Source organism: Falco peregrinus, chromosome 5, assembly GCF_023634155.1.
Source record: "Falco peregrinus isolate bFalPer1 chromosome 5, bFalPer1.pri, whole genome shotgun sequence".
Taxonomy (NCBI): domain Eukaryota; kingdom Metazoa; phylum Chordata; class Aves; order Falconiformes; family Falconidae; genus Falco; species Falco peregrinus.
Genome location: NC_073725.1, coordinates 32,669,367 through 32,957,724, shown reverse-complemented (window position 1 = coordinate 32,957,724; position 288,358 = coordinate 32,669,367). Strand labels below are relative to the sequence as shown.

Sequence of the window (288,358 nt, the reverse complement as noted above, 5' to 3'; positions counted from 1 at the left end):
TCTCAACCAAGATACAATGACTCCCTTCTCATGTTCCAGTGTGACAACAACTCAGCTACAGAAAAAAAAAAAAACCCACAGGAAAAGTAGGGGTCATTCCTTCTGTGTTTCTAGTAGACCTGGATTCTTCTTAATTTTAACATATGAACCCTGAAACAAATATCCATTTCCTTTGTACCATGGGAAGAGGAGGTCTTTTAAAGTAGAACAAGTAATTGAAAAAAGATATTTTCTGGTTTTAATAAGAACTAAGCCAACATGATATAAAAAACCCCTATGTTTTGCAACACCTGTCACAACTTCAAAGAACATAAAAAGTGGCTATTGCAAAAATAACAGGTGTCAGCCTAGAGATGTGAGGTCCAGTATGTGACAGAAGCACAGCAATTCAAGCAATTGCTGTTAAATGAATACAACCCAAACCCACCTCAAAAAGCGAAACAGAAGAAAAAACCCTTATGACCCAAAAGAGTGGGTATTTTTAAAACTACATTTTCATACTATCTCATAAATAATACATCATCGAAGTATGCAAAGAGATTCAAAAATAGATTGGAACAAGAGTGAGGTTGAGAAATCAGGCATTCAGGGCCATGAAAGAGAAATGAAGACTAATGTTTAATTTTGTGTTTTAAAATATGGCCTTGAAAATGTTGTACATGGATAAAAACAATGCAAAATGGATCATCAGATAAAACCTGATAAAGCTTGCATGATCTGGGAGAGATTTGGTCTCTGAATATTAAGTTTCCTGGTCATAAAGTATTGAAGTATCTAAAAGCCTCTAAACTGATGTCTGATACGCTCCTGAAAACCAGGCAGAGTTGTCCAGTTAGTCCAAATGAGAACATATTGAGTAACACAAGCATTGGAGATATTACAGATCTGGTCCTAAAAAGAAATTATAAGTTAACAGCAATTTGCATAGGAGGTGATGCTTTATGCTGTGGATAAAGGGACCATAGCTGAAATCCCAGGATGGCTCCTTTATTATAATTTGTTTATGTTTTCATATTTTTGAGTCGACTGTCATTAAATCTGTACTAAGAGCAGAAATAAAATTTGGGGGGGTCGACAATACAAAATTTTGTTTTCTTTCTTTCTAACTACCCAAAAGGGACAGAGAGAGTAACATCCAATTAGTAACCACGCTTCCTCTGTGATGCTAACTGTGAAATATGTAGCTGGCCCAGGGTATTAACAGGGAGTATGTGCTTGAAGCATAGAAACAGACTGGGTTGTTTGAAACATAGCAACAGACTGGGTTACAGGGTCCTCCCTCACTGCTACCTAATTTGGCTTATTGAGGGTTATTCATGGTCTGGGTCCCCTGAGGAGCTGTCATGGTGACTCATCCAAACCCCATATCCGCTGTGCTTACCATCCTGCTGTCGTACATGAGAACAGAACATCTCCCACTTTAGTGATAGGCAGATGTGCATAAGGTTTTCAAGAGTGCTTAAGTAACTCGGACACCTCCTGTCATTTTTAAAAAATGCACCTGGGGAGCATATTTAATGGTAAACCAAAGCCACTGAGATGCTTTGGGGATCCTTACCCAGGATTTCCAAAAATAATTGTTCTTAACTGTAAGAATGAAAAGTGTGAATCTGTTCAGCAGATGAACAACTGTTTGCTGCCCATGAACAAGACAGTGACGGAAACAACATTTGGGACCAGTTCAAACCACCAAGGGTTTGAGACCTCCTAGAATTAAGGTAGTTTCTTATTATTTTTAGAAAGCCACCTTTTTCTCCTTCAGTGCTATTCCTGCATCTCTTAACGTACCCTTTTCCAGTTATCACATTTTTTGAGCCAAAATTCTGAAGATCCCTGTTTACCTGAATATTATCTCTTCAGATTGATAGATTCTTATTCTGGGAAAAATGAATGAGGGACATTAGTTGCTTTGTTCTGTCTTGCAGGAGGTACAATGCTGATTGCCAGCTGGGCGAATGTGAGAAAAAAGCCTCCCTAAGGTATCACAATCCTGTCAGATGCTTTGCTTTTTTGTTCCATGCAGCTTAGAGCAGCACCCATTTCAGACAATGCTTTCTACTGTATAGACAGTGCCAGATGCTCTCAGAACTTAGGTTTGCACCCAAATAATCCAATTAATTTTGTTCTCAGATGCTGAGAACTTAAGGCTGTGCCAAATTAACCCAATTAATTTTGTCCCAAAAAGTTTAACTGACAACAAATGAACCTACCTTTGAAATCCTTGTCTGAGTCAAGGTAGGTAGAATTTTATCAGAACTCTGCAGCATGCATGGCCGTTCCAAAAGTAGATTTTTATTAAACTCTTATTTTAACTAATTTAGAAATTCAAATGTTCTATATAAGCAGGAAGAGTACAGACAACAGCATATTTGTTAAGCAACAGTGGTCAAAATCTTTCTACTTCCTTCAAAACCTCCAGTCAGTGTTTTCCTTTAAAGTTATGTTCCATGAGTCAAGCTCTTGAGAATTTAAGTTCTTTTCTTCCTTGCCTGGCTTAGCCAGCTCAGTCAGGTCTTTGTCAGCAGCTGGGAAGGACTGCAAGTACATCGCTACCAGTTAATTTAGGATCAAACTGGGGTACACTTACTTATTCATGATGAGCAGAAACTTACTCTCTCTGCATTAGTTTTAATAGGAATTCATTAGGAGAAACTGCTGCCAAGGTCTATCGCCTAACTGACAGATTGATACATTTACCAAATATCAAACAGGACTGGAGTCTGCGAAATGCAACTCCAAAACAAAAGTTTCAGGTTTCATTGCAGTAGCCAAGAAGGTAACATTTCCTGATCTCTTGAGAGGAATTCTCGGCATTGTGTGCAGCTTTAACTTTTTACCTAACAGTACCCTAGAAACTGTAAAATATCCCAATTTTAATGAACAGCAAAAAAATGAAGTCATGACAAGGGGATAGCCGAAGAATAGCTCTCCTCCCAGCAGTAATTCTATTTTCCCTCAGTAATGACTTCCTAACGATCTTTTCTCTGTTTCTCTCGTGTATAAAGAGGAAGATAGACATAAAGAGAAACATTTACAGAAAAATCATTTGACCCAGGCTTCTTCATGACACAGACACTGGAGAACCTCCCTGGAAGTGAAACACAGGGAGGAAACAGGTGTGGGAATAAGCCACGCACACACTTCCCTCAACAGTGGCCACAAAAATCAGACACAACAGCCGTACCCCAGTGCTGCAGAAGAAATGTCTGTGACATAACATCAAGTAGTGTTTGTGGTAGAATAGCAATGGTGCGAGGAACCTTTTGAAAAATAAGAGTAATAGAAGGTGAAGCAGTATTTTTCTAGAAGAAAGATGGTTGGGGAGAGAAAACAAGTAAAAGCCTGCAGAACCAGGGATTTCCACCTGATAATTCTCAAACTACTCAAAAATTGGTATCATTGCTGAGTGGAAAGTACTTCTCTGTCTAATGCAGAACATCTTTGATATTGTATGTTTGCTAGTCTTCACAAAGCTGCTAAACTCTTACTCAGTTTTATTCATCTGGAAATTATAGAATGCTTTAAGGATCTTTGATCTGTGGTGTTTTTCCATAGCATCTATCAAAATGGAGTCTTGCTTCAAGGCTGGGTCTACAAATACTAACAAGAGCCAATCTACAGCTTTGCCTGCTGTCACTGTTCCCTTGTTTTTCATTGCCATATCACAAACTGAAGGCTTTCACTTACAATCATAAAGATTGTAAGCAGGTTTTTAAAAATATTCACCTATCACTTTCTCTTTTGTTGCAGCCTGAAACAATGTGCAATGTTCGCTTTGTAGTTATTCTAATTATTCTGTAAAGTTTTTATTTTAGACCCGAATCTGATTTTTATTAGTGATAGCGTTTTCTTCTTGTCCAGCATGCTTCTTCAAGCAGTACATAGATGCATAACCTTCACCCTTTATTTAAAATCATCCCTATCACCTACAGAGTATAACTCCTAGAAAATGTATGTTCTTTCCATTTTTTGCTTTGCTGAGATCCTCCCCAGGCACACACTGCTTGTTTTTAAAATTGGAAGGGAGATGGACCTTCTACACAGATGGTGGTCTCTAAGCCCTAAGAAATTAACTGACCAAACTGTGTAATATTCTCTGCATTGCAGTATTCACTCCCTACATGATGATATTCATCACCCACCCTCTTCCTTCCTCCACAGACTCTCAGAAGATTCACACTATATCCATTTCCAGTGCTCTTCTCAGATTCCCCACCAAATGCCAATCAAAGCTTCCTTTGTTGGTGATATGTACATTCCTCCATGAGCTATAAAGGGTAAGAATGTCCCAACTTTCTACGGGCTATCATAGGCACGTGCAATATTATTGTCCCATAGTTTATCTTACCATACCCCAGAGAAATCTCATCATCCTGTTTTCTTTATATGGACTACAGATGTCTTAGCCAAGCTTCCTCACCACTGAGTCACCGACCAGGATTGTTTACGTCTTCATAATGAGTCACCTTCAGGATTTGGCTCATTGTCAATACATGGGCTGATGGCTTCAGCTAGTCTGTTTTGTCTCATTCCCCTTCATCTTGTCAATGTAGTTGTACCTGTTGGGGGTATGAGCACAAAATGGCTCTCGTCTACTTTTCCTTTTGCTTTCTTCATGCCACTTCATGTTGACTGATGTCACTTTCTATCTCTAGATTGACTTCTGTTCCAAAACTTTTACTTTCATGTTGTTCCAAGTTCCTGTGCCATAGGAAATCCAATTCAGATTTCTTTTTTGCATCCAAGAATATCAGTTGACATGCAAAAGTGCTATAACTTTGGTCAGATGTCAAACTACATTTAATACATGTCTTTCATCCTCCTCATTTATAAATAGGAATATTGTGAATATTGCAAATATCTAAGATGCTTCAGAAGTCATGTTGCCTTTTTTTATATGATCTTTTCGCTTATTGGAATGTGCAAACGACTAGGAATCCTGCTGGCCCAAGGACTTTCCTTTTTGCACTATCCATAGCCTTGAAGGTTCATTTTATGAATGTTTTGTATTTATTAATTCTTTCCTTTTTTAATCACTATGTTTAATATGTCCACTCAGCACCTAAACTCTCCCTTAGATCTAAACTCCTTGCAATCAGTTGTTGGCTGGGCTCCCAGAGTTAGTCAGGCTCATTTTCTGTTTCACCTTCAGGCTTTCATGTACTACTTCAGAGCTGTTACAGCTATGTTTCCAAAACAGCAGAGTAACTTTAATATTGTCATTATCTTATCATTTTCTAAATTTATATTGTAAATATCTTTTTATACTAGTTCCTTTCCTTCAAAAATTAAAAAAAAAAAAAGGATTAAAGTGCTTGATAAGGTCCCTTTAAGAGTCTTTCACAGTTGCTTTTTTCTGAAGTGCCATTAGCTTTGTTGGATAAAAAAACCTTACGGCAACTAAATTGGGGTGAGAGGTAAAATATTGCCATGAATTAGAAACAGGCTAAGAAACAAAAAACAAAGAGTCAGAATTAATAATCAGTTTTCAAGGGAAAAGGTTAACAGAAAGGTGACCAGAACTAAACCCACTTTGCCAGGTGGGGGTAGAATTTAAAGATGTGAGTAAAAATATTGCATTTAATTATTACTAACAATATAACTAAATGGTACCTAAATGTTTTGCAACTAAATCCGCAGAAATCACATGCAAAAAAAAATCTACTTTAAGGAGTCAGTAATTTCCAATTAAACGTAATTTTTATGCAAAATTGCAAATTTTGTGGATAGAAACATGCCCTTATCTCATTTTTAAATACCAAAGTGGTTGTGTGAAGGGTAGAATATCTTTGAAGAGCTCCAAATCTGGTGTATATAAGACACAGCTATTCTAAAAAATGAACCAGTTATTTAATTCTTCATCTACTGATTTTAGCTACAGTTTCTTTGACATACCAAGTTTAACCAAACTCACACGACCAGAAAAACGTTTTTATGCCCTCTAGTACCAGTTCAGACTAATGGTCATCCCTATGATCCTGTTTATTTTTAAATCAGACTAGATAAACAAATCCTTCCATTTGTCATTATTGTTTCTTTTTTTGTAATTAACCTTCTGAGAAGTTACAAATTAAACAACACTTACTCAACCAAAATGGAAATTTTGTATAATTGTTTCTTTCATAAAGCACAAATCAAATTTAAATTCACATTGTTTGAATATGGAAATACTCGTAGTGATGAAAGTTATACTTAGTATGTGTGGAATGTGTGCTTCATTTTTTAAGTGTGGTGTTTTTTTAAAAAAATAATAATGATGCCAGTGAACTTCAAGATGATGAAGTTTAATGGGGCCTGGAGCCTGCTCAGATCTAGTTGCTTCAATCCACATACTCATGTGCATTCAGAACTGTGAGTAGAAAAAAACAGAGTCTGAAAGACTCATTGCCCTGGTGGGAAATACTATTTGTGCCAGTGAGAGGAGCTGCTGTCTGGTTTATGTGATTGAAGGATTGAGAACATTGGCTCACATGAGGTGTAAGCTGGTTGTAGATGGGACTCCACTACAAAACTCTCCCTGGTATTATGGTTGTTTTTAGATGAGGCTAAGAATAATGCTGTTTGTACTGCTTGAGCTGCCTGAGGTACTAATAAAGAGAGCAAATAGACACCGTGCTGGATTCCAGAGGTGAAGAATGATCTAATAAGATTTTTTTGTTTTCAGATGCTGGACCTCATTTTTATGCTTTTCCCCGTGTGGATCTGGGTAAGAGACCTGCAGTTGTAGCCAGCTAGCTGTTTGTACAATCTGACACACAGAACCATAAAAGAAAGCAGACTCATTATGGGTGTGACAGAGCCAATATCCCCAAATCTGGAGGTTTTCTGTTAAACTGTCATTCAGTGAGGATCTTGATGCACTCCTAACCTTAAAAGAAATGGAAACTTGTGAACCCACACTGTTAACAGCCAAACAACAACAACAACATTGTATTCAGAGTAGGGAAAACACAATTTATCCTGGACTTGGCTCCTCTCACAGTGTAGGACAAGATAGTCTCATTCTTGAAGTTTAGCTGAGTGTTACGCTATCCATCAAAAATCTGGGATGATACATGACCAAAATGTGAAACATCTGTATATTGTTGAGAGCCTCAGCATAATTTTTAATTAGAAGATGTGTTTTGAATGTTTTCTCACTTGGTGTGCTAAATAACCCAGAAATTTCAAAAACATAAACCCCAAATTATTTATGGGCAAACCAATGAAATCCCCATTCCAAAACCTAAACCAACCCAGCATGAATGCTGACCTCACCTCTGCTACTGCAGCTAACAGGAAAAATGATGCACTACTTAGACTAGGCATAACTAAGAAGATTAAAAGTCTACTAATGGATTTTTGAATTACGTGCTAGAAATCTGCCAGAGAGAAAGATGCTGATCTGGATTCTGTTCCTAGGCTCAGTAGCAGAGTGCTGTCTCTAAATAAAGCATATATTAGCACAAAGCCCAACATATAAAAATGGAGAGAGCATAAAAATAGGAGAAAGTACTGTGTAAGATTGAAAGAAAGAGTTAGGAACAGTTTCACAAGGGACTGACTTTGTTTACTATTTTGGTTAATGCCTGGGCTCTAGAACATGGGAGTACACTGATGGAGTCTGCAGGCAACACACAGAGGCATATAGCAACATACAAGAGGACAATGAAAACCTGCTGAAAGAACGGGATATTTGTGAACTGAAATGAAATGATACTCAGTAGTGAAAATAATAAAATATGCACTGAAGGCCAAGAACTAACACTCTCATTTGGAAAAGACTCAGTAGAGTCTGCTCTAGAACTACCAGATGACTGCAGGAGGCTACAAAAGCGATGCTTTGTTGAGGTAACACTAAAGGAAGACTAGCAAACTCTTACAAACTGTGCAACCTTTGGGATACCTCATCTGCAATAGTGCATACAACTTGTGTTCAAGCAAAATAAATCCACCTCTAGAACATGTGTAGAGATGGCATACTAGGATAGCCACAGGAATTAATCTATCATATGAGAGAAAACTGGGAAAGTTCTGATGGTGTATCCTTATAAAATTTGGGGTGGGCAAGTAAACATCAGGAAAGCAGAATAGTTATATAAGCCAACAGAGCTGGCACAATAATAAGTGAGGAAGCACTGGTCATAAATTACATACGGCTGAAACTGGAAAACGGTGTCTAGCCATTACAACAATAACCTTCTGATGTAAGATCTCTTCAAGAGTAAGGGGGTGAAAAAAATAATTGCTCTTCAGAAAAACTTGGCAAACTATTAAAATAGATGGTAGCTATATTAAAGAACTTGAACAGATAACTCGAGACTTCACTTCCTTTCCTCTGTTTCTGTCTGAAAAATTTACCTGGAAGGACAAATCACCCAGCTGGACACAATTCTTGGTTCTAGAGGCCCATCAAGCTCTCTGAGGAGAAAACCTGCATTACACAAGCAGCTTTTTCATTGTGACAGTGAAGTCTTCTGTAAATTAGACACAGGAACAAAAGGATAAATAGGCTGACCATTTTCTATGGGGTAAGTATGCAGCCTTGCACATCAAAGGATGCCACTTTACCATCTGACCCAGCTAAAAGTCCATCACCTGTCAGTAATTTTAACCTGCCAAAAGGAACTCTCACGTAAGGTATTCAAATCTGAGGATGAAAACTGTCCTTAGGCTGTCTAAAATAGTGCTTGAATAGTCTGAAATGAAGGTGAATTTGAAATTAAATGAATTCAGTATTAAAGAGTCATACTGGTATAACTGAAAAAGCATTGAATAAGGGTTCAACATTTTGTTTTATACACTTTTGGGCTCCTTAAAAGGCTCCTGAGGCTCCTTGTAAGCTAGCATTAGTTTTCTACTAAAGCTCCTCTGACAAACAGGTTTCTCAGGCAATTTAATGTCATATAAATTAATATGGCTATAGTTAAGCAGGCTGACAGAAAATTGTTGTAGAAGTATTTTCTTCCAAGTTTACTTGATTCTATATGGTAGGATATATGCAGCAAATCTCTTTGAAGAAAAGACTGTAACAGCCATCATCTCTACTGAAGAATATTGTTTAATCCAAAAAGATACAGAAAAAAAGCAACCAGGATAAAATTACGTTTAAAACAGATTGCATTAATGATAGAAACCATAACAGAAGTCCGTTTTCTTAACATAGTTAAAGAAGGGAAGAAAGTCATTCTCATGCCATACATTTTAACATTTTTCTGTGTCTAATTAATTCATTAAATTTAAGCAATAGTTTCTGGCTGAAAGTTCCATATTTTCATTTGAACTCCTGAAGAAATTCATCACAGAAGAGCCCTTAGATCTTAGCTGGCTATATTCAAGTAAAGTCAGGATTCCTTCAAAACCCACAATTCTGTCATAAGCAGTGGATTAAAAATATAAACATTGGTTTATTTCTGATCTTTTGCATTGCTAAGAGTGCGGATTATTCATTCATTCAAAAAAATACATGTTTAGTAACTGTTAAAAAAATGGATTAAATCCTTTAACACATTATTACTGCGCTGCCTCAGTAATTCCTTAGTTTACCAAAAAGGATATTTACTGTAAATATGGTACTAGAACCAGCTGCATCACATTTACACAAAAAGAAAACATACTGGATTGTTTAGAAAAAGAAGCATAATATAGTGGCGATTGCTTTCCCCTATACTTCTGAATTAAGAACTTGAAATACTGTGCTTGAAGTCCCATAAAGCTTGGTATGCCTTGGGAACAGCACTCCTAGCTTAATTTGGGCCAGGCTCCTTTTTCCACTTTGAAGGAAAAAAATGAGACTTTAACAGTTCCAGGAGCCTCTAGGTAGTTGCAAACCGAGGGCTCTAAAGCATTCACGTGGGCAGAGCTCAGCCCATAGTATAAAGCATATTTTAGGGAGACTGACTTTCAGAACGAGATTGAACTACCTCGCCTCCTACCAATGCAGAAATAAAACCAAATCACTTTATCCCCCTCTCTGACTGTCTCCTATACATATTTCAAGAATTATGAGACCCTTCTTGAATTAATGTATGCAAGTGGATTGCAGTTGTGAAATTCATATCATTTAGGGATGCCTACATCTCACAAATCAGAAGATAAGTGTTTGGAAAACACAGTATAAGTCAGTAATAGCACAAAGGGTAAGTTTCAACATAAACATTGTGGAGCTATGTAATATTTAGGTACAAAAAGAATAAAAGCCAACCCTCTTCCTCAGTCACCCCAAAAAATAATAGGGTTTCAAATCCCAGCATGGAGCAATTTCAGAGACTCGTGTCATGTAGAACTATGTAGCTTAGGGCTTTTAGCCAGGAAATTCTGCAAATTTGTCCTCAGATTAAATGGTGCCATGCAACCCAATCACATTACAGCTTTATTTTGAATGCGTGCACTTGGCAATGCCTCTGGCTGAAGATGTCTTGTGTTTTTTGGCTCCTGCAGAGTTTGTACTAGAAAAACAGCTTGGCACAGGTGGCATCTACTGTTTAATCTCTTAAAAGGGTACGGAAATAAAAACCCTTTAATTGCTCTTAGGTATGCACATGTCTTGAAAGGTTTAAGACTAATTTTTTATAATATGATCTAAATATACAGCCTGCCCTAACTTCCTACCCAGCCAGGATGATCTTTCTGGATCAAAGATGAGGATACAGAAAGAATGCAATAAAATTACATCAGAAAAGCAGCTTACTGTCTGGCATTGCTATGCAGGGGTTAAAGACATCTACATGGCAGCCAAGATGTACAATTTAAAGCTTGTTTGAGGATGTGTGCACAAGCTGCAACTAGCTGGTCAAGTGATGATAAACATATAGCCTTAGCATAGCAAAGTGTGGACTGAAAACTTAATCTGAAAATTTGGCCAAATATTTAGGTGACTAACCTACTCTGAATTCCAAGCTGCCACAGCTGACACTTTAGTTGTAGGATTTAAATCCCTATCTAGCCATGATGCCTAAAAAAATTCTGACATGAATATTTTTCTAAAGACATTATGAATTCAAACAGTGGGAGTGAAATGGGGAATGGGGGTGTTACTGGACGTTTCAATCTGAAATTCTGTTTCATCAATAAAACTAAACTGCTAAGTTTCCATGATACTCATGCTTCTAGCAAAATCCTACCTTCTCTCATTTCTTGTTGCAGTTGCTGAGCGATATTTGGAAAGTATTCCTGGACTGGGGTTTTTCATGAGAAATTTTAGAGAAGAGTTTAGACGTGTTCTTCCTTAATTGACTGGATCCATAGACTGAAAAACAACCTTGAAAACCTGGAATAATAGTGTCTGCTTGCTTCAACAGACCCACCCATGATTGTGTGCTTTAATTTTTCAACAAGATGTGGAGGTAGGGCCTGAGGAAACCCATAAAAATGTTTGGTTTGGCTTTCTGGCAGTTTTCCCCAGCTAGAGTGCATGAAAAGCACTGAGGATGCAAGATCCTGCTAAGTTTCCATAAAGCGCCTGACTCAAACACCACAGAACATTCTGTACATCCCGGAGCGGAGGATCATATTGCTCTGCTCACTCTGGGGACAGCAGCAACCAGCAGCAGCAGCAGCAGCAGCAGGTCATCAACTGGAAACTGGAAACCTGCCATCTTTTAATTAGTTGCTCTCTACTTCATAGTAATCCTATTTAAAATCCTATAAAATGCAAGGTCGGGTTTGCTGTGCAAGCTCAGATAATGCCAAGCCAAATTTTTAATCATGTAATTAGTCAGAAACACCTTTTCAGATGGAATAAATATCACCTCCTCATTAAAATTAGGGAGTATAATACATAGCCAGGTTCTGTTCTTTCCTATTTTTAATCATAGTCCAGATGAACAAAAATGTTTCCCAGCAGACTCTGGATTCAAGAACCACTTTGTTTTAATTAAAGACAACTGCTGTCTATACAGCTTAACTTGGATTTGGTCTCAAATTCCATGTAGACAGTCTTTCAGATACAAGAACCAAATTCTCATTCCTCTTACACCGTATGCAAAGGTACTTTAAGCCACTCCAGTTTTCAGTGATTCCAACTAAGCTGCTTAGTGAGCGATCACTGGATGCATTTTATGAGCAAGTAACGCTACCTCATACAAACTGTACACAAGACCTTAAAGCAAAGGATATTAAAGGCATCAAAGTCTTGCCGTCATTTCACAGACTGTTGCAGAACTAAAATAGAAAGATTAAGTGTTACTTAGTCACACGGCAAATCAGTTCCTCATTCAGGAGAAGAACACAGGTCTCCTGACTACTAATCCAATAGCATGGAGGAAAATGTCCTCATATGGATCTAAAAGGGAGTTTTCTCACATCTGCTCCCTTCCCCGCTTCCACCATCATACCACTTCACTACTTGTTTGGGATGCTGGGTTGAAATGTGTGCCTTGGTGTGGCATTAAAAAAAAAAAGAAAAGAAAAAAGAAAAAAAAAGTGCAGTAATTTACAGTATGTTGGTTCATATTAATACAAATTAATATGGTTCTTCTGTAAATATGCTGCAGTATATTGTGTAATATAATATAATCCTAGTAATCTGAGCCCTTGCTACAGCTCTATGCTATTAAATCATTGCCAAAAAGTGAGGAAAAACTGCCAACCTTATGTGCAAATTATGAAGTGTGTAGATTCACAAGATTCTGCCTTATTGACAAAAGTAAACTCTTTGAAATAGGCTGATTTAGATAGCCGATTTCTTTAAATACATTTATTTTACCTTGCAGGCGTCATCCATTTGGGCAGGAAATTAACTTTTCAGCCAGTGATCTTTTTCACAACACCTCTTAAAATGATATTTTTGTATGGAATGCTAGCAAGAATAGCTCTGTATGAACACACCTCAAGAATAACTTTACAATGCCTGACAATACCCCAAATATTTCAGTAGGTGCAGAGTGTACAGGCCCTTGGCACAGAGTCAAAACTTCATGTCCCAACTCACAAAACAGCACAGAGCTGCACACAGAACTTGACAGGTCTGGGGCTTAAACCTCACCCCAAACAGGCAGACAGGCAAGCAGCCAACCTTTCAAGAACTACCTCAGGCTGCTGTAGATCTCCCAGCTCTCACCTTTCGTCAAACACCGGATCATCCCTCCTCTCCAGTGGTTTCTGTTCTAATAGGAAGTCTTGGGGGATTCCTCATGACACTCTTCTCACTCTTTAAACCTCACTCTTTAATTCCACTTCTCTCCACAGGATTCAGCTCTCTCTCATTCACCCACTCTGGGGAAAAGGGATGAGTTTGAGACTTCCCAGCCTTACAACAGATTTCTTTCTCAAACTTACAACATCCAAACCTATTTACCTAACCTACTATAGCTTAACATTCATGACATGTAGCATAAGTGTTCCCAGGGATGAACAGGATTAGTAAATAGGGGGGAAAGGGAGTTTGTTGCTTTTTCCTAATGTGTTCTCAGATAGGGGCAAAATAGAAGCAGTTCTACACCTGGAAATGATCCCACACTAAGCCACTCTCCTAGCTCATCATCATCAGAAATCTGCACTAAGTTTAAAGGGTGTTTCTCACTGCATAGGCTGTGTCTGTGACAGGATCTTCTCAACTTTGTAATGGAAGCATTCTCTGGAAAGAGTTGACTATTATTTTTCCAATGAAAAGTGACCAAATGGAACGTGCTTACAGAAAGTCATTCTAGTGAAATGTACCCCTACCCAACCCCCACCCACTTCATTTCTTCATTTGCCGTAAAGCAGTACAGTTTTGGTAAATGCTGTCAGTTGTTAATTTTTTTTTTTTTTTTTTTTTTTTTTGGGGGGGGGGGAGTTCTCCACAAGTCATTTGTAAAGCCAAGACACAGTTCAGATTTCAAAATTTGTGGGAAGTTTTTGGTATTTATTTCCACACTTTAATGCTTTGATACTTGTATACATTCTTCCTCATATTTCTTATTAATAAGCAAAAGCAGTGACATAGGAAATTGTTAAAGATTCAGCAAATAAGACCTTAAACATATTTTATGCCTAAAGAAAGGGAAGAGGAATGTAAACACTGACAAAGCTGAAACCAAGCGAGAAAGCAGCTATAATCTGTTTTACCAGTGTCAACCCTAACAGAGTTTTCACTTGTTCCACTGAGAAAAATAGATTTCCTCATCAAACTTTCTGAGTTTTAACACATTTGCCAAGAGGATTCTTTTCATACTAGAAATTCACCTTCATTTTCCTTTTATAGTATACTGTAGAACCACCTATATTTAGTATCCTGAATTAGTCTGTATGAAAGGCAAGAAATGCTAGTCTCTTAAGAAAGGATTGCTTTTTTTTTTCAGATTCCAAAAGATGTAAGTACATTCTAAAATTTTTCTTACTAACAAGTGCCACAAACATCCGTGACAACACATCTGAACTGATGCTGTTCATGCCATGTGGTGACGAGAATTGTTAGATAATAAAACAAGCCTAAAACAAACACAAGAATCTGAAAGAACAGCAAAAAAATGAAATGTGTAAGATGGCTGGCAGGCCAAGAATGAGACACAATGGCTATATTTACACTAGTGATTTGAACATGCCAGAATGATCCCGGCTGCTGTAAATAACTGGCATGTCCTGGAGCATGACCATATTGAATTCTCTCTCTGCCAGTACGGGGCTGCATGCAACATATGATTTGTAAATGGTCACTGGTGTGTGCTGACTCCTGCACCATGCCCAGAAATTGTCTGGCAGTGCTAAGGGGCCCAGGCCTAAAACCACACTGGGGCAGCTGTAGCAGCTTAACAGTACAGTTGATCAAACCTCAGCACCCAGGAGCATTGCCTTGACTTACGAGCATGGGTGCAGCCCGTGAAGCCATACCGATCATCAACAACAGAAGTACGATGTCATCCTTCTGTTCCTGTGGAAAACACTACCAATGTTTCAGAGATACAGTCCAATGCATTACTAGCTCTCCATTTTCTCTTTATTTAATATATTCAAGGAAACGGGCAAGTCAATGGAAAGTTGTCATCTGAATTGGTGGAATCATTGCAAGGAAACCATAAACAAAGGAAGCAGAATTGAAATGCAAGTCAAAGATGTCACTTTTCAGTTTTCTCCAGGGCTGCCCTGGAAAAGGTTATTTTTAGGGTTATTTATGTAGTCCTATACAGTACTTGCATGCCTTTGCTGCCTTTACAGTTATATATTAAATGTATCGGTATAAAAACAAAATGCAGGTTTCTTAGGTATTCCTCTGCACTGAAGGTCATGAGTTTTCTTAGCTATCTCCAAAGCTTCTTTGATTTGGGATTATTATAGGACTTGGGTAGAAATACCTTTCTTCCTTTTAAATTTATATCACAAGGCAGATTTAGCAGAAGTCATTTTACTGGTTAGCAAAAGAAAGTAATGATGGATTTTAACTTATGGTTATATCATTAAGAATATACATTTCAGGGCTGCGACCTTACAGCTGCAAAATATAGAACTAGTTTTACTTCACAAGCATTTGTCCAAACATTTTCTTTCATTTTGATCCAAATACTTTCACACCCACTGAGTTAGACTTTGACTTTCAGGTTCGAGCAAACTGGAAATTCCAATCAGCTCCTCAGCTAAAGTAAATTGGTGTAGCTCCACAATGGAGCAAAATACTGACTTCAGTGGAGCTACACCGATTAACACCGGGTGAGGATCAGATCCTGATCAAATTGAAACTCAATTGAAATTGCTGTGCTTCACCTGGTGTTTATTCACACCTCACATCAAAACCATGCAAAGCTATGAATTTTGCATGATTCTGATCCAAAGCCACACACCATATATGCCTAAAATTGAGTTCAGGTCATTCAGGAGTTCCACCATGCTAAGCAAATCTTTTGATAAATATGGTTTGTGTTACTAGTTTGTAACAAAACTCCACACCAGGTGACTTTTGTGTGGTCTGGTGTTTCATTGTGAACATTTTGCACTGCTCTAATGAAACATGATTTCTAAGACAACTAGGGGATAAAAAAGTTTCTATTCAATGTTTTACCCATGAGTTCTGCAATATGCACACAAACTGTGACCACAACATTAAACTCCTGTTGTCTAAAATTTTAAAATAGTGCCAGTGTGATCTAGAGATTATGTGAAAAGGGCTAGAGCTCTCATCAGTAGAACTGCAAGTCAAACCACTTTGCCTTAGGCCTTTATGTAGTTCATGAGAGCTTGTAAAGGGATTGAGACTAGCTTTTCAGAAGTATTTATGCAAAAAATACCTGAAAGTGCAGGTGCCCATCTAGGGCTAGATCCAGCGTAGGCACTGGGCTTTTTAGAAGTGGTCAAGAAAGGCCCTGCATGTAGATCTCACCCAGTATCAGCCAAGAAGTAACACACTGACAGGAGCCACTTCACTCTGTCTGGAACTTTGGTGGCAGTCACAACTCTGGGCATGTGGGATCACAAGCCTGGAACATAAGGTTGCTTAACCTTGACAAAAGTATTTGCATATGCTCACACATTTATTGCATGTGCATGAGTCTGCTGCCTTGCCTTTTCCATGCAAGAAATGTGTGTGCCACATGCACAGTAGGCCAGATGCCTCCTAGAAGCTTTGAACTTAGTGTATTTGTCCTGGACAGCTGATTTGTGCATGTGAGGTAGATTTGATATGCACAAGCAAAATGCACGTCTGGGGCTCCTGGGTTGCTCCAGACAAAGTTCTGAGATAGGAAAAGAAGATATACTAAGGGAAACTGTGACAAATGGCGGCCTTTTGCTAGTGAGGTTTGCAACATTGCTTACAACTTCTTTCACTGCACTTAGTAGAAAACAACAAAAACAAGACAAAGGCAAGTATTCCCACCCAGATTGCTCCACAATGTGGTGGGCAGCAATAAATCCCTTCAGCTGAGGTGAATATAGTGTGTGGGTGCTTCCCCATGGAAGAGCGCTCTAAGCTATAGGCTCCTATATGCACACCTGCCATGCTAAACCTTTCAGAAGAGGTGCGAGAGAAATGTATTATCTGATACTTCTGCTGAAGCTTTGGAGAAAGATGAGTATCCAGCTGCTCAGAGTTAGGCAGGTGCAGCAATACAGGCAACCAAAATTCTAGACACATGGCAAAATTAAAATCCACGGCGAGAGGGCACCTAAGCTTGGGCAATTCTAGGATTAGGCGACACTAAGGAAGAAGCAATCTCCAGGTTTCACGTGGCTCAGTTCCACGCAATAAATTCCTTAATCTATGTATCTATGATATATTATGTAGGATTTAAGAAGAGCTAAGGTACTGACAACTTCAACAGGGAAGTTCCTTACACTCCTGAAGTTTTGTTACCATGCCTTTCCCAAAACTCCACCATCTTAACATGGATAAACCATACAGGATCTATTTGTACCTGCACCTCACTAAGTCACTTCAACTCAGCATTGCTTTCTAAAACACATAATCTGGCACAAGCCTGAACTCCTCATAAGGCACAGAGCCAAGGCTATCTTCTTTAAAATCCTTATTGGGAGTGGGAATGCTATATTTTATATGTAGTTCAATGTTTATATCACTCCCAAAGTACAGGATGCCCGAGGGAAACCCTTTCCTAATCTGTAAAACCTTGAATTTATATATTCCATCCTTTACCAAAGTGACAAGCTATGAAAATTCTGCACATTCCTATCTCTTCATGTAAAGATGTATCACCATGAGGTTCCTCAGATGAGGGCAGATGACCAAAATGCTGCATTACTCCCCAGCTACCAATAAAGATAAACTCCTGGGAAAGGGCAAACCAAGGGAATGAGTCCACGGACTTCTGCTCCCCAATGCCTTTCGAATAACCCTGTGTGGGTCCTTTACTGGGATTTTCAGATATGCTCTCTTGTATCTCTGAGAATCTTGTCCTGAGCACCCAATTCCCATCACATTCTGGTGTTCAGTGGGTTTAAATGTAAGCGTTCACATCCTGGCTTATACACTAATTGGTTCCATGTTATTACAATACTTTGAAAATCTCCAATGTTGATCTGACCATTAAACCAAGCTGTAAATTAGATAAACTGGATTAGCATTTTCCTATAGGGAAGTAGCATACTTCTTTTGTTCAGTGTAAGAGCTTACTGCTGGCATGATTCTTTAGACATGAAAACAAGAATGCCTTATACTTAACAATGGTAAAGGTGCCTGAACAAAATATGTCACTCGTTTCTCTTGGAAGCACCTTGTGCTCTTTGGATTGTAGCCACGCTGGTACTTGACTCTAACTTCCACTGTCTTTCACAGAAGAAAGTGATGTAGGAACTGAGAGATGACAAGATAAAATAGCTAAGCTTTCCCCATTGATATTTCAAAATGTGAGACAATGGAGCGAATACTTCCTCCACCCCCTGGAAAAATTAGTCCTGTTACTGCCAGCACCAAAACCAACATCGTCTTCTGTGGTCTAACATAAAACACTTTTCTGGGTGAAAATTACTTGATGAAAATGTTTATTTCCAAAGACTTTCTATTTTGGGTCTTCAGTGTGTCCATTTACAGAACAGAAGAGCCCTAAAAGTTTTGCATAGTACAGTGTTTAATTTTACTTAGGCTACCATCCCTTCCTAGTCCTGTAAAAAGGTTTACATACAATAGATCACAGAGACCATAAACTAAAGACAAAGGCCTACACAATGCTGTTGAGGTAATCCTTTGTGCTCTGCACATACCAGTGCTGTACAATATTTGAGGAAAAACACAATAAACTATTTTAGACATCTGTTTTTAAGGTTGCAGAACACTACAATGTAAAAAGCAGATGCTACAAAGCACTCACATTTCCACCAACTTCAAATTATCCTGGATATTCAGTGGAGAGCACCAAACTGAGTAATTGTGCTCCCAACTGACAACAATAGCATGATGTTAAATGAGACAGATTCTCATGCTGCCAGTATGTTGTACTGTCATTTCTTTGCTCTCCATATGAAGAAATAGATGGTAAGCAGAGTCTGACAACCATGCATTTGACTTATCGTATTCATTGTTAACTCCACTATTAGATACTATATGAGATTTCAGTGCCTTGTTTCAAAGAGCACAGCATCTGCTTATTAGAATTTATACCACTATCTAGTCAACAGACAAATTCTAAACAAAACAGCTTACTACAGCTATAGCTCTGTGATTTCTTTGAATATATTAGATACGTTATCAGAAAGCAATTGAGGGATCATGTCATAATGAAGCTGAAACAAAGCAGCTTTCAGGCATCTTCTTGGCATTACTCCTTCTGCCTTGTTTTCTTTTCCCTAAATGTAAGGAAACAAAGGTTCCTGTTTGTTGTCTAAACCTCCTGCCCATAGCACAGCATCCTCCATTGCAAGCTAAGAGCAGTATAGCTGGCTTCGGTGAAATATAATGCTTCACTGAAGTATAGCTGTTCCTTTCAGGCAGGTCAAACAAATGCATTGTATCACCTCCACAACTTTTAATAATCACTCAGACTCTCTATCATCTTGAGTAGGATGTTTAAAACGACTTCTCGAAGTCTAAATCTGCAGATTCTGGAGAACACATCAAGGTAAGGCTGACTTGCGTATTTTTGATCCAAAGAGGTCTAATTTTCCCTTAGTGAGAAGGAGAACTGTAAGACTCTTCAGCTCCAAGAGACTGGTACAAATTTCAAAATTTTTTGTTGTCTGCCACCAGTTTCTGCCATATTTTCAATACTCTGGACCTTAAGTTTGTGCATCATGACAAGCACTGCTGCAAAGTACTCTAGGACTTTGTGAAGGCACTCTGCCACCTACAAAGCAAAGGTATCTTTCAGGTCCTTTGCAGTATATAGCTCAGTAATGGGCTTCCAGCCAAAGCTCTACATAGCACTCCAGATCCTAGTATAAAAACATTTGGGGGGTGGTTGTTGTTAAGTTTTGGGGATTTTTGTCTTAAAGGCTTCTAAACTATATTCTTGAAAGAGGGTCTAGCTCCCCCCCCCCCCCCCCCCCCCCCCCCCCCCCACAGGACATGTATAGAAAAAAGCACCAAAAACTAGCAAAATAAAGCAATAACCACCATATACCTAATCCAATTAAAAACATATTATTTTTTTTTAGTTATTAAAGAAAGCCTGCCAGTGTCTATGCTTGTGCTATAAGTTGTCAGTCAATAGCTGTTAGCAGGCTAGATCATGGGAAGATAAAGCCCTACACATTGTGTTGCTTCACCTGAGAATAACATCCTTTAACTACAGCCTAGGTAAAAATGTTCAAAACTTTGTCTGGATTCACTCTTGTTCTGGAGCAGGTAAGTACAAAACTAACATCTAGAATGCACTCAGGTCACAGCAATATGCCGGGTATTTTGATAGTGAATAAGAATGTGCTTTACAGCCTGCTCTCAGTGCTCATCTTCTGGACAATTAAATTACTTGGAACTTTATAAAAGGCTTCAGTATGAGTTTTGCTCTGTGAACATGCTTAATCCATATTCTGATGACAGTACACCAGTAAGGGAACAGACCTGACTGCTGCCCCATTCCCCACCCTCTCTCCCTTGCACATACTCCCAGTGAATAGCAGCCTGGAGGAAATTGCAGTATATAAAAGTTTTCAGAGCAAACTTACCACTGGTAACACCTGTTTCGATGAAAAAGTGAGAATAATGCAGACATCAGCTTAACACAGGGCTAGCCTGAAAAGGACCCAATGCTTTATGACCAATTATGGTCAAGGAAGATTTTGTTTTGATAGTAGTGGGTTTGACAATATCTGTCTTCAGGAGGAGGATGTAATGTTTCCTACGTGACATACCTTCCGTATTGTGTTTCGTTTTCCTGTGGTCCCTTTTTTCAAGATTCTATTTGTCTCTCAAATCTTTTCTTAGGTGATATCCCATTTATGTTTTGTTGCTTTTTGTCCTTAGAATAGCAAATCATTTATGCTGTGTTGGAAAAATGTTGGTTTTATGGACGTTCTGTCTGTCTCCTGTGCTAAGTAGCACATGAGTGAATTCACCAATCTTACAGAACTGAGAATAAAATTTAATGGACTCTTTTAAATATTCAGCTTAAGTGGAAAAAAAAACCCCTATTAATCTAATAAAAAATCTATTAAAGAAATCCTAGAAGTTTGCCACTAGGGTTTTTCTTGCTTGGTCTGTCTACCTGTCTGCAAGGTTCATCGTGAATATTAGTTTCTATGCCAGGCAGGGCATTTGAATCCAGCTTTTCCTTTGTTCTCCATCCTAGGTATTTTATATTCATCTAGGCTATATCTATCCAGAGTAAGGAGAGGAAAAAGGGGTGCTCACCTATATGTTCTGGAGGAGGAAAGTCAAACATGCCCAACTCCTGCCAGCCAAAGCTACCTCTGCTGTGCCTAGAGGAAGTGCTGCAGGTCCATTGTGGCTGCTGAGCAATCACTACCAGCTGGAAGGAGTTAGTTACTAAGAGCAGCATGACACAGAGCAGAGGTTGTGCCCAGCAGCACCGGTACCCATCAAAGCATCTCACTGCAGTTCTGACTCTGCAGGTTACATTCCAGGTACAGAGACACTTCAGAGGCAATGGAAGAAAATCTACGTGCTGCAGGGTACTTTTCAAAGTTCATATGTGTCTTTTCCTTGGAAAAGAGCTTGTTTTTTTCTCTACATTACAAGCTCCTCTGTGGTGTATGAAGGCACGGACCCCATGTGAGATTCTTTATTGCATACATAAATGCTGGCTGTATACAATCACTTACTACCCACGTTCTGCCCTGGAACGTGCCTACACACAGCAAAGCACCTTTACAGCCACTTCACACTGCACCAGGCTGTTTACTCCCTCCATGCTCATCTGAGGAGATCTCTTCTTCCCCGATACCTAAGATGTGGGAGGCTTTGGGCACACCCCTCGTTGCAGACAGGTGTGCACAGAATTGATTTGCAGGTGAGCTCAGAGAGCCAGATTTAGTGCTAGTTGCTTCCTCACTACATTTTAAGGCACAATCACTCTGCAACAGGGCACCCAGACAATGGACAAAGCCTTTTCTCAGAAAGGGCCCTTACACTCATCAAAACAGCTAACCTTTTACCACCATGCAAGTATCAGAGCAGATAAGACTTTGCCAGAGCAGAGAAAAGCACAGCCACATGAATGCAACCACACCATGGGACAGTTATATATGCTATCCAGCCAGTGCTTATGGGTGGACCTCTCTAAAACATCTTTACCCATGTCATTAAATCTGTGTTTGATTGTCCTCAGAGCAGTATGGTCTAGAATGAGTAGGCATTCTCATCTCTACCCAGCTAAAAACCACAGAGGCTAATTCCTTTGGAGTCAAATGGGGATATCTCAGTAAAGAGAATGGTTTTCTAAACCAGTAAAGGTGCACACATACCTGTGACAGTAATCATTCTGCATGGAGCAGACTTGTATGGATGAGAGTTGTTAGCAGCTCATTTCTGTGTGAGAACATTAATTAGTCAAGAGAAGTTGCAGTAAGGCTTTTCAGTGCTCAGGCACCAGTCCACACCATTGCCTCAGGATGCTGCCCTGACTTTCTTCCCAACACAGCCAAACTTGCCAGGCATGCTCTCCCTTTTGAACCACTGGCAACTTCTTCCAGGTGTTTCCACTACAGCTGTCACAACCCAGAAAACTGGGCAGTGCTGGTAGCACGTAAGACTCAGGCATGTTTCTACCGATGTGGCATCCTGGGTTTATTGCTTTTATGGAACACTTCTGTATAAACAACATATCTATAGGAATCAAGTTTCATTTCTGAATAACTACATATATGAAAATGAACTGAGTAGTTGAACTCCAATGAATAATTCAAGCAGCTGTAATATTTGAATCTATAATCTGCCAGAGTGTTATATGATCTTATTTCCACTTGATTCCTGAGAGGAAGTGCCTTACAAGCACTGGTACATAAAGTTGTCTCTAAACACAGACACCATCCGTCGTAAATGTTTAATGTCCAATCATGAATTACAGCACCTGTTTTAAGTGATCAGCTACTAAAGGATATATAAAAAAAAGAGGACGGAAATAGGGGGTTCTTTCAAGGAAGATTATTTCCTGCTGTTGGATTTCTACATCTCAGTAAAGTGCCAAATTCAGTCTTTGTTCTTGCAACATCTACTGTGCATATAGCTGAAAACTGAAACAAAGACCTTAGCATGGAATTTCAGTTACAACACCAAATATTTCAACCTCATTTTGCATGCACAATGATTTAAAGCCTTGGCTGTCTGTATACATGTGATATACTACAAAACAGGGCCCAAAGACCTTTGTTCACTTTCTCAATGATTTTTTCATCAATCTTGTCTACTATTACAATTGAGTTTAGCATTCCTGATAGTTTGTAAAATTTCATTTTTATTACACACACCCATATTCACCTGCAAAAAATGTATTCCATGGGTGTACTATGAAAAAATCCCTCTAATCAGGATAATAGCTTGTTAAGTGATATATAATGAAGAGTCAGCAAGAAGTGGTAAAAGTCAGTGCCTTACTAGAAATAAATAAAATACAGAGGAAAGTAAAAATAATAGGATATAACAGAGAAGGGTGTGTGTGTGTGTGTGTGTGTGAACCTCACAGACTGTTTTGGAATGATTCACATGCAGAAAAATGGGGAAAAATTCACAGTGGATCTGTTCCTCAGGGGGTTTGGTCCAAGTCTCACTGGCAAGAGTGAAGGGGCAGACTTCAGAAATATGAAGCAAGGAGAAAGGCATTAAAAAAAAATGGAGTGAGGAGAAGGACTTCATGCCACTTTTTCCTTTTGGCCTTTATACTCTACACACATTTTCCTTAACCTTACTCATACTCGTTTGTCTGGGGGAAATGTTGGGATTGGGAAGTGATCCATGAGAATGAAGCAGCTTGAAAAGCATTATATTTGTCTGTGGAATAAGTAATACTTCAACCAAGTGAAGTAATGGAAACCACTTCACCCAAGTCATTTAAAATTGGACTGAATAAGGCACTGGAGATTATGCTGAAGGGAACAGTTCTGCATTGGCAGGAGTATGGACAAGATGACTTAATAGATCTAGTGTCTATGTGCCAAATCCTGAGATCCGGATCCAGTTTTTATTACTCTGTCATTACTAAAGTTGAACTTCCATTCACATTATTGGGAGCTCACCCTGACACAAGGAAAAAATAACCAAGACCTTCAGGATTTAGGCGTACAACCATGAATAAAAACTACTTCTGTATCATTTAAAAACTTAACTTGCTTCATAATAATTATGAAGTTTGAGTGCAAAAACAATAGCTCTATATAGAACACTCCTTTAATTATTCCTAACAGCCTGCCCAGAAAAGTTACACAGAGTTTATCTAAGTTTAATTGGTTAAGACTCACCAGAACCAGTGAAAACCCCATGGCTCACACGGAATAAGTCTCTGTGGGTGTGTTATGCTGCTCCTGAAATGGGTGAAAATATCTGTGAATAAAATATTGCAATGAAAATTAAAGTATGATTTACCATTTAAACATGGAAACAGTGTTAAAAGCTGTCACTAAAAAACACACAATGTAAATATAAGCAACAGCATTTTTCCCTTTTCCTCACTAAATATCAGAGAGGCATTTCAATGTAAAAGATGGGAGGTTTAGGCTAAATGGTGTCTGTTTTCCTTGGTGTACAAATGTGTGTAAAGGCTCTTCAGAGATTTTGCTAAGATCTTATTTGTTTTAGGTTTTTTTTAAAAAAAATAATACTAATTAAACCAAAATTAGTCCAGAAATGCTATTAACACATTTAAAATGAGAGATCTGAGGGTGCTTTGGGGACAGACATGTGTATGTCCTTGTATGTATACAAGGGTTGGTTTAGATGCAGTTTAATAGTTCCGATTTTCAGTTCATTCCCATTCACACCAATACCTGTCACCTGCTAAGATTACTGCTGACAAGGAAACAGTGGATCACTTCCCTCTGGCACACTATAGAATGATCACCGACAGAAAAATCAAAGGTCATATTGAGTTGGGAGGGGGAGGGGAGTTAGAAAGATAGCTGAAGGTAGCAAGTTTTTTGTTTTGTAATATACAGAGACATGCATGACTTATACTAAAGGTAAAACTTCCCAATGTGGGAGAGAGGATTAGGAACTGTAGGACAGTGGAATTTCTTCCCTCCTAATAAAAAAGCCATGTTAAAAAAAAAACCAAAAACGGGGTTTTATTAAAGTTTTTTGCACTACACTGAAAATTTTCAGAGAAACTTTCTAAAATTTTTCTTTTTGGGAATTCTTATTTGTGCTTATACTGAGCATTAGTCTGCATGAAAGGATGAGATTTTTCTCATACCTTTCTGGAATAAGTTTATTGACCAACACTTTAAGGCTATGGAAAGTCAAGTGTGTTCCCAAAATGGGAAGAATGGAAATTTTATCTGAGTATTTCTTCATTTTTGGGGTGTGTGTGTGTGTGTGTGTGTGTGACTTTTATTTTCATAGATTTACATAGAGGCTGTAGGAAACCTGGCATATTATCTTAAAAAATATCAAAGTGAAACTCATTACTGAGCACATACAGGTACGGGGAAAAAAGCTGCTGCCTTGCAGCAGCTGAAGAGATGATGGCAATGAATTAACCTTGGCAGGATTTGTAGTTGGCCCCTGGGTGTTCAGGCAAAATGACGTGTAGCCTGATCCTGACCCTACCCCTGCCCAGATGAAGACAAAAGCAGGAGATGCCCTTTTCTAGAAGGTAAAGCTTAGCTCGTGCAGCCAGCTGTATGGCTGCTACCCACACAGGTCAAAAAGTTTCCAAGGCCAAATAAAAACAGATAGATCTGTCAAGTCTGAGCAGTCAGCGGGACTCAGGCACTGGCTCCTCCCTTGCATGCCCCTGCAAGTGAGAACACGTTTCACAGCACAGTGCGATGCTTCTTCCTCCATGGTCCTACATGTCCACCTGCAAGGGCGCAGCATTGTAGCTGCAACAGAGAAAGAGAAAGAGAAAGAAAGAGAAAGAGAAAGAGAAAGAGAAAGAGAAAGAGAAAGAGAAAGAGAAAGAGAAAGAGAAAGAGAAAGAGAGAAAGAGAGCAATGCCTTCTGCCACATCCTAAGCACAGCAGAAGACAATCCCTGGCTGCAACTCAGTCTCCTCAGCTAAGCTAAATTCACCCACATGGTAGACAGTTCCCCCTTTTCACTGGCACAAGCCTATTTTGCCAGGTACTTTGCTGGACACATTGAAAAATTGTCGCATGCCAGAGACAAAAAGGTATTCAAGAGGCTGAGGAGAAAATACAACTCGTCTGACATTGCTGTTCTGACAGAACAAGCATTGGGCACCTGATATCGATTGCATAATTTTAGAGGAACACAAGGGCTGCTTTAATTTTCACGACCTGCCTAAGTAGTTGTGGTTGACCATGGGCACGGGGAACAAGGACAGAAGACGTGCAGAGGAAGATAGTTAACATTGTATTATTGCATTAGTACTTCACAAAGACTGAAGCATCTGTTCAGGTCTCCCCCCAGGCTGTTCAAGCACAAGACAGAAAGAGCAATTGCCGTCTAGAGAGCTTATGGTCTATACAATGACCAGAACTGCTGCAGTCCTCCCCAGCTCCAGCTATACCCTGTAGATGCACCTGATTGCCTGGACCATCATTATTTTTAAAGCAAATGTCTTTCTGCTTCTTTGGGTATGGAAGACATCACTTTCACAGTATGTTTCATCTGGAACTGTATTTAAGTAAACTCCAGAGAGCATATTCTATATAGGCAATACAAAATCATGTGTGATTTTTTGTTGTTGTTTCAATAGATGGGGCTTGAGTTATGTCAGGGTTTATGGCTTTTATTTTATTTGGAGGGACTACTTTTTAACGGAAGCAGGAAGCAATCCTTGGACACAGTAAGTCACAATGTACAAATAGCTCTACTGAGAGTATAACAAAGGCTCTTTTGTGCTTTTTTACCAACACAGCCAATCATATATGCAACTTAGCAACATAAAAATACCTCATCCCTACTTATGACACCTCTACCTTACAAAAAATTATTAAGGCACCCATTAAGAATTTCTACCAAAAGCACATTATTTTCTGTGCATTGCTTAGGGGAAGTCATAAAGAAGTTGACATTATTTTCTTTAATAATTGCAGAGAAATTCAAGAAATTTGCTGTTCTCTGATTACTAAATAAAGCATACATTTAACTCATCTTGAATTGGAATACATTTGTGGAAAAGGCTTCTGCATATGGTTTCATATTTATTTCTGCAAGGTGAATACAATGACAGGATTTTTTCAAATTAGACTATACAATTTTTTTATTAAATCAAAACCAGTAGAGTTCCTTCTTAGTGAGTGTTCTGGACCTCATTTTAAGCCATTTGAAGGAGGTCTGAAGTTTATTGGATTTTAAATACATCCTTTTCTCCATCAAGGGTCTCTTAAAGGATAGTTTAATCTGTGTAATTTACATTCAGGAATTTCATTTTACATGCCAGGCTCTGGAACTCTCAAATCCTTCAGCTTTTCGTTCTTATCAAACATAATAAAGCGATCATACATAACCAGTAGGATGTATTTTTTTTATTGTCATCCAAATGCCATTTTCAAATCCAATTTAGGTTACATAGGATGCCAATTTCAGACAGTTAAGAAGTTAGATGGGTTTTCCAAAGGAAGATTATCAGTAGTAAGTATAAACATATGTCAGTTCATTAACTCAACAACAAAAAAACCACCAGCACATCAGACTTCATTCCCTCCTACGTTTTCAAATAATACAGTAGGTCCTACTTGAGGCCCTGTAGGGTCCTGATACAAAGACTCCCAAAACCAGTGGAAATCTTTTGCTTTCCTAGCAGTGTTTGTACTTAGGCAAATTCCAATACACCTGCACATTTTCTTGAGTGGGCTTGATCACATCTTAAGATTCGGGACATATAAGGGCCTCATGCAGTCTACTCCAGCCACTGGTTAGAACAGCTTCCAGTGAAACATTCTCCAGCTGCTCCATAACTTCAAGAGTTACTACATCCTACTTACAACCACAGACAACTTCTCTTCCCCCTCTCTCCTGCAAATGTAATACACCATTTTTGCCTGTACAGTATAAGATTTTTTTTCCCCGTTTGGTTAAAATCAATACAGCTTTTATACAAGGCAATGATTTGCATTTCTTAATCACAAATATTTTTTTCCCAGTGTTTTGATAGGGCTTAAGAAGCATTTTTTTCTCCCTGTACTTTGAAAAAGAAATGGTCTTTTATTTCCAACTTTAGGAGCAACCAAATCTAAATCCATGTTAATCCCTAAATCATGTAAATTCTAACAACTCCTTAGAAGTAGTACTAAAGTTACCAGTTACTTTCTTCCTTTGCTTAGTGTGATGCAAATTGATACAGACCAATGAAAGTGGGTTTGATTTCCCTGTGCAAATGAATTAGATGGTACACCAAAAATCAGTAATATACCCAACTTGAATCATGTGCTAAGCATCTTATTCCTTGTATACACAGAACATTTTATTATTAATTAAGCATTTGTATATTTCTTAGGCTTAGGGAAAAAGTGAATCTGTCTTTAGTGGAGCTTTATATTCTAATGGGGATAGATGGGGATTCTGCCAAATCCAATACACAACTGTCATTAACATAAGCCAGTGAAGTTCCACTGTTAGGTATAGTTAAACAAAAGTTATGAAGTAGAGTTTCTTATCTCATGTACATTAATATGTTTGGACATACAGAAGGAGGACAATCCCTCCTTTCCTCAGTCATCAAACAGAAGGGAAAAGAGCTTGAGGACTGACTTATTGCTGGTTCTTCAAGCAATTGCTACATCATTAAAGCAATCTAAGATTTTTTTCCAATCCTTGTCTGCAGGCAGCAAGCCACACAGTACCCATTTGCTCATGACCCTAGTAGATTCCATGTCTTATGATGAAAATGAAAAATTGTTTAGAAGTCTACACCACATTTCAAATTTGGGGACAGCATCATTAATAAAACATATAACAGCACTTCTCAGCACCCTTTCAGAAGAATGGAGCACAATTTTAAGTCTCAAATACATTCATATCCAACCATTCAAAAGCTTTCAAGCAACTACTTCTGTGCCCTTAAAGGAAAATGTGAATAATAACTCAGAGGGCTAAGCCTGTCCCACTAGCATGGCCCTGTAAGAGGCACCTCATACCAGCCTTTTCCCTAGAGCAACCAAGAAAAGGGAACAGGTTCCAAAATGTGTTCCTGCCTACTTGCATAAAGCAATTAATCTGCTCCCCCTTGAGCAATCAGCTCATTCATAACTGCTGGTTACTATGGTTGTCCACAGAAACCTTTGCCCACCTCCCATTGCTATAAGCCAACTCCTGCTTCTACTGACAGAGAGAAAAGGAAAGTAGGCACGCAGGCCATGCCCACCTGCTATTGCCTGAGCTTGCACCGAGTTGGGGAAAGTCTCAGTGTTTTTCCATCTCTGGGTTTATCCCAGTGTAAAAGCTGCTAGGATATCATAACACCAAACTCTCTTCAGAGAGATGTATATTGACTGTGGGCCAATATACATCAAAGGTATCACAGTAAGTGAAAATACAATCTGAATTCACATTCAGTGGAATGGAGTCATAAGCAAACATACAGGGTTAGAGAGAAAGCTCTTCCCAAATATATAATGTGGGATTTCCATATTGCACCTCCTGCGTATAGAAGTGTTTGACAAGATTTATAAAACTGAATATATGGGGGAAAGAGAACATACAGGTTTAATAGCATCTGGTCACGAGTCAGGTCAGAAAGCCATGGATACTTGCTTGTAATCTCAGGGTAGGTAGTGTCCATAGCTCCTGATTGTGTTTCCAGCAGCTAATGTTTAGAAAGTATATATCACCTCTACCAGAACAGAAAATAAATACAAAAATATTCACCCTGTTATCCCACAATATCTACACTTCCACCAGCAAGTAAATAAGATTAATTTTACATTCGCGCTTGAATTATTGTTGTTCAGCCAATGAAAACAAAATATGAAGCCCTACTGAAGAGCAGTTTTAATTTGACAGCATTTCTGAAGCATCTGGGGAAATCTGCTGTCTATGAATGCTGCATAAATTCTGCTGTTGTTTTCTACAGTACTGCAAAAGGAGAACTTCCAAGTGTCGTTCACAGCAGGAAATGCCTTCAGCCTATTTCTACCCACAACCAATAATTCTTAAGTTAATATCTGGTGGGCCCCTCCAAGCATTTCAAAATAGTATGCTTTCTGCAGTGGTCTGGTAAGGACTGTATGACCTACAAAAATTGGTAACATGAGTTCTTCCATCTCATAATTATGTGTTCCCATGTCAGTTTTGTTTACTATATCAGTGATGTAAGCTGTGATTAGAAAAAATGTAGCATACAGTAATTAAAATATATGTTTTTCTTTTTATGCCTTTTTCCTCTTTCATTCCAAATGAAAAAAAAAAATCCTGTTCAGGTCCCTCCTATCCTATTTCTACTTCATCCATCCTCAGATCCCTCAGTCATAAAATGTTGATGGTATTCATCAAGATTTAGAATACAAGAATGGGATTTTTCATTCCAATTATCACTGCATTAAACTTGCTTCCCTTTCATAGGAAAGTTTCATCCTATCTATTTACCACGTTATTTATTACGAAAGACTGAAATTAAAATATCCCTGTATTTACAAACTTTTTATAAGCCTTAAGACTAAAAGAGCTGCTTATACAACATCAGAGCATAAGTCCAGTCATTCTGTTAACAGTAGCTAATAAGAGATAGCTATGAAGACATATGAAAACCAAGGTATATGTAGCACATTTATATATTCAAACTGATATCACGATCCACACAGGTGATAATGAAAGCTGCACTGATCATCTGATTTTCGTCTTGTCCACCAGCTTTCTGAACCTTTCAGGCTTGCCTATTTCCATTATTCATACAGCTAGAATTTGAAGTGGGTTAATGGCTGTGACAATGTATGCTAGCTGAGGATCTGGTCCTAAACTTCTAGCCACATCTCATTTAAGATTAAACAATAAACATCCTACCAAATAAATCTACTTGATATTATGACAAGTGTATTAGGAAACTAGATTAGATAATTTCTGAAGCGCTTGGTGTTTCTTTTTTTAAATAAGGTGCATGCTGGAAGATGCTTTTATTTATTAGGGTGCATTTTTTTTCCTATGAACTTTTTAACGTTCAAAGAAATAGCAACAGAAAAACCACAGAGTAAAAGGTAGAGCATTAAAATCTCATTGTGGTGTACACTAGAGTCATTTGGATGATTATGCGAAAAATGGTTTTTCAAGCTAGTGTCCTGTTCTTCACATTTTAACATTAGCTTCAGGATTATGCATTTCAGAAGCAGACAATACCCACTCAGTTAGAAAGAGATTACCTTAAGTCTTCTTTATGAAAAACCAGGGAGAAGTAGGAAACTTAAGCTCACAGCTATGTCTGTTTTAACTGTGCTGACCCCATTTGTGCTTCACTGCATCAATGCTGAGAGCCTTGCTCTGACTTGAAAGGTCAGAGATTTAAGGAGCTATTCCTTACTGACTGTGTTCTTATTTCTGGCTATTTGATCATAGTACTTTTTAAATGTTCACGACCCAGGTTTACATGTTTCAAATTCCATTCTTTAGAAAAGAAAAAGTCATCTTCTTTCAATTCATAAGGCTCAAAAAGTCAAGTCAAAGTACAAAAGTACAATTTCTCGGCGTGTCTGCTCTATCCTTATTTGTTCCATTTTTGAGTGACTGAGTACTTGATTCAGCTCAGGCAGCCACCACTCCCAGTTCCTGAGCCTCAGCCAGGTCTCTCAGGCCCATTCACAATTCCAGCACTAACTTTCCATAATTATTTTATTTCCTTAATCTTCCCAATGGTTGGTTCAGCCCCAGGTGGGCCTCATTCCTCTCCAAGTTCAATAAGACAGTCTCTTACTCCCTCTGCTCTCCTGTCTCCTCCAATTTTGTTTTTTGCTGGCAGCCTCACAGTATCTCCTCTCTCTTTTACACACACAAACGCACACACGCACACACACACAATAGCATGGGAAATACCACAACCATTTGGAGAGAAACAAGGGCAAATTGTGATTTGCCACACCTAGAAAAGAAGGGAATGAAACAAAGGGTGAGGGAGAAAAAAAAGAGAGAGAGTATGAGGGAGAAAAGAAGATCACAAAACTTTAAATAAAGAAAACGGAAGAAAAAAAAAAGAAGAGTTTAAATATAGCAGTAGAAAAACAGTGAAAAAATGATACTTGTATATATAAGGACAAGAAAAAAAAATCTAAGATATATTGGAGATGAACAGAAAATGTAAAACCAGAATAAACATTAAACCCTAAATATCCCAAAGCTCAATGTGACTACTGCAATTTCTACCTATCTGCCCAAAATATCTATATCTAAAAATATTTGGAAAGGTCCAAAAAACCCCAATCAGTTTTATCTCATCGTCTCAGTCTTAGCTTATCACATAGTATTCCTGAAGTTGGAAATGTTAAATGCTGGAGCTTTCCCTCGCTTTTTCCACAACATGGTAACCTGGATTGTAGTACATATCGTTGTGCAAGTGTAACCCTGCATGCTACATCCTGGTGTAGCATCTAACTGTAGTCTACAGAGACTTAGTTTGTTGGCTACATCTTCATAAACTGTTTAAATACATGGCTGATTTAAAGCTATAACTATGTCTAACCTGTGGAATTCAGGCATGCTTCCCAGCTCCTACAGCCGTGTGTGTGTGTGTGCGTGCACACACCCCAGCTGCACCCTGGCTCCATGCTAACTCCCTTCCACCCTCCGCCCCCACAGCCCGGTTTCCGGCCCAGCCAGGTCCCCCCCGGATGATCAGGGACATGGCTATGGCACACACCCCACAGTTCAGACAGAGCCTCTGGGAACCATCGAGCGTTACGTTTGCAGCAGCCTGAAGCAGAGCTTTGACTCGGGGTAATTATTTTGTGAGCTGAGCCTTGTACGAATATTGTCCGCTAATAGTTTTGCTGTGAAAAAGCATATCTTTTCTCACTCTCAAAAGCAAAAATAAGTAATATCAGTTCATTTTTTAAAAGAAATTACTTTAACAGCTTGTGCCATATTTAGGCAAAGGAATACGAGCGTACAGCCGGGCCAATCTGGTAACAAAGGATGCACTGGCTTGGTAAAAGCAACCAGAGCATTCACATGGCCACATCGCCAAGCACTGCACTGGAAGTGTACTCCTAGGTGTCAGTAGTTCATGCTTGGCCATCTGTATTTTGTCAACAATAGCAATTCACTTTTTAATGAATGTTTAAAGTCTCAGTTCCCCCAGGAGCAACAGCTACAGAGAGCATCAGCTATTGCTGAAAGAACAGGGATTCTAGGAATAAACAGAATATTGTGGAATGGCAAATGGGAACCAGTGACCTCATTACTCTGGAAAATGTCTCCTTTTGAACCACAAGGAACTCTGACAATTGCAAAGGTATAGTCTGGAACAATGGAGTTTCGTAGAGATAGAGTGAAAGCAAAATTGAGCCCCCTGTGTACTTATGGCAGTTCTTTATTATGTGCCATATATTATCATGTTGTGTTGTGTTTTGCTTTATCGTTGTTGCATCTTTATTAAAGGTGGGCCAGAAATAAAACCCAGATGTAAACATACCTGCACTTCCAAAGCACTTGGCTTTAGCTAAGAATGTGGCAGCTGAAAGTCATCCTCAGCACATTTTGTTCTAGAAGGTTTACATTCTTCTTCTCTTACAACAAAAAACAAGGAAAACATTTAAAATAGCAAATAAAACCTCACTGTTGTAAAATAATTATGTATTATGTTGTTTGCTGCAGTTTAAAGGAATCTGGTCTTGTAGTTATGGGGAATTACTCTGACTTTAAAGAGAAATCAAGGAGGATAGCAATTTTGCTCTCTAGTCTTCAGGATACTAAGAACACAGGACACATTCTTGTCCTGAAGTCAAGGGATTTCCTTTGTTTAGGCTTATTAGCTGAGTTACAGACTGGTGTCTTGCAGTCAGACACCGAGGTCTGCACTGGATTATTGAGTTGTAGGACACAAAACCATATAAAGCAAGAGATGTCATTATTCCAATGACAATGAAGGAGAAAAATATCCACTGCTGACAGGCCTACTCACTCACAAGTCCATTGGTGTCAACATACATAGCAGCAGAGACAGAATAGGTTAGGAAAGAGTTTGTTACATCTGGTTAAAAGGGAAGTGTAAGAGCTAAAGGGGAGCAAAATACTGTATGTCAATATTTGCCCTACTGAGGAACTGCAGACACATACTGGAACTGAAGGATACCATATATAAAGAAGTAAGTAACCACATGTATTATTTCAGCCCTGTGCCCCAGCTGTAAAACATTATTTGAAGTTATAAGGTTATAATAGTTGCACAGCTGTGGGAAGGTGAGGGTCATCCATTTTACATACATATTCAAATTAAGAATGCAGGGCTGCCGGCACAGAGCAACAGCAATGATATGGCCTCAAAGGTAGGAATGTACAGAAAGACAGACAACAATATCTTTCGCTTTCTTTTTTGGATATGGATGTGAACATTGTCACTCCTCCTTTGGTTGTGCATGGTTAGCCCTGAAGATGGAAAACAGTGATCAACCTGAGCACTTAAAGTACAGATTCACAGACAATTCAGGAACCTATGTTAAAAAAAAATCTTCCAAAAAGTCCTGATTTACACCTAAATCAGGTGGTGCCTAAATGCCCTAAGTGCTTTTTTTTTCAATATTCAAATGTGTTTCTTGAATCACACATCTGTTCATGGCTAGAACTGCCCTGGCTAGACTTTCTTTAAGCCCCATCTGGATCCAGAAACTAGATGTTTTCCACATATGAATGTGCCTGCACAGCAATACACAGGTCATATGTACCTCAACTAACTCTTAATGAACTAGTCTGGATACCAGAAGCTCATAATTCATCACTCCCCACTGACTAATTTATCCTCTTTTGATATGTCTTCATGACCTTCCACTACGTCAAAGAAAAACAGAATTGCTGAGGTTGGAAGGGGCCTCTGAATATCATCTGCTATGAACCCCTCCTCAAAGCAAAGTCAACTAGAGCAGGTTGCTCAGGATCACGTTCAACTGCATTTTGAAATATCTCCCGGTATAGAGACTCCACAAACTTTCTGAGCATCCTGTTCTAGTGTTTGACTACCCTGACCACAGTGAAAGAGCTTTTTCTTATGTTTAAATGGAATTTCTTCTGTTTGAGTGTATTGATTGCCTCTTGTGCTTCTGGGGCTCAGGCTCAGCAAGCTCTGGTTCTGCTCTAGGCACTGCTCCCAGCCCCTTGTCTGCAACGAAGATACTGAACTTTTTCTGTAGCTGCAGATCTGCAGGCAGAGCAGCAGTCATTTGCCTAATGCCAGAAGCCAGAAGCTTGCAGCCTTCACCATCACGGGGTCTCTGACACCCGTGACTCTGCCTGCCCCTCCCTTCATACAGCTGGAGTTCAGGCTCTTGCAGCTACAAGGTGTTGGAGAAGACCTCATCAAACTCCTTGTCTCTGATGCTACGTAGTCTGAAGACCTCCTCCTGCAGCCCTTTTACTTGGTGACACAGATCCTCCCTTAGTACACACCTCCTGCAGCCAAGGACACCATCTCCCCCAGCCCCAGCTTCATGTCGCAGCCTAACCTGGCAGGCAGCTAAACACCACGCAGCCGCTCGCTCACTCCTCCCACACACTCCACACCCCACAGTGGGATAGGGGAGAGAATTAGGAAAAAAAGTACAATTCATGGTTTGAGGTAGGCAGTTTAATAGGACAGAAAAGGAAGGAAAAAATAAATAATAACAATGATGATGGTAAAAGAATTAGAATATACAAAACAAGTGATGCACAATGCAGTTGTTCACCACCCACTGACCAAGCCCAGCCAGTCCCCAAGCAGCTGTCTCCAGCCAGCTTTCCTCCTAGATTATATAGTGAACATGATGTCATATGGCATGGAATATCCCTTTGGCCAGTTGAGGTTAGCTGTCCCGGCTGTGTGTCCTCCCAGCTTGTTGTGAGCCCCAGCCTCCTCGCTGGTGGGGTGGGGTGAGAAGCTGAAAAGTCCCCAACTTAGTGTAAACACTGCTTAGCAACAACCGAAACATCAGAGTGTTATCAACATTATTCTCATCCTAAATCCAAAACACACTTTACCAGCTACTAAGAAGAAAACTAACTCTATCCCAGCTGAAACCAGGACACCTCAGTAAGGCATCCCCGAACCCATGGACCTGCAGAGCTCCCTCAGGAGCTCAGGTTGAGTTGATGCCAGAGGAAGTTGCTTTAGTTGCTGCCCCATGACAGGTCACCACCATTGCTGAGCATGTGTGCCCCATCCTCAGCAGAGTTTCTGCTCCCCTTCTGTGCATACTTCTGCCTAAATTGGCACAGACTGCTGCATCTCCTGGTTGCTCTATTAGCTGCACTTTGTCTCACACATCTGTGTCACACAGATATGTTTAAACCTCCTGAGGGATATAACCTAGCTGGGTCTCTTAGCACAAGACCAGCAAGACACATCTCCCTGAAAATACAGTAACAGATGCTGTCTTCAACAATGACAACAGAAACACTGGAGAATAACTCTCCCCCCTGGGATTTTGATATTATTTGTTGCATATTGGTACAGTTCTAACAACATTTGAAAAGCAGACATTGTTACTTTCTATTTTTACTCTAGAGTAGTTCAAAAGACTCAAGTAAGCTCTGCTCATATCATAGAAAATAGTTTAGAAGCATCCTTTGACCTTCAGTAAATAGGTGATACCTACTCACTTGCTCTGGGCAGTTCACTGTTTTCCTTTTGACTTTAGGTGCTTTCTTGGTCAACTAGTTAACTATTCTAGATTGTGGTTTGAAGCTTCTATGTACTGGGAATCTAGACAACTTAGGGTACTAGATAGTCTCATATAGATCAGAAGAAAAATACTTCAAAGTAATTATAATTTTAACCTATTGAAATTTCTGAAATTAAGATCCAAAAAGGGCGATGTCCCTAAATACTACTGGTGGTGTGTATCCCAGGTCCTTAAATCTCAAAGGGCTAGACATTCAGATGCTCAGGTCATCTGCTCAATACATGAATGAATGCAGAATTCATTGTGATGCCAAATGAATAAGAGTTAGGAAGCTAGCTCCTGGTGTTGGATTCACAATTGTTCAGCACTCTCCATGAATGTAATTCTATTTCTCTCTCATTCCTATTCTAGCAAAGATGACAGATCAGTAAATATTACCTGCAGAGAAGAAGGATTCAAAACATTTGAGAAGAAAATTCTACATTTAATTATGGCAAGAAGAACACCACTATCATGACCTGCAGTCAACAAGGAAGAAAGATAAAGAGCAGTGTCAAGATCAGAAATTCAGTCACTCCTTCTGTATTGGGAATTGTGAGACTCTCAAAAATAGATCCACCAGAAATAAATTATATAATATCATATATAGTAAATTATTGTCCAGGTATCAGGTGGGATAGAGTTAATTTTCTTCTTAGCAGCTGGTGCAGTGCTGTGTTTTGGATTTGGTGTGAGAGCAATGTTGATAACACACTGATGGTTTGGTTGTTGCTCAGTAATGTTTATATTAAGTCAAGGACTTTACAGTTTCTTGGGTTGTGCCAGCAAAAGGGCTGGAGGGGCACGGGAAACTGGGAGGGGACACAGCCAGAACAGCTGGCCCAAACTAGCCAAAGGGATATTCCATACCATGGGACATCATGCTGAGTATAAAAGCTGGGGCAAGAAGGAAGGGAGGTACATTTGGCATTATGGCATTTGTCTTCCCAGGTAACCGTTACATGATGCAGCCCGGCTTTCCTGGGGATGGCTGAGCACCTGCCTGCCCATGGGAAGTGGGGAATGAATTCCTTGGTTTGCTTTGTTTGCATGTGTGGCTTTTGCTTTACCTGTTAAACTGTCTTTATGTCAACCCACAAGTTTTCTCACTTCTGCTCTTCTGATCCTTTCCTACATCCCACTGTGGGGGGAGTGAGTGAGCGGCTGCTTGGTGCTTAGTCACTGGCTGGAGTTAAACCATGACAATTATATAAATTGACTTCTTTTAGTTCCATCTGATAAAAGATGTCAAAGTCTGTACAAGTAAAATTTAACAGGTAGATGACCATTCTTTCCCATTAAGGCCAACAATACGAAATGGATTTGTATGTACATTTAGAATCGTAGAATCATTTAGGTTGGAAAAGACTTTTGAGATCATCTAGTCCAACTGATCTTGTAGATGGGTGTCACATTGGCTAACCTCCAGCCTTCTAGTACCTCCCCTGTGTGCCAGGACTGTTGATAAATGATGAAGAGTGGCTTGGAGAGCTCCTCTGTCAGCTCCCTCAGTACCCTCGGGTGGATCCCATCTGGCCCCACAGAATTGTGCATGTAATTTAAACCCTCTTTACATTATAAAACTGCCTACTGAGAACAAATCATGGTCTCTGCTAGCTTCCAAATCATACCCAGCTGCTCTTTGGGAGATCAGTAGTTGTTTTAGGATAAAAACTTGCAGTGAACTATCCCAACAGTTTAGCAGTAGAGACAACTCACTCAGACACTCATAACATTCCCTGGAACTGTCTAATTTTCCAGTATAGATCTGACCTGAGAAACTGCTAAATCTAATACTGATTTTACACTTAAAAAGAGGAAAAGAAATAAAATAAAATAAAGATCTAAATTCTTTAGTTTCTTTTTATTAGGAAATGGGCTTAAAGACATATATTTTTGAATGAAAAATTAGTACTTATAGTTTGATTTTCCAAAAATAAAACATCTGTAATAGTGCTGTTTGTCTATCCATATGTCTGTTCAACCTGCCTGTCAGTTTTCATCAAAAACTTTCAAGGAAGTGAGTGAACATAGACCACAAATTCAAGGAGCCAAACTTATTAATATTCAAAACAAACCATGTTCCTTAAAGTCAAGTCATTACGTACAATGTAATCATCTCTCAAAGCTTCATTTCAAAAGATAATGCTAGAAGTTAATGTAGGAATTGCAATTTACACAACAAGAGATCATTCAAACACCATATCTGTATTCAAGGCTGTAGTAAAAGCAACCGCCCTGTAAAAATCACAGGTGTCCAGACTGGTAGCCTGTTTTGTCTCTTACAGGACACTGTGACTCTCAGAGGTGCATAGTGTGAGTACAAGAAACAATAGGCACAAGCTGGAACACAGGAAATTTTGACTAGATAAAGGGGGGGGGGGGGAGGGGGGGAAATCATTAAAATGGTTGCCCAGAGAGTCTGTGAAGTCTCCATCCTTGATGATACACAAAACATGACCAGACCAGGCCCTGAGCAGCCTGTTTTAACTGGACCTACTCTGAGGAGGGGGTTAGACTACACGATCTCCAGACGCTCCTTCTAGCCCACACAATTTTAGGCCAATTACATGGAGTCTACAAGCAGAAAAGTAAGAGCTGGTGAAAGAACTTAAATCTGGTCCAATTAACCCACAGAATAAAAATTAATCTTGAAATGGATTCATATTTCACTAACAGGTATTAAAGGATGTCTGTATAACTCACTGGCTTGCTTATGTACTCTTCTGCCTCTGTTCAGTTGCAGTCATTGGACTCCACTGTAATCTCCATTTTAGTATACTCTGAATTTCTAGATAAAACTTAAAAGATGGAAGGCTCTCAAGACTGTCAGCAACAGCCTATCACTGATCTATATAAAATCTCTGGATTCAGCAAGTTAAGTGAAAGATATATTTATGTAGCGAGATACCTGGAGACAGCAGAAGGCAATACCCAAGGACACAGGAAGATCGAAGCCCAGGCAAAGTCAAATGGACGTAGAGATTCCTTGAATCTAATGCAGGGTTGGATGACTGCCTGAAAGTCATCACAACAAATAAGAAACCAGAAGTCTTTAGAGGAAATAGTCACAAGTGTGTAGACTTGAGAAGAAATATGGAACATAGATCTGAGTGCCAAAAGCAAGTTAGATGCCACAAGTAAGCTAAAAATGTTATTAGTTGTATCTACTGCTTTCTTAGGAAATGGGATTTTGGGCACATCCATTACAAACAAGCAGAACTGTACAAAAACAGGTGCTGTACCTGACTTGTACCACACTTCGGTAAACTGAGATAAATCTGCAGGGCACAGACAATGAGAACCAGAATGAAAGAAATGTGATACACAATGCAATTGCCAAACACGTGTATTTTGTGGTATTTGAAACCCCTAAAGATACCTGGTCAGCTCACTAGCTGTCACTCCAGAAAGCCACAAGTTTTCCTTATCTGCCAGCCCCATATAGGTGTGCCAGGTACCCTGTTGTCTCTCAAATGGCACCCACCATCTATTTTTAGGCAAGTGAATTGAACCCAAGTTGTTCAGACCAAACATAAAATTTTTGTAATCTTGTCCCACTTGCCATTGCAGAGGCTAGAGCTGGCTGTTTTGCAATCCCATGTTATATTTCTCTTCTTACGCTCCTCACCCCTCATGCTACGGTGGGACCAAGTAAGGGCCTTTCAAAGCAAAAAGCAAAGGGAGGCCTCAGCACTTGTTCCAGACAGAAAGAACGAACTTGGCAATTCAGGCAGGCCAGACAGACCTAAGATTTCTACTTCCAAGCCACATGCTTTTGGCTACAAAGGTGATCTCAGACACTTCCATCTTTCTCTTTGGTTATTAAATAATATTATTCTTTGTTTCAGATAATATCCACTGGAACACTGGGAGGAAGAGACTACCCATGTGTTCTGTCACTGGAGCATTCACCTTTTCCGAAACCAGAGGGCAAATCTTGCTTCAGTTAATATTTAAATCTTTATTCACCCAAAGAAACCCAAAGTAGCCTGAGGTTGGACCGTGCACATTTGATATGGTACAGACAAGAGACTGGAGTTGCGTCAGATAAATTTCAGTGAAGGAGAAAGGTGTGGAATATTTTCTATATGAAGAAGTTTGGGCAGACCATACTGTTCTGTTTGGAGAACAGACCATGGAAGTGGTAATGAAGGTCTAAAAAACCATTGAATTGCAAGAAGAAGGTGGACAGAAATAACTTTCTGGATTCTTCTCATACAAGAACTAGAGAAGATCAAATAAAAGCTGTGGCTGGCAAGGCCAAAGCAGAGATTCTTCAAGCAAGACACTTCATGCAAAGTATGTGCAAGCTCTGTGAATCCTTTTTACAGGGTGTTGCAGGTGCTACAATTTTATATTGTGTGAAAAGTGATTAGAAATATTCATGGAAAAAATGATCAAGGCCTATTAATTACAGAATTAATGGCACATGAGTGACTCCAATTCACATTGGGAAAGAAGATTTCAGTATGTGTTTCACCTTAAGCAGACACATTCCTTAAGCAAGTATTACTGAGACTATCAGACAGGCTGCTGGGCTGGAGAGGCGATTGGTCTGTCTGATGTGGCCATTCTCAGATTCTTAAGTCCCTTACCTGAATAAGGGAGAGCTGCACTTTGCGACGAGGCTGCTTCCGAAGAGAGAATCTGAAGCTAACATATGGCTCTGTGATTGAGCAGAAACACCACCCTGCAGTTCCAAAACTCCTTCTGAAACTTGTTCATATATTCCCAGCATTATCTGATGAAAAGAACAATAAAAAAGAACACTTTGCGTAAAAAGTCTCAACCAGCTCCTCTGTTATCCAAACCAAAACTCCACACTTCCCTGAGACTTTCCCTGCCAGAACCACAAAAGACATTGGCACATTCTATAGGCTCAGGCACCAGTAAAATCCAATACGTATCTAAAGAAGACTGATTGCCTGTCCTTACTGCAATGATTTTAAGGCCCAGTGCTCCACAGGGGAGAGATACAAGACAGCCAGGAAAGACATTGTGAAAACAGACTGTGAGCATATAAATCACCAGTGCACTTCAGGCATGGAAGCTAGGAAGATGACTGCTATTTGGAAGATTAACTACACAGTACACACTAAGGCAAAGCAAGCAAATCTTTTTATATAGATAAAATGCAGAATACTGCGGGGGCAAAAAAGCAAACATCCTTCTGTACCCAGTGAAAAAGTTGGCTTTACTGAGCCAAGAACTGGAAAGGGTTATTTTTTCCTTGTGCTGAAATATAACCTCCACACCATAGCTGGAAGGAGGACTGGGGCACTTGCCTACAATGATTCAATCTAGTATGGAAAAAATATATGGTCTTACAATGATTTTCTAACACCAAAGAATTTGTCTATTTTAATAAGCCCAGAGAACCTAGGTGTCTGGTGATTTCTTGTCATAAATCAGGAGCTCATTAAAAAGAAAAAAAGTGTGAAAAGAAGGCAAAGATTCTGGCAGGAGTCTTGAGAAAACAATTGAAAAGCATTTTTGAAGTTTCATTCGTTTTGGTGCAGTATGTGCAAAGGCCACAGCTCTGAGCACTAGTAGTTCTGAAGTCTCCCAACTAAGTACCTAAAAGCTCCTGAATTTACTGAATTTTAGACCATGGATTCAGTTTTCTGCCTGTGTCTGGATATTGCCTGCTTAGAACGAAGCGCAAAGCTGTGGTTGTGGGAGGGAGGTACAGAAAGTCATGCTACCTGACCAACAGGAAATTCAAAGTGCATCAATTGTAAGAGTCCAAAGAGCTGTTGAAAAGTAAGATAAGGTTCAGAAGGGGATTACTGTGTCCTAAATGTGATATTTTTATTGAGAGGGCAGTGCTTAAATTACATTTTTATGAGCCAGCGTGGCATACCATCACTTTTTCATTTTACTGGGAAGCTTGCTGGGACTTCTCTGGTTCACAGCTGCAGAACGGATTAATTTTATCCTCCCCTGAATGAGACCTTCAGTCCCACTGTAGCTTCTAACTTGGAAGCAGCGTGCAAGGATACTAGAAGACCAAAATTATTACATCATCAGAGAGAGTAGAAGAAAAACAGGATCAAAAATGGATAAAATGCTGAGACTTGATTCAGCAAAAACATTTGTGTGCATGTTAGCCTTAAGCATCCCTGTCTAGTGAAGCACTAAAGTACGTTCTCGGGCTTAATTGAAGTTAATGGGATTTACACAGGTCCTGAAGGTAATCACATGCTTCACTGCTTCATTAAATCAGAATACAAGTATTACAGGGCAAGGTTTATCCTCAGGGAATTCCATTGAAATACAGGGTGATACAAAACTATAAATCATTTTAAGGTATTTATTATTAAAATGCATGCACAAAAATATGCTAAGAGGAGCATGGGTTGCTTGAGAGCTGAGCCTCAGAATAGCACTTTGTTTAACAAGATATCTGAGACATAAGACCTGTTTAAGTGTAAAATCAGAAGTAACTACAGTGAAGCCAAGGCCAATGCAGCTGAGATCAATATTAAACCCCAGAGAAGGGGATTTTCTAAAAGTAGTGGGGGGAGGGGAAGAAAAATGGAGAACAGGTCCCCAAAGAACATGATAAATGATGATGGGTTAGGCAATATAGTTTTGCTTCCACAAGCCAGGCTTAATCCTCACTCAGGAGTAGACATTGTGCCACATATTTAATCTATCCTTTAGAGAGAGTCAAAAGGATCAAAAGCATCACACAGATACTTAAAGGGAAAGGTCATATTCCCATTGAGGACTAATGACTATATCCGTTCCTGCAAGCACGGGGATTTCTAGCGAGGGAACTAAAACTGCAATGTTTCCAGCGTTAACTCTGGCTGTAGGGTGTCTGCTGTCACATCAGCTTCTTGAACCCTACCCCTTTACTCCAAACTACCCTCATGCTGTGAGCTTGCAGCTCCCCGTGTTTCTCCTACAGCCTTTCCATACCTTTCAGCACAGGGATTTCTTTAACAAAATTAAGCTCTGTGATCAGATCACCCGAAGCCACTGCAATGTCTCAAAACTACCAAAGCCTTTGTGGTTACAGAAGAATTGTAGAGAGCTGCCATAATTTAAGAGCAGGGATTTTTTTTCCACTGTAGTGGTTCAATGTGTGTTGTGTGCACACATGTGCTTCAGCACAGATGGAGATTCAAATGAATATCAGACCCTTTGGTGTGAGTTCAAATTTCCTGAAGGTGTTGGAATGTCTGTAAAACATCAGATGCCCTTTTGGTTGTTTTTTTATAAATACATTTTAATTCTCTGCTGATTTGACATTTCACTTTATTTAGGAAAAATGGGGGGGAAAATGACAACATATTGAAAAAAGTTATTACGGAAAAAAAGAACGGGGGAAGGGAAGGAGGCTTGTACGTCCTTGGCAGCTACCTGCCTTTCTTATACAAAGCCACCTATGATTCTTCTACAACCACAAACAAGCCAGGTTTTCTTTGTGCTCTGTCCAGAAAGGAAGTTCAAAATATGTACATCTACTCCAAAGCTATTAATCTTTTTTACAAGATTATTAAGGGGAGTAGAGAACCATTGTCATCTTTCTTAAAATAAATTTTCCCTGAAGCTTCAGGAATCTTTAAAGTAAAGTTTAAGATATTCCTTCTTTTTTCTCTCCTAACCCGTTTACCTCCTAAAAAAATGTTACCTTATGAATGATTTACTTTTGCATTAATTATATACACTTCTCTGTGTCTTCAGGAAAAAAAGGAAATCTTTCCCAGCCTGCTGCATTTAGAGCCCTGCATAGCTGGCTTTAGTTTCAGCTTACTGATGTCAACCCAGACCCACAGGGCTGGAGAAGTCGTGCATCCTCAAAGGCTGAAAGATATGTTGCATGAAAGAGTTTCTAAACGGTCAGTAAGACCAAAAAACCCACAATCTCTGAACCTTTAGGTTTTCCAAAATGGTTTCAATCGCATATTGAAAGTAACACAAGGCAAAACAGCAACAAAAATCAGAGTCAGGCCCTTAAACAAATGTCATCACTGCTTAGACTTTAGTGAGGGTGTTAATTATTATCACAAAGTGAGGAAACCACAGAATTGTTGGACCAAACACACGTTTCATGTGGAGAAAGTAGTACAAACAAACCAAAAACATACATCATTTTCCGTGGAGCACAGAGAAGATCCATCTATTTATTCAACAAGCCTTAGGGATCCTCCTCCTGTACAAACTATCTAACCTACTACAATACAACTTCCATCCCAAGGCTATTACAGCCTTCCACATGCCTGTAATTTATTATTTATCTCAGCTATGAGATTATTACTGGAGTTGTAATAATTCGGAGTGCCGTTAAGAAGGAGCTTGTTGCACAAAATCTACATACACTTATGTTAGTTATGGCACTAACAATGGAGAATCAACCTTCTCCCATACGCTCACATGTGCAATTCTTTACAACTTTTAAACTAAACTTAAAATAAGCAATTATTCCACCTGGCCATAGGACATGGGATATAACTACAGGAAAGAGTGTATATGCTATACTCTATGGCTGAACCATGCACATCGTGAAAAATCTACTTTTCAGCACAGTGTGACATAGGGATCAGTGATGCATATAGTTCAAAAGTTATCCCAGAGAACAACAAATACCAGGGACCCCACATTAAGGCAGTAGAAAGGCCACAGTAAGTAGTTTTTGCATAATCTGTCTAGAAGGTATCCTCTTTCCCCCTTCAATCTCAAGGTGATTTGTTACCTGAGGCTGAACAAAAAATAACATACTCTAGAAGGTATCCAATACAGGAACATTATCTAGCCATGCCACAAAGATTTGTTACTTATAGACCAAGCTAGCAATAAAATTACTCACAATGTTGAGGGCAAAACAGAGATTAGGCAGTTCACTGATCTCTACTCTCAGAATTAAGAAGGACAGATCCTTTCCTGGTATGCCGTCATCATAATGAGCAATTTTTAGACCCTCTCCTTGCTATATACTGATGACATACATGACAGAAAAGCTAAGCAGACAAACTTAGGTTATGTCTTTATCACCACATTTACCCGATTCATAACCATGCTGTCAGATCTTATCTTTAAACTGATAACCGGCAACATTTTATAGATATGCACAGTGGCTGTACACTGGTTAAAACAGGCAAAATCTAGGTTGAGAGAAAGCAAGTGCCTTACAAAGGCAATAGAACAAACTTCACAAACTGAAACTTCAAGTCAACCTTATTGAACCCCTGGAAATTCCTAACAACGCAGTCTAAACTGGTGTACTGAATATAGTTAAACCGCTTCAGTCAACGTAACTTTTAACTGAGGTTGTTCAACATTAGCAATTTGAGCTAACTTACCTAGCTTAACTTAAACTAGGTTTAACATGGTCTAGTTTTTCAACTGACCCAAACCAATTAAATTCCTTTATTTTCTGATGTATGAATTAATTTTTTTAAAATGTCTCATGCTTAAAAATCTGCAAGCAAAGCCAATGCTGCACAAACCACACCTTTCCTTGAATTTATTGCCATCTTTTTAGAAAGTTTATTTAAAAGAATATAACCCAAATATGTGCTTTTCTATGAAACGTACTTTTCAAGTTCATTTTGCCAGAGAAAATACTCATTTTCCAGAATGGCATATTTCATTTGCTACCAAAGAGGACTGACTGTAACATAAAGCTAGTGGGTCCTTTAGAAGAAAGAGAAACAATTTGACATGGTAGGTCTGGTATCCTTCTGCAATATCAAATGAAGCCCTACATTTTCAAAATGATGCATGGGAATTTAACCACGTGATGCCCATTAAAATCAATGCCAGCTCTCATGGTTTATGAGGTCACCAGAAGTCCTTGATGGAATTACAACCCTGTCCTGCACGGCTGATTGTCTTGTATCACAGACAGAGTCTGAATCAAAGCCTATAAAGTCAACAGAAATGTCTGCAGTCAGTTTGGTCAGGTCTGGATCAGGTATTTCCACTGGAAAGAGAGAATCAAGAGAGAAATAAATTACTGAACAATTGTTAGTTTAACAGTGTGGCATGGGTCTTACGTTGATACATATTCTTCTATAGTAAGGGGGAAATAATGTCTTCCTGTGGTTGTGCTGGAGGCATCTGATGGAAAAGAAAAACACTGGGGAATACTCCTTGGAAAAACAAAAGGACATCCTGTGAGAATGCAGTTACAAAGTAATTCTTTAAGCATACCTAACAGCTATAACACAACATACCAAACGCAATATACTTGAAGAATAAATATTCTGGGCTCTCTATGCATCATCTACGTTGCTAGAATTTGCTGTACTGGTGCACATCTATCAGCTTTGTATTTACTGGACAGAATCTTTTAATACCCATCACGCACTAACATTTAACTTCCTAAAAGTGAAACATGGCACCAAATTTGCACAAAGACTTTGCATGTTATTGTATTTTAAACCACTCAGTAGTTAACAAAAGACTACGGTCTATTGGTATATTGATTTTCTTATTCTCTCGTCTGGAATGTGATCTTACCTTAGGAATAAACTGCTGTGTTGACTGAATACTTCCCAGTTCTCTAGGTAGCATTCCTGGGGTTATATTACTAGCAACAGTGACTTGCTATAGTCTCCTGAATCTGTGTATGTAAGATATAATAATTTTATTCAGGAAGTAGGTGTTTGTTAAGCCACATGATGATATTCAACATTAAAACATGGACCAGCAAGTTTCTAGGAGTTTGTGTGTCTATCTAACATAGCACTCCATCAGAGTACAGTGTCCTAAGCTAGTTAAAAATGTAGGGAACAATTTGTATGCCCAACATGCATACCTTGCAAGCAAAGGTCTAGAAAAAAGCAGACATGCTTATTGAAGGAGATTTGCACAGAACAAATACATAATGTCTCTGAAAGAAGTAGCAAATTTGGAAATGTAACAGCAATGAGATAAGGATTATCACCTGGTGTTCCCATGGGCGCATGGTGTCTGTGGTTTACTTAGGTTTCTGTTATCCAGGGCTGTATAAAACAAGCAAGGTACCTTGGCCAGCCAAAACCAGTGCAATACATTTTACAGCAACCCACAAAATCAGATCAGATGGAGAGAAAAAAAAGCTGGTGCTTTAACATGGCACCTCTCTGAAGCAGAGAATAGAGATGATACAAATATAGCTGTACCGCTTCCATATTCAGGTGTTCTCATACTTACTGCCCCATCTGTCCACAAGCTGGATAGGTCACCTACCAGATAAGCGTGAATTAACCATACAGCGAATGCTGCGCTGTATCAAATGAATTTCTGTAGCAGCTGTGGAGGCTGTGGCAAAGTTGCAGAGGTTTTGAATGGCTGATTGCAGTGGTACCATGGCTTTTCATTTTCCAAGAAAGATTCTTTTAACACAAGCTGCAGCATATTTTCTTCTGTCTTTTCTTTTAGTCTCTGTTATTACTGTTCTTTGGAAAGAAAAAAAGGCAGGAAAGTTCAGAGTGGGGCAACTTTTTCATTACAGAGGATTGAATCACCCAGTAAAGGACAAAGTTTACAGCAGGAATCCTGTGAAAGAAGCATTGTGTACGTATGTTCACATCCAAACCTTATGATATAGCCTGTAATATTTTACCTTTTGCAGCCAGACTGCTTTCCTTGCCCTTGCTTTAATGAGCAGTTAGAATACACACAGCTGGCCTGGGTTATTCCCCTTTCCCATCTTCTCTCTTCACCCCTCTGAACATTCAGCAGCAGCTAAATTTTACTGATAAAGACAACACTATGCAAAAGGAAAAAGATGTATTCTTCATGCTGTACAGCTAAGCGGGGCTAAATGGCTAATAAAAACTCCCGGGCATCAGCTTAAGAAGGGCAAAGGAAAGGGCTGGTGCGGTGGTGGAACTGGCAGGAGAGGGAGGCTGGCGTGGCGGGCTGTGGGGCGGCATATGTCAGCCCTTGAGCTGGAGCCAGTGCCAGTCGTGCCGCACGATTTGACCAGCACTACCTGAACAGTGCGTGTTTATTTCTGCAAAGTGCTTGACTTCCATCGGAGGGCATTTCGTGCGAGCTGAGATGAAAGCTGTTTGAAGGCTTTCTATAAACAACCCAACAGGTAAGTATTTGACATGGCTAAATACTTTGCAAGCAGCATAGAATTAGTAATTGGGGATTTGCAATCTCTCAGCTCGCACTTGTATTCCAGCGCCTTATTTCTGAGGAAGAATTCACAGCCCTGACACAAAGGTTGGAGTATTGCAGAGCCCAGGCTTTTAATATGCTTTTTAGAACGAAAAGATTAAAATAAGTACTTTGGGGCTGTCAAACCAAACTTTCAAATTCTTTTACCTTCACGCTGCACAGTGGCTATTGGAGGGATACCCTGGCCAGGACCGCTGGCAGCTCGCCCCGCGGAGCTCCTCTTTCCTTGGCCCTCGCCTGTGAGAGGCTGAAGCGGTTGTAGCACCACGCAGGCCCTCAGCGTCCGTCCAGCACGGCCTCGGGAAGGCACAGGCCCTCATTCCCGAAGGCAGATGTGCGACAGCCCGCCAGCGGGGGATCTGGGAGGAGCAGGTTGCGACGAACCCGGCGAGCAGAGGGCTGAGCAGCCGGCGAGGGCGGCGGGTGCGCAGCGCGGCCGCCAGGGGGCGCTGTGACACCCCCACCCCACCCCCCCGGGGCCTGCGCCGCGCGGGAGCAGGGGCGCGCGGGGCGCGGGGCTCGGCCCTGCCGCAAGGGCGTGTGGGAAGCGTCGGTGCCGCTCGGTGTGCGGGGCGGGCGGGCGGCACGGCGGCCCGTTACAGCGGGGTGATGCCAGGGCGGAATCCAGCCGGCACGCCTGGGAGGAGAGGGCAGAAACTCACTAAAGCCGTGGCTGAGGCTATCGCGTTTAGAAGCGACCTAAACCCACCCCTTCCCCGCAGAACCCGCTGCCCGCAAACGGCTGACATTAGGAACGCTTGTTAGGAGCGCGGCAGAGATCTAAAAGCAAAAGGCTTTGTAATTCACAAGTGATGGAAAAATCGCTGAGGAAAGGCTTGCTTGCTTGCTTGCTTTTTTCTGCCATTCAAAACCCATGTTTCCTTCCAAAACATATCTACCCCTTTCTTATTCAGTATTCTTACCTTAGGTTCATTAAGTTTTCTGCTTCAAATAATTGACATGTAACGGATGTATGAAAGCAGGTTGATGTAATCTTTTAGATTAGGATGCCAGGGATATAAAATAGGAAAAAATGAATTAATTTTTCAGGTGTTTTAAAAAAAAAAACAAACCAAAACCAAAAAAACAAATCCAACAACAACAAACACCCCCCCCATAACTCAAAAAGATATGATTTATAAGGAGGAAAAGTAACTCATGCTTTCCTGTTAAGTTATAATATGAATGGTAGCATTTTGAACTCTTGGCCTAAAATAGTTATATTGAGCTTTGATCCTTAGGACGTTAACAGACGGGAAGCAGAGGAGTGAATTGGAGTAAATTTAATAGTATCCAGAAATAGAATAATTAACTCTTATGGTGCCTATTAGCAGCTAGGGTCTGAAGGAAAAGGGTTTAGAAAAATGAAACCAGGAAGGGAAAAGGCATTTCTGAATATTCTTAGGTATATAAGTTATTGGAGAGAAAATTATGACATCCTTCCTTAATACGAGTCATGAATGAAAGCCAAGTTCATCTTCTTTATCATCCCCCAAAGAGGGTAACTTTGCAAACAGGCTGAAGGTTGTAGGCCACTGGTAACTGTCACTGCTCATTTCTTGAGCTTCTATTCTCTTACATTAGTGAACTTTTCAGTAGATCTACTCTTCTCACAATACATGTATGAGCAGTTGGAATAACAAGCATTCTTGTGAGACATAAGAGCTACAGATGCTCTCTGTCTTTTCTTTCCAGCCTCGTTTGCAAACTAGATATCAAATCCTGTTTGGCTGACACAGAGACTAGATCTGTGTAGGTTGGCCCAGAAGAGGACTTAGCACTTTCATACTCGCTCTTTTACTTCTAAGTGTCTGCATCAGTTCATACTGCCCGATGTGGCATGTCTTCCCTCTTGCAACAGCAACCTGAGCTCAGGCTGTCTGTACATGCAGCACCTTTGTGCCTGTTCAGTGGTATTAAGACCATTCTAGGAAAAACTGTGAAAGTAGGGGGGGGGGAGGTTGTCCAACAGAACACAGATGGGGCTTGAAAAGGTTGTGTTGGCCACAGCACAGATAGGTTCAAGTGCAGATTGAGACCTGTGCTTAAAGCACAGGGTAGCTTTACTCATGTACTTTCCTGTTTAATTGCTATGTTAAGCATTGCTCTGTTCCCACAAAAAAAACATTGAGGTGCCTGAAAACAACATGCAGGACATATTCTGTAGCTAAGAGAAAGCCTACAGAATAAGAGGTAAAATAAAATGATTCCATAAATACCAGAGATATGTTCTTTACATCAAAAGAAGAAGCACTTCATTTTTCAAAGGCTAAGACATCAGCACAGGTGACAATGTCTTTCAAAGTGTAGAGCAGATATTAAACCACTTCACTAAAGCTATGCAAAAACTCAGAAGGATGTACTTCACATGATTATGTATAATATACCAAAGGGGAAAGGAAGGAAGGAAGAAGAAATCTCCCCAGCCTCTCTGCAAATGCATACAATAGAAGTCATTGAAAAGCCTCTCAGTATTTTGCAGTGCTGGACAGTAAATCAATGTAATCTGCATTTCTGCAGTAGCAGGAAACTTTCCAAATGATCACTATAAATGGAGCACATGTTTTACGTATAGGTTACTATTTTTGGCAGTCCATCAAACCCCTTTGATCTGTAGACAGTGGGGTTTCATCCAGCCAGCAGGACAAGAATAAAAGGCCCATATTCTGCCTTGTGCCAAGATCCACTCGGAGCAGGCGATGGGGAGTCAGTTATGGTCGCACAACTCGGCGGCTGATCCTGTGTCAGCCTGAGCCACAGCAGAACTGAGATAAGCTTACGTAGCTCAAGTACGCCCTAACTAATCCCAGTTCATTTCAGTCCCTGAGATGTACCCATTAAGAACCAAGAGCACTCTATTCTGCTTCTGTGGGTCTCTCGGTCATTCCCTGTGCCAGCACAGGGAGAAGAGCTGGCACAAGAGCTGTTTATACTGCCTTGTGCTGGCTGCATGGCTCCCTAATGCAGGGAGCATCCCCCAGGGGCCAGTTAAGCCAGCACTCTGCAACACCTGCACAATACAAAGTGACGGAAACCAGCACAGAGAGTCTGGCCCATGGGTCCTCAAAATGGAAAAAGGCCGATGAAAAAAACCAAAACAAAACCAAAAAACACACCAAGGCAAGGGAAACCAGGCAGCACAGGAGGATTAGAAAGAAAAGACCAGGACAAAAAGTTATAAAATGGAGCAGATCACTTCCTGCCTGCAACAGAGCTGAACTTGAAAAAAGATCCACTAAGCCCACGGTGCTGCTGCCCAGTGACAGTGTGCGAGTGACCTCCCTCTCCTCTGGTTCCTCATCAAAGAGGATGCCAAGATTTATGTCTCCCTTTCTGAACAGTTCTGGGAGTTTATACTGGGCCTCAGTCCATTACAGCCCCTGTATAAAGCAAGCAGCAGAGAGGAGTGTTTTCCCGCATGTTGATAATGCACTATGGGACACAAGTGTCTGATACCCATGATTTTGTGGCTCTCCAGGTTGATTCCCACCACAGGGAGAAGCAGTGCTGACAAAGAGAATTACAAATATCTGATTTGCCCACTACATTCTTTTTTTTTCCTTCTTGACTCTGAAATTCATTACATTCATGGCATATATATAAAATACATTTTCATTAGCCCATCATCAAAGCACGCAAATCTTAAAACCTCTCTGCTGTTCTGAGTGACATATTTCAGGAATAACTACTTAGAAATAACTGCTGTAGATGTGTCTGGCTGCTGAACATGAAAGTATGGGTGCTGCTGACTGCCTGGCAGCTGGCCCAGCATTTAACCCTGCTGTTTTAAAATGTCGTAAAATAAGCACAATTTAATCTTTTGAAACCTTTTGGTCAGTGACTGTGATTTCCGCAAAAAATGACTTCAAAGGAAAGACAGGCACCTTTGTTGATGCCTTTTTAAGCAGTCATGAGTTCCAAATTATTTTAAAAAAGGGAAGCAGAAACCTCAAAGTGTGTAACACCTCCTCAGAATTAGATGCTGAAGCGATATGTAAACTGGGCTGTAAAAATCGATCCTCCACTAGTGATGTGGCTCAGAATGATATAATGAAAAGATAATGTCAATGGAAAAAGAATATCATCATAGACTAATGGGCTCCTCCTGACACATAAATGCCACAGCAAAGCTCCTATTTTAATGAAAAAATACCATTAAGAAGCCAAGTTATTTTATTTTCAAAGCAGGATGTGTTGAAAACGTTCTATTTCTGTTGCTGTATTTCTGTTTTGCCAAATGTCTGACACAGAGTTAACACTTCCACCTTGCAGTGTTATATATATATATATAAATATATATATATCACACAGCATTCCTCCACGCCTCAAAAGCATCATGGTTTACCTGTGCGAAAAGCAACCTAATTCTGCAAATAGCATTCCTTTTTGTTAATAAGTGATGATCTTAGTGTAGGCTGAAAGTTTTCTTTCCAAACTTAGATGTGGGGAAAAAAATGTCCTATTTAATCATTTGACATAGATTCCATTCAACTTGATTTAGGGAATGGGACATTCCTAGGCATGAGACTATTTAGGGATAAGGTGACTATTTTTCCTCCCAGTCAAAGTTGAGTTAAAAATACCCTTTAACTACACAGGTGAGAAAAAAAGGAATGTGAAGATACCTTGAATAATTATACTATTTCCAATCTACATCAAATTACGCTTTTTACCTTCACCAAAAAAAAAAAAAGAAAAAAAAAAAAAAGTAGTCTTTCTTCTGTTCTTCGCAAATTTGGTTTGGAAGGAATGCCTTTTGGCATTTTAGTATTAATGCAGAGTGATATGAAGAGCATTTGATCCATCAGTGTATGCTGAGATGCTCTGAAAATGCCTACCAGATGTGGCCCTCAAAAGTCTTAGGTGTTTTCTGCTTAGTTCCTGGCTTTAGACCAGTCTGAGAAAGAACTAACTGACGAGCTGCTCAGACCAGGCTGATCTGGACACGATCTGGACAACTATTGTCACCTACAGAACTTTAAAATCTAAAAGGGAGGTGCCTTGCAAGACTAGGCGCCTCCAGGATTAGGCAGCAGCCAAGCACGGGTTTCTGGAGAGCACTTTTGGATACTGTTCCACCTACATCCTGCCTTAGGTGCCTAAGTCCTTTGCTAGAGCTAGCCAGAAAAGCTAGATTCCCATTGAAGTCAAGAGAAGGATTTACATTAACTTAAGTGGATTGGTTCGGGTCTTAAAATGAGAACCATGTGTACATCCTTATGAAGAGTCTGGTCCCTTCTGTTTATTCATTGTGACTTCTTGCTATATTGAACCATTCACATGCACTAATCCACACGCAATACGTCAAAAGATGCTTTGGAGAGTAGGAGACTTGTGGACTTTCATGCCCATAGTCTGTACTACGTTCTCAGTGGTTCTGGAAGCACGGCAGCCACCCTGGCTAACAGGCCGGTCAAGCCACATACACCATGTGGGTCATACATAAGCTCTAATTGTATTACTCGTTTGGCTCGTCAATACTTTTCCATGGAGCTGAAGGAAAGGAGGGCATATGGAATAAAGAAGCAGGAAAACTAATGAATGAGAGAATATAACTTTCAGGGTTCTGGCAGTGTTTTCACATCCATTTTTTGCTCCACTCCCCTGAGGTCACAAAAAGCAAATGGCATATTCATTTCCTTCCATCTGTGCTATTCTGAACAGCAACTAATATCTAAACTTTCCTAATAAGCAGGGATGGGAGGAGAGCTGGGTAATAACCAGCTACTGGCGAGCAATGCCTTGTGACTGTCAGTGATGTGCATGGTGGATGTATTTTGCTTCTTCGTTTTCCTATTTTGCAATGCAATGATACTTCTAATTTAAAAATCAAAAAAAAATCCCCAATTCCACCCGAATCCTACACATCCCGCATGAAGCAGCAGGATCAGGGCCATGCAGAGGCAGGCCAGCACTGTCCCATTTTCCTTTAAGATACATGCAATTCCTTGTAAACACTGGGACGAGGTGGCTGGCCAGGAAGCCCTGATGGTGTCGGATGTGTGGCGATGGCCCCCCTTCCCCGGGGAGAGGGCTCAGCTCCAGCTGCAGCTGCTTCCCCCCGCCGCTGGCTCTGCTGGAGGGGGCAGCTGGCAGGGCCTCCCCGCCGCCGCGCCGCCCCGCCAGCTCACTCCCCCCGTCCCAGGCCGCAGAAACCAGAATTTAGTGACCTGGCGATGCAGCAAATAAATAAATGAATGGAGCTGGAGAGCTTTCTGGAGAGGGCTACGGGCCGTGCTTCCCAGAGCGAGGGAGAGGAAAAGCGCTTCTGTAGGCGTCTGGCTGGCTGGGTTCCTGTCAGAATAATGATTTCAATGTTACCGTGATTTCACCGAGCGGCACGCTGGGGCACCTAGGGTCTTGGTAGGCAATTTTTTACAGTTGTGAATGTAAATAAGGCATTTATTCAAATTAACCCTCTATTATACAGAGAAAACATAAGCTGAGAGGAAGCATTGCCGCTCGAGTACCGGATTGCAATGCATTTATACAGCAGGGAGCAGGACGTGTCCTGCACATCACCTGGCCAGTGCTGATCAATATTTGCATTGAAAAATGGGGTTCAAGGACAATAATTCTGCCACTGGCCTAGTTAGCAAGGCAGACCTACACCTCAGCTTCCAGTCTGTAAAATGGGCATAATGATCATGCCCTCACACAAGCCCCAGAAGATGCTTGCACGGTATGAAAGCACTGAGGAAGAAAAGAACACATAAAGAAACCAACTTGAAATCCCGAGATATTTTTGTTAACTAGAACTCTTCTCCTAAGCAGCATTGTACTTATCTAATCCTAAAAGACTTCATGTAAGAGACTGTTTACATTTTTTTATGCTTCAGTTGGTTTCTTTTCCAAAATGCAAAGTAATTTCAAGCCAGAGAAGCAGGATGCTATTTTTTAAAGAGAGTAAAAATGTAAAGTCTTGATCAATGAAAAAATTCTTCCATATTTTTCATGTCCAGAAATGCATCCAAACCCCTTTCTGTGGGGAAATTTAATTTTCAACTGACTGGCATATTTATAAAGATCCGTTTCTTTAGTAGTTTTCCACCTAGCCTGGTCCAGTAGTACTATTTTCTACATGGGTAGTGCCAAACCTCTGCTGGGCTCTACTCTGGTGCCCAGTGAGCTGAGGTCAGCTTGAAGGCTCTTTTTGGGCTCGATGAGTTTTTACCAGTTCCCTAATGCCTAGGAAACAGCACTTTACCGTTATGGCAAAGCCTGCCTGAGTTTAAAGTAAGGGTGCTTCCTGCGTTTGGTTAGGCCACTTTTTTTTTTTTTTTTTTTTTTTAATTTTAAAAACATTTCCCCTTTATTTTCATGGTAAAAGGTATTTTCAATATTTTACAAGAAAATACTGAATGTCCTTATTAGCTTGAGGCCATAAATGCCACAAAACAGATTTAAAAACTGGAATAAGCCCAACATAAATGCTTACTATTGGTGAATATAAGGGCATACAAAACAGGGCAGTAAAGTCACTATACAATATCAGGAAAACCATTAAAAAAATCTGGAAAAGCATCAAGATGGCTGGCCTCTTTGTAGTTTCAGCACAAAAAAATTGAGCCTTATTTCTAAATATTTTCCCTAGTGGGAAATAACAGCTTGAAAATAATCCCAGATGTATTCATTTGTGTAACATTTTTCTGCTTGCAACATATAGGCATGGAAAAATTATTGAAGGTTTCAATTCTGGACTTGTATTTTAAAAATGTCAAGCTTTTGAAAAACAGCATCATTTTTCCTTAAAAGCTATTCATTTACCTGGAATGTTGGCCAGCAGGCGTACATTATGGACTTGGTTTAGTTAAGATTGAAAAATTGCCCAAAGGCAAAAGAGAAGTAGGCAATTTCTGTGGCTCAGACTATATACCAACACAAAATAGAGTTGAGTTGATTTTTGCACTGGCATGTAAAGGAATTTTGCAAGTATGGGATCTTAAAAGCAATCAAAATCTCTGAGGTTTTTAAGAAGCTCAAGGGCTGGTTTTATCCTGTTGTCTTCTTCACAACCAAAATCAGAATCTTGAGCTACAAACAATTAGAAAGTTCTTATTAAATGGCTACTGAAAACAATAAAAATAAAAGCAATCTGAGCCCATAAGTAATAATTTCCAAAGAAGAGCAGATGAAAGGATCTTTCTGTTTGCTATACAAAACAAGTTGTTTACTAATATGTTCCATTTTGGGCAGATATTAAAAAAAAAAAACCAACACATACCCTCAAAGCTTCAGGAAGTTGTCTTGCTAAAGGAATCACAGTTCTCATTTGTATCATACAATCTAGACCACCATAGTGAAAAGCTATTTACCTGGAGAGTATTTACAGCCCAGTATTTTCTTTGACTCATTTTCTGTGACATACAATAAGTGATGTTATGACATAAGTGGCTACAAATAATTTTAACAGGTTGGACTTATCAGGTTACTTTTTTTTTCCCCTCTAGATATATATGAAATCTTTCTTTTTTATGCTGGGAGACTCCTTAATAAAAAGAAAGAAAAGTCGGTGGAAATTCAGGGAATTAAATTCTTTCTTGAGCCAAAGGTACATGTGGGAACAGGCATAGTGGTCAAACCCATGCACATCAACCCTACAGGGCTAAAGAAGATGCCTGTACTCTGAAAGAAGGAGCCAGGCTCATGCTGAGCCAGCTGGTTCCAAGACCAGACAGACTACTGCTGTATCAGTGCGATGCTCTGTGTAAGCTGAGTAAGTGAACAAGGCTGAGTAGTGTGGACATAATGCCATATGGTCAGAGGTCCACTGGCCTGGCATGAGTATCTGCGTGGTGCTGCTGTCCTGCAGAGTTGTGCCAGCCTGCCTGGAGCCTGCCTGATGAAGACCAGTAAAAGATGTATAGCCATAAGGAGCATGGTGATCCAAAGGCCATACAGTCCATCCTGTTCATTGCCAGAACTTCTCTGGTTTTCTATTTGAGAAGAATCAAGTCCTTAGAGGGTACCCTTCAGGAAATGTAGCTACTACATGGCTGGCAGTATCCAGCTAGCTGGTTATTCCATGAAAGATCGTCCCTTTCCTTCTGGGGTGCAGACTGCTGCTACGTGTACACTCTTCCTCAAATGCAGAGCATTAGGAGGAGCTTCAGACACAACCTGAGCTCAGCTAGAATGACTCAGAGAGCTCCTGGGCTTCTGGTACAACATGCCAGCTTTGCTCTGATGAAGTGAATGTCTACACCCAGGTCAGATGTGATGCTGGAACGTGGTCCATGTGCTGGGCAAATGAATGGTGGTGGGAAGTGCCAGAAGGGGTGTATTCTCTCTCTTCTTCACTAGATACAATACGTCCTCAATGACAGCAAAATTGGATACTTCACACTGCCTGCCCTCTGTTATCTTGGTAGCAACAAACAGTAGCTCAGTGAGCCGCACCTCTCCTTACCCACGTGCTTCAAGAAGTATTTGAAATAGCCAGTCAGAAAAAGTGGGAAGTCTGAGTTCAGGGAGAGAGCTTCTAAACCCATAATACTGAATCTAGATTAAATATGAAAGGAAGGACTTCTGACATTTCTTCTAAACACTTTTCCTGTTCCTTAACAGAATTACAGTCCTCTCTCTCAAGAAGAAAATGTGAAGAAGACATGCTGGTGTTTCTGTGCTACTGAGCTTTCCATGAGCATACAGTCAGAGAAGAAAAAAAGCACTGAAAAAGTATAATCAACAAGGTCTTAATGTACAGCTGGTGAAGCTGGCAGAGAAGTACTCACTGCCTGATGCCAAGGAGAGCAGTCAGGCCACAGACCTGAGACCTGTAAAAATTCTGAGTGCCCCCAGCTCCCAGCTGCAAGTAATTAGCATATCTGAAAAGTCAGATCAATAAATATCTCATTGCAAATTAAAGAGAATTTGTGTAGACATCATTGTTGTGCCCCTGCAGAGCAGTTGCAGATGTCTTGGCAGATCGGGAAAATCAGATATGTGGCCTCTGGTTATATTCTGAATATAACTTGTTTTATTTACACATATTAATAAGTCCTGGAACAGAGATAATCAAACAGTGTGCGAGCAATTCCCTTGTTCAGAAATCTCAGCTCATCACTAAAATGGATTACAAGCAACAGTTTCACCTGAAAACCAATCTTAATATGAGACCAAGGCAAATAGCAAACTTGCCTTCCAATAACACAGCTCCCTTCACATAGCTGTACATAATGAAAATTTTAAAAATGAGTATATCTGCCCATGAATGAATATTTACTTGCATGCTTGAATATAGTAAAAATTAAAAAAAGTCTGGAAGATTGAAATGGCACCACCTGGTGACACCTGCCACACAGTATGGATGGTTGCACATTAGTACTCACAAAGCTGGTTTTGTTGTTTGAAGTTTTGTTGAATAGCCTGGCGTATGACCATAAAAGCCTTTAACAGAAAACTCTTAATTAGCCACTGCTTTTTTTCATTCGGTTGCTGTAGCTTGTGGTAAAGACAATTGTAGACAGTCATGTGGATTCAGATACTTCATTCAGAAATTACCAGAGTAAATCAAGTTATATATAAGACTCACCTCACTCTAATTTATAGTTCAACTCAGACCATTGAACTTGCAAGTAAAATTTATGGGGGAAGAGCAATAAATTAAATTGCGTAGAAACATAATTTTTGTCCTCCAGTTACTTGTACAGTTCGATTTAACACATAAAAAATGGAGTATAATACTAACTTGTTAATAAAACGTGCACAGCGCTGACATGTAAAAACAGTTTTATAATTGGTTGGTCCACTCTGTTAGCCTTGTTGACAACACTAAATTTTCAAAACCCTACATTAGTAACATTGAGCTAACATCATAAATGCAGAAAGCTCATAAATGCATACAACAGAAATTCATTTGGCCTTTGATTTTTTTGGGGGTGTCTTTAAAGTGAAAACTGTAAAATTACCACATAATAAAAGCCAGTACACTGAACACTAATTGCCCATTTGTAAAAAGCTCTTTTCCTCCAATCATGTAGGTGTGAGGCATAAACTTCTTGGGTTTTACGGAGCTGCGACTTATACTTTCAGTTCTGTTTCTCTCTGTTGCATTTCATCTTAAGCTTATAAAAGACGAGCTGGATTTTATTAATCTGCATCAGCGTTCATTGGACATTAAATCTACGGAGATCCCTACAGGGTTTTAATTGTGGCTGAATTGCCAACAATAATTGGGCCTCCGACTAACCACGGAGCGCAGCCCACCCTCGCTGCCGGGCACAACCGCTAGCTCTAACATCAGCCACGATAGCCCACTTTGTCAGCTGCCCGAAGGGAAGTTGTCAAGTCTGGGACCCTGCTGCTTTATTCCTATAACTATGTTTTAGAAACACCTCACAAGTGGAATTGTGGTTGCCTCATCCAGAAAATGTGGAAAGGATTAATGTGGCATGTAAAACAAATCACTCCTGAGCTCAGCTGAGAAAGTGGGTATTAAAAGCACTCCAGTCAAAAGAGCTTTAGTGAAAGGGTCATGGTGATATACAGTCAGCACATGTTGGGCTGGTAAAGCTGCAGGGTGTTTGGAAATGGTAATGGTCCATGGGTGTAAATTCTTTCAAGACCTCTTAAAGGCACATGTGTTTCTTGAGCATGTTCTCCAAACAAGGACCTGTTATAGGTTAGATTCACTGGAGCTTTTAAACTTTATTGATTGGTTTGTGGTATTCCAGGTTCACTTACTGGTTGCGTTGTTTTTTTTTAATGCTGTTGATAAACACAGAAAAAGATCCTGGTGTAATCTAAAACTTATAAATCTATAAACTATGTGGTATGTAGCTTTATTGTAACATATTTCAGAATGTGTTATTTCTTTTCTTTATGCCAGTAATCACTGGCTTCACAAGAGTTAAGGGTCTATCAACATTTCTTTTATGAATGCAGGTTGGTTAAAGCGTCTTTAGCTTTGAGGTTAAAAAACTCAGACCCTTAACTTTGACATAACATTTAGTGTGCCTTTATATATGTTTGTAACATTTGTAACATAATATTTCCTAAAGTTATTAAAAAGATGGCTCATGGCAGCTTTTCTTGTAAAGCTGGGAAGACTTACAGTGCTTAGCGAAAGCTTTACTTTACAAGTTGCTCTATTCCTTGTTCTTTTTTTCATTAGGAGTTTCACTGTGACTTAGCATAAAGAATAAAAATGTGATAACGTATATGTACCATGTAACCCTTTTCTACCTGAGGTATTGCCACTACTAGATGGAAACATCCAGAAAGGGGTTTTAGGCAACAAGTCACCTTGACTTCTGTCAGAAACATGAAGGTTCGATAATTTTGTAAATTAGGCCTTCTATGCAGGGATCACTTAACTTACATTTGAAATGCAGCCATTTCTGAGAAGCATGTGTCAGGTGTTGAGCAGAACACAGCCAAATCTTTACGCAGACTGAGTGGCTGAGAAATGGAACTGAAAAAAAGACAAAAAAGTCCAAAACACATCTAGTTGCTACAGTACCTGCCATGATACACTTAAAATCACTAATAATCACTTCCAACACACACCATTCCATTGAGAATGTACCCCTGCAGCAAGTGGACTGCATTCTATTCTAGGGAAGCTTATCACAGTCATGGCAAAAAAGCCAGTATTTTAGGATTTGGCTGGCAGAATGCTGGTTCGGTTAAGTACACTAGAGATTAGGATTTTTCAGCCTTATTTCTGAATATATTTGTTTTTACACAAGGCCACTGTTAATTATTTTATGTGGTCATTTAACCTGTGTTCACTATAACAGACTTGAAAGCAGAAGCACAGATTGCAGTTACATGATGCAGTAGTTGAAAACATTTGTTCTGAATAATTATATTTAATTGAAATCATATTTAAAAACACTGAGGAGTTGTTTTCTCACAAACCCACAGGACTGTTATGAACAGGACCATGGTTAAATGATCAAAACCCTACTTAGTCACGTTAAAACAAATAAATAAAATAAAACGTGACCTTGGAAAAGTTTGGGTTCTATGTAGGTTCTGGTTCAGTGCCTTTGACTTTGGCTGCAGCTATAACCATGACTACAAATATTTTTTCACAGGCTTCAGCAATGACACCATTTGTTACTTTTTCTTAGTACAGCACTGGTGAAAGTCAAGATCAATCGTTCTCCTGCAACATTTCCACCATGCAATGAAGTTCCAGCCATAAAGGAAAGGGACACTCTGTAGATATGATGTCACTGTCTGGCATCTTTATGGAAATCAGAAAACTTTGGCAATGCTGAACTTCAAAATTGAGTTTCCTGTCCTCTTCCCCTTCAGGAAGGTGAAATGTGACGTGCCTGTAACCTATCTTGAAACAGATGTCCTGTAGCTACTTAGGTAAACATCTGAGGTAACTGGCCAAGACACATTTCAATACTTTGTAAAGAGACACACAGTCTAAAAAGACCAAAAAAAAAAAAAAAAAAGGTTAATAGCAGACATGGGTTGTTGTAATGTCATTGTTCCACATCGCAATAACATGCAGGAAACTGGACAACACTGTAATCTGTAAACCAAATTATTGGTGTTCTGCCCAAACATTTTAAAACCCAAACACCTGCAAGGAGCAGCCAAATACTCTGAACAGAAGACTAGTCCTTCTGTGTTTTTTTACCTTTAAAAAAAATATTAAATTTTAGACCTAGGAAATGTTTTTCTTTAAGCTTCCTAAACTACGGGGCATGAACAAAGGCTTTTTTTTTTTTTTTCCAAGAGTACACAGTTGCTCTGTTAAACCAAGTAGAAGTTTCCTGTACCTAGGAGAAAAGGCACTGCTTACTTTTTGTTTCAGTCCCCATTTTATAACAGTCAGTCTTGCTAGTCTTCATACTAAAACCTCAAATCAGCTGCTGTACTGAAACACGGAGGTTGTTTTAAGTTGAAGCCTTAATAGAACCAGCTTTTTAGTTTACATTCCTAATGGCATCAGCTCTCAAATTTTGTTTTATTTTGTGTAAGAGTCTGCTCTGTCTCGGATCTAAAACTGCAGATGCATATTCAAAGACATTCATCAATATCTTCATCATCAAATCTGCAAGACCGTTCAACCTTGGAGAATAAGCTAGAAGGAAAAAAGGAGACTATCACAGAAGCTCTCCTTTTGTTATTTACTTTTTTTTCAATCAGTGAGGCTATAATAATCTGGTTTTAATTTGGTATACATCATTGAAAACCCAAACTTTTCTTTCTGTTAAAAGACAATACAGAAAATATCCGCTAGAATAATATAAATATTAAGTGGATTTAATACAATGTCACTTTTTTATGTCCTGAAGATGACCTCTTTATTATCCAGAGCCAATTTTTGACTGTGCTGGGTCAGTTACCTGAGGCTCTTTGGGCAGTCGGGATTTATCAGACATTTAACTACATAAAAGAGTTAATTTGGACAGAAAAAGGAGCCCATGGCAGTGGGCTAACAAGCTCTTTATGCAGCTTGTTACTTAGTTGTTCCAGTCCCAACCCACCACTCTCAGTCCCCAAAACGTGATTTAGTCTAAATCATTAAAGCTGTAAAGCACCAAGGTCTCCCTAAAATTATCTGTCCTCTTACTCTTTTGCAGAATTGCCTTAAATACCAGTAAGGACTAGGGCCTTGATACGTTAGGAGATGTATAAACATTAAGAAAGCAAGTATTACTTGCTCTGAATAGCAGGTACATTTAAGGTCTTCTAAAATAATCAGTCAGTGAGCTTATGCCCTCCTAAATAGGAAGTCAGGTAAGAAGAGAAAAAAAGAAAAAAAACACAATTGTGGGGCTATTTTCCTCTCAAGTTAGGAACAAATTTGTGCTTGTTTTGATCTGTACCTAGTAAGTTCCATCCAACAAGGCTTTGATATGAACAGACCAAGAGTCAAGGTTGAATTTTTGGTAGGCTTGTGAGCAAAACTGAGTGGTACTTAGAGAAAAAGGAAAGCACAAAATACAGCAGGGAGTATAACAGAAAAAAAAAAAAAAAGCTGGATAGGAAAGGAAAAAATTCTTTAGTAAAAAGTGTTCTGATTAAATCATTTACATGGGGAAAAGGCATATTAGGAAAAAACATCTACTCTGTGTATAATTTATCCCCAAATTATCAAAATGCCATGTTTCAGTAAGTCCTTGTGCTTAATTTTTAATAGATTCTAGAAAAATATATAAATATTCTACATATTCCAATTCTTTGAATTTTAAATTTAATTTTTTTGGTTGTATATTTCTTCTTCCTTAATATTATTAATATTGTTCATATTAATAGAGGAAGAACATGGCAAACCAAGGGAAGCCTTCATCTGGAACTAAAAAATACCCTGTAATTCTAAAACTACACATTTTTTTCCCCATAACATTGAGCAAAACTTTTTACACCTTCTCCAAGAAACAAAAAAGACAAAGATAAATTCATATAATCACACAAGCAGCAAAATGCATTAAGTTTTCTGACATTTTCTGTTGCTGATGTGAGAACATCCATGTGTCAGCCATTTCAGGAAGGGTATAGGCACCACCTAGCAACCTTGTCCAAAGCAAAAGAGAAGGTGGGAAGGCAAATGTCCACATTCTTTTCTCTGGTTTTGTTCGTATGTTGCTGCCAGTGCTCACTTTCCAGTTTTTCTGTGTGGTCTTTTCCACACTTCCCATGCACTTGCCACATTTTACCCGCAAAATCTTCTCTCAACATCTCTGCAAAAAGTGCTACACAAAGGGCATGAGCGCACATCACTTTAGAAAAACACTTGGGTAGTGTATGTACATATGTATGTGTGGGAATGTGTTGAAAATATTTATCAGGGTCTTCCTATGGTAGTACTGCTTTCATATTCACAAGTGCCATACCAACCCCAGGCGTAATAAAAAAAATAGAATATTCACAATTCAATTACCTGTATATTCTGCTGTGGATATATTAAATGCATCAGTACTGAAGCAGTCTCAAAATGTCATTCTCTACCTCTTATTGGCTATGGATTTTGCCATCATAAGAAACAAAAACCTAGTTAAGACTATGAACAGACTAACCAGTTCTACTAGCAGACTAACCGTCTACTAAACACAAGGGAGCAGATACAGTGGGCAAGTGCCCCCACTAACATCTTTAAGCAGCAATTTTCAGGCAAACAAAAGGAAGCACTTTTCATTACAACGCACAATTAAATCATGGAACTCATTACCACAGGATGCTGCAAAAGCCAAAAGTATAACAGGGTTCAAAAGGAGATTAGACTAATTCATGAAGGATATGTCTATCAGTGGCTATTAAGCACAGTGATCTGGATGCACCTCTGGCAAAGGAAGTCCCTATCCCACTGACTACTGGAAGCTGGGAGGGATACCATGGAAGGACTCTGTACGTAGTTTTTATGTTCGTACATAAAAAAAGATTATTTTAACTGAGCACCTTAGAGAATTGTTTAGCTCTCAGACTCACAGTTTTTATTCCTACTTGACCACTTAAATGTTTGCAATGCTCTTTTTCAGCAACTTGAACATTATATTAGCCCTTTAGAGACAAAGCAGTAACTTCTTTTAACAGATTTACCTGATGTTATTAATCCAACTTGTAGAAATCTCTCTACCTTTGTAAAGCTGCAACATCAGTTCCCAGAAACCTGGTAAGTATAACTGAAATAAAATGTGATATGTGCACACCTGTATAGCAGATGACTACATTAAAAGTGATTAAACAGCATTTCTTTTGGTTTCTTTTAATTTGAACCTTACTCCCTTATACTTCTGCAAAGAAATTGTTAGAGCCAGGACCCCTCTGAGCAAACCAATTTACTTGAGCTGAGGATGCGGCCCTTGATTTTACTGAGGACAGATAATTGTTTAACCTCAAAGAACATATATCATTGCAAAGTTTTTACAGTAACACTTCTCTCCCCATGACCTTCCATCTGAAATGTGTTTGTGTCATTTATATTGCAATTATGTTCTAATGCAAGATACGTTTGGGAGTGTAAATATCGAAATTAAATCTACCTTGAAAACTCAGGCTGAATCAGGTTTATAGCCTAGAGGCAAGTTGTGAATCCCATAAAGCATTGTTCAAGGGACCTGGTTAGTGTTCTGTACACCTGCTTAATGTTGGTTTTTTTTTTTTTCATAGTCACAAATGTCAAACTGCTCAGTAACGCATTGAGGTTTGAATGACAGCCATGCACTTGAGTACCAGTTATGTTTTTTCACTACCAAATTGGACTATAAATGATGAAAAAGAGGTCAGAAAGGAAGTATGGAAGCATACAAATTTGAAAGGGGAAACTGCTAATAGTCATAAACCGTGTGCAATCAAAGGACTGGCAAGTCATTGTGAATTACCTGCTCCATGAATTACTGATCTAACTGCATTATGATATGGAATTTTCTAACTCCTTTCATCTGTGGAGCAACGGCTCCTAACAGCTCCCAGATCAAAAGCAAGACTGCCAGTGAAACCATGAAAAAACTCCACAACACTGACTTTCATTATGAGCATTTATTTGTTAAACTTTTCTTAATATGCAGGCTTCATTATTTATTGATTCGCTGATTGGATGTACTGTAAGCATGCCACCTACCAAATTTGAGGAAATAGCACAGAAATGATCAGCAGTGTGACACCTCAGTGCAAGTCAAAACTTCTAAGTACGTGCACATAAACACTCGTAGTTTGTGCTTTTCTCCACAGGTGGTAAAATGCAGAACAAACCTTGGGTTTATATGACCTCCTTTATTTTTTTCTAAATCCAAATCACCCAAAATACTTTACAAACAATTAGCTACATGTTAGCAGTTTTACTGACCACATAAAGTTAATGAGACAAGTGGCCTGTACATGCTGATAGCACCAACGTGAAGACATAGTCTAAGGCATATACAAGCAATGATAAGATGATTGATTTCTACAGGTGCCTGTCATACATGCCCCAAAACAGAAGTCTAAGCTCAAGCTATGACCATAATAACAAAGCTCAAGCCAGCAGACATATTAGCCAAAATGTATAAGTAGTTCTTTCAGCTGGGCTTAGAAATTCTTATGGTGTATATTATCATGTTTCAAAGCCATTTCTAACAGAAGATTGTTTTTTTAAAATGAGGTTAGTTATCCTTACCTAAGCAATTGGAGGGGGGGGGGGGGGCATGGAGATAGATAGATAGATAGATAGATAGATAGATAGATAGATAGATAGATAGATAGATAGATAGATAGACAGACAGACAGACAGACAGACAGATAGATAGATAGATAGATAGATAGATAGATAGATAGATAGATAGATAGATAGATAGATAGATAGATAGATATGTACACATTTTGACAGATATCTCTTTTGTTCAGTATGTTTCTGCTGGGACAATCCACCCAGTTCACCCAGAGATGAAATTGTGAATTTATTTCATCATGATGACAGCCTACAGTGAACATGTCCTTTTTTGTGCCTATCATAGAGAATAAACACTTCAGGCACTGACAGCTACATCACTATTTCAGTGTGAATATACTGGATAGTTTCCACTCAAGATCATATTTGTAAATACATGATGTGCAAGCAAAGAGAAAGCAAAGACCGGCAGTATCACCTCACTAGTAGATCAGCCTAGAAAACAGCGTTTCTCTCCTGCGGAAAGAAGCGATTGTACTTTTTCCTGAAGAATTCATCTTTTTGTAAAGGAAAAAAACTTCCAAAGAAATGCTGCTGCAAGAGAGCCTACCTGAGGGCCAGTGCCCCACCATTTCACATTTCCCTCCCCCCAGCCACCCCATTCCCGAGGCAGAGGCCTGGTTGGGGTGTCAGGAAGCTGGAGGAGCAGCTGCCCAGGGAGTGGGGAGCCAGGGGAGCCCAGGCTGGCACACAACCAGGAGCACAGGCTTTCTGGACAGCCTGCTTGCCTGCTTTCCATTGAAACTTTCAATGGAATCAACATGTTCCTGCGAAATGTTTCAGTTCTGTAAAATCAGCATTTTCCAACAGAGAAGTGTTCCACTGGAAACTTTTCAACCAGCTTTAATAATCGAGGCATCTTTAACATCTCACACAGAGGTGAAGCTGAAGGACATTAAATTTCCATCTGAGAGACAGTGAGCCAAATGCTCTCCTTGCCTGTGTCCTATGCTACAGCCACAGTCTTCACCTGAGCTGTCTGCGGCAGCGGGCTGGTGCTCTCCGATGAGTGTCACCATCGGACAGCATGTCTTTACTCCATGGTTATAACTTGACCAAAACGGCCAAACGGCAGGCACCACCAGTTTGATGTGGCCATAGCAAAGACCACTTGTGACACACTTGGGAAAAGCCAGTATTTTTTGAAATTTGGAAGAAAGTTTAAGTTTAAAACTATCATGGGAGCCACAAGGAACTGCTCTCAGCTCCAGTCATGACCAGGGTTTTTCTTATGCATATACGTACATTGGGGCATTTGAGTTTACATCTCTTTCTTTGGTGAGTTATTTGTTTGATGTCCATATCATTTTTAGGAGGTGGATTCATAAACTTGACAAGAAGGTATATAATTTATTTATATGAAGATTCCATTCAAGGAAAATTTTAGGAAAAAAAACAGCAGGAACATCCAGCAAAACACAGAAATTGAATGGTCCGTGACAGATGTCAGTCAAACCACTGGTTAGAAACCTCTGTGTATGATCACACCTCTTTATGTAACCTACCTTGTTTTCAGTGAGAGATTTTGTGAGCTTGTTCTATTAAGACAAGTCAAAAGTTAGCTAACCTGACATCTACAAATATAAGAAAAATCACAGTAAACAATTATTCAAGCAAGATTTTAAAGTAAGTGAATCTGGATGACAGGAAACTGGTGCATGGTAGTTGTTTTTATTTTTTGCAGTGAGGATAATGGACCCAAATATGTTTCTTTACTGCAAGAAAGAGATAAGAGAATGATAAGTTATATCTTTCTGTAGCTGATGGAACTCAAAAAGACAATGCAGCAATTATTGTCAGCAAGTGTTTAACAACCAAACTACATGATGGCAATCAGGTCAAACCAGCTCTTTGAATTCTGTTTTACAACTCATTTTTAAGGACTGGATTTCAAACTACTGATGTCTTTCAATTTCAGTTTTGTGCAGCTGTAATATTTAGAGTAAGAGTCATCTCACAGCAAGTCTTGCAGTAGACTGGATCTTCTGGGGTACAGTTTTTCTCAGTCTAAAATTGGCCAAATAAATCTCAGGAAGAATGTGCCTTTTTCGCTCTGTTAACCATAAAAGGAGGCTTCAGTGGCAAGCTTGGGGGAAACATCTGTACTGTAAGTGGTGAGGTGAAATCAACCTAACTTTCTTTTAAGGTGACTTTTCATGGAATAAATTACTGATCAAACATAGATTGTAGATGGCTAGTATTTATATTGATTTTAAATTTTGCAAGAGCAAATTTTAATAAACAGTACACTGATATCTGTGCTTTAGGATCTTGTCGTCGTCGAGGAATTTTTAAAGACCAGACTCTGAGTCTCAGTAAACACTTTACTGACCCCAAATTTAGGGTTTAATTATTAGGAGTCTGATTCATGTCAATCCTTACAGTAGCAAGGCAAAGCAAGAAAAGAAAATAAAAAAGCATGAAGGAAAAGGGAGAGATAGATGTACCACCAAAACAAACAAACAAACAAACAAACAAACAAAAAAAAAACAAACAAGAGAAGCAGCCAAGACACGAGAATAAAAAGAGAAAGAGAAACAATCTACAGAATTACCGATGCTTTTTAATGTTGTAAAAAAAGATGTAGAAAGCACAGCAGATAATCTTCCCATCATTACTGGAGGCAGCCCTGAAAAAAACCTCCAGTTTTAGAAAGCTCAGCAGTTGGGGAAGCTGAACCTGGAGCTCTGCTTTCTGTCTGGCACAGCCCCGCAGCAGGCGGCTGTGCCAAGCCCCCAGACACAAACACTCCCCCAGTCCACGGCAGGGGCACCGGGTGCCTGGCCCACCTCCAACCCAGCACCAGCTTTTCCAAATGCTCCTCATCCTGCAGACACACAGTCACTGATATGTTGGAAGCCGTGTATCACATGTGCATCCAACATATAAAGTAATTTTCTATCCTGCCTGTTTTGGGGTTTAATTTATTTAAAATTTCATGAAATTATACACGCTACTCCAAATTCCCCAGCTAATACCTCTCGGCTAACCCCACCCTCAACACAAAGTAGGGGGTTTTGTTTAATGTATAAAGACAGAAAAACACAGCAGCATTGCTCTCCCTTGGGTACTGTTTGGTGAAAAATGGGAACACCACATGCAGGTAGCTGTGGCTGAATACTGTTAACTACTGCTGTCCCTGCCACACAATAAGGGAGGTTACAGGTCCAAAAGGGATACATTTTTGGAAGTATACCAGTGTCAGCTGTAGAACATGTACATGTACAGTCAACACATAAGTACCTATATAGTCATACATACATGTATGTTTATACATCATGTAAGGTGTGAGGAGCTTGGGAAAGATCCTAGGGCACATACACTTGAATCACTTGTCAGTGTGTTTGTGTATATATGGGAAAGTGGGTAAGCACAGCTGTGCACATGTGCTCCTCGTGTGCCCCCAGAATGCCTTCTATTTCTGCTATTTCGGCTTGGTTACCTCAGTGCCTGAGACTACAATAACGCATGTCACCCTTGCGGGTAACATTTTGTTATAAATCTAAGCATGCAAATATTTGTGTCAAAGCTGTCTACACGTACAACCAGTTGAGGAGCTGAAATGCCTTCAAGTTATGTAGCAACTGTTTTCATTTTCTCTTAAATGGTTTTTCTGTTATTTTCTAACCTCTGCCTTTTTGTATTGTCTTTACTCTGCTCCAAAGCTTGACTGTCTTTCTCTTCTTTGCCTAACTTCTGGGCAGTGAGAAGAATGTGTAGGAGCCACCTCCAAATTTTAATACAAAGACAGCTAAAATTCCAGTCTGTATCAAAACAGTCCCTCACAGAGCTGCTCAGCAATTCCTTTGTCTACACAAACCCTCTCAGAGAAACCATAATGTAGCCCTAAGAAGCTACCAGTGATCCTGTAATAAGCACTTTCTTTTTAATGTGGCAAGGCTTTGAAACTTAAATTATAAGTGTGACAGAAGGATTGAATTCAAGTTTTTCCTGTAGCTACAGATGTGGTATAGCTGGGTATGAAGTCTGTGCCTGTGCGCTCCCCCAGTGCATTTAGTCAGTAATTGCCTGGGTGGCCTAGGGCCTCCCCAGCGGAGGTAAGAGCAGGCTGATGGGAGACCATGGACAGGCTGGAGAGATGGTGGTTGACTGAACCCCTTCCTAGCCACTTTCACTACAAAGTACTTCCCAGAACACTCCAGGAGCAAATTTTTGGAAGCCCTGAGATCCCTTCAGGCAGCTACCACTGTGCCTAGACTGACAGATAGGCTCTACTGGTATGCTTTAATAGTTTACTAACATCCTGGGTGGAGAACCTGGACACTAAGGTGGCTCCCTCAGGTGATTCCTGCAGAAGTGACCAAACTGTACAGAGACAAGATACTTTTAAACAGTAGAAACTACAGCTGCCAAAATGGTCACCTAGCACAGTCTTCTGTACATAGTTAGAGCAATTAGGAGAAGTTCTGCAAGTAGTTTAAGAAAATCAATACCAATGGATCATGGACATGATGGACATGTAGGACCACATTCCTCATGGTCTGGGAAGTCTCACCTAATCCACCTAAAGTTGCTATTGCAGGGCACCTTGCAATGCGGACTGCAATCACCATCCAGATAGTGGCTGATCATCTTGTTTGAAAGATTTGATTCTCCACAGGAGGACTACTCTATACAGATAACCCAAAATCTTCACGGCTGGGGGGGTGGGGGGGTGGGGGGGTGTTTGTGGTGTGGTGTTTTTTGCTTTGTTTGTGTGTTGGTTTTTTTTAATAAAACATCCATGAGTCAATATGCAACACCTCTTAAATATAAGAAATCTGAAACAGAGATACTGGGAAAGGGATGTTTCTGGTAAGCATCTATCTACACGAAGCAACAACAAGAAAAGGTGGACTATGGTGGAATTCAAGGAAAATAAATACAAAATTGGCAGGACTCAAAATAAGTCCACCTGTCTAAAAATGACTTCAACTGCAAACACTTTGGGGAACTCAGACAGTTACCACCCACAGTGAAGAGGACTGGAGGAACCAAGATGAACTCATCAAAACAGATCTGACCCTGACTTTCCCGTGTCCTAGCACTCCCCTTGCTTACTCTGTCTTAATCCACATCACAGGTTTTCTGAAGTCAGTGGCCCAAAAGGGCATGTGACCATGGCTACCTCAGCTTAACTCTATTTACTCAAGAAATAATAAGGAATAATAATAACAATAACATCGACAATGATAATAACAATAATAATAATCAGTCTTTCTTCACAAGGTTTAATAGCATTCAGTTACCTGCATGTTCATTAAAGACTTTTTTTTGCAAGTTAAGGGAGCTTGTACAGAAAAGATGAGCATCAAAAGCAGAATTCTCATCTGCATTCTGCTGCCATAAATTTGAAGCAGTTCCATATCCCTCCAAGGAATTAAATGCAGTTTAAAGTTTCTAAAATGAGGTAAGAATTTGGGCCATACCATGTACAGTAACAGACTTTAACAAACTGACATTAAGAGGACCCAGAGGAAAAAAACCAAAAAATCCCCAAAAACCCCCAAAACTAAGTAAAGCATGGTCCTTAAGTGTACATCAGTAGTTAAAGGAAGGGTCTTCTATGAGCCTAGGAAGGGAGATGCATTCATAAACCCTTGTCTGTTGCAAAGTGATGGGCCAAATTGTATTTAGCTGCATCAGCAGCAGCCTCACATAAGGAACAGCATAAGCAATAAAATTCATATGGCTAGCTTTCATACATATAAAGGTTTCTTGTACCATGTGTCACATATTCAGTTTGTAGGAATAAATATATTAACTATGTTTTTCTAACTGAAAACATTTTCCACATGCGAACAGACTTAAAAGCACGTTTAAAAAGAAGATGCAATAATCAGATTTTAAACTTTGACTTTAAATTTGAAACAGAACTTGAAGTAAGCCTTTGGGGATGTACTTTTTGAAGGAATGCACAAGTCTTGTTACCTACTTCAAGCAATGAATGGCAACACTCAGTCACAAAAATGCAACAGAACTTCTTGGGAGTGGGAGAAGGCTATATAAAACACATTTAAACACCAATATCGTAATAGTCAGCAAGATTTCGAAAAGACTGAGGCAGAAGTGCATTTGATATTTTAAATAACATCCTCAAACCTTTGCTTATCAACCATTACTTATTTACTGAGAAATAAATCATGTCAATTCACATTCCCCAGCTAGCACACAAATGGAATAATTATTACCAAAAAAAGCTTCTCTCAGAAATACAGGATCAGTTATTTTCACCAGAGATGTGGCCAATTAGGCAACATGCAGAATGAATGTTGTTGATTGGATGTCTTTGTTAAGGACTGGCAGAAAACAGTATACAGCAATGGCTAAACTGTGATCAGACGGTAAAAGAAAATAGCACTTGTTCCTCAGTGTTGTGCCCTTGATTTTTATTTGAGTGTGTGCATTGGGCCCACGTGGATGTGGGAGCCAGGCAAACAGCATGAGGAAAAAATGGGAAAAAAATGAAGCAAAGAGCCTTGGTGATGAGCTGCACAGCGTATTTAATTTTCTGGAACGTAATGAGTCTCCTCTCATTTCCCTTTTGTAGTGTTTAGCTTACACCTTGCTGGCTTTGCTGAGATGTGAGAATTTTCAGGAAAAATCAACCTCTGTGCCTACATAGGTAGTGCAAAAAATGCAGAGCATGCTTTGAAGAACAACAGATGTTAGAGAAGTAGTTACTACTGCTAGAGTAGTAGTTCCCACTTGTAAGTAACATTTTGTTCTTCTTTGATGTGGTCTGTGTATATCCCCTGCTGCAGAAGCCTAGCTAGCAATAAAGTACGAACAGAGGTAGGTCCAGGAGCTGTAATAAGACAGTATAGGTACAGACTGAAAGGATGTAAATAAAATATTTTCCATCACTAGACTGTTGGACTGGCACCACAGAAAGAATAACCGCCTAGAAGGTCAAGAGACCTTGGTATATCTTATCTAGAAAAATGGGATGGAAGAACAAGCAGCAAACACATCAAGGGCCTCTTTACTGAGCTATCAGAGTGCCAACACGCAATTATTTCCATGTCTCTGCTCTGCACTAACACAACCATGTCCTATTGAGCTTCTCCGGCACTCAGGAGTTGTTACACACCACCTCACACCAGTAGCGCTGGGAAGAGCAGCACCCAGCCCTCTCCTGTTCCTGCATATTTCTCACATAACATTCTTCTTAGATGATATCTTTAAACCAGTTCTTGAGGTAGAGTTTTTACCTTCATGTTTCATAGCCCTTGCTGGACTATTCTTCCCTGAATTAACTACTCTTTTTTAACCTGTGTAAAGTTTTGGCACTCTGTGACAATGAATCCCACAGATTGATGGCAAAATGAAGTGTTACTTTTTTCACTGATCCAACACAGTCAAAATGTTATGTCATTTATTCTGCCTTCTTTGGCTGACTGTCATTAAAAGTGCGTGCCTGCTCATTGGCCTTTAAGATAGTTACAGTGACATGTTGACAGCTTTTAGTGGGACACTCAGAAGTACTAAAGGCCTTGTGATTTCTGTTTCTTCTATCCCCTTTCAAGCAATTCTAAAGTGAGTGAGAAAACTATCAGACAGGCTTTACATAAGATAATAGAACACAGAATGTTATTATATTCTCTACTGTTTGTAAAATCAGCATTAAAATATTTCTTGCATCTTTGCAGTGTGATAACTAAACCAAACCATTGTTACAGTGGTGTGTTGTTTTGTTGGTGTTGGTTGGTGGTTTCTTTCCTTTTTTTATTTTTGGTTTGGGTGTGGGTGTGTGTCATTATTAAATGTAGGTAACAAGCCACAGCAAAAATTCCACGTAATGTTTTCTTAATATAATTATTCACCTTGACTTTTGAGACACTTCTTTTCAAAACCCTCCTGAACTGCATTGGCATAAAGTGCACAAAACAGACAACCTGAATGAATATGTAACTGGGGTATAGTGAAAATTAAAATAAAGCAAATGGCCTTTGGGGATACATTCATATCACAAAATACCGTAACAGCTGGCACTGGCTGATCTAGCTTTTGGCAGTCTTTCTAGCAACGTCAAAGACATAATGTTTCAGAAACAACTGATGAGTCAGCTGCAAAAGGTTGAGAGATTTAGTTCAGAGAAGCCCATTTATTATATAATGAAATATTTCCGTAACATCACATATTTGACATCCCATAAGAATACCAGTTACAGGCTGAGCTAATAATACCACCTATTATTGAAATTGCAATAACATACCCCAGTATCTGACCCTCTTGCCAGCTGCTTATAGCCTTGTAAATCTTTAACCATTTGGGGCTGTAATTTTCCTTTTTTTTTTGTTTTGTTTGCCTATGACCCATTTTTTAGGGTTGGGGTTTTTTTTCCAACTAACAAAATATTGTGTTTCTTTCCAAGAAAAGCTCTTGGGAGGAAAAATGTTGTTTTGTTCCTGTAAAACAAGGCCTGATGAACTCGTGCTCAGAATCTCTCTGATATTCATGCTTTGAAATGGGAATATGAAATTTGGGCTATGGGGAAGTTTTGAGGAGGTTTTTTTAACTCTCATTAAGGTTTTTTATAACTGATCCATCAACTTTTTTTAACTTCTAGAACGAGTTCCTGACACCTGCAAAGATTTCTTGAACTTTACACAGACAAAAAAATAATGTTTGGAAGAACACAAACCATTTAAAAAAAAATTTCCTTTCACTTTTGGAAAACAGAAAAATATACAAAATAAGGAGTCTAAAGATGGTAAAACACTCACCAGCAAAGGATTTAACAACAAAAGTTTCACTTTTCATTATCTTTACAATAAAATGGAAACATGTTTGGTCACACATCACATACAATATGCTTCATGGGAACGTTTCCTAGTCTTATGTGCTATACCCCGTGGAAGACAGGCATGCTTTCTATTGCTCTGACCTCTCAAATTTACTGCATTTTCACTAGCTAGACGTTTTCAGCCATTCTCCTAAGCTGGCAATTAAAGCCTCATTTGCAGCTGTGCTTGTGAAGCTGAAGCTTCCATTGTATCATTTTTGAAAGCCTGGGATTTATTTGATCCGTGGAATAGTAAAATTCTGCTTTTGAGAACATAAAAAGTACATAAAATATTAAAAACATAAGAAATAACTACCATCCTTGGACAAATACTATTGCCCTACAGCGAGATGATGAACATGAGCAGCAAACATAAAGAAAAGAAGAGGAAGAAAAGCAATAGTAGTTTGTCTTTTTCTGAAAAGTCTGGCTTGCTATCAGAGTGCATGGAATGAGTTGCAAGGGAGAACGAAACTAGAGAATATGTAAAGCTGGGAGATGAGATCATCCCCCCAAAACAATCCTTCAAATTTATAGACACTTCTGGATTCATGAGGTGAGAATAACCAGCACTGAGGACTGTAAAATTCATTTGTAGCATTTGAGTTTGTTAACATGTATTTGCAAGCTGACTCCTCCTAGAAGGGGGAGCAGAAGATGCCCTGGAAACCAAGGGCAGAGAAATGTAACTGTTTGAAAAATGCTTCTTAAAATGAGAGCAACAATAGCTTGCATCCAGACAGCCTCTTTACTAACAGTCTCCACCTATCCAATCATGTGTTACAGCTACCTTTTAAGTTTTCATCAGCACATTATTTTGCAAAAGCCTGATCCTGCAAACAGTTGTTCCCAGGTGCATAATTATTCACACATGGAGCCCACTGAAAACAATGGGTGTCAGCACATGAGTAACTACCTGGAGGGCTGAGAGTCCTGAATTTTTTTCTGCACGTAATAGGTAAGCTGCATATTTGCAAGGAGATTTTCTTTCATATGTGCATTTGTGTTTTTTTGTTTCCAAAACTAAAATGGAGATAGGCCCATGTCAAAATACCCAGACAAAACCTTCTGAACTTTGACAGTGGATGGAGTCCAAACCTACAGCAATCTCAAAATTTTGTATGTATAGTGGCTCTTTATAGTGGGCTGGATCCAAACCTCACATCGAAAAAATTCCCCAAGGCAGTAGAACTTGGATCTGTGCTTTCCGGTTTGAACCCAAACTGAATGTGTTGCAAGAAATGGCTCATTACTTTATTCCGTAGCATTCGCCTCCAGAAATCTGTCATTGAACAAAGACACATCCACATTTGGAAAAAAAAAATTAGTTATTTTTGGATAACCTGAAGGCCCTGTAAGTGTTGTAGCTCAATATTTTTTGGAAATTAAGGTCTATTGCAGAGCTGTCTTAGATCTCTCCATCAGTGCAGACAAGGCTGAGTTTTGCCACAATAACATCAACATCACGCTTGGAGTGGCCAAAGTTTATAAAGACAGCAAAACAGACCCTCCCATGAGGTGAAGATGAGGGCATGATGAAAAGAGTCTGTCAGAATTTGGGTGACTGTCATTAAAAGCAGTAGTTCTGTTTTTTCAACTCTCCTCCTTTATTTATGGTACGGTATCCCTACTACTACTATCCCTATTATCCACCTGCAATAATAGGAAGAGTCCTTCCTCTTCCTCCTGCAGTTGTCTGTTCCCTCTTGGTCTCAGGGAAGGGATACAGGCTAGGATCAGGGTAGGCTGAGAGGAAAAGCCTGGACAAAACACTGTAACACAGAGCTTGCTGTCCTCATATCCCACCCTTCCCTCGGTAACAGCAAGCATCTACGCACGCAAGAGCTGGGAAGTAGCTCCGACAGCCAACCTCTGCCATTTCACATGTGGGCAAAACCAGGTCACAGGTAACGGTCATCGGCTGACGAGCCTGTCCTCCTCCCCAGACCTCCTTCCTAGAGCTGCAGGGTGGAAAGTGAAGCTAGGTCCCAGCTGTTTGTGGAATGACAAAGAAAGTGAAAAATCGAGTATTTGGCTGATTGCTTTTCTGGTGAAGGCAATTACAGACATTTATGTGGTTTATTTTGTCTTTTCCCTAGGTTAAAAAGCTAATTAATGTCAGAGCCAGAAAGGTCTCTTAAAGTACCGTATCCCTACAGTCTGCGTGTCTTGAGTCCTCTTAAGGGACAAATGCAAGGCTTCCCCTGACTTGATGACCACAGTCAAAGACAAAAGTATGGAAAGAAGGAAGGTTTTGTTACCTCATGTCTGTGTCTTTTTAGTCCTAAAACAGGCTACAGGTCTGTCTGAACTCTTGCACTCGTCATGGTCTCTGTAGCACTGATGGCTATAGCCTCAAAGCAGTATGTCAGCAGCGGAGTGCTGCAGGGGAAGACGTATTGCTTAGCTGTGTCTCTTGATCCATTGATACCATTCAGAGATTCCTCTTGGCTGTTAAAAACATCACCAGATTTGGTAAACTATTTTAAAGATCCCCCCATGGCAACCAGAGGGCAATGTTGAGGACGTGGCCCATCATTTGGCTGGGATCAGGTTGTATACAGCTTGCTTGTAATTTATTTATTTTCCTCCACTAAACTGAACTGAAAAAAAGTACAATACTGTGAAGCAATGTAGAAGACACTGTCCTGAATTGACAAGCCTTTGAATTTCACTGACAGTTTTCCACTAACCTCAAGGAGCTTTGGCCCTCACATTGACCCATAACAGCCTCAGCTCTCCACTTCCTTTCTCCGTTAGACATTATTTCCTTCATTTTCTAGGTGACTATTGTTTGTCTCCCTTCTTTATATATGGGGTCACACTTTAGAACTAGAAAATGGAAAATAAAGTAGTATTGGGAAATTTGAGCACATTTGCCTTTTACACTGTTGTGCAATTTTCTAAACAGAAATTTAGGCTTTATCTTTCACTTCAGTCAACATGCTTTATGAAGGAATGCTGTTTGCAAAAATGGATTTGGTCACATACTGATTACAGAGGGTTGATATTCTGATTCTGAAGATGTGTGTTGTGTAAGGGGTTTGTTTGTTTTCTGGGTTTGGGTTGTTTTGTTTTTTTTTTTATTTGAAAGGGAATCTTAAATAGACTTTCATAAAACACAAATTGCCTTTAAGTTTTGGCATAATGCCTACAAGTGTTTATAACATGTAAGGAAGTCATCTATCTTAAGCAGTGTACGTCAAAAGTGTTTTCTATGTTTGTTAGATGTATTGGATCTGATACGTCAATGACAGTGCTTCATTTTAAACAGCAAAGAGGACTCTTAAACCTACATAATGCAGGTATAGCCTCTCCCAAACTACATGTAACAAGTCTGGAAATTATAAGATCACAGGCACTTGTTCCAAGGCCCTAGAGATGCCGGACGCTGACTTTCACCGTGGGCTCTTACTTGCAGTAATAGAACACTGGAATTCTACAGAGTAATTATCACTAAATTATAATTGCAATAATGGATGTGTTAAGTCACTCTAGCAAGACCAGTATCCTGAATATAATCACCTAAAAAGGATGTATAGTTATTTTTGCTTTGACCCAGTGGAAACATTCAAAATATCCCCATGATTCTTGAAACTGTTACGTGCAATTTTTGGTACTTTCCAGGAGAGTGCTGATTAACCCAATAGTAACCAGGAGGTTTTTGTATCAGACGTTTTTGGAATATGCCTCGATGCACTCTAGTCTCTGCTTTTAAGTCATTTTCTGCCAGATGAAGGGGATTTTTTCAAATGTATTTTTGGAGGTAAATTCCCAGTGTTATGACAGCTGTTCTGAAATGTGTTGTAACAAAACTATCCACACAAAATTATTTTTTTAATACATTTCCCAGTTACTGGGGAATAACTACTGGAGTAATTTCTTTGGAGCCTGTGCATTTCATGTACTAATTGATATACACCTATTAAATTTTGGTATATCCATGTTTGTACACATTAGCCTTTTCTATGCACATTCTACCACTGTACCACCATGGAGATTTAAACTCTATGGACAAAACAGCCTTTGAGGACTGAGCTGTGCCAAGTTCAGTACTCGGTTCAGCAGCTCAACAGATCCTAGCATGTCAGCTTGGTCTGCCTGGTGTCCCAGCCCAAGCCACCTCTGGGGAAGTCAGCTGTGCCTGGCTGAGCTCAGCTGTCACCAGCTTGTCCCATGTACAGCTAGTTCTCCCTCCACTCAGATTGTTGCTCTGTGAAGGTTGGGCTTATCAACCTGCGGCAGTGTCTTTGGGCAGTATTAATGGACGTATCATGGTGTGTGTCTGGCACACTCCACACTGAAAACTAGGGTTTTACACTCAGGGGTCCTTAGGATATGAAATAAACACTGCTCTCAAAGGCTCCCATCATAGCATACTCCTCTCCCAACTTTTCAAAGAAAGCTGACGTGTTAGTCAAGAAAGCATCACAGCAAAAGATCTCCCTAACATTTTTAAATTGAGACATCACTTATTAAAAGGAGATGGAGACAATGGAGATTATATTAAGCTGCTCCAGATGCAGGCAGGCCTTCTGCTGGTCCTTGACACCTAAAAGTCTGATTCCCTGATGTCTTTGACTTAAGTTGCTTACTGTCATTACTGCTAACTTCTGTTACTTCTATTTTATACTAGTGTGAGCCTAAAGGAGCCAGGGAAACTGAATATCATTACCAAGGGCAGAAAACCCTTCAACAGATGGGAAAATGATCCCACTTGGCAAGAGGCAATGATGGTACTTAAAAAAAGGAAAAAGCTTTTGGATTTCAGCCACCAAATCCAGTCCCCAATCTTGGACTGTGCAGAGTGATTCCCAGAGCTCAAAAATGTAATGTACTGATGTGGATCATCCATTAAACTGGCTGTTGAATGAGGTATAATGCTAAACAGGCTGAGGAGAGTCTATCATTCAGATTAATGCAACCCTAACTCACAAAACCTTCAGAAATGGGTTTTGTAGGCAGGGCAACTTGGTGCTACATAAGTTTGTTTGCTGTAAGAGCCAAGATGTTAGAGCATTAGAAGCCCAGAAGAATATGGCTATTTCTAGGGGTTGAATCATGACAGAAGTATGCAACAAAATGGAAACAGAGTAAACACCAGTAAACAGAGAAAGCTGCATTAATTTCTACCTCTATAATAAAACCTTGGCAACAACATGCAAAACCTTCAAAAAGTGCCACAGATTTTTGTTTTGAAGTAAATTTTTAAAGAGGTATTGTAGGCCAGTCAGTGGCCCTCTAAGAAACTCACTCTGATTCTGCAACTCCTTTTGCAATAGTGTGAAATGCATCCTTTTCACTGCTGCCTGGGTGAAGTTTTAAGCAGCCACTGAACGTGTCTCTAATGTTGTCACCACAGTATGAAACACCATACACACATTATCATAAAAAAGCATCCTAAACAATTGAGGAGAATGTGGATTTACTTAAAAATAAGAGAAAATATCATGTAACTCAAGCTTCTTGAACATTCAGGCACTGAAAAAAACATCTTAGCATATGGAAAAGCATATTTTTCCTCCAAAGGACTTGAACTCACTATGACTGGAATAAAATGCCATCATTAATCTGGTTGCCCTCATGTTTCAGTTTATAGTGTCATAGGTATACAAATGATAAAACAGTCATGACATGAAACAATTAATTAAGAGCTGCATTTCTCTATTATTTCCATTTCTCAAGCCCTCAAAATAAAAATGTCTTAGTTATTAGGTAAGTAATTTCAAATTTAACTTTAAGTCCTATAGTTATCAATTTGCACATAAGTACTTAAAAATAATTTTGTACTTACTCTTAAGTGTTGACAGTCTGTAGGCAGGGAGCAGAGAGGGACAGGAAGAAGGAAGGAGAACTCTTTATATGAAGTATCTGCAGTGTCTTGCTTTATGTTGAAAACTCAGTTATATCCTTCTTGGTCCACAGCCATAATGTGACCCCATAATAGCACAGTCTTACTCTTCCATGGTTCTGTTGAGCTTAATTATTCAATCCCTCAGTGTCCTGTGGTGCCTAAAGCAGAAGGGATGCTAGAACACGTCTTAATGACTTGGCCCACTTCTCTGTAGTGGACTATATCGCTTACTAGACTATTGTTTCAGGGTTATGCTTTGAAGTGAGAAACATGTGGGACCCAAAGACTGTATGCATATTAATTCAACATTTTTCTTGCTGGTATTTGAGAGAGAGAGCCAGCACATACAGTAGCTTCCTCAGACTCTGTACCTCGTGAGTCAGTCTCACTCTATTTTAGTACAGCCTGAGGTATCTGGATGTTGGGTATTTGTAAAACATTGAAAATGAGTGTACAGTAAGTGAAAGTTCTGGCCTCACATTCCTCCCTTAAAAAACAAAATTGTTCTTTTTGGATGGTGCTGAGAAGCATTGAAACAAAAATTAGAAGAACTTTGTACCTTTGCCCTAGTTGAAGAAAATAGTAACAAGCCAACCTGAACCAAACATGGACATAAGCAGCCTCAACCCCCAGTGGAGATTCACATCAAGGTCATTTGTCAAATAAGCAACAGTGAAGTACGTGTGCAGACTGTTTCTTGTGACATATGCCCTTTTCTGGCACTGAAAGTAAGTAGTCTTCATCAGACTGTGGGACAATTTGTTTTAAATTGCAGCTAAAATAGATACATTGAATTTAAAGTGATAGGTCAAAAACAAAAAGAAAAGGTCTTACTAGCATGATTTGTGGGTTTAGCACAGTGAAAGGCTAATGTAAGGACTCTTTCTCAACCAGCATGTGGAATCACTTACTTAAGACTCAGTTGTTGGCTTGAAATAGTAAGGACTATCCCTCAGCTTTCTGAATTATATTCAAATAACAGAAACATATATAGAGAAAACAATGGCCAATAAATATATGAAATCTACACCTCTACTTTCATCAACTTTTAGATGCATACTGCAGTGCCACAAAAGGATTCCACCATTATGCATCCAAACCAGAGAGTAAAGGTAACAAGCACACTGTCCAGAAGCAAAGAGTTTTGCCAAAAAAATCTGACCCATTTCTCATGCAAGAAGTGTAAAGCAGTAATTTAGGGGGGCCATTTCTTTTTATATGACACTCTCAAGAATCTTCTGTTTTGACTATACACTTATGTTTCACACTGTTATCAGATACATAACTTTCCCAGTCATGTAGGGGACAATGAGAAAAAAATTCAGGGCTTGTGGTGTTTTTTTCTTTTTCTTTTTTTTTTCTTTAAAATTACAATGATACTGACATTGATATTGGCATTTCATAGCTGCTCCTAAATATCACATTATGAGAAATAGATCTCCAGAACTCTAACCAAGACTGAGGGAGATTTTACTTCCTCTAGGAAAAGGTTTGAATAATGAAATATTTTATTATGTCTGTAGAGACATTCTTTTTATAATGCTCTCTCTTAAGAATCTTCCTCACAAAGAATTTCAAGTTATTTAAACATCATTAAAGCAATCCTTGAATTTGTAGCTCACTGGGTTCAGGCTGTGCTGTATAAAACTTTCTAGTAGCTTTCCAAACAAAACAATTACCTTCTGTCAGTGAGAGCTATTCAACACCGAGGGAAAAAGTCTGATTACTAAAAACAGGTGTCTACTGCTAACTTAACCCTAAGGTATCAGAGACATCCACACTGCAACAACCTAGATAGCTGAAATGGCATTAGATACCTTTGTTTAGGTACCAGAATTGCTCCCTATATACCCAAGATCTCATCCTTACTGAAGATCCATGAAGAAGATGATTATCCACAAGCTCTTTGTAATAGACAGTGTGTAGGAGACCGTGGATGGATGCCTTTCTGTGGGGAATTTGGTCTGCCAACCAATGATGCTCTCCAGAAAGCTGGGGGTTCACCAGTGTGAAAATGCCACTCCTGGGCCCCCATCAGAAGACACTGTAGGAGCAATACTGCAAGTCCTCCAGCACATCTAAACAGCAATGGCCAGTGCTGATGGTTTGAACTAGCCCAAATAACCTTGCTCTAGCTAGACTCAGAAATTCCAGTAAAGTCTTGCAGAGCTATATGGGCAAGTGTCTTCAGTAACATGCTGGCAGCAAACAGCTGGGGATAGTAACATCTTAAACTAATACAGCTGTCTGCAAATTGAACATCTGTCCACAGGCTAAGCATTCAGCTGTATAATAAATGGAACAAAATAGATACACTTTGGATGACTTAAAAATGTGATTCTTACTGGTAGTTATTGCCTTAAATCTTACAAATTCCTAAATATTTTTTGCATTACAAATATGGCAGCCTTCATTTGCTTACTTTATGTCACAATTCTCTGTCAACTTGAAAAGAAGCTACAGAAATTATACAAAGCCACTTGTACAGGATGTTACTTGCTAGGGATTAACACCATTTACTTTCAGAGCAACAGTGATAATGAGACACACATATATATGAATATATACATTTATCTTCAAATAAATCCTCTTAAAACTGAGCAGCCTGTGTTGGGCTACAAATATGCAATAAATGGAAAGTAAATTGAATGGATTGCTTGCTTCCTAAGACATGTTACTGAGACTATCCTAAAGCTTATGGCAACCTTAAACTGTCCTAAGAGTTTGTGACATTAGGGTAGTGTAAAAATTCTCAAATAGTGTCATTAGCCAAGAAACATTATCTATAAAATCAGTAGCATATTTTGATGAATTCCACTATGGCATGACGATATTTATGAGGCACAAATATTCTGTTCCTGCCACAATGTGTGACCCTAATACTGTGTGATTTTTATTTGAGACTAATATTAGGATTTAGCATGATTCCATCACACAGACCCTGAACAGTATTTACAAATAAGGTCTTTTAGCAGATGTTCATTAGAACTGGTGATGAAGAGGCAAAATTCTTGAATATCCCATTATCAATTCCTGAACCATAACGTATTCTTATTCTTTGCTACACAGGTAAATCCCAGTAAAGGAAGGAAAGTGTGTACCAACAAAATTTTCAACATACAATAACTACATAGAAATGCAGTAATACATGCATCTATATAAAAATCAGTGATTTAGTCAAATAATAGCCATAGCATTATTTGCTGAATATTTTAAGGTTGTCTTTGATCTGATACATATATACAATACACACACATGTGTATCTACTTAAATTCCTCTTTGTGCTACTGAAACTAAATTAATTGAATAATATTTGGGTGCCTTTGTCCCATTCTGATTACTTATGAAATATTCTTAAGAAGGATTTCATAATAAATAATGTGTAATTTTTAAGCTTTTACTCCTTAGTAATAATAGCACTTGTCAAAAAGATTTCTGTCTTCAGAGCAATCTGTACACATCAGCCCTCACAACAACATTGTGAAATGGTTGTTTATGGCAGACTTGGACAAAACTCTGTCCTTGAAGTCATAGTGCTGCTGTGTAGAAACATCACTTCACATGGTGCAGGTGTGTCCTTCTATCACTACTGTGACCAGTCCCATGAGGTAAAGGTGCCTTTTCATTTGTCTCCTGTGATGGCAACAGGACCACAGCCAGAGACCTTCTGTTCTTCAGACTTACACACCAAACGCAGAGTGGCTAAAGTACCCTCAGCCTTCCTGATGAAATTATGCCTCTACTAGAAGACTATAAAAGGCATCAGACATGCTCACGTTACAAATAAATTCTATTGCCAGTGTATTAATATGTTAAATATAGGGTTTAATCTTCCTGACACTTTGGTGAGTTACAGAAAAGCTAACCTTATATTTAAGGTGGGAACTGAAGATCAAGACAGATAGTGACCTACTTTCAAATCATTCAGAAAAACAGTGGTGAAGCAAAAGATTACACCAGGATGTCCTGTGTGCTACTCCATTTTCACATGAATCAAGCTACCTCAGACCAGAAGTCGGAAGGGGGTTGAAAAAGCCCAAAAGTCCAAATTCACAGGACTAGCTGGTGCTCGATGGAAGAAATGCATTGGTTCCATGATTCTCACTCTATATGTTATTTCCTCTTTCCTAATGTGCACAAGGAGCACTTTTCTTACACATTTTTCACTCAGGTTAGTATGACAGTGAGGGTGCTACATAACAGCACTGCACAGACAGCCATTGTTGTGATTGTGGCCTGTAAGGGGCTATGAGTTTGTGAACTGCAAGGCAAGCTTTCTTAAGAGACTCTCTTAAGCTCTGACAAAGAGTAAGTTCCATGTGTTTTGTCAGAATGCCCCAGTTTTATGCCCTTCACTGGCTCTGTCCCACTGACTTGAACTGGCCACAGAGTTTTCCATTGTGTCTTCATCTCCCAGCCTCCTACCACCAACCTGGCAGGACTTTCTGCTTTTCTGGGAAAGAAGCTCTTCAAGACTGCCCTTCAGGGTCTATGGAAAATTAGCTCAGCTCAGTCAGAGGAAGCTGCTGTCAGTGCTCTCCTGTCATCTCCCTTCAATGCTGCCCTTCAAAATGGAGTGCTGTACTTTGGCGGGTTTGTTTGCTACAATTTTCTTCTAGAAATATTCAGCTTTCTCAAAAAATATTCACTCATGTCCTTCAGCATTATGGCTGATTGGTTTTGATTCAAATTACCCCCCGAGTATTCAGAAGGCTGATACCACCACGCAGTTGCTTGTGCACTTGTGGAAGAAAAAGCTCATAGTGTGTAGTTTCTCCAGTTTGCGTTCCTGTCAACCTGGACAGGCAGATGCGGGAACAGACCTGAAATCTGAGAGCTCTGAGGGAATTCTCTTTCCTAACCCTCTGAGCACCCACCCAAGATTCAGGCAGCTACACCATGCAGCTATTGCTAAATCATGCAGCAGGTGCCTCCTGCCATAAAAGTTCAGCTTTAGCAGTTCGAACCTGCATCCTTAGGTGACCTCCAAGGTCAGCCTTGCAAGATGATGGGAATTAGTCTATCCAGTAGACCACAAAAGGAGGAGAGAGTGCTTGGACTGGACAGTAAAACAGGACTGGGAAATCTGGGTTTGCCAAAACAGTGCTCTGGTACAAGTTACTTTTTCCTTGCTCCTGAATATCCCCATGTGAAAAGTAAGGAGGATAATTGCTTTCCCCACAGAATACTGTGAGGTGGGGAATGAAGTCCATTATATAGTTTATGAGTGTAGTGGGCTGACCCTGACTGGATGCCAGGTGCCCACCAAACCCACTCTATCACTCCCCCTCCCCAACTGAACAGGGAAGAGAAAATATAACAAAAGGCTTGTGGGTCGAGATGAGGACAGGGCAAGATCACTCACCAACTACTGTTACAGGCAAATTGGGGGAAATTAGTTTAATTTATTGCCAATAAAATCGGAGTAGGATAAAAAGAAATAAAACCAGATCTTAAAACAACTTCCCCCCACCCATCCCTTCTTCCCAGGCTCAACTGCACTCCCAATTTTCTGTACCTCCCCCCACCCCCCCCACCCCGCCCCCTCCCGAGTGGCACAGGAGGATGGGGAATGGGGATTGTGGTCAGTTCACCACACATTGTTTCTGCTGCTCCTTCCTACATAGGGGGAAGACTCGTCACACTCTTATGCTGCTCCAGCATGGGGTCCCTCCCATGGGAGACAGTCCTCTATTGAACTTCTCCAATGTGAGTTCTTCCGACGGGGTGCAGTCCCTCAGGAACAGGCAGCTCCAGCGTGGGTCACCCACAATCCCTGCCAGCAAACCTGCTCCAGCCTGGGCAACTCTTTCCATGGGTCCACAGATCCTGCCAGGAGCCTGCTCCAGTGTTGTCTTCCCGCAGGGTCACAGCCTCCTTCAGGTGCATCCACGCACCCCAGCACGGGGTCCTCCATGGACTGCAGGTGGGGATCTGTTCCACCGTTAACCTCCACTGGCTGAGGGGCACAGCCTGCCTCTCCGCAGGCTTCGCTAGGAGCTGCAGGGGAATCTCTGCTCTGGCACCTGGAGCACCTCTGCCCCCTCCTTCTGCACCGACCTTGGTATCTGCAGAGCTGTTTCTGTCACATATTCTCATTCCTCTCTCTGGCTGCAGTTGCTCAGATAAATACATTATCCCAGAGGTGCTACCGGCATCGCTGATAGGTTTGGCCTTGGACAGCAGGGGCTCTGTCTTGAATCCAGCTGGCTCTGACTCTATCAGACATAGAGGAAGCTTCTCACAGAAGCCACCCCTGTAGCCCCTCCACCAACAAAACCTTGCCATCCTGAAAAAGTCTCATGAGCTGGGGTCAGGGAGGCCAGTTTCTAGCAGGATCAGACTGGGACCTTTTTCCAAGGAATCTATACTGTATCTAAAGAAAGGCAGTATAAGTACTGGTAGCTTTCCTGTCAATATCTGCTATACACTTCCTACACCTTGAGAAGTGCCTGCAGGGAACTTCCCCAAAAAAGTAGAGTTGGAAGTACAGAAGATGAGATTTTCAGAAGTGGCTGAACTAGTTTTCTCATCAATGTTAGGGTTTTTTTGTTTGAACTCTGCAGTGTTAGTTTCTTAGTTGTATCTGTTACAGGAATACATCATCAAGAGCAAACCTTCTGAGGCATCAGGATAGTGATTGGCAATTTCCTATGATAAACACCATATGATTTATTTTTTTTTACCTATGGCATAAGCGTGTATTAAAATGTGAGGGCTATGGCCTCTTTTTGCAATATGTGCTTCCAGTCACATTACAGAGAAATGATTAGACAGCTGGATCATTTTCCTTCCCATCCTATCCCCGTCTTACCCGTGCAGCATAAGCCTCCAGCCCTGAGACCTCCTACAGTTCATTTGTTACTCCTGTTTTAAAACATGACAGATCATCTCTTATAGGTTATGAGCAGACAGAAAAAAAAGAAAGGAAAAAATGCCCACGAAAAAAACCCCGCAAAAACCCCTACAAGTTCTTCTGTAAATAGAGCGAACAGCATAAAGAGGAAGATAGAAGTTAGCTGAATCCAGAATTGAGTTATGTTGTTGTCCAGTGCTTTAGGAATTGTACTTTAAAAATTATAGACTGGCTGGTTGGAATGTTACTAGATAAAGATCAAAAAGTTCAGCTGATGAAGCCAGATGGTAACTAGAGACTCATCAAGTTTCTTTTAAGAAACACAAAAATATGGTGGCTCAGCATGCCACATTTTTGTCCTGTTTTGTATTTAGCTATTGAGGAAATTAAGCTTTTTTACCAACAAAACCCAGTATTTGTTCCACAACAAACATTAATCACTGCCTAATTTTTTTTCCTTCTTTTGCACTCGAATATTATTGATTAACCACAGGAACAGAAGAATCTTTCAATACCAGCCCAAATTGTCTGAAAGCCTTTCTTGGTTTCCCAAGCATGAATTCCACAGCACTTAATATGAAGAAAAATATTTACAAGCTGGGTGGTAGGAGACACCTGGGTAGAGCGAAATTGATAGTGGAAGTAGAAGTCTGACCCAACCATAGTTAGAGTGAAAAGTTTACCCAGAAAATACAAACTATAAGCCATTAATAGAAACTGCGCTCTTGAGATTCATTCCACAAGTATGATAGTACAGCAAGGAAATAGCATCAGCAATGCCAACTGGCATAAAAACAGAAAAACAAACATCAACAGAGTATTAGAAACTGATCTGGGAGAAAAAATGCCATTTACAGGTAAGATATATTAGGTGAGATTTGTCCTGTGACTGCAGCTCTTTTATGCAGGGAAAAGGCCTGAGTAGTGAAAAGAGCCTCCGAAAGCTCCAGATGCAACTGGAGGAGGATTTCTTCCAGCAACTGCAAGGAAGGCTTTTGGCTGTCCCTCTAAAAGTCACTGGTGACCCCAGGCACCAAATAGGCCCCCAGTGAGGTGGGGGCTGCAGAGCCAAACCACACGCATTTCAGGGACGTTGAGCAATACTGTCACCAGCAAAGCACACAAGGCCTCTGGGCTATGTAAATTCTGCAAAAATCTGAAGACTGCCTTGGTGCTTGTGGCAGCCTGGGCCAGGGCGAGGGCAGAGGTGGACTAAAATTGCCTTTACTTCTCCCTTCCATGGTGGTAGGAGTCCTGTACTCTTTGGCAGGTGACCCAGGTTGTCACCCCTTACCTTTTCTCACTGACAGCCACATAATGTTGCCTTTAAATTTAAAGACAGGCATATTTTAAGAAAATAAGCAAGAATAATAAAGCCAGAAGTTGCACCAGGAGAGATGCATGTGGGTACCTGCTCTGGTATCCCACAGGAACGTCATAGTACCAGCCATGCATCTCCTCGTGTCCCCATACAGAGCCAAGGCACAAGGAACTGCTCCTGTTGAACCAGGCCCCGGTGCACAGCTTCTTCCACCTGTTGGGGTGCTTTAGCTGTCACTGGGTAGCATAGCCTCCTGGGCTTCAGGGGCTTTGGAGGCAGGAAGAAGAGGAGCAATTTATCCGCTACCTTCAAATCTCATATTTTAAGACTTAGTTCATTTCACTTCCCATGCCCATAAAACAAAGCCTAAATGAAACAAGAGGAAGGAGAAATAGAGGGATAGTCTTATTCTAATGAAAAAATTAGTAGGCACATAAGCCTAAAGGGGCACATGAGAAGATGCCAAAAGCATTTCTTTGCTCTGACAAACTGCTTTAGCAGTGAGAGCATCAGAGAAGAGGCTGTCAGTGGCTAGAAAGGAAAAAACCCCAAAGTGGCCACAGCATTCAAAGAAGCATTCAAGCCTGAGTCAGCTGTTAATTAGGTAACTTCAAATAGGGGAATCCATTTATGGGAAGCCCTGGTTCTGAAAAATATCCCAGGTACTCCATCTGGCATTATGAAAGGTCAGTGAATGTTAGATAGAAGAGAGAGAAAGAAATGAGGCAAAAGCTTTAATTGTGGCCAGCAAAAGTCTTTAACTCCTTACGACCTTCTCATTAACACCTGTCTTCTCCATCAGTTTGCAGTTTATCTAGATACATTAGATTAGCTGGTGGGATGACTGGCTCAATGAGGTGAATAAACTCTTTCCACCAAAAAAGCAGGCAAATAAAATGTTTACCTTATTGACCATGATAATCATTCCCCCAGTGTTCCAGGGACAGGGCAGAGAATCAGATGCCATGACGGGCAGTTTTGTGGTGTTACTATCATTCAAAACAAAAGTAAGTAGGGAGAACAATTCTGCAACCTTCTGATTTCAAATGTAATGCTGCTGTGTAATCTTGTCATTCCAAATCACTGGATTAGGTAAATAAAATCCCATAAAATACAGCTGCTTTGATGGGTTCTTGCATTCTGTTGGCTTGTAACTGATTTATTTTAATCCCCTTCAATTTGTAGAACAGACTCTTGCAAGTATTGTCCAATAACTTTTAAATTTCTACAATTGCTGAGATAGTGTCTCAGACAAAGACCTATAGGGCTGAAATAAAAATAGTGAAGGGTTCAAGATGACATCATATTTTATGAGCACAAGACGTGACCACAAATAACCTACAATAACCTTTAAAATTAGTTTTTTCCTGACTTCATAAAACAATATTTTATTTGGCAGGCCCTTATTGGCAAGCTCTTTGAACAGTTCTATTTGTTTTCTGTAACCAGGAAGACACAACCAGTGTTTTCACATAGGTTTCCTCAGTACTGTGGTTTTGCCATTTTCTGCCTCTTTATTACTGCCTGCTGCTGTTGAATATTTTTCTTTGGGATGTTTATTAAGAACAAGGATATGAATTAAAAAAACCCAAACTTTCCTTTATAACAGCACTGGTGAGTTTCTCCCACTGTAGTATTACTGTATCAAAAACACAGAAATAGATCATGGTATCTAGAATGATCTGGTTGCTTTACGTTATGTAATAACATACAGCTGGCTACATGTATATTATGAGAAACTGAAGGAAATCAGCCCATATGTCCTTTGATGCATTAACCAAGACCAAGATTTAGAAATCCACCATAACTTGTAACACCATATGAAATGGAGGAAGGAGCTTAGCCAGTCACTGAACTAAATAACAAAATAAAATCTAAGTGTTCTAGTTAAAGTAAATTAGAAATTAACATCATAGTGTGCAAGAAATGCTCCTGGTTTCTTAGAGGATTTTACCTGGGATTAGTTGCTATTTTGTTTCACCATCACCAGTTGTCCTGGTTGTGAGAGCCACAGCTTGAGGGGTGTGTTTTTCATAGTACCGCCTGTAACTGAACGGAATTGCTCTCTGTATTTGATGCTGCTCAGGCTTTTGTTGTTTTGAGTTGTGCTGTCGTGGAAAAACGGACCATTTTCCCACCACATCTGTATGAGCAGTTATGCTGCTTCCAGTGCCTTAAATATGTAATTTTGAGGTTTGGATTGGTTTTTTTTAATATTCTTAAAGAAAAATCTCTGTAAGATTTTTATTCAGTATATTTTGGACTAAGAAGGAAATGTAGTCTGCAGTCCAAATTGCAGTATTCAGCAAATCCCATCCCCCCCAAATATTTTGTATGTTTGAGTAGGGGCCATGCAATTAAGATGAGCGTTTCAGCTTCTGTACACAGTTTGGACTTCCTAGTAATCCTTCTTTCTTCTGTACAGTATGAAGCCTGAGTGAATAAGGAAAGTTCCAATAATTAAACTTGCTCTATTGACCTAACCAAAATTAACTGGCTATGCAACAATGTAGCTGTCCATGTAAAAACAGGAAGTCAGATTTCCCCAAGTAACCCTTATTCACCATGAGAAAAACAGCTGGTGCTCTCCCTTTACATGCAAGTGTGTGGGGCATGGATAAAAGATGTATACTTCTGATATCCTCTCTTTTAAAAGACTGTTTTTTTTTCCAGTGGAAGTTTTCCAGCACTCAGTTCCTGAGAGGTAGGGCCCCAAGATAGTCTGGTCAAAATAGTTAGAATCATATCTTTGTAAGGAGAAGTCTGTGAAAACGAACAAAGAAGCCACATTAGTATAACATGAATAATCCTCCCTGACCTCCAAAGAGAAAAATAATAAAGGATTTATTACACTTTTTTTTTTCTCCCTAAGAAAGAGTAATAAGAAAAATCCTCCTTACAACAACAATAACCACTGTTTGAGAATCAGAGCTTTTGTGTCACTGTTTTTCAGTAGTTACGCTACATTTCTCCCAGTACACTGCTGGGATTTTTTATTTTTTATTTTGCTACGCATGCTCGCACATCTGCTCCACATGTGTGATCAGCAACTGGATTTTCTGAGCTGAACGTCCTGTTAAATGGACAGAGTGGGCAGATCATTCCTTAGAGAGCAGAGAATCTGCCTCTGGTGGATTGCCGCCAAATGCAATGGTGTAATAAAGAAAAGAAAGCTGCTCATTTGGATTGCTCTGAAATGAACTGTGTCCTCTCCTAAAATACCATATGGTTAAGATCCCTGGAGGTGCAGTCCAACACACCTAGGTCTGGCAGTCTATATGTTTGATGGCTGTAAATGTCTCTGCGTAGGTTGATGGGGGGAAGGCAGGATCATTAAGAATTAGAAGAGGTGAAACAATTGTACTCTCATTCCCTTTCACCCACCCAGACAAAATTACACACGGGTTGTGGAGGTGATTGCACTTTCCGTTGCTGACGTTTCAAAGTAAGTGTCTTAGGCTTCAACTTTCTATGTAGAGCCTAAAAGCTTTGTTTCCAGATGGTGTAAACCAGCAGCAGTCTGGACTGATCATCTCTCTTCAAATTTGGCCCTTAATGCATTAATCAAGGTCTTTATAGTAAACTGTATAAAGGAGATTGAAGTGAGCCTTATGGTATGTGTGCAAGGAAATCCAGCTTCCAAAAATCAAATCACACCAGGGACTGATAACAGATGTACAAAGTAAGAGGAGAAATTAACAGATGCTTCCCAGTTTGGGCCATTATCACCAATGAAACCCAACTCATATGGTCCATAGGTCACATTAAAGAGTCTGCTGCCGATGAATTTGGATCTCTCCTGATGCTGGCAAAATTAAGATTGCAACTGCAGAGTACTGGAGCTATCCTGAACACAAGTTGATTTTCTGAAGTACTATGAGTTCTGCTAAAAGGATCCCTCTGTGAGTTTAGCATTTAGTTCTGCAACCAAACAAACAAATAGTATCACGCTGGTTTAATCCATCTCTGTAATGGATGTCCTGTAAAGTAGGAAACGTGACAGTTCCATTCTCAACAAACCAATATTTCATTTTAATTTTCTTCTCAGTGTACATCTATCCTGGTGAACTAAACAGGGCCTGGGAACATTCCTGAGCACCGGATTATGATCATCTATGGTGTTAAACAGCTAGGCAAGTCCCTAGCACCCTCAAGGCTGCTGCCAACTACCCTTCAGACCACTCCCAGGCACAAATCAGAAGCAGGGGATTTCCAGAACCATTCCCAATAGGCAGTTTGCAAGCAGCCACCCAGTTTTGAAGGTTAAGAGTGTTTACTAGAGCTGAGCTGGCTGCTCTGTGCTTGTTGGCCTTGGTTCCTGGGAACAATCCATCTCAGCCGCCCATCCATAGCCTTGGACAACTCACCAGTGAGACTTTTATTTTAGGCAGGGGCAGTCTACCACTTTTTGAGTCAGAGGTTTTTTTCTGCCTGGGGAGTCCATTTTCTTTGTAAACAAGCCCAAATTATAAAACTCTGCAGTTATTTTCAGGGCTTCCCTCTGCAGCTACCACTTGACAGGGTTTTGTTTCTGCAATTGCCCTGGAAGCTGCTGGGTGATGGAGCCCCTGCAGCAGTGACACTGATGGGGTGGATCTCACAGCTTCTAGCTAAGGCAATCACGCTGCCCCATTGAAACCACCCCAAAGATGTTTTAGTTTATTTTTCTTTTTCCAGAGGTGTTTTAAAATAGCTAGTTGTTGGTTATATTGTGAGTTTCTATTGTTCTTCTTTATCCATCTGCTTGTAATTGTGCTGGATTTCATTCAAGATGATTTTTAACTAATTTGAAATCATTAATTTGATTATTACTTACCATCCAGTGAAAAAATGGCAAAACCCCAGGATTCTGCCTTTGCAGGACTTTTCAAGAACTTGGATTCAGCTCAAATACAAATGAATTATTATTATTACTGTTGTTGTTATTATTATTATTGTTGTTGTTATTAAAATCTCTCTTAGTCAGACATTACAAAAAATTACATTAGAAACAATGACATAGGGTATATCTTAAAGAAATTACTCCTTTGGCTCAAGCTGTTATTTTAGGAACTATGACACTGAGAAACACATCACTTTCCCAAACAGCTGTGCTGGCTCATTGGGTCTCAGACCAGGTATTCCAGGGAGAGTCTTTTGTTTAACTGGTACTTTCTAGGCTTCCCTGCATGAAGCTGCAGCCTGGCAGGAATTCCTGAACCCATCAGCTTCCAGTCCCATGGAGGGCTTTGTCCAAGCCCAGCACTTCCAGGCTCCAAGTAGCAGCTCCAAAGGCACCAGGTGCAAAGAGCAGGACTAAAGGAGGGCTTCTAGCTATCTGGGAGTAAGCCCTGATGCACAAACCTGTGAAGCCAGCAGCTTTCCACTTCAACTTTCAAGCTTGGGGTTTGAGAAATGCAAGGCCTTTGGTGTTCGGTGCTCTAGAGTCAGTGAACTATCTTCAATTAGCAGTTTCTGATAGACCATCCCATTAGACAATTTCTGATAGAAATTAGTGGAATAGACATATGGTAGAAAAGAATGCAGTGAATGGAGCTTTTCATTAACTAATCACTATGATTACTGGTACATGAAAAAGATGAACTCCTAAACCCAGGTGAAAGCTTTTTAGTTTGACAGTTGGAGATGGTTAGGGAGGGGGGTTAAATGATTTCAGCAAGACCTTAGATTAAGTTCAGAATAAGGCAGGATGCATCTAAGGAAATCATACTTGGAAAATAACACTACTTAAGTAATATCAAAAGTTCTCCCATTGTTTCAAGTGCAGATCCTATCTTGATCAATTATTGTGTACAAAAACATGATTTAGTAAATAGCTAGTTGAAATGGGACAGAAGCATTAAGATAAATGCTGAGGGAAAAAAAAAAGTTATTATTCATTATCTAAACCACAGTGACAGGGTAATAACAAAAGATGAGGTGAAGCATTTAGATGATGAACTAGATGACTGAGAGCCCACCATTTGAAATTAATCCATTTTGAAGTCTGGTTAAGTTATTTTAGAGAAATTCATCATTTTCTGGTTTTCTTCCTGCCTTTCTGGGTCCCCACTGATGCTCAGCCTTCTCCTGTTCCCCACAAGCCTGAGTCTCCCAGGAGTGCAGTTCCCTTGTTAGTGACCACAGCATCATGCAGAAGCAACATGGCTACTGCTGCAGCCAGGCTGGGCATAACCCCTCACACCACCTGAGCCAGCAGGGCTCTGCAGTATCTTCTGCAAACCAAACTTTTTGGGTAGGAAGGGGACAAAGAATCATTTGGAAGTGTACATGAGAAATGAGGTGTTGGTTTGAACAGGAAGGATTCCTTCTTTGAAACTTTCCTTCTCAGAGCAAAGCACTTTGTCCTACATGACAATACTTTTCTGAATTGCAAGACAGGAGAACTGAAAACCAGTGATTGCCTGTACAAAAACACTGAATTTGAGGCTAATCATCTCACAACTTGGGAACTGATCTGCTGCCCTTCGAAGACCTGAAAAGTCTTCCTGCTGGCTCGGGTGGGTTTTTGAATTGAGTCCCCCATATAGGTACGGTAGAAAGCCCCCAGCCAAGCAAATAAAGCTTCATCAAATCAAACTAGTCTGTACTTTGCAGTTCTGCTATAATGCATTTAATAGTAACTCAAATCTTAGCCTTTTTATAGGGTCACATAAAAAAAATGGAAAGGGATCTAGAGGAAGACACAGTGTGGGGCATAGAGTCCTGCATGATAAATAGGCTATTTTAGCCCACATGGTGGTACAAAGGCAGAGCTCTTCAGAGCCATGCAATAAGCCGTGGCAGCTGCCTTCTACTCTACCTGGCATATGGCTTTCTAGATCTCACAAAGCTTAAGAAAAGGAATCAGCAAGGCAGTATTGTGCTAGCAATGCAGTACTGTGCTATACCATGCCACACACCTCATTTCGCAAATACTATGACAATGTTATGGACTGGTGAGAGGAAAGAACTACTACTGAGGAAAAAATGTTTGTTGACTTTGTTCAGTGTTGTCAATACAGTTTTTAATTGCATCAGCAAGTTGTTGTTAGGTGAAAGATAACAGCCTGCCAAGTCTAGAGAGTAGACATTTTATTTTGGTCCACCCACAAGGCATTCCAATAAGAAACCGGAGTTTATTCAGTGTAACTCAGATTTAACTATCTCATTTTCAAAATAGTTCACTCTTCATGGCCTTTCAGATCCTGGTCTCTTCATGTTTGTTCTCAGTCTCCTGAACTTTCCTGCCCACTCTTTCATGTTCGACATCTGGCTTAATCAGACTTAGGTTATCATTATATTTGTGAACATGTCTGATGAAGGTGCCTCTTTTTATTACTCACCTGCAATCTGGTTTTAAACGTTAACATCTTAAATGTTGATAGGTTCTATTCTCACTCCCCAAACTGCATATTGTTTACACGTGCTTCTCCTAGGCATATAATATAGATATTAAAATGAATGAAAATAATATAGATATTAAAATGAATTAAAATAATATAGATATTAAAATAGATCTATGCATATATTTGCATCCACATGACATAAGCGTTATATATAGGTAGATATACAAGTTCATACTATATATAACGTAGATGAGTTCATACTATATATAATGTATGCAATCTGTGCATGTATTTTTTTACTAGGATTTGGCTCTAAATTCAAATACTTAACAATGAGAATGGACTTGTGTCAACAGTAAAGCAGCCCAGAAGCTCAGGGCACCATGTAACTGAGGGCCCTTTCCATGTGCAGCTAGTAAGCAAGCTGTACCAGCTCGAAAAGGACTATATAAAAATGAGAAGAAAAGGTTTGTCTCTGATATTATAGAGCAGGGGAGGAAAAAAAATAAGGCTTCAGACAGCATTGTGCTAGGAAATAGAAAATGGAGTTTCCAGAGGAGGTTTCTGGTCCCCCATGGAAACTAGGGCCAATGAGATTTTGCAATTCAAAGAAGATCAAAAAAAAGCTAATCAGGGGTAGGAAAGAGTTCTCACATGGGAAAAGCACACCTGAATCTCATGAAAGTATGGGGCTAGAGAGGGTGATTTAAGGCTGATGATAGCTGCCTATGAAGGGAAGGAGAGCCTTGCAGCTGGTGTAGCAGAAGGGAGTTTGGCTAGCAGGCTGCACAGCTGAGGCACAATCTGGAAATGAGATCAGTTGACCAGCGGTTGGCAGAAGGCTTATACCATTCTGAAAAGTGCGTGTAGTGGTAAGTGCTGGTAGTGAGTTCCCTGTTCTATTCCTCTCTGATACGTATCCCTGATGCTACTGGTAGTTTTTACCCCTGAACTGTGAACACATCTCTAAAGTATGGAAATCTCTGCAGTGTGGTAAGTCAACTAAAACAACCCGTAAGACTTTATCTTAAGACTTCTGCTCTTCTTATAGTAACCTGCTTGGAGATTACAGTAGCTTGTATACGAGATTTCAATCCTGTTCTACTTCAGAAAACAAAAGTGCAAAGTTTTTACTAGCCACTGCTGAACTATATAGTTTCTTGGTCTCCATCCCTCAAGAGAAATCTGATCATGGACTATTTATCAAAACTTCTGCTCTTGTTATTCTTTTGGACCTGAGAAACTGGCCAAAATTCAAGCATTTTGTACTGTTCCAAAGAGAAAACTGGTGCAGTAATCAATACTTTTCTCAAATGACTTTGTACACTTACAAGGAATGGAGTGACCCTCTTTTCCTGAGGAGAAAACCCACAGTTATTCACAATGTCAATATTCTCCTAAGTTACCTCCCCATGAGGAATCTCTCCAGGCTTTTCAGGGTTGTGCAACCAACCCTTCTGCTCCTTTTCCTTCTATGCCACACAACCCAACATGTTGCAGGGGGATCACAAGTAACAGAAGCCAGGCTAATAGAAAAATCAAACTAACACAGGCATGTCAGACCTGTGTTGCATGTGAACTAATTAAGATTTGCAGAAGGTAGTGCTTATAACTGTAAGCCCAGTACATTATGCAGGAAGCTGATTTGTTTGGGGGTTACTGTCTAAAATCTCCACAAGGCAATGTCTTGTATAGTACGGCTGGACCACTGGGTTACTGGGCAGGATATCTAGGCATGTTTTCTTTTGCTTCCATTTATTTCTCTCATTTATGCAATTGTTAATTTGAGGAATACCTTTTTCAGCCCTCTACCCAGAGAGCTGAGACTCCTTTGTTTTCAATATCTTTTGTGTTAGCGTGGAGACCAGTGGTACTCTGTCACCAGTTCTACTTGGCTTCAGGTGATCAAAACTGCCCATTTCAGAGGAGCTTCGCTGGACTGTCAGTGACTGAAGGTACTGGAAAAAGCTGCAATTTCAGCAGCTGTTTTCTCTTTCTATGAATAGTATGTACAAAGAGATAGGTATACTGTGCACTGCTTTACCAGCTCTATCTGGAGTAACCTGCTGATCTTTAATGCAGCCACTATGGATTTTAATTGGAGTACCTGGGATCCAAACTTAGTTATGTTGGATTTTTTGGGGGGGTTATGCAACACCTACCCAAATCCTTTAAAACAGATGGACTGTCTGTAGAAAGTGGTCAATGAGCTATTATGGCGAGGAGGGCCACGGGAATAAATTTCTGTAAGGAAAGATGGGGATAGAGGCAGTAGCAATTCGTGTGTGTGTATGCCTCTGTCCTTCAGGAGAGGTGCAATTGTGTTATCTCAATGTCAAGGCTGTGGGTAAACAGAGACTAAGAAATTATGTCTTCCAGCAAAACGGGAACAGCTCTCCCTGTCTAGACACATTGCTTGCTGTCACCTTTAATGAAAGTTTATCAAGTGCTTGGGGATCTTCTCATGCAAAGTATTACATGTGAACCACTGATAATTAGATGTTTTATTATGTACTTGTTTAAGCCAATGCTAACAGCAACTAGTGGAAAACTTCAATCTCCATTTCAAAAAGGTCAGAAAAATTTGGAAGAGCTGACTGTCTGGGTAAAATATGTAAAATCTAAAAAAAATCCTGTCTAACGAGTGTGATGTATTCTCACAAATGGGTGGAGAAAGTATTTTTCATTTATCACCACTTGTATTTAATCCGAGAGATCAAGATACAGCCAGATATTTTCTGCTTGTGTTGCACTAATAGCAGTCAGCACTTAAACTGGATGAAGTATCTAAAAAGGATCCAATATATATGATATTCAAACATATTACATGTAAAAGTGGTCATTAGACAACATTAACATTCAGCAAAGGAGTCCAGTCAATTAACTTAAAAGAGCTATGAATCTTCTCTGAACTGGGGCGAGGCACTTGTTTTGAGTACTAGCACTACAGGTATGGATAACAAGTGGATGGAACAAACAGTGCAAAAGAATAAAGAGGTTGGTGACAACTGAGAGTAACACTGACTGGCCCTGGCTTAAACATAACTTAACATGTGCAGGTGCAATTCTGAATGTGCCTTTGTGCATGTGCACACACACGTTCAGCGTCTGCCGGACAGAGATCACGGGGAGCTGTTGCAGCTCCCTCAATCCCTGCTTGGCCCTGGCAGCAGTTGAGGGGCTGGTAATTGTTTCCCTAAACTGTACACCAGGTGCAGCTCCCTTGGTACTAGACTGTCATTCACAACACTACACTGCACCCACCCGGAAAGAGCCCACAACTTCTGCGCGCACCCTCTTAAAAAGAAGTAGATAAGTGACAAACAGAGAGTAAGTACTTCAGTATTAAACAAATACGTATCAAGAGCCCTTGCTGGTTCTATCCCTAGCCATTAATGTGTGATTGTATGACTTTATTTTTAAGATCATCTATTATCATAAGTGGAATTGTAAAAAAAAAAAAAAATTCTGTGTAGGATTGGCTGAACAACATACTCACTTGTTTAGCTACACTTAAAGCTTCATGCAGCTACCTGTGAGCCTGGGACAGGCTGACTGCATCAGTGGGCACAGATCTCAGGCTTGTTTCCTCAGCTGGAAGTCTGCATCTGAACCCTGGCACATGCCAGGAGGCCACCTGTCCCCCTGCTCCCGCTAGGTATTCACTTCATAATATCATAAATTACTTTACATTAGCTAAACCCATGAACGAACCTTTATCATATGCAGCGTATACATCATACCTAATAGGGTTAAGTTGCGAAACAGGTCAATACCTGAAGACGTGTGCTTTACAAATGGAGGCACGGACCGGGAGGTTACGGGCCGCGGGGCGCCCGCCGCTCTCCGCCCGCCATTCCTGGTGTTATACTCCCCCTGCAGGGCCAGCCCGGCCGCGGCCGCCCTCGCCCCTCTGCCCCTCGCCTTCTTCCAGGCAGGCTCGCTTTGTCCCTTGCAGTCGCCCTCTAATCGCCGACACGTTTATTAAAGGAGCATTCCGCTGAAAAGGCTGTTAAGGAGTAACACAGGAACAACCTTAATCCCATCATCACTTGCTTTCTCTCCTCTTGCTTAATATTTTAGAGTTTCTTTATGGCTCTCAGGTGCTTCCAGGGATCCTGTTTTCTCCCTCCCTCCCTTTCTGTGTGCCTTGGGGTAGAGCCCCCCGCGACTGCACCGCTGCCCCCCCAGAGCACACCTCTCTGTCGTGCCTTCCCTCTACTGCTCTGCAGTAAGAGCTGAGAGACACAGATGACTATTTTATCCCTCCGTGAATCCTGACATTTGAATATCTTCAACCTAAGTGTAAGCAAAAAGTGGTATTTGCATTTTTTGTTGGTGTGAATAGTGAGAGAAAAAGGAAATTTTGAAACATCTGTTTAAGTATTTTCAATGAAAGTAAAAACACTGTTCAGCATCTAAATGCAGCTGGTGCCAAATGCTTTGTCTTAAACTGGTATTTCCCTATAACAGCATATTGCCTTATGGGAAGAATATTTGGCCACTTAATGCCTCCTCTTGCCTATGGAGTAGTCTTCCTGGCTGAGTATCTTTCACAAAGGCTCCAGAGCTGTCAGACTTCCACCCTTTGCTCACAGCTTGCTTGGAGGAAGTGCCATGCTGCATTGTGGAAGGTGGCGTCCTTCAGGCACTTGGCCGAAGGAGAGCTACAGCACTGGGGATGGTGGCCTGAGCTGCTGTCCTCTGAAGTCAGCATATTGATAAAGAAATGCAAGGCAGTGGCTTTGTTGAATTGATTTAAGCCCACATGCTTTAAGTCAGCTAAAAACCCCAAAATATTCCAATTTGGTTCCATGGATCGCTTCAACTTTTTAGATACTGTTTTCTTCCCAAAAATTCACTGATGTGGAAGATTCCCGAGGGTTTCTCCTCATCAACCTACCAGACACTGGCCTCACCCCTGGGTAGAGGGCAGGCAGTGGTACAGAGGGATTTGGGGACCATTCCCCACTGAGGGTCCTTGGGGGGAGCATGGTCCTGAGCTCAGCTACCGTTCCAGCTAGCAGTCTGCTAGGCCTGGCTGTGGTACCTCCCTGGGGATGGGCCGAGTCAGGGACAGGATCAGGCTGTGGATATAACGTACCTGCAGCGTAGCCTGTGTGGGGATCGAGAAGGAGGCTCGGCCTGGGAATAGCTGCCAGGCAGAGAGCGGGGGCAGCCTGTCCCCCTGCCCTCTCCTCAGGCAGGCAGTGAGCTGGCCCCCAGCAGGCCCAAGCCCCCGTCTGGGGGGGAGCAGTTAGGCCTGGCAGGGTTACGCGTACCCTGACTGGCCTTGCACGCCTAGCGCTGAATAAACAAGTTGGAAGTCAGTTTACTTTATTAAATGCTTTCAAAAAACCACAGTTCCGAAGAGTGTATGAGCACTCTTACCCCAGGTTCAACAGGGATTTCAGCTCAATTCACGTTGCTGATGCAGAATACAAGCAGGGGGGAGCATTCATAAATCTATTGCAAAAAACCAAATGAGAAACACTGGATAATTTTAACACACTGATAAATTCTGCGGTCCAAGGTCTTTGCCTATTCTTCAGATATGACTAATACCACCTAGAGCCACTGAAAAATGAATACAGGCAAAGAGATTTCCATGGCTCAACTGGTTAATTGAGGGTTCCTTGAAACGCAGAGTCAGTTTTGGCACTAAAGAATCATCTCAGCAGTAATAAATTTTACAAGACAGCACTTTTAAGCTTTCGCAGTTTTCAATTTACAAAGGACTTCATAAATATGAATACAATCACTGTGACAAATACTGCTGTGAAGTAGCCATTATTCATATTGCACAGAGGCAGATACTGAAGCATAGTGGTGTTTACTAATCTGTCAGTGCTCATCTTCCCCTGAGTGGGACTAGGGCCGAGCCCTCCTGATTCTGGTCCGTACTTCAAGCTTGGGACCATGTGTACGGTATGCACTTTGCAATTTGATGGGGAGAAAAACAGCAGTGAGACACAGTGGAGGCCTGAGGGGTCTCTGCGATCTGGTATTGGCCTCACCATCCTGGGACCTTGTCTTGCCTCAAGCAGTCACTGGGTTCTTGGCCTTCTCCAGTCCCTGTCTAGCATCTGTGCCAGCATCACCCTTTGTGTTATTTAGATTATGAAGTTCCTTGGAGAAGGGACACTGTTTCAAAAACGGCTGGCACATCAATGTCTCGGTCAAGATCAGAAACCCAAAGTACTGTATTCAATTTATAATGATATATTAGTTTCTTCAGAAATATTTTCATTAGACCAGCATCTGAGTTGTTGTACCTACCAATGAACATACATGACAGTGATAGAGAGCTTACAGGAGGTATTATTGTTTCAATTATGCATACATATGAAGAGAACCTGAGGGTACAGGCAAGAAATTACCTGTTCTAGTCTGTGATGGAAGTCCATGCCAGAACTGGTAACCAGAAGTCATTCTTCAAAAATGTCATTGGAAGGAAAAATAAGATATCTTTGACATTTTAAACAGCAGATATCCTCTCAGTGCTACTGACTTTTTCACTTCCTCTAATTATTTTTATTGTGATTATTATTACTACTGCTATTGTTATTGATTTTTTTGCTTAATTAGATCATACTTGTTCTTTCCTCTCTAAAAGTCCTTTTCTTTGGTACTTCAGGACTGACCTTCTTTGGCACTGCAGAAACAGGGAAGAACATATTCCTCAGACTACCTTCTGATAAAAATTTTATTTTCATGCACATGAGGCCTCTCTCTCCATGGATAATGAATATTGCATGCTTATTTACATATATGCTAAAATGGTTTGTCAGAGTAGGATCTGCTAGAAAGCTGTTTACAGGCCTTATTTTCATCTGAGTGTCCATATTTTCTTTTATCTAATGAATTTTTTTATGCATTCTTGTACATTTGCCTTCAAATGTAAATAGAAAGGGTATGATTCATTATATACAATTTTAAATGTCAAAAAGTTTGACATCTATTTGAAATTAGTTGAATGTAATTGAGGTACAATCAATTGAAAAAAGACAGTTTTTCTCACCTGTTTTCATAACTGTTTTGAGGGGGATTGTTTCATATATTTCTATGCATAAATATGATAAGCACTCTCTGAAAGGGATGCAAAAAAAGTTACATGTAATCATGAGACTCATTTGTTTTAAAGTAGTTCACAGGGTCTTCTGTACCTAACTTCCACCTGACAGCAAATATGCATGAAAATCCAAACCTGTGTAAAGATGGTTGCATGCATGTAGTGAAACAGCATTGTGCACCAGCAAAGATCCCCTACAGGAGTGCACCTCTGTTTACTTCTGTGCTCTCAAATCTTGCTGTAAGTTGTAACACTGTGAAAGCACAGGATCATCTGCTTTACTGTACTGCTTGCTAGGTGTGAGTGAGTAATAAAAGCCACAACCTAGCCTACAAGCAACCCAAAAAACCTTATAACAGTATTTACTGCTCTACAGTTTTTCATTAAGCCCAGGTACTACATTCCAATAATGAAGAATAACACAATTTGACTTCACAGGCACAAACCAGCACTTTAACTGCAGAGGGCATGCAAGAGCTATTGAATAACTCACTGTTTTACTTACAAGACATTGTTACTTGCAACGTAATTTTTCTACAAGGTTAATTTCTTCCACACTGAGTATTTACAATATTGCATTTTAGTCCTGAAAGGTTTTCTGAGGATCCATCTGATTATTTGCTTGGGGAAAAATACAAGCCTAAAGAATGTAAATGATCAGATTCCTTCTAGAGGATATTTCTTTATCAATGTCATGGACTAGAAATAATTCTGTTACCCTCACTGAATCTAAGAGATGTCACTTCTTACTGAGATTTCATTTCCCATTTTGTTTCACAGTCAAAAGAACTTTTTTTTTAATTTGCATACAAGACTGCTAATATAGGATGAGCTGACATTTACCTGTTTCCCACTTAACGTCACTTTGAAAACTCCCAGCCTTTCATTAATGCTCACTAGAGTCACTGACTACATCCATCATAGTGCAGTGCTGCTATTTTCTAAAACTTTTCTGATGCTTATAAGGCTTTCATCAAATTGGGCTTAAGATTAAAAAAAAAAAAAGTAATAATAAACAGAGCTGAGATTTTCACTAATGTAGAAATTATAATTCAAAAAAGCAGTTGAAGATTCATAATTTGATCACAGAATTATCAAGGACTTGCCCATTTGGGCTGTATTTCAGGGTTTTCTGGAAATCTGAAAGAAATCTTACGCAGGGTGTGTTTTCTGAGGAATGAAAAAGGTCTGCAAAAACTGCTACCAAGAATCCAGCCTGAGGCAGGTACGTGTTGGCAGGAGCAGTCCCAGACAATAACAAACACTTTGCCATCCTCCATCCACATAACTTGATTAGCATGAATCCCCATTTTTCCATTAACCCGTGTTTTCTAGCCTTCTCTTTAAGCTAGTTGCATCTTTGTTATTCACTTTGTAGGTCACTGGGGCTCATGTGGGGCTGATGGCTATAGAGCACACCATGCTCAGTGTTTTTTCAGCCCATCTCAATACCTCACTTTATCACTGCTGGGAATCAGCAGGGGTGGAGAGCAAAATATTGGCTTTCCCTCTACCATCAGCAGTGCTTGTCTTTAGTTTAAACATGGTGAAGATTTTTGATAAATTGTTGATGGACACCACCAGAGGGTGCATTGCTGCCACTGTAATGCCTGTTCTTATGCTGTAAGTTACAATAAGTAACCATGTTGTGGTGTAGCAAAGCTTTGGACAAATTCTGCACCTTCCATTTCTGCGCAGTTGCCCACACAAAGGTGCGCAATGGAAAGCAGGATCAAATACCAAAGTCGGTGAAACCAGTTGCTCTAAAGAAGAAGAAAAGAAACGACAGGAGAAGTAATATACCTTTTGTGGTGTGCATTCAGGCATTTTGCAGCTTTTCTTGAAATATCCATCATATGAGTACTACTTTGATCTGCTGCAAGCAGCCACTCCCAGAAGGGGTGAAAGACACCTCGCTTCCTTCCTTCCTTTTCTTATCCTGACCTACCAGTCTGGAATGCAGTTCACCTCTGAGCATTTTCAGATGTATCATTTTCAGAGAGTCTTGCGTGTCACAACACACAACCAGGGCTTACTTCACTGCTTACAAAGCCTGCACATGACAGCTAAACAGAGGAGCCACATACTGCATCTGACCCTCCCGTGCTTCACCTACATATACACCCTTGTCTGCAGAAGGGGCATAACAGTGTTAGAATAACAAATGCTCATGTTGCCCTCAACATAGACAGGACCCAAGACTGCAAAGTTAAAAAACTAGTGCCCCACGGTACAGCTGAGCAGCAGTTTAGGCTGATCTGTGCCTGTATTGCTGCAGCCCTAGGTTCCCCGTGACACATCTCTTTGCAACAGGAATAATGGCGTACCTCCTCCCCCAGAGCTGTCCCAGCTGGTGACCCCAGTGAAAGCTAATCACTTCTTGCAGGGTTAGTTTCCAGCCAGGTAACAGTTTTTCAGCTTCCTCAGCTGACTTGCTACAACACAGCAGCACAACCCTCACTGCTAACATACAGGAGAGAGGGAGAAAACGCAGTGTCCACAAGGGGCCAAGACTTTTTCTAGCCCTGCAGACTAGCTTAAATCAAGCCCCAAATCATCCTTTTAGGCTTACTGCGCTGTCACTGGATTCAGAGCGAGTCTTCAAAGACAGATTTTAAACTCTGAATTGCCCTTCAGAAGTGCCCCTATAGCTCCATGTACCATAGGCCTGTGGGTGCTTAAGCTGGAGTCACAACTGAACTCCCAAACACAGTTGGCATTAATCAAGACCACAATGTTCCCCCACCAAATGGCAAGGGAGTTGAGCACAGCATAAATACACACTTAAAACTGCAGCACAATAATAATAAAAAAATAGTAGTAATAAAACCCCAGCATAACCAGCATGGTTATGTGTGAGTGAGCTGAAGATGGCTGGAGGGAGGAGATGCCATGCATTCTTGAGTGCACTGCAAGGAACTTTCAGTCCCATTGACTTCAATGGGGCTTCAATCAGGCTGTGTCTCTGCTGTGGAAAGGAACTGCTTAACACAGCACCGTGGGGTTCCTCAGGCTTTGTCTCTGAGCAACTCCTGGCAGAGCCACTGGTTAGTAAGTGAAAACACACTTTTTCCAGTCGCCAGGACTGCAAGCTGTACCTGGATTTGGCTTCTTTTCTTTCGCTTCTTGTTGTTGCTGCTGTTCTGGTAGATTTGCAAATCTGTCTCCTTGACTAGGTGCTGACTTTAGAAACCAGAGTTCTGCTACTGAAGTGAGGGAAGGGGAGGCCTGACCTTGGAGCAGATTATTTCCCCTTTGGTGGGGCAGCTCTGCTTGCAGCTTGACTCCAGCTAATAAGTGGCATTCGGTGTCAGCCCAGCAGCTGCCATGCAGGAGGTCTGTCCCTTCAGGCAGCTGCTGCTCATCTGCCTGCAGCTGGCAACGGAAGTGACATCTGTTCTCAGTCCCAGCTGTGAGCAGCGTGGAGGTGCCAAAGCCCAAACGCCTCAGTTCTCGATCCAGGAGCGAGGAAGGGTTTCTGATGCCAGACCACGGCCTGGCTTGCAGGGGGAAGGGGGGCGGGGGAGTGTCTCCTTCAACGATGGTGGGCTGGGGGGACTGCAAAGAGGATGACAAATAGGGAGAGGAAGAACGAGTAACTGAAAAAGGGGAAAGGATGGGAGAAGACTGCAGGAGAAGACAGAAATGGCTGGAATGGAAAGGAAACGTGAAATCTGAAGTGATGGGGCCAGTCTGAGGCAAGGAAACAAAATGAAGGAGGCAGAGGATTGAAAAAGAAAGAGATGCAGAAGCAGCAACAAATAACTATCCAAGGGAGGCAATTATCTAAAATGGCTGCTGAATAGGAAAATGCCTTATTGAGTTGCCATCTCAGGCACTGCTGAGCCTGGAAGGCTTTCCTGCCCGCAGCCCTTAGCGTATCGTGCCATTCAGGGGGTCTCCCTTGCAAATTTTGCCATCTGGAGGAGCTCTGGTATATTCTCTTGCCTCCTTCCTTCTCCACCCTATTTAAATTCGCATCAGTTTTTCCTTGTCCAAGTCTCTTACTTACTCTCTCATTTATCTTTGTAACTGTGTTTGTTACAATTCAGTGTTGTGGCGTTTTAACTGACTTGTAATTTCAGTTTCTGAGACAGGAATATGTACGGGATGAAGGAAAAGATCCGTTTCAATCTAAAGATTGAAAAGCATACTTAAATTACCCTGGGAATAAATATTAAGAAGTGCCACCTTGCTCCCCAGGTTGGTGTACACAAGCTGTATTGCATACAGCTATCCTAAACATATTTTCACAGTTGGGACTGTTGTCTCAGCACAGGCACTGAAATTGTGTTTCTCTGATCTCAGAACTAATTGGGTATTCCTGGAAGAAATAACCTAGGAAAATATATATTCGACATGTGCTTTACATCCCTGACAATCAAAATCAATTTACACTGGGAAAAACACAGTGTCGGTGATTGCCTCTTTCCCTTGGTGCTTGCCAGAAGCACAAGAGAAACTGAACTGTGGCAACCAGGCTGAGGAGTGGGCCAAGGGAGATGCACGTCATAAAAACTTATCAGTCTGAAGTTGAAAGTACAGGCAGTGGGGGCACAAAGATTTGAACCCATTTTGATATTTTGCCTTGGGATCTTACTGTAGACAGCCAGAGCAGGGAATTAGTCATCGAACCATCTGCCATTAAAAATTATTCGAAACCAGGTGCAAAAGATTGGATTGATTGAGTTGGGTAGGAATAATGAAAGCAGTTTCTTAGTTTCTCAGAATTCAGCTGTTCAAGGTGGGCTTTGAATAATGTAGTTACAGTTGAACTTATTTTTATACCATAATTATGCATTTCTATAAGATAAAGATATATATTTATATCTTAATATTTCATAACAGATTTTACCAATGCGAGCCTTTAAAGACATTATTTCTATGAGTCTCAGCAGCTCTCCCTGTTTCAGTGTGAATTAGTTGTGGTTTTAGTAAGTGATCTTTGAAACAAACAAGGCAATTCCTCCAAATACCATTCTTTCGCTACCCACACGAAGAGAAAAATTGACCATCTAGTAAACTATGCATCTGAAGTAATCAATCTACTAACGAACTACTTTTTTTCCCTCTAGTCAGACCAGAATAAGACTAGTGCATCTGTCATATGGACCAGAGAGAATAATCAGAAATCTTAAAAACTATAAGGCCAAGGCACGACTCTGAAGGGCTCAATTCATCCCATAGCACATGGATTTTACAACTACCAGCCATTTGTATGTCCCAATCATCAGAGCAATCACATCGGGCCAGGTCAAAGGTAGCTCTCACCCAGAATTCTGGCTCCTACAGAAATACTGTTAACATGAGCCTATTCCTGAACCCTCAAACCTTCCTTAACAGGAAAAAAGGGAAGCATGCGTTGTCTGCACATCTTGGAGGATGCTTGATAAGATGAACAAGCATTTTTCACATCAAAGCTATGGACAAAGAGGAAGGAGATATGAGATAAAAAACTTACTGCTTATCTGGAAGTAAATGTGCTTTTCTTCAGAAATAAAACTTGAACAAAAAGCAGTGACCAGTAGCAAGCGTCCAAGACAGGAAGAACAGAGCAAACAAACTATGACCCTTCTCTGGTGGAGTCACCTACAGACAGGAAAAGCTGCTGTATCACTGGAAAGTGCTAAGCAGTAATCAGGAACCTTACATGTCTCTGGAAACTTCTGTTTGGATGGCACCTAAAACAGCATTATAGAGATTATGAGGCTCTGGTGTCACGTAGAAATACAGATCTGAATGCACCAAAAGCTTCAAGGCATCAAGACACACTTTTTGTTCTGCAGTCTACCTTAGTCATCAACATGAGCAAAAAGCTTAATTGTGATTATTTTAAAATCAGCTAGAGTTATGACACTGATTACAGTAGGGTAACACCTCACTCTGTTTCTCTTTGCTTCTTGGTCTGGTTTTGGGAGGTTGGGTGTTTTTTTTTTTTAATTCCACCATCTTCTATCCTTTTCATTCCTTCAGCCTTTTTCAGAGGACCATCAAGCCATCTTTTTCAAGCTATATAGCCTGGAAAGGTAAAGGAAAAAAAAGACTGTAACTAGAAATTCTTCTGCCAACTGATCTAAGACAAATGAAGTAACTTAGTTTTCAGTTGTTGCATAAAGTGGGTTGGTTTCAATATACAAATCTATTTCACTCAACTTTGCAGTTATGAAAGGCATTTCTAGGGCCACATTCTGTATTTGCTTTTCTGATGAACACTACCCAAGGAATACTAATTAGAGTGCTTGAGAAGTAAGGTAAGCAAGGCTGTCAGAGTCTGAGCTTTTATTTGCTCTCTGTTATCTCTGTCCAAATGTTCAAAGCAATATGGGTGGTGACTGATTCACTAGTTAAATTTAAAACAGCATGTGTATACAAAAGGCTGCCAAGTTTCTCATGAATATTACTATTTGTGAGAAGCAATGCACAGACAAAAAACAATCAACTAGTTCCTTAATTTCATTTTATATCTTTATTCCCATTGTAAGTATTAACAATCATCCAAAAGACCATTTAATTTGGTTTGGATACACAATAGTATTAATCACTGTCCAGGGTTTTGTTTTTTTTTTAATTGCAGTTCTAGTGATCTGTTTTAGTAGTTCTGTTGTTGGTGTTCTTGCTTCCAGTACAATAGATTTTTCAGTGTCTATAGATTAGTTAAAAAGACTGGTAAAGATAAAAAAATCCATAATGCAACTATTAACAGTACCTTAATAAAGCTTATTATTGTCTATTTAAGATTAGTACTAAGTATGTTTGATGACCTGAAACTGACTAATCGTTGTGCATTGTCTATTCTCTTTTCAAAATAAGTCCATAAACAACTGTAATATAATTTTTCATTACAGCAGTTCATTATGGTAATATTTTTAATTGGATTGAAATCTTTTTAAGAGAATGAGGTAAGTAAAACATCCCTACAATCTAAAAGGTTTTGTTTAAGCAAATGATAAATTACACACAAACCAGTGATAATGCGGTATCACAATGTACAACTTAGAGTGGACAGAAAACATAAAGGATTTTATAACACTTGTTTATTATTTGGGGAAAACCCATCAGACTGTATTTTAGTCTTCAAGTGAAGAAGAATCACAAAATAGTCAGAGACATCTTTTATTATGCCTGTGAGATGAATTCCCTCATCAAATTTATTAATGTAAAAGCAAATTCAGAAAACTTGAGAAAACTGTCCTGTTAAATTATGAATACCAATAATAAATTCTTTAGTTCCTCATTTATTTGCATACTGTGCATATGAACAGGCATGAATATATGTATGAATAAAATACGCCTATTGTATAGCCATACATAGAGCTAATATGAATGCTTATTTTGTACAGTGTCAGAAAAGGACAAATAATCAAAGTAGAGAAGAGAGAGAAGCAAAGAAAGCAGATGATGCACGAGAACTTCATGAATTGTCTTAGGATGACTTCTGCATAGAAGAAAATGTGTTCCTTGGATATAGAACAGTCAGCTAACAACTTTCTTTTCTCACACAATGAAGTAGGTTTGGGATCAACATCAGCTTCCAAAAGATCTAAAGCAGACATACAGATAGGCAGGTGAAGGAAAAGATGAAGGGGACCAAGCATGGACCATGCTATCCTAAGTTTTGTCTGAGTGCAAAAGGGAGTGGAACGTGCTGGGAGTAGGGAGAGGAATGCTGGTTTCAGAAGGAAACTTGCTCATCTGGCAGTGCTCTCACTCAGCCTGAATGGAGGACTCACTGGACGCTTCCAGTGGGGATACTTCTCCAAGACCTTATTCCAGTCACAGCAGGTACATAAGACTTTAATCTAGTCCCTTCACGAGTTGCAGGAGAGCTCCAGTTCCTGAATCTGATGCATAAGGAGGGACAGGTGTCTTCAAGGACCATCCTCTTGTATTGCTCTTAGTGGTTGCGATACCTGGAGATACTTCACATAATAATAACCATTCATCATTTCATCTTCCTGTCCCACCTTTACACACTTGAATATCCACGTAGCATATGCAATGTGGCATATCTCAATTCTACATTGAGAGCTCCATTCTCTTCACGGCTATTTAATACACATATAGGCTAATCAGCAAGAGACGAAAACTGTGTTCTTGCACATAAGCTAACAGAATCTTTCTATTTCTCCATTACCTACAGATTGGGTTGTAAAACATTTTTGGGGGGTCTTAACCCTTTCCTTTTGCTTTAAGCATGCATACGCACATACATGCATATATATGTACACACATGTGCAAACACAGAGTATGTGTAATACAGTACTCAGTGGAGCTACTGGAGCTAGCTCTGAGTGATGGCACATGGGTACTGGAAGAAGTGTAGTACTAAGGAGTACTACAGCCAGAGCATACTGCATCTGGAAAAGGGGGTTTAGCACCTCATTGTCCCCATGCACATCTTTTCTTTGATTCGAGGTTACTTTCATTCCATGGCGGGCAGGGAACTGAAACTTCCAACACTTCTTGCAATATGCATTTCTGTTGATGTCAGGAAGGCTACAGTGTACAATGAACTCTACATTCACTAACAGGTATAGCAGCATTTTTAAACAATTTCTTATAAAGAAGATAAGCTGTGCTTTAGAATAATTTTATCTAAATAAGAGTCAATTCATGCAGTCCTAGAGTACAACACACATACATGAGTTAAAGGAATTCTGCATGAATGCTTTGGTGTCCTCTGTGCACCTTTTTGAATGATCAGTACCTCACAAAAATGTTTCAGTATCATTCCTCACAGTATGTACCCATGTATCTCAGAATGAGTTGTATTTCATTTTACACATTATACATAATAGTATCAGACTTGCATTTTAAGTATCAAAAATATGTTGTTACAAGATCTTAATAGTAAATGTCATAAATCCAGAGTTTTTAATGTGTATAATGCTTCAAGACCTTTGGTGAATGGATGATGAAAAAGAAACTTTTCCAAAAGCCACACATGATTTATGGTCTTATGCGACCAACAGCTGGCCAATCAGCTCCGCATTTCTGTCTTTTATTAATGCCATGATAAGAGCAGCAGCAGAATTTACTGTGTCCTGAAGCAGCAAATGGTCCTGGGGGGGAGAAAAGAAAAAAGGGTGAGTGGGGAAAACAATGTTAACATGGTAACAAAGGTGGGAAAAGTAAATATTCAAAATCTATTTTCAAGTGTGCAAAATTACCATATGATTATTGAAAAAACCCCACACCTTTATTTGTACTTATTAGAACACCTAAAAGTTTCATTTTAAGAAAACACAATCTCAGAGTAATATCCATTTTCTAATCTCCATGACGAATTAAAAAGCAAAATTATCTATTAAAAAGGAATACATTTTAACTGCTAGAATTAATGCCATCTATACAGAGACCACCAAAACAAAAGCCTGATTCTGTCACTTGCTTCCTAACTGATTTTTAAAATCTAAAAGGTAGTCACAATTTTGGGTTTGAAAACACTGGAACAAAATGGAGGATTTTATTGAGTAGCATAGTTAAAGACCTCTAAAATTACCTTTAAGCACTACTGAATTCCATCTGTAGCCTACAAACTACTTAAACTCACAAAGGCATTTAAGCACTGGGACTTCAGTAGTTTAGGCTGATCTTTGTATCAATTAACTTCAAAAAGTAGTCTGGTTTTGGTAGGCAAGTATAGAGATCAACACAGGAAGAAGTAATAAAATGCAGCTTTGATTCTGTGCTTCTACCTGAGCAGTCCATCTCCCATTTGAGAGTCTTCTGTCTAATTGCCAAGTTTTCTTAATTGTATTGACTATAAAAGGTTGGCCTTTTGCTGCTAGTAACATTTTCATTTGTATACTGGGAAAATATCAATAGATGTAGCCAGGCACAGAAACATCCCTGGAGAAAGAAACAGAAGGGAACAATTTCTGTGAAGCAACAGAGAAAAAGAAAGGTCTACAAAACTCTCGGAAGAATCTAGAAGAGTTTCAAATATAGAACAGGAGCTACAAAGAGAAAGCATGAGCTGTTCTCCATAGCCATGGTAGATACAACTGGAAGCAATAGGCTTAAGGGGACAAACTAGGATATAAGAAGTCAGGACAGTTGTTTTAGCCTTAAGGGCGGGTATACAATGGAAGAGATTATTGAACAGATCAAGGGAACTCAGCACTGGGGTCCTGTAACATGAGACCCACATACCTGTAAAATGGGATGCAGATACAGCTTCCTGCCGGGGGCAGGAGGATGGAGCAGTTTGATTCTGTATCTTTTCACCAGTGTTGTTTTTTTTTAAGATGCTGCATCAAGGAAGAATTTGTAGAGGACGTTTAAGAAACATGGATTAATGGAGAAAGAGGATACAATTTCAACAGCTTATACAAAAAGCATAATGTTAAAACCTGCTTTTTAAGGAATAAGGCTACTGGTGAAGGGACCTACCTAATCAGCTAGCACAGAGGGGAGTGGAGACTAAGAAGTTGGGATTGAAGAAAAAAATGAAAGGGGAAAGGTGTCCCTGGAACACTTATAATGTTGAAGCAGATCCAGAGGAGGGCCACAAAAATGATCAGAGGGCTGGAACATCACTTCTATGAGGAAGGGCTGAAGAGGGTTGGGGTGGTTCAGCCTGGAGAAGAGAAAGCTCTGGAGAGACCTTATTGTAGCCTTTCAGTACTTAAAGGGGGCTTATAGGAAAGATGGGGACAGACCTTTTAGTAAGTAGGGACGGTAGTGGTAGGACAAGGGGTAATGATTTTAAACTAAAAGAGGGTAGATTTAGACTAGATATAAGGTTTTTACAGTGAAGGTGCAGAGAGGTGGCAGATGCCCCATCCCTGGAAACAGTCAAGGTCAGGTTGGACAGGTCTCTGAGCAACCTGATGTAGTTGAACACATCCCTGCTCATGACAGGGCGGTTGGACTAGATGACCTTTAAAGGTCCCTTCCAACCAAACTGTTCAATGATTCTCTGATAATGCTCTTACTAACTTTGTGGTTTATGTAAATGACAAGAAACATGCCAGAGAGGTAACTGTATGCAATTAGAAATAGCTAGTTTATACCTGATACTTTTATCATTCCTGGAAAAATTACATTCATATTTGACTAGAATTTTGTCCTAAAAATAATCAGGTGAGCAAGCTGTTAAAATGTGTAACCCCTCAAAAGATTACACTTCTTACAAGTTCATGTTAAATAAAAAAAAAAATTACTTACAAGTAAAATCATTGATTAGTGTTCTAAAATATTGTCATAGAGTAAAAATATTCACCACAGCTGTGTCTTGCTGTTTACTGAGCGACACCTCCCATTCAGTTAAGCAAGGAATGCAAAAGCATACTCAGGTCCTGCTCCTCCAGTATCTTTTGTCATGGACCAAGGGTACAAAGAGGAACTCTGAATCCACCACTCCAGCTTGGTAGGGGTATCACTCCCTCATCTCCCATGGGTATAAACTGCTATACGATGTACGAGGGGAGCAGAAGTCACGTGCACACACCCACTCACTCAGATGGCAAACACTGCAGTCGCTTTCAAGGCCGAGCAACACATTCCTTGCTATTCAGCAATGCCAATCTATTCACACCCCTCACTGCTTTTTGTTCAGTTTGTCTCGAGAAGCACTTCACAATTGCAGACATTGTTTTCTAAATGGGCTTCCAGCCATATCTGAAGTTGGCTGGAGGTGTATGGTGGTTTTTTCCCCCCCATTTCGCAAAAAAGAAATAAAATACACCTGGCCAGGAATGCTCTTAATGTTTCTCCCAATAAATCTTTCCACATCCTCTGTTGGTTACTGGATTCAGTACACATTCCTTTGCAGTAATAAATTATTTAAGTTTTTGAACATAAAAGGAAGCAAGAGAAAGAAATTTAACTTTCACAGGAGAGACTGAAAGTGACACCATGAGATTCCTTTAGACTGAAAAAAAAAGCTTTTTCTAAAGCTAAACCTAAGGCTTTAGTGCTAATTTCCATGTTCTGAAGGAAAGACATGCAAAAAATTATGAGTAGTATTTGTAACACAGGCAATGTGGCACATTATTGTGTACAGAAACCTGCATGCAGAAGTGGTCTACAAACCACGCTGAAATCAACTGGTGAATTGCAAATTGTTCAAAAAGAGAAACACAAAAAGTAACCAGCACAAATTAACATGCATTTGTGTGTTTTACAGTTACTTCACTTCTAATCTGATTATTAATGCTATTATCACAACTATGCAGGAAATCTACTGGTTCCTGTCTTTCTTAGAATCAATCAGTACAATGACAGGAACAATGCACTGCCAGACAGGATTGGCCCCTGTGTAGGATTGGTCTCTCCAAGTCTGTTTTTTGGAAATAACCAGAAAAGTATTCTTTAAGTCCATACATATCATCTTATTTAATATAACAAATGTAACAGAAAAGGTATTCCTAATTTTACACAGTTCTAGTTGATAGTTAAAAGACATCGTCAAACGTGCACCAAAGCTTTCAACAGGGCAACTCTTTAAAGTATCATAGGGGTTACTAATTTTTAGATTTATGCCGTTGCTCCTTCCCGGTAACACTGTCTCAGTCTGATCTTAGGGTCACCGATTCATTGAACAGTGTCCAGCACCTGAGCCTATGAGCTAGCCTCTGAGTGCAGGAGAAATCAGTGCCACAGAGGTCAAGTGCCAATTTTAACTTGCTTTATTCTAACAGCCACAGTCTTACTGGAAAGATGTAGTAAATAACACAAAGAACTGGACTTGTCCAGGAATTTCAATATCATTGTATATCCTTTATCTTTCTGAGAATCAAAACTCACTTTTATGCTAGGAATCATTATTGTAGTATCTGATGCTCCTAGCCAGTGCATAATTTATAACTTTTGTTGATCTTTTCTAACCCTTATTATCACAAAAGAGAGAACAGAAAAAGAAATTCTAGCAACTGAAAGAGAATGCATTGTTCAAAGTGTAGGCATAATCCTGACTGACAATGGTCAGAGTTCTATCTTAGAGTATTCTTTCCTCTCCTCTGAATCCTGCTGGGATTTTATTTCATTTTAGGCCATTACTTTGCACGTAAGTGGTTATTTCCAATGTGCCACAATGGCACTTAGCTTTTTCCTAAGTAGTTATGCATAATTTGGATGCCAGCAGTGTTTATGAAGAATATTAACAAGAATTTAAATGACAGAATTCAACAACCCAGGAAAGAAAAAGAATCTTGTTGGTCTTTATTAATTTAAAGTTCAACAAGTAAGTGAATGTTTCAAGTCCTCCAGCTATACCCTTAAAACACCCATGTTTCTGACACTGCAGTGTTATTTCTGGCAACAGTGCTGATTACAGCTGATAAGTGCCTACAGGGAGGCTTCAATAAGGGTGCCAGGACAAATTTAATCTACCACACCTAACTATTGCACATACAGGCCTCTGATCCTCTTTTATATTCAATGGCATAGCACTAAATCTTTCAAAAATCTCATTATTAGTTGCAGGAAGTCAAATAATCAAGCAAACCAGGTCTTCACATGTCTAATTGCCTGACATGTTTGCATATATTGTAACCATGATAAAAAACAGGATGTAAGAACAGAACGATCGATACAAATCCTGATGTAGCCCACAAGAGCTCTCGCACGTTATTGCCCACCCACTGCTCAGCATTGCAAATTCCAAGCAGAGAACATACTTCAGCATGCCAGTCAGCGAGTGCACATTCATGCACACGCTGGATGGATCAAACACACATAGTTCTTTTCCTCAGCAACGAAATCCTTAAAAAAGACCATGACCTTTAAATAAGACTCGGAGGCAGTAACAACTTTAATGGATTAATGACTGAAGTTCCACATGATCAACTGGTGTGCCATGATCCCCCCCCAACCATTGTGATATTCACTGTCTATTCATTTCATCCAGTTGACTCAAATGAGTCTCTTGTAAAAAGAAAAACCAAAACCCCCTAACATTTCTTGGCCATTAATAAATAGAATTTTTTATTGTCTGAACAGATGATTAACTACATTTATAAGCTAAAAACACAACTTTTACCACTTTATATTTATGTACTTTGGAAAAGAAAGTACTTAGAAACACTGCCAACCTTATAAACCATAAATCCACATAACAGCACTTTGATTCCAAATTAAAATATCCACTTTGTCTGTTTTTAAATAGTAAAAATATTCCAACGTAACCATATTGTGTGATGGTTGTAACTCATACTCAGAATTTATTTGATGTAGAATTACTGACTGCAGGGGTTTTCTGGTCTGCAGAATAAGACTGGGAATAGATACAGGGACAGTTAAAGTTGTGTTTGGAATATGCAATCCGGTACTTTACAAATGTGCATTTATTTAAGAAACTGTGAGGATATCTGAATATTTACAGACATTCCCCTAACAATTCATTTCCTTGTTTCAATCTGTTCAGCTTCTTTTTTTCCCCCAGCTGGATCTTCACATATATGCATTTCAATTTACATGTGTACCAGTTCAGTTTAAGCATAGCTTGAAAAACACACACTACCTCTTTTTAGCTAAAAAAAAAAACCAAACCAAAACAACAAAAACAAAACAAACCCAAAGCCTCTGCAGGTATTACCTCTGCCTTGTGCTGCATCCCTCCAAAAGAATAAAACAGCTGTGTTCCATTATTTGCATTCTATTTTGCTGTAATATTGTTTGACTTTCCATTTAACACAGTCTTTAAAAATGAATAGAATTGGAACGTTAGCCCTGATTATAGGGCTGATGGGAAACTGAAAACATGATTTAAAGATGCTGCTACACTTAGGGAACATCAATATTAATATGGTTACGTTTCTACCAGGAACGGAAAGAGGTCCAGGGCACGCACTGGCATGCCCCTGCCCTTGCCGTTCCATTGTAAGCCTGCTCCCTGGCACAGTTTTGGCTCCTGCCAGCTAACATGTTCCCAGACAATGGCTGGGCATGGTTCAGGGGGCAGCACAGGCCAGTGACTGCTCCCAAGGGTCAGGCTGAATGAGGCCACTCACTTCTGGGAAACCAGAACTTAGCCATACAGACAAGAACCGTGGTGTGCCTTTTAGCCCTAGGACAAAAGAATCATCACTGGTTCTACACTATATACATCTCTACTGTGTACCAGTATAGATGTAGCCTAAGTATTGCTGGGAAGTGACAGCTGTGCCTTTCTCTCCCTACCCACATGCATCAATACACAGAATGAAAATCAAGTAATTACCCCCCTCCACCCCGCCCCCAAGAATGAGGCACAAATCCCACATAACTACCACATAAACACAGCCATTTAAAAAAATATGTTAACTGCTCTATGGACACCTTTCCCACCCAAACCAAGGAGAGACGAACCACACTGCAAGGCAGCGTTTGTGTTGTACCGCACATGCCTGCACCTTACAGAAGAAGGCTGGAGCCCGCAGAAGGACCACATGCCCGCTGCTCCCTTTTGCAGGGAGGGCCTGGGTGCACACGAGGTGCACCACATGGCATGAACAGAAGAGAAAAGGGCTGAAATAGTTTGTGTTCTGGCAAGCATCTTGCAAAAGACTATGTTGGCAAGACAAGAGGAACTGCTGTTAATTTAAAACTCCATGGGATGCTGCAATTTATACTAAGGCAATACCAAACTCCATATCCATATATCTAAACTCACCCGACATTACATACTGACAGGTTTTTATTTGCACTCAGAGAAACTGAGTAGAGAATCTAGCCTCAAAAACCTCAATACCTGAAATTTTCTCCTTCCAATTAGTATTTTTCATTTAAAAAGATGATCTGAAGAGGGACTGAGGTTCTTCCACTACCAGAAATCCATTGTATAGCATGATTTGGTGTTTCATCTCACCATAAGGAATTCTCTGGTAGATTCATGAAGAAGCATTTTTTCATACTCAAAATATGTAGTGGCATGCATCTGCATATTAAAGCAACCTCTGTTTCTGTTACAGTATAAATTAATCTGAAGTCTCCTTTCTTCTTAAAATGTTTCCACATCACATTTTTTAATCCATGTGCCAAAGGCTATTGATAAGTAACATATATAATATCAGTGCAACAATTTCCCTCAATAAGAAGAGAACTTTGCAAATCATTCTAAAAGAAAACTAATTCTCTGAATATTTTTAGGTTTCCTTTCTAGTAATACATAAATAAGAAGGTAGCATTTGAGTTCAGATAGGTGGCTGGGTTCAAAATTACTCCAGGAGGTTCATAATTGAACCTCTGTATACACAGCCTTGCTTCCTCCCTGAACTAAGAAAATGCAATCAATTCTTCATTAGTGGGTACTCCTCAAAATAGAAATAATTCAGAAATCTGGATATTTGGGATGCAGTGAGGATCGAGGGAAGTGATGAGCGGCACTGAAAGAACCTAACTGTCATGGTGCTAATGGAGCCTAGCAGACCTCTTAATTAATGAACTCTGATAGATCTGAGTTAATTCCCTGCAGTTAAATGGTTGTACATCCATGCTACAATCAACCCAAACCCGGACAAATTGTGCATAAATATAGGATGCTGTACTGCACCTCTCTCTCCTGTACCATTGATTAATCATGCCTCTTACAGTTTGTCATAAGCAAATGGAGAGCCATCAACATTCAAAATGACTGTGCGGATACACTGGGGTCAGACAAGTATTTTATATCTTCTGGAGCTTTGTAAGGACTATGTCCCTGATGTCATTGCATTTATCTTTTCACCTAAAACTCACAGACTTAAAACTGAAGGTAAACTTCACTCTTCCATTTAAAAAAAAGCCAACAAAACAGCACAAACAAACAAACAAACAAAAACCCAAACAGGATTAATTCCTTTCTCTAGTATGAACAGAACAGACAGTATTCTCCTAAATCAGCAATTTTAAAACGGCTCCATATCTACATGTTCTGCAGCATGTAGCTGACCAGGGTTTAGTTTCCTTCTGTGTGAGAGGTGGTTAATCCACCCCCCAAGCTCACACGTTTTTTTGGATTGGGGTTAAAATTCCTGTGGAGGAATACCCATTCTACACACACAGACACTGTGTCACAACAAAAACATGACACGACTCCAGCCTAGACACTAGTGCAGATGCCTGGGAAGCAAGTGAAAACTCTGTTCAAACTTTTGCTTCTCATTTGATGTAAGACGGTGTTTGGAAGAGACATAAGCTCGGTGCCAATGCCTCTGCCATCCACAGACCTAGGCTTTAGATTTCCCTGTTCTTGACCTCTCCTTTTTTTTCTCTTTTTTTTTTTTTTTTTTTTTTTTCCCTGTAAGAAAAACTGTTCGTGTGTTCATACTGAATAATCAATGAAAATTCCTGGACCAAAAAATTATCTGAAGAGCCTGTTATAAAGAGCATTTTCAGCACATTCAATCACCCCAGCTTAAGCAAGAGTTTTCATTCAGCACTTACCACTATCTGGTTGAACCTCTTGGCAAGAGTGAATATGCCAGTACTGACAGGGCAACCATCTGTCAACCATCTTTCCTCTAAGTTGTTCAAAAAGCCACCTAATGCTTCAAGTAGCAGCCAGTTTGTCACCTGTATGGGACTGGTACAAAGATACTGGCAGAAATAAGCCATTTAACAGTTTGCAAAAGTGTATTATGTGTTTGAGGTTTCTTAGAGGTTGTCTCTTAATACAGTATGTTACCAAATAAGTCTATAATATGAAACATATTCATGTTAATATATATTACTGTACTACCTACAGGCCCTATGAGGTATCACTCTGTTAATCTTGTAAAACAGATAAGGGTTTTCAGGGGGAAGGCAAAAATGTTTCTTACTATCAATACAGAAAAACTGAAATGCTCTGGAGACACAGGACACTTGCTTTCTCCTCTGACAACCAGCGCTGCAAACTGCTGATTGGGCTGAAGTTGAGTGAAGCTGTGTCAGGTCTTTCCTCTGGTTTCAGAAAGCTTTGGATCAATCTGACAGCACTAACAAATTCACGTGGGAATGGCATTTAAGCCTTCCACTCAGCAGCAGCAGGTAACAGTGCTTCCCGCAGTGTGTTACGTGTGGTGGATCCTCTGCTGCCTGTTTCACTGTGAGAGTCTGTAGTTGGATGGGTTGTGCTGTTAAGATTTGCAGGTGGCCAGGAATACACAGCAGAACCACCACACACACACATATACAGGAAAAAAATGGTATAAATAGTGCTGGCCTCCTGCAAAACGTAACACCCCTATCATGAAAATCATTTACAGACCATTGCAGTACACCAGGTACCAAGCGAAGACAGAGGAGCAGCTATGGATCACAAATGAATGCGTTTGACACATGGGGCTAACAGCAAAATAAAAGTGGTTCAGCACAGTTTAGATGGTTTTCTCTTATTATAAACGGAGAAAGAGCACTTTCAAGCTCAGTTTCGCTCTATGCCTAGTGTTTTAACTTTAGTCAGTAAGTAGAAAGACAAAAATGTGTAGTAGGGAAGGTGGAGAGAAATGGTGGGGGAAAAGAAAAAACCACAGGGGTAAAAGATTAAGTAAACTACTAATGTGATCCTCAAAATATAAAGACACTGCTAAGGATCAGAAGAGATTACATCAATGCCAGAGGCTCTGATAGGCAAACTGCGTCATATACTGCAAGTATAAGAAAAAATCTTCAAAGTAGGACATTTCTACCCAGTGAGACCTGAGGTCAATCTGTGTAATCATAAAATTGTAAGTAGGTAATTATCAAATATCTGAATGTTTCTCTTTACTTTTAGAGAACTATGCCATCCTTAGTTAGGATATGACAAAAGCTACCTAATGGGGACAGAGAAAACAATACAGCACTTCATATAAACTTCTAGCATGAGCAAAAAAGTACACAATTTATGGCAAATTTAACACAGTGTATTTTCATATTATAGGTTTTTATTTTCTGTCCCATATTATATCAACAACATAGACGGGTTGCTGCAATTTTGAAAAAAAAATAATTATTGAACACAGTGGTTTGCAAACATCTCAGTTGCTAACAAGCAGTACAAGACATGAAACGCTTTAGCTATCACAGGTTACAGAATTTTGCATAAAAATGTGCAGGAGTGGTTTCATATCGTTTCTGGAATAAAAATTGTGATTATCAGTGTTATATAGAAAGACTGGGCAACTTTTAATTAGTGACTGTAACAAAATGGGAAGGTCTTTGGAAAGAATGACTGATGCACTTGAATCTCCTGGGGGATGCTGAAAATCAGTGCAGAGGAAACGTGCATTTTTCCCATTCTTTGAGTCTAAAGTACACTTTTCTCCCCTTAGCACCTATAGATGCTAACTTCATATGGAATATTACACATAATAGACAGCTAGCTCTCCAAAATAAGAAGAGGCATGTTTCCATCCATTTCAACACAATCGTATTGTTCAGTCATTAAAATCTTCATTATACAACTCCTACAGACTGCGAATAATCTGAAATACAAGCACAACACGGCTGCAGTAACTGATTGGAAACATTCCTCTTGATTACAGATAATTTATTTGAGATGGTTCAGAGAAAAAACTGTATAGCCTACTGAAAAACAAAATTAAAAGTTCTCCTTTGGGGAAAGAAATAAACAAACCCGAAGAGATTCTGAGGGGCAAAGTATGCATACACATGTTCTAGGCTATTGTTCACATCCCAGCCTTGTGGCTTCCAAACTTTTAGGATGATAATATCAGTTCAGTGGGGTAAAGGCCACATTCCAATCTTGGGTACAGAAATACAAACCCAAGTAACTACAGTATTACAAGCCCCTGTAGCTTACTATGCAGTTGCAGAGACCAAAATTAAACTTCAAACTCTGCATTTTGCTGAAGAAGACCTAATACATAACTATTTTAAAATTGCTCTCTCAAAATTTCAAAATCAGCTTTAAAGTAACTCAAAAGTCAGTGTTTTGGATGGTGAGAGCCTGTCCAAAAGCTTGTTGTTAAGCATTTGATATCACAGATTTCCTTAATTCAATACTCCTAATTGAATCTAGCTAGTTGCTTGCAAGTGGCTTTTAAGTTGCATCATCTCATCATTCTGATTGCAGAACAAATCATAAAAACTTCATGTTACACACTGAAATTTGAAAACATTCTTGAATCACACCTTCACATTTAAAATTGAATGTCCATCATATACCTTTCACCTCACCACCCAAATTCAACTTCTTTGACTGCATTTGTGTGATGTTTAGGCATAGCTTATTTCGCATCTCTGACTTCCTGACTGCAGCGGGTAGGGTCTACAGCCTACTGGAAGGCAAAAAAAAAAAAAAAAAAAAAAAAAAAAGCCCAAAAAACAAACCATCCTAACAATTCAAGCCTTACGTAAGGCCAAGCTAGTTTAGTTTCCCCAAAAAATAAAAATACCTGACTGATGAAGAAGTGTCCAGAAATGAGACAAAACTTTACAAGGACGTGAGGTGACATCTCTCCTTGGAGAGTAAGAGGAAAGGAGTCAGCAGGGGAAAACCAAGTTACAATACAAGTTATTAACAAAGATTAATTCCCTTTGGCTCTTCATTTGTCTACATTAATTTTGCAGTAATCCTGATTGCACAGAAAACTGACTTGTTCCCTGCTCCAAAGCAGTCTTCATGCAGTGAACGTAATAAGCGGGAAAGGAACTTGCATTTCTTGTGAGCATGAATAATTCTATGAGCTAAGAAGCTCTAAATACAGGTATACTCAAGTATACTCAAATACACTCAAAACTGCTGTGAACAGAGAAAGCGTATTCGCCTCTATTGTTTTGTTTCAGGTATGTTGCCTACACAATGTTTACTTGCACACTTACGACTGGACAGTTTATCTGGGCAGCACCCTAGGACATGAACTGAACGAATCCTTATCCACTATGCACAAGGAAATAACAATTTTAAAAGTGTTGATCCAAACTCTTGATTTCTCTGTTCTTTATTTCTTTGTCCTCCTTAGTTCATAGCCTAAAGCCAATGCAAATAGAACATTTGCTCTTGTTAAAGTTTTCAGCTGAGCAATGGAGAGAGCATATAAATTTTGAAAAATTAATCCTAGAGGAAATGATGGTTATGGAAGTCTGGCGTGAGCAGAGGCACTGGGTTCAGAAAGCAGCAGCGAACAGCCTGTGTCCGATCCAACAGACAGGGCAGAGAAGAATCATAAAAACACACTAGCAAACCACTGTGGCCAAGTGCCACACTGTTTTCACCAAGTAGCCGAGAGGAATGGAGAGCACTGGACACACACTGTACCTTTCCGTGGAAGTGTGGATGGTAGTGACGGAAGGACAGGACTGAGGGGTATAGTGCAATTTTTAAAGACACAATTGAAATATCCTCATGCCAGCTAACTTGGTAGCAGTATGACTGGAACAGCACAAAATGTCAACACGGACTAACCACACATGCGCTCACTCATTTTCTCAGCTGGTTTTTGCAGCCCCTCAGCAGCTTATGCCGTGATGGCTGTTCTGAGTCTGGGGCCCCACCTGAGCATCCCTCTGTAGTTGAATTGCATGGAGGAATCTCTCCTGCCACTAGCTACTACTTATTAAACCACCACATAGCTGGAGGGCAAATAGCCAGTTTCCAAAACAAACCCAACCCCTTCTAGTATAAGGCCAGTGACAGGAAGGCAGAAGAGGACCCATAACTTGCCTTGTAGCTAAAATACAGCAAACAGATAAAACAGTTAGTACCATCCTTCAGGGTTCACCAGTAAATCCTTATCCTTAAACTCAAAACATATAATCCTTAAAACTGTAAGGGGACAGATGGCCTTGCTTTTAGATTCTAGTTTTCTTTTAGGCTACAAGAATCCAGATACACCACAAAGATAGAGCTCACAGATGTTCTCTTACATAAAAATCAGGGTTTGCCAAGACAGGCTTCTCTTTCTGCCAGCTAATATCAGCCCAAACCATGTAACGCAATAGCCTGTCTATATACAAACAAAGGCACTCAAAATGAAAATATATCCAAGTGATAAAACTCCTGTAAAATAACAACAAAAAATTATTTTGTGCTTTTAGAAAATGGCTATTTAAAAACTTTTAAAAGAAACAGAAAGAAATTGAATAAAAAGAACAAAGAAATAAAGGAATTAGTCTTGCTTTAGCAGATGGATTAATTGTACTTCATAATTAAGACATTTTACTAAAAATAAAACAGATGAAATATTGTTAGCTATGAACACATCTCTTTTTTAAGAGATTAGCATCCAACGTTACGCTTATTCTTCAGGTATGTTGTATCCTGAGTTGCATAACAGAAGGGTCTATGTTTTACAGCCTTTAACACTTCCAATTAAATTGTTACCAGTTTCCTTTCAAAACATCCTAACACTATCTTGTGCCTACTTGCAACATAGAAATATATCTGTGACTGCAAAGATAAGTTTGGTTCTCCCTAGTATCTCCTCATAATAGGCGTTGGATTTAGAAACTACGACAATTTCCAAGGGCATGACTAAACACGAAGTGTAAGAGTTCAGCACAACACTTACTCATCACTTTACAATTTGAGTCATCCAAAGCTAATTGAAATTAATGGGCTGAGAACAAGTGACCAGTGCTATTTGCACGGTGATGGGCACTAGTCTTTTCCATAAGAAAGGGGATTGCCATTCTTCCAAGAGAATAAGGTAAAAGAGGTGATATTAGTGTCCTGTAAACTGCCTGCATGTGGAGTGTTTCTGTTTTTCAGCTTTCCTTATAATAGCTGACTATTCAGCTACATATTACCATCACCAATATTTAGAAGTGATGCAAGAATCATGATATTAAGTAAATACATGTATAATGCACTTGCAGGACCTCTAAAGTATTTTAAAGTTTGTTAATTGGTAATAATGTTTAAAATAAACTCAGGAATAATTTAGAGGGTTTAACAAAATTGTTGGCTTATTTTCTGAATATAACTGTAAAAAATGAAAGCAAGCAGAACAGTAAGTAGCCTTCAATCTGATAGTAATTTTGACAGCAGTTAATCATTACAGATCCTGGACATCAGACTACAGAGGAATTTTAAACTGATTTTTAAAAGTCCTTATTTTTTTGGTAAAAATTCTATTGTAATAACAACATTTATGTTTAAAAGAAACGTAGTAGCTTCATTTTGTTGAGTTCTGGTCTTGACATCCACAGCTACCGAGGAAATAACTCCCATGAAATGGTACACTTACTGGAGTGAGAACACTGTACAGCACAGATATGAATCCAAGCACCCACTGTGTGAGCCCAGCTATTACAGCCTGCAGAGCTGTTATGTCATAGACTGGTTTGGTTAAAAAGAAAAGGAATGCAGCTCTGTTTAAGGCTTATCCAGAATCAAAACCTATTTCAACTGTTCAAATGTTAGGTGTTAGTTAAGAACAAACCTCCTGGTGCTTCAACTAGAAAGCACAGCTTTTACTTTTTCTCTGACTTCGACTCTTTTTTTTTTTACTTTCAGCTTCAGTATTTGCTTCCAAGTTCACAGCTGCATTTAGAACTGCATGTATCTTTTTACATGGGCAATGATTTTACATTGTTCATCTCCTCAGCCTGTATTGATTAGATGAATTTGTGGTTTGGCTTTTCATGGGCGTGTTTTACAAGTTTCCTCTGGACAAAAGAAGTAATCTCAAACTCCATTTCCACTAGTTCTTTTCTTGACTCAGTATCTCTTTTGTCCTCAACAAACTGTATTCCCTTGTGCCCGCTCTTGGCCTCAGCTTTTACCCCGCACGCTCTGCTTCCATAAATCTGTTCTCTATTCAGCAAGCAGAACTATGTCTGCAGCAGTACCAACGTGCCACAGCCTTGTCTCTTAACACTCCTAGCTGTCCTCAGTCACAATGTCTCCTGCACATTAACTACTGAGTTTAACCTTCTATTATTTACTTGGTGTTTACCTGTTAGAAACTTTGCATTAGTTTTTGCTGCTGAATACCCTTTTATATGCTCAAAGTGAGATTCCATTCTCTCAAACACATCTACTGACAGACAGAGCTACACGTTCCCTTCAAGGTCCATTAACAAAACACAGGCTGTCTTGTGCTTGAGATTGCCTGTGGACCTGCTCCAGTGCAAAGATGGGACTTAAAAAAAAACAACCCTTACTCTCTCGGTTACTGCTTTCTGATTATTTCCCACTGGTTTCCAGATATCCTTTCCTTTAATCAGATCTGACACTAACAGAAATGATTTCCTGAACTGTTTAGCCTAACCTTCATATGCAAAAATATTCTTGTCTTCATGCCTCAGTTATTTTACTCTTTTTATAACATTCATGTTGCAGCATATATCTTTACACAAACTGTATAGCATAATAGAAACATGTATTAGAAAAAAATTTCCTGTCTTCCACTCCCCTGAAATTTTTGAATTTTTTTCAAACTTTTGCTTTCTTTACCAATATCCTGGACAAAACAAGCAACTAGTTCAGTTTTTCCCAAAAGTCCAAAACACACACTTTCAAGACACAGACCCTGCTTTTACACAGACTCATTAGGTCCAAACCCACTAGTGAATCTTTTTGTAATGCATATATAACATACCAAGAGTATTATCCTGACTGATACTAGAATATCTGATCTATTTTTTTCATTTTTTCCAAATGTTTTCAATATAATTTATAGGATTCGATTAGTAGGATGGAAATTTAAGTGTCAGTTTTAATTTTTGAGTATTTGTTTATGACCAATGTCAAAGCCCTATGAATGTACACCAGAATTTGTTCAAACTCGAAAGAAAGAATGTGGTTGTATAAGATTCTAAAAAATATCAATTAGGAGCATTATTATGAATTTTGCAATGACATTTCATCAAATGATTAATCAGGAAGGGTTTTTTTCACTAAAATTCAACCCAAATACCAGAAAGAACAGGTTTTAAAATGCAGAGCTATTTATAAAATAAAATGTGATTAAGCCAAATCATCTTTCCCAAAACATTTTCTAGATTTATTCCACGACATTAGGATGCATTTAGGGAAGTAGTGAATTTAAAGAGCTTTGTATTGGAATGCTTGTTTCTGCACCTATCATCATATTGTGTAAACACATGTGGTAACCAAGTTCATATTCTGCAGTCAGTAAACACAAGGAGCCTTAAGACCAATCAGTCAGTAGAAGCAATATTTTAATGTGCTTAACTGATAGCGTTCTGAGAAAGCTGCCATGGACCTTACAATCTTCCAAGTCTTATTGTTGGCCACTATGATGTTACTTTCTGCTGCGACTTTAGTATGCATTTAAAGGAGCAATATTGTATTTACACAATGGATAATACATAAAATGTAATAAGTTATGACAGGCATTGTATTTCAAGACAATTATAATTTGCCTTTAGTAGCTTTATAAAGCATGAGACTAAATACCTATTGAGTTTTACCACCCAAGAAGTACTGTTTTAGACTGAAATGTCTGGATTATATTACTGATAAAAAATAGAAAATAAGCTTCAAAATAAGGAAAACAGGCTACATATTGATTTCTGAGTGATCTCATTGCACACCAGCTCCAGAACATTGATTTTATCAAGAACCCTGAAGCTATTTATAATGGCAATTGCTATCAATTCATTTTCAATTCCTTAACTTGTTCAGCAAAGAAAAACACAGTTCAGATGAAACTAACCAGAAAAGATTCTCATAAACAGCGTTACAAAGCAGAAGTACTGCATGATTGTGAGATTCTGCTAGCACCCACTGTTTATAGAGCATGCATCAATATGACATGATTTTTTTAACTTAGAGTCTGAAAATAACATTTTTAAATGTTCAGATTTACAGAACAGTGCTAATTCATGACCAAAGGGTCAAAATTCAAGAAGTGTATTCACATGCATTCATTAACAGTCCACAAATCCTTGTATCTGAGTAAGATAATTCAACCTATTAATTTGCAATTGCAGTTAAAGTTTGTTGCTCATGAAACCTTCTACAGTTTATTTTCTAATCAGTTTCCTCTCTTGCAAGGACTGTAAATACATAGAAAGCCCCACAACTCACCAAACCAGATTACTTAGTAGTCAGCCCCACCCTATGCAGAGACACATCCAAGATTCAGTATCAACAGAATATCAAGACTTTTGGATGAACAAAGTACCAGCAAAGACTGTTGGTAATAACAAACTCAATCAGCCTTACAGTAGGTAGATATATACTCTCTGAAGTCACACATAATGAAGGTTGTAGTCATGTACTTCAGGTGCACTAACTCAGGACAGCTCTCGACAAGTGCATTGTGAGGCTCTGACAGGATCCCATGAACATCAGCTTTCTTGGTAAAGCATAAATATTTCTGATATAAATTGCTCATTTGTCACAAACATGTCCACACTCAAACTAAGATTCTAAATCTCTTATTGGTTTTAAGACACAAAAAATTATTGATGAGTATCTGTACCTCAAAAAATACTTTAAATTAGTCTTGATAAAACATGTAAAATGCATACCTTCTACAATTTCTACTGCATCTTCAAATGCCAGTCATCAAAAGGAGAAATCAGCATGAACAATGCTGTGTTCATCTAAAGTACATTTTGTGCACCACTTCTGCTAGTTGTCTACTCTCTTCCACCTCTTTTGCAAATTCTGCTTTGCAACTGTGGCTTGAGAGCCCATGAAAAGTAAAGAATGAAAATCAGAAGGAAGATTACTGCTGTGCAGCTTAAACAGGTGACCTGTATAATCCAATTACACAAATAAAAGTAGGAATCAGATTCCAAAGACAACACAAATAAGTGAGAAATCCAGCTTGTATACAAGTCAGAGGTAATCTATAGTATTTTATTTAATGTGAAAGGAGTTGAAAGTAACAGTGAACTACAGCCTCCTGGGGTACATGTATAAATAGATTGAATGACAGCAGAATTTACTGATAAGGATAATATATTGTGTGCATATGTTTATACATAAAACAGGTTAATACATGAATTAACTTATAGCAAGAATAAAGTCAACTTTTTAATACAAGACCACCATTATTTCATAGGGATTCCTTTGTTAATATTTATTCCGTGTCCAAGATCAGAATTGCTTGTGATAGAATTTAGGAGAGGAGGCAAACAACTGGACAGTTACAGATAAAGGATTAACACTGAGTTGATATAACCTTACAGATAATACCTATCAAACCCTATGTAATAATTTGATCTGACATATACAGAAAATTGCTTTAAAATAAACATTCTAAAAATATCCTTCTGTATAACATAAGGAGCTCTCAATGTCTATTGTGATGAGAGAGATATGTGGCTACAAAAACTTTATCTAAAATCTGACAACCAAATTGATACAATCCACAAGAAGGTCAGAATTACAAAACTAGGTAATGGAAAAACAGATCTTAACATAGCTGCTAATATGCACTCCTACACCAGACGACAGGATCCAAAACCAAACCAGATTTAGACACAGACTCACAGAAGGCCTTTACGGCTTTCAGTAGATCTTGGACAGCAAAAAGGTGCTCAAGTCCAGGAGCATAACTTTCAAAATCCAAGGACACCCACAAGTCAAGTAGTTCACATGGTTTTGACACTACATTCCTGGGATACTCTGGTTTAAAAACACCAAACTGCTAAAAAAGCAGAACTGCTAAACATAAAATCTGCTAAATCTCTACATACTTTCTCTAAATTGTCTGACTTACTCTACTCCAACATTGCAAACAAAAAAAATGGGCAACTAAATCAGGAAACCTGTTTCCCCTAGACACCCTCTACAGGCATAAAAGAACCTCTCCTTCCCTATGAAGTGATTCAGATCAGGAGCCTAATGCCTAAAACTCATTTACATGCCACAGCTGGATGTCCTAATCAAGTGACTGTAATATGGAAAGGAATTATTTTTCTTTATTTTCCCCTAGATACCATACAGAACTTTGCATTTGTTACAAAATCTCATTTAGCTGAGAAAAAATCTTGTGCGGGAGAGGGGCACTTTAAAAGATCTATTCAAAATGCAAATATATCCTAATATATATACATATAAGCAGCAAAACACTAAACCAAGTCCCACAGACTCTTATTTTTCATTAAAAATGCACTTCGTCTGTGGTAATAAAAGGTAACTTATGAAATTATTACTTGAATAGTCACTGAAAATAAAAGCATTGTATTGAAAAAAAGTGTTGTTCCATTAGAAAACTGTACCTAATTTTGCGCCTGCATTAGTTGTCTCCCAGACACAGAGAATTACAACAGAACTTGACAGATTTAAATTGCTATAAATGATACCTAAGAAGAGGTTGCTTTTTTATTATTATTATTTTTAGTCCTGAGCAGTTGTAATAGCTCCTCACTAAAGTCAGTTTGTACTTTCTGCCCACCTTTGTCTTGCAGGTTTGTTTACAATTTCCCATTTACTTAGTGCCTGGATAAAAGTGCTACAGGTTAAGTAACAGGTATTTTCTTAAAGACCTATGATGGAATTACTTAACTTCAATTCAATTTTTTTGTATGGAAACTTTGTACCCTATGCAAAAATAAGGAAATTTGAATGCCAGGCTACTTTGTTTCAAAGATATTTCAGTGTAGCAAAGTGAGTTCTGCAACACAAACTGATAAATTCAAATATACAGTGGGTTTTTTTATAAAAAGAAATCAGAATTCTTTGAAGTTTTATATTTTTACAATTATATTCTATCGTGTTATTTTTACAACTTACATAGACCATCATTATAGACATTCTTTTAAATTGAAAACACAGAACTGAGTATTTATATCTAGTAAGAATTAAGCAGAATTTGAAATCACCCAATGATAGGATGGAGATAAATTAAGAATCTTGGAACTGGAAAAGTTTTCCTTTCCATTCTTCCTTGCAGTCAGTAATAGGGGTGGCACTGCAAATTAAAAGCCTCAGATTGCAGTATTTACTACACCAATCCCCCAAGATAAAGTAAACCAATTAAACATGAATATTTAAGAGTCCTAACAACTAAATGAGCATAACTGAGATGAAAAGAGAAGTTCCATAAACTTCAGTGATAGTCAACACAATATTAATCTCATTTGCATTTGTTAACGTCCAGATTTAATAAGCGGAGGACAGAGCGTATCAGGAAAAAGAAACATGCCTGCCAGATACTGCTGCTTAAGTCACTGGAAGTTATAAAGCAAAGCAACAGATGAATGACACATACTGTATGTGGTTCACAGATACTGCCAGTTCACTTACAAGTTCATTTTAACAAATGAACAAAAGACCTCTATAAAATGTCAGCTGCATTATCTGTAACTGCATGAGTATATTGAGCCTATTCCCAAGCCATGCCTATCACACCCACTCACTTAGGCAAACACAACTGTTAATAATTCTAGTCTAATGAAATTCTAGTTCTATCTACTCAACCCCTGCAACAAATTTGTATTCAACAGAGCACTTCCAAGCCACCTGAAGTCGTTTTCAAACTGCACGCATACATGCTGGAGGACAGAAACTCCGCTCTGCCTGTGCCATACCTCAGTTCCCCACACTTCAACATCTGAATCATTTCTCAGTGAATTGAGTACCACCACCTCACTCAACTGCACGCAAATTGCTTTGTTTTAAAAAGTGCTTTTTTTTGACCAATCATACCAGGCAGCTGCCTTTTTTTTTTCTTCTTCTAAGAGTGTTTTCCCCAAAGATCTAGAAAAATTTTTGAGCAGGCAACGGTATAGTACTACTGAAGAAACAACATCTTGCTTAAAGTTGTATACATATGATTCCACCCACCCACAGATTGAGACTACTGAACAATATCAGTATATAAAATATACTGTACAAATATTTAAGACAAAACACATCTACATACTAACTATAATATGGAATAAAGTCCAAGTATCAAATTCTTGATTTATCAGATATAAAACCACATACGATGTTAATAAACATAATGATCATAGTTTTGTAAATGCAGACATTTATAAAAAGGGATGCTTTAAGCAAATTTCTTGAACTAATAAACATTTTTTTCTTTCACTGAAAAACCTGTTGAGGGTAAAACTAAAACCTGCATAGAATTCTCCTCTTTGTTTTGTAGCATCTTCACTTTTGAGCAATTCAAATATGGGAGTATATTTACCACAGTAACAAATTCATTTTTAGATTCAAGTAACTATGTGAGGAAGCCCATCACTTATCAGAGAACCGGCTTTCTCGCCATCTCTTCCTCGGTAATAATTATGGAAAGAACCCATCTATTGATTTTTCTGTGAATTCATGCGCTGTTTCAAATTGTAAACCTTCATATTCTAACACATTCAGATGGTGGGATGAGAACAGACACATCTCTCTCTTACCATACCCAAGAGTTCCTTGTGGGTTTTCACTCTCTAATTTTGATTGTGGAATTTACTTGAAAAGCACTTTTTAAAAATAACTCTCTACCTAATTTCAACTCTGTTCCTATGATTTGTTTAGAACACAGTGGGACTTGGTTACACTGCCATTCAGAGGGACCTGGACAGGGTGGAGAATTGACCCAAGAGGAATCTTACAAAGTTCACAACATGGGGAAATGCAAAGCCCTGCACCTGGGTAGAAGCAACCCCATGCAGCAGCACAGGCTGAAGATGGACTGGCTGGAAAGCAGCTTTGCAGAGAGGGACTCTGGGGTCCTTGTGGACAAGTTGAACAGGAGCCAGCAATGTGCCCTCACAGCAAAGGATGAATAGCTCCCTTTCACGAATAAGGCAGAGCATCACCAGCAGGTCAAGGGATGTGATCGTTTCTTGCTGCTCAGCACTGGTGAGACCACATCTGGAGTGCTGTGGCCAGTTCTGGGCTCTCCAGTGCAACAAAGATATGGACTTACTGGAATGAGTGTATAGGCATATGAAGATCTTTAAGGAAATGGAGGATCTGTCATACAGGGAGAGGCTGAGAGAGCTGGGACTCTTCAGGCTGAAGAAAAGATAGCTCAGGGGGCCTTCGCATAGAAATAACCGATGGATTAGAATGAAGAAGAAGTAGTCAGGCTCTTCTCAGCAGTGAGCACTGAAAGGACAAGAGGCAATGGGCATCAATTTAAGAAAAAACAAGAAAGTCTGAACAGAAGGAAATGTTTGGGTGGTTGGGCTTTTTTCCTGTGAAGGTGGTCAAATGCTGGAGAAGTCTGGCCAGGGAGTCTGTGAAATCTCCATCCTTGGAAATATTCAAAACCTGACTGGCCAGGGTCCTGCACCAGCCCACTGTAGCTGACTCCACTTCTGCAGGACAGTTAGACCAAAAGATCTCAAGAGGTTCCTTCCAACCGGAACCATTCTGTGACTTGGAACTCTAGGAGAATCGTTTGTGACCGTGCCATATCAAGCATCAATCTGTGGGTATGACTGTCAAATTTACCAGAACTGGCACCAAAAAGCCAGTACAAAAGCGTAATATACCTTATTATTACACTTTTTAAGCGGCATCACTCTCAGCTGTATAATGCATCTCAGTGCACTAGTGAAATCATCGCACATATATCCTCACTGTTCTCTTAACACACTTCTTGCAATTACCTACCTCTCTTTTAATTTTTAAAATGCTATGTTGCATACAGGTATTAACTCTGACATTTCATATCAAACACAGTCCTGCTTGTTTTAGTTGGAGAATGTGCGTGCTTCAAAAAATGTGGTATTTGCAGTGCAAATATGAGTATTGGTGGAGATACTGTATGTTGCTGAACAATCAAGTCTTCAGTAATTTCATCCTATATTACCACAAAAAGATGTTAAAGTTTTAGCTTTCCTGAAATAGTTGGGCAATGTGCTTAACCTGGGCACAGAAATATTTTGTAAGTATATGCGGACTGAAGCAATAACTTAACATTTCAAAACTAAATCTTGGCCTGGCTAGATTTAAAACCAGTATTATGCCACTGTAACACAAGTTTTCAATTGTTCATATACTACTGCAAGAATGGAATCAAGCCCAAAGCCTCAAGTTTACTGCTACAACTTGTGTTTTAATACTCTGAGCAGTGCTCTCAAAATAACAGCATATGTAGTGTTCACCTTTGCTGGTAAAGTTAATGCAGATATTGACACACTTCTGTTACAGCCCTGCCAGTGGAGTGCAGTCCCCACCATCGTGAGGTTTCAGCAAAACACAATGTGATAGACAGAAACAAAGTTTAAAAGGCTTTTATGGAGAAGTTGTTTAATAAATGCTTGACAGAACACATTATTCAAAGACTAGGCTTATAATTGTTCATCAAATCAGAAACTCACCAATCATTTACCTTGTATACATTGTGAGGTAGATATTTAAAATTAAAAGCACATTATGAAGTCTGAGCATTAGAATCGACAGACTGGACAAAACTATACAAAATTGCTACGTTAATACTATTTGGCTTTAACTTTCAGTGCATACTGTGATAAAATGCTTTTTTTTGCTAAGTGCATTCCCATCACTTCCAATTTTAAAACATTATGCATTTAATAGCCAAAATACTACTTAGCAATAACAATGCTTATTGTTTCCACATTCTTTTCATCTTCAGTCTATCAAAATAAATTGCCTTGAAAAAAACAGATGATGAAGTCTGCTCCTACCAAGAGAAGATTCTTATCTACATAAAAAATTTTAATGATGAATTGAACTTTGTGAAGCATTTCCCATCACAGTTTGCTTTGCACTCAATTTTAGGCACACAGTAGCTTTACTACCTGCAGAGTTGTCCTCCTTGTAACTATACTAGCCAGCACAACCCCAGATACCCGCTAGGCAACTTGGGTCTGTGTAGGCTGCTTGCCTCACTGTAAAAGTACGTGAACAATGCTGAAACGGAGCCACCAGCTCCATTTTGGATCACGCTGCTCTTCGAGATGCTGCAGAATGGCTCAAATTACCACATGTACTCAGCTTGGTACTCAGCTTACTGCATTTAGGATATGTCAGGAAGTATTTCTAATTATCAGTATTTGAGCAATACTCCCTGTCCGGGCCAGCCTGCTCAGGGTATTTTCTTTTGACCAGGGACATGAACAAAAGAATATCTGGAGGTCTTTTACAGCACCCGTCCCCCTTTTTTTTTCCTTTAAGTAATTGTCTGACTCAATGATTCACTGTTGTAACTTTTCTAGTAACTGGCAACATTCTGCTGCCAATTATTTAAATATCAAAATAATATATATTGCCTGAAGTAATAAAAAGCAATAAGAGCTGCCAGCTATTACTTAAATTATAGAAATCTTGATCCAAAGAGTTCATCCAATTAGCAAAAGAATAAATTAGCTAAAAGGCACACCATGCAAACTGTTTTAATGCTTTTTTCATTTAGATTATGTTTGTATTCAAGTCCAATAACAAGTAGTGAGAGCGACAGGGATCCACTTTGCAGATCCTGCCATCTGGCACAAGACTCCTTGGAAAAGTTAGAGAACAACTTTAAGCACCAGATGCTGTTGAGGGAGACAGACTACTGTGAGGGGCATGGAGTGTAAAATAACAGCCAGAGGAGGGGTTCACTGGGCTGGAAGTGTCTTCTCCCAAGCACAGCCTTTAGACTAGCAGCCTCCAGGCTTTCTAGGTTTGACTTGACAAAACCACCCATTCCAGGCTGCCTCTGCTCTGTACCAGGAGCCAGAGGCTTAACAGCTGAGTGGAAACTTTTGGGCAGGGGCAAGAAAGTAAGGGAAATGAAGATAATTTAGCATAAATAATAAAGGTAACAGGTAATTCCTTTGCTGAATGGAATAAGTGAAAGGGACTATTAGCTTACAAAAGGGATGCTGCTGCTGCAGGTGAAAGCAAGGAAAAGAGAATTACATGTACTGAAAAGATGAAAGGAGAGGGGAAGATTGCCTGGCAAGGAAGAAAGGCAGGCAGCTGTTGTAGGGAGAGAGTTGCCTGCTGCTTTGCAGTGAAGAATGGACAGATAGCTGAAGCCCAGGCATAGGAAGGCTTGGGTTAATATTTTATCCCAAGGAACTCAGGAAAAGAATAGCTCCTGGGGCTTCCTAAATTCAGACCTCTTTATCAAGTAGGGCAACAGAGTGAGAGCAGATCATACAATGATGCAGTTGCTCCTGAGAACCCTGCAATCACACAATACTCATTTTGGGGATTTTACTTCAGACTAGTTCAAATCTGAGCCCCAGATCAAGTGTTGCCACTTCAGCAATTGAACAGTGTACACATAATTCTATGTGGAGAAGATCCTTTTCTTACGTGAAGCAGTACGATATGATCAGGTCTTGAAACTAGGGGCGTTAACACTACATGTGAACACTTAGTGAAATTTGTACTTGAGGGACAGTGACCGCTGGCATTGAAGTCAATGGCAGAGACTATGAGGTATGAGGTGGTATGAGCAGAACAACTCAGCAGTATATTCCATATGCAGCAATACAATATATTCTGATTCCACAGAGGTTCTCTTTGTTATATTAATGTTAAAATTTTACAAAAGCAAAAAGAGAGGCAAAATACTGTTAACGTACTTGACATTTGTCAACTATGCTAGTATACTACAATGCTAATAGCAGTAGGTCATTTTGGGAAGACACACCTGGGTCTCCACCCTCTATTCTGCTCAAGTGTTGTTTTGCCAGCCTAAAGCAGCAATGAAAAAGCTTTCCCAAAGCCTGTGCTGGTGTACCACAGTATAAAACTAGAAATTTGCAGTAAAAATGTCCAGGAAATATAATCTATGATTCTTAAGGGAGAAGCTTCTTGCTCTTGTGAGTTTTAACAAACCTACACATTTATTTTAATGGCCTTGGGTTTTACATTTTACCTTGCAATTTTAAAGGAATAAATAGCCCTGCCATTGCTTCATTTCACCTTTGTAATCTCGCATTAAAATGGTGTTATCATTAATAGTGAACTCTGTATTGTCTTCCAAATAAAGAATTTTACTGCGCTAATCTCAATTTTTACAGTGTTATCAGTCTCAGCACATCAAGTCTTTTCTTTTCAATAGGATATACCAGCATCATTGCAGAACTCTGTTAAGTGACACTGATCAGCATCTCAGATAATAATTGGGTCCCACTGAACATCATCAGTCATTGAGAAATGCTTTTTTACATGCATACACAGTGAAATACGATGATTAGTCTGTCACAGTCATTTTCATAATTGAGTAGCTGTTAGGAATTCCATTTTCTTAAATAGAAGCATATAACTGGAGGAAATCTCCACAGTCCTCTAGTTCAAACTCTTGCTCCTGAGCTATCCACAAACACGACTGCTGAAAAATTGAAGTAACATTACTATGACAACACGGACTGTAACACTAACTGAATCCTGCTTCTCACAACCAGACATGCAGACAAACCCTCCATTCTCCCAGAAGGAATCCTAGGTTCCAGGCTTCTACCCAGCCTACTTTAAATTCAGCTTTCTTGAATGTAATTAACCAAAACCCACATTGTTTATATACACACATACATACTAGAATAAGGTACCAAAATAAGTTCTGAAATACTGCACAATTAATTTGCATGCCACAAAGAGAATGTATTTTAAAATAACAGTGTTTTCTCTAAAGTATGGAATACACCAAAATAATACAAGGTAAGAAAAAAACAACACCCCCCCACTATTCAGCCTAAGCGCTCAGCATGAGGTAGAACCTCTCTTCTATCCCAAGCTTAAAATGAAGAATTCCTCACCACTTTTTATTTCTTTCAAATCTGATCCTGTGTGTTCCACTTCTAGATCTTTTTACAAAAGATGACAGACACCAAGATCTATATCTCCAATTCTGGCCAGACACAGCATTCCCTAGAATGTGTTCCCCCACACAGAGCATAGCATCAGTGGTCCTGTCATCAATCACAGATGCAGAGAAAGGCATATAAGCATGCTTATTTCTAAACCGTATAGCCTGTTGATACTTGAAAAGAGATAAATCACTCTATGAGTATCTCTTAAATAGCATTCACTTACAATGAAAGCATTAGTAATTTTAATAGTTCATATATAGAGCTATTCAGAAGGCTGTTTACCTATCCCAGGATATGGAAAGGAAAAACTAACAGCATGAGCAGTTTGAAAATTCTGAGGCACAATAAACTTAAAAGCTACAAAACACTGTTGGAGAAAAACACAGATTCACACTAAGATCTTGTGAACTAAAGCTGTGAATCCATATGCATTCCACTCCTCCACGGATACTTGCCCCAGGCTACTCTATTTCTGAAAGAGAGTGTCAGTGTAGAGATTCACAAAGTAACTTCACTTGATTTTCAAAAACTGCTATTCATTATTGCATCATGTTTTCAATGATGGCAGTCAAAGAAGCTAAAATGCTTCAGCTAAAGCCACTAAATATTTGCTAACTTGATACTGATGTCGATTCCAGGGTGGAGAAAGCCCAGAAATTAAGGATCATGGTAAGCCAATTTCACAAGAATTTTGAAGAGAATACTATTTTCTTTCTGACTTTTAAAACTCCTTTCTTCTACTTGAGTTTTTACTAGAGTTCTTTCTTCCTCCTTGTTTATACTCAAAACAGTGCATCCTAGTTTCTTCTCTACTGAAAGATGCTGATTTTATTTATATCTGACAGTCTGAGCAAAATAGAACAGTTTTGCATTTGCTCCCTCTTTACCCTTCAACATGATGAACAGATACTTTTAACAATAATAAAATATTTTATCCATCTAGGAAAAAACTATAGTTTAGAAAGTGAGACATTCAATCCACTTTAAAAATAACACAAACACACCATGTTTCTTCGATACAGTGTGCACTTGTAACTCCTGGTAGGCCTTGAGTGTTCCTGCATGCGTGAGCATGCGTAGGAATGTCTTGTTTCAAAATAAACATTAGAAATTTGGGCAATAAATATATAATTATCATCTGGATAAAATCAGATGCCTAAAATCCTATTGCCTCTGAGTATAATTACAGTAATAAAAGTATTGTTGACTGATGAAGAAATGTACTATTTATCCTGCAGGGATTGCAAATCAACACTTTTCTATACTCAGCCAGTCAAAAAATCCAGTCTACATTATAAAACTCCATCTGTATATAAAATAATTCACCTCTGGACTGTAGTGATTAATCCTTCTGGATTCCTCCTCCAGTATTATCTCTTTCCTATGATTTATATTACTGTCATGATAATAAATTCATCAATTCAAGATAATACTTTGTCTTTACTGGATAAAGCATGTTTATATAAAATGCACGTTCATTGTCCTAAATCACATCTTTAAAGATATTTCATATTTAGTAAAACATTGTCTCAGTAGATTAGAACAAATATTTCCAAACACGTCTACAAAGCACAACCCTCAGAAACCTCCTATCTTATTTTAAAATCATATCTTTAATCTTATTTTGTTCACTATATCTCTGGAGTGAATATTAAAAAGAAGGCCTATTTTACAGTTGCCAAGTGGGAATACATCATCTGAACTGCAAATTTAAATTTAAATGCTTTAGATCTTCTAGAAAGATTAAAAACATGAGTAGTGTTTTCATCTATATTTATGAAGTACTTACTGATAGAGTTTCAAAATTGTCAGTAGGGGCAGAAAAGCCTTCTCTCATTCAGAGGTGATGTGGATATTGCAATGCCTTTCCTGTTCTCAGTCAAAGACTCTGGGCAGTAGTCTACATTCAACTGAGCCCACTCATAATTAATTTTACATAGATCACTTTTTGAGAAAACAGAGAAGTACACTGTTCACTATATCCATTTTCTATTTTAAAAGACAAAGATTCACTCAAATGTCAGAACTCCAATAATTAAGGTTTCTCTGTGCAGCCTATTTCAGGCTACTTTTGCATAAAGCATTCTAATACATATGATTATTTACTTTTTCATCTCATAAGACCCATTGGGAACAGCACTGACAAGTGATGCAGACTACTAAGACTGGTAAAATAATTATGGACTCCGTGATCATAAAATGGTTTGGTTGGAAAGGACCTTAAAGATCATCTAGTTCCACCCCCCTGCCATGGGCAGGGACACCTTCCACTAGACCAGGTTGCTCAAAGCCCCATCCAGCCTGGCCTTGGACACTTCCAGGGATGGGGCATCCACAGCTCCTCTGGGCAACCTGTTCCAGTGTCTCACCACCTGCACAGTAAAGAATTTCTTCCTAGTATCTGACCTAAATCTACACTCTTTTAGCTTAAAACCATTATCCTTTGTCCTATCACATGCCCTACTAAAAAGTCTGATCTGCTCCTAAAAAGCTGTCATTTCTGCTGCCCTGCTCCCAGCCCTTTTTCCTTCTGCCTCCTGCAATGTTCACTCCTGTCTTGCCTTTTTTTCTTCCCTTCCAATTACAATGTCCGTTTACCCCTTACCTTCTCTTCCTATTACCAGGTGCCCAAGCTGAGGGGGACTGTGAGCACATAAAAATCATTCTACCCCATCTCAATTATTACACATTGTACAATAGCACCAAATGGGCACAATGAGCTTCAGTGTGTTCCCTGGGGAAAAAAAAAACGGGGAAAATACCCAAAACAAAGCCTGTGTGGGGTCTATTCAAAGGCTTTGTGGAAGTAACAGCCATAGGGAAAGCTGGAACCCAGGAACAATAAACCATGATGTGTACAGAGGAATATCTGCAAATTTCAGGGCTGTAGCTTTCACTAGTATCAATAGTGTATGTACAAGAGAGTATTTATATAGCTGCACCACTTGGCTAAATCTGTATTAATGCTTACAGGATCAGGAAAAGATATCCCTGACATTATGTTGACCCTCCCTACCAGGATGCAGCTTATCTTCCTCATTAAAGTGGAAAAGAAGAATTCAAAATAAAATTTAATCATTTTCTGCACCTTCCAATCCCAGCTTAGCTCACAGCTCAGACTGGAAGGAGTCTCCATCAGCACAGACTCTAACAAGAATCCCTATGAGGGGAAAGAAACTAGGAATCTTCATAGTGGCTGCACAGGAGATGATGATAACCTGATACACAAGAAAATATGCCTAATGAACATAAAAGCAGGATTTTGCTCACTTTTCACAAAACACAGTATTAGGACAGGCTACAAGTGTTTGCTAAATAAGCAAACCAACCACACAGCACAAACCACACTGCATACAGTAAATCTGCTTTCGTCTGCTAGGAGAACCATATGAAGAACATTCCTTTCTTAATCAGAGAACCATCTTTATGCATAGCCAAGGGAGTTGTTCTTAATCTTATCCAACAAAGGCATCCTATGTTTAAGAAAGAAAGCTCTTGGTCAGTTTTACATTCATCTTGTACTTACTTTAGTTACCAAATAAAGTAAAATCCTAGAGATAACATAAATCTAGACTAAACACAATGTGTAAGGATATCAACTTGCTTACAGTGCTTACTAAAGCTTGTAGAAATAATAATCATTCTGCTACCAATGATAAAATCATAGTAACAAAAAGAGCCCATTGGACCAATACACCATAGGATGTACTAGCCAAGACTAATTAACACCAAAGTAACCAATGTTAAAACTTTCCTGTAAATTAGTGCACTCTGAGCTATTCTGCCCAATGTTTCCATCTGAATTGAATCTGATCTTTCACATCCCTAATTATCCTGGCAAGTACAGTCTCAAACACAGCTTCTAGAAAATACTTACTTGCAGCTCTTGCATATTTACAGCATGTGGGTAACCACTCCCCACCTCCAGTTTAAGAAACATTCATACAAGCATTCGGATAATTCCTTGCACGTTTCCAGTATCTATCAGAACCTCTGAAAAAAAAGCACTTTGACAGTTTCACTAGTGCTACTAGGTTTCTAGGAAAACCTCTTTATTTTGAAATAAATTTCCAGTTCCATGTTTTCTGTGAAGAAAAAGCTATCTTCCATCTGTCTCTTGTGGCACTTTAGTCTGTGATGGCCTATGATTTGAGGCAAGAGCAAACGTAATTTTCAAAAGGCAACATGAAGAAAGAGCTTGACTTATAAAATAAGATGTAGCATTAGTGTGATTTGGGCAGAAAACTGGAGGGGAAAAAAGGTTGCTTTTCAATAATAACCCTGAACATTTCTATTTCCCCGTATGTTTGAAAAGATACTGCTCATGTCCTACTTAAACAAGAATACATAGGCAGTAATTAGGCACTGAGCCAGGGAACCTCCAAGCAGTTTCTCTTAATGCTGTAACATTAATTAGTACAAAATATGTCCTTGCTGAATAGAAGGTGAGAACGGCCTAATTCATACCAGAAAGAATTAGAAGTGGGAAAATATCCAGAATTAACTACAAAAAAAAAAATTGCCAAGCAGTGAAAAGGTGAGATAGATGGATATACAAAACAAATATGCATTTTAATGAGCTATATCAAAGTCACTTATGCAAGATGGGTAAAGGTACTAAAACCAACACAGAAGGAAGGCAAACAATAATATTCACTTAAAGTAATCTTGGATGTAGAGTGGAGAAGGCTGGATGATATTCTTTTCTGTCTCTAATTTCTATGTATGAAGAAGAAGAAGAAATGTTATTAGCCACTGATTTTGTTTAGCATTGAACATTCAAATCCATCTCTATTAGAAATAGACCAGTTTCAAGCTCTTACAGAAGTTACAATGAGCTGTTGGCACATGAAATCATGCCTGCTCTTCCACTGGACATACAACCCCTGTTAACAACAAAAGCATCACTACAGCTGACAGAACTACCAACTTGCATGCCTTCACTACTGCTGTGTCTGACACACCACCTGACTACGAAAAGCTCTATTAGAATAATGAGAAACTTTCAGCAGCTACTTTCTTACACCACTGAATTTTATCCCCATTCTCATTCTTGGGATGAACTATTTCAGCAAAGAGATTATATTGTTTAGGAAAATTAATTCATCCAAGTGATAGATAGCTGTGGTTTTCCAGTTCGTGCCTGTAAAAGTGGGGTGCTAAGGTATCTTGTAGCAAAACTCTGACCAGTCGGAGAGAGACAGAATCAAGGAAAATGAAGAAATCATTGGACTTCACTAGACCAATTAAGTAAGTTCTAGAAAAAATTTAATTAACACATTTGTTGGATGATTCTGGGTAGTGAAATGCACTTTTATGAATTACTGGGGGGGGAGGGACCAAACACCAAATCACCTAAGCTTTCCATAGAATGTTAAAAAGCTAAGAGGCTAAACCTACAGACATAACTGTTATCTTTTCAAGATTTTGTATCTTTTGCAAAATTTATGCAGACTTTGCAAAACTGCTTGACATTTACCTTCTCTTCCTGTGACATACCAGTAAAGAGTTACTAGTAAGTTAATCAGCAAAATCTTACATCAACTGGATGTAATAAATACATGGTTAGCTGTTATTTAGTAACACAGGTAACTACTTGAAATTGATTATGGCGCAAACTTTAGTACATGGAATTTTGACAAACTTAATGGAACTTCAGAAGCTCACAAAGAGTGCAGCAAATCACCCCAAAACATTCTGAAGCTTTATCAACAATGCAGGTTTATCTCCTCTCCAAAAGGTTTAGAAACAGGAAATGCAGAAGACATATTCCATGAAACACTAACTCTCCATGCTGTTTCTTCTAGAGAAACCTTAGTTAAAATTATTTTCATAGGAACAGTTTAGAAGGCATAGAAGCAGTACTGCCACTTTCAATATAACTTTTAAACAAGGATTTGGTGGGGCTTTATGAGAATGGGCTTAAAATTTACTCTTCAGCTATATTGTATCTCAAGACACCTCAGGGCAAACAACCTTTAAAACACCTGAGTCAGATACAAGGCACTGGTGAAATTCTCCTTTAAATCAGGCACATAACTAGTACCAAGCAAAGACTACTGTTCAGAAGCAGGTTTTCACCAATAAACTCTTCCTAACAATTTAGCAGTCAAGTCTTGTTGCAGAAATGTTAGTCTCGAAGCAGTTTTAAAGCTGCTGAAGGTTTATTCTCAGCTCAAAATTAAGCAGGTATCAGTTACAGACTGTAACTCTGAGCAATATCTATTAGTTAAAAAGTGATTACTCTCTGAAACTTCAACTTCTCTCACTAAAAGTAAAGAGCTTCTAAACTGCACACCTATCACAGTATCAGAGTAATTATAACTGATCATCTACTCATGCACACAGAGGATGGCATGGTTTATATCAGACCAAACCTGCCCGACCAGAGACAGTGGAATCTGTGTGGAAGTCTGGAATCTGAGAAGTGACCCACAGCTTTATGTGGGTTTCCCATGATGACCGACCTAAAACCACGCTCTGCTTAGTTTCATTTACTTCACCCTCTCCTGTGGGATCAAACACTCATATAAAATTTACTAGATTATACATATAGCACTAATAATCTGCCTTACCCACCTTTGTGTTCTTGAAAATGTGCATGGGATAAAGTATTGTCTGGTACCCTAAGCTTCTCCTAATGATGCATTTGCAGGACAGCATAACAAAATGAACAAGCAGCATGGGAGAAAATGTGTCACAAAATCCTTTTCCATGCTTAAAACATCTCCTTCTCTTAGACCCCCATTCTGTAATGGGATTTTAATATTACCTTTTTTTTTTTTTCTTTCCTGATAGGTAGCATAATGCTTAAAGAATGGTTTCAGCATAAAACATTTTGGCTATAACAAACACACCGTGCTTTGCTTACATAATTTGAAAATACTCTGATTTCAAACTTTTCACTGGAAACCATTTCCATTCAAATTTTCAGATAACTAGACCCTTCATACCAATCACTGTTGAAGAGGTTCTGAAAAATCAAAATCAGCAAGGTTTCTTTGCAGTAGCATGCATTTATTTGAACCTAAATATTACAGTCTCTTTGCAGGGATGTAATTATTTTAGGTCATAATCAAATCAGTTGGTTCGTTATTCATCAGGAAGCAAAACGGCAGTTACATTCCTGTCTAAAGCAAGCATCCCGAGCATTTTATGGACAGTTTTAAAAATCCAAGATATAAATGCAAACTTCAAAACCAATTCATTAGCCTCAGTGCTTCTGCCCAGACACAAAGTACTAAGGGCTGATTCTCAGCTACTGCCACTACTTTTAGAAACAGAATTCAGGATTTTTCATCTCTGCTCTGGGTAACTGCATCACGTTTTGCCCCGTTATTGTGTAATTTACATAGCAAGGACCTAAATCTCCCAAAGTTATGTCACTATGTAACATACACATCTAGTAGAAAAGGAAGGGAAAAATGTTTCCATTAAAACATTTTATCTACAAAACAAGGAAAAGGTGCACATAACCAGAAGCCAGCACAAGAAATGGAATTTCACCCTGACCCAGACAAGGTGGTCCTTGAAAGAGCTAAGTTACCTTTTACAGAAGGAACTAACACCCCCTCTTCCTCCAACAGCAGAATCAGAACAGGGAGGAAGGTTACTCTTGACTTCAGAGGAAAAGGCACGTGCTGTCCCTTTGACAACAGCAATTTTGGTTCATAAACTCCATGAGCTCATAATGACAGTTATGCCACAATTCCCCAGACTAACCTCTGTGCCTTGAACATGGCAAGCACAGAGCACGCTTTGAGGACAAAAGTCAAAAGCTGAACTGTGGGACTGGTATCTGCTCTAGTCAAAGGAAAGCTCTGAAGCCATTTTATCTTATTTTGGATAATGAAAGATCTTACAGGACAGCGAGAAGCTTCTAAAATTGCACCGCTCAGAGAGTGAGCAGACATAAAAGTTTGTGTGTAGTCAGCCTTAAAAAGCATACTTCATTTTACTGCAGTCGTTTAAATAGAGATCATGCATTACCTCTGTCTCTCAGATGTTTTGCTAAAACCTTTGCCTACAAAATTCAACACCTGGTCTGATAAATTTAAGCACAGAAAAATGGAATAAAATACACTCATGAGAGATACTCGAGCATGTATCTGCATAAGCATGGAAAAACTGAGTCAGGGAAAAAGTTGAAGGCAGAGGCTCTGCCAAAAATGATCATTCATGCTGCTGCCAGTACCACACAGGTTGAAACAAACTCAAATGTAAACAATCCCATTTTTTAAAGGATTCTGCTTGGTGGAAACTTTAGAGATTAAAACAGTTATAAATCAAGCAGATTTATTTAAGCACATTGTGAAGTAATAGGTTCTACCTCTTAAAAGAAAGTATGGCTTTTCTGAGCTGGTGGGAAATTACACTGTAAGGCTTGGAATATAGTTTAAATATTATTTAGGAATATGAATAAAAATTGGTTTAGGAAAACAACAGCTCAAAGAAATTTTTAAAATCAAACATAATTAATTCAGACTGTGAATAATGATGACAGTTTCCACCTTTTTTTAATCCAAACATACAATAGAAGATACTTCACAACATAATCCAGATGAAAATCACTGCCCGTGGAGTTTCCCTGTGATCTACGTGTCTTTCTCTGAATGCCAGTATTTTTTTTTATAAAATATAAATATACCTCATTCTACCTATTAAACTGAAATTCATGCATTCCCATGTCTTAAGAGAGTTTTCACAGCAGAATTTAATCTAACTTCAAATGTTGTGCGTCTCATGGTCTTGAGATATGAGCATGTCTTCATACCTAGATGTTCCAAAACATATTTAGATGAAAGCCAGCAGAAATATTTAGAGACTTAACATTAGGGAGATGAAGTTGCCACAAGATTTGCTCCCGTTATCTTTAAGCATTAAAAAGTAAATAGCTCTCAGCAACCAGAAGCAAGCAGCAGAATGCATTCAGAGATTGTTCTGCCCTTATCCTTGGTGAAGAGAAACAACATGTATTTATTGGCTGTAAGCAAATTTGTTTGTTTGTCTCCTGCTTGGTAGTTGGTTGGATTAGATGCTGCTTGTAGCAAGACCTGTGAGCTGCTTGGTGCAGATATGGGTAAGCAAGGCTGAAGGAGCAAGGGCATATTTGCACCTTTGAACGCAGTAACTGGATAACACGAGGCAAACGGTTACAGGAAAAACTATGGCTGACAAGGGCGCGAGAGCATGCCTGGAGCCATTCACAGACATCTGGGGAGCTTGCATGAGAATGTTCTCTCCTCATTTCTCTATAAAGACAGAGATATACCGGAGATGAAAACAATACATAGCAAAAAGATACAACACTGAAGCTGAAAGATAGTCGGTATGCATGAAATACATTGTGCTAGAAATCTCAGAAGGGAAAATTCAGCTACAACATGAGGTTGCAGCTGAAGAAAGAAGAAAAAAGCCTGTCCAGACAAGACAGAATTTGCAAACATCTGCTGAATAACAAATCCAGGACGATGGGCCACAACAGGAGCAAGAAGATCCACAGAAGCACAGGACAATAAAAACAAAGCAGAAAAAGATGAAAGATAGCAGAAGAGAAACAGAACTGAAGGATTGGTTTCCTTTTCCAGTAAACTGAAAAGAAACAGGCCAAAATGTAAGAAATATTGCAAGAAGCAGCAGGTAGTGCAGCTAGACCTACAAGCAAAGTCCAGATCCTGGCTTCTGAGAGATCCAGGATCAAAATCCAAGAAAGAGGAGGGCAAAATTGCAGACTGAGGGAGAAAACAGAACAAATTGCAGATGAGGGGGTGGGGAAGAGACAGAAGCGAAATTGAACCAATACAAGAAGGAACAATGTTTTGTATTATATTTTGAATTTAGGATACCAATCCATCACAGAATGGATCAAAGCCAAGGAAAAGAGCCTGGATTACATATACTGAATACAAAATGACACAGGGACAGAAAGGAAAACTATGTAACAAAAAAATAAGGGAACTTGTTGAAAAGAAGGTAAACAAGCAGCTAAGAGAATTCAGTCCTCACAGGAAGTACAGAAACTCCTAAGGGTGACCATACAGAAAGCACAAAGCCAATGGATGCTGCCTGGGGAGTCTGGGGGGAAGGCTCAAGGTGGGGCAGAAGGTACACCTAAATCGCAGGATAAGGGAGATTGCAAGAACAAGAAGGCATCCTTCAAAAATACGGCGGCATTCCTAGATAGAAAAAACGTATTCATAATTTTGGTACAATAAATATAAAAACACAGTAAGACAAACAAACAAAAAAAAGATTTTGAGGAACAACTAGCAAAAAGCATCAAAACAAATAAATCTTTCCTCATGCGGAGCAGAAACAGGAAGTCTGCCAGAGAGACTGTAGGGCCAACTGATGATCGATCGGGGAAGACTCAGCTATTGCAGGGGAGCTAAATTAATTCTTTGAATTGGTGTGGGGAAATTCACATGCTGGATCCCCTCCTTACCTGTAAAATCCCAGTTACTGTAGAAGAAGTATGGAAAAAATTAGAGAGGAATGTAACAAATCCTCAGGACTATATGGCATTCACCCAACAGTTCTGAAGCCCAGTTCCTAATGGTGGTGTGCAATCCCTAGTTTAAAAATTGCTTTAGTAGGCACACCTGGGTAGTTAGTAACTGCCAATTTAAAACAAGAAAAATCTGGAAAGTTCCAGAGAACTACAGAACAGAGAGCTGAAGCCGGTAGCAGGCAATTTAACAAAAAAATGAAATATTACACAGTAATAGCAGACAGCAAGTTAAGGATGACAGTAGTCAACATGACTTTCTTCTGAAGCTTCACTTGGCAATTTTACTGTATTTTTTTCAAAGGAGTGGGTGACAGTTGATGGAATTTACTAGGATTTCCAAGACTTTCAACAAGTCTTTTTCAATAAAATTCCTTGCCAAAGGTTTTTAAGAAAACTAAGGTGTCATAAGACAGAAGTCCTGACATGGATAAATACTTGCTCAAAAGACAGAGCGGAGAGGGTAGGAGTAAAGGGTCAGTTCTCAGAACAGAACCTGCGTAGTTCAGGTGGGATCTGTTACAGCTATGATCTACATTGTTTAACACATTCATAAACAAACCGGACAAATAGGTAAGCAATAACAGGAGTTTGCTTATGATACAAAGTTCATTAGGATAGGGCTGACTGAAATGAAATGCAGAAAGAGCATTATAAACTGAGTAACTAGGCAATAAAATGATAAATGAATGTAAAATAATGCAGGTGTATTTCACATTTTAAATGATGGGATCTCAGCAGACCATTATTACTCTGAAGCAAGACCTTGTGATTAGGACACTATTTCATGAAAAACCATCTCTCTTTCTTTGTTTTCAAGTCTACACAGCTGTTTGTGAGGGGGGACAGTGGATGCTAAAAGTTCACATGGACCTCAAAGGACTAGACAAGAGCATGGAACAGAAACCTGTTAGGGCTAACACTTCCATAGAAAACAGCTCTGGCTCAGGAAATACTGAAGATAATAACTGAATACAGGGAGAGAATCAGGGGTGTCATATATGCTTTCCCTGATCTGATTCTCCCCATGGCATTTCCTTACAGCTGCTGTTGGACACAACTGCCTAGATAAACTTAAGATCTGATCTGTTATGAGCATCTTTGATGTTAATCCATTGTAGCCTATTAAAGCCCACCCCAACAAAGAAACCCAAACCTGGGATCTATCAGGACAGGTGCTTGCAGATGAGATGGGTAAGTGACATAGTTCTACAAATCTCAAAAACGTTTAAGTGCACGAAGGAGCTACTAGGATAGGATATCACACAAAAGGAGGATGGAAGAGCTTGAATTCCTTGCTCCAGAAAAATAATTCTGAGGATATGAATGCACTGTGAATGCAGAAAGAGATAAAACACAACTGGTTTTCCACTAAGAATGAGGGATGCAGAAAAATCTAATAATTCTGGAAGAGCACTTGACTGGTTAATGAAAAGAATGCAAGACTAGCAAGCAGGGGACTCAAGTCAGTGTCAGACACACTCTTCCAGTTCTCTGTTTTCTTAATGCTATAGCTGTAGCAATTTTTATCTGCGTTTTTGGATGTAACAAAGGTTATATGTGTTGTTAGTTGTATTAAAAGAAGCACTCTAAACTAGTTGCAGAAATAATAACATGTCAAAAGGAAAGCTGTTACTTAATCTATGTAAGGATGCATCATCTTTTATTCAAAGAAAACTCCCTTTGCAATCAAGAAACAGCTCAAGAAAAAACACGGGACTGGATTAATTCACATTTCTTAAAACCCAGAATCAAAAAGCAAAGCAGGCTCATTTGAAGACAACAGAAAATACATGGTGGGAAAGATCTAGAGTAGCAGGTTTATCATTTCCTATTGTTTCTATCAGTTCTGCCGAGAAAACTTTATTTTAAATAAACTACAAAAATAATTAATTTTCTTATATTTTCAATCCAAAATGTCTGTTATGTTTTATTGCTAATATTGCCCACATAATTTTTAAAAGTTCATGGGACCTGAAGGCTGTACACAGGCTGGGGAGTAAAAGGCATTTTTCATTCTTGACATTATAGGGCTTTTGCCGTACAGTGTAATATCACATTATTTTTATATACTTCAGCATTGGGTATGTTCCATAACTGATGACTTTCATGTGAACAATCTGATATAAGCAACAAATAAGATTTGGGGCTTAGTATCTCAGCTCTGTACAAAAACCTCAAGCACTGCTTCCAACCCTTGTAAAGAAATTCCCCAAAGTCAGCCTGGGGCTAGATTACTTGATTCCCGCTTGTAAATAGCAGAGGAGGTTTAAAATGGAAACTAATATTCCCAATATAGATCTGACGGCCACTGCCTCTGTTGCACAAATTTTAGGAGCTACTGTACCTTGAGGACTGCAGCAAAAGCCACGGAATGGTTTCAGTTACTAACAATGTACACCTTAATGAGGAATCTCTTCTTGTGTTTAAACGTCTGAAGAACTTTACATATCCCTGGTCAAATACAGTAATGAAAATGTGCTACAAACTGAGGAAGTTATATGGTTGGGGGCATGGTAAAAAAAAAAAAGCGCATAACTGATCTCTGTATCATTAGATACAAATAAATTAATGGAGCAGAAATTACTGATCTTTGCCTGTAGAAACCCTAAATTCTACAGAAATGTTACATATCTTTGCCATATGATTAAATACAAAACCTACAAGGCAACAGAGAACACATCTTCCAGAGAAGATGACTCTACAGTAAAATACTGACCAATATTTGTATTAGCAGCCAAGCTAGCATTGACTCTATAAACTCTTATTTTCAGAGTTGTTTAATACTTCAGCTATAAAACTAAACTTTGCATTGCAACTGGAAAAAGTTATCTGAAAAATTTCAGCCATATTTTTTACTAAAAAAATGCATCCAAAATACAAAAGATTATCAGCAAACTAATGCAACAGCAAGCTGGTAACACTTTCAAAATGCTTCTTAAACACACATACCAATTCTAGTAAGCTTTTTATTGTTTTATGTATTCAGAACTAAGCTGGGAAAACCAGATGTACTCTCTACTATAGATGAATATTTTGGTCACCTGCTAAATGATGCCTAGGGGGTACAGCATGGATGCAAAGTGAGAAGACTAATTTTTGATGCCCAGCTTAGAGAGTAAAAGAGTACAAAGCATTGCTTTAAGTTGAGAATTGCAGCACTAAAATTGGAATTGCAACTGTCCATAAACAGATACAATGGTCTTCACCAGCTTCTTGTAGGCAAGCAATCAATGGAAAAAAGAAGTTAAAAGTGGTTTGTTTGCAAACAAAATTTTGTGTCAAAATCCTTTCATCTTAAATGTTTATATGTTTCCACCAAGAGATAGCAGGTCAACATCAAAGCTTTCATAAGACAGACAAAAAGTCAGAATAACTCATCCTAACAGATTTGAAGATGAAACTCAGATTTGCTGTTCCTAGTATTTGTTTTTGCAGATGGTTCCAATTCAATGTTTATTTCTTATCACATTAAAGTATCTAGCATAATTAATATGTACACACTTTTCTAAGTTGCTATATTGTATATTACATATTTTCCTTTCCTCTAGAGAGCTTGGCATTTCACCTTTAATCTACTTGTTCCCCAAAACTCCCCTCCTTACTATTCAGCTATTTTAAAGGAATATATTTTATACAATTAAAATGTTCACTAAGAACTAACTGGCAACATTTATTGACTAACATTGCCAGAATGGCTGAACTGGGCTATAAAAGCAAGGAAGATTAAAAACTGTTTTACAAAGACATGACTTCTAAGGTAAGTCTACTTGCCTTAATCATTTTAGCTGACAAGGTGATGGGAGAACTCTGATTTATCCAATTTTAAGTTTAATAGCTGAAATAAGTCTGAAAAGGTCATGTGTAAAAGGCATAAAACATTAATGTCATCATTTTCTGTGCAGCTTGTTAAACTCCTACAAGCTCTAATAGCAGAGACAAATTGAGCAATTTTCTGACCTTTTTCTGATAAAAACCTATACAGTTAATGAAAACCCAAAAGGTTACGGATTATTTTTCTAAAAAGCTTATCTTCCTCAGACTGGGAATTTGGTACTACGCTGTGAAGGTAGTTTTTGGAAATACTTCATCTGAGTGCCTTTAGTAAAGCTGCACAGTTGCAATGAATCCACTACTTTATTACCTGTACTGGCTAGGAGATGACGAAACTTGAGGGAAAACAAGGAAATGCAAGGGAGAGTGAAAACAGAGAGAAAAAGACACAGGGAGAAAATGGGCAAGCCAATGCAAGACCACATAAGCATGCATTCCAGGTAGAAATACCAAAACCTTAAAAAGAAAAAAGAGTAACAATCACAATTTGTGGATCAATACGATCCAGTATCAGGCTTCAAGATACCTACTAAAATCAGCAGCAGCACAGGCAAAGAGCTGTGCTCCCCACAACGGTATGCACCAGAGCACTTCAAGGCAAAAGTGAGATTTCCTTGTTCTGTGTTAAAAGATTTAACAATCAAATGTTTACACCCTTTCCTGACTTAAAGCCGAAAGTTTAACCAACATTTTATTAACCAACAGGTAATGACCTTTTTTTATTTCTTGACATGCTCTGAATGATACAAACAGATGCAGAAGGCTGGTTTGATCAAACAGTTTTCAGTTCAAAATGAAAAGGCACCAAGCTGGTTTATTATTTTTGGATATATTACATAGCAGAAAAAAATATTCACACATAGTAGTATTTCTTTGGAACTACTCAGCTTTCTTTCAAACGTTAAATTTAGAATTGATTTTTTGTAGTTAAGTAATATAAATATTTCAGTGACAGAAATCTTAAGAGAAGTCTCCAAAATTTGTGAGAATAACTTGTAACAATTAGAGAAATACGTTGCAGTAACAGGCAGTTGTTACAAACAGTATCACTAAATCTATATTTAAAAACTGCTATTTTTAAAAGTTCCTGTAAATGTGCTTTCACATGAGCAAGTGTGACAGACAAAAAAGTCTGATGATAAAATCAACCAGATGGGCCAATGTTTTTGATCATACACTTTTTGAACAAACCCTGTTAAGATTTCCACATATTCACACAGTAAAATGTATGAATAAATGATGAGCTGTTGGAGACTTCAAAATCAAAGCCAAAATTATCAAGGTGGGCAAGAAATTTATCTCTAATGTGTGTAAAAATACTGATGGAGCACAATGATTTTTTTCTCCATGAAAATATAGTCTTTTTCACCAAAGCAAACAAATCTGCTTTAAATAATCACCCAATTGCAAAATTCAAAGATGAAGATAAGCTAAATACTGAAGATCTGAAAACTGATGTATGCAAAACACCACCTATAAACATTTGATACTGTAAATTCCACTACCATCTTCTGGGGGCATTAAAAGGTGATATGGCCCTTTCAGAATATTGTCCTTTATAAGCAATCTTACTATTTTTGTTTCAGCCATTTCTCAAGGGAAAAGGATAGTTTTATGTTCAATTTCTTATCAAGTGAACCGAGCCTCCGGTTCTGCCTTTATTCACTGAACTTTCCATTAAGAGTTACTTGTAGTTTTATTTTAAAGTCAGTGTTTGTAAACCTTTTTCATGAAGTTAGTTCTACCTACTGAAAAATATGCAGTCATGACTGATCACAGACAGTAATAATTAAAGATAAAGTAGTGTCCAGCCTCCATAAATACCAATCTCTGGGTTTTTTGGTGAATGACCTACTAGGTCTTTGCATTAACAAACTTAGAGATGCTGATTTCTATGAAGTTACTCGCGTAGAAAAGTTTTAAACTAGATTCAGTTTCCCACTCTGTCCCACACTGTGCAAGCAAGATCACTCTGGCTCATCACTCATTTGCCTAATTTTCCATGATGAAAGAGTGAGCAGTCCACAGGATCATGCTACTTAAAAGTTCAGTTTCTGGCTCTTGAAAATACTAAACAGTAATTACTTGGCCCTAAGGACTTCTGTGAGTAGATTTCCAGGTTCATTGTAACCCATTATGTCATTGCAGCTGAAATAAAAAAAGTGTCATCTTGAGAAGAAAGAGGTCTCCCAGCAGCAACCCAATCATTCTAGTCAGATTGCAGTCATCTGACCAATTCTACACTGATTATTAAATGAATTAAGAAGCATGCAGGGGTCATGTAGGGCACGGTTCATTTGTCTGCAACAAGTTATCCGACTTTTAGTTGGTGATTTTACTTCATTCGCTCTTCAGGCTCATTATATCTCACTACTGGTTGCCAAACCACCTTCAGCTTTGCCACTTGGATGATCCCATTTGGGATTGCGATCTCTGTTTTTAGAACCACTGCCTTAACGTCTGCATATAATACTATTTTTAAGGCATCTTTGACAAAAAGGAAACTATAAATGTTTACCTTTTCGGTTTACCAAGTCAGACAGAAAACATATTTAGCACTGCAAATATTTCCTGAGTCATCAAGCACACTGTAGATGGGCCTCTTGCCCTCAAAAAGTCTTAAAGACTACAATAAAGGTCCAGGATGCTTGCATAAGAAATCACCCACAGTTTCGTTTCCATTTAGTTTTAGGGAGCTTCACAACAATTATTCTATTGTGTCATTTGTCTCTTTTTAGTGTATGGACTGCAACTTTTCTGGCTGTCAGTGAACAGTTCCTTTATCTTAATTAAATGGTGGTTTCAGAGGCAAAAGTATTCGGGGCCACCTTACCCCAGGCAAGCCTCAGCACATATTTGCTGTTCTGACCCAACATTCTGTCAGTGTCTCTCTGAAGTAGGAATATTTAAAATTAATATAATTCTTTACCAAAGATGTATTAGTATTATTTTCATATTTTAAAGCTTTCTGTGGCTTCCTATGTCCACCCATGCATGCTTTATTTTGGATAATTGGAAAATGATAATTTTTATTGCCTGTGAAAATTAACAAAGTTATTATTGAAACCTCTAGACCAAGATCTTATTACTGAGTCCTTTACAAGCTTCTGAATTTGCACTCCCATATTAGAAAATGCTGCTTGTATTTTTCTTTATATGTGTTGACTATTTTTTGTAGTTCAGTCATAAGACATTATTATTTTAAAAGGGAGAACAGCCGTAAATAGAGAAAATAGTTGATTTTTTAAAAAAACATTACTGTCATATTTAGGTATAAAACCATTAACTATCTAGGGTACGTTTAAAGATAATAATGCATGTGTTTGTGAGATCAAGACCCAAGTTCAGTATTATTCCATTGTTCAGAACACAGATCAATAACTGCCACATGTAGCTGAAGTTCCCTCCCAAATCTTGTGGACTGAATGACATAAACCAATGCTTTTAAGATTAACATATTTCCAGCTCTACGTGGATGCAATGTCTTGACATTACCTTTTGTATTCTTTGGTTTCTTAGCAATTCTCAACACCCCTTTTAAGTAACTGTTTATTTAAGAATAACTTGGGTTCTTTTTATAGCTTTTCCTCCTAATATTCAGAATTGATTCTTTTGCATTACACCCTACTAGACTAACTACTCTTTTTTAAAAAAAATCTTATTCTGATATATAATCATACCATACCAGTCATTACTATTTTCAAGGTAAAGTACTCATTAAATCAAAACAGTTGGAATTTAACTAACATTGTCATCAGCACATGATGGTTATATCTTCCATAAAAACTGGATTCTTCTTATTTTCAGTTCTCTTTGTTTATCAGCTATTTCCTTCAAGTTCTCTGAAAAACATTCAAAAGCTAACTCCACAAGTTCAGACTCTGGAATTTACTGAATACGCTTTCCCCCTCTGTGTTCTGAATATGTAAAATAATTCTAACATTGAGGAACTGTTTTAGAAAAGAACTGTCTTTAAAAATATTTTCATCAGTGAAATTTAAATCAACAATAAACTCAGGATGCAAACTAGAGCTGTTATGAAGCAGATCCAATCTTCGTATCAATATCAGTAATTTGGTATTCCATGCGTGACATTTATCAGAGAAGAACTATTTGTGTACAAGCTATGAACATGCACTCATTTTGAGCAAATGGAAGGTACAAAGCAGGTCATTTATAAAGCACATTTTCCTTTAATTTTCCTGATTTGCTTCTTTGAGTATCAAATATTCACAGAAGCACTTGATATCTTTTTCTAAATACCAAATAAACACTGCATTTAAGAAATGAAAATGAAGACTTAAACTTTTTCTTGGGGCTTCATGTCTTCTCCAATACTGTCAAAAATGTACTCCTAGATTCAAAAAGCATTCCACTTCATTTCCAAAACATAAAAATCAATTTTGATCTCAAAAAATATTTATCTCAACAAATTTACTTTTCTAATGCAGAATCTTAGAAAGTGCACCCATATTCTTTTATATTAAGATATCATCACACCTATTTAGTCACACAACCCTTCTAAACTAAAATAATTTCACCTCAGTTTTACCACGGTCATATGCCTCAATAAATTCATTGTCCCTTATATTTTATTCCTGTTTTTGAATTAGTAAAAGTGTGTATATCAACCGTGCATGTCTGGTAGTGGTGATATAAACCTGCCAGCTAGAGGGAAGCTCTGTGAAGTAATCTGTCATCACTTTTCCTGAAATAAACCATAGCTTTCAGGGACTTCTGAAAAGCAAATACAGACAGAAGTTACTGCAACAACAGGCTGAGTATCCTGCATTACAGCAGCAGGTGCATTTTGTGTTTCCACTTCCTCTGGACCCCCCATCATGCCTGTATAATATTCACCTTTCTATCTTCAAGCATGGAATTCACCTATGGATTCACCTATTAGCTAATGGGTCACACTAAAAAGTAAAAAAACTTGGTAACTCTCAAATCATGCTTTGGAATTTCAAACAAAAAAACCCCAACTGTTTTAGAGACTTCTTTTCACTTAACAAATTGATTTTGTTGACAGTGCCCCACTCTCACTCTCCTGCAGACCAGCAATAAAGTTTGGGTTATGTCATTTCTACTTTCATATGACAAGTTTTTCCATATGTCTTTCACCTAGAAACAATTATGTCCTTTGTAGATCTGCAGCCAAAAGAAAATTTGATACATGTACCCCATATACACACATGATCTGCATAACCTGTCTTTGTAAGCAGGACATGTTTTAAAGCCATTTTAGAGCAAGATAGCTAGAGGTAGTTTACTTACTTTGCAAAGTGTTTTAATCTATATAATATTTTTTCCACACTAATAAATGACAACTCTGTTTGCAGTGATCTTATATAATTGTTTTAGCTTTTTATTTTCAAAAAATGGAGGCAGCATTCTTTTTCAGTTCTCTTACAGATGTCAGTTATTAATAAAATATTTTGGTGCCACGGTCATAAAAATCCACTTGAAGTTTGTAAGTTTTTCCTTTGTTCCAGTCAGCTTTGCTAACTTGTTATCCACATAGGTATATTTGATCATTTTGGAAATAAAATCTTATCTACACCCTATGCAGTTTAAAAGGAAAGAAACAGCAGTTTACATTAAAGCAATATTTGCAATGTTACTTTTTGCCATGATAAGGTGTCTGTATGTTCCAACAGTTTTCAAATGATTTTTACCAAAGGAAGCCAGAATTCACCTTGGAAAAAATGAGCTTTGATATTACCAGAAAGGAGACTGGAAATAGTTGTACACCCTACTTGTATGTTGGACAAACAAGAGACAAATGAATGTCATATAATAGTATTATTCATGTTCTGTTGGCATCAGAAGTCTGTAAAAGCATAAACTGATAGGTATTGATACTCAGCTCTTAATAAAGCCATGCAATTTGGGAGGGGAAATCAGGACTTCAGTATACCAGAAGAAGACAGAGAACTATAGCCATGTTTAATCAATTATATATAAACCCAAACCCCTAACCCAACCTAAAAAAATCAGTTGAGATTACTTTTGTTCTTTATGAAAATTCCCATTGAATATCTAACTTACTTCTTCCTTTAACTGTTGACTATGTTAAGAAGCTGCAAAGACTATAATCTGTACTGGAGGCAAGGCAGCCTGCTTTTCTGGTTGGCAGAACACGATTCCTAGCCAAAATGGTTTATTTTAAAAAGCTTTTGTGAGTACAAAGGATGCTGGAGTACTAACCCTTTTTGCCTCCAGCTGAGGCAATTTGCTGCTACTGCAGACATGGACACTGTTTCAACACCTATATACCATGCCCTTTCTGTCACCTGAATACCAAACACTGTTTTGATGAGGAATGTAAATTTCTGCAAAACCTGAGCAAAAGTACTTCTACTATTTTTTACTTTTTTAATGCTGCAAAAAGCAAGCTGCAAAGCAGGAAAGCAAAAAGAAAAAGGCCCTGACATTTTCACATGCTTCTATAAAATGTTTACAATTTATTCCTCTCTAATCAAAATGCTTACATTTTTGCCTATAACCACAGAGCCTTCTGAGTTTTGAACAAGAACAGGCAAGAATCTTCTTTAAAAAAATCTTTTTCATGTCATATTTATTCCCCTTTGATTTTGTTTTAAATGAAGATTCTATCATTAATCATATAAATCACAAAAGAAGATAATTTGCACATAGAAAAAGAATTACATACCTTATCTTGGATAAGGAGACCATAAACCAAAATATTTTTCTTTTTCATTTCCCTTGCAAATTTCTTGATCCTAGTTAGTTCTTCCATCCCAATGCTGAAAGAAATATTTTCTGAAATATCCAAGTGCACCTGCAAAGGAACAAATAAGGAAAAAAAATAATCCACTTTTTCCACAGCATGCTATTTTAGACCACCAGTTTTGAGGTTTTAGTATCTCATTTTTATGTGTTAAGCACACATACAAATACAGGCTAACAAAGATTTTTCTTAGCTTCTATTACTATTGAATTGCACTACTTAAATATTTAGTGACATGAAAGTTATTCTTTTCAAAGCACAGTGAAACCAATACACCAAAACTCACCAGAGCACATTGTTCTAACTGTACAGTAAAACTAATTAATTAAAATCAGAAAAACAACAACGTTATTTTCTAAGCTGTAATCTAATATTCACAGATTTATTTATTTATTTACTATTGGGATACTAGAGAAAGGCAGGTGGTTTACTTAAGCATCTTACAAGTTATCAAAACGGAAATGCATTCTTTAAAGATTTACTTTGAATTCACTACCTTTTCAGTATAGCAAATTAGTTGCCTAAACTGGATTAATTTCAAGATAACACTTCAAGTTTAAAAAGAAGAAACTACTTCAAAAGAAGGTAGAGATATGACTGTCCTGACCTCTTGGGCAGGGAAAGGCTGGAAAAGCAGAGATGCTGCACAAAGATGGTGGGTCTCATCCTTAGGACCCGAAACTGATCTCCAGGGAGGTGTCAACTAGCTCAACCCTTTCCCAAGGCTTATGTGTTCCACAGTTTAATCAATTTACCAAGTTTCTCTCAAATGCAGAAATCAAAATTAAGGATGCTGATCTGTACATATGAAGGATCAGCATCTATCAATAGCAGAAATGCCCCTCCCTTAAAAGAAAGAAAATATTTTTCTGGTTGAATCATTCCATCGACATAAAACTTATCTGTAAGTACTACAGAGAGGTGGGAGTATAGAGGTAGCCCCAGAGATCTGTGCCTGGGAAAATTATTTCAAATTCCCTTTGTACTTTACGTTCAATTTACCCTGACCAATAACAGGTTGTTACTTATTTTCCCTTGCAACACTTTTTAAAAAGCTCTTTACTGTCTAAGTGCATACTCACCAGGAGCAAAGCTATTGTCTGCTATTACACAGGCAGAGATTAATTTTCAGACACTCCTTATTTTGTTATTTTTACCCAAAACAAGGCTAAGCACTGCTCATTTACAGCTATTTACATGAAATTTTAAAACCTATTATTTTGAGAGAACACAACCTAACACCTATTTACCATTAACCTGTTCCACAGCTTTAAAAAGAGATTTTTCTCAAACTTAACTTTTGTACGAAATGCAAATAACGGTAACTACAGAGGTGAAGTACTAGCATTCATTTCTTTCTAACCTTAAGTAATAACAACAAAACAAAAATCATATCCATTCACAGCATCTACAAATATGAACATGTATTACTCAGAAAAGTAATGTCAGTTTAGGAATATGATTCTCCTGGTTATAGCAGATTTGGAAAGGATACTGGTTTGATGCAGACAAATAATTGCATGAAGTTCACCTCTCTGCTTCCTATTTCTCCTGTAACGTTAATCTTCCTTTTTCTATGTCTGGATACAGTACTCCAATTGCTGCTTCAGCTTACAAATGCCACAAAAAACTCCAGTCAGGCATCAGGATAAAGGATAGACTTTGAAATCTGAGGCAATTTATATGTGGAAATATGGACAGAAGTCATCACGTCCAGTGCAAGCTCATCCTTTTACTGGGACAATTCTCCCCAGGCTGGTTAAACAGACAATATGGCACAATAACAACACCTGTCACTTTTACAACTAAAGCAGCTGAATATTGGAAGGAAAAATAAAACTGATTCTTTTAATTATCAGATTGTTACAAAAAAGCTGTGTGTCCTGAAATCAAAGAATAGACAAGAACTTTCCAATTACGCAAAAAGTCTACATTAGACTGTTCCTGATTATGAGGTTAGAATGGAAGCAGTTAGCTGCTCTCCACATTTATCCTTTCAATTCTTCACTACCAGGAACAGTTTTACTTTTGAGTAGAAAAGTATAATAAGCTAGTACCTGAAACCTCTGCATTTAAATGTCACCATATTGCTTAAAATTCTGTCACATCTGCCTGAGAAATACTAACGGGCCCTTTAACATCAAAAGAAAGCGTCTTAAAAGGCTTTTCACTAACAATGCATTCAGGTTTTATGTTAAACAAAGTATACAGCGAAGAATAAAGCCGAGGAGTCTCCCACTCATAAGCCTTAGTGAAGAGGACACTCAACATTGTAATTAAAGACTGCTGAAGGAAGTTTCTGTCCCCCAGCCATACCATCTGTAATGAGTTTTAGGGATCAGAAGTTTAAATGACTTAAATAGTTCCCAGCGATTAATATGAGGCAATGATTTGTTTAGCTAATTCTTCGGTCATTTAAAACATACCTTCCAGTCTTCCCATTTGTTCCTTCTTGTATTTCTAAAACATAGTGTGATACCTCCATAAAATTCAAAAGTGTAGCATAAAATGCCTTTTTACAGTTAAAGTACTTTATTTTTTTAATGATAATTTTAACAAATATATGTGTAGCTGTGTTTTAAATATTAGCAACTGCTTCCACCTAGTTATGAGACTTTTCTCTCACTGTCTGGTTTTGGGAAATTTCAGGTAGTTGTCAGGAACAACTCATGGATCTGGAGCATGGTAAAGAGATTAAATGTATCGTTTTCTCCTGAGGCTATTTTAAAAGGTGTCCAACTAAATAATTTGTGCACACTGCAAGCCACTCAAGCAACTACAGTTTCATTAAAAATGGCGCTGGATTCTACAATGACTTCAAGATCTAGTATCTTAGGGGCAAACCTGAGTTTCATGGTGAGCTTGTGTAAGCATTATTTGCTTCATACCTATTTCTCAGGAATACTAAGTCCAGAAAACATACAGGTACAATTACTAAAATACAGCGCTCACATTCCTCGTGTGACACTAAAAAACCACTTAATTCAAAGTCCAGAGTAGAGATTAGCTATGAATCAGGCACAAAATAAACATGCTTTTAACACCATGGTATTGCCTACTTGATTAATTCCAACTTTATCTGCACAAACCCCAGATGTAATACAGACAGAAATGGGAGGTAGGGGGGTGGGGATGGTGTTGTTTATATTCTTGGTAAAGGACTAATAAAAATATTCTCAGTTCAGAAAGGAGCATTCTGCACATCCAGTAGCCTTGTAAGGCAACAAAATTGGAGGCATGTCATTGCTTTGATTATCAAAGGCAGAAATAATTGACCTTTGAAAATTCAGTACAATTAAAGCTCTACTCTGAACTTCCTCAGAAACAGGGTCAAGAAAAAAAGTCTAAAGTGCTAAATATTGATGTTCATAGATTCACTCCCAAGACAACAACACTCTATAGGCAAGGATATAACTTTCTTCCTTTGTAAAACTAATCAAGCTTCATGATAACTCATTTATTTGTTGGATCAGTAATGCAATTTCATCACTTAAATTTCAGATTAAGTATAAAATTGACAAGTAAACGCTCAGTTTTCCCTCCAGATCACTAGACTCTGCACTTCAGAAACTATTCTGGCCCCATATAAAATAACTATTCTTTTTTCAAGAGCCTCAAATATGGAACTATATTTTAAAGTCACAACGTATTATCTTGTGTTATTGCTGCAGAGCATAATAAATGTAGTCCAGAGGCACATTCCACATGACATATGGCATTAATGACACTCATTCCACCGAACACTTCTCATCCCTACCTATTAAGCCAGAAAACATAATGACAGAATTAACTGGATCTGGTTACTCTGCATAGACTTTCAAATCTTCTTGTATTTTCTCCTTTTTAACAGTCTGAGTAAAATAAAAGTCATGCACACCTTCAGCTGTCATCCACATGAACTGTTAAATTATTCTGGCAGCAATATTAAAAGTAATAAGAATTTCAGCCAAAAAATACACTTTAAAACTTCTGCCACATACCAGATTAGGTTTTTTTCAGTCTTAACATCATCTCAATAAGTAAAGTATGTATTAAACTTCTATTGCAAAGTACTTCAAAGTTATTTTTTAATCCTTGGACCAGAAAAGCAACAACAATTTTAAAACTTTGAATAAACCACAGAGCACAGAAAAAAAATAAGCCACTTAATTCTGTTTCAGCTGAGCACTCAAGCAGAGTACAACATTCACAGCATCCCCAGCAGAGATGGAGCACAAAAGCAAAGCAGGAGTTAACAGTTCAGTATGACTAGCCACAATGAGTCTTTCACAGAAACATAATAAATTGTCATTTGCTAGTGCTGGTTTATTTCCTGAGAGCATGCAGTACATTTTCTGAAGTGCAAATGAGGCTCTTTACAGTCCAATTTTCAGTTCAAATTTACAATTTTATTCAGAGCTAGCAGCAGCTTAAACCTGCTCTAACATTTAAAAATATTTCATTAGATGCTTTCTACAGTAACTTACAGGAGTTACCTACCGAAATAAGGACAACTGGATATAAGAGAGGAATATTTGATTTTTCCAACATATCCGCTAGTTGCTGGGTTTCTTGAATGGCATACTTTTTATCCTAAAAGAAAAGAAGTGCTTAGAATTATTGAAAACATCAAACACTGATTTCATAAAAATGGAATTCAAAGTTCTGATATTTATCAAAAAAAGATACAACACTTTTTTGGTTTGGGGTTTTTTTGTTTCCTTGGTTATTTGGTTTTAATATAGTTGTAAACTGGTAAAGTTATAGCTGTTTGAAAAAGAATATGAAATAATAATATTATCCTTAAGACGTATACATATAACAAGCTTAAGGGTCTTGATTGGTCTTAGATGTGGGTCCATCTAAAACCTTCCTGTTCCCATACAGGGACCCAAATACAGATTGTATGGCATAAATGTGCCCAAGATAGAAAATGCTGATTTAGACCACAGCAGCAATGCACAGTTAGTTAGATGATGACATGTAAGACATACCTCTTCTCGAGACATTTCACTTCAATACATTATCTATGACAGGAAATTTTAAACTACTTTCAGTTGTATCCTTCTTATTCAAGAATTCATGGCTTATTTAACACCACACTGATGGAAGTGCAGAACCAGGAGAGAAAGGATGGGCCAGTATCTCAAAGGTCTAGTCTGGCGCACATCAGAAAGGATATACCAAGAGCACAGAAATAATGAACAACGTATTATTCAAATATCTAATTATTATTGACTGTTACTAATAAGTTTAAGTGCAAAACTAAAAAGCATGCATCCTTACTACTTACATTTACACAAACAAAATTGTAGCACTGTCCTGAAAAGATGTTCTGTAGATGGCTATCATTTTTGCTTAGAGATACTGATATAGCTTCAACCTGATTAGGAAAAAAAAAAAAAAAAACACTATGTCACAAATTTTACTTCAGCCTCAACAACGTGCTAAAGTTTCCACCGTTATGGCAGAGTTTGTTCATTCAAACAATTTAAAACAGGCAATTACTATTTCCACTATGAGAATTAAAAATTGCTCAGATTTGTAGGTGGCTCAACAGTGAAGCATGGAGTCACAACACTCTGCAGAGTTTTCTGCAAGTTTTTGCTGAAGCACACTGGTAGGGGAGCCATGCCAGACACAGCCCTGGCAGCAGCAGACACTACTACTGCTGCTGCCTGCAGTAGGATGTTCAGCTGTTGCCAGAGATGAAACCACTGTTCATAGGATCAAGATGATCTAATGATTTTAGACCTCTAATTCTGAGAAAATCTCTGTAATATTCAAATACATATATATTTTGTCTTCATACAACTAAAAATAAAATAGTTGAAGAAGAACATATGAAAGACCAGGTACACAGGTATTCTAGGACTCTACATATGACAAGACTCATTTAGAATTTCTCCTGAAAATAATTTCCTTAGTGAATACTTCAAAATACTACCTTAATCACAGACATACTTATTTTGCAACCTTTAACTAAAACACCAGCTAAGAAATTATCTTATCCTAATTAAAATAAAAACTAGCTTCTACTGCACTATCAGCTTCAGGATTGCTTTAAGTAAAACAGCAAACCAGGTAGTAAAAGGGGAATTAATCCCCTAAAAGATGATAACACTTTGAAGCCAACTAAAAAAACTTGAAAATAAGGCAAAAAAAATCTTCATGTTGCTTCTATTAAACTAGCAAACCTCACTGTTCCACTGCTCAAATAAGCTGCCCAGAAGACATATTATATATAGCAGCCAACAACAGAAGGAACACACACACCGCTGTGTTCCCTCAAAATGTCACGTAATCCACCATCCAACAGAAGTACCAAATACAACATTTAAAAAGGCTTTGCACTGTTATCTAAAGCTGTATTTGTTTATTTTTGTAATACCTGGGGAGCTAACTTTTTGCAAAGGAAGGTGGTTTGAAACCCAAAAGTTGATACTTATGCACTAAAGATTTTAGAAACATTTTCGACTGAAAATTTGTTCAAACAACCCGAAATACTTAACATTTAATATTTTAAAGAGATTTAAACCAATAAAATCACAAAAGGCAAGAATTACTTAATATACTCTAAAAATGTAATACTCCAGGTATTGCAAATACACAAAACTCTCCTGACTTGAACTGCAGAAGTAAAGTCAGAAATCCCCAGTACCTTTACAACCCCGCATATACTTAGATGAACAGGAGCATAATGCATGCCACAGTCTTTTCAGAAGGTAAATGGAACATGACTCAGGGGACAAGGCCTATTTGTTTTCTTTTTCCTTAAGATATTACGATACATGACGCTTAAGTATTCCTGAACATTTAAAAATTAATAGTATATCAGAGTTTTGATTTAAATTGAACAATTTGATAAAGCAGTTAACTGAGTCTTTGTTTTACAGCCATATTTTCCAGCAAAAATTAAATCAGATTTCTTGCTTGGAAAAGTACACACAGCTGCCTAATTAGAACCTTCAATACAGCATCAATTAATTAAAATTAATTTAAATTCTATTTGGCATGTTAGTATCCTATGCCAAAGTTTGGGGTTTTTTTTAATTAAAATTAATATTAATCAATGTTATTGGCTATTTGAGAGAGCAAAAATTACCGAAACCCACGACCTCAGTAAAATGTGTTCATCGCATAACGTTTCAGTGTTTAAATAGAAAAAAAAAAAAAATGGATTTTCTTAATCACTTCTGGTCATTATAGCAATTGCTATGCAGGTAGTATAAAGAAGCAGAGACTGTAAGTTTTCATGAACATGAAGATAGGAATAATAATGTTTTCTTTAATGTTTTTCTGCTTATCAGATGCCCTGTCCTGAAGCTTTCCATAAAATTGAAAAATAATATCAGGACATTGGGAATCTGTAAAAGTTAGTTGAATTATATCAGAATTTGAAATCACAATTAATAACAATTCAGCAAGCGGACAAAGCGATGTTTAAGAAATTAGTGCATTTCTACTAGTGAAACACTAGTTCATTTACTAATTAAAACTAACCAAATATTTTGATATACTGCTTGTGGATATTTATCCAGTCACAAAAAAAACCCCAGCTCCATCCAATTGATTACATTTCATGTGACAGGAGCACTTTGTCACTGAATAAGCAGGAGTACGTCATTTCCAGTCACAGAAGAAAACACCTTCAGTCCCCCATTTAGGTTTGCTTGTTTCAAAAGAAAGGGCTAAATAACAAACATAAGGAAAGACTCAATTTATGTCTTCCACACTAAGATATCTTCTGTAAAGCATTCACGTATTAGTTATATGGTTTACAGTAACACTGATTAAAATATTTACTCTTAAAGTACTTTGCAAGCAGTAACGGCTGCCTTATTTATTTTTTTATTTATTTATTTATTTTAGAAAAGCTTTTATTTTCATTTCTTTATCTCATCATTTCAATTTTTACATCTTTTTTCCCCTGTTTTTGGAGTCTCTCACGGAAACCCCATTAACAATTTAATTTTTCTTTAAGGATGCATCTAGAAGTTAACAAATATCCTAAAAATAAATATGGCTGGTACTAAGAACTAGAGTGTCAAAACTATCTAAAACGTTAAAATATTGACCACGGCCAGTTTAAATTTCAGTTAGTTTAAATTTGAAGTATGTAGGCTACTGAATGATTCCCAGTTACTGTCTGTCTTAGATCAATTATCATCCAATTAGCCTTTTGAAAAGGCCCGGCTTTCAGTGTGGTACAGCAATTATCACATTGTACAGAGCCAAATCTCTCTCTCACAAGGTTATTGTGCTTCACTTGAGAAATCATAGGCCAGTGGATATATTCTAAGGTGTTTCAAACTAGAAGTTCTGTATATTGGTAAGCTTAAAAATTAAGTCAAGAGACTATACCATTTAAAAACAAGACACACAATACATAAATATTAGTTTTCGAAGATATTCAGTGTAAGGGTTCATGAAATTAATTACTAAGGATGTTTAAAGGGACACAAGAAGACAGGGATCTTGATGAAGTTGTTTGGTAGGTATCACTGCAGGAATTCTTAGGAACTGTTGAAAAGAAATTAAACAATCAACTTCATTATGAGGAAAGACAACATGGATCAAAAAAAAAAAAGAGAAGAAATTATCAACTAAATAAACTGATTTAATAGAACCATGAAAAAAATTCAGTCCCATATTAGTAGGAATCCCTTCATTTTATGCCCTCATTACGTTGTTTGTGCCCATTTTATGTGTGTTTTATTCAAATGCACCATGGGTTCATGTGCTGGACCAACCCAACAATAAACTGGTTTTGAAATGAAAATTTGGAAACATGTTGAAAATTTTAACTAGTTTTGCTGGCAGTCTGATTTGAGGTTGCTACGTCTTCCTAGTAACCTTAGAATAGTTTAAATGGAAAGAAAAAGGAAAAACAGTAACAGACCTGGTATCAGTGAAATGGAAACATAGTTCTGCTCCATTATACAGCTATTCAGACAAGAAAAGATCTTATTCAACTCTGCTAATGTTTTGCACTTTTAAATGTAGACTTTTAAAAAAGCATGATTTTCCATATTAAATGCAATTGTTTCCAAATAAAACCTGTAAGTACAATGTCAAGTGGCATTTCTAGATATAAAATAGCAATACAGTTTGCTACAGAAGAACATCCTACTCTTAACAAAGCGCACACTGCAGAACAACAACAGACATGAATAAAACCATTGCAAAAGCAACATTGTGCAAATCAGGAAATCTGTATTTTTGAACAGCTATTCCCTTTCTATTACCCTTAGAAACAGAAAGATGTGATACCATCACATAAGATATAATTAAGAAACACCCCAAGACCAGTCAAGATTTAAGCAATTACCAAATGTAAACCACCTTTGGGAAAAATGACAACTTGATAGTTCTATTAGTAGAAACAATGAAAAACGAAAAGATAGTTAAATGCCAGTAGAAAATGCCATCAATATCCTACAGCAAAGGCTTCAATGAACATCCACTGAGTGAAATGTCCCCTGTCTCTCTGCAAAAAGGCTGATTAATTTGACTTTGCATTCACAGTTCTGCAGGAATACATCCTACTCTTTAGCGGGTTCAGAATTTAATTCAGACTTCAAAGTAACAAAAGCATTTCCTCTGTAACATATTTGTTACAATTTGAGCTTACTGAATTTATAAAATCTAAAGAAAATGGCCTCTCAGTTGTCTGGATCCAATTTCTCCTCTAATCTAATATATACATTTTAAGAGGATCAGTAAGATCCCCCTCCACAGCATAGCTGGGCTGAAGATGCTTCCTTCTGGGTAACTTCCACACCTGGTGTTAATCCCTTGTAATAAATACTATAGTGACCCAGGAGGTCTCTGTTTCCGTATTCACATTATTTAGACCATTTCTTATGAGTTGCAACAACCAGAAACATTAAATTAATTGTACAGTTTACAGACATACAGTTGTACTTACTTTTAATTGGTTTTTCAGAGATTCATGAAGGCGAAAACCTACTTGTGCAACAGCTTCCTTCACATCAGTAATAACACAAACTTGTTGTGATAGGTTGTCTGTGATCAAGAAAAAACCCTTAGTATTTCATGCAAAGGTAAATCAATCAAAATTACTAATCTGCTAAACATTACCTTCCATCCATATACTGCTGTATCTTGACAGAACCTTTTCAACAGCTGTAAATTTAATTTTGAGACAACTTATTTCAAGGCACAGCTAATATAACTACATAATTTATGTAACATACATCACAAATATAAAGTTCATATTATATTTTATATGATTTTGTACATTAAAACATCACATAATCACACTGTCGCCAGAGCCCATTTAAATAAGGGACTTCTATGAAAAAGTATTTGTTTAGGTACACATTACTGACACTAGATGAAAACCAAGAAAACAACTTTTTGAAAACCTCGTACCACTACCACTTCAACAAATCACTAAATGCAGTGTCAGCAATATTGAGAAAAGCAGAAAAACCCCAGGAGATAGCATAAATCCACTTCCCAACAATATATAGTACATAGCTAAAAAAACCCAAATGTATTGAAAATACGTTTCAGGGAGATAGCAGATATAACTGTTCATCTCAGTATCAAAAAAGTTGCAGAGTCAGTGAAAAAGATCTTAGCATGGGCAGTCTCTTAGATCTTTTACTGATGGGAAAAAATATAATATTTTCTTGATACTGAGAACAAATAGTTTCAGGCTATTGCCTGATCTGCTCCATAAAGCAAATATTTCAGAAAATTAGTATTTTCTTTTGTTATTGACTAGTTTGAAGATTGAGTGAACATTTTCCTTTCTTTAAGCAAACAAAATAATTCAAGTCTAGAATTCTCAATTCTAATTCAGGATTTTATCTTTGAGATGCTGAATTAATATGCAGACAAAACCATAAAATTTCTAATGTCTTTGGGGTTGCCACTCCATAAGCAGCTAGAAATTTCATAAAGGTAAAGTCTAATTATGTTTAAAGCAGACTTCAATGAAACTTCAGGGACAGAAATATACCAAACCACCAAAAGATAAATCAGTAGTGAAAGACATAAAAGAAATTATAAAAATATGGCCTAACTTCTCTTCAAACAAGTCTGAGTATAAAGATACATATTTGTTGCATGTGGAAAGGTTTTTTTTATAATTACATACCACACAATAAGTTCAATCAGATGCGTTACTTAAGTAAACATCTCACTTTCTATTGTAAACTCAAAGACTTCTTTACAAAAATAGACATACAGACCTGAAAATTAATTTTAAAGCTGCTGCAGAGTTAACATTATTGGAAAGTGAGTTACAAATTTTAAACTATTATTTGTAAGCAGGACAAGTGAATCAACCACTGAGTATCCCAAAATATAATTACAATGATTTTATGAATTATGGGCATTTATGAAATCCATTATTTGTAACATGACAACAAAAATAGTGGTAGCAACTGACTTTGTATTAAGTTAGCAAAAATGCGGCGGGGGGTGGGTGAGTGTCGGGGCAGGGAGAAAGAGAGGGAACAATAAACATCTGTTTATAAACCATCACAACCAGATGAAAGTGAGAATTAAAAAAATGCATGGCCACTTCTCATAGGACTGGAAATCATAGGATACCATGACTGTGGGAGAAATTATCTTCCCATAGATACACTGGGCAAAAAAATATACTGAACATGCGCCAAAGTTGGCTTCTACTTATACAGAAGAACTTTACAGTCTAAAATATGGGTCAATGGGAAACCATATTGAATTAATTTCTTATCAGCAGAAAGAAACTGGTGGGGAGATTGAAATAAGAGCAAGAGTCCCTTGAATTTAGTACTGTACGTGGAATGCAGATACAAGATAGATGTACATAATAAACCAGACTGGCATATCAGATTTCAAGAACTCCGATTCTATTGAACCAAGTAACTTAATGAAGAAGGTCAGATTGGAGCTGTTACAAAAATCCACATGTGGAAGAAGGCTGTGGAAGCCAAGAAGGCACCATAATTTAGGCTCTGACAGTTCTTTTTAAAAAGTCGTCAGTTATCAACTGCAAGTGTCAAAAGTAACCTCACAAGAGGCTGCTGCTCAAAGACTGCAGCCATAAAGCCCATCTCACTCCTCTCCCCAGCCCCCTCAGACCTCTAACTTCCTGCAATGTAAGTGAGAAAGGAGAGATGACTACCAAAAAAGCAACTAAGATTTGCAGGTTCAATTTAATAAAGAAGAAAGCAAAATTGAATTAAGTGTGAAAAAATGTATTTGTAATCTGGAGGAAGGAGGAATATAATGCAGCAGGGGGAAAGTCTACAAATAAAGTATGAAAAAATAATTTAACGATAATACACACATTGATAAGATGCTGCATGCTTTTAAATGATCAAGAAAAATGAAGTCTGGGAAATCACAGTTTACGAAATCATCACAGCAAAGCAACGGTTCTGTTCTAGTTGAAATTTAAGACTCAATTTCCATTTAAATCCCAACCGTGTCAAGTGACCAAAACCATCTGTATGTTAATTTAGCAGTTTGCAGGTTTGCCGTACTGTGGGAAGGCAGGCTGCCTGGAGCCCCGCTCCCCAAGACTGCCCGTGTCCCAGCGCCGGTGAGCCGCTGGAGCTCTGTTCACTCAGTGCCAACACGCTGGCCCCACGAACCCAGGCAGCGCCGGCGCAGGCCTCGCGTGGGTCCTGCTGACCGCACGCAGCACTTCACTCCTGGCTTTCAGAAGTTTGCCTGGGTGAACGGAACAGTTATTCTGGAAAGCCACATCAGGGCCATGTCATAAAGAATTTTAATGCTCAGCTAACAACTTTTCATCAGATTACTGGATAATCCAGTCTGGAAGAGACCTCAGGAGGTCTCTAGTCCAAACTATCAACCAAAGCAGGATCACCCATGAGATCAGGCCTGGTCACTCAGTGCCCTACCCCCTGGTCCTTGAGAACCTTTGAGGACAGAGACCTCTCCAGGCAACCTGTTCACTGCCTGACTGTTCTCACGGTGAAAGTCCTTCCTGAGGCAGAATGTCCTTTGGTTCAGTTTTTGCCTGTTACCTCTTGTCCTTCTCCCATGCACCACTGTTCTGTTTTCTTCTCTACTTTCATGACACACCTTCCCAACCTCTTTTTTTTTTTTTTTTTTTTGCTTCTCTTGCTATTATGTTGTCTATCAAAATCTGTATCCTTCTTTGGCTTCCTCTTCCTCTGCTTACTTTAAACTTAATATTTCCCTGGAAATCTCCTCATCCCAATACACGTCTCCCATTCACTATTGGCCTCTTCACAGCTGTACCTGATTATGGAGTAACACCCTCCTCCCCATACTGCATCACATTTAACATCCACTCAGAGCATATATTTCATATAAAATCAAAAATAGTTAAAACTTTACACTGCCAAATTCTGTCAGGTTAAACATTAAAGTTCTCTATCAGGAAAGGGGTAGGAATTTTCCTCAGTGAAGATAAATTTGATACAGGATTTCAGAATTTATTCCATCAAACCACCTTCTCTCTCCAGCAGAAAATTTAATTTTTAATTTTTCTGTGTGCTTCTTTTGATATCCTGAAAGCTTTAGATCACATTATTATTCAGTAACATCTGTTATAGTCTTTATCCTAGGATCTCACCAAAAATTATAAATTAAAATGTGTGCATGTTTATGGAACTACCCTAGTTAGATAATGTATTAAAGTGTACTTAATGAATGACTTAAAAATTCACCCTGAAATGCATGCCACAAACAAGCAGCAATTAAAATAATATTTTGCTCGACTAAAGATCATAAATATCATATCCTGGGGAATTAATACCATAAGAATAAAAATGCATCTGAATAGCAAATAGATTTTAGCCTACGGACATTATTTTTTCTCTTAATTGCACATATACGTGTACACATATACTTGTTTTTGTAAACATGTTCATACCATGCCATTCTGGTCTGTCATTATAATTCCTACTGTTTTGGAAGCACATCCTATTCATCAAAACACTTTTGAAGTTTGCAGTGAATTCAAAATAGGAAATTAGTTTATCGGAATTTCTTTTTCACTTTCTATACAGCAATAGCTTTTCTGGTCTGGAAATTCAGGCATTTTTAGTATAACAGAGATGTTTCTACCACTGTAAACACAAGAAAAATGAAATAAGTACTGCCAAGCGTTTAGTTCATTCATGCTCAACAGAATGAGTTGAAATTCTTATTTGTATGATATAGGTTAACTAAAAATATCTAACAATTTTTTTGTTTACCAATTCCACATTTCTCTGTAGCCAAAAACACCAAAAGCCAAATGTGACACTGGCCCTACCAATGTTAGTATAAAAGAAAGAGAGGAAGATTTTGTGGTAGAAGAAAAGAGGGTTGTTATCTGAGGAGTATCTCCACCTGCCAGTCTATTTCTTTGCCTCACAGCAGAGAACAGCCACTGGTTAATGAGTGTGCCCATGAAAATGCAGGCTACCTCGAGTAAGGTCTCTGTCCTTTGATAAACAAGTCTTATGTCAATTTTTGTATTATTTATATGAAGAACTCACATGACTTTTTATAACACAAAACATAGTATATAGGTCCCAACAATCATAAAAAATTTGAAGGCATTGCAATATTTTTCTTGGCACTTGCTAATTGTATCAACATCAGCACATACTTATTTAGCTAAATGTGAGGGCAAAATATCCAATCTGCAAGTGCATGCTCTTCTGAAAAAGTAATTGCAGAAGAAGGGCCCTCAAGAAAAGAAAGAGGAGGAGAGCAAGTCAAACTCTAAGTTACAAACTTCTATTGAGAAGCACCATTTAAAGTTTACATGTTGGAACTAGAGTTCAAAGATACCTACCCTGAGGGCAGTAGTCCTAATGGAAATTTTTTAGGATGTTTTGTATTAGCCTGATCTTAACTACATTTCTAGATGAGTCACCCTTATTGTAAGATGATATTTTCAAGATTATTAAAAATAGGCGTGTGCCACCTTGTCTGCATACTCTGCAAGTTCATACCTGCTTAACTAAAGAAAAGCATTACATTTACTGTTTATAAAACAAATTTTAGAACTCAGACTATCATAATACAGTTGTAAAAGAGACTTGAGGAAGTAAGCAAATTCATAAGACACATTTTAAGAAAACAGTCTCAAAAGATAACTCAGTCTATTTATATTAGAAAAATGTGTCTTTGTATTGGCTTGAATATGAATTACATATATGCATAAATATATCTAAAGTATAAAAATGTACATATGCATGCTTTTCTTACTTCTACTTGAGTCAAGTTTAGCATGCTTAAATTTATCAGTCATTATGTCTCATTAAGCTGGTACAGCTACCTGTGCTTCTATGAAACATTTAAGACTTGTTACTTAGGTAGGATTATATTTGTAATATAAGGAACTAATGGAACTAATGGAACTATAATGTCTAAAGGAACAGTCTCATAATCACATGATTAACTGTATTTTTTTCAGACATAATTTAATTGCCAAACACATATAACCATAATAATTTTTCTTGTATTTAAATTGATTAATTAAAAAATTATAATTTAATATATGGACAATAGAGAGAAATGCAAGACCACTTGAAAAACAAAGAAAGTAGCAAAATAATATGTCAAACTGAACCACAAGAAACCTGTTCCTTAGCAAAACCGTCTAGAGGCAGAAGTGTAACCTTAATATTCTAGCATAAAAATCTAAGTATGTAAGATCTGTTGAAGTTCATAACTCAAAGCAAAAAAAAGATTACTATTTGAAACCAGAAAAAGACCAGTTGGATGAATAGTTCTCATCAAAACAAATATTTTTAATAGAGCTTCAATGGATTTTCTAAATAAAACTAACAGGTTAACAGAAAAGGTAACTGTCATTCTCTGAAGTTGAAGCAAACCAAGTTTTGGTCACTAATAAATAAGACTGTAGATGACATGAAATTTGGAACTGCAGTCACAAAATTGTATGTATACACTCAAAATTTCTTCACTGCTGAATTCATCCAATGCTAAAATATGCATCCAGCAAATTAAAAACATAATAAATAATAAAGAAATCAGCTGTGAAGACTGAAACGGTAGTGGGGAGCCAGGGTGAAGCCCTTAGTACCCTACACTCTCCAAGCCCATACGTTTAGCTTCTGGGACATCTCCAGAGGACCTTGATAGCATGCAAGCTGGCATGCCAAGAGCTGGTACCTTGCAATCCAGCCATACAGTATCATGCAGGACCTCCCCTTCAGGCATTCTACATGGCCTGAACCTGGAGTCTGAATCCACCCAAGTATGCAATACAGGACTCTACCATTCAGTGTGGGATGCTGCATTTCAGTCCTGTGTCCTCTTCAACAACTTGACACAAAGAAGAACCATCATGTAGACCACCACCCCACAGGTAATACCATTTATACTCAAAGCAGTATATAGTGTCAGGAAGAGGCACCCTCTTCTCCATATAGGTAGGAAGGATTGCTGCCAGCTATGCTCAGCGAAGTTACAGACACACTAGCAGCCAGTGCCAAGTAAAAGTAAAAGAAAGGGGTTTTAACAAGGCAAAAGATGGTAAATTCTGCATGGGAAGGCAGGTATTCCTGCCATAAATATGCCTTTCCAGAGTTCCTGGTATCTCATCATCATCCCAAAGAAGGAAAAGAAAAAGGGAAGGAAGGAAAAAGAGGACGTAGATATCCAGAAAACCGATCCTTGAAGATGCCTCTGAGGGGGAAGGGTATCTGAAAATGCACAACCACATGGGTCTCATGTGAGCCATGAATAACACATTAGTACACTGGCAACTTCTGCTAGCCAAGTTTGTAGCTGTAAAATGATCAGAATCAGCAGAAGGTCCTTCCTCTCACCAGAGACCATTACTGAAACCACCGGAAGAAACAGTGCTTGTCGCTTTCTTGCAGTGGTGGTTTCTGTGTCAGATGACACACTTTCATGGAACTAACAGTTCTGTAACAGAAGCTCACAAACAGCAGTGAGTAGCCATCACACAGCAGACAGCTATCTAAGTTGTGGCAGAAAGCACAAAAGCATAATGACAAGTAGGAGCACTTCATATAGCACCACGTACTGGGTTCTGAACCCTCAGGAAAAGCAGACACTGTGATACAGTCAATTATACAGCCAGTAGGAGACACCTAACCGAGCACGCCTTGGCGTGTAGGATGGTTGCCATTCTGGAAGGTGACATACCCTTGAAGGTTTCCCATAGCCACAGCACAAACCAGCAGAACATAGGTATTAAGATTTCTTCTGTAAAACTAAAAACCATAAGACTGAATGATGTAATGTGGGGGTACAACAAGATGATGCTCAATAGGACAAAAATATATTCTCCCCTTAAATATGCTTTCCTTTAAGTGTGGCATGAACTGTGAATAAAATGCTTGCCTAATGTTAATTTACATAGCTCAATTGTCCACTACAAAAATAAGTCATGTAATATCAACCTGAAAATATGGTATTTGAAGTCTTTTAAAGGGCACAGAATAGATAAGGCACAGATCTCAAACTGCAGATTTGGAGTGCCAACAGTGTCTATTCAAAACCCCATTAAAGATAATTAATTATGTTAGGTAAATGTCATGGGGTGTCCTAATTAGCTATGGAGGACTCATTATACTGCTTGCAAAAGCAGTAAAGAACATGTGCAGCTTCCCCTTCCTGAACTCAAGCAATGAAGCAAAAAGCAAATCCAAACTTCAATGAACAACATACAGTTTTTCATACAGAGCAGGCATAATAAAAACTAGTGTGGTTACTGAAGCGGATATATTGGATGCTGCCAAAGTGACAGATCACTAGATAAGTAAAGATCAAGTGAGGGATTAGCCTGATTTACCACCATGAAACATCTTCATTTTTACTTTAAGCTACATAAACTTTTTGTCATAACCAACAGCTGGAAAAGATTGTATTGGCTTTAGTAAAAACAAAAAAATGTGTTAATGTGACAAAATATGTATCTATGAAGAGACTGACTGGTCATTTACAGCACTTTTGCTCCAGTTATAAACACAAATAGTTAAACTTCGTGAATGTTCATTTGAATAAGCTACACCTTCATTTTCTACTCAAGCAGTTTTAGAGAAAGCTGCTTGGAATGGATCTTATTTTTTAAATAAATTATAAATAATCTTCTTTAATGACTTATGAAATTACTGAAGCCCTTATATACACAGAAACATGGAAACGCATTTACATGAAGGCTGCAGTATTGTTTCAGGTTTATAATTTTTTTTGTATGAAATAGTAGAGAGTATATGTTACATAAAATTAACATAAACGCTATAAAAACATATTTGAAGCAAAACGCTTCAAAATATTACCAATCTACTGGCTTTTCTTTTGAACAATCTATAAAGAAGAAAGGATAGCACTGATTAAAGAATACAAGGAGTCACCTTTATAAGGATGAGAGGGCAGCAGAGGGAGAGCACAGAAATAATTTTTTCACATTGTATTCTTGTTTAGTTTCCCCACAAGAAGCGTGATGGCTCAGTTCCCACCTTCACAAGAGCTGCTCTGTAATGATGGAGATATGTGGGGAAGGAGACACAAGCAAACTGGAGAGCTGAACCATGGGAGCAGGGTGCTGCTGTCTCCTTCTCTAGCTACATAAGGCAACATATTCTGCATAAGGTGTCCATCTGGCTTTCTCCTTGCCCACTGCAGAAGAATGTATTTAGTAAAGCAGCAAATAAATGGCAAGAAGATGAATATGTTTTTTTTAAAAATATAAATCAGCACTGGGTTTGATTTTTCTTTTCCTTTAAAGTTTACACAACCTCAGTACATCCAAAGGTCCTCTGAACTAAATAACTCTTAAATATTTGACTAATACCAAATGATACAGTTCAATAAATTGGTCTTTGTATTACAAAAAAGTATAGTCTACAGTTAAGTTCACGGAAAATGGAAATGAAAATGGATCTACTTTATCCAGTAATGACTGATAAACTGCCATTAAATATTGAGAACATACATGGTAAATAAATATGAAAAATACACAGGAAAAAGGAAAATGCGATCAAAGTTAACATAGAACAATGAGTTTGCTGAGCTTTTTCCAAGTTGAATATTGAACCTTTTGTCAAGATATAATCAACATAATACAGTCATTGAGCTGATTCATGGCATTTACATCATTTTATGCTGGCTTTACTGGCTTCAGCAAGCTTGACTGACAGAAGTACATTCCTTGTTACAGAAAACATTTACAAAGATTATAATAATACAGCACATCCAAGCAGCTGGCAGCTGAATCAGCTTTCTACATCTCCTTATTGGCATTACCATTACGGGAATTTTTCTTTGACAGTCTCTACTATATAGATAATATATAAAATTACAGATAATACTTAACATTAAAAGAAGTCTGTACCGTAAAGCATTCATACAGTCTTTTAGAATTAGGAATTCAGTAACAATGGTGTAATGGGATCTGTATTTAGATTGAGGGAAAAAAAACCTTCATTTTTTTATGTAATTACTTTTGCATTTCTCAAAGATTGGAAGCTTCTCTTTTTTCCATTGATCTATCATTCAAGGTAAAGTATTAGTTCAATTCCTATTCATCAAGAGGTAAAATCATTGTTTAATTTTATTCATACTGTACTATGAAATCCCTCTTTTGCATACTGATATATTCTATTCACTTTTGGGGGGTCTTGTGAGTCATTTTGCTCATATGACAACTACAATAATAGTATTTGAGCTTTTAAAATTTATATTTAAATTGAATTGTTTTATCCAAGGAAAGATCACTTAAAATTAAATGAAAATTACTAGTACTTTTCCAAGAGCACAATAATACTAGTAAATTAAAAGAAAATGCTTTGATAATCACTGGGTTAACTCAAGAACTTCTCATCTAGATTTTACATTTGTGAAAAAATCTTAATGGCAGAATGAATTCTGTTTGCACAAAGTTTGTAAATATCCGATAGCTATCGGAAAGTGGACAAAATGGAGAAACTCCCTATTTTGAAAGTGGTTTTCCAGTTTATGTCAGATCACACTCCCATTTTCAAAGTTTCCCATAAACTTGAATAAGTTATAAATACTGTTCTGAAAGTATTAGCCCAAGTAATTTCTGAGATGAAACATTGTTTACAATAACTCAATAAAAGCTGGTGAAAAAATGGCATTTGTAAGCTAAGAGATGCTCATATTGGCAAACAGCTGAACAAATGATTGCTAGGAAATCAAGGACAGAGTTTCCCTTCCAAACTCCCAGCTTTGTAATAAAAAAACCTGAGAATCCTAAGAATTTCCAAGCTTTCCAGATGTATAAATGGAATTTTCTGTATTTCAGTTTTTGTTCATTGCCTGTTCTCTTTGCTGAACATCACTGAGAAAGAGTCTGGCTCCATCTTCTTCACTCCATCCCATCTGGCATTTATACACATTGCTATATCGCGCTGAGCCTTCTCTTCTCCAGGCCTAACAGTCCAAGCTCTCTCAGCATCTCCTTGTAGAACAGATGCTCCACTACCCTAATCATTGTCACGGCCCCTTGCTCAACCCTCTCCAGCATGACCACATTGTTCCTGCACAGGGGAGTCCAGAATTGGACCCAACACTCCAGATGTGACCTCACCAGTGCTGAGCAGAGGAAAAGGATCACTTCCCTCGACTTACTGGCAATGCTCTGACTACCATAGCCCAAGGGGCTGTTGACCTTTTACATAAGGGTGCACTGCCAGCTCCTGTTCAATTTGTTGTCCACCAGGACACCCCCAGGGCCTTTTCTGCAGAGCTGCTTTCCAGCTGATGGGCCCCCAGCCTGTAATGGTGCTTCTCAAGTGCAGGAGTTGCATTTCCCCTTGCTGAATCTCATGAGACTCCTGTTCACTTATTTTTCCAGCCTATCTAGGTCCTTTTGAACAGCAGCATAACCACCTGGTCTATCAACTACTCCTCTCAGTTTTACATCATCTGCAGACTTGCTGAGAGTGTGCTGTGTCCTATCATTGAGATCATTGGTGAAGATTTTAACCAGCATTAACCCCTAGGGTAAACATAGGGGCCACTACTGACTGGGCTCCAGCTGGGGTTTACTGTTTGAGCACAGTAATTCAACCATTTTTCAGTCCACCTGTCTACTTTTCTAGTCTGTACTTCATCAGTTTGTCAATGTGTATGTCATGGACCTAGTGGCAAAAGCCTTACTGAAATCAAGACAAACCATACCCTCTGCTCTCCTTTACTAAGCTAGTCATTTCACTGTAGAATGCTATCAGTTCAGTCAGGCATAATCTCCCCTTTGTAAATGCATGCCAACCATTCCCAGCCACCTACTTGTCTTCAGTATGTTTGGAAATCCTAAGCTTGAAAGCTAGGAGTGTGGAACCTCTAAAACTCCTACTCAAAAGAAGATTTTAAAAAAATTCTAGGCCTCCAGCTATGGAGATGAGAGCTCATTCCCTGTCAAAACCAGAACTTCTAATGTTTCCCAGCCTTATCTCTTTGATACATGCCTGAAAAATTCAGTCAGGCAGTTCTAGCAATGCATATAATGTGTAATATTTGTCCACTGTAATAGCCAGAAGCTTCAAACTTGTTGCATTCTTGGGGGTCTAGAGAAGCAGCATGCCGAATACCACAGCAATATCTGAGCTCTGTTTAAGCTTCCTCGCTTGTCTACAGTAACAGAGCTGATCTTGGCAAGGTCTAATTGACTCAAATCAGAAATTAAGCCAATACTGGATCATGTAACAACACATGAGCCACCAAAGTGAACAACTAGCCATTCACTCACCGTGCCCTAATATGGCATGGGTTTTGCTCTGTTTTTCTTAAATAGAAACCACACTTTTTTTCTCTGGAAAAATATTTTTAAGGCAAAGGGAAGTCCCTTTCTCTTCATCAGTTTCTGGGCTCTTACCCCTCGGTTCTCCACCAGGAATCACGCAAGAGTCCCCTGAATCAGTGCCTATCAGTTTACAATAACCATCAGTGTGCTCATTATACAGTACTTAAGAGTCCTTCCTTTCTACACTGTTTTTAGATTGAGTCAATCTACATAAAAACTAAATCTAGTCTTCAAGTTAAACTGCTAAGAAAACACTGTTTCCAGTACAGAAAAAGGTTAAAAAGCAGTTAAACAAAGTATTTATAAATTAATGGAATACCTCAATATCATATAATCACTATATCAATTTAGGCAACAAGTTGTTATATGTAAAAGAGTAAAGAGACATGAAGAGTTAATATCTCATTTTCAGTCTGCTACTTAGATTACAAAGATGGAACATACTCAGAATTGAACTACTAATGAAAAAAAATTGTTCATTCTTTACAAAGCCATTCAAAATGAATCTGTTTGACTCTGTAATATACAAAACTTTTTATAAGGTTCTTTATTTGAAGAGAAGAAAAAGAAGGTAAATAATGCATAATGTAAGTATTCCAATGAACAAGCTAAAACAACTTGCCTAAGCACATCTTATTCATCCTAGAACTTTTCTTAAAGACATTTAAAACTATAGCACACAAGATTCTTAATTAGACTCAGGAATATGCAAACTGACAGCCACAAGGACAAACACATACCCTTAATAATCGATTCAGCTGCATGCAGATCCCGCTTGTAGGTCACCTAAAGGACAGACAAGCCTCATTAGATTTAAGACAGCAGGAAGGAATGTAAAAGCAATAAAACAATGTCCTGAAGGCAATTCTTTACATTTGAAATACCATAAACAAATGACATTGTCAATTTCTTAATTCTGGTAAAATATCACTGGCAAGTCATGAGAACAGAAGATATATAAAATACTTAGATCTGTTCAGAACTCATTTGAAACCTAAAACTATTTTTAACCCCTTGAAGAATCACAAAAACCTGATACTGCATTCTATTTTCACACATCCATCCTATGCTATAATTTTATTGTGAAATAGATTAATTTTTATAGGACTTGTGATCACATAAATGACAGCCAGGGAGAAGCCTCATTATTTCTTTTAGTAATATAGGTGTCATTTTTCAGTAGCACAAGACAATTGCTGTTAATGAGAGTTCAATTAATCAGTGGTAGTCAGTGAAACTAGAGCAGGCTTTGTATGAGTTTTCAGAGGATTAAAAACCATTGAGATTTTCTTGAAGACATTAACCAGATCAAGTTAGATGGACAGTAAGATGCTGAATATTCACTTGGTACTTGCAAAAACCACCTTTCATATCTGCCTTTGTACCCTCATGGTGGTTGACAGTCCCAGTATTACGCTTTGCAAATAAAATAATGCAAAACTAAACATAGCATCTACCCAAGACATTATCAGCCTTTGCCAGCAACGTCTTCACAATGACATGCAGTGACATGAAGTGATATAAGAATCATTTCCAAATATTTGCCTTTGTTTTTACTGTGACTTCCTTTTACATAAAATAAAATATTACTGGATTTGCTGCTTTTGTTTCTCTAGGGTCAGAATAATTTTTTATTTCTTTCTGAAATGAACTGAATATAATTCCAAAATAGTGTTGCAAAGTAAATCTTCCAGCAGAAACATACCATTGTAAGTATTAGCATTTTAGTCTCCAAGTAAATGATTGTTTGATTTTAACAAGGATTCTTGTAACAGTTTTCCTTTCCATCTCACAAATTAAGCTGTGTACTGCAGTCAGAAACATATTAATAATATTACCTTTCCCATTAAGCATCATTTCTCCAAGGAATTATATTCTCTTAAAATTAAAAATCAACTTATTTCCCTACAGCTTGTCCTGCAGGAGAAGCAGCCAGAGAATGAATCTTGCCTGAGTTTACCTACCATTGGGAAGAACCAGTGTCTTGACTTTAAGGACAAAGAATTATTGAGTGACCCATTTTGTTGCAAAGTTTCTTTCCGATTACCTGTTTCTAGAGGTCTTTTATAGTGAACTTTCAGCAAACCTGTAACAATTGCCATCTAAAAACCTTTCAAGAAACAAGGCTATCTAAGCTCTGTTAAAAGTGGTCTCACATACTCTAAGGTTCATAATGTCTTTGACATGCAAAAGTATTTTAAATAGTCCAATTTTTAAAGTGTTACCTCACAAAGTAGGCCCAGTCTTCAAGCAAATAGCACAGAAGAATAAAAAGTTAAGAATGAACCTTTAAAATCTCTTCCAAAATTCTGAGCCAGATATCAGCAAATACTTTCTCTAGGGTGGTTTCCTACAGAAATAAGACATCTGAGGCCATATCACACTATCCATATATATTTCTTCCATAATCTTTGATCCTATAAGCTTTAGGAAAATAGTAGAGCTGACAGAGAGAAAAGCCCTGCCAGCTACCACAGGTGACCACCACTTACCAGTCAGGGAAGGAGGGATTCTCTGCACCTCTTTCAGTATTGAATAAGATGCTAAATTCAACTAAAGTTTCTCTTAAGGCATTGATATTCATAATCTTTCTGGATTTTCTTGTGTTGACTAAGAGGTGTTCTTGCAATTGAGATAAGACTTACTCAAAGAGCAGGCAACCATAACAGAGACACCCTTTCATTTAATTCTAACCATTGATTGCTTTAGTATGAATTTGTTTTAAACAACTTTAAACAATTTAGTCAACACAATAGTTAATCGTTCTGAGCAGCTATACACTAAAATGTATTTGCACTCTGGGCTCACCCCAGCCAGAACAATTCAGATCTAGCCAAATCAGCCAGGAAGAATACTTTTACTGCCACTCTATACCAGAAAGTAACACAGCATCCTCCACACTCTTGCAGCCCAGGTGAGGTGCAAAAATCACAGTGGTAAAGAATAAACAAAAAAAAAAAAGACACACAGGAGTTCTCTCCCACTTTTCAGAAGAGAGATCTGTTTCATGCATTTCTGGGTTTGTTATATCACATTACTAAGCTAAATCTCTACGGACTTACAAAATTACAATTTAATGTTCTTTTTCATGCTGGCCTCTGAACCTTCTCTATTTTTCAACAGTTGCACAGACCTTGAGTCCAGATGTGACCATAGAATCCTACATGCACTTGTAATACCAGAACATCTCTTTCTAAATTCATGTTCTTGTTTCTTTATCCATGGCTGACATAAGGTATTTTTCCCCACAGTGCTAACTTGCTACCCTCTGTGATTCCTACACCACCTTCAATGTCACTGCCTTCCTAGAGCAATTCTCTAAATATGGCCTATAATTTTTTTTCTGAAAACGCTTCTTCATATTTGGCTACAATGAAAAGCATAACTTTCTTTTTAATTGTTTGCCAAGCAATCCTTAACAATAGGTTACTTCTGATCAATTTTTATTTACAAATCCTTAAATCTTTGTGATGTCTGCAAACTTTATCAGACATGCTAAATAGCTTAGTGACAATAACAGCTTCTGCAGAACTGCATGTGGTGAGAATTATCTTTTGCAATGTATCAGTTATACAATTTTTAATCTCTTTAATGAGGACTAGTGCAATTACAGGCATCCTATTTTTAATTAAAATGTCATATAGTAACAAGTCAAACTTCTGCTAACCATATATTGTATCAACACTACCACCTTTATCAGCCAAAACTATAACCTTGTAAAAAAGGCTTGAAATAAATTTCACAAAATAAGTAAAATCCATGTTGGTTGACATTCATTGTGATAGTCCCTGTAGTTCTGCCTGTAGCACTGCACTTTGTTTTGTTGATCAATATTGAACTCAGAGACTCCTAATTGCTCAGATTCTCTCTCTTCAGGTGACAATGTTAATTTCCATTTTGTCATCTTGAGCATCTAGTGTTCCAAAACTTTCTGAATATTGTTGCTGCAATCCAGAATATTGGTGGGCCAAACACTAAAACTTAATACAAATACTTCACTATCATGAAATATGAAACCATCATCTGCTTATTCAGCAAAGACAAAATACGCTTACTTATTAAACATTTCTCTACTTTTCTCTGTAATGAACAATCCATCTGTTTAGTAAAGCCTCAAAATCATCAGACAACAGTTGGTTTGTTTTCCTGTGTGCCCTGCTCTCTCAGTTGTCAGACTGCAACTTTTCACTGCCTAGGAAGATGCTCTTCCCAGAGCCCCCTTAAAGCTTTAAAAACACTTTTTCCCAATCTTCCCCATTTCCTGTCTGCATCTCTTCCCTCTGTCCACATATTTAGCCCACCAGCTCCCCTGCAAGCCTGGTTTGTATTGTTGTAGATAGCAAACTAGTTGCAAGTGTGCCTGAACCAAGGCTGCCCTACCAAAGTTAATTTAACCTGTGGTACGCTGCCTCAGCACTTTCTGTTCATCTGAAGCCAATTTATCCTCCAAGAGCAGCCCATCTTTCACACATCACACAAAGGGCAAGTGCATTTACTAATATGAGGGCACACAGGAACCCTTTGAACAGAAGGAACTGTGTGTAGCCAATGAGTAAGAAACTGCATACAGCTGCTGATGCAAAATTTTTCAGCTCATTCAGTGGTCAAAACTACAATCTCACTTGTTGTGTTCCCCAAAATTATTCCTATTTAATATTTAAAAGTCTTCTGCAAACTGATTTAGCTTGATGAACATTTCAGATTTACAAAACTGTATGTTAAATGCAAAACATAACCCTTTATCAAACAAATACAATAAAGTTACGATCACACATACACAAAATGCACTGCATTTTAGTTTGACATAGTATTTCCCTCTGTTATACTAAGGTATCATACAGATCTCCTTTGTATGGGATATTTTCAGGAGATTACGAAATAACCTGTTGGTTTTAGAAATGGTGAAGATTTTTTGCACTATCAGCATTAAGTCTTTAAATGGGTATTAATCTTTTAAAAATGTTCCTACAATGCAGTTTTCATTTGCGTTATACACACACATATACATTAGACACTAAAAATTACATTCTTACATGATTTTATACTTTATTTAAGAGGATATTGTCCCAGAACATTTAAGATCATTCTGTTTCAAAGGTGTAAAGCACTGAGAAATTGAAAATGGGGTGCTTTTTCTGTTTCTTTTTTGCCACCATGATCCTAATATCTTATAAATAGTTACATAAATATTTATAAGTTCTGTTATGAATGCAGGCATTATAAAACTGTTCCTGCCTGGTTGTTGTCACTACAAAGAATTATTTTAATTTTGTAATTTGTTACCAGAAAGAGAACAAACTTTCTCTTGCTTTAGGTCCAACAGTAAGTGACTTTGAAATGTTACTTTCTCTAATGCACTATAAATAAACAGTACTCAGGAAGAATTAAGAGTTAATTTAAGAAAAAAATATATATGCACACATAAGTAACTTCTTTCCACAGTTTTAAATGACTCCACAGAGTCATTTAATGTTATGTGGGTTGTGCACCTAATAAACAAATTGAATTCTTACAAGTATCAGATCTTCTCTCTAAAGATTTAAGGTCCACATTAAGATGAAACTGGTTTGTAATACTTGGGACTTTTATAACTGCTCTCCATCTGTTAATTGACTGCAGTTTTTCTGCTACACATCCTCTGAAACCTCAAGCGAACAATGATTATTTCTTTCAGTTCTCATTTATCTGGATGGAATATCCTTTTGCCTTGTGTTGAAAAAACAAGACTGGGGCCATTGGAAGCACATCAGTTCTTGGCATACGAAATATAATTTCTCTCAGCACTGAAAACCCTTACAGAAAAAAATCAACAATATATTACAAATTACATTATTATGACAGCTAAGGAAAGACAATTCTGCTTCTGAAAGGCGATTAGTAACAAACAGCAACAGCTCCTAACCATTTTGTAGGAAAACATCACTTGAGAAAACTGGCAGTCTTCTGCACTTCTTCAGACTGTGCAGGCTGAGCACAAGCTTTCTCTTCTTCAGTGGTACTGCTCCACGCCACGTGCCAAACACCCTGCTACGGGGTGACCAATACCGGGGTGCTACACAAGCAGGAAGGAGCCATCTTCCTCTGTAGCCTCTAATCTGATAGAACTGTTCACTGTAGAAACAATTCTCGTTTATAGACCTCATCATTTTTTATGCCTTTGACTTTGAATGTCTTCACAAGCCACAGAAGACACCAATGACATTTAGCTACACAATAAGACAGGGAATAGGATATAAGAATGCGTAACTAATGACATGGCACCGCTATCTTTGTGTGTACTATATATAGCATATTTGCTGCTCTACACCACCTGCAGCACAATATCTGCACATAAATGGGTGCTGTTGCTACTGTCACGCACTGCACAATACTGTCAAGACTGAGGATGTGTGGTGGGTTGACCTTGGCTGGATCCCAGGTGCCCACCAAAGCCACTCTGCCACCCCCCTCCTCAGCTGGACAGGGGAGAGAAAATAAAACTAAAGGCTCACAGGTCAAGATAAGGAGAGGGAGAGATCATTCACCAACTACTATCATGGGCAAAACAGCCTCAGCTTGGGGAAATCAAGTTGATTTCAGTCAAAGCAGAGTAGGGTAATAAGAAATAAAAGCAAATCTTAAAATCCCTCTCCCCCATCACCCTCCCTTCTTCCCAGGCTCAGCGTCACTCCCGATTTTCTCCACCTCCTCCCCCAAAGAAGCACAGGGGCATAGGGAATGGCTGTTGCTGTCAGTTCATCACACATCTCTGCTGCTTCTTCCTCCTCAAACTCTTCCCTGTTCCTGTGTGGGGTCCCTCCCATAGGAGAGTCCTCAATGATCTTCTCCAACATGAGTCCTTCCCACAGGATGCAGTTCTTCACAAACTGCTCCAGCATGGATCCCCTGCAGGATCACAAGCCCTGCCAGCAAACCTGCTCCAGCCTGGGCAACTCTCCATGGGGCCAGGTCCTGCCAGGAGCTGCTCCAGTGCGGCTTCCCAGGGGGTCACAGCCTCCTTCAGGCGCATCCACCTGCTCTGGTGCAGGGTCCTCCATGGGCTGCAGGTGTAGATCTGCTCCATTGTTAACCTCCATGGGCTGCAGGTGGAGATCTGCTCCATTGTTAACCTCCGTGGGCTGCAGGTGGAGATCTGTTCCACCGTTAACCTCCATGGGCTGAGGGGCACAGCCTGCCTCTCCATGAGCTTCACCAGGGGCTGCAGGGGAATCTCTGCTCTGGTGCCTGGAGCACCTCTGCCCCCTCCTTCTGCACTGACCTTGGTGTCTGCAGGGTTTTTGCTCTCACATACTCTCAACTCCTCTCTCCAGCTGCAGTTGTCCAGATCTTTTGTTCCTCCTTCTTAAATATGTTATCCCAGAGGCACTACCACTGTTGCTGATGGCCTTGGCCAGCAGCAGATCCATCCTGAAGCCATCTGGCATTGGCTCTATCGGACATAGGATAGAAGCTTTAAGCAGCTTCTCACAGAAGCTACCCCTGTAGCCCCCTGCTACCAAAACCTTGCCACACAAATGTAATACAGACTCTTTCACCTGGTCCACAGTATTTTCAGCTTTTGAACCTGAATCTCCTTGTCTATGATATTCTCCAGTATGCCAGCAGCTAAAAAGGTTTTCTGATCCATATCTGAGCACCTACGAAGAATTCACTCAAGTGTTATCATTTTCCATGTGTTTGCAGGCCTCTTTAAAGTCCAGTGCTACAATGGGTCCCACGTGCTAGAAAGTTAACAGCATCAAGATCTGGTTCACCAGCAATGTTGGAGTGGCACTAACACTTCAGCAATCCTCTTTTAAAACAGATGTGGCACAAGCTCAAGTCTGATGTGTAAGTGTGGACTGGTTACTGGTGCTGTTCCTCAGGTGCTGATACTGCAGACAACACTGTCTAATATCTTTATTAATAACCAGGGAAAGGGGAAATGCTCTCAGCAAATTAGTAGATGACAACAAATGGGGAAGTATTCAGTATGCTCAAGGGTCCAACACTCATTTAGACAGACCGTGAAAGGCTGGAGAGAGGGGCTGACAAAGTTGTGAGATGCAACAAACACAGCATCCTGCATCTGGGACAGAATAACCCTGTGCAGCAGGCCATACTGATGTCAAATAGAGAAAACTGCTTTGCAGAAAAGGACCTTCTGGACAAGCTGAGTATGAGTCAGCAGTGCGGAAAAGCAGTCCAAGTAACTGTGCTGTATTAGTAAGGAAGTAGACTTCATTAAAGGGAATACAGGGATTATTCCCCTGTATTCAGCACTTTTGAGAACACACCAGAGTACTGTTTACAGTTTGGGGTTCACAGTATAACGCAATGACAAACAGAAGGAAGCCCAGCAGAAAGTTGCTAAGACAGTGTGAGAGAACTTGGCTTGTTCAGCCCAAAGAACAGAAGATGAAGGGTGGGGAAGGGTCACAATTAATGGCCATAGAGAAAAATAAACTGGACTTCTCTTGCAGATCTTTCTGCTGCCCTTTCATACTTTCTCAGTGCAAGAGGCAGCAACAGAAATGTTGACCAAATATTATGAAAAAGGTCTCCTCCATACAGGGGAGGGATATGCATTGGAATTGTTTTCCCAAGCCAGTCTGAAATCTCCATATTTGTTTCATCTGCTGGCCATCACTAGTATCTACAAATAGTAAAGAACTAAATAAACATTATGAAGAACTGAACAAACATGATGGGTGTATTTTGTTACCCTTCATGTAAGCACCATGCTTTGCAACAAGAACAACGAAACCATCCAAAAAGTGATGTAAGGTAAATATGCATGACATAATCTGTCTCTTAGAAGACTGAATAGGAAAACAGCCAATATGCTGTTTCAGAAAGACTATGTCGCCAGAAAGATATTGAAAGAAGCTGCTGTATGCAACCAACATAAGTAAATTTTGCTGCTAAATTGCACAGGAAATTTGCACTGCAGATTCAGGAAATTACCTTTCTGCATAAGATTTACTGTCATATTATTAGGAGTCATGTCCCATTGGAGGAAATTTACTGTCAAAGACAGATGGAGTGATCTGAGCTGCTTCTAGATCCTTCAACATGGTAATGAATAAAATAAAAATAAAAAAAAAGAAACACTTAAAAATTGCATGACAACAGCTACTGAGAAAGAATAATGTCCCACCATCCAAAATAATGAAATGGGATACTTTTAAGCAGCAGGGATGTATCCTTTGGTACCTGTATACACACCTGCTTTGTCAGTCATCAGAAACCTACAGATTATCAGACAAGGTAAATGATGTTTAAAAAGTTTTGAAAGATTGTTTGAAGAGGTCTTAAACATTACAAAGTTACTGAATGTCATGAACTGCTCTAAAAATCAACCATTGTTGGCCAGGTATTTGGCTTTAGAGAATTTTTCCTCATAGGAAAAGTGGAGGAAAGGAAAATAAACAAAAGATATAGAAACAGCAGGAGAAAGCTCATCTCATAATGTTCTTGGTTTTAGAAATTATAGATTTATACTTTAACAGATTCTCAGGCTATTCAACTACCCAGTTGGTTTCCCTACTTCCAGATAAATGCTGTCATCTTTGATTATCTCAGGTAATATCTGCCCAACTCTGTCCACAACTATGAGCTCAAAAAAAAGGTCATGATAATCCAAAACCCATTCTGAAATTGGGAAAAGCCTAACTATTATAACTCACAACACATCTGAATTTTTACAGTAATATGCAAATTTAATTAATTTTAAAAGATATATTAAAAATACATATTATTATTGCCTTTACCTTCCAGAGGTCAGCTGTTCCTTCAACAAGTTTGGCATTTGTTTTACAGTATTTCAAAGCCAGATGCAAACATTCAGTTCCATAATCCAGGTCATAGTTTGTGCACTGCAGTAATTGAAAAAGAATAAATATTCTTTATTAGTCTTAAAGAAATCATATGTTTAAGTAATAATGTGTGTTTTCTTTCATTAATTAAACCTTAAATCTCAAAAATCCTGTCCAAAATGATCATGCTGTATTAGGTAGGTTGGGTCAAGATGCATCAGAAATACAACTCTTCCAAAAAGCTTATGCCAAATTCTAGCTATCCAGCAAAATATTACAGAAGTAAATAAATATTTTAAAACCACAAATTAATTCAATCGGCTGCTGCAAGTGATCTTGCTAAACCTTTATGCTGTTAATTAAATCAATGAGAAGTTACATGTATTAAAAAAAATTGATGGGGTTGAGGCCTCACCAAAAGATATCATCAACCTTCCAGTAACAAACTTTTAGAGTATGGGAACATGTTAATAAATTGTAGAAGCATGACTTTTCACATGGCTTGTCTGGTTTGGTTTTTGCAGCATCAGAAAAAGATGGTAGTAACTAAGAACCTCTGTATTCCTTACACGTTTCCCTCTGTATTTTTCTCCAGTAATCTGCACACAAAATAGCAAAGTTTCACGCTGCTCCGTAAGCCTTCCAGATTTAATAAAAAAAAGTAATAAAAAAAACCATGAAACAAAAAAAAACCCAACCAAATTTGTCCTTTTATTAGCTAACTAGAAGAGGCATTCTTCTCTCAATATACCCTTTCCAAGCAGTTTGGCTTCCTATAGTTAGTGATCATAAGAATCCTATTAATGGAAAACTGAGTATGGACAGAATCTCTTGAGCTAAACCATAGGTAGTACACAAGCAGGACAGGGCTACCTCAAGACGAATTGGAATGATTAAGCCAAGAGAATTCTAGTCTATTTTCATATTACTAAATTATCAGTCCATCCAGAAACATGAATTACATGTAACAAGGAAGGATAATTTAAGACAGGGTCTTTCATAAAAATTGATGTATTTGATAAGACCACAGGCTGGCTATCCAAGTACCCAGTCTCTAGCAGAGGCTGACAGTGGGTAGTCAACGATAAGTAAATATGAACAACGCAATCATATCTTCTTACTTTCACAGAATACTCCCTTGGCCTCATATAAAGCTATCCTCCTAGCTTATGAAACCCCTAAATGAAGAAGTCCATGAGGAATACATTGAACCAGAAGCGACTGCCTTAACAGTCCTCAGTAGGTTACAGGAACCCTGAATTCACCCAATTACTTTTTGAATAGCAGTGTTTTTTCAGCACCTGCATCAGGGAGCATCTGACTCATCACACACTCTGCTGTTCTGACAGAAAAGAGAGTGCAAAACCACCTTCTCAGCCCTTCAGAATGCTCCACTACATCTCTTCTCACATCCATCCACAGGTAAAGAAATCAATATCTATTCAGTTATTTCATGTGTGGAAGCTACCCCAAAACTTTGATCAACCCTTTTGCCCTCCTTTACATGTATCTACACTTACCCATGAATTTTATCGTAACATGCTTTTACAAACCTTCTTAATTAGCCCTCATCTCTACTACCCAGAAAAAAAAAAAGGGGGGGGGGGGGGGGGGGGGGCGGGGGGCGGCGTCGGGGAAGGGTAGGGTATCTCCACTTCCTATTCCAAATTCTTTGTGAACAAAATTAACTGCATAGCTCCCAGCCCAGATCTGCACAAAACTCTACGGGTGATCCACTGCTATGAGAACTAGTCATTCACTTTACCTTGTTTCTTGTCTTTTAACAAAGCCCTTGCTCTTATCCTAAATCTGTTCAGTTTCCTTGAAGAGCCTTTGCTAAAAGCTTCAGTGAAACATCTTATTATGCAAGTAGGCTGTTATCAGCTTCAACAATCTCAAACAAGATGCCGGTTAACTCCTTAGAGAATGACTATTAGCTCTGCAATGCATAAACTTTCTATTACAAAAGCTGAAATAATCCCTCCACCATGTCAAATTTAACCATGCATCTACAACTTTTTTCGAATAAAATGTGACAGGCCAGATACTGTGCTTTGTAATTCACAATCTCCTCCAGGATTCAAGAATTTAAAATTGTCAAGAATCAAAAAATCTAAGTCTTAAATAACCACCAAACCAGAATGCTACAATACAACTTGCCTTTTTTATAATTTCTTCAAGAATTTAATAAGAGATATGAAGAAAATGCTTATTTCTATTCTTGTTTTGTAATGCATCAGTGAAATTCAAGGAATTCATCAGCATTATACATCTGAATTGTATCACTCACACACAGTCCTAGAAAAACTGTAGTTGTCACTTTTATCTTATTTAAATCCCTAACTTTTTGTCATTTTGGTTTTTCCTGACTGCATTCAAAAAATAAGATGCTTTTAAACATCCCACTTAGAAAGAAAAGTAATTTAAATGTTATGCTTCTCTACAGAAGTGCTTCAAGTAACAAAACAAAACAGACATAAGAAGATAGAGTAATTTAAAAAGAAAGACTTCTTCCAAAATACTAAAGAAAATAGGGTTTTCCAAAAGACACTTTGGAATATTTTTAAATTAAGCAGCAATCATTTATATTATTTAAAGAATCAACACACAAGAAAGGTCAACAGAAAAGATAAAGAAATAGGAAACTCTAGCTCCAGAATATGTAAAACTGAGCAATCTCTTCAGTAAAGAGGTCCAGAGACACATTGCCAATGAAACCCGAATGGCCTTGTAACTTTCAGTTCCAAATATTAGCATAACATTTAGTGTTTTGTTTGATTTTAAGGAAAATGCAAGCTATTTTCTACTAATGTGAATAACATACAGATTTTATTTTTTTTTTCTTCCTTTGGAATGGGAAAGAAAATTTCAGAAAAATTTATCTGTGAAAGAATTTACTTTCAATAAAAATTGTTTTTAAATAGATGTGTAACAAATGATACTAGGACAAGACTAAGCAATTCCAACTTTTTAGCAAGGTCTTAATTACAGATAATTAATAGGGAGTGGAGAAGTTCCATAAATGGGCTAAAGCATCTTGAGGGTATTACTGCCTTCAAGGGATAAAATATGACACAAAGCAAAGTAATAATAAAAACCATACTTCACTAACACTTGTACATCATGACATTTACCACTCTAATTATCTGTAATTGTTTAAACCTAAACATACTGTCACAGTGTACTCTTCTGCAAGTCTGATACACTGATGTCAGAGAAGAACAATGAAATGGAAGTATCAGCTCAAGACCAGTTTAGTTTATATATTATCCATATGCTAAGCAGCTCCACATGTGGAATTTTAAATCCATATTTACGGTGCAGAATTTGAAGGCTTCTATATTGTTCTAAGAAATTCAGTTAACAAACAAAGCGTTATCAGGGAGTGCCTACAATAAAAAGTTGTAAAATTCCCATGAGGAAAATTCTTACTGACCCAGGCACACAACATTCTCATCCTGAGTTGTCTGTATGTATTTCACTGTACACCTAGAGCCGATTTACATTATAACAATCTGTTTAAAACTCTTACTATTTCTAAAGTCTCTTTTTGACTGAAAAGCTTTTTAACATAAAGTTTGACAGAGTACAGTTAACTGAACTTGACATGCACACATAGCTTTGTGAAACAATAGACATAATTTAAGTTTCAGACCACAGATTTGAAATGGTGGAAACATCTGTACATATTGGCACAAAAAATATCCACAAAAGAAAGAAAATAGATTAGTTTAGCTCTTTAAATGACACAGAAGGAAATATGATATTTAAAAACGTTTTTGAACTGCTGAATATTCAAAGGCATTCTAATAGGTAGTTTGGGGAACTTTTTTGTGGGTGGGTTTTTTTGTTTGTTTTCCAAGAGTGGATGTTTGAATACAGTGCTGTGGGTGGAGTGAGATCCAGATTTTGGCATTAAACCAATTCTTCTTCCCCTGCCCCCTAGATAAGTTTGAAAATATATTGATAAATAATATTACTTCTTAAAATGCAAACTATACTGTTGTTGCTTAGCCATAAACATCAAACAAGGGGTTAGAAAACGGAGCAGCTACACAGCCTGTATTTCCCTGGTACTTAATAATAGTCCATAAGCTAACTTGTTTCCAATATAATACTTGGAACAAATAAAATTATTAAAAACACAGTATTTAACATTAATAATTGCTTTTACTGTTAATATGCACTATTTTACTGTATCTTTATACTGATAAAAGATTTTGAATAGATACATGGGAACCGGTAAACATACAGCAGAACAAACACAGACGAAATTAAAATTTTCACTACAGCACTGTCATTTTCTTATTTTTTCATCATTCCTTAGTTTTACAATAAGGAAGCAAAATCAATATTCTTTATTAACTGAAAGAAAATCTTCAGATTTGCTCCTTTACATAGGTACCATTAAAGCCTGTATAGAATCAGTCTCTTACACTTCTGTAATCATTGGCTGTGTCATCCTTAGTACTTTTTCCATTGTCAGCAGCATCTCCATTTTACCCTTGATGTAAATCCATTCTATAACAGTATCAGAGCACTTGCAATTTAAATGTATAACTAATTAATAATGATAGCAGAGCTTTATGATTTTTCCAGATCCTTGCAAATAAATTTTTCACTGCTGAAATGCCAGAGTACATCATGAACGTTCATCATCAGGAGCGTTTTACTAAGCTAAAATAGCAGCAGACACAAGCTCTTGTTGAACCTGAACTGGCCTGTTTTTATTGTCTTTTATAAAGAATTATTTTTGCCATGTTCATTACCATGGAAACCAAAAAGTGCCAAATCCAACAGTGGATTTGCAACAAGCACTCAGCCTATAGCAATACATCAAGCTAAGTGAGAAATAACAGGAAGAGGAAACATGTGAATAAGGAAACTTGAGTATCACAGTGAAGAGAATAAAGATACAGCAATTTACTGTGTAACAGACTTAAGCAAGCCTGGTTTTCTACAGATCTGTATCTATATCCCAATGCCTGTCACTGCAGTAACTGCAGTAACTCCAAACATGCCATGATTTCCCTACACTCTATCATCAGATCCCCTGAATACTTCCAGACTGCACAGTGAAATATTTTGGTACTTGAGGTGATCCTAAGTCCACTGAATACCTCTTAAAGAATTTATACATAGATTGGTTCCGAGATCCCATGTGCTGAAAGGTGTATGACCAAGAAAAACCGAGGACATCAGCTGAATTTGCATTTCAGCCATGGAGCTGAAAGCCTAAGCGCCTGAAGGCTCTGAGGCTCCAGCCTCCTCTCAATGAAGGCATTCATTTGAGTTTCCCTGCTCCTCACACTCACTGATTTTTTGAAAACTATATAGGGACCTAACATCACTGAACTCTACACCTGTGTCAATTTTGATTGAAAACATGATCTTAAGGGTCTTTTCCAACATAAATCATTCTAAGATTCTATAAAATTGAACAAAACGTACAATTGAAGGTTTAAAATATTATTGAGACAAGAATTAAGAACAAGCAATGCTTTCAAGTATCTTCTTAATAGTAAAAGTTAAAAATGAAAGAGTAATTTTGGTTCTTCCCTTTCTGGAATAAATGTTCTGGGTCAATGAATGCATTTCACACTGCCATCACCAGCAATCATGTTCTATACTCCTGCTGTAGACATACGAGCTCCCAAATCAAGTCAGCTGCACATTTTCTTCCTATTAGTCTTCTTAGAAAGTAGTTTATAATCTCTCTTTATGTTGAGGCTGACAATTACTCTTCACTGTACACAACTCACTGCTAGGCAGTAGGAGTCCCATAGAAGCAAGAATGCGGAGCACAAACATGCAGTGTGGGTGGCAAGAAATGTGCTTTCCCTATCACTGTTTTAGCTGCTAGCTAAGGTTAGGGATAACTTTGCTTTTTTTTGTTTGTTTCTTTAAAAACAAATTTGCTTGAAAAATTCACTGTCACAACATGTAAAAGCAGAAACTCAGTGGGATTCAGAAATGCATATGGATGCAGAGAACTAATATAAAAGTTTGCACTTCTGAGCATAAATTAAAATCATTGTGTGAGATCTAAGAAAAAAAATTATGTGGATATTTCTGTCCATCTGGGACAAATTCCTTTAACTGCTAAGCAACAAATCACAGGTGAAAAGATAGGATCTAGGACTAATGACCTGGATTGAAAACCCCTTGTTTTCAGTGCCCTATTCTATCAAAATTGCTAAGAAGTCATTTACTTTGATTTAGATTCATCAATGAATCACTACAACAATAACATTGAAATAAGGTAAACCGACAATTAGAAAATATATCCGTTTTATTGACTGTCATTTTCCAGCTCTGACCTCAAAATGAAACAGAAGCTGAAGCATAATCACAAAACTAGGTCCCAGCCCCAGCATCCTTAAGTGTGACTCTGGATAAAAGAAACAAAAAGAGCAAGTTTGAAAATTCTTTTGAGAAAGCATAAACTACCTTTTCTGCTCTTAAATCCATGCCTCAAGATACTTGCAGATACTCTAGAAGATTATTATGATAGTTTGTATCATTGCCTCAAGTCGCACCAGGGAAGGTTTAAATTGGATATTAAGAAAAACTTCTTCACCAAAAGGGTGGTCAAGCATTGGAACAGGCTGTCCAGAGAAGTGGTAGAGTCACCATCCCTGGAGGTATTTAAAAGATGTGTAGATGTGATGCTTAGGGACATGGTTTAGTGGTGGACTTGGCAGCGTTAGGCTAATGGTTGGAACTGATCATCTTAAAGGTCTTTTCCAACCTAAATGATTTATGATTAAAGCCTACTTTTTAAGTCTTAATCTTATCCTGGCTGCTACTGCTTCTGTCTCTGCAAAAGCAGAGGTCCAAACAAACCAACCATCCCAGAAAAGAAGTACGTGTGCTCAACTTCACACCAAAATCATAAAATCACTAATACTATCATTTTGATAAAAACTAGTATTTTTTGAAAACTAGATAGAGAGCCCTGACCCTTACATACCCATCTATAATTCAATCCTTCCGGAGAATGAGGTCTTCTAGGTTCTACTAGACAAATCATGATCAACCTATAGAGAGAGGGTGGAAAGTGCAGCTTTGCTATTAAGGAATAAAAATTTAATCAAGAATAACTGGAGGTGCTTTGCTGAGGAAAGAAGGGCACCAGCAGGCAAAAAAAAAAAAAAGAAATGCCAAGGGTTGTGTCTACGTTACCAGTGTAGTGTGCAGGAGAAGTTCTTTTTTGTGCAAATCTTTCCTGCATCCCGACTCAGAACCATACAAAATGCCCTTGACTGTGCTGCTGGAAAGCTCAAAGTCATTTCCCTTCTGGTGGAATCAAGGTGAAAAGTCATACGCAAGGGCACTTGCTGAAGCACATCATTTGCAGTGTGGGCACAAGATGCCCTAGCAGCCAGGACTCGGAATGCATTGTGTCCATACGACTGGTAACTGGGATGAGTATCACTGCTGGTGAAGTCCCATTTTACACATACAATCCTGAAACTAACAGATCACCAAACAGTCTTTCTTTGTGCCATACCAGTAGATATATTCCTAATATTACTTCAAAGTCCATACAAACTAGTATAATAAAAATGAGAACACCAACTAGGTGAGAATAAACATTAGTATTGCTATAAAGATTAAATACCTAATACAACTAAGAGCTAGTTATTAATTAGATTGATTTCATAAAACAGGTCCTGAGTAACCATAAGACAATATTGATTTTTCTGGTATCAGAAAAGCACACAGGAGTCATTTTGAGCATGCAGCTGAACATGGAATTTCATAGCTCATATACAATTTCAGCTTTTAAAAAAAGTCCTAATTTAGTTACAATGCCATGAAGAAAATGTTAATATTCTATGTGGCAACAGTAGTAGTCAAAATATGTTGTTAGGACTCATTGTTTACACTTTAGAAAATTATCTTGTAAATTAGAAAAATATTTGGCAAATGGTTATATGGACAAGACAGACAAAAAATACTGTCCCAATGTAGAAGACTATAGAGTATTTAGGTTATTCTAAGAAAATGTAAAAGAGTGATTGTTTACATTCTCCCAGTAAAGAGAGTTCTAAATATACCAAGTTCTAACATTAAGCAAACAAGGGGAAATTTAATCAGCCTTAGAAGCAGAGGTGAGCCAAATTCAGGCCAAGTTAAAATGGATGCTTTATTTTAAAAATATTTTTAACAGGTAAGATTATTCACATTCTCAGAACAATTTACTTGAGAATCACCTCTTGAAATTATGTAAGATCATAAATGGTCCTTTTCCGTGCCTTCTAAGAGACACTAAACTGTCAGTAGCTATGAGATTAAAAGCTCTAGCATCACTACCTTGTTTTCTTCTTAGTTTTCTCAAAACAAGCAGCAGATGACAATTTAGATGGGTGGTCTCCCATATGCTGCATAGTGATTCTCACTCGCTATTCAGCATTTTTTGAGCCTGTGCCAAATGGGTGATTCTTGTGGATACAGAACACTTATAAGGGTAAATCCAGTAACACAACAATACCCTCACAATCCAGTCTAACTTCCAACTAGAATAATTGCAGTGGGTCTCCCTCTAACATACACCCTCCAAATAGTACCTGAATTCAAAATGCCTTTTGACTGCTACAGAGATCCCAGATTTTACCCAGGGTGTGGCAGCTTTGCACCACTGCACCAGTTACAAGAGCCAATATGTGGATTTGCAAGTGCTTTGAGATCCTACAGGATGAGGAGTGCCATAAAATGGAAGTAATTATCCCATTAGCAAAAAGACTTTTTTTTTTTTTTTCTTATGCAAGGCATTAGAATTTCTCCAAACATTCCTGTGGCAGAAATTAATTAGGGCAAGGTGGGGATTCATACAAAATCCTGGCTCTACCATTGCGCCAAAAAACTAATCAAGTACAGAGCTATCTAAACTAGCATAGTTTTCTCAACAGACCACCAATCTAGCTTCAGGTTTTGAATAAATGAAGGCATTACTGACAAAATTCACTTAGTATATTTATCTTGAAAAGAATTCTGTAGAATTGGGTAGGTTTTAAGGGACAGGGAAAGGGGAAAAAATTCTTATTCCTCTAAATCGCAGAACAAAGCTGCTAGGGTAAATAGATGCCAGATGAAGTAACCGTAAAATCTCTTTTGAAAACATCTCAGGACTCCCAACATAAAGACTTCACAAATTAGGATATTAATTTAGGCGAGGCTGACAACCATGTATTTAAGCAACAGTCTGTGTGCATCAGCCTGAAGATGAATGGAGAAGGGCAGATCAAAATCCTCTGCAAATCTGCATAATCAAAAAATTAGCTCCATTGGAATTTTGCATCAAAACCAAAAAATTACCAGTTTTCAGCAGGAATGAAATGGAACAGAACTCAGGTTCTACTGAACTTCCAAAGAAATATTTTTTTTTAATGGGATTAAAACCAGAAATAAAATCCAAGCTGAAATGGACCACAACACTGAAGAGATGCTGTTAAAAAAGTAAAAACTTCTCATATAAGGAGAAATGAGATACTTTGTTTTCTTCCAACATTTAGGAGCTACACAGATTTCCTTGTCAAACAATCAGATCTAAAATCCTAATGACCCATGGACAAATCAGCAGAAAGGTTTCTTTTGTTAGGTTATTTCATATGCTTAGATTGCACATTGAAAAACTCACAGATATCCCCCATCTTGACACTAGTATACAGCTAATTAAAATCTGTATTATTATACCATCAAAGGAACTGCAGTAGGAATTTCAACGAACTGAAATATTCCATGCTACTTCACTATTCAGCCAAGTAGGTTGATTTGGACCAATCAAGTAGGCAGTTACACTAAAACTGTAATTACCTATTAAATTTCATAGGCAGGTGGAAGTATGCTGTCTTTAGAACTCCATGCATGAAGAGCATTGGCTTGTAGTACTGTCATACAGATCATACAAGTAGTACATTACTATTATTTTAGCTAGTTCTTCTCATTCACAAATCAATTCTTGATTCAGTATTTCAGAATACAGTTGATGAAAAGGAAGAAAACCTATAGACACAGCCCAGAATGCAGAATTAGGAAAAACACAACAATAATGTTACATGGCATATATTCAGAAGACCTGAACATACAACTGCAAAATACAAAAGCAAAGTTGGTGATGAAAGCTGGGGATGGTGGAAAACAAAATAGATGTCCATACACACACAGAGCATACAGAAACCGCAAAATACATTTGAAGAAAAATGAGGTAAATTGAAGGCCAAGAAACAACCCATTACAGCTTATGATAAAATCTATGTATCTTACCTACTTTTTGTCATGTTAAAAACAATGGTGATCTCTTTTTCAGTGTTTCTACACTACAAAAACAAAGAGCTTTGATCCACATCACCAAATCACGACTGAACAGTATCAAGCTAAAAACTTTTCTCTCCAAGTGAATGTTTACAGGAGGTAAATATTAAGCTGTTCAGCCTTGCCATAACTTAGATGCCTTGGCATAAACAAAGTTTCTTGTTTGGTGAATGTAAAAAAAAAAGAGAAGTTGAGATGTCTTGAATATTCAGATATCTTTAGTCTTAGGAGGGAGGTGAGCAGTGGGTTCTTTCTCAGGATTCCAGCATTAGATTTAAATGACCACATTCTGCCTCCATTACATTTTGACCATTCAGCCCTTTTTCTGAATCTGACCCTTGCTCCCAAAGTTGCCAAGGTTTTAGTCAACAATTTGTCCGCTGCTGTTCATTTAATCGCCTGTTGCTCCTGGCAATATTAATTTGACAGACACTGATCTCTTTAACAAAGAATGAACCCACAGGAAAATCCCCAAATCGGTCTAGACATTTTGCCTCGAAGGATTTGCCTGACCTATGCCAAAATATTACTAAACTGCTACAGCTGACTCCACTTCCCTGCTACAGAGGATACTAAAATGCTTCACACATGTTTGAAGAAGAATCCCAGTAATGTTGTGCCCTTTCAAAAAGCACTTTAGAAGTTTACAAAATCCACATGGAATACACTCCCTATTATTTACATACAGAAAAGACAATACTTTGAGCAAATACTTATACAATGGGCCTAACAATAGCCAAAGCCAACTTCCTTTCTTACTCTGGCAAAATCGTCCCTGAACATTCTCAGGGGTTTGTTAGATGAGAACAATTTTGGGATTTCCTTTACTTCTACTGAGGGCCAGGTTGGACAGTTTGCAGAATATCTCTTCTCCCCATTCTCAACCCCATCTGTGAACATCTTGTAATGATTTTTTGGGGGAGTGGAAGAACATCTGCCTCCCAGAATTTAGCATCAAAGTATTTGCATGATTCTCCCTGACACACTATTATTTTGTATCTTGTCATTACTATGCTTATATATAGCAGCTCTCTCCTATGCAGGCAGATGCTGTAACATCCCGTAAGTATATGTTATTGCTTATTATCCCAAAGTGGGTAATGTTGGCTACGAACGGATGTATTAATTCAGTATAGTCCCAAAAAGTACTAATCTCTACATAGTTTCTACACAGATTAGATTGAATCCCTAAGGTCCATCTGTTTCATGTATCTGTAAGTAGGTTATAGACATGCATCAGAGAAACATCTCTAAACATGTTGAAGACCATCCTCCTTCAATGAATATTCCTGCTTCCTGTTCCTTTTATTTCAACTTCATTGTTCTGATTAGCTAAATATAAAATTCCATAATCTACAAACAGTCTACTACCAACAGATGATTAAACTAACTACATATGCAAGACAACCCCCCCAAAAAATACTGTAGATTTGGTAAATTTTCCCAGGTACAGAACATCTTGAGGCTAAGTGTAAAACAACATATAAAAGATGACCAGGAAAAAAAAAATCGTATATCACAATTGTTTTTTAAAATTAAGATTGATATAAACTTATCAGTCTATCTTTAAGTAGTGATCACATATTGCCATGCCATCCACACGTGAAGGATTCCTGCAGAACAGCCTTCTAACATGTCCCACCCTTTCTTCAGCTGTGTGTAGCTCTTCCCTCTTACAAGGTACTTCACCAGACTGGTCACATTGGTGAACAATTCTATTGTATCCTCATCATTCATGCTGACAACTCTCTAAATGGCATATCATCTTTTCTGGGCTTTTTGCTTATACCTGTGACACAGATACTAGTCAGGACCTTCCACATGCCACTCTTCTGCTTCCATCTTCATCTGTTTCTCTGCCAGATCAGGAAAGGCAAAGCTTTTTAATGGTTCCTGCTACCTTCCTTACTTTGGCAAATTTCAAATACACAATGCTTTGTTGTATTTGGGTATTTCAGCCTTTGTATATCATGGTTGTGTTACTTCATACGCTAACATGACATGATACAACAAGATGCTTTGTGTTAAAGATAAAAGATCTCCGAGATCTCTGTGCATTTCACAATATGTCAGAGAGAGGTATTAGAAAAATCAGTCTCAGCCTACTCTGATTAAAGGACAAAGGTAGTCTACCTGACTTCCTGATACTCTAATTCCATAAAAGATACTGCTCCAGGGGAACACTTGACTTCTAGTAAGTGAAGTCTTCCCCCCACCCCCACCCAGGCTTACAGGATCATACTTCATGTTTGCTCCTATTTAAATTAAAATGCTGAACAGAAACATGAAACTACCTTCAGCAAAAATGAACAAGTCTGGTCTAAGGAATTTATCCTTTATTTGCTATCTTTGGAAAGGGTGGATTTTCAATTAACACTTAAACTTTTCTGATTTCCCTTAGGGCTGACAAGAATAGAAAAGAAATATGCATTTCCAAGTATCAGGAATTTAATTCTTATTCACTTAAAAAAAAATTCCAACTGGCTGGTTTTGTCCCAAGTAGGTTAGAACTGAAGTAAATCATGGCTTCTGCAATTTTACAACTTTTCCACAGGTATTGCTAGTTATTAGAGATTTGTATTTTTCATTTTAAAAGGTTTAACTTGTCCAGTACCAATATTTACTGAAGGTTAGTGGTATGGTTCAATACATTGTGCAGAAAACAACTCACAAATTAGGACACACCAAAACTAATAGCAACACCAATGCAACATTACGTTTATCCCTTTAACACGTTTATATGGCCTTTTACCCAACATCCCAAGGAAAAATCCATGCTAAGGTAAAGCATCCTGCTTGCAAGATACCACACACATTATAAATATATCTCTTTCTCCCCTTGCAGTTGTTTGCATCTGTCACTTGTCCACCTTGTGTGAAGTACTCATCACAGAAATAAAAGCTACAATTTTCATAAATTTTATAAATGTATAACTTCTTTAAATTTTACAAATTTGACAAATTGAAGGGCGTGAAAGCAGTGCTGTACTTCCTAAGAATATGAGGTAAGGAGGCACATATATGATGAGTCATACAGTAACACTCACAAGCGTATATAAGGAGGCCTGTACGATTCATCCTTTTCTCTCCTCGGGACCATCCCAACACCAAATTCCAAAGTCCTACTAGAAAGTGGATGTGTCAAAATACTTCACTGAAACAGAAGTAACCAGTTTTCCCATGCTTCATACAACCAACTGAACACAGAGACTTGCAACAGAAAGCATTAAGCAGCATTACATATAGGGGGTAGGTGCCTGTATCCTCCAAAATCCCATTATGCCTATTCATTTATTATAGCCGAGTGCTCTAACAACATAAAAGGCTTTGCTATTCTGACTTTGACTATCAAGATATCATTTTAGCTCCACTGGCTGTTGTGGGCTCTGAAAAGTTGCTTAATTTCAATATTGACTTTAAATGTTTTTAGTCTGGTTTATGTGATGTTCAGTACAGGGGCCAAGAGGTATCCTGAATTAAAAATAAAACGTGTAACAATGTAACAGAAACTTTATAAACATTAAAATCAGCGCCACTATTCTGCAGTGCAAGAAGCAGCTATTTCCTGAACAGTGGTCTTCTGATCCTTCTGCACTGGAGCCATTATCATTTGAGGCAGAATACTGAAAAGCTTTCCCTGAAGTACTGAAAAGCACCCCCACCTACCTGCTGCATCACAAAAAGGCCAACACAAAGAAGTCCCAATTCTTTCTTCACCAAGAAACAACAATGGCTCTCAAACTGCTTGCATTTCCCAAATAGAAAAGAAAAAATATGGAACGTTGAAAGTCGGGTTTTTTTCTTCTCAAGCATACACACAGACATATCAATAAGGCTGCTTCCACCACTAACTGACACTAAAATTGATGCTAGCTGAAAAAGATCGAGATTATTTTTAAGGAAATATATTTATAAATCTATACTATTGTTTGAGTATGGTTAGAAAAAAATATTCAAAATTAACCATCAGAAGACCTAGCAGTATTCAGTACCTCACAATTTTTTCTTGATTGCTCTTCCCATTTCAGATTTATTTACTTCTCCGGGGATTAAAACCAAACAAACCAACCCTACTTTGCAGGCTTGGCTACCTTAAAATAGCAAAGTAGAAAGATGAAATAATTTCCCCATCAGGATCAAGAAACATTACGGAAGTGAGAGAGGACTGTCCCAAAGAACAGAAGATTTCAAGTTAATACACCTATTAAAACCAGATGTGACTAGTGGTTAACAAGAAACCCTTTTGAAAACACTATAATGCATGCACAGAACCTGATTCTTTCACAAAACCTGAGCAAAAATTAGCAGCAGAAACTATTTCATAGCATAGTTCAGACGTAATGGATGGAATATTTAACACTGTTTCTAGGTAACTGACCAAACAGACTCTAAGTAGATGTCATTTATTTTTTTTTTCCTTCCACAAAGTGGTTGCAATAAAGAACCCCAAAGCCAGGAAAATCACATTAAAAAAATAAAAGTACTGGGTTTTAATCCCTGAAAAGCCCTGTTGAAGGTGGCCTAAATATCAGATATGCAAGTGATGAAGAGTGTTTGTTTAATGAGCTCTCAAAGTCATTACAAAGACAACGGAGTGCATGCAATTTTGAGCAACAAAATTCTAGAAGTGTTCAACAGCACTACTATAAAGCTGGAAAGTTAATGGTTATGATGTCAGAAGTCTTGATCATCACAGTTAAATCAGAAAGCAAGATGTATCTGAAGAAAGAAGAGCTGTTTGGAATATATATGTTCTAGGCAACAGAGAAAAGGTAAAAGTGAAAACTAAATTGAGATCCAGCACACAAAAATGAGATGCATCACTATTAAATGCATGCAAACAACCTGACAGTATGTCCTCAAAATCTGTGCTGGATTTTTTGCACCAAATCTAAAGGGAATTCAGTGCAGTATACATATATTTTGTGATAATATTGTAAACCAATCTTTGGCATTTGTTGTATCTGCTTCAATTCATTTTATGTACAAGACATATACTTTCCCCCCAATCATTACTATAACTTTTTAATCAAGCAAGAAAAAGTTTTCTAAGGAAATTACTTTTAATTTGATAAAGACCATACAACCTTATTTTTACATATTTTAATAGTGTTAATAGCTTATTCCTTTTGATGCCAAAAAGGCACAGAGTAACTGCTCAGAGACGAATTTTTGTCTTTAAGCAGCAAAGGTATTTATTTTGTTCAACATTGGGGAGCTAGCCGATTCGCACCAGACAAACTAGCTCCAAATTTTTCAGTGAAAAGTTAGGTATTTTATACAGTTTTCCCTGAGAGGTTACACAACATCTTTACATAAATACTCATTTGATTTTGACACCCAATCATTCCATTCATAATAGGTGGGATCTAGGTGGAGTAAATCTTTCAATTTTCTTTGTTCAATGATTTCCTGAATTGATGGTCTCCTTATCTCCTTCAGGTGCCCACCTTATCTTTTCTAATTATTCAGAGCACATACCTTTCTCAACACAAACAGAGCATGACCCAGAGCACTGTACCAAACTCATCCTGACTAATCTTTTTTTTTGTAAGACCTTGTTCTGTTTCACTTTCTAGCTCTAAATACATTCAAAACAGCAATAGAAGGAGAAAGAGCACTAGTCTGGTCTTTCCAGACAAGAGCAGCAAAAAAAGACTATAGACAACAAACCTGTAAGGATCAGACAGCTGACCTCTAATTGAATGTTGCAACTTAGTGGTTGAGATACTCACTGCTCTTACATTCATGAAAAGGCACACATTTGGACATCCAGAAGTAAACTCTTTAAATCTACCTACTCACATCAGATGATGCATTTAAATAGAGAGAGAGTTTGAAAGCAGTATTCCACATTACCCACAATGTAACTGAAAAGCCTATGTTATTTGAAGCAGTAATTCAAATCTGGACATTCAAAAATGGACAGTTTCTTTCTAAGGAATGCATGTTTGACTTTTTTTCCCACACTGCTGTTGCATAAAGGTCACAACTGTATAAAATACACAGGAGTGGGATCATGATCCCGTGCCAAGTCAGCCAAAATTAATTCCATTCCCAGCTTTGTGAATGACCTGCAACATGAGTAAAAAATTATTTTATCTTTTTTTGATCATCTGTACGATGATACTTACATGCTTCACCAGGTTGTTGTGGGAACTAATTATGGGTATGTTAGTATTTAGGAAGCATCATAAGCTGCATCCATTCCTGCAACAAAAATCTGTCTTACAGTAGCTTGACCAAGTTTTTCAGGACAACGATTATCTATCTTTTTTTATTTGTTTGTACAGTTCCCAGAACAATAGGGTCTTAATCCTTGACTTGGACAGTTAGAGACCATTGAAACATAAATAATTAGCAAACAATATGAGTTGAGAGGTTTAGTGAAGTGTTATCCTTCTGAGAGCTCCAAGGCACAGAGCATTTAAATGACCAGAATCTAGCCAATGCAAAGGGAACTGGGGACAAGGAACCATAGCCTTAGTTGCTTGCTAACAACTTTGGTGGTTTGTTCTTGAAAGAGGAGGGATACAAAAAAGACGACTGATGGAGTGCATATGTGAGAAGAGAACACTATTCAGAGGAGCACAGGGACTGCAAATATAGTTGCCTTTTGAGCAAGGCATTTAGGGCAAAAGCTTTTTATATATTTGCCAGCTCTACTGTATCTGCAAACTAAGAGCAAATGCAGAAGGAAAAAATAGGGGGCTGTTTTTGGTGGTTTTTTCGAGCAACACCACATAAACGTGCAATTTGCCAAGAGGTACACCAACAAGGAAGAAACATTTGCAAAACCAACAGCAGCTGTTGTCTCTTGAGATGTGTTCTATACATATATATGCTGCCTGTATCATTAGTATACCGACTACATTCAAGCTAGAATCTCACTTAGAAGTATTGGCTGTGTATTATCCCTATACACCAAGAACATCCCCCTGCTTCCCATTAGAACTAAAAAGATTGGAGCTAGTCCAATCACTTGAGTAGCTCTTCATCTTGGATAGCCCTTCATCTTCAGCATCTAAGAATAGCTTCAAGTATCATGCATAAAGGGTATGACATGGAATTTGTGCCAAAGTTTCTAAGTAAAACAATTACTGAACAATTAAGCAACTGTTTCTTCCTCATCGCCTGTCCACACATTTGTTCTGCTGGTGGTGACTTCTAAGCTACGTACTCTCTGAAGGTGGAGATCAGTAATTTGGGCTTGTTTACTCTGACTGATGGGAAGTATGACTGTCAGCATTACTGGAGTGAAAAATAATTCCAAGTCACAAATGAAGAAATGCTCTGCTTCCAGTCAGTCTCAAAGATACCTGGAGGACAGGCAATTTCCACAAGGTGATGAATGAAAAGGAAGTAGTACGCTGAGACGAAAGCCTGGAGTGTTTCCAGCAAACTGAATGCAGGGTGGGGCAAACAAAAGCAGTCTTCAAGAAGGATAAAGGCAAAAGAGTCAGGATTCAATATACTACCCACAATTTTTATTTTCTTAAATAAAGATTATGTTAAAGAAACATATTGGGAAAAAATTGGAGAATGACAACAGAGACTACATAAATATTATTTTCAGCCATTAATCTAAGCACGTGGAATACACATGCAACACAAAGCAAATCAAAGGCTTATTTACCTATATGTATCAAATTAATATTATCCCAATATTTTAAAAGTCTATATCGCATCATATTATTGTATGTCATTATTACACTGTGCATCCAAAACTGATACTCTTAGTCAACAATAAATACTTAATACATACCTAACTTTAAACACATTAACCCACTCATTTAAGTAACCTATTTAACGTGCAATAAAAATTAAAAGCAAATCTGTCTTTCCAATAGCTTAGACTCCTCGCTCCCTCTTGTATTTGGCAGTTTGATAATTGGAAACCTTGAACAGATCAGAATTATAAAGCATTTTCATCAAAAGACTACAGAAAATACTCATACAGTTGTATGTGATCTGAAATAGATGCTGAATCTCTACTTTTGAAAGAAGTTTTTTTTTAAATAAAGTAAATGGAAGAAGGTCTTAGAAAGTTTCAAAGTCTTGCCTGTTGGTATGCTTCGTAGATTATATCAAACAAGAAAGCCTGAGGCATTTCACTCGCTCTGTACCTCGCACGTTCCAGTGAGTGGTCTAAACAGCCATCTGCAGTAGAGGCAATAACAGTGGAAACTAGAGGACGAATTGCTCCTGCTGCCTGTGGAACAAAATACACAGAAGCCTAAATGTTATATATATTAATGTATATCAGAGCTGCAGTCAAAAAAGAGCTTTAAAATACATTTTATACATTATTAGATATATAAAAGATAAGTAAGTAGAAGTCATACTACTTTGTATGAGACTTAACATTAATATAGCAATGGAAGACTGCATAAGTATACACACTGAGAACCAATTTACAAAACAAACCAACTTAAGCCCTTCATAAACACCTACTGCAAATACATGTACAGATCTGAGATGTTTGTTTTCCAGACTTTTTTCTACATGCATATTAAGCAGTTTCTGTGAGGACAGTTCTAGGCCTATTCAGATATCAAACAGCAAGAGACACACCTGAGTTGACATTCCACAACACCTATTGCTTTCACAGATTTCAGTTCAGCCAAACTGTTCAGAAATAAGCAACAAGAACAGTTTCAGAAAATTGAGCTTGTTCTTCCATGCTGAATTCAACACCTGAAATACTAAGCAACCACACTTATCAGTGAAATCACTGGGAACACAGTATATACATCAGAAAGTATTCAGTATCCAGCAGCACTGTGCCCCCAAACAGGTATTTAGACGCTTGTATTTCAGTTTTGGTTTTGCTTAGATCTGAAACCAATTAAACATATATCTCTGATCTTTTTACCTATATGTAGTATTAAAAACCTATGGCATCTCTGAAACAGAACTGTCCTAGCTGGTTTTAGTCATTTTGATACCTGAAAGTTACCCATGATTCAAACAACACTTATCAAATGCTCACATGAACTTTATAGGAGGATAACTGGGACAAGAGCTGTCCATGTAATAATGAAGAAAAGGATGCACTGACAGAACACGGCTTATCAAGTTCACAGGGCAAAAAGCATGCTCCCTAACACCACCAACCACTGGGAATGGCATCTTTACACTACACTGTTTAGTATCTATTTTTATGAATAATAATAAAAAAAGAGTAAATTATGCTTTTCAAAACATTCAGAATTAACCAACATCTTAAATCAGTATATCTAGAAAAACACTCCCAATGGTGAATTCTAACAGTTTTCACTGCAGCCACGTATGATCTTCTGAGGGCTAGTGAGCTTTGACACAGGAAAAAAAAATAGGTCAACTCACATAAATTAAGAGCACTGTTACTGTTTATTTCATTTATCTTCTGTTGGCAAATTCTGGCCTCATACATATGAGTCCTGTCCACTCTTACAAGATTCTTGACCTCAGGTATGCATACAACAGCAGAATGAGACACTAAAAGTGAGCCCAAAGTTTTTTTCCTCTCAGAAGAGAAAGAACTTCTTGTCTTCCCTCTGCCTTTCATACTACTGAACAATAAAACAAAGAGGAATGCAGTCAGTGTGTTGAGCACTTTATGAGCTCTAAAATACAGCTTCTTAATTCATTCTTTTACAGAATGAGGACAGAGATGTGAACCAGTTTCTCATGCCCAAAGAGTACTGATATGCATGAACTACCAGGCAGGGAGTTGGGAAAGAAGAGATTCAGAAGATTCATATGACAAGAAATACCTGAACCACTTTCTCAAAATCTGAAAAGCACCTTTTCTTTCCAATATGTGGAAAGAGATACCTATATAAAACCCTACATGGCGCAAAATACTATCATCCAAAGGCAAATCATGGTACAGAAAAATCAGTGAGAACCATGAAATCATAAAACTGTCTGTACAGGATCTTGAGAGGTCACCTAGTCCATCTTTCTGTTCTAGGCAAGATCCATTACTTCTGTAACAGAAAAGACAAACTGACAGAACTAAACATCACTATAATTTCAGTAATATATCAATGTATTAAATGAGGAGTAAATTTAACAGATGCACTCTGAGGAAAAGCTGTGCATAAGCAGAAGTAGAGAGACTAAACTATCTGCAACTTCTCCCCTCTCTATTTCCTATGATTCTAGGACATAGATTATTACCTCTGTGTGTCCCAGCTGCTGGGCATTTGGACTATGTTATTTGCTCTGCCGTCATATTTTAATTGGTCACACACACAAAAAAAATTATAAAATTAGAAGGTCATGGGAAAAGAGATGGAGTAGCATGCTAGCCACAGCTTTTCTGCTATTAGTTAAGTCTATTTGAAATTTTTGATTCTGAACAGTTACCATTCTAGAAAATCAGTTAGCAAAAGAGGATTTCTTAGGCTGATCCAATATTTTATTACAGTTTTTAGCAATCATGTCATGTTACATTTTAAGCACAAAACAGGCCCAGAGAATACAATGTGACTTGCATAACCAAATCTCAGAAGTAAAACACGCACTCTGAGGAACAAAAAACCAAACTGCAATTCTAAATAAAATTGAAATACTCAAAATTATATTCTTAAAAGAGCTCTGAAACACATTGTTTTCTTGACATCTGGTTTATTGCACAATAAAAATTTATGAATGTCTGTATCTTTGTGACAATACTGAACCACATCTCCTGCCTTGTTGAGGCCTAGCTCTTCCAGAAGATTCAAGGAAGATCTAATTTCTAACAAATCCAAACATGTCAATTTTTTAAAATCCCCAATTAACTTTTTGATTAACTGAAAGCTTCATGGCACCTAAAATTTAACAAATCGCATTTTCAAGCAACTACAGTTTTGCTTTACGTTTACCACAGAACTGAGCCCGATGTGGCAGACTGTCTTACCTGCCCTCCCTCCGTTCGAAGGAGGGATCACAAGTTAAGCACAAAAAGCAGCAAGTCCACTCAAACTACACCTGACACTGAAAAAATGAAGTTTGATACAAGGAATAAGAGTTATGGCTGACTTCTGATCATGTGAGGGAGAGAAATTCTGTGTACGCAGTAACTAGCAGTAACTTGATTTTTTAAGAACTCCGCTTTTATTGCGAAAAAGGACAACTCTGTCCATGCCTGCTCTACGCTCTGATAGCGGAACGCAGCGCTCTAGTGCTTACTAAAGCCAGGAAGTTTCCACTACACAGAAAACCTTCACATGGTCAGCTGCTGAGGCCACAGGCTGTGGATTAGAGCGTACTCTCTGAGGTGCAGCACTGAGTTGAAACCTTACAATCCTAAAACAAGATACAGCAACCGGCTGGTTGTTTGGCTCAGTCCTGGCTCTCCTTTCTGCAGGACCTTTCTCTGCCTCAGCACACACACCAGCTCCCTCAGCCACATGATGTGACCCACCACAGGGGTGAGTTTACCACCTCAGTGACACAAGAACTGCATTGGTTCCTGAGGCCACTTTCTGACTGGGGGAAGTTGGGATCAAGCAAAGGAAAATACTGGCCTGTGTATGCCCTGCTTTTCATATGGGACAAGAGAGCTGGGTCCCTAATGCAGGAAACGCTGTATCTGCAGCGCTTCTGGCAGCATCCTCTAGCTGGCATACATCAACACAGCTGCCAAACCCAAGCTGGCTTACACGGACCTCACTGCACGTCCAAAATTGGCTCATGGGTAACTTCATTCATGGTGTCAACCCAATAATATCTGGCATGTAAAAACAGAAGAACTGAGCTGTGAATTTTGTTCTCACATGCAGGCCAAATAGGGGCACAGTTTAAGATTTATGGCTCGTTCTACACTATTTCCTTCTGGTTAGCACAAACATCCTCCCTACTCAGCACAAAGCTTTTTCTCAATTCCACTCCTAGCAGTCTTCCAATGAACTGAAGGGGGAATTTAGGTACTTACGACAGGGCTACAGACTACATTTTTTTTTAGTTCAGAAGCTTAAACATTAGCACACAGTAAGGCAAGTAATACAATGAGGTACTACTGTATCCAAAGGAGCTTTTTCCCCTGATGACTGTGGGGTGTAAATGAAGAACATAATCATTCAGCTAGTCTACATCTACTCAGTTACAACACCAAATATTTTATTCTTTGCAAAGAATTTCCATGTTGGTTTTCTGGTTATAAATCAGTAACAAAGAACTATTTCCATATTAGTATTTCTTTACTTTCTTGTATATACTTTCTTGTATATACTGAGTATCAGGTATTCAAATTTTATTTGTTTTAGTTTGAGAAGCTTCAACTTGCTATTTATGTCAGGAATGTAGAGGTATTTGGCCTGGCTCTCAGGCAAGAGGTTCAAACATGAATTAAAAAAAAAAAAAAAAAATTATAACCTAGAACTGTCCACATTTAAAATTGTAAGTACTTGTTGATGTCATTGTAGTTTTACAGATCTTTTTTACACTTTGAATTAACCTACCACAAAATACAAATCCTGTGTGTCTAAAGCAAGTGCCTGGGTCTTATATTAACATTTCCATACTCAGAGTATTTATCTTCCAATTTCTAATAATTTTGACTCAGATTTGCTTTCAAAATCATACACAAAGTGCATCATACACCCTTCCTGAATGTGAAGTGGATAGTTAATGGATAGTTAAACTGAATTTCTTTAAAGGTCCACTTTACAGCCTTACAAGCCACTCCACTTGAAACACAGTCAAGAACTGCTTTTGGTGAAACTGGCATGTCCAGGAAATACATACACTTTTCCCCATTTTTGCATATTTTGTTAAATAAATTCATTAAAGTATCAAAATTTCTGTAGGCAAGGTCTATAAATATTTCATAGCATAACAGACATTGAAATAAATACTGCTAACTTAAGCTTCTTTTGCAGACAAAATACTGGAACAAAAAACATCCTTTTATTCTATCATTTCCTTAAAACAGTCCTAAAATGACCTGAGAACGCAGAATTCCATCAACTTCAGCAGAAGTGACAGACTGGTATCTCTTGGAAGTAAGCTTATCAACCCATCTGCTGAAATCTGAACCAGCCTCTAGATGCTTTTAGAAACAACAGGTGTCTTTTATAACCCATTTTAAATAGCAAAAATCAAAAACATTTACAAAAGGTTCTCAGTTTTGTATTCAGTTTTTTGCATAACTGCCTAGAGTATAGCATACGTTCAAGGTGTAAAGACTCAACAGTGACTGGAAAAAAAAAAAAAAAAGAGTACAAGATTACTTACGTAATGCAGGTCAGTATAATAGGGTATCATTAGTATTTTCAATAGATTCAAGGCATGCTAATCTACTAAATAGTAGCACTGTGTCATTCTCGTTTTACCATACTTTGACAAGAAATTGTTTAGATGCATGTAATCAGTGAATGCATAACCAGGGTGTGTTTTAAGATCAGACAACACAGTTCAAGGGGAGTAAAATCCAAGCAGTATTGATGAGACCTTTCATTACAACATAAAGGTCAAATGCTTAGGCCACAGAAGCCTACACACAATATAGCAACCTGGATAACACAATGCAGTAGACCTTTTTACTGAATATTCATAAAACCTGAAAAACCTCATTTTATTTGGGAAAAAAAAAAAAAAAAAAAAAAAGAAACCATTAAAATTTCCAGATAGATTAGGGAGGGAAATGAAGCTTTTATCACAAGCAAGAAATTATCCAGGTTACAAATACCCCCAACACACAGTGCATTATGCAGCTGAGACCAACATTCCACATCTAGAATACAACCTACCACAAACAAGTTATCAAATATCCAGAAGCAAAAAAAAAAGCATGAAAAACCAACACATCTGCATCATCACTGATCTGACCATTTTTAGTAGCCAGATTTGCAACAGAACAACGAATGCTAAATGGCTGCAAAGCTTAACAAGTTGAATGATACGGACCAGGAAGGGGAAAAAAAATTGCAGTGTCACAAAGTCCTTACAAAAAAATACCACAACTACAATTCCTTTTGTTTTACAACAGTGTGGCAACAAGCTCAGACAACCACAGATCCTGCAGGCTGGCATACTAAAAAAAAGTATGCTATGTCTTTGGTACGCCCTTGTCCCCAGTAGGCCCCAAGTACTGATGCAGACCCACAGAGTTCACTTACACAGCCGATTTGCAACCCTGAACTTCAAGTCAGTGGCAATCACAGCCTAAAACTTTGGAGTCTAGTCCTAAATGAGCAGATTGCCCATCCTTCTAGCATGACTCCCTTCTAGTTTTTACACCAATACTTTTCTTCTCCATTCATGGCCTTTATCTCCCCTTTTCTGTCTTCTCAGCTGTCTAGTAGCATTAAGTAAATGTACATTTTGTATTCCAATCATCCTAACTGCATTAGATTCAATGTTTTCAATTTACTTAGGAATAATTCTGATGTCAAACACATACAAGCATAGCTTATGAGTGCTATCTTTAAAAGAACGCCCCTATTGTCATGTTTTTACATGTTTTCAATATTCGCATTTATTAATGTGAATTCTTTAATCAGAGTTGTTTTCAACTCTGACAAGCAAAATAGTACTGAACAAAGACTCCCAAATTATTTTTTCTAAGGCAGGGCAACTAAATTAATTTGACTTTCACATATACACTGGAAATAAAAGTATATTAGAAATATTTTCATTACTTCAAAGCAGCTGATTTCTTTGAAACTGTGTCTGGAGATTGTGGGGCTAGCCACACTTAGCAGGACAAATACATCCATCTTGGAACTCCATTAAAGTCAATTTTGTAGAGGTGAATTTGGTAAATGTACAAACAATTTTGTCTTGCTTTTCCATGAAAACACGGATTGCATTAGGACACTGCTCATCTCCATAAAAGTAACAATGTTAATTTAGACAACCTAGGTATCGAACAGTTTAAAAATATGTCCTGGAATGTTTTTTATTAGGTGAAAGATTATTTATATGTTACCAAACACTACCATCTCTTAAGGATTTCATTCTAAATGAGGTCTGGCTATGAACCAGCAAAAGAAGCTCAGAATAACTATGATTAATTTCTACTCGTTTTATTCTATCAAACTGTTTCCACATGTTACTACAGGGAAAGTATTCTTTTACACAAACTACTTACCATGAATGGCATTCACAGCCATCTACAGTATGAAAAAAATACAGAAATAAACACAGTATCTGTGATGCATGAAACGGGTAGAAACATGCATTTCTTCTATTCAGACATCTGCACTCAACCAATTGTATCTATAGTAATAAACATGCTTCAACCATACTCAGTAATTGGCATTTAAGTTGGAAGAATTGTCTCTAGTGAAAGATTTCTTATTTCAAATTTATCAATCAGAATCCTCAAAGCAAAATTAAAAAACTCAATTATAAGATTAAAATATTTCATATATTTAAGAGAATGATCTTTTCAAATCTTTTATATTATAAATCCGAAGGGGAGAGTTTCTAATAAGACAAAGTCATACAACCATCTTTGTAAAATAAAACAAGAGAATTTCTTTCAATGCACATTCAAGGTACTGCATTGAAATATTGCATCTTTATTTCTTACTTTTTTCTTTTCCTTTTCTGCATTTTGTATCTAGCTGCTGTCTAGGACTACAATTTATCCTCCCTATAACCAGAAGTAATATATGAGAAGTTTTATGATTCTGCTGCAGAGATGGAAATATTTCCTCCTCCAACCTACATAAATACTGGCAAAACAATTTTTTTTGGATCGAAAAGATTGGGGTACAGACAAAGGAACAGGCTACCACTCCTATACAGAAGTACAGTTAACTACAATTTGGCTATATGTGCAAAGTTTTCTAAACTTAGGTGCGAACAAATGTTCAAGCCCAAACTAGCCAAACTTCCAAACCAAACTGATTCAAGCCTTCACATAAACCACACAGTTATAACGTCATGCTGCACCCAAAACCCACCTACTTGCCACAGCAAGGCAAAGCAGCAGTCTGGCTGCATGGGTTCAACTTGAACCTGTCACCATCCACCCCCACAACTCCTTCTGTTAATGTCACGTCCAAAAGACAACCCCAAACAGTACCTCAGCTGCACGTTTCTCTTGAAGGACCAGATATGGCATGCAGTCAGGACTACAGGACAACCAGGATGACTCAGTAAAGAATAGCAGACCACAATAAAGGTAGAGCTACTCTCATTGTCATGCAGAAACACAAATTTGAGTCCACGCTATATCACACTTTCACCCACACTCACACCCAGACTCTACCATGTAGCTGTGGTGGGGACAGGATGCCTTCTACTCTATTTCTTCTACTGACAAGTAAAATCTGCAGCCTGGGTTGTGTATCCAACTAGAAATTTGCTTCTGGATCTTTGATTCTCATTAGTGAGATACCCACTAAAATTTCTTCTGTGTAGGCAGTATCACCAACCAGTCCAATTCCAACTATCTTGACATATTTGTACTGGCAGCTTTTAATTGCCCAAGGACAGCACTGGTTGAAACGTTAAACAAGCCTTGTCTAACACAGATATTAAAACTAATAATCAGCCAGACAAAAAGAAAGTTAATTAGAACAGATGTAAGGAGTTTTGAACACTATGAAAAAAAGCCTTGTATGCTAAACTTCACCTAACTTCCTTAAAGTCTGCTTATCCAGCTGGCTACAAGCAACAGTCGAACTCGCTAGAATTGGGCACATGTTAATCTTAAACCAACACCAGGAAGGAAGAAGTTATAATTGTGTTTATTCCTAGCTGCAAAAGAGGGGATGTTTAATCAGAAATTTAATATACACTTTGATCCAATGTTAATGACCTGACACTATGTTGTACATTGAACTGACTTCAAAGACACAGAATGCCTTAAACAAACGTAATGTATATTTATGACACTGTTTAAGAAAAAGAAAACATTTCTTCTAATGAGGTCACCTTTATCAGAACATACTATCTGAGTAACCGGGGATAGTACATGTATATCAAGACATGTCAGAGCCCCAATTTGCTACAGCAAACTCAGGAAGATTACTGAAAACAGAAACTGTTGCTCAAAAATTAAGACTGCACATTTTTACTTTACATTTCTATTCTTCGTATTTAAAGCATTTACCTCTAAGCATCAGTATAAGTACCATTTTGATCTAATAGACAACATGCTAAATTCTATTTGTTGTTCTGTGAAAAAAAGTAAGGTTTCTCATAGAAAATCAGAAAGTTTCCCCTCAAAAAGACAGAACAATAGGAATATGCAACTGAAAATACATATATAAGGTAGAGGAAGAAAGCAGAACTAAACTCAGCATATCACAGGCTGCGATTTTTCAACACCAGAACTGAAAACAAGCTCAACATACTGAATGTGGAGAAACAAAACCAAGACCAGACACATGCACCAAGAAAAAGCAGAGTGGTACTGCAAACAACAATAATACAACTATTTATGTAAAACTTTGATTTCATATTAAAATTGGATTTTTTTTAAAAAGCAGATTGAAAGTCAGTCTTACGAATGTCATTTATGTTACACTTGTATCATGAATTACTGCCATAAATCAGATGAACTATTTTTAATGTAATAAAGAATAAAATTACAAGAGTTAGCAGGATTAAACCAATATATACAACTTCAATGGTGTCATACAAATTATCCAGTATTTCTCCTAGCATATTCCTTGTGAGAAATTCAAGAATGGTCAAGGAACTTTGTGTTTTCCATAAATGCAATCAATAAAATATGTTTTATTGTATTTTTAGCCAAATAAGGTCTTACTACTTTAGTCAACATATTCAGCTAATTTTTGTCACAGTGCAATAACTGGTAATGTTTAACAACATGTTCTCATTTATTAAGGTTTTGTTTTCTTCTTGATAGATTATATTTTTTTAAAGTACTTCAAAGTTTGTATAGAGCCTGCATAATGCTACCAAAGACCCATACTAAGTACAAGATCCAGACCACACATAGCATCCCCCACCTAAAGAGCAGCACATGCTGGTATAGTGCTTCAAGACTTTCTTACAATATATTTAATCTTTTCAGTTGTCAGCAATAGTTGTATATTATACACAATCGTGATGGATTCTATAAGATGTAAAATTCGGTCTAAGCAATTTAAACGTTCCAAAGCAAATCATGTGGCCAGTATACTAACAATAGTTTTTAGCAATATTTTAAAGTATACTTACAGCTTTAAATTTTGGCATTCATTCAACATAAGATGAGCTACCAACACTTTCTTGTTCTAATTAGTGCTATACTGCAAATCTAGGTGGCAAAAATTAAACAGAATATTTGCTATAAAAACTAATCACAAAACCAATCATTTTTGCCTCCAAAATTAACAAGACTTTTTCTTTTGACTGCATAGTATTATCTTGCATTAACAAAACATGAAACATATCTTGCAGTCAGCAAGCCATCTTTCATACCCTAATTACTGATTTACATTGCAAAAGCTATCAGTAAGAGTGCTGTGTGCCACAAAGGATTTTGCATATTAGAGTAAGTCAGTATAAAGAGGAGTTCACATTTATATCCACTGGAGTAGAAATCTTGCAACTACTGCCACAAGAGTTACAATTACAGTTAAGAAGTTACATTTTACCTCCAGAAAGTCTACATCATTACAAAATCAACAAGACCAGGATGTGAAGGCTACTGATCCACGGCATATCATTAAACACACAATTTGCATCATATTATGAAGAAACGAGAAAAAAAAATCCTGAGGTGTTGTAGGAGGACTCTTGCACAATTTAATCAACCAAATGCAAAACTGCAATGTTTTATTAATAACTCTTTCCCCCACACACAGTCCTGAGCAACCAAAACCACAGGCACTATAGTTTGTGGTCATGCAGTTCCCTAAGCAACTCTGCACCTGCTGATCAAATGTTTTTGCCTTCTGAATTCACTCAGCTGCTTCTCTTGGAACTGCTTGTGTCCTTTCCTTGCTGGAAACCTTGCACCCGAGCTTCTTCCTCTCACAGCCCATTAGATTCAAAATTTAAGTCACCTCTTTATACAAGCTTCATCTAAGACCTCTGTCATCAAGGATCTTGCAAAATGGATCATTATACCTTACCATGAAAGTCTGGCTCAAATACATGCATGTATGTATTTGATACCTCAATGAATTCTCTCCTACATGCTCCAATGCTCCTCAAGGCAGTTTTAGTTTTATCCGTACCACAACCCACTTACCTTCTCACAAACAGGAGTATAAGCGCAGAACCAGTCCAGCAAACTTACAGCATATGAAGCAGGCCAAGTTGGCTTTCAGAAGCTTTGCCTAACCTGCAGGGCTGGTGTTGTCCTTGCCACAACCACCCAGATCACAAACTCAGCCAAAATGCAGCTGGGGGCATTTCTGGATGAAAACTCAAAATTTCTTTTCAGTGCAATATTTGGTGAGACAGGGAAAAACTCAGGGAGGTGTGCACGTCTAACCCTTAGCCCGAGAGATATGGCTAAGAATCCCTTCCAGATCTTGCCATGTAGAAGTGGCTAGAATAATCCAAGGCCTTTATTCAGCTCCTCACACATGCTGGAAAAACTACTATTTCCCTTATTTTAAGGAAGTATTCTTTACTCCTTTGATCTGCTGCAGGAAGGAGAAATCTCAGTGACTACACACATCTTTTCTAAAAGCTGCTTCATTTTCCGAAGTCGTATTTTCTCAGATAAAGCATACAGATTTCAATTAGCCTCAAATCCACAGCCGTGTCATATACATAGTTTCTCTGAATTTAAAGGAGGTACATTTTACAGTCATTGCATAAAAATTACCTCAGCAACCTTAAGTACAGGAAGCTATGCTCAAAAACTATTTACAGGATAACCTAATCCTACCTAAAAAAAGGTAAAAATTACTGTATGTGTAGACTTCCAGAAGCTAAAAAATGTGGGATTAAGCCACTTTTTTAAAAAGGATTAAATACTAGTTGTATTAGGCACAGCTGGCTCCATTAGTACAGCATAGAAATGCTACAAAAAAGGAAGGGAGATGATAATTCAGATTTCTGTCGATGATTTATGTATTTCAGTTGGTTGAGTTGCATCCCTCCTAATGAATGCAATAAATCACCTAAATCACTTAATCTGAAACTGGGAAATGGCAGAGTTGTTTCTCCCCTTACCCGTGCTTTCCTACCACCAAACACTATAACTTGTTAGGACAAAGACTTCAAGTATTTGCTAACAATATATTGGTTCTCTATTCAACATAGAAAACAATTAACAACTTGGCCAAGAAGGTTATAACTTTCTATGGGACCAATAATCCCATAAACTATGGAAACATTACTATGTTTCTGATAGTTATCCGTTACCACAGAGTTGAAAAAGGAATAATACACTCTGTACCTATTTTCTGTACAGCAGCAAAACCACACTTGATTTCTTCACACATTCAGAAAAGTTTCCTACTGAATAATTTCTGATCTTCACAACAATGTAGAATCATAGAACAGCTTGGGTTGAAAGGGACCTTTAAAGGTCATCTAGTCCAATCTCCCTGCAATGACCAGGCACATCTTCAACTAGATGAGGTTGCTCACAGCTCTGTCCTACCTGACCTTGACTATTTCCAGGGATGGGACATCTGTCACCTGTGCAACCTGTTCCAGTGTTTCACCACCCTCACTGCAAAAAGTTTCTTCCTTTCATCTAGTCTAAATCTACCCTCCTTTAATTTTAAACCATTACCCCTTGTCCTATCACAACAAGCCCTGATAAAAGTTTGTCCCCATCTTTCTTATAAGCCCCTGTTAAGTACTGCAAGGCTGCAATTAAGGTCTTTCCAAAGCCTTCACTTCTCCAGGCTGAACAACCCCAACTCTCTCAGCCTTTCTTCACAGGAGAGATGTTTCATCCCTCTGATTGATTTTTTGACCCTCCTCTGGACCCTCTCCAACAGGTCCATGTGTTTCCTGTGCTGAAGGCCCCAGAGCTGAACGCAGCACTCCAGGTGGGGTCTCACCAGAGCAGAACAGAGGGGCTGATTCACCTCCCTTGACCCGCTGGCCACGCTTCTTTTGATGCAGCCCAGGAAACTGTTGGCATTCTGAGCTGACAGCACACAGTGTTAGCTCGTGTCCAGCTTTTCTTCCACCAGTACACTCAAGTCCTCTGAGGGCTGCTCTCAATCCCTTCATCCCCCAGCCTGTATTGATACTAGGGGTTGCCCCAACCCAAGTGCAGGACCCTGCACTTGGCCTTGCTGATCCTCATTAAGTTCACGCAGACCCACTTTTTGAGCTTGTCCAGGTCCCTCTGGATGGCATCCCATCCCTCAGGTGTGTCATCTGCAAATTTGCTGAGGGTACATTCAACCCCACACTGCCTATGCCATTGATAAAGACGATAAACAGCACTGGTCCCAATACAGACCCCTGAGGGACACCACTTGGCACCCATCTCCATTTTGGACATTGATCCACTGACCACTACCCTCTGGATGCAACCATCCAACCAATTCCTCACCCACTGAACAGTCCACCCCATCAAATCCACATCTCTCCAACTGAGAGAGAAGGATGTTGTGGGGGACGTCAAAGGCCTTACAGACACACAGACAGATGACATCCATAGTTCTTCCCTTGCCCACTGATGTAGTCACTCCGTAACAGAAGGCCACTAGGTTGGTCAGGCAGGACTTGCCCTCAGGTGAAGCCATGCTGGTTGTCTCAAATTACCTCTCTCTCCTTCATGTGCCTCAGCATGGTTAAGAGTATGTAGCTCTTCAATTGTTTTCTTCTAAATTTGCTGTATTACACCCCTATAATTCATCAATATGTATTTTTACACTGACGTAAGTCAGTCTCCTAAATTACAGAACTCATTCCATCAGCGGAATAACGTTCATGTCAGGACAGTAGCATGTCCTCAGTTCTTGATTCTGCTTTTGTACAAGTGCCTGACATGACAGCAGGAGACCCCCAAAGTATCAAGCACAGAATGAAAGCAGAACCTCTGAGAACACAGGCACAGGATGACTTCAGATGACTCACCGTATAAATATGAATCAAAGATGGTCTGTTACTGATGCAGCCTTTACAGCTGGCTAAAATCAGGTTGAGCATAACAAAGAGGAAAAAGTTCACATGTAAAATATTCCATATATGGTACGAACAGAGGAGATAAGAAAACACAAAAAGATAATTGCTTCTAAGAGAAAAAGAACAAAGGAAGGACAGAATGAGCAGAACTGCTGTAGCATTGCTGTCCCCATTCAAGTATACCACACCAGATCAGCCTATTTATTCACTGAAGTCCTCCTCCACCAGGAAAAAAAAAAGGTTTTTGGTTTGTCACCCACCATACTTTGCTAATGCAACTCAATCATAGATAGCAAAATAAAATGCTTCATGTAACTGGGTGAAAGAACAGCGTGTATGTTTTCTGCTCCAAGCTTCCAATAGAGAAAGACTGATAATGGTAGCATTGAGTCTGAGTAAACTCAGAGACAGGAACAAACTGAGTATAGTATGTATTGTTTTCTGTCCAGGGGTATTATTTTCACTGATTGTGTATATGAATAAGAGTCCATGAGATTGAGTAGCCCTGCACATCTGTATTGGCCTATATGCTTCATTCAGATCTTTGCTAAAGCTGAGAATAAAGTAATTATGTTAGACAGCTTCCAGAAACCAGCTTTTAAAAATGCTGTTTGATTCAGTCCTTTCAAAGAAATAAACTATACTTACAAATCTAGTTTAACTACAGAAAGAGTCTTTGACTATATGTGCCTTTTTTTTTCCAATTTTCAGTAGCAGAACTGACATTCTCCCCCCACCTTCCTGATTTTTTCCCTTGTAAGCATTTTTCTTTTTAGTTATGTTGTTTAAAATGCAATGTTGGCAATGAGATGTTGCTAGAGGCTTTGGACTGATGCCTTCCAAAGCTTCCACTTTTCCCAACTTTTACAAGCAATAAAGAATTTGTTTCTAGAAACATGTAATTTTAATTAAAAAATTACCCAAAAAACATAAATGGAATTTAATTGGTTACAAAGTAATATTTTCACATAATCAAGGGATTGTTTGGGGGATTTAAGGCATAATTTACTAGTTCTGGATAAGGTGCACCTTTTGATTCCTACAGGCAAATAACAAAATGATTAGTAAGTGTAATAAAGCAGTTTATTTGTCTGACAATTGGCAGCTAGATGTGCAGTAACTTACTTGATCAATTGCCATTTTAAAGAACATTAAAGCTTCTCATAATTATGCTATCTATATGGTATGCAGATGAACAACAATACAGCATTACCCCTGTTACACTAGTGATTTAATATGATGTTTCTGCCAGGTTTTGTGCCTTTCTACATAATGCAAAAGGAAGTAATTACTTTTTGTACTGAAAGATTGAAGAATTTACTCCCTTATAGATATGCAAAGAATGTGACTATAGGAAGAACTAAAGATGATAGCCTCTCTTGATCAATTTTTTTCTGATATTCAAAACCATCCATGTTAGTTTTGAGAGAGTGTCTTAGCTTTCCAGTCATTAGTCCTTCAGAATTCTATAGTTGTCAACTGAAGACAGCCACCTCTCTCTGGCAGGAAGTTTTTCCAATTTGTTACATAAAATGAAGTCCTTCTCATGTTCCTTAATTCAATTACTTTGTCAGGTAACATGAATAGCTAACATCTTCTGGAGTCCAGTTCTCTGACGGCCTTGCCTCACTGAACTCAGTGGATCTAAGCCAACACGGGAAACCACCAGAGAACCAATAAATAACATGCACATTTCAGACATATTCTACAATGAAAAAAAAACCTATGACAAATGTGTAAGATCACCTTTTTGAGATCAAACGATATTTCAGTGATCTAGGTAAGGATATATTTGCCAGCCAGAAGTTCAGATTAACTAGACAACACCGCCTTGAGGTAGTCAGTGGAGACTATTTTACTGAAGATGTCTTACACTCAATTAAAAAGAAAACCAGGAAAAAATATTACATTAAAATCACACAAGTTTCAAGAAAAAGTGAACAAGTTAAAAAACTGAAAACAGAACAACAAATGAGATATGATATACTATAATGGGCAAAGACATCTACACACAAACACATTCAGAAAACAGTTACTCTTTTCATGATTACAATTAACCCCATTCTCCTACTACTCTCAAAGAATCACATTCAAAACAGATTTACAAAGGGGATCCATTTTAAAATCTTTGGCAAAGAATCAATTCTGGAATGCTATTTTGTGCTATATGAGAAAGGTCAAAAAACTTGTTAAAATTCTAATGGAACTTAAGTTTTAATGACTGGAAACTTATGTTCTGTATCACTGAGAACTATAGAGCAGAGTTTCTACTTTATTGCCATTTCTAATTAAGCCAATCTTAATTATTAATCTCATTAAGGCCAAGTACAGGCCTACTAGTAAGAAGCTCAATATATTTACATTTCTAACAGTGTTCTGAAAGACCTTACATGATTTAATGTTCATAATCAATATTTTAACAAGTTGTACATTCCCATTTTACACTACAAGCTTTCAAAAAAAGGTGGAGGAGTGCTAAGGAAATATCACAGTTAATTCTTTGGACTCTATTCCACTGTCAAAGTCACAAGTCATCTGATGATTAGCTTATCTTTTACCTCATTTCCTGAAAGAAGACAAGCAGTGGCAGATTTTCCTAGCTTTCTAATACCTCAACAATCTGCAGTCACTAATGACTTCTACCTCAAATCAACCCCTTGAAGTAGGAAAGCATTCTATTACCTTATTAATGGAGAACTGAAGTGCAAGGTAAAGGTAACAAACAAGCCTGTGGCTAAGTCATGATTTCTTACCTCCCTGTCTTGTCAGCCAGTTTATCAACCAATTCCTCTTGTTGCTAGTGCATGCCTTTAATAACCCTACTATTCTACTTGCATAACAACTTCTACCAACTCTTCCCTTTCACATATCACTTACTTTCTCAGAAATCTTTCTGGTTCCTGTGCATATTCCCAGTCCTCAGATGCAGCAATGGCCAGGAGGATCTCAAACCTACAGTTGGAAGCTTTCTGCTTCCCCTTTTTCCCAGTAGTTTGCAATGCTTACAGATTCTAGAAGAATTTAGCGTTAATACAGATAGGTCTCTTGCCACTTACTCAGGATTCGCATGCAAGTTTGAGAGGAAAACACAAAGTTTGTGAGTCAATCAATGCAGTACTCCCTTTGATTATTATTAGTAATCACTAACTGAACTACTCTAGCATTAGGTGAGAATTCTGCATGGAAAAAAAGGTGAACTATATTCATGCAATCTACCTTTTAACTAACAAATTGCTGATTAATTCAATATTACTGATAGTTTCTATGGCAATAATTATTCCCTGTAGCAAATAACAACTGTGGCATTTAAAAAATGTTTCCCTCCCCCATCTGACCTCTCTGTGTAGTAGGGATTCTGAATCTGTTCTACTTTAAAATCAATGTATTAATACAATTGCTGGGGAAAAAAATCCTTATTTACCAATCATGATTTTACACTCTACAGTATAAATGACATTGCAGAGTCACATTGCTGTGTAGTACCTACCCCATGTTCTTTAGCAGCTATAACCACTTTTGAAAGAATATCTTCTTCAACAAACGGTCTCACAGCATCATGGATAATCACTACTTCTGGTTTCTGGAGCAGTTGGTTGGAAAATTCATTCTCTGAAAATACTTTCAGGCCATTGAAAATTGACCGGTGACGAGTTATTCCACCTTTTACTATCATAACTCTTTTGTGGCCATATTTTTCAACGATAGACTTCATTGTTTCAATATTTTCAGGAGAGACCACCACAATAATGTTGGATATCCAACTTATCCTAGAAGAAACAGTACAGAAAACAGAGAAAGCAGACATGAAGGACTAAATAAAAGCACAGCTATCTCCATGAAACAGAGAAATTCACATCAAAAGGAACCCAAGATGGCTAAATAATCAATCTCTCAATATAATCAAGTCCATGTTTTTGTGCATGTATTAGCACTCCACCCCAAAGGAAGAGCTACATGAGAGGATCTATACTAATAAGGGATGTCAACCAAAGTTAACTGGAATTCTGGGAAGCAACTTGCTTCCAACAACCAATTTGCAGAGAAGAGGCAAAAAAAGTTGGATAAATCTTCAGTAACTTCTAAATCGATCAGCTACAATCTGTTGTTCTAGCTTTCTCTAAATTCAAGTCTTCAATAAACTGGTAAATCCTGGGACCTGGAATACTCCATGTTCTACTGTTTGGTACACTGTTCTTGTGGTTTAGCCCCAGGTGGCAACTAAGCACCAAGCGCTTGTTCACTTCATCCCCAGTGGGATGGAGGAAAGAATCAGAAAAGTGAAAAAACATGTCAGTTGAGATAAAGATTGTTTAATAGGTAAAGCAAGCAAAAGCCATGTGTACAAGCAAAGCAAACCAAGTCCTTTCACTGCTTGCCATGGGCAGGCAGGTGCTCAGCCATCTCCAGGAAAGCCGGGTTCCATCACGTGTAACGGTTACTTGGGAAGACAAACGCCATAAACTTCAAATGTCCCCTTTTTCCTCCTCCTTTTCCCACCTTTATATGCTAAGCATGACATCATATGGTACGGGATATCCCTTTAGTTAGTTGGGGTCAGCTGTCCCAGATGTGTCCCCTTTCAACTTCTTGTGCACTCCTAGCTACTTCCTGCTGGGGTGGTATTAAGGGCAGAAAAGTCCTTGGCTCTGTGCAAGCACTGCTCAGCAATAACTACAGTCACCCCTGAATTATCAACAGTTTCCAGCACAAATCCAAAACATAGCCCCATACTAGCTATTATGAAGAAAATTAACTCTACCCCAGCCAAAACCAGCACAACTGTGTACAAGTGAATAAGAGAATCAAGAAAAACTCTGAAACAAAGTTCACTGCCAAGATAGGTATAAGCAGTGAATGACAGATTGCTAACGAATCAAAACTGTGACACCTGAATAGTAACAGGAAACATACTGGTAGTTTGGGGGAAAAAATATATATATACACACACGAAGGTTTCTGCTCTAGGAAGCTAGCAAAGTGTAAAAACATAGCTATGCTAGGTAAAATTGCCATAATATGAAAATATGAAAAGCCTATTTTTTTTCAGAGAAGTTCAAGCTTTTACTGTTGGTATCAGCATCGCTCTACAGCTGAAGGCTGGTGCAGGGGGAGAATGACCTAAAACCCACAAGGTTAAAATCAGTCATAACTGAAGTTAGGCTGAAGTCATACTTGTATTAAAGGACTCAGAAATACAAATTATAGTCACACATGGTATACCATACTTCAAAACAACAGAAATACCATAATTCAAATCCAGCTATTTGGAGTGCCTTATTTCCCAAATCTATGTAGAAAGCATAAAAAAGGATTTCAGATTGCATTTCCTTTCTGCGTCTACACAGATGACAGGAGGGTTTTCTGGCATAACAGACAAGAAACTCATCAGATGAGCAACAATTACAAAAACAATTTACTATTTATTATAATAAAATTACTTATGCATAGCCTACGCATCCAACTAGAAAGGGAGACAAGTATGGTATACGCTCTCAACTAAAACTTGTAAAGCCATTGAAACTAATTTTGCAGACACAAGACAGACTAAGGTAGTAAATACTTCCAGTTGGAAAAACAAGAGTAAGAAGTTTACAGTACAGAAACATACAGGCTCAAGGTATTTGTTTCTGCAACACCACATGAGAAGGCATTGCCTAGGAACTATCCTTACTACAAAAGCAAAGTTATCTGTGATACAAAACCACTCCCCTAGAATTATGTGAAACAACAGAGCATATTCCACCTTATGTATGGCATTTTTGTAATTAATAAAAATCTATGGAAAATTATTTCAATCAATTTAAACATAACCATTAAAAATAAGATAATGTAAGTGCTATTAGCATTCTTGAAAAGAAAAATAATCGTCCTTATGTTCATTTCATTATTAACAAAAGCAGAAAATACAGGCAAACCAACATATCCTCAGCATTTAAGAACTGAAGTTGTTCAAATGTAAAATCTGAAGTCATATGGTCTCCAGTTTCATTTCAACTCATCACTCACCGCAGGTTTATCAAAAGGTTTTCAAATCTTTCAAATGAGTCCTGGCATAGTCTTATATTTAGCCACAAAACTTAACACCTCTGCATTACTTCAACTAAGAACTAGAGCAAACTAATTGAATTAATCTCAGTTCCTCCTTTCAATATTGAGAATCACTTGTTTAAATAAAGCAAAATTCAAGAAGAGTTATTTCAGACTAAATGAAAATAAGGGCTTTGCACTTCTATTTGCAGAAAGGCTATAGCCTTACAGGGCTCCCAGAAACAGTAGACAGTCTGCACATTCACTAGTGACTGTGTAAGAAAAGCACTGACATCTCCCATTCTGGAGTCAAATGAAACAGATTATGAAGCAATTGGGTAGTAAGTACACAGCATCTTCTGAGAAGGGAACAGAACAGAAGTACTGGCCAGCCTAAGATAAATCTCCGCACAGGGTGGGTGGGATGGCTCAAGGCCTCCAGTGATACAATACACCGAAAAGTGACAGGATGCGGTCACAGCTCCACCCTGTGTCTGGATAAACACATTTATAAACTGGAGGATGTCATCCTTAAACTCATTCTGGACTAATGTGCAATAATTAGAGCTGGGATTTAGAGATGCAACCTATTCATATAAGAGTATAAAGGTATCCTCTAGACTGATTAGGTACAAGAACAGCTCAGGTTTTGAAGCCTAACGTGTCCCGCCAAAAGTCATGAAAAGTACTAACCCAGTTAAGTATACTAAAAATTCTCACAAATGAGAACTGTGCACCACACAGGTGGTTACTCTTTTAAAGATCTGCTTATGGAAATGTTTCAAACTGTTTCAATGAAGTAGAAGGATATCAGTATACACTCAATCTGGCAGTAAATGGATTTTTTTTTCCCCTCCCTCAATTTGTCACACTCTTCAGAAAGATTTCATACTAAAGTAACAAGCAGCTCAGGACCAGCTCAAAATCAATTCAAAAATAGTAAACACTCTTTCCATTTTGTAACTGTAATATTAGAGCAAGATAACGCACGCTTCAGAAGGAATTAGCACAAGGCCTGAAAAAGATGAGACTACCCTAATGTGCTTTAACAAGCACTTCATACAGACCTCTAGGGCTTCCATACAACATAGGCCGTAGTTCTGAAACGGAAAGTCAGGTCTGATCAAACGAAACAAAATTAACAACCCAGTTATAATCACTTTACAACTGCCTTGGGAGGACATCAATATTAGTACATGGAAAACAATGAGGCAGAAAAGGACCATATGTTTGTTTCCTGTAACTGTCCTTATCACCTACAGATAGACCAACTGCCTAGTAGAAAATAGTGTCGTTTCATTAAATTTCAAACAAAAGTACATACATTTATATTAGCTGAGCTAGAACTCAAAGAAAAGGAGCTCACCAACTGAACAACAGATTAAGCTATTACATGACTTCACAAAATAGACTGCAGAGGAAGTGAAATAACCAATGAGTTATGCTCTGAGACTGTATCACCCAAACGGCACGCTCAGGTACAAACGGGACTGAGGTTTAACCCTCTAGCTGTTGATTCACATACAAACCAGTGCAGAGCCCGAAATCTGTGTGTCTGCAACTCTTACTTAGACCAGTAACAGCCTGTTTAACATATAACCTACTGAAATCATCAGTGGTACCAGCAAAGCAAGGCCAGAACCAGGCAGTCAGTGCTGAGACAGCTTTAGTAGCACAGGATGTGATCTTTCACTGCCACAGAAACTCTTCAGAGGTACAAGATAAATCATTGCATTACTTTCGCTGATCTTATTATTCAAGCATCAAATGAGAAAAAGAACTGTCAAGCACAAAATGCATTTGTAGAAAACAAGCATAACTTCCTTTTGCTTTGTAACAGCTTGATGACATATTTCATTAATATATGAAAAAATATATAAATACATATGTATCTTTTACAGTACAAAAATAAAAGCAGACAGCTTTTAAGTCTGAAAAGTTTCACAGGTACACTGTGAACACTGTAAGGAAGTTTTGAACATCTCACGTACAGAAGCCATTCATTTTTTTCCTAAAAGAAAATGTTCCTTACTAATCAGACAAGATAACAAAGATACCTTCATAAAGTTAAAACAATTTGATTATTTTTAGTTCATAAACAATTTAAATAATAAGCTAATGATAACTACACAAAAAGAACTATCACAATAGATATTTTTAACAAAACCGCAACTGTGTGACCTGTAGAGCCACTGAGCATGAATCAGCCAACAGGGAAAAATATTTGGCAAATGAATACAGAAGACACTTTTGAAGAGGCAGTTCTTTGGAAGCTTCCCCCAGGTGATGCTTGTTTTAAAAGGCTGCATTACAGTAAACAAAGTAAACAAAACTGCCTGAAACCTTTATAAAAAAAAGTTTACTCTGCCAGGTATTAACTCCGCTTTCCTCCTTAGTAACTTCTCACTGCACTTTCAACAACTGATGAAAGTTGAGCATAGCAAAAATAGCAGCAGTTTATTTGTCCCACAATTGTTTTTAAATCAACTTTTACCTTGGTCTGTTTTCCTCTCTATAGCTTTAGTAAAATGTGTGTGCATATGCCCACAGAGCTGAGACTCCCCCCATCTCAGAAAATGAATTGGAAAGGTTCTACTCTAAACAAACACACACACAAACTAAAATTAAGGAAGAACCCTACTAGTGTGTACAGAAGCAAAATGGAGGAATGTCATTCTAGTTCTGTTGAACTTGATGCAAAAGCCTTGCGTCGTTCAACAAAAGCAGAAACAACTCCAAGGGGGAAAAAAGCCATTTAAGTTCTCTAACACACTTCAATTTTACCTGCAAGGTAGGATCTGACCTTCCTATCAGCGTCACTGTACTGGCAATAAAAACCAACCATTTCTCCTCACCGTATTTTTTCTCACCTCCTCTTCCTAAGGGCATCATCTTTGGTTATTATTGGCAGGCCAACATTCTACATGCTGTCATCCTATCCAACAGGATGCACTGCTTATTCGTTCATGTCTGCTCTTGTCTTGTCTGCCAGCTTTTCCACACCACTAAGATTCTCACTACTTTCAGCTGAACAGTGTAAAAATCTTTTTCTCCTGATTTTTAATAACCACATGCAAAGCTGCTGTGAAATCTTGATTTGCTCCTGTATTTCTGTCTATATGTTGCTACATTTTTTTACAGATTAAAAAACCCTCAAAAATAGCTTCAGTAGCTGAGATAACCGGTTCAGTGAAAGTTATTACAGGCTAGTGAGTCAATGACTCATTCAATTACAGCAGGTAAACAACAGACATCAGAAGACAGTATCAAGCTAAACAGAAAACATGCCACTTCGGGGTGACAGATTATGTGATAAACTGCAGTTCCTCAATATTACATTTTTGCACACGCGTTCACACAAAGAACAAGGTACCTCCTCTGCAATTTCAGAGTCGGAAGTATTGAGATTAAAATGAAAGCCATTCTGAGCTTTAGAGTACATCTGTTCCCAACTCCCATACACACACATACCAGCTAACAATCCAACTCAGTACAGAGATGGCAGAAAGCTCTGCCTGTGAGAGCACTGGCACTAGTTATTGCACTACTGAAGTTAAGCAAAAGCACTAGGTTGTTGTTCTCAACAATCAGCTTGGCATCAAGCGCCCAGCTGGACTGTACAACTAGAATTCAACCTTTAATTTTTTGCAGCCTTAGGACATAAATATAATACTGTTGCTCAAAGAACTGTTATTTTCCCAGAGCTCACTGGCAGCAAATATGAAAGATTTTTTTTTTTTTTTAATGAATAATGTTTTATTTTCCTATGAATATCATTTCCTTCCCAAACCTCACTCTGTTCTCTTTTCAGGTCTCCAATACACTAAGTGAAGACATTATTCTTCTCTGTAGATTCCCATGACATTTTGGCAGATATTACAGCTGTGACAAGCTTTGGATTGGAGGTTTTGCTTACTGATGTGTTTAGCTTTGTGACTGGCTGCTGTTGAAAGTTAAATAAAGAAAACAAGCAATATTTCTTTCATAAAGTAACAAGTGACCTGAGGGAAGCCTCTCTGGGTGGGAATGGAAAAAGAGTCCCAATTCTGATGTTGTACAAGTTTCCATGAGTTAAGAACTTTGGGAGATGTTGGCAATTCCATTTCTTTTCACCACCTTCCACTCCTTCCCATTCATTCTCTCTAAAATCTAAAGGTCTTTTTCTGCAAGTTACTGCAAAACATCCAGAATACATCTGACACTCCACTCCTTACCTGCAGTGTTTCAAGTGACACTAGATACAAGACTTACATTATGTTAACATTTGACAATAATATATTAACTGTCAGTCACATGCCTAGAATTCAACAGTGTTATGAAAAGGGAAAACCTGACTGCTGAGATATCCCATTACTCTAATGCTTTGCTCCAACACAAACAAAGAAAAGTTACACATGCGATCTCACGCTATGTGAGCTGTCGACATCCAGCCCTGTGACTGTACCTTAAACACAGTCAAGGGCGCGGTTCAGCTTCCTCCTGAAGCAGGGCGCTCCACCATGAACTATAATGGCGAAGCATAACGCAAAGCTGTAGGCCACTGAGTTCATCCCACTATGAGGAGCAGATCTATTTTCAATGCTAGTACTGGACGCTAGTAAAACCATCTCCAGTGGCTATGGCTGAAGAGACCTTTTTTTCAAGGCCTCTGGATAGTTTTATGACTATCTCAAATGGCTGTGGTAGGCCCGTAGCTCACCAAACCAGCCACTGCAGTTGCAGAAACCCCGGAGCTTTGAGGGTGAGGGCCTCCCAACAGTCACCCAGCAAAAATGGCAAGTGACACAGCTTCAGGGCGCTGGCAGGGCTGAGGCGAGAGGAGAGCCACCCGGGACGACGGAGCCTGCCCGGCCACAGCTCCCAGCGCCCCCGGCCCGCACCAGGCCGTCCCCCCCGGCCACTCCGTCACTCACTACACGTTTTGACCGGGGGGGAAAAAGAGATCCCACCGAAACGCAAAACCAAGGCCTCGGAAGCGCGGCCGCGCCGGGCTGCCCAGGGCCTGAGCGAGGGCGGCTGCCAGCGGCTCTCTGGGGACTGGGGGCACGGCGGGGGACCGGCGGGAACGGCCGCAGGGCGCGGACCGGGAGCCGAGCGGCGCCTGCCTCGTTACCTCTCCATCGCCCGCACCGTGTAGCTGACGAGCGGCCTCCCTTGCACGGCGCAGAACTGCTTGGGGGTGGCGCCACCCAGGCGCTCCCCGCTCCCGCCCGCCGGTAGCACAGCCGCCACCGGCATGACGGCGGGCCCGGCGCCGCGGCTCCCGCTGCTGGGCTCCATCTGCGCGGGGCGCCGCTCCTCGCCCTCCCCGCCCCCCCGGCAGCAGGAACGCGGCCCGGATCGCGCAACCGCCCGCCCGCGTGTTTTATTTGCCCGCGACGTCCGCAATCCAAAGAATCCAGCGCCCGCCCGCTCGCCTGCCCCCAGCGGGGACCGGGCCCTAACTCCTCACCCACCCCGCGCTGCGCGAGGCTCTGCGGAGCCGTGCGGGCCCAGGCGCGGCCGGCCAGCCCCGCCGCGTGCACCCGGACCCCGGTGGGGTCGGGTGCCCGCCCGGCCGCTCGGGGCAGGCCGTAGGGAGCCAGCGGGCACACAGCAGCGCACAAACAAGGCACCACAACCACCAGCTCTTTAATGCCCGCCGCGCCGGTGAACCGCACAGCGCATGCGCGGCCGGGCCGGGCTGCGCCAGCCTGCGGCGAGCCGGGGTGGGCGGTGCCGGCGGCGGGGAGCGCGCGGCTCGGGGGCTCGCGGGGCGGGGCGGGGCGGGGCGCTGCGAGGGGGCGGTGGGAGCTGTGGGGAGCCCGCGGCTGTGGCGCCGCCGCCCACCCCGGTCCCCGGTCGCCGGGGCCGCCGCCTCTGTGCGGGCCGTGTCGGCCGCCGCTGGCCGGGGCGGGGTGCCCTGTCCCAGTGAGGAAGTGAAGTGTCTGGAGGCGAGGGGAAGGCGGGCCGGACCGCGGCCCGCCGCTTTCGTACGAGCCCCGGCCGGGAGACGGCTGCTTCTCCACAGGCTGGCCGGGACGCCTGCCAAGTTATGGTGTATGTTGCCCTTAATCCTAGGAGGGAGAGATTGAAATAGCAGCGGTGAGTTCACTGGGAGAAGCCGGCATGTTCCAGTTCATCTTACGGTGTTACTGTAGGCAGGAGCTGAGACAGGTTGATCAGAAAATTCCCAGGAGGAGGGGGTTTGCTGGGCATCAGGTCACACATTTGTCATCCAAGAAGTATGTCTCAGGTTGCCATGGCTGGCTTCACTGTACATCTCTAGGCTGTAACTTGAGTGTAGTTAAATACTATTGCTACACCCTTGTAGTTAAATACTATTGCTACACCCTGTCCTGATCTGAAAGTTTTGGATATTTCACTGTAAAGATAGCCTTACAAGTCTGAAAAAAACCTCTTGTGAGCTTATTGGTGCTTATTGGGAAGCAGTGAGGGCCAGCGACTCCAAAAGGGAAGGGAGGCTGGAGCAGAGCACACTATCAAGGCAGGCAAGAGCAGTAGCCCCACTGGCAAGAAGACAGGATGCTAAACATGAGTCGGGGTCAGGAACGGGCCCTTGGGGTCAGGCATAATCCAGTGATCACCTAGCAAGGTCTCAGAGAGGCAGCAGGTCCCAGGGCAAGCCAGGAAGCTGAGCAATGGGTGTGGGTGAAGGTCAGGGAGGCACCCAACCAAGTGTAGACATAGGGGGTCAACAATAAAGACCTTGCTTAAAAGTAGCTCCCAAGGGAAAAGGAGGAAAGGAGGGTCAGGCCCTTGTTTTTAGCTTTCTTTGTAATTGGTAGTATTAGTGAAAGAGCTGACTTTGGACTTAGCAGGCTAAACTTCTTAACTTAGCCAACTAAACTTAAGGAGGGTGGGTGCACCAAGGGCCCTAACACTGTCCTCTGACAGTATTTTTAGGAAAAAAATGTGTGATTTATATGCAGACTATCCTAAAATGACCAGAGGCTTTAGAGTCTGCAGATTTTTTTTCAGCTGTCCTTTATATCTTTGAGAATCTAACTTACAGCTTTTTAGGTTTCTCTTAGTTATGTTAAGAGGAACCTAAGTAAAGCACATATGGAGACTTTTCTGAGGAGTAGATCTGATAGAAGCAGCAGCATGGAAGGAAGTTTGTTATGTCTCAGCTGGGCTGTTTAGGTAGTGCCAGCTGTGGACTAGGGTAAAATGATCATATGGGATTGCAAAGACATCATAAGTAGGAGTCATACAATAGGAGTGAAGTGATCCCTGCTAGCAAAGGCAAAGTTCACAGGTATCCTTGATAAATGCAATAGCAGGAAAGTCCTGGAAAATTGGACGGTACAATAGAGAATAGGCACTTTACATGCAGAGGTGTCTTGTCAGTTACGGCAATTAACAGAAATCACATCAGCTGCTGCCATGCAGAGAAACATGGGAGAGAGCGATGGTAAACAAAGGAAAACATTTTAAATGAAAACATACAGATGTGCCTTCTAAATAACAATGTCTCAAAAAGCTTCTGTAAGGAAAAAATGTATTATCACAGGAATGAAGGAATTGGTCATGTAAAAAAAGGAAAGAATGAAGAGTTATACACATTGCTGAAAAACTTCTGGAATGGAGACCTTTGCCATCAGTGAAAGCATTAGCTAGAAGTTTAACTGCCTTCCTCCTGACAAGTGTTGGTCTCATTGTCTTCAGGACCATTTATGATGTGGGATTTTTTTTAGAAAATCCGTTGGCTCAGAAAGTGTGTTTACCTGTTTCTTTTCCTTTCAGTGGGTCTTACATTTCTTGGAAAATATTTCTCTACACCTAATTCCTGACAGCATGCATTTGTCTGTTGTGTCTTTTCAGGACTTCCAAGTTTGCCCTGACTCTTCCGCTCTGTGCAGATTGCCATACACTCAGCATTGCTTCTTTGTTATCAGATGCCCAAAATGAATTTTTCTTCTTGAGGTAGGCACCTCAAGCATCCACAATCATCTTGCATCACATAGGTTACATAATTCTGACTTTTTCTTGCAGCAGTTATATACAAGCATGGTCATGGGAGGTTGTTCTGCGACATTCCCACTTTTTTCATTTTTTTCAGTGTGACAGATATTCTGGTCTTCATACTTCCATTCATAAAGAGCACAGGCATTAATCTAGTCAACTGTAGCTGATTTTCTGGACTTTTTTCTTGTTTGCATTATTATAAGGAGCAAAATAAGGCCTCTTGGGTTCCCATGGCTCTTCCTATTGTACATTGGTTCTGAGGGGTAGGTAAGTAGGACATTTCGAAAAACAAACACAACCTTTAGAATTCTTTTCCCCTTTCTTCTTGACATTATCGTTGTGCACTTCTTCCCCTACTCCAACAGTCTGTTGCATTTAGTACCTCCTCTCTTGCCCAGCCAGTGTTTCCTCGCTGCATTTTTTTCATGCATATTAATTTCTTCTGTGAAGGATTAAAAGGCAAGAGAGATTGAGGAAAGAGGATCACATGCCAAAATTGGTTCTGTTCATGTTCTGAAGCCCATTTTCCTTATTATGCTAGATGGATAAAGCTTGATCTGTCCAGAAGAAATTATCAAATATAATAACTTTGATGATTGCAGACTTCAGTGTCATCCAAAATGATGTATATTTGCGGTGAGATTTGTTGATCCAGCCAAATGGCACTTTGAAGCTGCTTTTGGCTGCACTTGAATGTCAGGTGCTTCAGAGGTTTTCATGCTTTTCCACAGTCCCTATGGAGTCAAAAGATTCTTGTTTTGTGTTGATAGCACCTGTTGATTCTTCAGGAAGCCTTTCAATATAGATTCTTGGGTTCTTGTTTAGACTGACCTTGTTACTGCTATTCTCCTTTTATTTTCTGTTTTCTTAGTCAGTGACACAGAAAGAAGAGCATATTTAACATCATTGTCAATTTATGTTGTGTCTTAGCATGAGTTAAGAACATCGGGATTTTTGGTTTTACATCTTTTTCATATTCATTTCATAGTAACATGTAATGAATCACAGTGGCATTCTGTGAATACATAATTTGCTTCAGTTCCATTGCCTTTTACATTTTTTATTGAATCAATCTCATAATTTGGTTACTGTGCATATGTGTGTATGTTCATATATAAACATTTCATGTGGGGCAAAAACTAAATTCACACATATTAGGAGAAGAATTTTACACAGTTTTTAACTGGATAAAGAGGAACAGAGGCAACATTTTTGCCTCAAAGCAAGTAAAGAGTAGGCTAATCCATCATTTCTGTGCAGGGGTATAACATCTGAAACCACAGCAGTAGTTTGCAATTATGCAGTAAATATGCCAATCATATGTTTGAAAAGAAAAGTGGGGGTTTCATCTTTTTTATTGAAGAAAGAAGATACGTACAAATTGGAATCAAATTACAGAAGTGCAATTCACCTGAAAATTTAACTGCTGGGGAAAAAAAATCATCTGTTTCTATGACTGAAATTCGTAATAGAGTTTCCAGAGAACATTAAGTTATTGGAGTGGTAGAAATCATACTGAAAGATTTTTGTGATAAATGAGTAAATAAGTAAAATTTCTTAATTTAAAATTGCAATTGAGTCTTCTATAGATGTAATATAAATTAACTGAGAAATTGTCCCTTTTTTTGAAGTAATTTCTAAGTTTCTGAAGCATTTTGTTTTTAATGCAGGCAAAAGAGGTTTAATATATCTTTTCTTGACCAGCAGCAGGTTCACTATTGTGTGTTTTAAAGCAAAATACATGCAATCAGGGAACATTTTGCAAATTGAAGTGAATTGTGAAAGCAAAATTACAAAAAAATACAGAACTTCCTACTATGAAAGTGCAAGATCTGTAAAAGACAACATAAAGCTAAAAATACTTAAAATCTTAGAGCCATTCTTGCAGCTAACATGGTATCTGCAGCACTCTGAGCTGTGATTGCATGCTTTTAGCCAGAACCTTGTGTTTGCAGGATTGTATTTCACTCATTTTATCCAGATACATAATTTATTACTTCAGTGGTGGCAAGCCATAAAATGAACATCCAGAACTGTAAGTAAGGAAGTGGAATGTCAGTTCTCTTTACAGAGTTTTTCTGTTCAAGTAAGATAGCAGTCTTGCTGTTCGTTAAGTCACCAATAAATGTTTCTCTAACTGTTGAAGTCACTGTTTACAGAGACAGACACAGGTTCTTTGCATATCTAAAGAGATTAGAAAGTCCCTAAAAAGACAGTATTTCAGGTTTTCTCTTGCATGTCTGTTGCTATTTGTAGAAATTTACACAAGATCTCAAAGCCTTAGGCTTCCTCATAATTTCTACATGTATATGGGAAAAAAAAAAAACTGGGAAAGCATAGTGTGGGTAGGCATTTTATTTCCAGATTTTTTTCAGTTCTGATTGGTCACTAGAAAAAATAAACATGTGACAGTTCTCTTTTATGCTTTTCACAATCTTTTTCTTGTTGCCTGCAACTGAGACCTTATCAGCCCTCTACACAGGCATTTTGGACTGACCAAGGTCTTTGCTTTTTCAGTCTTAGTTGCATAGCAGCTGCCTCAGAGTATCTGCTCTGTGGTGACAGTGGTTCCAAAGTCAGTATCATGCCATAGGGAATGTATATCTTGAGGCAGTATAACAGATAGTGGAATGCTGAAAAAGGCAAAACTGTTTTCCCTCCAAATCATAATTAGCACCTTCAGGGGAAATCTTATCTTATTTCATATTGGCATATTTTTATGTTTATATTTATTTTTACAAATATGATTGCAAAGGGTTATTTCTTGCTCTGAGATTCTTTGATGAAAGATGCTATAGATGTGTGGAATACTTACATAAAGGGTTGTGCTATTCATTTACTTCTATTGCTGTGTGGAACTCAGATCAAAACTGCATGTATTCAGCAAGGGAGTTATGCACATGCATAACTTAAATGATGTAAATAGTTGACTATCAAATATCAAAGATTGCTTACATGCCTCATATTCAGTGTGCATAGAGTCACCTATAGATCAGATCCCTAAGGGGAATTCTAAGTGCTATTGCCTTCATACACAGTTCTGCAAGATATTTCTGATGTATGTTCTTGATTTTTGACAAAATGATGTAATGAGTTGTAAATTTTAGTTAATGAGACAGAAGTGTTCCATGATTTTCAGTTTCTTAATAGTTGAAGTGTAAATAGAGAACATGAATGCTACAAATGTAAAGTAAGTGTGGTATCTGAACACAATGGAGTGTTTTCATACTTGCATGTCATTGTAGGTAAGTGTTGAAAAACGTATGTTGAGTTTCACCTGTTTTATCATGTGTGTTTTATGTCATACCTTTGGCATTGTTTTACATGGTTCTGGTAGATAAATTTCTTCCAGAGTCTATTAAGACTTGACACACAGAAGAAGCATCTTGCTTATGTCCTGTGCATGTGCTAGAGAAAAAAAATGACAAAGATTTCATTTGATGTTTGACACACATTTTAGAGCTTCACCCTAAAATGTTATATTCACCCTGGAGTGTTTACACATTCTCTACTCAATAATCCTGTAGGCTATTTCTCTGGGGTATGAAAGGTTAGTTCAAGAGCTAATGAGTATTTTGTGTACACAAAGTAAAAGAATTTAAAGATAAGAGAATTACCCCTTAGTATCTAATCCAATAATTCATGACAGTCCCTGAATGCAAAAGTTTTTGTGAAATTCAGAAAGATTAAAGACTTTAAGGAAGTCTGCTACTGCTTTGGGGAGTGCTTTGGCAAGTAGGTGATGAGGTGGAGTCCTCATGTAATTTTTCATTAAAATGGTTGACTAGTCTTAAACACTTTGCTCCAGGATGGTCTTCTTAGGTTCTAGGTACATTGGTCAGACATTAAGTAATGCTCAGGTTGGGTAGGCCTGTCTGCTCAGCTTTAACATCACCATTTATTGTGCTGGTTTATAGGAGTTGTGGTTCAGGGTGTTCGAGTGTCAGAGTTTATTGTAGGTGACCCTAACAAAGATTAATTCATCGAAGTTGAGGACAGAAATCCCAGAGGCTGTTTTCCACTATCACTGTGACTTAACAGCAGGCACCAGCCATTACGCTAGAGCCCTATCATCTCAGTAAAAGCAAGAAATGTTAGTTTATTCTTTTTTGACAGGCATCCAATTGTGACTGGAGAAACACCTACCTCTGAGGAAAGACTAATGGTGGTTCCCTTTTCCCAAAATGACTCAAAGACGAGATAGTCTATGAACTTGTTAAATATGTGGTATTAAGCCACGGATGCCAGTGATACAGAATGATGCAGTGAAACATTAGAGAATACTTAAGAGATTAATTTGGGTTTGGAATAGAGTTGGGATTTTCACTCCCCTAAATTTTTGTTTTAATTTTGGTGTGTGCGTATTACCATGCCATGTTTTATTGCTTTAATGTGTTATGTGTTACCTCCATGAAATGTTTGTGATGGAATTTGAAACAATTCACTAAACTTAAAGTGATGGAGAGAATCAAATAACACCAATGAATATTTTTAGATTTGGTATGAATAGGAGTATAAGCTCTACTGGTTATTACTACACTGAAAGTATTGCTTCTGCATCTCTTGTCATGCTAATAATAGTCCTTACTCTTAGAAGTCTAGGAATGTTAGTCATTAGTCCCGTGTCTGAAGAACATAGATGAACTCAGTTTGCCAGAGTTCATATAGGAGGGATTCCATCCATATAAGTTTTTACTGAAGTGAAGACTCGTCCTAGCTATACCATCAGGGGCTGAAATTGCAGCAGGTAAGAAAAGATATTATCCAACACAAAAATTGGACATTTTCATTGTGGATGTATATGGTACACGCATGGTAAACTAAACAATCATGTGGAGCTAGTTCATTTTTCTCCTCTTCTTTTGAATTTTTAATGTTACATTCTAACCTTTTTGGTGGTTTGTAAGGGAAGTACCTTAAAACGCAGCCTACCTTGTGGAAAGGTTTGTGAATATTTTGTTTTTCTAAACAGTTGCTTTATAGTGAATAAAACCTGCAGGATGCTACTCCCTAAAAAATAGTAGTCCTGTGCTAACCTTTTGCCTCATTCTTTGCTGGCTTGTCTGGTTCTAGCATGAAAATGTTAGATTGGAAAGGATCAGTCCTTTGATCCGGTTTAGTTTTTAGAAAAATCAAGGTTACAGATTTTTTCCAACTGCAACATTGTGGCTACCTGTCATCCAGCAATTATATAGAGACAGCCTGTTTAACATATACCACTGAGCAACCATCAAAGGTTAACCATTTTCCAACATACTAATCTAGCTGGATGTAAACCAACTACCTAAGGAAAAATTCTCTGTATCCTGTTACTGTTTTTCTGAGTAATGCAGTCCAACTCATCTTACTTTAAAAATTCTTCCTGACACGCACCTGTGCCCGTACACTTGTGTTTCCACATACATTGTTTTCTTTGGTATGAGCACTTCAGAAAATGGATTAAGTAATGCATCCTTTTCTTTTGTGTGTGTGTGTTGGTAAGAGAATTGTGGGACAAGTAACCTAACTACTGGAAAGAAAAGTTTGGTCATTGAGACACCATGTGAAAAAGGATTTAGATTTTGTCAGAGCCAGAAGTTTGAAAGTGAAGGGCAGAAGCAGGCAGATTTGCAAGGGGCTGCAGTATTTGAGTAGAAAGTACTGTATTCTTAAATTAAGATTCAGACCGTGGCTTGAATGGTCTGTCTAATGAGGGCTTTTATTGAAGAAGTATGCAAAAAAAGTATTTAATTAAGCAAATAAAAATGGAAATTATCTTAATATTTACTTTATTCTTGGCAAAGGATCTTGCAAACATTTTTTTCTGGCAGAATTGTCAAGATTCATAACTGATTACAAGAAGTTCAAAAGAAAATACCAGGACAATAGTTGCAGAGCACCTAAAAGAAATTTTATGGATAACTCACTACCTGTTTTCTTAGTGGTCTTGCTCACAAAATCAGATTACTGTAATTTTATAGGGGTAGCACTGAGAGGGAATCTACTGATAGATTTTATGTAGATTGTAAGCAGGATTTTGAGCAAAATTCTTCAACAAGGATGTCCAGATGTGTGGTAGACCTATCGCTTTCTAAGAAGCCTGTATGCAAACCTTTTCAGCTTAGGCAGTATTCTTTTTCCTCAGAAAGAGGAGGCTGTTGTCACTCACCAGAAGATACAACCAATGTGGTGACACATGAGTTGCTGTGAAGAAGTCAGATTCTGGTCTCCCTGACTTGCCCTTGTTCATTATGGAATGTGTGGATGGTACAGACACGCTGTGCTGTACATTCTTCGCTTTGCATGGGAAAAGAAGGCAAAGACAGTCAGAAATGGTTATCTACCATGAGAATGTAGACTTGGCAATCTGTTAAATCCCAAAGATAGCATGTGCATTGGCTGATGTTTGGCTTGGCAATCTGCAGACACAACAAACCTTTTGAAGTCTCATGAGAAGTTGTGATGATTCTTCAGGAAGTTGAAAATGAAGGACTTGCAGCATATGCTGTCCTCCACGTGTCATCTTGATTCATTTTTTTGATCCATTTTTTCTGTTTTCTCCTCTTCTAGACACACCCAGATTCAGACATTTCAGTATCTAAACCTGAAAGATGCAATGCAGCAATACAACCTGTTGCCTGTTCTGGCTACCATGCTAAAAATTGCAATAAAAATGTACAAAAGCAAAAGTTTCAGCAGGCTTTTTCAGTAGAAAAAAAAGGTAAATGATCCTTGCTAAAACCAAAATTTGTGCAGCTTTACATTTTAGAAATACTCAGACCTCTGTTCTCCATCCCACCTTAATGGCCATAGGGAATCTAAAAGAACTTTCTTCAGCCCATGCAAAAAATAAATGAATAAATAAATAAGTAAATAAATAAAACAATAATGTAACAAGCAACAGATGTTTAAACTTGCTTCAGCTGCAATTAAAACAAAGTCTTTGTGCTACAGAGTCTGTTTTAAAGCTCTGCATAGTCCCTCCATTTCACAGTGGCTGTTCTTGTGGTAGAGCTAGATGAATACTTTTCTCCTTAGGCCCTCTCCCTCAACTCTCCACTGTTTCATATAAAAGAACTTTAATGAATGTGCCTGGTTAGCTTTTATTTAGCCCACCAAAGCATCGAACTTCACAGACTGGTTTATGCTTTTACTAAGTTTCTTTGCAATTTCCTCACTAAGTCACTTCTCACTGGGGCTAACAAAACAAATAAAATGTGGAACTCCTAGGTCAAGTCAGAGCATGACTTTTTCTCTTAGTAGTCAAAACTAAAAAATAATGCATCCATTCATTCTAAAAATAAGATTTAAAATATTTCTGTATCAAAAAGCAAGTGTGCTGGAGGAAGTATAGTTCACAACAGGTAAGGGTTTAAACAATAATACCCTATTGTACAACTACTAAAATAGGGCAGGGGACAAGAATAGACAAAGTGTTCAACAAAACATTTTTAGGTGATTTAATACCTTTTTGTTTAAGTAGATGGTAACAAGTGTCACTTTTTGACAGGAGTTGTCTTTGAGGTTTAGTAAACAGAACTTTATTATTGTTCCAGTGTGTTCTGATTTAGGCCTTATTTCCAGGGACCTGAATCTTTATTTTCCTTTACATTCATGAAGTACCATATTCTACAAACAGCTATATTAAAGTCAGGAGTCCTGATTGTCATTAAGATGTCCTCTGTATTTCTTTGTGGTTGTATAGAGGTATTAAGAAGGCCTGAACTCCAGCTAGGCAATATAACACTACCTCATTCACTACTATATGTTGTCAAACCAAAGTGAGTTAAGAAAAAACAAACTCCCAAAATGGAGTTACAGTCCAGTGTTTGTAAAGATTTTTCTCAGCAATTAGTAGAGACTAGTTATTTTCATGCTATGTACTTTGATGAGCATTAGCTAAGAATTGAGAGTATTTTCTTGTCATGGAAGAACTGAGGCAGGTCGGTGTTTGAATATTAACTCGGTGGCAGGCAACATCACTTGTAAATCACAGTTTTCTAGTGTGTCAGTCCACATAACTCATATGATGAGTGAGGTTAAAGGCTGGATGTCTTTCAGAAAGATGCATGGGCAGGCTTTTTGTTGTGGGGGCGACGTTCAGGCAAAATTAACAAATCCAGTGACAGAATGTCTGCTTAACTCATAAATCTCTAGAGAATTTTCAGTTTTAGCCTGGAGTGATGTTTATATGTATGTCAATTAAATTAAAATCAAAGCCCCTTGCCTGGCCTACGGGAAAGGAAATGCATCATGAGAACAGGATACCTTCCAACACTAAGGATTCCTTATAATTTTCCACTGAACACCTCCAGGTTAATACTGTAGCAACAAGACTCTCACAGTGGAATGTATTGAACAATCCTTTCTTGATTAATGCTGTACTTCTTCAGGAAGGATATAAAGGTCAAGGTTAGGAGAGCTACAGTGATTTACTAGCAGAAATCTGTTAGGTATTTTCAAGGGTGTTATTCAAATGTCTGCTTTATTTCCAAACAAATGACTGAACTGGGATTGGGTGGTTTTGATTCCAAGGCTGCTGGAAAGGAGAGAGCAACAGATTTGTTACTAAAAAACTAATAAATAAACTTCTCAAGGGCTTTTCTAGTCTAGATTGCAAGTGTCAGGCCCTTCTGACTTCCGCACTTGGAAATGTCTTAAAGACACTATCTACCACTGCCTCTATGAAGTGTGCCTGAGTGCTACCATGCTATCAAAACAATCAGCATCTGGCTACATTTGTTTCTAGTGGTATCTAATGAAAATTGATTTCCATTCATTATAAAACAATTTACCCCTTAGTTGGGGACAGTTTTCATCAACTTGAAAGTAATGAAATAATGATGACACATTAACAGATTCTGATTTATTCACTTTTAGTTTTCTAAACAGGCAAGTATGAGAACTTAGAAAATTATTAGGTTCTTTTAAAGGCATTTGAAACTATTTTCAAGAAGCCCCTGGACTTAGTGATCTGCCCATATGGCATGATATTATTGAGAAAGTAACTTATATGTATTCTTAGTGTAATAAATCTAGACTATTTAGTGGTCTAATTTGTGTAAAAACTTACCTGGTCTGACTCTATATTGTACTTTTTCAAAGTATTTACATGCTTTTGTATCTATTAGGCCTATATCCTACTCACTGCAACTTTACACTTTGAATATCCTATATTATACATATACATTTATAATATCTGAATATATCCTACCCACTGAACTTTACACTTTTTCATATAAGAAGCATAGTTGGATGTACTCGTATAACGCCTTTTGTCTAGATCTTTGGATAGACCCCTGTGAGTTCACATGTAACAGGATAAAACAGAATGGAGATTGTGTAGTCCAGATTGAAGTATTCAGAGCTGGGAGATGAGTCAGTAATATTATTCCTTCAGAAAAATCAGGATTAACATATTTCTAACACTACTTTCCTGTAGATCTCCACAAAAGGCCAAAGTCATGGCCAAAGAAGAGACCATAGCTAACTTAGGTGGCACGCCAAAGTTAAGTTGCTGCTGATGGACAAAGTTCCTACTGGCTTCTCTCATGTTTCCTCAAATATGCCAGACTTAGAGATGGGCCCCATGGTCTTTCTATAGCATGTCCAGCAAAATTTCATGAAGTCATCTTAATGGAAGTATGTCAAATTATCCTCTTCAGGTAGTTTTGCATGGAAAGACCAACTAGGAGTAAAAATCGCTATTGCGAAATGCAAACCCTTATTAAATGTGCATATTGTTTCTGCAGTCAAACTTTACTGACTGTAGAAGAGTCATGAGCAGGATGTGGGGGGGGGTTCACCGTTCTTATTTCTGGGAGTCAAACAGAACAGGCAGGACGACTTTACTGATGTGAACTATTGGCTTTGAAAATAATTTGGTTAAATTTTGGTCCATTATTTCAATCTTTTGTGCTTTATCATCTTGAAGAAGTAGTTGGAGAACAATGTAAAAATGGATACATGTTTGGCATTTGGGAATAATCTTTCCATATAAAAAGGCTTGAATGAGACTATAATGTCTGTTAAAATAGACTAAGGTATCTGTAGGTCCACTGAAGTGATATGCCTAGGAGCAACGTCATGTCACCTCTCTCCCTGCTAACTCCTTTATTCATCATCTGTCCTCTTAGGCTTAAAAGAAGCACCTTTAAGATCAGAGAATTTGAGTATAAATGGTCTCTGATCTTATCATTCTGATATTTCCACAATCACAGAATTAAACTTGAACCTACTCTGTCATTAATGTGGTTTATTTTAACTTTACCACCATGTAGATTACTTAAAATTGTGTGTGTGTGTGTGTGTGTGTGTAGCTCTTTCTTACATATAGCAGATTTTAAAGAGAATTCTTGAAGGTAGATTTGAGGGAAAATAAATTCATTTTATCGATAACATTTAGGATTTGATAAGTCAAGCAGTAGCAGTGATTTTCAAACAGTTCTACATTAATGACCAAGGAAGATCATTGCAAAGAACTTCACGGTGAATCTTTTGAAATTAAAATACAAAATGGAATGAGATAAAGAGGAGGTCAAAGAGAGCTTGTGTGAGACCTGATCAGGCAAGACTTCTCTCTTCTTGTGTAATCATTTCTTTGGTGCAAATGGGTGTAAAAGTTAATAACTTAAGAACAGCAGAATCCTATGATGAAATATTGCCCATAGTATTTCAATATAGTTTGAAAGATTAAGAACAGGTGATTCATGGACTATGTATTGAAGGGTAGATTGCTTAATATGTATTTCCTGATACATTCCATAAGAATAATGTGCAGGAGTCTATTGGCTCTATGGGAAAGATTAAACTAAATGTTATTTTCACGGTTAGTATTTGACTTCATCACTAATGAAAAGAAGAAAAATGGTGATGTCTTACTACCTTGTAAAACTTCCCCAAATACACACTTTTTCTGCAGTGCCCAACTTGCAAATTGTTAAATAGGAACCTGGCTTGGGCCACTAATAAGCACCATCTGTTAAATGGCCATATAAGATTTTTACATCCAAAAAGACTCCACAGAAAGGTTGTTTTAATGTTAAATATCATGGATAGTTGTTTTTTTTTAAACCAAATAATTTTCTCCTGCTTTTTAAGAGTAAATGTGACTGATTATAATGTGTGCATTTTTGTACATAGAGCCAGACAATACAGTTTTTTAGCACTGTTTATTTTTTTGGGGGGGGAAGAAACCAATGAATTTGAAAGGAAGTCATCATATCTGTCTTTTGATTGCACATTTTTAAACAAAAATAATACAGAATGGAGAATGAAAAAAACAATTTTTATGTTGCTACTTCAAAGTAACACCTAAGTCTATGAATGTTCAAAATGAAAATATATATACCATGAATGCTAAAATGTCTATTTTACATTATCTACAAAATGTATGTTCTAATCCAGCCACAAATCATAGGAAAATACTTTGATACATGAGAAAAGCTATAAACATAAGAACATTTTGGAGGGAAATAACACACATAATAGCTCATTAAATAATTACAACAACAAATAAATAGTTTTTTCAGCTTTACTTTTTGATTGCTGCCATGCATATTTTAATTTTTGGTATACTGAGATAAGAGAAAGGTCAGCATGCAAGGCAATTTTTTTTTTAGAATTAATCTGAAAGCAGATACTAGGTCTTGTATTTTTAAGCTGTTGTCACAAGTTCATAAAACATGATATAGAAGGCAATAGATGTGATAACTGTTCTCATGAAAACACACAACAAAGCATCTTTTTACAAAATAGACGTCAGTGAATATTCATGGCAAATTTTCTTTGCCTCCTTGGCTGGAGAAAATGTAAAAGTTTATAGTGTGGGTTTGGAAGGCTTGTGTTATTCCCCATGTTGAGCATTTGGAAAATCACCCAAAAAGTCCATATGCTGAGAATGCCCCTTTTGATTTTGGTCAAAGCAATAAGCATGTAGTGTCAACTGAGAACACAGCAATGGCAGACTTGTCTTTAAGCAGTCAGAACGGTAAAGCAAATGGTTACAGGTGAGTCAATTTTGGCACGAGGAGTGGAAGATGAGAGAGGAGAGAATGTCTGACTTCTAACTTGTACTATGTTTGCTTGATTTACTGGCTCTTTTCCTCTCTTTGTGGTGCTGGATAGGCTTCGCTTGAGAGGTTCCCTCAAAGTTGTGGCTGGACTCGTTGTGCTGCCTGGTGTATCGCTTGCACTTGCAGGCTGTGACCACAGTTATTTTGTAGGTTCTTATACTTCCATCCTGGCACTGAAGCTGGATCCTCTGAGTGCGAGTTTTGTCATTGACACATCTCCACTCTTGCGAGCTCCGCCTGCTCCAGTACTTGGTTCCGTAACCTCCTCCAATCCAGTTGGGGAGCAGTGGCAAAGGGAGGCATTCACCAGCACACACCAGCTCCTTCAGTGGGTTGATGCTGGTGCACTGGCCATCTGAAATGTACTTGGTAGATCTCAGTTCCCGACAGCCAACTTGTACACGATCTGCAGAATGCACAGAATAATAAACACTGAGATTCAGAATGGAGAGATTTCCTTAACCAGTCATCTTCCCATTAACAAGCTATGTTTTGCAGAAGTTAAAGTAGGCTGTAATCTTTACAGGACATCTCTTTACTGTTGTGTCCCCCAACCCAAGGGCCTGAAGTGCTGATGGTATCTCTGGGTATTACCACAGCATAAAGAAATCATAATGATATGCACTTCAGTAGCTGTGGTAGAAGAGACAATTTTATTCTCTAGCCTTCTTCTCAGGGACATACCTTTTAGAGGAGAAAAAAATGCCCCAAGGGAAGAAATGTTTCCTGCTTGTTCTCAGCCTAGGGAATTTGCTCTGTGATGTTTACAACAATTATGCTGGATCATTAGCAAGGGGGAAAATACTGCCTTGGAAACTGTTTATATGCTTTTAAATTAATTTCAAATACTGTGTTTCTTCTCATTCCAGTTATAGTAGACTGAGTCTCTCATGAGCACTGCTGCTCTGAACACATATACTGCAGAAGTGGTAAGAGCTGAAGTTACCAGGGAATGGTGCTCTGCATATAAAGTTTGAATGATTAGCATAACGATTTCAGAGTGGTCATTTTGCCCCCAGGGTAACACCGTCTATTGTATCTGTAGTAGTCTCTATGTTATATGTAACATAGAGGATCTTGCAGATTCTCTCAGGCAACTGACATAGAATCAACATGCAGAGCTTCTCATACAGGCATGTTTGTACCCGTCTGTATGTGCAGCTCTGCACCCTGCAATAAACACAACTGTTTATTTCAGTAATTACACTTTGAAATAAACGCCCACAGTGCGCTTAATTTTAATAAGCAATCTTTACTGGCTGTGCTCTCCCTCTTTCTGAAGGACAATTACAGCGCAGATTCTACACACAATGCAATTAACTAACGCCTTTAAAATAGGAGTAATTACTAGAAACATTTTAGAGTGAATCATAAAAGACTTTGAAGGTACATCTACATATCACAGCTACAGGCTGCTTCTGTTTCTACTTGGATTTTTGGAAGCAAGTTCTGAACAGAGACACTGAGTTACGATTACTTCACCCTGTCCCCTCTGTCTCAGGATGGGCAGTCAGAGGGACTGTGAATCTGCAGGCTGATCTGAGGGACTGCTTACAGGGCTGTTCTCCTGCCTGCCGTGCAGAAAAGATTCAGGCTTGCCTTCCTGCAGCTGCACTCAGGAATGTACCTGGAAGAAGCTGGTCACTGATTTGAGTTTGTCTCTCTGTCTCTTTTTATGTCTTTCCCGGCTCAGCTTTCCTTCAGTGACAGCTCACTGACAATGAATACCTACTGGGCTGCTCCAGCCATATCATAATGACGAGTTGTTTCCTGTGCACTTAAACCCTTAGCATTCATAGAAGCTGACACACCTGGCTTAGCTGAAAGGTATCTGTGTCACTTTTTGCCTTCACTTTCCAGGGATGATACTATTTTTATCAAATTGTTGTGGGTGGGTGTGTGTGTGTTTCTCTATTTGGATTTCTTTAATTTTAAGGAGGCGGGAAGGGGAGGTAACAGACAAAGTCAGCAGAAGGTTTCCAGATCGCCATGTATCTGACATACATACATAAAACTCAGCAGGAAAAGACTAGATATAAAGAGGCAAGTTAGAGCAGAGATCATAGGTAAATTATGAGCTGATTTGTTTACTTTTGCTGGAGGTGTTAAGCAGGTAAGTGCTACAGCAGGAAGTAAAACTAAACAGCGGGCACAAAATTCAGAGTATTTTATTGCATTTGAAAAGTAGCCCAGACACCTCCCCTGCCCGCAGTGGGAGGGTGAGTTAAGAAAGCGAGGGCTTGGGAAATGCCTCTCACTCCTTTATCTTGCTTCTCTACCGGATAACTCATGAAACCCGGTGTTCCTGGACGAACCTCCCTCAGGAAGTAACCTGCCCCAGACAGCCGGTCCTACAGGACTCGCACGGGGGAGGCAGGCAGGCTGGCTGGCCGGCAGGCAGGCTCGCTCGCTCGCTCGGAGGCCGCCCGGCGAGGCAGATCCAGCCAGGAACCAGCAGCATCTTCCTTCGTCCCGGCTCCCCCGGGGCGCTGGTTCCCGATGCGCGGGGGCGGGGGGCAGAGCGCGCTGCAGCGGGGCGCCGCGGCCGCGGCCGGGGGCTCGGCTCCCCGCGGGACTTCGCTCCCGGCGCCCGGGAGGGGCGGCCGCCGCCGGAGGGCTGAGGGCTGCGGGACGCGGGGGAGGTGCTGCCGGTAGGATACTCACTGTTACGGTCGGATCCAGCGCTGGTGTAGTGCCTGCCTCCGTTCCTGGCTTGGTTCAACGTGCTGTTGCTGCTTGGGCTCGCTGCAGCAGGTTTAACAACGTGCGAATAAAGTATCTCTGTGGCATCGTTCTTGAAAGCCAAGTAGCTTTTCGTAAAGATGCAAGCTAGAAGAAAGCCGTAAAAGTGAATGGCAGGGAGAAGCATGGTTGGTTCAGGCTCTGTCTGACAGAGCTGGGTGAAATCTTTTTCTTCTGCTTCTTCTGAGTAACTCTGAAATTGCTCCTGAAGGTTTCCTTTATATATTCGGAGAGGCTTGGCATTCATTCAGGTGTAAAGTTGTGGATAGCTTCAGAATGAAAACCCACAAAAGGGGTGGGATCCCTACATGAGCCTGCGAAGACCTTTTACCAATAGGAGAGAAGACTGCAGTAAAGGAGGAGTTAGATGCACTAATTGCAGGATTCCTATTTGGGGCTTTTGAGGGTATCGGAAAACTCTTAAGACACCGCACAGCAGCATCCGGGCTGAGATCTAGAGGCTGGCAGCTTTGCCTTTCCATTCTGCATGGCCTTGCTTGCCTGGCATTTTGGTGTGGTATGTCTAACACAGTGTAAGAAAGAGTCTCTCTTGCTCCTGTTATGCAAAGTTCTGAATGTGACTTTCAGCAAACTTGCCAGCTCTGTAAGGATGCAAAAGTTTATAGAACTTGCAGAAGACTGCTAGTTACACAAATACTGTCTGCAATATACCAAGATCACTTTAAAAAAAAAATTGTGAATAATTTAAAGCTGCCTCTAGATGCTTTAAATTATGCAGCTTTGATCAACAAGGAGCGCTGCTAGAGAAACTACTTGTTTAAGGGGAATAGTCTCTCCCTGGTGTGCAGAGTTACAAGTATGTGTTTCTGTATCACCGCGCATAAAATGTATCTCCTCTAGGCTCCTTTGTACAAACATATCCATATTCATAGCCTCTCACTATGCTCATTCACCAAACTAGTCTTTTTTAGTTTTGTACATTGCCTAGAGCATTTGTATATTTTTAATGTATTATTTCATGTGATAAAGAAAACAAAGAGGAAAGAATAATCCTTATTTTGGCATACTATTTTACTGTCACACACTTACTTGATTTTACTTAAAATTGCATGGCCCAAATCCAAGCGCTAGTGTAAATTGTGATGTTGTCAGTAGGCCAATGCTTGTCTGCATCATAGTAAATGCTGTCTAGATTTTCATTATAAAGAAAACAACAGTGATCAACGTTGAAAGCTATAGTGTTCTAATTCAAGGGAAACTCTTTTCTTGGGGAAAAAGCACAACCATGCAGGAGGCCACATTATGTAAAGGTTAATCGCACTTACATTATTTGTAACCGAGTTGATAAGTATAGTCATCCTGGATTTTATTTGCTGTAATGGAAGCTGAAGTGGAACACAGGTCAGTTACCTTTACTGTCAGGGTCAAAAACTCAGTCATTCAGAGAAGACAACTGTGTTTCATTTTGGAAACAAGCAGACATTTGTATCAGCAGCACTTTCCTCTCGCATCACTTAGAAGGTTGTCCTGGATTTCAGCAGGAGTAAGGACAGATCCACAGTAGGTGCCAAATTGATAGCCTTTGCTTAAAAGACACAGGAAAAACAGGAGTGTTGTGAGGTGAAGTGAGTTTTACTGGCAGAGCTGTGTGTGGGGAAGTTGAGTTGATTGCCTGCATCTATTATGACTAGCCCAACCCAGTTCTGGAATAACAAGAATGTTGCAAGGCAGAGTGAGATCTTTCAGCAGAGTAATGTATGGAGGAGTGGGATCACTACTAACCCCTGACAAAGCTCCAAGTTCCACTCTCATGGAACATCTTATTTAACCACAAAAGCGAAGATGTGCATTTTACCTTCCCTTTCAAAAAAAAAGTAGAAAGCAAAAATTTCCTTAAGAAGACATGTACATTACAGACCATTAATATTTGAGCATTATTTTTCTTCAACAGCAGCTAACCAAAGGTCTGCTTTGTTGATGTTCAAGTCCTACTTCATTTTTTCTCACATTCACAGATCATACAGACCTTCACACATCTCACCTTCCCTGCAGGATAGTCTCTGTGCTGAACTGAGCCAATATAATTAAAAACACAGGACCCATTTTCCAGTTATCCACAATTCCTGTGGATATCAGTCAGAGGACCTTTTCCTAGTAGAAAGATTTTCCCACATTAGATGAGACTTGGCAAAGTCAGAAGCTTCCTTGAGAGCTGCTTTCTTTGAAATAATGCATATAATCTTCTCACAGGAAAAATGAATGGGACCTTGGGGGTCTAGGACTGGGGCTGCAAGGAGCTTGCTAAGCCTCAACTTTTTCAGCTTTCAATGAAAGCTAAAAATCACCCCTTCAAATCTGGGCTATATGAAACCATTAAGTTTGTCACATACTTCTCTTGGTCTTGTCACTTAGAGAAGGGAGACCTCAAGACAAACTTCAAGACAAAGGACAAGTTTGGCCTTGAATTTGCCACAGGAGAGATAATATAGATTACCTCATTTTTCTGTGCACTGGACACAAAGTAGACTTCATTGTAATTTAATTTGTATTTTCCATTTTTTACAAATATTGTATGAAATTTTCATTATTTCAGTTCCTTGGTCAGTACTGTCAGCCTCCCTACTTTGAAAGGTAAGCAGGTTTCTGAGGAGTTTGTCGGTTAATTTGGTTTATAATTTCTTTTGTCAAACCTAGAGCTTGCAGTGTTTCACTTTTTCTGAGTCTTCCTGAAAGAAATTAGAAGTCACATGAGGGGAAGGGATGCTGGTCAGTCAAATTTGGTTATTCTTCCTGAGCGAACTTCACAGTCAAAAGGTGTTTCTTGACGCTTAGCTCAGAATAGGTTCCTAGACATAAAACATTAGTTAGGTGATCATGATAAGTTCTCAAAGGTGAAGACTTTAAGTTACCTTTGTACCCTCCAAAATAGACTGAAACAACGTACAGTCTGTCCTTATTCTAGTCAGATTCAATGGCTTGAGTAGAACATTGCTCTGTGCTTAATCTGTAATATTGGCCATAAGGAATATATTACACAGGTCTTTGAAGTCTGTACTGGCTTCCTTTTTGCCTCTGGGCATAACTCAGGATGTTCTTATTGATCTATAAAACCCTATATGGTTTCAGTCCTAGGCAATAAATTCTCTCTCCTTTATCTTCCGTTATGACGCTTAAGATGAGCCAGGGCATACCGACTATACCTGGGTGTCTGGAGGGGGTGAATGCTCAGTGTGAAGGGTCCAGGAGACTAGATTTCACTGCTCCTAAGGTTCCACGAGAGTCCTGTTCTGCTGCCTGGCATGATGTAAAGGCCATCGTTTAGTCAGATCCTTGAAAGGTGGCTGTGGGGAAGGCACAGGGAGAAACCCATTAACCAGATTAATTTAAATGCTTGTACATGTACCCTGGGATAAAGTGCTACATTGAACTACACAATTTTTTCAACTTAACTGCTTCTTGTATCTTAACAGCCTTGCTTCTGAATGAACCTAAACACAGTGGTAAAGCCATCCATCACTCTTCAGAGAGAATGGTATCCAGAGTTATCCACACCTTAAATCTTGCTTTCTCCATTTTCTGTGACAGAAAAAACCCCACACTTCTCTCAATGGATGAAGACTAATACAAGGCATGTGTTCTGTAAAGATACCGAAAGAGAATTCCCTTCTTCATGGTCATTTATAAGTCTGTCAGGATCCCATCCTCCATGTTTCTTAGACACTATAATGATGTCCAAAGGGCAAAGTTTTGTGCCGAGTGCACACACCTGTCTAGCAGCACAAAACAGCCACAGGGAATAGAAGGGTATGCACTGACAAGTACAAATGACTGCCAGAGCGCCTTGTCTTTGCAAACCACATGATCACCAAACATGCACAAAAAAAGAAGGAATTCCAAATTTTTCATAAAACTTGGGCCTGCACAGTTTTAATAATGATATGAAAAGGCCAGAATTAGAATGAAGGCTGCATGGAAAGAAAGGTTCAAAATTTGTTCATAAATTTTTTTGTTAGTCCCAAAGAGAAGACCATTAGGGCATTGCAATTCTGACTTGTTTCCAGAGGCAGATACTTTGAGAATAAGTCAGATAAATGACTGCAAAAAAGAAACTGACATTTATTGCTTTGCACCTTAAAACATAAATGACTGTCAGGCTATTTTCTGTTAAGCAATAAGCATATTAGTAATGTACTTCAAAGCAGCATAAAATGTGATTTGGAGCGTGATAAGAGAACTTGTCTGAAAGTGAGGTGGAATTGTAATAAATGCAACTGTTGAGAACTTGTAAGCTGTTGTGCAACAAGCTAGCATAGTTTTAAAGCTCATACAGAAAACATGTTAGAGAACCGAGATACACCCCCCGCTCCCAAATTCTCAAACCAAAGATTTTTTTGAATACTGAGGTTTTTCTATACTAAACGGTACTTTTTAATTTTCTCAGGAAATTACAATTGAGAGATTAAATGAAAAACATAACATATATTCTCATTAATGAGAATGACTAATTAGTTCTGATTTATGTCTTAATCTCCCTAAGACTTCATATTACAATTTTACTTTTTTCTACTTGCTCTTATACATAATGTAGACAGAATAATTTAGGTCAGGCTGTGGCTTCAAAGGAGGCAATTTATCACTTTTATGGAAAAAGACATTAAATAGACTGAAAAGGGGGAAATATATGTTTATTTTAAAATTCTAGGAAAATTTACATTAGAGTGAAGAACTATCCATACTAATTATAAGTGCCACCTCTTCTCAAGTGTTTGCAGTAAGATTTTAAGACCAGTTTGAAGATGATGTGGCTTATTATCATCCATAACATGTTTTGTGATTTCTGTGTATGTGGAAGAAGAAAGAAGATCAAAATAGGGTTTTACTAATGAAAAAATATGAGCTTGTTTATTTGGGGTAACATTTTTGGAAACTCTTAGGTGACACTGAAATGTAACACTTCTATTTTAAAGAGATTTAGGGCAATAGAGCAGTACATACACAGACACTGAAATCAACTGGACTTCAGTATCTACATACTTTCTAAAATGTTGCCCTAAGGAGTGAAAGTCCTATTGATTTTCAGTGAGCCAGTCACTTAAATGCTTTTGAAAATTTTACCCTCAGGTTAAAATTCTGAAACTCCTACTCAATGTTAAGCAGGCAAAGTCCCATCAACATGCCCCAGTTGCAAATAAAATAGAAACTGAGTAAAGGTTTTGAAGTCTGACTTGTTTCTTTACATGTAATTAACTGAACTTTTAATATATCACTATGTTTCAGTAAACTGCTTTGTGTTTCTAATTACGTGGTCTGAAATGATTACAGTGTATTTAAAAAATGCACACTCTACAACAAACCAGCTAAGAAAATCTGGCATAGTGTCAGGATTTCCTAGGCAAACACTTGCCAAACCTGTTGTTAGATCCAAAGTCATAATTTAAAAACAAGCCTAGAAGGTATCTGGAAGAAGATCCCTCTTTCCTTCCTTCTGCTCTATCTCCCACTCCCTGACAAGGAAATCACTTTACCTTATCAAAACAGGACAGTTACTGAAATTTGTCTCCTGGTAAGAAACCTATCCCTGCTACACTCGGATTTTACATTTGGCTAATGCATATTCTTGTTAAAGAAAAAAGTTTCCTTCACCAAGAATGTTAGTGTCCAAATTCTTCAATCAGATAAACACGCACAACTCCCTACTGAAATTAAGGAAGTACCTGAGGGCAAAACCTGGCCCCAAATTAGAATTTTAATAAGTGTAATACTTCGTAATCCTTTCCCTGCCAAGAGACAGAAATGGCCCATCCTGCACAACAAATTCACAGACTTTACCATGTACTCAGTAGCAGGGTTTCACTTAGAACTCATGAACCAGAATATAATTGAACAAAATGTGTACATCTTAGTTTATTAAAATTAATCCATCCAATATTATACTTCATTTGTACAGTACTGAAAATCTACCATTTGCACATGTAGGATCTGCTGTAATCCAGCAGATGTTTCCACATTATCACCCCAAACACAGTTTTAAACACTTGGAACATTAATTAAAATGGAGATCTGTCTCTCAAAGAACTTATATGCATATCTTCATGCATTGGTTTTTACTGTCAGCTACTGATATTCCTTCCTATCGGAAGTTAGTTTCAGTTGCCTGGTTCTCTTTAAGTCCCAAACTGTTTCATGCAATCAATGAATGAGTCAGGCTGAATGAAATTAAGACACAGAACCAAGTATCACCTGCCTACGCAGGCACTACAGCCCATTCCAGACTTCCTTTCCAGCAATTTTAATTACCTTGAATTCACATGTAAAAGAAAATGTAACAGGAAGAGCTGATAGATCTCCTCACTGGAATGCTCTAGGATCTCTTTTAAAACAATAAAATTACATTTTTACTAAACTAAGGCTTAGTAAATTTACTATGACTACAGTACAGCCTTAACTAATAAAATGGCAAAATGCACACCAAGAGTCAAGTTCCTAAAATCTTAGGGCTAAGTGCTTAACAGTTTTTTAGGCATTGTTACAGTGAGAACATTATGTTGTTGCTGTTGACTTATGTATACAAATATATTAATTAGAACACATGCACACTCAGTTTGGCTAAGAGCATGAAAAATGCTATTGCCATGAAGTTGAGAGGTGGGAATGAATTTTCAGTACATTCCACCCATTCCCCAGGTTGTATGTAAAATTTAATATTAAAACATTTCAGGAAAGGACAAAGAATGGAAATTCTTTGCAGTAGTAGGTGTCAAGATTTTGAAATATTTTCTTTAGTCCAAGTAAGAAAAAATCCTCACATTCTGAGATGCCTGAGAAACAATTTCAGAGAAAAAAGAAATTCTAACCAGATATTACTATTTTGATTTTTCTTTGAGTAATCTTGACTTTTAATAATGGTGGTTCAACAACAGCAGGATAATCCCTGCCTTAAGCATGACATTAGGTTTTAAAGGATTATTTATCTTATCTGAGCTTAGAAGTCTTGCAGTATACCTTTATGGTAATAAACAAATATTAGCTGTACTTGCTTAACCACAGAGTTTTAAGCAAAACCATCCTCTAGCCTGAAGTGCAGTGGGATTTCAGTCTTCAGCTACTGCTCTATGTATCTATATGATCACAACAGATTAGCATTTAGAATTAAAATGTAGTTAAAGTAATATGGTTACAAAACAACTTAATGAGGCCACTGTCAGCAGAGATAATCAGCAATGATGAAATTTAAACTACTGTTTCTCCAAAGATTAAACTTTGTCCATACTGTTCATAACTGGCTGTAACAGTAGTTCTGGTCACTATTGCACCTGACATCAGTGTCCAGATACTGAATAAGCTCCATAACGAACATGTGTTACACCATTTTCAAAACCTTGTCACTATTTATGTCTGTAATCATCAGGCAATAAAGGCATTCTTTTTCCAATGTAAAACATAGTTGTTGTGAGAGACGTTTGTTTGGGGATTTCAGTCCTAAGTCTATTTGGAATTACAAACTGGTTTAGTTGACATATAAACAGTACTCAAGAAAAGAAATGTCAGAACATTCTGTTTGTTCACTTGGCCTTTCTGCAATTCTTCAAAGCTTTTTGCAGGGTTGCTTTTCTAAAATGTATCCTAACATGGAAACACTATACAAATAAAGCTTTCATAACTGTCAACATCTGAATTTGTTTTTCAGGGTGAGTATTTCCAATAAATTTTCACTCTGAGGAAAAACCGAATACTGGCCTTCCTTCTGGTAGTTTCCATCTAAAATACAGCTCTCATCTCACACATTTGCGCCTGCCTTATTAGAACAACATAACAATTATTACTGTAAATGGAAAATCCTGCAGGTGAAAATCCCTGGCATGATTATTCCATCATGATAAACAGATTGGCCTCCTGTAAATCCAGGAGATACATGATTTCTTTTTAAGGTTGGATTACCAAGCCACCTTTGTATGAATAGCCAGTAAGAGATGATGTTTTGCATAATTTTTGGTTTTCTCTTGACTTGCTACCTTTGTTACTTGTTGAGAGGGTAACATCATGAAAATCTTACCTTCCAGCTTCCCTTCAGAGTCTTGCATCACAGATGCTCATTTCCATCCACCTATTGTGTAGCCGAACAGGACTAATGTCCCACATCGACTCCCTCCTTTATTTTTTCCATTGCAAACTCTGGCAAGCTGTTGGAGCATTAAGAGATACCTATGATAATGACTGCCTGGCATTTCCATGTCTGTCCACCTGGTTCCTCTGTGCAGGAAGCACCTTTAGCAACCAACAAAGGAGACAGAGGATTGGGAGGGTATCTCTCCAGGTATTTTTGCAGAGTTGAAGCTTCAAGAGAGAAAAAGCATTTGAGGTACTTATTAAGGCTGCATACTTCCACAATGTCAGAAAAAGCCAGTAGATCAGGCAGGTCCAGGAGGCAATCTGGGGACAAATTCTGTAAAACAGGTATTCTGAAGAGATTCTGTTAACTAGTAATTAGCAATGCATTTCACACCCACTTATGTAAAAAAATAGCAGAAAATAATTTTAGTTGTGTCTATAACAGATGAAAGTACCTGTTGCTGTAGAGCTCCTTACAACAGTAAAGAACCATATCTGTGAGGGGGTTGGGTTTTTTTAAATAACTTAAAGGAAAATTACTTTAAAACTTCTCATATATGCACAAGAAATTATAACATAAATTATGTTTTATAGTTGTAGAGAATGTCAGTAAATGCTATTATATCCCAAATGTCTACATGAACTTGTTGGTTGTGCCCACTCTAGACTATATCCAGTTTTACATTTGCTTCTTACTTGAACTGTACTCCATTTACATATGTAGCATGTTCGAAATTGTGCATAGAATAGATATATTGTGCTCCTTCTAATAAATAGTATGGAGAACATCAAAGAGGGATATCTTACTCAAAATAAAATATTTTGTTCTGGGCAACCCAATACATAATTCTTGTCAACACCCAGTATCATTGTAAGGTCTGTTAAAAAAGCACTAAAACTGAACTACTGGAACTAATTTACTCGATAAGAGTTTAATGGCTTTCTCTATTCTTAAGTGAAGTGAGGAAAGTGGTTATTTTATTACTATTCATTTAGACAACAAGTATAAACAAAAAATGAATGGAATTGATGGTTACTAAGGACAGAGGTATATATGGCCGCAAAATACTTCATTTTATTTTACATTCTAGAAAACACTTACTGTCAAGAATAAACTGCTTAGAGATAGATCAACTGGTTTATAAATTGTCAGAAGGAAGAGCCATGCATGCTTTTTGCTGCGGCATTAACTTTCTTTAAGGGTCCAAGTCCAACCTTATTGAAGTCAATAGAAACCCTTCAATTGTCTTAAAGGGAGTTGGGTTTAGAGCCTGGGTGCAGTAAATCAGCAAGAGACTAGCTGGCAGTGTTCCGATAATCTGTGCTCATGGCGTGCACATCAAAATAACTTAAAACATCTGTCCAGTAGGTGGCATATGAGATCTCATAGTCCAAAATGTAAATAAAGCAATGGCATTTCACCACCAACACAGGAAAATTGTATTTCACCGGTTAGGTCTAAAAGGGCAAGAAGAACTATAACTGTCTATATGTGGCAACCGAAGTGGCCTTTTTATTAGCTTTTATTTAATTAGCATTATTAAATTCACATTTACATATTAAAAAGAATTCATCATATTTATGAATAGCATGGTTATAAAAATACTTGTTTTATCCAGGTTGTTAAAAATAGTTTACATTTTTCAGTTTTTCCATTACTTAATGTTTATTACTAATGTTGGCACACTTGAGCTTATTATGTGGTGTCAGTTCTTCCCAAGTCCTTGTTCTAAACATCCAAGGGAGGACTTTTTCTCATTCTTCCTGACATAAATTTAGTCTGCTTAGAGTTTATTAGCGAATGAATCATTCGCTAGAAGCCCCCTTCCCCTCCTATACACATTACTTCCTATGGACATTCAGCACAGAGACTCCAGTTTCAACCTCATGCCACATGCAGCAATGCCACTGTAAGAAATCTGGGATTGTCCTTGAAAGGGAGGCTTGGGAATCCTCCATTTCCATTCAAGTCCTCTTTGTATCACTAACTGCTCTTTATTTTCATACAGTAGGTAATGTATCAGTGACTTAATACCACATCACCACATAAGACTAAGCACCACTTTGTGAAACTACAATACCTGAAAGAACTTGAAAATATTTTAATTATCCCACACACAAAGATTAAAGGAAGGAAGACAGTCCCAAGAATACAGAGGCTGCTTAATGTAATCATATTTCAGGATTACTCTTGTTTATTAAGGTCCTTTTTGGCTAGGGATGTTGCAGAGGATTGAAGTCGCTCATTGTTTGCCTTATTACCTTCAGCAAAACACCTGAGGAGCAGGAACACTAAGTTTGCTCTCCAAATCTAGCCTTCAGCTTTGTGGCGCACATAATCTTTGCATGGTAAAAGTTCAGGCTGTATCCTGAACCCTAATTGGTTTGGGCTCCAGCATCAAAAGTTGGCGGTGTACTTGAAAATATCTCATTAATCTAATCTCGTGATTTTGGGGCCATTACAATGTTTTTTATGTCTAGGATTTGCATCTATACTGTCAAGCATGTGTGGATCTCAGAATACTCTCAAGACCTAACTCTCTCATAATTCACACCACAAACCCTTAAACTAATACCAAGGCGTTACTTTAGCATGAGTGCCAGGAGGTGGAAAAACTCTTGCTATACTCAGAAACACTGATTATACTCAGTGGCTTTGTGTGGGCCAAGCTTTTGTTCAGGCAGTCTGCCTGGCCTGCACCCAGGCAAAATCAATCATAGTAATGGTTCATCAGCTAGTACTGCAAGGTTGTTTTTCTTTATAGCAGTGTAGATTATTTAAATCCAAGCTGTGAGTGGGCTACGTACAGAATCATAGATGGAAAATTTGTGGGACATGTGGCTTAGTGTGCGCATGTGTGCAGTCAAACTTACTTTTCAGTTTGTAGTCTAGACATGGCCTTATGGCTTGGATTTGGAAATACTGAACCTCACACAGATGAAAGTAGGGTTTAATACCCTAAGGCAGATGGGTTGGAATGTGGAGAAAACCTAATAATGCAGGTTACTTTAAAGTCTGCAGTATGACTGTGGTCAGTCCCGCACTTTTACATGGGGAGGGGGGAATTTCATCTCATCAAAATTTGGCAGGTACAATTCAAGATAAATAGTTTGAATCTCTAGTGACTGTGGTTTGGGAACAAAATTAAGCTTCTAATAGATTTCTGTAAATTTTCTTTCCGAATGTTCTGCTAAATGCAACTTCTCTCTTGGAGGCAGCTGTAATAATACAGTATTTTACATTTATAAAGCGCTGAAAATTCCCAACAGACCTTGCAAACTACATTCATTCAAAATCACCTAAATGTGACTAAACTGCATGGGGACCAACAACCAAACATGAAGGCACAACACATACCTTGGACCATGGAAGTTTTGGCCAAGAACACTAGAGTAAAACTCTACCACTATTGAAAGAATAATCCCTTTTTTTTTATCTACATGAAATGTCCAGGACCCTGGATTTTTCAGAACACTCAGTTGATTGTAAAATTTACCAGCCCACCAAGTACCTGGGAAGGTAGAAACAGTGAAATGATTTGGTTGGGACTGGAACAGTAATAGCCAGAGTGTCTTAAAACTAATGCTTAGAGTGTTAGGCTTTCCTTGCCAGATGTATCTGGATATTAGCTTCAGCTCCCTATGTTTTGCATGCAGATGGGACAGTTGTTGGGTGCAAAGCCCTAACAAGGCTGCAGACAAGCAAAAGCACTTCCCTGCAAGAGGGTGATGAACTGAACGTTACTAGCGATCGTTTTCCTGACTAGTATGGTCTGTTAAAAATAAAAAATACTAAACAGAGCAGTAATTTAGAAAGGAAAGAAGTACTGCATGCAAGCAACTAGTGCACGTAATACTATGGAGCAAATGTATATGCTAAGATCATGAGCTTTTTCATTACAGTGGAAATAAAATGGAGGATATAGTGAGTGCTCATTTTGTTAGCTTACAAAACTGTCATATAGCATTATATTTTGGCATCAAGCATGTTGAAAGATTAAAAATGCTCAATTCAAGTTGGAACTCAAATGACTACTTTTTAAAAGAAAGAAGTGTCATGGAGTTCAACTGAAATTGTGTGTAGGTGAGGCAAGATCTAGCTTGCTGAAGGGTAGCTGCACCATTCGCTGATATGCTGTTAGTTGAGGTTGGAAAAGTAATGGATTTAGTATGTGGCATCAGAAATATTAAATCATGTTGGAACTTCATTTTTGTACATTGAGACAAAATTCTCAACAAAATAAAAATGTATTTCACCAGAAGAAACAGATTACACTGATTCTTGTTTTACATACTCCATGCTACCCCACTCCTGCCAAAAGTCCAGTCCTTATCCAAGAATTTTAAGTAAATTATCAATAGAACAGTTATGGACAAAGCACAACTCATATGGTACAGATAATAGACATGTATATAAAACATTTTTAAACATAAATTTTCTTTTTCCCTTTCTAATTGTAAACTATAATCTACATACTTTCCTTTTTTGGGTGTAAGTTTTTGGAAGAATGATCTTAAAATTGGACCATTTTAATTTTGAAAGAAAGTAATGATAGCAATTGATGTAGTTTCCCGGGACCTATTCATTAAAATTGCTTTTTTTCTTTTCCACACATGGTCTACTGGCCAAGTTGTGTGTTGTTCTGTGCCACAGGCTGTGAAGTCTTTTATACAGTATTTCTTTGTTTCAAGGATAACTTTAGAAAAACAAAAAAAAATACTCTATTTCTTTTTAAGTGTATGGAACGCAAAGCAAATGCTTCTTGTTTCTGAGACTGAATTTGCAGGAGAAACATAAAAAAAAGGAAAAATGATTTTGGCTGAAGTCTTTAAGAGCCAAAGAAAATCAGCTGTCCACTTCAGTTGGTTCATGAGAATGGTTTAGTTTCCATAAGCTTTACATTTGTCTGAAAAAGATAGCCACTAAAGCAAGGCACTATTTTTCATCACAGCCCAAGGATCTGAGACCATGGAAGTCACAAAAAAATATGCAGATTATTCATTCTAAAGGCTACATATATGGCAAAACATTTGACATATACATTAAAAGTATTTAAATGTTACTTGTTACTCTTTTTTTAAATGGAAGAGTAAATAGAGCATGGATCCAATTTCACTGCATTTCCCACAGCTTTTTTAATATTGGAAGGCCAGGGGAGATTGCTAAATGATTATACACAATACATCCAATATTTTTTTTTTTTTCTACTGAACTTCATAACCTGTATTTGACTAAAGAATGTATTTCAGAAAGCCAGTGAAATGTGAAGGAAGATTTCAGCCGATGCAGAGTCCATCTCTTCTGCTGATTTGGACATTCACTCTTGCTATGAAGAATGTATGTCTTATCTGTAGCCTGAAGGTCTGGGCTTTCATTTTTTGGCCACAAAAAGATTTCCCATCTATAATACTACCCAGTACTATCTCTTGTAAAGGTACAGGCACACTAGGTTTCAGTAATCTCTCGGTCTTCTTTTATTTCTCTCTTATTTATCACTGTTCAGTCTCTCAGACAGCTAACAAGCTACTCAGCTGAACACAAAGGAGTTATTTTTGTCTCTAAGAATACAGCGTGAGGCCTACTACATACAGAGTACAAAACATCAAGGCATTCATGACAAAAATCTAATTTAAGAACAGTGCTGTCAAATTCTCAGCAGTATCAAAGTGAAGAATACCTTGATAAAAACAGTTATATGTGTCCCCACCTTTTACAAGCTTTGCTTCATCATGCACATAAATACTCTTGGAAAATTAATTAATTGAGGTGGACCCCCCTTGCCCTTGTTTTTTTGACGTATAAAGATCATGTAACAAGAAGTGTGCCTGTTTCAGGCTGGTTGATGATTTTTCATTGGATGATGGCTATTTGTACCTCTGCACAGTCCAATTAGACACTCTCTCTAGAAACATCTTACAGTAGAAAGTCCAGAATCATTAGACTGATTTCATTGAAATGTACTGGTTTATGAATAAGTAATACAGACATTGTCTTTGATTCTAAAGCTAGACACAAATCAGGAGGTTAGTGCTTTCATGGACATGAAACTAATGTGTTCCTAGAACTTGTGGGATGACAGTTGGTGTCATTTGATGTGAACTGGGGGCAAGGTTACGTGTTGAGGCAAGTAATGTGGTTTCAGACCAAAATTTCCATTCCCTAGAGGTATATTTTGTCTGCATTTCATCAGGGCAAACTCTTGCATCTGCAGAAGGCCTTAGCAATTATACTGATACCCCACATACCATCAGAGTGCTACAGTCCAGGTGCATACCAACAAATAAAGGCAGTGAATGCTGACACTTTAAACTACTTAAGGGTACATATAGTTGCTCCTCATGTTTCATAAGTGCTGTAGAATTTACTGAGAAGTAAAACCACTTTTACGAATAAACAAATATTAAATACAAAGATTGGAAACTAATTAGAAAATTAGAGACAATACTGTTAATAAAAAGATGGAGCACAGTATTAAATAGGATGCCAAATAGCTGTACATCATTACTAATCAGTTTTACATCAAATTATGAGCTCTACTTCAACCATTTCATAGAAATCTATGAATCAAAGCCAAAAAAGGCCTGAGTTCTTGGGCTTTTCGCTGTTTGTGTAACTGTTACTTATTTGTCATTCAGGGCCAATTCTCCACATAGGAGGTCACTCGCCATGAATCATGCTGCTTGAAAAGCGGCTGAAAGATGGATGAGGCCAAGTCACAGCACTGTGCTGAGGGAAGTCTGCTGAGAGAAGGACTGATATGCACAGGGCAGGAGCAGAGGGAGGCCATGGAGCCGTGAAGCCACCTCCTGAGCTATGGTAGCTCCAGAACCTTCCTCTTCATCCAAAGCAGATGCTGGAAAGGACACTAGGAAAGAAACACTGACACTCTTCAAAGTTAACTCAGTCACAACTGTGAGTGTGGGATCTACATTGTATGGGGTCATTTACCCATTATTATGTATCTACTTGTCCAACAAAGAAACGGCCTGTTGGCAACAGTTCTCATACTGCAGAGGAAAGAGGAAATAGCAGGAGACAACACCTTGGTGAGAGCAGTGACAAAGGTAAGGGGAAAAGTTTGCAAACCTATGTAAGTTTTATTAAAATGTTGAGCACTGTAGTTTTTACTGACTCAGCAGATATGGTTGGGCACTTGGTACAACTGAGACCATTAATTTAAGAACCAGCTTTAGATTGACTTTGAAAAAATATTGGAAATGTTGGCTTAAATATCAAGAATTTATGAAGCATTTTGTACAGATAGTAATATAGCCTATTGCCACTGAGCTCTTTCAGTTTAGTCAACAGATACATAATGAACAACACACTACAGGAAACATAGATTCTATTTTTATTTTCTGTTTTGGTTTTCCTGTCTTACTATTCTGTTAGTAGATAATTTAGTGATATTATATACTTTTGTAAACACAGAACCAGATTCCACTCAAATACACACCTGTACCCCTATTCAGCAAAAAAACTTTAATTCTTACCTTCTGGCTTTCTGTGAGATTTTTTTTTAGTCTGTCATGTTTCCTTTCCCTATTGTTACTACAGACTTCATGGGGTACTATAAGTGAAGATTCACCAGAATTCTCCATTGTAAGATTTTCCTTTTCTGCTGGCTTTTGTCCTGGTGGGAGATAAACCATCTCCTTCACATTTTCTGGAACACAGATGGGTATGGGCAACATTCTTCCACTACCGAGTCATTAATCAAAAGAATCTATTTTTCCACTTTTTAGTGGCCTCCCTTTTTCAAAATTTTGTCATTGAGTAGACTGTTGAATACTTTCTATTTATATAAGCCCAACCTTTTCCTAAACCAGCTTGAATTGATTAGTTTAGTGTCAATATTCTCTAAATCATGCTGTTTTTCTACACTGTTAATAAGATACGGACACTTCCTGCCTCCATGGGTCATTGGAAGATGAAAATGGGCAAAATGTAATGCAGCAATAAAGAGTCCCATGCACCATGATTTCTTCCAGATATGGTATTTTGATAAGATTTTTTTTTTTCTTGATCGTTCAAGTACTGCAAAATATTTGTGAGTTTCAAAAATCCAGTCAGTATCTGTGAAATAGATATAGCACCATTCCTCATTCTTTCAGGCAGTTCCTAAGGGATATGTTGCGGGACACCATCTGGTGGATAAACGTAGTTAAAGCAAATATTTATATTTTGCAAACAAGTTCTTTTTTTTGTCCTATTAAGTTCATATTTGCTAGGATACCTTACAGTTTCCCTAGCCTTATCTAGTCTCATACTAAAGGAAGTTTAGAAATACTATTCTGATGAAGATCCTTCACAAGTGTGGCCTTTAAGTAACCCAGACTGTGAAAGACCTTTGTGCTTAAAGTTCTACTTGAATGTTGATGACACCTATGGCTGCATTTCACTATTATCATTTTTGCATGTGCTTCTGAAGTATTTATCGTGCTTTTATTCACATCACAAAGCAATCTGAAAGCATAGAAATTAGGTTGCTTTTGGATGAGATCAAACTAGAAGATATGCTCCAAAAGCAGACCTAATGCTCTCCAGCCACAGGACCAGGCTAGAAATACCCCTAAATAAAACTTGCTGAGATGTGTGGTGTGGTTGTTAAGTTCTCGGCACTCTTTCATGCCACAAATCCTTTCCCATTAGCCTGTGCTTCTTATTAATGTAGACATTATTCTTGTGGCTTACCTGAACCTACCTGCAGAGCAGAGACTACTTAGATGGGCTTTGTGAATCTGACTGGAAAGGTCAGTCCATCCAGCAAAGTGAACTTCAAAATGGAAACACAGATGGGGCAGGCTCCTGTATGCTGGAAAATTTGTTACATGCATCTAAGGTATGTAACGTAGTAGCTAAGTAAAAAGCTCTGCATCAAAACTTTTTGCCTGAGTCAAAGAGTCCAGATCAATTAATTTTCAGAACAATTTTTTTTCTTGGTGTGATAGGATGAATGTTTTGAGAGATTTCCTTAGAAGCAGGCTATTCTACTGAATTTCTTAGCATTTTGAATACAGCATTTCTGGTGTGTGTTATATATTTGCTTGAAAAATGCATTGTCTGCTACTTTTGTATTTCTCATGAAGCATGAAGATAGACAGGGTGTCTTTTTAAAAATTAAAACAAAATGGAGACAGACAATCACATCTGTGGATAATTATAGCTGATGTGCTGAAAATTTGTAGATCTTTTCTGATCTTTTGACATCCTCAACAAAACCTCACGCAATCATCCTCTTTTTATGCCAACAAAATGAGTTTTATAGCCTGGACTTTTCTACATCGTAAGTGTAAAAATAAAGGAGTGTGTTGGGAAATGTTATGGGCACCACTATATTTCTAACAAACTGTAATACCTTGTTGCATGCTGGCTTCTAGGTTAAGTCTGGCTGTAAGTTTGTAAGCACAAGCAACCATGTAGTACTTTCACCTTCTATGGTACAATATAGAATCTTAAAATGTACAAGCTGTATATTTAAAACGAAGTAACCACAAAGTCTTGCAATTCAGAAAGCAGCAGTATTCCTGTAAAGAGAGGACATAATTTACTGAAATTGTTTTTACAAGGCACGCCCAGTTTTGAGTTTTATGAGGCCAAGACAAGTAACACTGATTTCTTAAGTTATTTTAGCAACAAACAACTATTCAAGCTTTACATTCACTTTTAGGATTAGTAGTAATGCCTATCAGATTGATGTTTGCATTTAAATAGAGCTCTTCCTTTTATTTTAAGAATGTAAGAAAGGCTTTACTGGGTCAGACCAATGGTCTATTCAGCCCCGTTTTCTGTCTCCAGTAGTAGCAATATGAGAGGCTGTTCACAGAGAATAACAAGCCCAGCTCTTTTCAGAGGTCCATTCCTTTTTCACTTCCTATGACACACCATTGTTGTGTTAGGGATGTCAGAGGTACATCCCTACCCTATGGCAATGTTGTCCATCTCTTTGTATAATCCCTTTTTGAACCTGTTGACATAGTTTGCCTCTACAATCTCATGTGATAGTGAGTGCCAGAAGTCCACTACTTTGTCTTTAAAGAAATTCTTTGGTTTATCTGTTTTAAGCTGATGTTCTGTTATTTTTATTAAGTTCTCTTATTACACCTTATTACAGAACTATAAGTTCTGCCTTCACCTTATCCACTACTTTCATGACTTCACAGCCCTTCACTGCTTTTCTTCCAGCCTTCTCCTTTCACTGCTGAAAATGCTGAACCTTTTTAGTCCATTCGTCTCATAAGATAGCTGCTCAATCCCTTATTAATGTAAGCTGCCCTTAGAGCTACATGTTGCTACACAGAATGCCAAAATATTTTTTAAAATGTTTGAGATTTTCTCAGCAAATTCTGGGATCCAACTGCTACACTGATGAAAAGCAAACTGAAGGTTTCCATATTACCCATCTGACAGCTGCTTTTCTAGTAGGAAGGTTACTTTTCCTTACTGCTTATTTCTAATGGTTCAAAAAATTAATTCTGGAGAATATAGTTTGATTTTCCTCCTTACTAATTCCAACTTACTATTTTTTATATACATATATATGTTAGTTAACTTCAAATTCAAAATTTTGAGGAGTACCTTATTTTTGCGAAAGCAGGCCAACATGTTTAGCTGTGCTTCAGTAATACTTACGCTTCCCTCTAATGTGTTATTTGGTTATTCTTTTAATGCATTTATCTATCTACAGCTCTTTTAATTACATTAGGCTCTTCTGGAATGTCTTTTAAGTTTTCCTCAAAGACTCTGAATCATATATGTTCATTGCCTTCTCTGGCAGTCAGTATTTTTCCTGCTCTAGCAACTTAGGCTCAACAGTGGTTTTGAAAACTTTCCTTTTCACTTTCATTTGAGGGGTGTTTTATTCCACCTCATAGGTCAGAGGTTTAATTTTGCATTAGTAACAAGTATTATGTACAAGTATAGAAGCTTATGGCCACAGGTAGCTATCTTCTTTTCTTCCAGGAGAAAAATACAAGCATTGTGCTGACTGTTACTGATTGATAGAACACAAAGGCCTCATTCATTCTCATTTCAAGGTCATCACTATGTGATCTTCTTTGAACAACTTGCAGATAAGCATCAAGAAGTCCTCATGAATAACAATGACTAAGCTGTCAAGACAGTAATAGTATGATTGAAGAGAGCATCCTCTAAATGCAACCTATTCTAAGGAACGTGGAGAAAACTTCTATGCCTCACAGTTGTGATAAAATGGGATGTGCCATTTTTAATGTAATGGATTACTGACTGGAATCAAGTCTTAAACAAATGGCTTACTTAGCCAAGCAGAGAGGAGTTTTGACATTTTGAATAAAGCAGAGTGATGTGCAGGAAGCTCAGAGAATATATCTTTCTCTGGCTCCTTTGTTCCTCTGTGGGAGGCCACTGTATAGCATTCAAGGAAATTCCTTGATGCTGTGGAGTTTCATATGAACTGATTGACAGGATACACAGTTTGGCATAATTAGAACCATAGAATCATAGAATCATTTAGGTTGGAAAAGACTTTTAAGGTCATCAAGTCCAACCATTAACCCAGGACTGCCGAGTCCACCACTAAACCATGACTCTAAGCACCACATCTACACGGTTTTTGAACACCTCCAGAGATGGTGATTCCACCGCTTCCATGGACAGCCTGTTCCAGTGCTTGACAACCCTTTCAGAGAAGGAATTTTTCCTAATACGCAATCTAAACCTCCCCTGGTGTAACTTGAGACTGTTTCCTCTTGTCCTGTCACTAGTTATCTGGAGAGGAGACCAACACCCACCTCGCTACAACCTCCCTTCAGGCAGCTGTAGAGAGCGATAAGGTCTCCCCTGACCCTCCTTTTCTCCAAGCTAAACATTCCCAGTTCCCTCAGCTGCCCCTCATAAGACTTGTTCTCCAGACCCTTCACCAGCCTCATTGCCCTTCTCTAGACACACTCCAGCACCTCAGTGTCTTTCTTGTAGTGAGGGGCGCAACACTGAACCCAGTATTTGAGGTACAGCCTCACCAGTGCCGAGTACAGGGGGATGATCACTTCCCTAGTCCTGCTGGCCATTTCTGATACAAGCCAGGATGCTGTTGGCCGCCTTGGCCACCTGGGCACGCCCAGCTCCTTTTCTGCCAGGCAGCTTTCCAGCCACTCTTGCCCAAGCCTGTAGCACTGCGTGGTGGTGTTGTGACTAAAGTACTGGACCCAGGACTTCTCCTTGCTGAAACTCATACCATTCGCCTTGGCCCATTTATCCATCCTGTCCAGATCCCTCTGTAGATCCTTCTTGCCCTCAAGCAGATCAGTGTGCCCCTGCAACTTGGTGTCACCTGCAAACTGACTGAGGGTGCGCTCGATCCCCTTGTCCAGATCATTGATAAAGACATTAAACAGGACTGGCCCCAGTGCTGAGCCCTGGGGAACACCGCTTGTGACCAGCCGCCAGCTGGGTTGTGCTCCATTCACCACCGCTCTCTGGGCTCAGCCATCCAGATAGTGTTTTATCCAGCAAAGAGTACACCTGTCCAAGCCCTGAGCAGCCCGTTTCTCCAGGAGAATGCTGTGGGAAACGGTGTAAAAATCTTTACTACCAGACAACATCCACAGCCTTTCTCCATCCACTAAGCATGTCATCCTGTGACAGAAGGAGATCAGGTTCATCAAACAGGACCTGCCTTTCATAAACCCCTGCTGACTGGGCCTGATCCCCCAGCTGTCCTGCACAAGCTATGTGATCACACTCAGGATGATCTGCTCCATAACCTTCCTCGTCACCGAGGTCAGGCTGACAGGCCTGTAGTTTCTGGATCCTCCTTTCTGCCCTTCCTGTAGATGGGCATCACATTGGCTAACCTCCAGTCTTCTGGGACGTCCCCCCTTAGCCAGGGCTTCTGATAAATGTTGGAGAGTGTCTTGGCGAGCTCTTCTGCTTCTTCGGGTGGGTCCCATCTGGCCCCATAGACTTGTGCATATCTCAGTGGAGCAGCAGGTCACTAACCATTTCCTCCTGGACTATGGAGGCTTCATTCTGCTCCTCTTGCCAGACCTCCAGCTCAGGATGCTGAGTATCCTGGAGGTAACTGCTCTGACTATTAAAGACTGAGGCAAAGAAGGCATTAAGTACCTCAGCCTTTTCCTCATCCTTTGTGGCAATGTTCTCCTCTGCATCCAATAAAGGATGGGGATTATCTTTGGTCCTCCTTTTATTTCTAATCTATTTGTAAAACATTTTTTGTTATCTTTTATGGCAGTGGCCTGCTTGAGTTCTAGCTGGGCTTTCACCTTTCTAATTTTCTCCCTGCATAAGCTAACGACATCCTTATAGTAGAGTGGAACGTTTTGTCTGCCTCTTCATCCTGGTTGGGTGGTCTGTAATAGATTCCCACCAGGATATCGACCTTGTTGCACCCCACCCCCCCACCCCCCCAATCCTTACTCATAAACATTCGACCTTGTTGTTACCCTCATTAAGCTCTAGACCATCAAAACACTCCCTAACATACAGGGCTATCCCACCACCTCTTCTTCCTTGCCTGTCCCTTCGGAAGAGTTGATAGCCATCCATTGCAGCACTCCAGTCATATGAGTAATGGCATCATGTTTCTGTGACTGGGACTATGTCAGTCTTCCTACTGCATGACGGCTTCCAGATCCTCCTGTTTGTTGCCTGTGCTTCAGGCCTTGGCATGGATGCACTTCAGTTGTGCTGTTGATCTCACCTCCAACACTGGCATGCCACCCCCAGGCTCATCTCTAGCAAGCCTGGTTTTATCCCCTTCCCCCTTGGAATCTAGTTTAAAGCTCTCTCAGGAAGCCCTGCTAACTCCTGACCTAGAACACTTTTCCTGCTTTGAGACAGGTGAACCCCATCTGCTGCCAGCAGACCTGCTGCTGTGTAAACTGACCCATGCTCAGCTTCATGCACCACTGTTCCCTGCAACTGGCAGGATAGAAGAAAACACTACTTGAGCTCCTGATCCCTCAACCAGTTGCCCCAAGTCCTTGAGGTCACTCTTAATTGCTTCTTGTTTTGACTTCATCACTGACCACTGAAAAACCAGTAATGGACAATAGAGGGCCATACCAGGCAAGAGTTTTTTAGTAACGTGCCCCACGGAGGCAGCAGACTTCCCTTTGGGTTGGGCCCAGTCAGTGTATGAGGCCCTCTGTTCCTCTCAGCGTGGAGTTGCCAGTGATGACCACCCTTCATTTTTTTAGCAGAGGCAGTCACGATGCATGGGGTTGACTGACTTAGCCTAGGCAAATCCTCCAGCCTGGACAGCCATTCATCCAGATCATCATTTTCCTGGCCCTCAGGTTCCAAAGCCTCATTGTCTATTCCTGATCAGGATTACAAATAGCAGGGGTGGCAAAGATCCAAACTGACCTATACTGGTGGAATAATTCAAGTAAGTATTCAGGCAACCGTCCTGCAAACACATTTAGTGCTTTACATTCACGTGGAGTTCAAAATGCTGCAAAAATCTCATGGTATGCAGCACAATTGTGAGTTCCCTGCTGGACACATTGGTTAATAACATGTTGAGGTACCACATGAGACGGAGAAAAGATGTACAACAAGGTCCTAAAAAGTGATAAACTGGGTTTATTCACTGCCTAGATAAACTTCATAGAAGTAGGATGCATGTGTGAAAATTGGATGGTAAGGATTCCCATGCCCAGCACAACTAGGAATGTCATGTATACTAATTAAGCAAACAGAAACAAGAAAATAGTTTGTGTATATTTTTGAGGTGCATACAATTCACAATAGAACAGGTTTCCAGTCCGTGCCAGATAAGCCTAGCCAAAAAGGATAATTCATTGGTTTTATGCACCATTGCACAGTGTCTAAAGGCATTCATAATCTATGGTTGATTGCATTTTTAATACTGCCAAAATGAATACAATCTCCTCTCTGTTGAACAAGATCATAATATTTATATTGACAATTAGAACTTTGAATAATACATAGTCCCATCACGTCTTTTCTATAAAATTAAGACTCTTTTAAGTCTGAAATTAAAAACAGATTGCACAGTTCAAATAGTTAGGATTTTGTCAGCGTTCTTCAATTAAAATTGCTTATTTGTGCAAGTTGTGTCTTTGTCATATGAATATGAGAATACATTCTCACAGTATGGACTTGGATTCAATTCAACTTCCAGTTTTTCTTGTTCTTATAGTAAGCTATCTGCGCTCTCAAAATGAGATAGAAAGGAAGTTCTTGGTTTGTGAGGCTGAGAGAATAAAACTGCATTCCCATTTAAATATTGTTTGTCTCAAAAGTTAGTATTAAATACGGAGATGTCTTTCAAGTGACCAAATTCACTTTGACAAAGCACAGGCTGAAGGAGAATATGTTCTCTCTCTGGGAAACATCCCACTTTTCAGCCAAAATTTGGAATGAAAAGTTATTTCAGAATTTCTCATGGAACATGAAACAGTCACTATATTCTGTGGGTGTCCCAGTCAAGCAAGAATGTAGGATCACTTTTAACATACCCATTTTCAGGCACTTCATAAAATTCTTCTCAGACTCGAACTTCACTGCATGCATTTGAGTATTTTAAAAGTTTTTAAAACTGTTTATTAAGATGTCTTTAAATCCACTTTCTTCCCCCACCCCCCCCCACCCCCCCCACCCCCCTTTTAATTACAGGGAGCCCTACTATTCGGGCATAGATTTGAGTGCGTGCCAGTAGATCTTGATTTTATTTCCATCACTGCCACTCTGGGCTTTTAGAATTCTGTGCTTTGAATTCTCCATGAGTATAACATGGATAAAAATAATTTCCTTGGTATAAAGCTTCAGGATGTATTGATAAAAGCACCTCTTCACACAAACTAATGAGATTAATTTTGGTTGCTGGGCTTACAAAAAAAGCTGTAAGGTATCTAGATATCCTAGAACAATTCTGAGACCTAAAGTGATTGATCTTTCTTTAAGGGAACAGTTTAACAACCTTTCACCTGCATGGAAGGCAAACAGGCAGTCCCAGTCCCAGGTGAAGACAGCACCTGCCACACTCATCTTTTTTTAAGGGAAGTTTTTGTTGTCAACAAAACTTAAGGGGAAAAAAATATTAAAAAAGCTAAGTGGAATAGCCTCACCATTGCAGTATATCCAGTGGACCAGCAGTTACATTTTACTTATGGAAGGCTTAGACTGAAATTCTTGCTGCAAATTTTGCAGAGGAGTGATTTGGGGCCTTTTGTACTCTTTGGATTTGGGGCATAGAAAATCTCAGAAGAAAGTGCACACAGAAAGATAGATGCGACTGGCATGTTCTGCTGATACTGGACAGTCTGTGGGACAAGAGGAGTCCATTTGAGTACAGTGCCCCTGCCCAAAATTTACCTGTGAATGTTTCCTTCATTCTTTACTGGCAGAAGAAAGGGGCACTGGGCTGCTTTGGGCACCTAACTCCCATTTTCTGTTACCTAGCTTAGTTTACAGCCTGCCCTGCAAATTGATTTCAATTAATCCTCTCCTAGACACCTAATTTTTCTAGGGCATTGAGCATGTCAGGTTCACTGAAAATTCTGAATTTCTGTGAGAGGGTTTCCAGGAGTCACCAATAGTAACTTTTATAATTCATGTCTCCCTTTTAAATCTAGATAAAGGTCTGCTTGTGAGTGTTAGATAAAAAGGAAATAATCTTTCCTCCATGAAGAATGCCACTGAAGCGAGGCATTGCTTTCTCCTATTTTCACACAGTTACATTTCATAATGGGACTGTTAAGATGAGGCACTTACTTCTTTATTTCTGACCTTGCCTTTACGTGTCTACGATTCCACAACTTAATTTTATTCTTTCTTCTTGTCCGCTGTTCCTCCACTATCCTTGTGGCACGAAATGGCACGGGCTATACAACATAAGCGATACTGGATTGCTGATGTAAATGCATCTACTGAGAGTCAAAGTATAATGAGAAGCCGCACACTTAAGAACTTTAAAGACCAACAGTGAAGCCCTGAAGGCACTCAGAGCACTGAGGGTAGAGGTGTTGCGCTGTGTTGTTAGGAGGGCTGCAAAAGCACTTGTCCACACTGGCTGCTCTGTGAGGACCATGAGGTCTGACTGACTTGCTGATGTGACTGAGGATGCTTTGTGGTTACAGAACACTATTTTGGAATTTTACTGTGGGATGTCTCATGTACCGGTTCCAAATAATCATTTGTATAATTTTTGAAGTTCTGTGAGAATTCTGCAGAACTGCTTTCTACCTTTGTTGAAGCTATTTCTGAAACATTAATTGGGACATCTTTGGTTCTTTAAGGCAGTTTGGGAGAAGATCAGAGAAAACTTTCAGGATGTGCTGTTTAATTTTAGCAAACAAATTGTATGCCAAAGCTGTTTATGTATGTGGTTAGCACAGTAAATGTGTGTGTTTGTGGGGAGGGGTGTTCGGGGTGTGTGGGGAACAACCCAGAAAGCCAGTTGCACGGAATGGTAGTTTAGCTTGTTCTTATTTGTGGTGGGGCTTTTTTTTCTAGCGATTATTTGGGAAAAAACAGTATTTAACTACAATCCCATCTACTCCAGAGTTAAATATTCAGCACTGCTTACTAGTAATCTAGCATTAGCATTAAACCAAATAAGATTTACTGGCAGTTATTAATGTTCTAATACTACATGTTTCAGACCGTTCTAGGAGTTACTGTGTAAAAAGATTGCAGATACATACCCCACTCCAGTAAATTCCCAACAATGCACTGGCAGACACAGGAAATCCTGTAGAAAACTATCCCCGTGCACACTAGGCAGTATTTTATTCCTGGCCCTACAGAATGCACCTTGAATACTGTGTTCCACCTCAAATACTGTGCTTAGTTTTGGGCCCCTCACTTCAAGGAAGAATTACGGTGCTGGAACGTGTCCAGAGAAGGGCAATGAAGCTGGTGAAGGGTCTGGAGCACAAGTCTTACGAAGAGCAGCTGAGGGAACTGGCGGTGTTTAGTCTGGAGAAAAGGAGACTCAGGAGAGACCTTAACACTCTCTACAACTACTTGAAAGGAGGCTGTAGTGAGGCGGGGGTCAGTCTCCTCTCCCTGGTAACAAGACATAGGACAAGAGGAAGCAGCCTCAAGTTGCACCAGTGAGGGTTTACATTGTGTATGACGCAAAATTTCTTCACTGAAAGGGTGGTCAAGCCTTGAAACAGGCTACCCAGGGAAGCAGTGAAGTCACCATCGCTGAAGGTATTTAAAAGCCTTGTAGATTTGATGCTTAGGGACATGGCTTAGCAGTGGACTTGGCAGTGTTAGCTTAATGGTTGGAATTGATCATCTTAAAGGTCTTTTTCCAACCTAAATGATTCTATGATAATATTTTAATCAAGGCAATTACATATATAAAGTGTAGTTTCAGAAAAGGTGTAAATTTTTTTGTTCTCTTTCAAACTGAAACCAAGGAATAGATTTAGAAGCTATTTGGACTTCTAGAGTTACAAGCAAGTGTCTAATATTGCCTTCCAAAATGCTTAGCATTCATAAATCAGTTTTCTTAGTCAATCAGATTGCTAAACATCAATTTTTAGGATTTTTTTAAAAACTCACTAGAACTGCACTTTGTCCTAGAGCATGAGAGACTGCAGTACTGGATTTTTTTTCTAGAGAACCCTAATTTTATCCCAAGCTACTGTATTTTTTGCTTTGGGGATATTGGTTACTAAGGCTGAAGAATGAATACAATCTGTTGAAGCCGGGTTCACAGTTTCACCTTCTTTTTCCCACTTTGGCATATTCACAGTTCAGATACAGTTCTGAAACAGGGTGTAAAAACTATATTCCTGGACATAAAGAATGAATTACAAAATAACAAAAACTAGAGGATTTTCAGAGGATGGATGTTTGTTACTTTCTGAAAATCTAAAAAATTAAAGTGCATCACATTGGGAAGCAAAACTGTGGAAATAGTGATGGATAGTTTTGCATTCATTTCATGGAATATATGTTCTTTGTTTAAATTTAAAAAGTTGGGGAAACCAAAGACTGAAGTTAATCTTCTAGATAAACTAATTTCTTCTTGATTATGTGGACTAGTTTAACCAGGGTGGTTTTAATGTATCACACATAGATAAACTGAATCAACACTAATATTACAGCATCCGACCTTAAATTTAATCTATGATTTTTTGTTTTAACCAGGGAAAAGAATTTTGAGACAGAATAATTTGAAGGCAAATAAACCCCAGCTGTATTATGAACTGTCTGACAAAATGGTAACGGTCCTGGAAAATAGGATTACAATAAGCAAGACAATTACTACTAAAAGACAGTAAGGAAACTAAGAAATAACTAGAAGGCATCCACTCCATTTTGCAAAAGTATTTCAAAATTCTGAACTATGTCCTTGTTGAACAGAATATTTTAAACATTTATGTGAAATGCTTTGTTTCAAAGTAGTATTTTTTAAATCCCTACATTCTGCTTTTACAATTCTCCTTTCCATTCTGATGTCACGTAAGTTTCCTGGATCACTAAAACTTCCTAAAAATTTTGGGCTTTAGCAAAACAGTGTATTTGAATAATATTTCTTAGGTGAAAATCTTATCACCTTGAATGAGTTAAAATAACAAAAGTCAATGCTATGTATGTATGTGTGTGTGAGATTAGAGGGGGTTTTTATCACATTGGACATACACCTTTTAATGGAAAGTTATTCCTACTTATCAATAAGCGGGCATGCAAAACGGAGAGCTTCCTTGTATCAATAACTGTTAACTAACAGCAAATCTTCTGTTCCCTCAAGGCAAACAATCAGGTGTAGCTCTGACACCTGCAGCTACTGGAAACATTTGTCTAAGAAGTAATCAAACTAGTGGGAACCTGGGGAAATAGAAATACAGTAAATGGATTGAAAATACGTCAGCTGGTACTGAGAGATTGTACAGTCATGAAGTACTACTCTTTGCTAATAAAACCCACCTAGAACTCACCAAATGTTAGCTCACTGTGGTACTGGAGCAATTATCAAATGTTTAGAAGAGAAGAAAACTGTATTGTGGATTGAAGCAGTCTTTATACACCCAACTATATGAAGGTAGACAGATCTCTAAGATGACAATTCCTTTTAAGGTCTGCTGGTACACTTTAAAAAACACATCTATTAGTTTTTTAAAAACAGATATTCCTTTAGAAGTGGAAGTGGGCTTTACGCATATGTGATTTTATAACTGTACATGTCTTTTTAAAAAGAAATCACAAACTATGCCTGACAGGGATAAAAGCCAAATTCTCAAAGGTACTATTGTACCTAGAAGTCCAAGTAGTTGTCTAAAAGCTTTTTATAATTCATGTAGTTTGAGTAATTCCTCTGCATTTGACAGTTCCAGAAAGTCTGTATTGGATTCACATTGTGCTCTGCTACAATGACTATTACTTGGTTTGAATTCCCTACCTCTTTTACAAACATATTCTCAAGTATTTTTCTCCCTCATACAGTTTTGTGAACTTGAAGTCGTATCTTTGTTAGTCATGTGCCTAAATAATGCCAATATATATTGGTACACATAGCATTCTTCTGCATAGCACTGCGGGAAAATACTATGAAAAAGGAGAATATGGGTATAAGAAAACTTTAATCTAAATTTATTGAACTCTTTCTACCTGACAGTGAAATCATCATGCCTACCAGCTGTAGAGAAACCTCTAAAGTCAATCACAACAACGTAGTTTGTGAGAATCCTGCAGTTCTTGAAGCTGTTCTTCAAGTACCTTCTCCAGCCCTTCATCAATGTTACCTGCTCCCTTTTTCTCAAACATGAAGGTAAGAAAGAAGGAACAGAATCAGAAACAGTGGTGAAACACAATTGTGCTATTTTCATTCTGCTGCTAATTGGTAATATAACAAATTTGGGAATGTGATTATAGAAACATAAGAGGAGGAGAATAGTGGACTTGATCTAGGTCCATTCCAGGCCTAGATCCTATTTTCTGTGCAGGACAGTACTGTAATGGTGGCTTTTGCCACGTACGCAGATTCAAGAGACAACTGAGAATTAATCACTTCATCACCTTTGATACACTGCTACAGTGCCCAGATGTCATTTGATCCTAACTCTTACTAACTTCAGCTCCTTTTTAGTACCTTTAGCTTAGGTACGGTACTGAGTACATGGTAGTAAATAGAGAGTAAGAATAGTAGTAGTAACATAGTGTAGAATTAATTCATTCACACAGCTTAGGTCAGTAGAGCTTTGACAGACTGAACAGAACTTACAGGATGCCAAAATACTGAATCAGTGAGACAGGTGAGTCAGGATTTTTCCCAAGACAGAAGGCATGAAGAAACAATTTCAGTGCCAGGTAATTTATCCCATATTTAGATTAAAATGCATGATCGGTATTATCTAAATTAAGACTTTTTGTGTGATTAAGATTTTAAGAGCTCTGGTATTGTGATTGCACTCCTTTTCCCTTGAATCAATGTACATGCAAGTTCTTACATGTATAAACTCAAACTCTTTTTCAGACTGTAGTTTTGTATTTGCATATAATCATTTGCATGCATTTCATATTATGGTGTGAATTCACCACAGGATATGTATTTGCCATGTTTTATCTTCATGGCATTAACTGAACAATTAAGTTATTGCACTTGTTGTTGTTGTTGGAGTGCCTATGCACTCTGAACAAGGTCTCTAAACGCTCACAGTTCCACAGAGTGTTTAGGGGCCAGCAATGGCTACAGACATTCCAATACCCAAAGTAATTCATTTAAAGCTGCTTTTGTGCACCTCTGCATGGCACAGTCTTGCACCATGTAAACACAGCCTCATTGCCAACATATTAAGAATACTAGAATTTTATATCTGAAAATTACTTTGGCAGCCATCACAATGAAGAAATTATTTGAAAATGAAAAATTAAGGATTTTTTTCAACATCCGCAGGTTATGAAACCAGACCAGTGACAAAGCATCCTCTGAATTAACAGGCACACTGCCATCAGACATAAGTAAGAACAGTATTGACTTCTACAAGTGGGGAGCTCTGCAGACATTGTCCTTTTAGAAACAGTTACTAGTTAAAGGCTAAGGCTGTTGATTTTGTAAGGAAACAGTATTTAAAGTTCTAAACATGCACAATATACTTCTATAAAAATACCAACATTGCTAGTAACTTGATTTCAGGGACTGAGTACAGCAGTTTTATTTATGTGATTAACAGCAACACTTTTATAATAATTTCTCTACTAAAATATCTTCCCATGAAGCCTCAGGCATTCCAAGCTTGCACATTATAGACAACCAAAAACTCCAATTATCATGTTCTGGAAAGTATGTGTGATCATAGCAATGGAAATTTTAGACAGATATAGATAGATAGATAGATAGATAGATAGATAGATAGATAGATAGATAGATACAAACCCAAACCATTGTGGAAGTGCACATACATCATCTTGAAATACTAGGATGTAAATTTTCTGAGACTAGAGTAACAGGATCATTTGACGTAATGTTGTTTACACACCCATAAAAGAGCTACAGCAGACAAGAATTTCTTTTCTGACTGTTGATCAAACTTGGAAGCTGAAGTGCAGGAACACTCCAGCACGCAGACGGCCAGTGAACAGTTACAAGCTGATTATGTTGAAATGCATGATACATCCAAATTGTGCTGACAGAAACATAATATTGAGCATTTATATATTTGTTGGAACTTTTCTCCATCAGGCCTGTCACATTTGTGGTGATGGTGGTCTTTATTCTCCAGGGTAGTATTCAGATATCAAGTCAGACTGAAGCTGGATTCAAGGGAGCTAGTTCATCCATATGATGCAGTCTGCTGGGACTGTTTTGCCTTCTTTCCTTACACTTACCATTGTGTAAAATATATTAATTTATATTACACATAATACTAGAAAAACTAAATAATTCAAATATTTTGTTTCCTAGGCAGTAGTCTAACCATTCGAGTAAATCACTAGCTTCAGCCTGAAAATAGTCTGAACTGTTTAAATATAGGATCAAGCTTATATTAGTTACTGGGGGAAAAATATCTCCCAAAATTCTGCTCCTGAACTTGTTAAGGTCACTAGGACGTTGTCAGTGCCATCAGCAAGATTAATAGTCTGAGCGAGAGCAGTGATTCAAATGCCTGAATGCTTTAGACAGCGTGGAGTATTGGAAACATCTGCACAGGGCTTGCAGCTACTGGACCTACGGGAGACCTGCACTCTTGTGGAGCAATAGCTGGAATGCAGGTGGGATATCCTGCTGATCTTTCCCCAGGCTTCTGGGTTTCACCTGATAAACACTGATAAAATATTTCCGGTAACAAGAAGAAAAAAGGAAATATGCATTTATCTACAATATTTTGCATTTAGTTCACTTCTTTCCAAGCGAAATTTATTTACAACCTGAAAAGCAAGTTAATTGTGCTCATTTCTATGTAGCATTAGCAAAACACAGGCAATTTTAAAACTGTCCCAGATAATTCTCTCATTTTTTTGATGGATGTTCTGCAAGTATGCAGAACTGTACAAACATGCGAGATGGAAAAATAGTTCCATAGTAGGATCTGCGTTCTTTGGGGGGTTAGACTAGATGACCTCCAGAGATCCCTTCCAACACAAATTAGTTGATTCTATAAAATGAAGATGAGTTTTTAAAAATACCTTTTGTGAAAAAGCCGTACAGCATAGTACCTTTGATGATAAGAATTTAATTATAAAAGATAGTAAAGAATTGTGCAAGCACCATTCTGTTACGGTACCCATTTCTTAAAAAAAGTGATAAGTACAATCTTACTATTTTATTTTTCATTGTTAAATATTTTTTCTTTTTACACTAAATAAATATGCTGTAAAAATGCAGGCCCAGTCAGGTAGATACACTGAAACACACTCAACATTAAATCAGGGGTCAATAAGACTACAAAGGTGAGACTAATATGGAAGTAGTTTAAATTATTTGTATGAAAAAGAAAATAATTTTAATTAAAATATTTGGGACATTGCATGAAACAAAAATCTTGCTAGTATAATATATGTAGAAATTGAGACCTTCAAAACTGCAATTTGTAGAAATTACACAGGACTCGAAAAGCAGAAATCGAATATAAACCCTGAAATATAAAGAACAGAGTTCTAATATTGTAGGCAAAGAACAACTGAATTTTGAAGATTATAAACTTTGATGACTAAAAATACCACGTATTAGACATTACTTTTAGCATGTTGCATCTTTCACAGCTATTGAACAACAAAAAGCCATTGTGTTATCAATTTTTCAGTGAAGCCCTACTGAAATCATTGGGAAGTCAAAAAAACCCAAAACAAAATGGCAAAATTATTCAGTCCATCACCTAATTGTTGCCAAAGTGTCACTTGCTAGACTGTGATAAAAGTCTTCCCACCATATTTTCCCAAGAGAGGATGGAGAATGTGGGCCACTGGACTAGAAAGCACCCAAGCCATTATACAGGGACTCAGGGATGGGGACAGAGACAGGTTACATTTTAAACCAGGTTTAATCTGAACTTTACCATCCAAAGAAAACTCATGCTTCTATAACGTGGTCTCTAAAGTGATACAGTGATGACCCCCTCTACCCATGGCGTGCAGTAGGAGCATGGAAATACTCAAATGCACTATGAGGCTTCTGAGGTACCTTAGGGAATAGGTGTTCCTCTGTGGGTCAGATGAACTCCTTAGGCATTTCAGTCCTGGGGGTTTACAAAATGAATAATCTCCTGTTCTGTCCTACCACCTTTGTCAGTAAAAACAGAACATCTGTGCTTTCCCCTGTTTTTATGTTGTTATCACATACTGTAAGATCATGTCTTGTTGCAACTGTGTATCCATGTATAATAAGCAAATTAGGTATTTTTAGCACAGAAGTATAATGAGGACTTTTTGGAAAACATATATAGAAAGTAAGTAATTATTCTGAATATCCCAAAGGACAGGTGAGCACTTATTCATTTATGCACAGCAATCCAGGAAGAGGATTAAATAGGTGATAGGCTATGTATTTTGGAAAAGGACAATACCTAGTCAGTGTAAAACACGGTGATAGTTCAGTCTGAGTACAAAAATGCTCATTTTCTGCCAAAGTTCCTTTAAACTGAGTAGGCATTTAAGTGTCTATGTGCAGATGCAGAAAGAAAAAGAGATGAATGTCACTGAATTTTACACAGTTTCTACTGAGGCATCCAGACTAAGTCTGTAGCTACCAGTTATTAACAGAAACAAGTACCTCAAAAAACCAAAACATATCAAACCAAACATCAACCCACGTACGTCACACCTCTGCACTGCAATGCAACCAATTATCTTCTGGAGGTTCTCTCTCCCCAGCTTTAGATTACTGAATTTGCTTGTCATATCATGTTAATGGGACTAGTTGAGAAGACAATTTTATTATTAAAGTTGACTTTTTCTTTAACAAACACCTCTCCTTTCACGATTCCAAAATGGTAGCTTTATCTCGTTGACTGAAAACAGAGTGCCCTAATGTAAAATAAAAAAATACAGATCTGTGTACCAGTTTCTTCTTCTCCAGTACATTTCCTCTTTTTATGTTTTTTAATACCCTACAGATATTTTTAGAAGCTAAAATAAGTGATTAAAGACATTTCTACTGTCAGTTTTATACTTTTAAGATGTCTAGCCTGTCTCATTTCAGGTTTCTATTTGTTTAAAGCTAACTAGCTGAAATGGAAGCCACCCACACAATTTTTCCATGAAAATTAGGTATTTGCAATATAATACTTGTACTGTAGTTCTATTCCTCCATCATACACACTACATCTAGTTTCAGTGGTCTGAACAAGCAAAGGCATGCACATAATTAATTCCATGAGGGACAGCTTATTCATATATTTGCACACACAACTCTTGTTCTTTGTATATCAGTTACACATAATTTACAATGACTATTTCTGCCAACTTGCGTACTCTGTGTAAATTAAATTCTAAATAAAGCTCCAAGTTTTCAGACATATTTTTGCTGTAGCTTGATCAAACATTTTCTATTGTCCTACATGCATATAAGTGTGCACACACGCATGCACACAAAATTGCTTTTTCTGTTTTTCAGCTTGTGCCACGCAGTAAAATTTTTATAAAAATAACAACATGGCAACAGTTGCTTGCACATGTGGATGTCATAAACATTTTGTGTTACTTTACAACCAAACTCCATTAAACGCACTGTCACAGCTGCAGGCCCGTCCCAGGAGCCAGCACGGGAGACACACTCTCAGGCACCAAGGTGATTCCTAAGTTGCAGATATGTAAGTATATGGTGTAGATTGGTTGTAAAACAAGTGTTTTCTTTGTGTCATATAGACATACATGCACATAGGATTTGTGCTTTAAAAAAAAAATAACCCCAAAAAATCAAAACCAAACACCCCAGACCCCCAGACATACACAGGAATGTCGTTTAAAACAAAAAAGGCAGCAGCACACTTCTCCAGGACTGTGCACGATAGGAGCCACGTGGCTTCCCAGAGGGAAAGCAGGTCTCTCCCCGTTTCCCCGGGCCGCCGCTGTCCCGGGGCCTGCCGCAGGGACACCGCGGCCCCCTCCCACCCCCGCAGCCCGCCACCGGCCTCCTTCCGCCCGCACGGAGCCCCGTCTCGATGAACGTCCAGGCCCGGGCTGCCCGGCAGAGGCTCAGGCTCCCATCTGGGGTCGACGCGGCGGCACCGTTTCTAACGGGGCGCTGGGACGGTGCCGCCCCCTCCCCGCTAGGCCGGGCCGGGCCGGGCCGCTCCCCGTCACCCCCGCGAGGCGCTAAAATGGCGGCGGCCGCCCGCGCCGGTGGCAGGTGAGCGCAGCGGCGGCCTCTCC

At 38.5% G+C, this 288,358-nt stretch overlaps 2 protein-coding genes and 1 long non-coding RNA gene across 5 annotated transcripts; 1 reads left to right on the top strand and 2 right to left on the bottom strand.

Annotated features, from left to right (window-relative positions):
• Positions 1-110,660: 110,660 nt before the first annotated feature.
• Positions 110,661-236,117, bottom strand: CRPPA (CDP-L-ribitol pyrophosphorylase A). Of its 3 annotated transcripts, XM_055806266.1 has the most exons (10): positions 235,842-236,116; positions 228,189-228,468; positions 210,774-210,923; positions 192,350-192,454; positions 183,338-183,383; positions 170,751-170,848; positions 166,113-166,202; positions 165,320-165,412; positions 160,763-160,891; positions 110,661-113,275 (listed from the first exon to the last, which is right to left on the bottom strand). In XM_055806266.1, exons 1-10 carry the CDS (start codon positions 236,006-236,008, stop codon positions 113,171-113,173), a joined length of 1,263 nt encoding a protein of 420 aa, XP_055662241.1. In that variant the 5' UTR covers positions 236,009-236,116; the 3' UTR covers positions 110,661-113,170. The 3 variants fall into 3 exon arrangements, with proteins under 3 accessions (XP_055662241.1, XP_055662242.1, XP_055662243.1); XM_055806267.1 differs by lacking the exon at positions 166,113-166,202 and having other exon boundaries at positions 235,842-236,117; XM_055806268.1 differs by lacking the exon at positions 210,774-210,923 and having other exon boundaries at positions 235,842-236,117.
• A 468-nt stretch (positions 236,118-236,585) lies between these two features.
• On the top strand, positions 236,586-282,690 carry LOC114011632 (uncharacterized). Its single transcript, XR_003553622.2, has 3 exons — positions 236,586-236,812; positions 238,556-238,657; positions 282,168-282,690. It is a non-coding gene; the product is annotated as an uncharacterized LOC114011632 (long non-coding RNA).
• SOSTDC1 (sclerostin domain containing 1) lies at positions 249,868-253,806 on the bottom strand. The gene is made up of 2 exons (XM_005235625.4): positions 253,417-253,806; positions 249,868-251,158 (listed from the first exon to the last, which is right to left on the bottom strand). The coding sequence occupies exons 1-2, from the start codon at positions 253,739-253,741 to the stop codon at positions 250,743-250,745; spliced, it is 741 nt and encodes a 246-aa protein (XP_005235682.2). The 5' UTR covers positions 253,742-253,806; the 3' UTR covers positions 249,868-250,742.
• Positions 282,691-288,358: the final 5,668 nt, after the last annotated feature.

What these genes read in the sequence shown, in the direction of transcription:
- SOSTDC1 (XM_005235625.4), bottom strand. Translation starts at nt 253,741, where the DNA reads ATGAATGCCAAGCCTCTCCGAATATATAAAGGAAACCTTCAGGAGCAA. An exon ending in CGCTGGATCCGACCGTAACA is followed by an intron (nt 251,159 to 253,416) that starts GTGAGTATCCTA and finishes TGCATTCTGCAG; the next exon opens with ATCGTGTACAAGTTGGCTGT.
- CRPPA (XM_055806266.1), bottom strand. Translation starts at nt 236,008, where the DNA reads ATGGAGCCCAGCAGCGGGAGCCGCGGCGCCGGGCCCGCCGTCATGCCG. An exon ending in CTCTGAAAAACCAATTAAAA is followed by an intron (nt 166,203 to 170,750) that starts GTAAGTACAACT and finishes TTTCCTAATCAG; the next exon opens with GTTGAAGCTATATCAGTATC. An exon ending in ACAATTTTGTTTGTGTAAAT is followed by an intron (nt 165,413 to 166,112) that starts GTAAGTAGTAAG and finishes CTTTTCTTTTAG; the next exon opens with GATAAAAAGTATGCCATTCA.